Source organism: Rhamphochromis sp. 'chilingali' (assembly GCF_963969265.1).
Source record: "Rhamphochromis sp. 'chilingali' genome assembly, chromosome: 4".
Taxonomy (NCBI): Eukaryota; Metazoa; Chordata; class Actinopteri; order Cichliformes; family Cichlidae; genus Rhamphochromis; species Rhamphochromis sp. 'chilingali'.
Window position 1 is genome coordinate 39,024,788 of NC_137948.1, and position 236,029 is coordinate 39,260,816.

The 236,029-nt window shown below is 40.4% G+C and overlaps 3 protein-coding genes across 4 annotated transcripts; 2 read left to right on the top strand and 1 right to left on the bottom strand.

The window, feature by feature from the left end:
• Positions 1–338: 338 nt before the first annotated feature.
• slit1b (slit homolog 1b) lies at positions 339–82,712 on the top strand. Its single transcript, XM_080881552.1, has 38 exons — positions 339–975; positions 28,027–28,098; positions 29,759–29,830; positions 29,948–30,019; positions 52,054–52,125; positions 52,291–52,362; positions 52,627–52,698; positions 52,837–53,000; positions 53,089–53,236; positions 53,818–53,889; positions 55,318–55,389; positions 56,152–56,223; positions 57,803–57,946; positions 58,039–58,202; positions 58,507–58,530; positions 58,655–58,799; positions 59,855–59,929; positions 60,263–60,406; positions 61,012–61,155; positions 61,245–61,411; positions 61,578–61,716; positions 62,762–62,830; positions 63,686–63,757; positions 66,519–66,590; positions 66,833–66,904; positions 70,738–70,901; positions 73,318–73,442; positions 73,746–73,840; positions 74,100–74,239; positions 74,459–74,552; positions 74,752–74,889; positions 75,076–75,304; positions 75,458–75,588; positions 78,802–78,956; positions 79,063–79,274; positions 79,856–79,980; positions 80,132–80,340; positions 81,391–82,712. Exons 1-38 carry the CDS (start codon positions 728–730, stop codon positions 81,651–81,653), a joined length of 4,719 nt encoding a protein of 1,572 aa, XP_080737678.1. The 5' UTR covers positions 339–727; the 3' UTR covers positions 81,654–82,712.
• A 32,085-nt stretch (positions 82,713–114,797) lies between these two features.
• On the bottom strand, positions 114,798–189,412 carry lcor (ligand dependent nuclear receptor corepressor). The gene is made up of 7 exons (XM_080880071.1): positions 189,218–189,412; positions 145,888–145,953; positions 138,934–139,013; positions 134,688–134,820; positions 126,485–126,964; positions 121,886–121,976; positions 114,798–117,325 (listed from the first exon to the last, which is right to left on the bottom strand). Exons 1-7 carry the CDS (start codon positions 189,312–189,314, stop codon positions 116,188–116,190), a joined length of 2,085 nt encoding a protein of 694 aa, XP_080736197.1. The 5' UTR covers positions 189,315–189,412; the 3' UTR covers positions 114,798–116,187.
• A 2,272-nt stretch (positions 189,413–191,684) lies between these two features.
• On the top strand, positions 191,685–220,047 carry LOC308395175 (MORN repeat-containing protein 4-like). Of its 2 annotated transcripts, none has more exons than XM_080879889.1 (5): positions 191,685–191,815; positions 193,321–193,395; positions 205,778–205,892; positions 210,027–210,136; positions 212,426–220,047. In XM_080879889.1, exons 2-5 carry the CDS (start codon positions 193,329–193,331, stop codon positions 212,572–212,574), a joined length of 441 nt encoding a protein of 146 aa, XP_080736015.1. In that variant the 5' UTR covers positions 191,685–191,815; positions 193,321–193,328; the 3' UTR covers positions 212,575–220,047. The 2 variants fall into 2 exon arrangements, with proteins under 2 accessions (XP_080736015.1, XP_080736016.1); XM_080879890.1 differs by having other exon boundaries at positions 191,731–191,815; positions 193,324–193,395.
• The last annotated feature ends 15,982 nt before the right edge of the window (positions 220,048–236,029 follow it).

A 236,029-nucleotide genomic window follows, 5' to 3' on the forward strand; every position in this document is an offset into this window, starting at 1 on the left:
GGAGGAGACCGCATGTGGGCGAGCGAGATAGACAAAAAGAAGGAGAGGGCAAGAGAGAGAGAAAGGCTGCTGTCACCTTCAGTGATGGTGGCGGCTCCCCGCTACTGCTGCCACTGAATAGATGTGAGGTCACTCTGGGTACTGGTGTGTGCGTATGCGTGTATGTGTGGAGTTGGGGGGGGGGGGGGGGGGGGGGGGGGCATAGGAGGAGTCTTGCTGCTGTTATTTGTAAAAGCTTTTGATGGATGATTACTCTGTGTGTGTGAGATAGAGGGAGTGAGGGAGTCCCCCCTCCACACCCCCTTTCTTTTTCTTTTTTTTCCTAGTGGCTCACTGTTCAGTGCACAATGACTCAATGAAAAGTAGAGGGGAGAGGCGAGCACACTGTACAGCTGCATGAGAGAGAGAGAGAGAGAGAGAGAGTAGAAGAAGAGAAGCCAATTGGAGGGAGCTCTAAAGCTGGTGACAAGTAGAAGAAGAGGACATACTCGTATTTTTTCCCTCCTCCTTTATTTCCCTGAAAGGCCACTCCAGGATCAAGTGGCAGTCGTTCAGTTTGAGCTGAACTTCACTTGGCTATGCTGCTGTCTCAGCCCCTTTAAACACTCTCCTGCTGGTTCTCACTTCTTTAAGGAGGTAGTACTGGTCAGTCATCCCGGGCAGAAGGAAGAGGGTAGGATCTGTTGGCTGGTTTCTGCAGTGTTGGGGAGCTCCGCAGGAGAGCAGAATGCCTGCTGGAAAAAGAGGGGATGGAGCTGGGTCAGGAGGCTGTGGGATGATTGCAGTGGACACAGGCCGGGCTCCTCAATCTTGGATGCAGGTGGTGTTGGCGTGGAGTGTTACGGTGCTGTTGGCAGGTCACGGAGGTGCAGAGGCGTGCCCCACTCCCTGCAGCTGCCTGAGCAACACGGTGGACTGCCATGGCCTGGGGATCCACACTGTGCCCAAAAACATCCCCAGAGGCACTGAGAGGCTGTGAGTACATATGCATTTATATTCTACTGCATCTCCGAGGACCAAATGTGTATAGACACATAGTAGGATGAGGGGAATCCTTCAAAGTGACGGCATATAGCTGCTCTTCACTTAAATAAACAAGGAGCTATTTAAATCTATGTTAATTATGAGTTTGGGTAAAGGTTTGCTTTATAGGTCAACATATCAGTATCTGCAGGAATATGATCTCACGTGTATAATTGTTAAAGGGCAAAAATGAGAAAACAAGGATGGAGTTTCAGAGTGAACAGGGTCTACAGTGGATGATTTAATTATCAGTATAGCCCACTCTTTTGAGGCATTTCACAGTACGCGTTGCATATTATTTCTTGTTTGTGTCAGTGTATATTCTGTTGTGGTGTCTCTCTTCATCTGTTGCCTGTTTAACCTCAGAAAACATGCACACATGATTGATCCACTTGAGTTTCAGGATTCAGTTGCTGCTCAGCAGCATAATTTCTCCACATCTCATGTTTCCAGTTATATGTTTAACTTTTTTTAAAAAAAAATCTACATCTTTTCAAAAAGGATGTATCGTAAAACTTCAAAAAACTTCTTCTCTTCCCCGGGACTTGTTTTTAATCCATTTTCTTCTGTTTCTCTTTTTATTTACTATAATATCGTGTCTTAATTTTTTAGTGGGTTTCTTTTCAGTAGGGCAAATGCACTGTGGAAGGAAAGCAGTGATAAAGAGTTCTCCTGAGCGCTGCACACATACCTCAGTCTAATGCAGTCAGTGCACAAATGGTAGGCAGTGGTAATGATGTGCTGGCCCACATCACATTAAAATTTACAGATTTGCTCAATATCGAGGCACCTGAAAAATAAGCACAGGAAGAAATTTGATAAATCTGAAAATTTGTCCTATGCTCCTCGCTTGCAAGTCATAATCTGCACTGTATTTTCAGACCAAATCTATCGTTTAGGCCTCTGTAATTAAAAGTATGTATTTTTAGCTTTAATAGAGTGTCAGGGCTGACCTACTGATCTGATTTTGATGAAACCAAATTATAACGACCCTTACATACTTACATGCTGTACAAACCTTCCTCGAGTGATTGTGGTTTCGTTGTTGGTTTCTTAGGTTTATAAAAATGTCTAGAAGTGTCTGTTTTACAACAGCCTGTGAAACACCATGGTAGGGTTTATCTTCTAATGCAGTAGATGATGACTGCTGGTAAAATATTGCTGCATATCTTTGCTAATGCCGTCTTGTGCTCGGTGTCTCGGTGTGTGAGTGCTACATGGTGCAAATTATCACCTTTACCAATGAGCCCTGTTTTTGCCTTTGATGGACTGCCTCTGCTATGACTCTATGGTACAGTCAAATATTAATTTCTGACATCAGGTTTGTGGTCTGCCTTTTTTGGCAATTATTGGTGCAAATAAGCACAATGCACCTCAACAGTGGACCCATGGATGCAAAGCAATGCTCCAGTATCAGCAAACACAAACTCCGCCGCAGTGAGGACAAATAAATTAGGAGGTACTTAATCTGTTTCTCTCCGCCTCTGAAGGTATGAATTGACTGGTTGTCTCAGTGCCTGGTGAACATGTATGTGTTTGTATATGGTGAGTGTATGTGTTTATTTCAGGTTGTTGAGTGCCTGTGTATGAATAATTGATGACTTTCAGGGGTGCCAGCAGAGAGATACATTATCCTTGGTCCTCTCTGGTTTACTGTAGCGTGGAGGATGTTTTCCCCTCTAAGGCTAATAGCTTTATGATCGGTAATGGGGGCTTGGGCTCTCGGTCAAAGAGAAATGGCCTGGAAAAAACTGTGAGCCTGTAGACACACTTGCCCATTTTTCTATTTATGTGAGATGGTGAGATATTAGATGGTGCTCTGCAGGGTGAGAGTAACTGACACAGTGGTGAAACTGAAAATTTTCACATAATTTTATTGCCATGAATGCCAGCACAGGTTCATTTAGATGAGCAGAAATGGGTAATAATATAAATTCTGCCTCCAGCTTGGTAATGTGGAAATGAATGCAGCTGTAGAGTTTTTATCTTCAAATGTAAAGCATGTTGAGGCAACTGTTGTTGTGATTTATATACTTATATGCATAAATGTGTAAATGACACTGGTGCTCTGGATAATATATGGAACACACTGTTTTTTACTTTCCATAGAGATTGTGTGTTGGACAGAAACTGATAGATACTCATGGTGGGATCTATAACCAGAGTAAAACAAAGACACTTTGATGTTTAGTTTTTCAGTCTTTGACTTCCAGACTCAACATTTTACATCTATTTTCTTTGGAAGGAACCCAATTGTTTTCTCTCCTACTGGAGGTGGGATAACCTGGACAGCTTCTGACTCAGCTTCACTAATGCAATCTGATCAATAGGGTTGTTGGTTTAACCTGTGCCACTGTCTGAAATGGGTATCATGCTCTTATTTCAATCAATCAATCAGGCTTTCTATACATAGCCAATGTGACCTTTTGACCCCTGAGTTGCATCTTTATTCCGCATTCTTCCCATCACGTGGTTATGTAGACTCAGGAAGACCCTGCCCTGCAGTGGAGAGTAACGACTCATTAGACAGCTATTTGTTAAAGGTCTTGTCGGCCAATTAGCATGTAAAGTGATCTGAGTGTGTGTATCAGCTGGACAGCTAGCCACTGGGGGAAAGAGAGTCGGCGTGATTGTGTGTGTGTGAGGGAGCAAAAGAGGGAGAGAGTGTATACAGTAATCCCTGGGCGACAGCCAGCAATAAGAGGGTCATTTATCAACGTGACTGCACCAGTCAAACTAAACACCCCTCCTCACTGGGATTGTCATGGCAACACTGAAAAATGGATGCCCCTTTGGGCCCTGATGAGCATGGTTATTTGAGAAGAGGAAAGTGTGTGTGAAAGCCATAGAGAGGAAAATCTGTGAAGAAATGCCGATGAGTACAGGAACGTGTGCGCTGGTACTAGACAAAACACTGCACTTATGAGGTTTTTGTGAAGGACTTTACTGAACACTTACAGATTGTTTTTGGAGTTTTCTGGTGCTGATCCGTTTAGTTTGTGTTTAATCCAGATTAAATTATCGTCATAAATCATAAAAACAAAACTTGTGTTTTTCCTGCTCTTGCTTTCATAACCAGGGCTTAGAGTGAAGTGGATCAACTTATAAGAAGGGCAGCATGATAAAAATAACCTGTCTGACAAAAATAAATAAACAGTCAGTTAGGTACAGTTAGTCAGTGTGATTCCTGGCTCAAAACTGATCTCTGGGGGCTACATATAAGCAGAATCGGTGCATGTACATTAAAGCCAATAAGCTACCACACAAGTTTTTAAAAAAAAAAAAAAAAAAAAAAAAAAAAAATGTTTTCATGTTTCTTCTGATATGAAAAAAAATGTCTGTTGTGCTTGAGTTCAACTGTAATTAACAAATCTCACTAAGAAGATAATTTGTATTGCTGTTCATTTTTAAAGGTGTCTAAAAATTCTTTCTTTACTAATTTCACTGTAAAAAGTGTCTCTGTGAAGTCTTTAAAAGGAATTGTGTGTGATTTTATGGAGAACACAACTGAAGTAAAACCAGAAATTGAGAAACAGCATGATTACTTATAAAGGTCAGGATGGTCCATTAAATATTTCATGGCACTGAAAAGTCAAAACTGTCGCTCCCTATTAGGAAATTTACTTAAATGTAGCAATTAATGCACTTAAAATGTCCGCTTATACCTTAATACATGATGCAATATTAAATAATGTGTCAAATGATCAGTTTAACCCTTGTATGGTGTTCGGGTCTGTGAGACCCGTTTTCAGTTTTTTTCAAAAGAACAATTAAACAATGAATTATTTTTTCAACCTGAAATTCATTGGCTTTGGCTTATTTTCTGTGAAGAACATAAATCCGAACTAATTTTCAATGACCTCATACTGTACCTCCCCCCACGCATTTACATTACATACAAGGTGTTCGGGTCCACTGGACCCAGGTCTAATAAAAGTGTTGAAAGTGTAGGTCCTGTGTTCCCACACTCTGTCTTCCTCCTTTCTGGTGCTGCTGATAGTGTTTTCTTCCCCTCCTGCTCGCGCACAAAGTTGCAACATTGTTGAAAATTCAACAATCAACACTGTCTGCTCTTACATTCCTGCACATTTTACCCTCTTTCTTGAGGGATCCCAATTTTATTTTCTCATACCGTGTCCCACCTGCAAATTAGGGGCATAATACTATAAATAAGACTTTGCCAGTGTGGTTCTTTATCACAACTGATCAAGATGGCAAAAGATTATCTGCTGCGAGGGCCATCCAATTGATTTTGGAAGAGAGAGGGGCTTCGGATGATGATGTTGACAAAGAGGGTTCAGAATATTTCACATTTCTGAAAATTCAGAGTCTGACAGTGACTTTGAAGAAGAGGATGAGGTTGAGCACCATTTAGTAACAAAACAAAGACGAGTACCCCATCTGCAGCCAGCTCCCGGACCAGAACAAGCCCACCAGACAGCAAGTGAAGAAATATGGATGTCAATAACTGGTGAAATTGAATGGTCTTCTTGCCCAAGAAATGAGCCACCCTGCAGAGCTGTTACTGTGATCAGCCAGGGCCAACACGGCTGACAGTTACTCATGTGCAGGACATCAAGTCTTCATTTGAGCTTTTCATCCCAGATTCCATCCAGAAAATTATTCTGGATTGCAGATCTAGAAGGAAGGTGTGTTTTTGGAGAGAGGTGGAAGGAGATGGACCAAATTCATCCAAGAACCCCAAAGGCCTACTTTGGGGTTCTTATCCTTGCAGGAGTTTTCAGGTCCAAAGGGGAATCCACAGAATCCCTGTGGGATGCAGAAACCTTTCCGTGCATCAATGTCTCTGGAAAACTTCCACAAAATTTCCAGGATTATCCGTTTTGATAACCGAGACGACAGACCAGCTCGACGGCAGAGAGACAAGCTATCTGCTTGGACAGTGTGGGATAAGTGTGTGCACCGCCTCCCCCTGTTTTACAACCCTGGGCCTAATGTCACCATTGATGTGCAGCTGATCCCATTTAGTTGTGAAACATATTGCTTCACGTGTAAATGTGTTGTGTCTTTCCACTCACTCCACTTGATTATAACTGATTTATTTTTTTATAACATTTTATAAAAAAAAAAAAAAAACCAAAACACGAGAAGCACATTGATTCATAAATGTGATCTAACAAAGGTAAAGGGAAAAAATTAACCATGTTTGCTGTTCATTTGGCTTGTAATTGGGATTAAGCAAACATCTGTTGAGTAATTTAACATAAAATTGTTTGATAGTGTTAATTTGGAAAGCCAAAACTCTAGCGGGTCCACCAGACCCATGAACACTGGCTGAGTAACAAAAATATGAACACCACACAAGGGTTAAAAAAAACAAAACAAAACAAAAAAAAAACTAAATTGAAAGGATGGCTAACTTGTTTGACTGGACAGAATGTGGTGAGTTTATGAAAATCAACGGTCCAGTAATCTAATAAGCCACCACACCAACTACCTTGAGTATTTCTCGTTATGTTCCTTGTGGATATTTACAGTGTGGACATCACTCCACCTTTTAGTTGTTGGCGTGAAACTGATGTTCATGTGACCGAACTTACTATTTTCACGAGTCATGACAGAAAATGTATCGTAATATAAAACACATTATATTCTTTGGCAACATCAAGGTGTGACCTCACTGAGTTTGTGTCTAGTTTGTCTGTAACACTGAAAAGCGTTTGTTCCAGGACTGGCATTTCTTAATTAGAGATAATGCACATTTCTGCTGGTTTAATCAGCCAAACAAAAATGGTCTACACTCTTTAAAGTGTCTCCCTGTGTCACTGCTAATGAATCCAAAACACAATTAGAAACACGAAATCTTAAAACAAACCTTAACTCAGTGTGCTTGTATGTGGGAGAGAGTGTGAGAAAGTGCAGGTTAAGGTCTGTGTCAGACTCAAGTTGATGGTCTTTGTGTCTAAAAGACAGAGAGAAAAATAAATGTGTGTGTGTGTGCGCGCGCTCACAAGTCAAATGTAAACAACTGAACGAGCCAGTCTCCTGCCACGCACGGCAGCCAGTCATGCACTGCAGATTTAAAAAGCACACTCCTGGTCTGTTCATTTCTTTTCCTGGATGGCATCATTATATAAATTGGGCATAAATCACTGATGAAAATGTTAATCAGAATGTCTACTTTCATAAGTATGTGTGTGTCATTACGGGTAGCTGCCAGCAAGACTGCTAATTGAGTGTGCGCAGGATTACTGTTAGTGCCCGACGCAGTGAACAAAGAGCAGGAAACCAAGACTCACACACCTCACACACCACGTGTGGCAACTGGTTTTGCCACTAATGAGGGACTCTAACACTGATTCAATGAAGATTTACCTCTCACCATAAATCCAGATAGAGATACAGATTTAGCTCCAATGACCCTAACCTAACCTGGATAGCTACTTACTTTAGTTACAAAGAAGTGAAGAGCTTAATTGTGACTAATAATAAAACTACTTACAGGTGGAATATTTTCCTGTCACGATGAGTTGTGTGGCTGTCAGTGGCTGGACCCACGTGCAGGACTTGGAGACAAAACATTAACTTAAACGACAGCTTTATTTGCTGGAGAGTCACCCTTGGCGATAAATAAACAACTTAAACTAACTAGACAGGAGATGCTGAAGGTAGACGACAATGGATACACACAACAAACGTGGAGGACGCAACAACTGACAGGGAAAAACACAGGGCTTAAATACATACTGAGGTGATTAGGGAATGTGAAACAGGAGGAGAGCACAGCTGGGACTCATCAGACGTGACAAGACAAGGGGAGGCAAAACTCAACACATTGACATAGTACACAGACTTTCAAAGTAAAACAGGAAACTAAACAGACGTGGACTAAACTAGGGGATACAGTGACAGAACAAAAGACACACTGACAGAGACGACTGTATACTAACAGAAGTAACACAGAACCACGACCTAAGAAGGAGAACACAAGAAATGCCCAGGACCTAGGGGTTAGGAATACTAGCGACAGAAATCAAACCCAAGAAAATCAAAACACATCATGAAATCAAAGATAACTAATACAAACAGAAAAACACTAAGTCCACAGACTCAGGACCGTGACATTTCCCCTTCAGTATTTGTTCTGTTTTACTGTCAATTTCATATTTTCCAGTCCTTTCCTTTTCATTTACACTAACTGCCACCTCAGCTTTTCCCACTGCCCCTCTTTCTCTCTCGTTCTCTCTCTCCACATCTCTCATCTAACCATTCTTCCTGCGGCCCCTCAGTGGAAAAGGTGCCCCTAATGAAGTGCCATTAGACCTGTGCATGTATGCTTGACTCTTAATATTAGTCTCATTCACCTTGGTGTGACTGAGGAGAAAGAGAGTTAACAGGAGAAAGGAGCAAAAGAAGTGAGAAGGAAAGCAGGACGAGAAAGAAAGAGTTTTTTTTTAAAGTTGACAGTAAAAGAAGAGAAAATGTGAAGGACAAGAATTGGTGAGGATGGGAGATGATGAAAGGCATAAGAGTGATAATAGAAGAGGGGAGGAGAGAAAACTGAAATTGCCTTTTACATCTGCAGTACAGTTTAGTGTTGACTCGGTAATCTTTCACAAAGTTGGTTTTAGACAGATTGTAATTTATCAATAAAAGCTGCCTGGTTTTCTTTTCATGTCAGGAAATGACTTTGTTCTGAACAGCAGAATTTTTTGCTGCCACTCTTTATTTCATGTATCCGTGAGTCTCTGGGTGGAATATTGGTCATGGTCAGATCTTGGGCCAAATGAAGCACTTGAGGGCTGGCTGGAAACAACCCGTGAAACCTGCTCCGTAGCATCTTGTACAGATTGTTCTGTTTTCATTTCACCAACAAAAGAAAGAGCCCACCCTGGGTTGCAGTGAGAAAGGCAGGAGGGGACATGCTTGGAGTTCTTCCAAACTTCAGTTGATTTTCTACTTCTACCTCAGTTTTTTTTCAGCTTCTCTTGATGACAATTAAGCCAGTTTGATGTTTGTTTAGACTTATCAACATCAAGATCCTGACAATTCAAACTTAGCTTGATGGATCCCTCCATTTCTAATAGAACTGTGGTTTGTACATGGCCAGCTGAATATGATCCTAGTCTGTAACACACCATTGGCACCAGCCTAGTCTCACAACAAAACATGAAACAGTCATGAAAAAGCAATATGATTTTCTGCATCCATGTACAGAGCAATCACACTGTATAGCCTAGTGTTCACAAATTTATAAGTAATTGTTTCAGTGAGCCCCGCTTAGCACCCCAGGAGACATAATAGCAGTTGTATTTTTACCCAATTTTTACCCAAGTTGTTGCTTATGTCTATGTTTAATCCTAACCAAGATATATACTACAAGATAAGGGGCGATCGTGGCTCAAGAGTTGGGAGTTTGCCTTGTAATCGGAAGTTTGCCGGTTCGAGCCCCGGCTTGGACAGTCTCGGTCGTTGTGTCCTTGGGCAAGACACTTCACCCATTGCCTACTGGTGGTGGTCAGAGGGCCTGGTGGCGCCAGTGTCCGGCAGCCTCGCCTCTGTCAGTGCGCCCCAGGGCAGCTGTGGCTACAATGTAGCTTGCCATCATCTGTGTGTGAATGGGTGGATGACTGGATATGTAAAGCGCTTTGGGGTCCTTAGGGACTAGTAAAGCGCTATATAAATACAGGCCATTTACAAATGATGTGTGAGGTGTATGACTTGACCTTGGGTGTTTGATGTAAGTAGCAAAATGATTCGCCTGACCTCTGACCGATTGACCCCTGTAAACACTTTTCGACTGTGTTTAAGTCCTTCATTCATCTCTTTTGTAAATTCTGCTCATATGATGCTTTAAAAGGATCATCTGTGGTATGCTCATTGGTTAACGACTTGTGATTGATAAGTTATTTGCAAGCATTTTCACAGTCAGCCCCACTCTTCTTTATCACATCCATTTGAAAAAACGTGTTTTGGCATTAAGGAAAACAGTTATTTCAGAGGTTCAGAATGGGACTTCATACACCACGAGAACTACATTTCTCTTTTATACTTTTAATGATTGAGATGACACAACATCCTTGGAAACGCACCTGGCTTAATTAGCTCCTTTAATGTGATGTTTATCTCTAATAAGGTCTGGAATTCAATCACAGCTAACCTAAAACAAAATCAACAGACGAGTTTAAACCAGGACCAAAATGTACAAGAGCAATAACTGAGGACAGCAAAGCAGCAGTATATTAATAAAAAGCAAACAATAAAAAACAACAACCCCAACTATAAATCTGCAGCCACAAGTCTTTTTGTGTCAGTGTGATATAAATGTCATAATCAGACACTGGACTTGAGGGTCTGTGCAGATACCAGTACACCTCTTTTTTTTCTGACTGCATGGGCTTGTCCATGAAGATTTACATTACAGTCCACCATTGAAGGCGCCGGACTTCAAAGATGTATAACAGGATTGGCCAGTGGGCTGATGTGTCTCCAGTTGTCCGCGTCTGTGTCAACAACATTTATGATCAAGTCTGAAAGGGGGGCTACCTGGCAGTACACAGAAGCAACCTCATGTGTTGGGTTCTGAATTCCAACTCATAACAGCTGCACTGAAAAGATGAATTTAGCGACCACGTTTTCTTGGGTTCAACGACAATAACAGTCTAACAGCATAATGTAAGGCTTGTACCACTGAAAATCCTCCAGTGGACCATTAGTTTCTGCTGGGTAAATTAAAACGGTGCCCCCTTAATTGCACTGCAAAGGCACAAATTCTAGTAAATTATTGCTCACATATTTTAAAAAATAAAATGAAATTCAACTACCGAAAAATAAGAGAATACTTCTTGGAGTCTTCAAAATTAAGCATCATTGGCCCTAAATTTGCCTTTTCGACCAGTACCTACTCAGATCGTCTCGACAGGCTTTTCTGTTGGGTGGCTAGGGTTCCAAGCAATCAGAAAATGTGATGCCAATAGACTAGATGCCACCGATTGGCTAGTAAGTGGGGTCACTTGATGAGTCACGAGAGCATCTCCTTCACAAAACCCAATATTTTTTTAAACTCGACAACATTACAGGACTTTTGGCCGTGTTGCTATAATTGTAATGCAAAACGATCGAAACCAAGTAGAGTCGAGTCACATCGAGCTAAGTAGGTACTAGTGGAAAAGGGCTATTAGCTATCATGCTCCATCCACCTGGAAATACAGTTTCTGTTACAGTTTCTTTTAATTGGTTTGGTACTATTTTCACAACTAAAGTGTGCATTTTCAAATCTCTCAGTACAAAACTCACATTTGATCACATTTGTAACACCACTAGTCATTCTTTCAAATCTGATGTCATGAGTTCATTGTATTTGCACATATTTTCATTCCAGTTAATCATTGTTGCAGAACATATGATCATTGTGATATATTCTGAGAACATTTGCTTTACTCACCCAAACAAAACAGTAAGATCTTTTTTCAACGTAGTACTTTTACCAATCATTTCATACAGGAGCAAATAATACAAGGTAAGCGTTTCAAATTGTCCTTGGTGATGAATGAGTGTAACTGAACTGTAAAACTTTACACAGCAAATATTACACTTATGTTCAGTGTTACGACCCGGCTCAAAAGCCGCAACATAAAAACAGAGATGAATAACAGAGTGTGGGTGAGAAGAGGTTTCATCCTAAAATGGAAAACCAGGTTGGCTAAAATGGCTGGTGCCACCAAGGCAAAGACTAGTGCACTGTCGGGAAGCTTGCCTCAGGTATGCTTTTATCCACACCTGACTAGGTGTGGCCAATTAGCACCAGCTGAAAACACTGAGACGATTAGAAGCTGCAGAGGGACGTAACACCTCCTCCCTTAAAAGGGTTCCTCTAGGACCCCTAAACAAATTAAAAGTCCCTCTGAAGCCTTGATCCCTCAAAAGTAACTTGGCATCTTTAAGCATGGATGCCCCTACATGAGGATCTGAAGTTGCCACACTGAACACACAAAAAGTAACATGTGACCAACACAAAGGAGCACAACAGTCAAACCCAAAATGATTACCTGACCTGCTACAACACAAAACCCAAAGTAGCAAACAAATAATCACAAGTGATCTGTTGTCTCCACCACACAGTCACATACAAGTGGCCCTATACCACAACAAGTTACTCTAATCCAAAAAGTTCAGTAAATCAAGCACACTAGTGACCAACCACAAAATAGAGAGCTATGGCCACACAATGATCACATCAAGGGTGGCTCAGCACCCCACAGTGTTATTGCCATCACCTGGCCAACAACACTCACAAGTGATCCAACAAAATAGCCATATTCCCCACAACACTAAAGGTCACATCACAAAACGCTCACCTCACAAGGATCTCATTAGCATCTATCAACACTGACATATGCACACACGGTGTACACACAATGCCAACTTAAAAACAGCCTACCTGCCTCAGCTACAGACCATAATCATGAATGGTCTCAAACCTCCTACCAAGTTTGGTGCCACTGATTTACTATGTGCAACTCCCAGCCTAAAACACTAAAAACAAAAAAAACCCTTACTTTTCCTACCCTAGTCTTCAGTGGTGTACCAGGCTCGAGGCAACTTTAAACGCGAACTCGAGAGCAGGCAGCAGACCAGAGATATAGTCTTCTACCAAACTCTGAAGCGTACCCCCACCCAGGATAGCCACCAAACACAATAAACTAAAACAATAAAGCAAAACAACAAACAAGTGCTTCGATGGAAGGGCAGCACAGTCACCCAGCTGAAACACACTTACTAAAGGGAGTTTGCACAGTTACACTGAACACCATCACTCACCCACTTAAAAGCAAAACAAAAGACTGATATTCAGTCTCCACTAAAATGTCCAAAGATCCCGGACGAGCCCCCACTTATGTTACGACCCGGCTCAAAAGCCGCAACATAAAAACAGAGATGAATAACAGAGTGTGGGTGAGAAGAGGTTTCATCCTAAAATGGAAAACCAGGTTGGCTAAAATGGCTGGTGCCACCAAGGCAAAGACTAGTGCACTGCCGGGAAGCTTGCCTCAGGTATGCTTTTATCCACACCTGACTAGGTGTGGCCAATTAGCACCAGCTGAAAACACTGAGACGATTAGAAGCTGCAGAGGGACGTAACATAACCAAAATTTATATATATATATATATATATATATATATATATATATATAGCTGGATAGCGTAGTGGTTAGACTACACGCCTTTGGAACAGAGGATCGCAAGTTCGATTCCTGCCTGGGGCGTCTGTATCCAGTAAGGGTCCTAAGGCTAGACCCCCTATGCTAAGCAAGCCTACCGCAGACATGAGCGAGACAGATAAATATGAAGGCATGCCGGCTCGGACGTCGCCCGGATCAACAAGGTCCGCGTCAGGTGTTGAGGAACCAGGGCACCCTGACGAAAAGTGGGCTACTGGAACAAGAAGGCATCGGTGGGCAAGAGACGAAAACAGGGCGTTGTTGGAATGCTACTATGCAAGTAACCCCGGCGGAAGGGGCTACATGAATAGGATGAGGGACCTATGGATTCTTCGATACCCAACATCCACAATGACGGCGAAACAACTAGTAGCTCAGTGTTCCAACATTCGAAAGAAGGGACTGCTCTCACAGCTAGAGATTGACGAGGTACAACACAAATGCTACGGCAAGGAGGAGTCAGGACGCCAGGTCAGGGGGGAGATATCATCACCCCCACCCGAGATTGGGTACATAGCCCCAAGTGCGATAGGAGAAGGATCGTTGAGTGCGAGAGGAACTGACCTGAAAAATAGGATCATGGCCAAGCTTGAAACCTGGATCCCGCGTAGCCGGTTACCAAGATTACGTGAAGTTCCCTCAGAAGGTCTGCTAGATGATGTTAATGCAGCACTACGGGCAATACCTACAACCACGATTACCGACACTAACAAGCTGATCTACAATACGGCAACAGTGATCAGTGAGATGCTTGGCTACAAGTTGAACAGCGACAAGGGGCAGTACCCTCCATGGAGAAGGAGGCTAGAGGGCAAGATCAAAGTAGCACGGAGGGAGGTTAGCCAACTAACGGAGTTGCAGAAAGGTGCGACAAATAAGGTGCCTAAGAAATACAGCAAGCTGTCCATACCTGAGGCCTTGGAAACTGCCAAGCAAAGACTCACAGCCTTGGCCAGCCGCTTGAGGAGGTACACCAGAGAGATAGAAGGCAGGAGAATAAACCAGCTGTTCTCCACAGAACCAGCAAAGGTGTACTCTCAGTGGCAAGGGAACAATAAGAGAACAGCACCACCAAGGCTGGAGACGGAGCAATACTGGAAGAGCATATGGGAGAGGGATGCAACCCATAACGGCAATGCTCAGTGGCTAGAGGATCTGAGGGCTGACCACAGCGACCTCCCTGAACAGGGTCCAGTAACCATCACAGTGGCAGATATCCAAGAAAGGGTCTCCAGTATGAAGAGTTGGACAGCACCAGGGCCCGACATGGTTCACGCCTACTGGCTGAAGAAGCTGACTGCACTCCACGAGCGTCTGGCAGCACAAATGAACCAGCTGCTAGTTAACGAGAGACACCCGGAATGGCTAACTGAAGGCCGGACGGTCCTGATCCCCAAGGACCCCAAGAAGGGACCGGTCCCCTCCAACTACCGACCAATAACCTGCCTCAGTACTACATGGAAGCTCCTGTCAGGCATCATATCGGCTAAGATGAACAGGCACATGGGTCAATACATGAGCGGGACACAGAAAGGAATTGGCAAGAATACCAGAGGCGCAAAACACCAGCTACTGGTAGACAGAACAATCAGCCGAGACTGCAAGACCAGACGGACCAACCTGTGCACTGCCTGGATTGATTACAAGAAGGCCTATGACTCAATGCCCCACAGCTGGATACTGGAATGCCTAGAATTGTACAAGATCAATGGGACCCTAAGAGCCTTCATCAGGAACTCAATGGGGATGTGGCGTACAACACTAGAGGCCAACTCCAAGCCCATAGCACAAGTCACCATCAAGTGCGGGATCTACCAAGGAGATGCTCTGTCCCCACTGCTGTTCTGCATAGGCCTGAACCCCCTCAGTGAGATCATTAACAAGACTGGCTACGGATACCGACTACAGAACGGAGCAGTTGTCAGCCACCTCCTGTACATGGATGACATCAAGCTGTATGCCAAGAGTGAACGAGACATCGATTCACTGATCCACACTACCAGGCTATACAGCAATGACATTGGAATGTCGTTCGGACTGGAGAAGTGTAGTCGGATGGTAACAAAGAGAGGGAAGGTAGTCAGAACTGAGGGGATTGAACTACCAGAAGGCAACATTGCAGACATAGAGGACAGTTACAAGTACTTGGGGATCCCACAGGCGAATGGGAACCATGAAGAGGCCGCTAGAAAAGCTGCAACCACCAAGTACCTGCAGAGGGTCAGGCAAGTCCTGAGGAGTCAGCTGAATGGTAAGAACAAGATCTGGGCCATCAACACGTACGCCCTGCCCGTGATCAGGTACCCTGCTGGGGTAATAGGCTGGCCAAAGGAGGAGATAGAAGCCACTGACATAAAGACAAGAAAGCTCCTTACCATGCATGGAGGGTTTCACCCCAAATCCAGCACCCTGAGGCTGTACGCTAAGCGGAAGGAAGGGGGCCGGGGACTGGTGAGTGTCAGCACCACAGTCCAGGATGAGACAACGAACATCCAAGAATACATTAGGAAGATGGCCCCAACTGACCGAGTGCTCAGTGAATACCTCAGGCAGCAGAAACCCAAGAAAGAGGAGGGAGACGAGGAACCATCATGGAAGGACAGGCCCCTGCACGGTATGTACCACCGGCAGATAGAGGAGGTGGCTGATATCCAGAAATCCTACCAGTGGCTGGACAAAGCTGGACTGAAAGACAGCACAGAGGCACTAATCATGGCAGCACAAGAACAAGCTCTGAGTACAAGATCCATAGAGGCTGGGGTCTATCACACCAGGCAAGACCCCAGGTGCAGGCTGTGTAAAGATGTCCCAGAGACAATCCAGCACATAACAGCAGGGTGCAAGATGCTAGCAGGCAAGGCATACATGGAACGCCATAACCAAGTGGCCGGCATAGTGTACAGGAACATCTGTGCCGAGTATAACCTGGAAGTCCCGAGGTCAAAATGGGAGATGCCCCCAAGGGTGGTGGAGAATGACCGAGCTAAGATCCTGTGGGACTTCCAGATACAGACGGACAAAATGGTGGTGGCTAACCAACCGGACATAGTGGTGGTAGACAAACAGAAGAAGACGGCCGTAGTGATCGATGTAGCGGTTCCGAATGACAGCAACATCAGGAAGAAGGAACACCAAGAAATACCAAGGGCTCAGAGAAGAGCTCGAGAGGATGTGGAGGGTGAAGGTAATGGTGGTCCCTGTGGTAATCGGAGCACTAGGTGCGGTGACTCCCAAGCTAGGCGAGTGGCTCCAGCAGATCCCGGGAATAACATCGGAGATCTCTGTCCAGAAGAGCGCAGTCCTGGGAACAGCTAAGATACTGCGCAGGACCCTCAAGCTCCCAGGCCTCTGGTAGAGGACCCGAGCTTGAAGGATAAACCGCCCGCAGGGGCGTGCTGGGTGTTTTTTTAAATATATATATATATATATATATATATATATATATATATATATATATATACACACATACATACATACATACATACATATATATACACATATACACATATACATATACACATATACATATATACACATATACACATATATATATATATATATATATATATATATACACACATATACATATATACATATATACATATACACACACACACACACACACACATACACAGACACACACACACACACACACGAAAAAGGGAGAAAAAACAACAAGTCATTTACATAAGCACAATATATTTTGTATTTTATTTTCATCACTTTTACACAATTAATCAAGCCGGTCATTAACATTGGGCCATAAATTTTCATCAACATCACAGTGGATGTCTTCGTTGTTCAGGCACCGTGGGAAAAATCTCCTGGCATGACGAATCCAGGCTTGACATTGCTCAGCAGTTATATCACCACAAGTTTCACACATGGCTTGAAGAAGGGAGACATGCTCATGGGGATGGCGATCATACACCTTCCACCTCCATGTAGAGAAGAATTCCTCAATTGGGTTGAGGAAAGGGGAATATGGTGGAAGATAGAGTGTCATGAAGCGAGGATGTGTTTGAAACCATTCCTGAACCAGCTGTGCATGGTGGAAGCTGACATTGTCCCACACAACAACATAGACAATGTCTTCTCCCTGACAGGCCTGCTCCAGTTCATTTAAAAAAAAACTATCAGGTGTTCAGTGTTGTATGACCCTAGAACTGGTCTACAGCCTACCACACCATCTTCAGATATAGCTGCACCCATTGAGATGTTTCCTCCACGTTGTCCAGGGACTTGGATGGTAGCCCTTTGTCCAATAAGGTTACGTCCTCTGCGTCTAGTTTTTGCCAGATTGAAACCGGCCTCATCAACAAAAATATACTTGTGATGATTCACAGCAGTGTCCAGCTCCATCACCCTCTAAAATGATAATTTAGTTAGTTTTTTTTACAACTAATAGTTGTCAGTACTGTTACAGTAATTGCATGCCAGTTTAGTGTTGTACCTGAATATATTCTGAACGCAGTTGTTTCACCCGGACATTGTTCCTCTCAAAAGGAACCAAGTAAATTTGTTTCATGGAAACCTGGTGCTTCTTCAAAAGCCGGGCAATCGTTGGAAGGCTAATTGATGGCACATTGGCAAAGGTGTCATTGTTGTTCTCAATAGCCTGTTTGATTTCAGACAGCCGTATGTCATTCCTTGCCCTGACCATTTCCACCACAGCCAACTCCTGCTGGTCAGTCAAAACACGTGGGCGACCACCACCAGGTTGTCTCCTGTTAATTCTGAGGACAATCATATACTGTCAATATTGAAGTATTACAAATTACATTAGTGTAAACTGACAATTACATGTTGTTCATCTATACAATAGAGTACTATATTTTAGAAGGGAAGTTGCTATAGCAGACATACCGGTTTTCTTGGCGAAAAGTTCTGATGATAGAGCTGACAGTTGACCTTTGTAAATTAGGCTGTACCAACCTGGCAGCCTCAGCCATGGTAAGGCCTCTGTTAACCACATGGTCAACAATGATGGCCCGGACTTCATTAGAGATGATGGTGCGTTGTCTTCTGCCTACATTTCTCTGAAGACCACCTCTCTGTCGAGGAGCACCACCACCTCTTTCTCCTTGTCTGTGTCCACCTCTCTGTCGGGGAGCACCACCACCTCTTTCTCCTTGTCTGTGTCCACCTCTCTGTCGAGGAGCAGCACCACCACCTCTTCGATGAAGGTTTCCTCTCCCTACGAGTCTATCCTGCTCCATATTTGAACAGTGCAAAGTCTCAAACACAGTTCTACTTATATGGTAACTAATTGTGATCATCAGGGGGAAACAATTAGCAATTAGTATTTCTAGATTGAAAGCTCTTGCAGCAATGTGTAACTTACAAATGACCAGACAACAATCAGTCAAGTTGAAAATCCATGGACATAATGGATGATTCATTGATTGAACATTAAGATCAGTTGAATTAAATGATAGACAAATGTATTAAACTGAATAATAAGAGATGCAAATCAAAAATTTGATAGTGATAACATTATGAAAGGCAGTAACTGTGAACAAAACATTTATTTAGATGAAACACTTATTTTGTGTAGTGAAAAGGATATTTTGTCATTATGTGTATTGTACTGACACAATTGAAAATATGCTGAAATGTTTGAAAAACGTGCACTTTTGATGATCTGTTGTGATATAAGTACTAAGAGTTTTGAAAATGTACCAATTGCTTGTGAAAACTGCGCCAAACCAATAAAAAAAAACTGTAGTGGAATACAAAAATGGAGGCTTGCTAGTCCTGAGATTTTTATTTTACATTTAAAAAGACAAAGCAACAAAAACATATTTGACTTTTTAGCTAATATATGCCTGTTACCTAGTCAAGGTAGGCAAAACAATTCATAGCTGCATTTAAATAACTTAAGTGCATTTCTAGGTGCAGCAGTTTTTTGGTTACAATGCAGGCTTTTGCATTGTTTTATTTCAGTGCTGTTTTTATGGTGTATCTGATATCCTGCTGTTAGTGTTGTTCCTGTGTCATTAAAATAATGTTAGAGGATCAACATCTGACCAATTACGTTGTGATGTCATAGCTTTGGAATTTGGAGGGGAGCGAAAGCCTTTGCCATACGACAACTCTCTTCTAGAACAAATGGTTGGTATTCCTAATGTTTTCTTTATTATTTTATATATAATATAATAAATATATTATCAGATTTACTGTTAGTCAAATTCAGGTTACTAATATTGGTTTGCTAGAGATAGTTTATAATACCATTTGCTGACTTTATTGGCTAATGCTAACTGAATACTCAGACATGACTAGTCAGTTGCAATATCTTGATGCAGCTCAATCATCCAGGTAAGTAAATTCCAAAAGGCTGATTCGGTTCATCTGGACGTAGCATTTTCAGTGGGAGAAACATTTCATCGCTGATCCACATGACTTCTTCAGTCTCAGCTGACTGGAGGTTTCCCCAACCGCAGTCTATTTACACTTACAGGCCAGTGGACACTCTTTCAATGAGGATGTACACATCCTGGACAGGAAGGAGCGCGGAGTCAAGGAGGCCATATACGTGAAAAGGGAAACACCGTCTTTGAATCAAGGAGGAGGCCTAAGGGTACATCTGTCACCATCTTACAATGTTGTGATTGCAGCCATTCCCCAACTCTCTGTGAATGGCACTCATGGCCATTGATCAGTGGTTATGATAATTTGCATATTAATGATCAAGGAACTGACCTCCCAGTCCAGTGGTGCTGGTTTCAGTCACTGTGCAAATGTACTGTTTATAAGATTGGGGAAACCTGCAGTCAGCTGAGAATGAAGATGTCACTTCGAATAGTGACGAAACGTTTCTCCCACTGAAAATGCTACATCCAGATGAACAGAGTCAACCTTTTAGGAGTCACTTGCAAAAACACTTTTATGATGATGCAGAAATAACAAAAACACAAGCACAGAGTTTCTGTTTGCATACTGGTTTGCAACTTCTTTTTCTTTCTTTCTTTCTTTCTTTCAAATAAACACAGTTTTATAAATTTGAGGTTTTCACGATTTTTCAAACTAAAATGACACCCACACCCTCTCGACGCCCCCCATCAATCATTCGTTAAAATACATACAACATTTAGGAGCTGTTAACTTGCTTTTGCTGTGTGTCATGGTAAACGGAGATTGATGCTGACACTTTGTTGACAGTGGTTTTAAACTTACCAGAAATAACAAAACAAACTTAATGTAAACTGCAGTCTTTAGAGATTTAGACACATCCATTATTTGGGGTGAAATTTGACTTGAGATTGATTTGTTTTCCGTTTCTGGACTCCATCCATTAAACAAGTCGGTCCTTGGCTGAGACGTGGCTAGGTGGATGTCAACAAAACAAATGCAGTTTCAGTTAAATACAGTTTTGCACCACAGTTCCAAACAAAGAAACCCGATGAGATGGAGGTTTAGGATGGGACTGCATTGCAGTGTTGTTTAGTAAACAGGTGATGGAGCAGAAAAAGTCTTAGATTTCCTTGTTGTTTATTCCAGTCTGTTTAGACTGTATGCTGTTACTCTCTCTCTCTCTCTCTCTCTCTCTCTAATGACTGTGTGTGATTTTGTGAGGAGGAAGATTGTGTTTGTGCTCGGTGTGTGTAGCTTGATACTTCACTGGCCCTTCCGTCTTGTACGGATGCTCAGTTGACTAGCAGATTAAAATGACCCATTTGCATCGACTGGCCGAGTGCCTGCTCAGATGTATCTAACGGTCCTGTGCTTGGGCGCACGTCTAAGTGTTTGTGTTTTATTTCTTTAATTGTTTTCTGCTTTATACCAAAGCTTACTGGTATGTATTGCCATTCTTCTTATTTACTTATTTGTCATATTTTTTTCTTTTTAAATTAATTTTTAGTTTTTAGCCACTTTTGAGTAGTTGGAGACGTTACTTTTTTAAAGTAGGAAATCTCTGTGTAAAAACTCAAGTAGAGCGCCAGAAGGAGGAGAATGTGAAGAGTATTGTAGTCGCTGATGTGTGCTCAAATGAATCTTAAGATGTTTGTTTTTGACTCCTGGCATTCTCACAGTTTGCCAGTATTTCTATTCAACGACATAAAGTGAACTCTAATATATCTTATATCTTTACATTGTTCGCGCCATCCACCAAACATACCCCATCTCATTGTCTTATTAAGTCGCCCCAATTACTGCTCTCCTACCATGTCAGATGTGACAGTGGAAAGCAGAGCTGAGCGGATCAACTGCCTCATTGCCCATTAGGGCGGTGATGGTGTGTGTGTGTGTGTGAGACGCGTTCTGCTTTAATGAGATATTGTTTGGCAGAGTCGCCACTCGAGGGGAGTCTGTCGCTTAACTGACCCCTGACCCCGACATGCTGCACAAAACTCAATTAACCACGCATCACTGAGGCTGTATTTGTGCTCGTCTCTCCCCTCGTGTCCCTTTCCTTTTTCTTATACAAAAAGACAAAAACAAATTATGAGCATTTTCACACTTAGCACCTTATCATTTCTACCTTGGTGTTTTTCTGAGCATCCATACATGTGAAAATGGTATCATCATCACCATTGTACTGTATATGCCACTCTGCTTCCTGATGCTTGGTTCGTCTTTGCCGTTTAACTGTCAGTGTAATTTCACACACATCCAGGGAATTATTCTGGACCCCCTGCCTCGACCTGTTGCCATCCACCCCTCCCTCCCTCTCTTATAGCCAATCCCCTGCTTTTTCTTCCCTCTCTTTCTCTTCAAATGACCTCATCCACAAAAATTATATCTTCGAGGAGACTATGCTCCTTATATATACATATATATATATATATATATATATATATATATATATATATATATATATATATAGATAGATAGATAGATAGATAGATAGATAGATAGATAGATAGATAGATAGATAGATAGATAGATAGATAGATAGATAGATACAGTGGGGCAAAAAAGTATTTAGTCAGCCACCGATTGTGCAAGTTCCCCCACTTAAAATGATGACAGAGGTCAGTAATTTGCACCAGAGGTACACTTCAACTGTGAGAGACAGAATGTGAAAAAAAAATCCATGAATCCACATGGTAGGATTTGTAAAGAATTTATTCGTAAATTAGGGTGGAAAATAAGTATTTGGTCACCTCAAACAAGGAAAATCTCTGGCTCGCACAGACCTGTAACGTCTTCCGTAAGAAGCTTTTCTGTCCCCCACTCGTTACCTGTATGAATGGCACCTGTTTGAACTCATCATCTGTATAAAAGACACCTGTCCACAGCCTCAAACAGTCAGACTCCAAACTCCGCCATGGCCAAGACCAAAGAGCTTTCGAAGGACACCAGGAAAAGTATTGTAGACCTGCACCAGACTGGGAAGAGTGAATCTACAATAGGCAAGCAGCTTGGTGTGAAAAAATCAACTGTGGGAGCAATCATCAGAAAATGGAAGACCTACAAGACCACTGATAATCTCCCTCGATCTGGGGCTCCACGCAAGATCTCATCCCGTGGGGTCAAAATGATCATGAGAACGGTGAGCAAAGATCCCAGAACCACACGGGGGGACCTGGTGAATGACCTGCAGAGAGCTGGGACCAAAGTAACACGTCTGGCACCATCAGTAACACACTACAACGGCAGGGAATCAAATCCCGCAGTGCCAGACGTGTTCCGCTGCTGAAGCCAGTGCATGTCCAGGCCCGTCTGAAGTTTGCCAGAGAGCACATGGATGATACAGCAGAGGATTGGGAGAATGTCATGTGGTCAGATGAAACCAAAGTAGAACTTTTTGGTATAAACTCAACTCGTCGTGTTTGGAGGAAGAAGAATACTGAGTTGCATCCCAAGAACACCATACCTACTGTGAAGCATGGGGGTGGAAACATCATGCTATGGGGCTGTTTTTCTGCCAAGGGGACAGGACGACTGATCCGTGTTAAGGACAGAATGAATGGGGCCATGTATCGTGAGATTTTGAGCCAAAACCTCCTTCCATCAGTGAGAACTTTGAAGATGAAATGAGGCTGGGTCTTCCAACATGACAATGATCCAAAACACACCGCCCGGGCAACAAAGGAGTGGCTCCGTAAGAAGCATTTGAAAGTCCTGGAGTGGCCTAGCCAGTCTCCAGACCTCAACCCCATAGAAAATCTGTGGCGGGAGTTGAAAGTCCGTGTTGCTCGGTGACAGCCCCAAAACATCACTGCTCTCGAGAAGCTCTGCATGGAGGAATGGCCCAAAATACCAGCTACTGTGTGTGCAAACCTGGTAAAGACCTATAGTAAACGTGTGTGAATGTGTGTGTGAATGGGTGGATGACTGAATGTAGTGTAAAGCGCTTTGGGGTCCTATGGACTAGAAAAGCGCTATACAAATGCAGGCCATTTACCATTTGACCTCTGTTATTGCCAACAAAGGTTATGTTACAAAGTATTGAGTTGTATTTTTGTTATTGACCAAATACTTATTTTCCACCCTGATTTACGAATAAATTCTTTACAAATCCTACCATGTGGATTCATGGATTTTTTTTTCACATTCTGTCTCTCACAGTTGAAGTGTACCTCTGGTGCAAATTACTGACCTCTGTCATCATTTTAGGTGGGGGAACTTGCACAGTCGGTGGCTGACTAAATACTTTTTTGCCCCACTGTATGTATATATCCACAGACGAGGGGCCTATGCTCCTCATATATATATATATATATATATATATATATACACACACACACACATAGATAACACAAGTAAACACAAAATGTATTTACTAAATAAAGGTGTTTTTTATTGGGGGTAAAATAAATCCAAACCAAGAATTGAGAGTATGAATTAATTTATTTTTTGAGAAGCTGAAATCATATATTCTAATACTTGAGATGTTGTATTTGATGATACCGTATGTAACTATAAGCCATAATGAGCCATATTAAAACAAAAAGGCATGAAATATTTCACTTTGCATGCAATGAATATAAAATATGTTAAAGTTTACCTTTTTGAATGAAATTACGAGAAAACTGAATTTCATGACAATTTTTTCAGTTTTATTTGATAGACTCAGTGAAGAGAATGATGGGAAAGTAGGGGCAGCGAGAGAAGGGGCAAGACATGCAGCAAGGGGCTGCGGGACGCACTCGAACTATTAATTAAAAATATCATGCATGCGGCTCTACCACAGTTTAATTCTAACAGAGAGACCCTTCAGTAATGTGTACTTTAAAAACAACATAAATGGCCTTCTGGCTTTTCTGTGTCATGAAAGTGGCTCTCTTTTTACTCGGCTAAATTCATGGTAATTTATGATAAACACATAACTCAAGAGTAAATTATGTTCAACATTTCATTTTAAAAATGAAGTTTCTTTAGAAAAAGAAACATTTAAATATTTGGGAATAAATGTAACCCGCACAATGATGGAGTTGCGGATTCATAATTTTGACATGTTGTTAGAACAAACATCACAAGATTTTAAAAAATGGGCAACACTTCCAATCTCATTAGCAGGCAGAATTAATATAGTTAAAATTGCAGTCTTACCAAAATTTCTCTATGTTTTCCAAATGATTAAGACAGATTTAGACAGATTAATAGCAACATTTATTTGGAAAAATTCAAATCCCAGAATGGAAAAAACATATTTGGAAGTACCAAAAGAGGCTGGGGGGCTAGGGTTGCCAAATTTTATCTTTTAACACTGGGTGGCTAATATCACCAAACTATTGCACTGGAAATATGTTTATGAGAATAGCGAGGGTGAGGGTAAAAATGGAACTGATGTCTAATCCACTTCCCCTCCTAACCTTATCCCTAGCTCTAAATCAAAAACAGAAAATAACAATTCCAGTTGTAAGAACATCTATTCGAATATGGCTTCAATTCAGAAGGCACTTCTGTTTGCAACAGGTTAGTACATTTTTGCCTGTTGCTTTTAACCCTTTGTTGCCATCCATTTCAGATAAAGCATTCCAAATTTGGCATAATAATGGTTTGAAGTTTTTTTTACAATTTATTTTCAGGAGAAACTTTTAACACCTTTGACGCTCTGATGAGAGATTACAATATACCCAGCTCACATATGTTTAAATACCTGCAAATATGAAGTTTTTCAAAAACATTGTTTCCTTCATTCCCCTACCTACCTTCTAAAAATCAAGTGGATACTATTTTGGAAATAGATCTTTTGGCAAAAGGAGAATCTCCGTCATATACAAACTGATACAGAGCTTAAGGCCTATTACTTGGGAAAAAATAATTGGGAAAAAGACATTGTGGTGGATTTATCTGATGATGAGTGGAGATCTTGCTTGAATCGTATACATATTTCCTCCCTTTGCATTCGCCATGGTTTAACTCAGTTTAACATTCTTCATCGTCTTCATTATACAGGAGAGAGGCTTTCAAAAATTTTCCCAGAAGCCAATCCTGCCTGTCCCAGGCGTGGACATAATCTAGCAAATGAGGGTCACATGATGTGGTCTTGTCCTAATCTGGACAATTACTGGGGAAAATTCAGTGCTTGATTTCCACATTGGCATTTTTGGAGTTATGCCACCTCAATACGAAATCAGTCAATCTCAGGAAAATGCCATAGCATTTGCTACATTGCTTGCCCGTAGACTGATTTAGACCGCTACAGCATGCTGCTACATGTTTTAAACTGTTTGGGTGCCGAAAGAAGACTGCACATTTATGTGTAAACACATCACAGATCCTTTCATAGTCATTAAGGACACAAGAAATTATGATAGTAAGAAAACTTTGAGTATTTTTTCAGTATAGATTTGCATTAATGTGAACCTTCAACTAAAAAAAATGCAGTGTGAGGATCAAAAAACAACTATTTAAAGCTCAGTCTGAGACCAACATCGGCTGACTAATGGACATCTGGGCAGTTTTGTCGTTGCTACTCCATCAGGTCTTTTTGTTAAAGTTCTGTGAGTGGCCTGTAGCTTCAGTTCACACACCCAAACCACAGCATCCACTGTCTCTTGGTTTTTCTTTCTCTTTCATAAGGCACAGGACAAGGTCAGGCTCTGCTCCACCCATTACAGTAGCACAGGAACATGACACTCTACACGCACGCACACACATACACAGGTACACACACACATCTCATTTTACTTGTCCTTTCACAAAGCCTCGTGGGAAGAGTGACATCATCCCTTTCTTTCTTCACAGATGTCAATCAAAGTAGATAATGAGGTCACAGGGTTAAACCCCTCCCATTTAAGAGAGCCTCTACAAGTGTGTTGAAACGAGTGCCTGAAATGAGTTCAGTATCAGGTAACACACAGCAGCGACAGTTCATACCTAAACCTCCTTGGGTGACTTGGAACAGATGCAACAGTAGAGCAAAGCAGCTCAAGGCTATGCTCGTGTGAGCTGAGGACTCGCTTGTCAAACAGTAGCTGTTGCATTTGAACAAATATCTGGAAGAAAGCAATTTTTTTCCAAGGGACAACCTTTTACAATTTAATAAAAGGTTGTCCTCAAAGTGAACTCCCAGTGAGGAGACTTTGTTGACACTAAAGTGAATGAAAATAACTTCAAAGAGCAGCAACAAAGTGCTGCACAGTATTAGGATATTAATAGAGTGAATAAAAAAGATCTAGTTTTTTGGACTTGAACAAGAGCCACACTTGTTAAAAATAACAGTAATAGTATATGAACAGGAAACAAGTTCCATCTGAATTTTGTAAGACTGAGTTGGCCAAAATAATCAGCAACTGAGAGAACAAAAAAAGGCTGAAAAGTCTCGATATCTTATAGTAAAGTTGAATTTAATTACTGCCTGGTTGCCTGTCGGATCCAACTGTTAAGCACACAATATAGAACTATAGCATCACTATTTATATTCTAGTCAAAGTCAGTACATGTGTGAACATTTATCTAGTACAAACTAATAGTTATGACAGCTGAACAGCCAAATCCTACACATAGTCAGCAGGTGTTCTTTGTAATGTAGATAACACAGTTTGTAACGCTCAGTGCAGTGGCATATAACCTTCATAACAAGCAGGCGAGACACAGTGAAAGATTCTGATTTAGTTATTTATTTATTTGATCGGAAGGTCGGGGGTTCGACTCCACTGAACGGCTACCCTGAGGTACCCCTGAGCAAGGTACCGTCCCTACACGCTGCTCCCCGGGCGCTGCACTGGTGGCTGCCCACTGCTTCACTGGGTGAATGGGTTAAATGCAGAGGAACTATTTCCCTATGGGGACTAACACGCACACTTTACTTTTACACTGGACTGAACTTAGTAAAAGTTTCTATAATATTTAATTTCTATATAATAGTTTCTTGTCATTTGTCATGAATAGAACTGAGTAGATGTGTGTGAAAGGCTTCTTGGAAAGACTGAAAACCTGGGTGTAAAAATGAGTACAGCACAGAACTGTTGTGTTTAACAGATTTGATAGTTGTGTGACTAATTTGTGCCTTCCTGGAATAGGCACTTTGTCACACAGAAGAAGTGTTTTAAGAACATAACTGGACCTTAGCCCGTCTCTAGTTCCCGCCTCTGTGTGTGAATCTGCATACTTCAGCCAGGGGAACAAATTCAAATTCCTTCAAACCAGCTTGTTTACATATTTCACTCAAGATGTCTTTTTCAGTTTCATACGTATTTGTGATGACTGGAACCGAAGCCTCCAGCCCCCCGTGGCTCTGTGAATTGGCTGAACAGAAGAAAATGGATTGTTGCACGCATCTATCTTCCAAACAAAATAATTAGTTTGTTAATGAAATTGATAAGTTACACTCTGTTCCTAAGATGTTCTTTGATGTTTTTAAAGGTTTGACTTCTTTATGTCAGCAGTTCCTTTATGTGCTGTTTTCTCTTTTGTTTTCCAGAGACCTGAATGGAAACAACCTGACAGTCATCACCAAGACAGACTTCTCGGGTCTCAAACACCTCCGAGTCCTGTGAGTTATATCTGCCTTTACTCTTATAGATATATTTTATGGGTTACAATTAAAGCATTCATCCCATCCAGAGTGGCTTTCACACCATTTCCTTCTCTACTTTCATTGCCTTCAGGCTCATTGTTGACAGGGCAACAGCTTGTATTTATTACGACATTCTTTCCCACATTTCTGTCCTTGTTTGAGGTCTGAAGCATAGCTGTGGTGCCACGTAAAGCTGACATAAGGTGCTTGTCTGGTGTCAGTTTCTACAAGGAGGGTTTATCTATGACCCTTTGACGTGGAAGCACTGTGCCCTTGGGGAGAAACTGCATGAGCAGTAATTTCCTGTGTTAACTTGAGGACTAGAACTGCAATGAGTGTCAGTGATGGACATGATGACATGTCCCGGACTGATTATATCTCTGGAGACCTGATCAGAACAGATTAGCAGCCCACTGGGAGCCCTGGGCGTACTGCTGTCAGGAGGGTAAAGTGTTACAGCAGTAGGGATGGGTATCGTTTAGGTTTCATCCGATACCAGTACCAAACCGGTACTTTTGAAACAGTACCGGTGCTTAAACGGTGCTCAAACTGGTGCTCAAACTGGTGCTTAAAGAATGGAGAACACAAAATTGGTCCAAAAACCTTTAGCTGTTTTTTTGTGTGTTAGCTTACACACGAACAACATTAAGCTACTCACGCAGAGAAGAACGGCTGCTGCTGCCATCATCATCCGTCATCATTTCTGCTACACTGGCAGGGCTAGGGGCCAGGACTCTCCTCTTCGGGTTCTTGGGGGATGTTGTTAACTCCGGGTCCGATTACAGGCATCACCCCGCAGTAGATGTGCTCGGTGTGAGGTCTTGCAGCAAGCTATCAATACAGCGCATTTCTCGGCTTTTAACAAAATGCTATACGTCGCCAGGTGTTTCATCAGATTCGAGGTGTTACCTCTTTTGCACAGTATCACCTTAAAGCACTTGTTGCAGGCTGCTGAGTTTGCATCTTTTACTGTGAAGTACAGCCAGACTTTTGACCGCTTTGCCTCAGGCATTTTTAATCTGTAGCTCTGCTCTAATAGAACGTACATACCTGGACCCACCTACTGTGCTTGCAAAGGTAAAATGATTGGCTAGAATCCAAAGTGTATGACAAAAAAGCACCGAAATACAGCACCGAAATAAAGCACCAAAATGTGGTCTGGTCACTACCGTTTATGTCAGAACCGGTGCCATTATGGCACCGGATACCGTTACCCATCCCTATACAGCAGTGGTATATGAGGTGGAAGACGGCAGTATGTTTCTCAAATATACAGATTCAAGTGCAGACAGATTCAAAACCAGTGTCTGAAACCAAAGCCTCATCCACATATTCAGCTGCTGACAAATAAAACTCTATTTTCATGTACATGTTATTTTTTACCCAAATTCATCAACACACTCATAATTAAAGATTAAGTTAAACAAAGGCAGAACATATCCTTGTAGAAAAACTACTGTATTTTCACAATACTCAGACTGAGATCGACCAAACAAGACTCATGTTTTACGAGGAAGGATTAAAGCGTGTTACCAATTTATCAAATAGAAAACTGACTGTGTTATTTAATATCTCTTGATTTGTTTTTAAAGTATGTGCTTAAACAGTGAATCTTAATGTGAGTGTTTCCTTGCAGTCATCTGATGGAAAACCAGATCAGTAACATTGAGAAGGGAGTGTTTGATGAGCTGAAGGAGCTGGAAAGACTGTGAGAACACATTACAAAGACATTTACAAGTATAAACCAAATTAATTTTCCATTCAAGTGTTTTCTTTCACAGGAAATGATAGCTTTTTTTCCTTTGTCTTTTTTTTGTCCACACAGTCGCCTGAACAAAAACCGTCTCAGCCAGCTTCCAGAGCTGCTCTTTCAGAAGAATGAAGCCCTGTCTCGACTGTGAGTACAAACTCCAGAGCTCTGCGTATTTTCTCTCCATACCCTGCACCCTCTATTTGAAATCTCAGGACTTTGCTCTCCTTAGCTCAATGTCTCTGTTCTACACAATGCACTTTACGGGTTTTTGCACAGTCCCATATTCAACTGATTAGAATGTGTTTATCTTGGCCATCAGGTATGTCCGCCATGTTCACACATGTACATGGTCCATAAGTACTGGCTCATACTTGTCTACCACCCTATAGCAGCATCCAGTGTCTATATCCATCTAAGTAGTTCTGTCGGTCTTACTTGGAGAATATCGAACACTTACAAATTGCAGAGTTCCCTGAACTGGCAGCTCTTCTTATCGACAGGGAAGGTCATTTAGGATTTTTAAAACAAGCAGAAGTGGTCATTGGGGTATTTTTCCGCACTATCATGTGCATTCAGAACCTATTAAGCTGAAATAGTCTGGATTTCATTCAGATACACACTTAATTTGCATCTGTTAAAAGTGTGGTTCATTGAGCTCTAATCGCTCTGCATGTTTGTTTTCATTATTTTATTTTTCATTCTTCTTCTTTTGCTTTGATGGTCCTGGTTGCTTTTGTGATGTGTGTATGTATGATTGGATTTGAGCGAGTGTATGTTTAAAGGTGATCTGTTGTGATTTTCCATATTTTCTTTCACAAATATACCGTTATGTAATGGATGCCCAAATTTCAGAAAATGAGGTCAGCACATGTGAATCAAAGGTCAGGGTTCAGACTGCAATAAATCCACTGATTCTTGGCTCTGTTTGATATCAAAGATAGGTCATCTCTGTAGCCCCACGAACCTTCTCTTCTGTTCTTTTGTTTGCATTGAAGCCATCAATGAGGAAAAGGGTTTTCTAAAGCGAGGCAAGTTAAATCACAGAGAGGGTGAACTGGGTGAAATCAGCTCATCATCAGTAAAAAGAATCAGTATAAGATTATTATGAACTGTGAATCATGCAAAGTTACTCTATCGTAATCCAAGAATCTGGAGCTAAAAATAATAAATATTTTCCCCTTCATTTGTGGATAATGGATTATGTCTGCAGGTCTTGTTACGTCAACCCAGTTAAAAAGAATATATCCAGCCTTCATCCCTCCAGGCTGTTGTCTTAAATTTGTCTGTACATTAGCTAATACACAGATGTCTTGAATCTGGATATATTTTTGGATTATAGTGATCAACTACAATAGTCTAACATTGAAAATTTCTGCTACTCCAAGCTGTTTAGTCACTGACTTTTCTGATAAAAACAATTGACCTATTTTTCCTCACCCAGAAAACACTGCAAATAACCTCCCTCTAGACAGCAGAGGCACTGCAAATAACTTACAGGCTCCCACAGGAGCTGTAGGAACTGTCTAGCTTTAATTCAACATTTGAACACACGCATAAAGAGCTTATTTTAATAACTGAAAGCTTGGACACAGTTGGTTACTGTGTGGATAAATGTGACTCTCTCTCTCACACACACACACACACATACACACACACCTCAGACGCTTTTGTTATAAATGCATGGTTGTAGTGTGAGATGGGGAAGGTATCTGCTACTGCCTGGAGATGCCTGGAAACACATACACAAACATTACTGCAGAGAAAGAGGAAAAAGCAAATATAAGAGCTCTCTAATTAAGTTTTTCCTAATGATTGATCTGTTCGTGACAGTGATGTGCTTTGGTACCTGTTTCTGCATGTTTGAGTGCGGTGATTTAGTGCTTAACAGAAAATGTGCTGATACAAAGAGATTTACTTTTCCCCCGAGTAAAGAAGGAAGTGGACTGAAGGGGGTAGCAGCCATGAAAAATACCAGTAATTACAGAAAAAAGTGGAGACAAACAATGTGTGTGTGTGTGTGTGTGTGTGTGTGTGTGTGTGTGTGTGTGTGTGTGTGTGTGTGTGTGTGTAAAAGGGAGGAATGAAGAGAAAGTATAAGATGAGTAGATGGTAAAAGACAGTGTGTGTTTGTTTCAATCCGTGTGTCTGTTCTGATTATTTGCTGCTTTCTGTTTTGGCAATTTCACACTCTAGCTCCCATTAGGACGTGCCGAGATGGACTTGGCATGTTCGATCAATCAGCAAACACACACACACACGCACACACAGTGACACACTCATAGCACAGAGCCATTAGCACTTCCTCTAGCAGGAGCGATTTCTTTTCCTCCTGCTGTGATGATGGACTGTATAAAGCCTGATGTCCCTGGGAAACACACACTCATGGCTTTTTGCTTGTGTGCATTTTTGTCTCTTCAACAAAATTGCCTTCCATACTTTAGCCTATTTCCTGTATATTCCCCTCTCCATGTATCAGTCTGTCCTCTTCTTGTAGATTGTGATACACTGTCTTCTTTTTAAACTGAGCTTTTACTGGCTAAATATATAGGTTTATTCATTTGCAAAGAACTGAACAGTGTGTAAAGACTAATACATACATACATAAAATCTTTTCATTTAATTAATTTGCACGTCATTGAGTGAAATAAGTATTTGATCCCAACTATTCTAGACTGTCCACCACCATGGACAAGACCAAAGAGCTGTCAAAGGATGCCAAGGACAAGACTGTAGTAACAAGCTTGGTGAGGAGGTGAAAACTGTTGATGTGATTATTCAGAAATAGAAGAAATATAAAATGACCATCAATCCAGTCTGGAGGTCCATACAAGATTTTGCCACATGGGGTGAGAATGATCATGAAAAAGGTGGAGGATCAGCCCAAAAATACATGGGGGAGCTTGTTAATGACCAGCAGGTAGTTGGGACCACAGTCACATTGGTAATACACCATGCTGTAACAGAGGTGTGGACTCACTCGAGTCACATGACTTGGACTCGAGTCAGACTCGAGTCATTAATTTTATGACTTTAGACTTGACTTGAAAAAATGTTCTAAGACTGTGACTTGACTTGGACTTTTACACCAATGACCTGGGACTTGAATTGGACTTGAACCGGTTTACTTGAAAAGACTTGATATTTCACCCCATCTCTAAAATTTAACACACATATTATATAGAAAATGTGCACCATTAATTCAATTCATTCATTCATTTATTCCAACCACACTCCGTACGTATGTGTGCATGAGCTGTAGCACAGCCAATCAAATTAACCAGATTTTTTTTTAAGAAGAAAAAAAAAATGCTCAAAAATGCTGCAAGGAGTTATTTTTTTCAGGTACATAAACTATGAAATAGTCAACAAAAAAACGAAATGCAATATGCAAAACATGCAAGCAGAGAATCACAGACAGAGATGGAACAACTTCCAACTTTGTCCGACAGTTGAAGTTGCATAAAGAACGGTAGGTTCTCTTTTGCTGCAATGAGATAGCTGACTTCATCTAAGTAGCAAATGTTGTCCAGGCTACGTTGATGATACTGTTTGGTTTTAATGTGTATAGTTTTTTTGTCATGCTATTTTAAAGCCGGTCCTACAAGCGCATCCAAGAATAACATGCAGCTTATCTCAGAATTGTCGGTGAAAATTATTCTTGGAGCTAAGTTTAATTGAGCTGCATTTTATAGAGGTGCAATTTCACAATTTGTGTATATTTTCTAAGTTCACTATTTTGTCATGTGTTGAGAAAAACAGATTTAAAAATCACATGGTCTAATATTTACATTTCCATATAACTGCAACTTTTTTTTTGTTGTTTTTGTTTTTTAAAGACTCGAAAGGACTTGAAATTCAAAGTTTCAGACTTGTGACTTTACTCTGACTTTTACACCAGTGACTTGAGACTTGACTCTGACTTGCCTGACATTACTTGAGACTTGACTTGTGACTTGAGGATAAAGACTTGAGACTTACTTGAGACTTGCAAAACAATGACTTGGTCCCACCTCTGTGAACAACTAAGGAGAGATTTTAATGTCAGTTGAAGATGCTGCTCGGTTTTCCTCTCCTCTGTCCATACCTCTGTGTTATTGTTCCATCCTCTTTCTTTTCTCAATTTTGGCAACTTTCATTTTTCATTCTTTCTGTCTCCCCTCAGTCTTTTGTTGGCTCTGTGTGGATGGGATCGCTCCACACCCAGTAATAGTCCTTTGTGTGTTTTGATGATACCTGGAGGGTGACTGAATGTGTATGTTCGTGCACCAGGGTGCCCCCTCCCAGCACCTCCCTTTAGCCCAGGGGAGCTAAAGAATTATGGGTGTAACTAGGTGTCTCTCTCACCCACGCACACAAATTCACCTTGACCTGAAAATGAACTGTGTGGTTAGCCAGTCAATACTGGGCTCCTGCAGGTCTTATTGGGTGCTTGAAACAGTACTCAGTAAAATGTAACCCAATGATTTTGAGCTGGACAGTGCACAGGCAAATGCTTATCTGAACTTGATCCCATTTGAGATAGGAGAGAAATTCCTGTTCACAAATATCTCTTTATGGCATCATTAGCATTTTGCTATTATTTTATGCAAGACACATGTAAGACCACAGAGGAAATGGCATCAACTGGAGCACTGACCACTAGCACTGTAAAAAAAAATGTGTGCAGGGGTCAGGGAAAAAACACTAAATGTGAACATTTTGTCCCTCATTTCTAATGTTATTATAATTTGTCATATGAAATACACCTTTATCTGGAATATGCACATAGATTATTTCTAAAGATTGATATGGATGGTCTCAAAGTGTACCTCACCTAAGAGCCTGGCTCCGACCACTGCATAACTTTCAAATATGCTCAAAGGTTTAAAAGAGGTTAAGTAAGGAAATTCTGAGAATGAGACATAGATGATGCAGGAGTTGTTCAGTGATCTTTAGGCCCATTTAAAATTGAAGAACAATACAGAATAGCAAGTGTTAGCTAGAGGACAACGGTCATCAACTGTAGCTGCTGGCTTTAGTACCCAAACCATGTTGTCTTTTTCTCTCCCTGATGGCCTGTCCTGCCATCTGGAACTGTGCTGATATATAGATGGGTGTGAAGAGAAATAATGCAGATTGGCTATAATTCCATTGATGTCAATATTAATGAACCATTGTTTCATTTCTTCTTCTTCTTTTTTTTTTACAGTGCAATCTTTGCATTACTGTAAAAGCATAGCATGTTTTCACAGACTTCCTCTGAATTAGAGTTTTAGCAACTTTTTTCTTTTTCTTTTTAAATAAATTCTGCATGTACATGTGGACTCAGTTGTTACCACAATGGAGATCAAGTGCACAAATAAGCATGAATGAAATATGAGCAGTGGGAAACAAAATGTGTGTGCAAAATGAAAAAAACAAAAAAACAAAACACATACATGGGAATTAAAAATGTGTGGCCGTCTGCTTTAATGTGTCTTTTCGTGTGTGTCCTTGCAGTTAACTTTCCCCTCAGACACTTCATGAGTTTTTTCTCATTAGGCAGAGTGGTAGAGCTGTCCTCATTAGAGCAGATGATTGGCATCTGAGTGCAGCTAATTAACGATGTGAAGCTGACAGAGGTGGTGATGGCAGCTGCCTGGTTGCATTTTAGAGGCTAACCGGAGTGTGACCTCGACGTTTAGAGGCAGGAAGAGCACACTGGGGTAATAAGCCTGTATGTGTGTGATAATTACCTTTATTTGCATTTGTTTGTTTTGGGAGATTCCTTGCATATAATCATGTGCTAATTACACTGATTAGCATCGATACCAAAAAGGATGTTAGAGACACTTATGACTGAGTGTGTGATCATAGTTTATTGCTGTTTCTCTGGGATAAAACAGCAAGAAAGTCCGTGCCTACATAAGTATGAAATAATTTTGCATGATAATCTCATTGCCATTGAAAAGTTTATAATAGTTTTGCAAGCAGCAGTAGATACAGATTATGATGACCTTTATCTTTACAGCAGGGTAAACGAGCACTGCATTCGACAGCCAGCAATTCATTCATCATGCAGTCAATCAAGTCTTGAATTTTGGGAGCTGTTTGTAAAGTGTTAGATCTGAGGAAGTGAGAAGTGGGGTCAGTTTGCTGATAGTACAGATCATTTCTTTCTTTTAACAAGACAGCTGGCATGTGTAATTAGGTTGTAATTAATGCAAAGTTGACTGCTACTTGTAATATGCAAAATGTCACTGCCTGTCATTTAACAAGTGAAAGTTCACTGATTCAGCCTGCAAGATATCGTATACATCTATCTTGCAGGCTGATGATTAAAACACAAAGTGTCTTCAATTATCTGCTTATTGTTGAGAACAGAAACATTAGCTCGGATTCCTACAAATATGCAATTTTTAGTGGCAAGTTTCTTACAAGTGTGGTAGTGTGGGATTCAAATGAAACCAACCAAGTGCTGATGAGATAAACTGGATCACATTAAAACATAAAATACATACTGTTTCCTTGTGTATTTATTTATTTGTCGTGTACATATTTATGCATATTGTAAATGTCCTACTTCTTCATTCAGTCCTTCCTTGCTGAAGAAATGTAACTTGTTTTATTATGTCAAGGTTTGTTATTAAAAATCTCCACCATTAGCTGAAAATGACGAGTTTCTTTAATTGCAACTTCTTCAGAACTGCTTTGATGAAAGCAGCTATATAACAGAATGAAATTACGTATTATTATAAGTTCATTGCTGTGTTTGCTCAGGAATAATCTGTATTCCCTGAGCGACTGTTAGGTGACAGGTGTTGATGAACTTGTAAACCTGGTCTTGAAATGGGTTCTGCACCATGAACCTCTTTGAACAGATAACTGTGGTCACCTCTAGTTTGCATGAAAGATGCCAACTTGTTTGCCAACACTTGCTAATGGACCCCAACCAGCTGGGGAACATATATTTGTCCCTAGCATTAAGCTAAGTAAGCATGTTAAATCAAAACCGCTGATTACCAGGAGGTCACTGAATGGGCTCCAAGCGAGCAGCACTGGGATGTTAGTAGTAACTTTTCACTACTGGTGGTAACTACCAGCAAACACTTTGCTCCTACCAGGAAAATGCCCACTTTTTCCTACTAACTGGTGGTTGCCAATTGCTGCCCAGTATGACTGAGGCCTTACTTGAGTTGTCAAAAGAAGTATTATGTACTTAATCTGCAGAAAACTTATATGAAAAAATATTAGTGCTGCAGGTGGTAAATGCTGACCTCTTTTTAAGTACGTTTTCTACAGTAATACATCATATTCCATAATGTATGAATATGGAATATGATAAATATGTAGCATGAGTCGAGGAGGAGAATTATCTTGACAGCAAACCTTAACAGCTTGTAATGAGCTCAGAAAAAAATGCTTTTGCCCCCCAAAATGTAAAAGTATATTAAAATATATATTTTTAAAAAGGACTTTACGCGAAGCCATGCGATATCAAAACCATGATACTATTTAACTTGAGCCTTAAGCCATGCTAAAACCTAACACATGTCTCTTCAGCAAGGGGCCACAGTAGATGTTTCTGCATGTGTTCAAATACATTTGCACATGCACGCAAATCTATATTTACATTATCTGCAGGATTCGAATCTGTCACTGCAGAACACACAAAAGAAGGATTTTCCCAGAATTTTAGTTTTCTTAAAGCCGGGACTGTGGGGCTCTTCCTGCTGTGTGTGGTAACAGCTTCATCCTGGATAATAAGATCAGTGGTGCGGACAGACACCCCTACTCCCTTTACAAAAAACCTGCTCAGCTGTTATTTTTCTGCTCAGATTGTGTGTCTGCGAGTGCGTGCATTTGTGGGAGGTCAGTTCACAGACGCTGACTTCTCCTGTCATGTCCATCCAAAGTAAAGCTGGCACACTGAGAGCAGTGGAAAAGCATTATGGGAACTAAAACATACAACTGTTGAAAGAGCCAATCGCTAACCTAAGATGCAGACTAGGGTGAGAATTACTGCGAGACATCTGACGGTCACATTCAATTCTCACATTCTTCGTCCTTTGTTTCATCCACCCACCATTCCTCACTGCCCTCTATTGTCTGCTCCCCCTTGTTTTTTCATTTTCATATTTCTCATCACCTTCCCCTCATGTGTCTTTTGGGGTTCTTCAATTAAGCGCTATTCTCCCCTGTGGGTGGAGGGAAGGAAGAGAAATGAAGGATAAAAGGAATGAAGGAAAGACACAAAGGCAGAGGAAGGGAGGTCAAAAAACTGTGGATGAAGATCAGCGGTTTGACAGCAGGCAAAGAAATAAAGATGGCATGATGGAAAGAAAAATGGGAAAAGATATTAAATCAAAGAGAAAGTGCAGAGAAGGGTTTTTAAAAAGGAAAAAAATAATAATAGAGTATACAAATGTAAAAAAGATACAGTACTATAAACACTGAAGGTGTAATGCATGGGAGTAAAGTAGGGCTGAACAAAAGATGCCAGATGACCAGAAATAAGGAGACATTTTCAGTATTGCCTGCTATGCTTGAGTTTGTGCTGTTGCCATGGTCACACCTTTACATGCCATCAGGTCATGAACTTTTCCAGAGTTCAGTGAGTGTTGGTCAAACACTAACGCGACTGTGTTTCTCACACATAGGCCCTGTGTGCTAAGGGGCAGCCATGTGTCCGCTGGATGGTGTGTGAGGGTAATATTTAGCATGTGTGTGTGCGTTTGTGTATAGATTTTGTTGTTAGCCCGTAATACTGTGTTTTGTCTGTGTTAGTTTGCCTGCTGAAGCTCCGTGATTGACACGGCTTTGAAGTAAAACAAGAAAATATGTTCTTTTTGTCTTCAAACATGTCTCCTTATATTACGAGTGATGTGGCCTCCAAGTAAAAACATTGAATATACTGATGGTTCTGATTTTGTATTGTTTATGTTTTTGGCTTTTGGGGTTTTTTTTGTTGCATATTTCCCTAAAAATGACACATTAAATGAGAATTTTTAATAAAATAAAATGGTGTAGAAACGTGAAATACTTTTTTAAGCTCATGTGAGGGCCTGTACCATGAGACAGATGGTATACATTTAAGGGAGCACTGCATAAGAGCCTGGATATTATGTCGTATTGAATAACTGTTTTACAAGTGGTGAAAATATCATGATGAAATAATTCTTTATAATGGACCATATTGCCTGGTCTGATGAGTACGGTGGTCAAAGCCAGTAAAACTTAAACACCAGCAAATGGAAAAAGCAAACATGCCAAATAGGAAGTATAGTCTATAGTATAATATGAGTCATGCGAATCAAACATATTAACTTTTATCTTTTCTAATTCACAACAGTGATGAACTTTCTAAGTTTAAGGATATAATTCATCCACTGTTAGCTCCTCAATGCCTTATGCTAACACAGTGCAGAGTAGGGCTGCTCAATTAATCGAATTTTAATCACGATTACGATCTGGGCTTTCAACGATCATTAAAAATGACTGAGCCGATTATTAGCCCCTCCCTCATTCAATTGTGTCTGTTTGTGCGTCATGCAAATAAACCTTTGAAAAGAATGAAATGATATCATATATTCCTTATTCGCCTACATTTGTACAAAATTCCAAATTATATACACAGACACAAACAGACACAATTGAAAGGTACAAATGTGTTGTGCATGACACGAATTCAAACGTGGTGCAGATGTGTGTCACAAGTTGATCTGGCTGTAGGCTGTGGCACTTGGCCAGAGGTGGCGCTGGTTGACTCGAGTCCATGTTAGTGCACAAAGTAAACTGCTCGCTGTAGTTGTGAAGCAAAAACGCTGAATTCGGAGAAACAAACCATGCGAGGGGAACGATAACGATGACAAGAGTCTCCCGATCGTTTAGTCTTGCTGTCCTGTGAACAACATCGGCGTGGTGTTACTTGTTTGCTGTTTTCGCGATCGCGTTGCGCATGAGGATATCACCAGGTAAACTCACCACATTTTTATACATTTTGTTGTTCAACAGCATCAAGACTGACGGAGTGTGTTTGAGATAACCTCACAAGTGTCACAGGTGACACATTTGCCGTTTTTTTGCTGGTTTGTCGGTAGCAGCTCCTGAAACGCAAGACTACCACACATCTGTTCGACCAACGCCAGTTGATCTAAACGCCAGTAGATCTGGAACACCGGTCCGTGAAAATATTGTCGGGCATAAACCGGTCCGTGGCGCAAAAAAGGTTGGAGACCGCTGATTAAGAGGACCCGAGGGAAGCTCAGAAAGCTAAGCAGAAGTTATTTGAAGAGGAGAGTGACTGCTGTTGGTTGAAAAGAGAGGTAAAAAGAAAACTTCAGTGGTGTTGCACACTATTTTATATTATTTTTTAAAGTCATTGTTAACCCTTTAAATCCGGTCAGAGCAGCACGCTCCGTTTTGTGTAACTATTTTTAAATCCCTGTAGAACCTGAACCGCGTAAGCTAGCGCAATAATTTGTTTTGCATATGAAACCGGAGGGGTTGTACTTACATCTTATGCCATCAGCTTGTCCTCGGTCACGGTTTACTTCCACATAAAGCTTTGCAAAAATTGCATAAAAAGCGCTTGCAGGAACAAAAACATAATATTCCAGAAACACGCTTTGCCGATCCGATCAGCTGTTCGTAATACTTCCCACAATGAAACAGACGTCAGCGCGAACGATCGCATGTCCGCCATTTCCTGGCCGAAACCGGAAGTGACGTCATTTTCGCGGAAATGTAGTTTTTTACTTGTAGGCCTTAAAAAACTATACTGGTCATGTTTGACTTTTCTGAATAGTTTCTGGGATGCTTAGAACTCAAATTGCACTGCTGGAAATAGTTTATTTTGATGCACATGCTGTTTTCTTTGCAAATTTGCATCATAGGATTGTTTTTTTGTTTTTCCTGCAGTGTATATAAAAATTAGTGTATCTCCAAAATAAAACTATGAAGACACTCAAAATAAATTTCCTGTTGTTGTAAACTATTTTTTTGCAACTTTTTTGTATTTAAAGTTTTGAGGGATAAACCTCTTAAATTTCTCCAAGTAGAAATATATATGTAAAAAAAACAAAAACGATTTTCAAGTTTTTTGTAGTTTATTGCACTTTTTCGCAATTAATGTAGTTACTATGGACTTAATGCATACATATTATTAAAATATGGGCTATAACAGTTGTATAGCAACTTGAAATGCTCCCACAAATGGCACTACAACATGTAAAAAAATAATATAAGCTCTGGCGGACTTGGTTCTATAGTAGGTCTTAAAGGGTTAAATAAATATCGTCAAATAATCGAGATCTCAATTTCAGTGAAAATAATCGTGATGATCATTTTTGCCATAATCGAGCAGCCCTAGTGCAGAGCAGCTACCTGAGCACCACTCCCACAGACGTCGATTATCTTGTCAATATTTTTACTTCTTTAATGCGTACAAGTCTATATACAGGGCTGCACAAAAGCGGTCCGCTGGTGCGCATGCACTGTCAAAATAAAAAACGCACACCAAAAAAGAAGTTGCAACGCGCGTATGTGTACGTAAGATTTTCTGGAGGAGGACAGACATTTGTTTAGAAATCTTAAAGATGTCGAAGAAGCAAGCTCCTTTAAGCAATTACTTTGGTTTTCCTCCACCTCCAAAGAAATGTCAGAAGGAGTCCGAACCACAAAAGAAGCACGTATTCTCGTAAAAGTGATTGCAGGAGGTGAGCTGGCTTCAAACAAATGATAAACGCACAAAGATGTGGTGCAGAATGTGCTGTGTAAATCCCTCAAGAAAATCTTATGTACGCAAACGTGCGTTGCAACTTCTTATCTGGTGCGCCTTTTATTTTGACAGCGCATCCACACCTGCGGAACACTTATGTGCACCCCTGTCTATATACTGTAGCTCCTTTGAAAAAGGAAAACCTTGAATCAGAAGTACTTCACTCCCTGGTGTAACTCTCAAATGTGCACCTTAAAGCAGATAACTCGTAAACTGGAGAGGAAATGGCATCTCACAAATTTAGAAGATCATCATTTAGCCTGTTTTCTTTGTATTATTGTAGGGTCTTAACCTTACAATATAAAGTGCATTAAGACGAATGTTGTTGTGATTTGGTGCTGTATAAATAAAGCTGAACTAATTGAATACCAGCTAAACTAACATATGACTAAGGTGCAAAAAAGAAAACTGCTCACTTAAACACCTAATTTGTAATTGTGTCACTTCATAGTGGTGGCTTGGTGTTTCATATTGGTTTGCATTAGGTGGCAATAAAGTGACTTAAAGTGTATGAAGAAAATAAACAGCAGTCCATGCAAAAGTTGACCAAAGGCAACTTTTGGTCCAGAGTCCTCATTTTAACAACCCTGAACTTCAGCTGAACAATGTGACTTCAGAGGGGCACCAGTTTGTCCACTGGCTTATTAAAGCCACAATGTGCTAACAGAGCAGGCATCGCCATCAAGTGCAAACATTAAACTCGCTAAAAAAAAATGCATGACGGCATCCTGTAAGGGTTTTGTTAGTCTAACTTCTCAACCCCAAACACAATTAAAAAAAAACTGCATCTCTGGAGAAAAGCCATGTTTACTCATTAAACAGAAGTCAGACTCTCAGCCGGTTCAGAAGCAGCAGACCAACCACCTGCCAACAGCAGGCCACACTGGCAAATATCAAAGACCTCCATAAGCTTATAAATCTGATTAGATACTAAATCATTACAAAGATCTCCACCAATATTTTCCATTAATCAGTTTAATGAATGAATAGATGTAAATGTTGTTGCACTAAATACTATTGCTACTATATATTACACGTATGTTAGCAATGTGTATGCACTCGGCATATTTGCAACTTTACCTCTTAATGCTGCTGTGGTTAATAAATGCTTCCACTCTGAAATAACACCACCTACAGTTAACTGGGGAACCAGGAGGGAAGAAACTTTACAAACTGACTTGTTACAGTGGTTTAGTAACCAATACTCAAAAAATCTTGTCTTGTACAGTTGTTCTATTTATTTTGATTTATTCTTCTTCTTCTTCTCGGATAAATTTCTCTTTGTCTCTTATCCTTCATCTTCCTCTGCAAATCCCTTGGGATGGATATGTATCACAATTAAGAGAGTTTATTCACAGGGTATGTCTGTGGGTGGTTGGGTGTGGAGGAATATGTCAAAATATGCGTGTGATCTTTGGATCAGCTTCCACTGGTGTGACATTTTCAGACATGTTGGTTCATTCTTCAGTGTTAGCTTGTGTGCATGTGTGGTTGAATGTGCATTTAACACAGAGTGGGAGATTCCCAGTGTTATTTAATGTGTGTAGGTATGCAGGTCATTTTAGGGTTATCTATTCCATATCCGTTCTTCTGGTTGACCACATTAGCCTGTAATACATCTGGTTGAACTTTCTTTTCTATTCTTAATCCACTGGTTCTCCTCTTCAACGTCATTCCTTTTTCGTGAATTGTCTTTCTTCCAGTAAACACTTCTCTTAACTTAAATTCAAATTCAAATTCAAATTTTATTTGTCACGTACACAGTCATACACAGTACGATATGTAGTGAAATGCTTGGACAACTGCTCGTGACCTAAAGAAAACAAAAAAGGAAAAGGCTATGAATAAGATAGGAAATAAATATGAAAAATTAAAAAGGGTAAATTTAACTAGGAAGGAATAAAATATAAATTAAGGTTAAAAATGAAATAACTGTACAACACAAATTAGAATGAAGGGTAAATTTAACTGGGAGAATAAGATAAAATATATAAATTAAAGTTGAAAATAAAATAACTGTACAACAAAATACACAATATAGAACTATATAAGAATGTATGAAGAAATATAAATAAATATATACACAATAACAGCAGCATATACACAATAACAGCAGCGTGATTTAAGTAATGAAGTGAAACAATGTCCAGAATGTCCAGTGTGTGTAACAACTGTATGTGTGGGTCAGTACTGTGTGGTGGTGTGATTGAGAGACCGTATCGCCTGCGGGAAGAAGCTCCTCCTCAGTCTCTCTGTGTTGGTCTTCAGGGAGCGGAATCGCTTTCCTGACCTCAACAGAGAGAACAGTCTGTTGTTGGGATGGCTGAGGTCCTTCACGATCTTCCTGGCCTTGGTCCAGCACCGCCTGCTGTAGATTGAGTGCAGGTCATGGAGCTCAGAGCGGATGGTGCGCTCAGCTGACCGCACAACCCTCTGTAGAGCTCGTCTGTCCTGCATGGTGCTGTTCCCGAACCAGGTTAAGATGTTTCCCGCCAGGATGCTCTCTATGGTGCACGAGTAAAAGTTCCTGAGCACCTTGGAGGGCAGTTGGAAGTCTCTCAAGCGTCTGAGGTGGTAGAGACGCTGACGGGCCTTTTTCACCACGGTGTTGATGTGACAGGACCATGACAGGTCCTGCGTGATGTGAACTCCGAGGTATTTGAAGCTGTCCACTCTCTCCACTGGGCACTCGTTGATGACGGGGGTCTGGTAGTTCCTCTCCTGCTTAGTGCTGAAGTCCACTATCAGCTCCTTTGTCTTACTGACGTTTAGAAGGAGGTTGTTCCTCTGGCACCAGTTCTCCAGATTCCAAATCTCCTTCAGGTAGGCCGTCTCGTTGTTATCAGAGATCAGGCCCACCACGACGGTGTCGTCAGCAAACTTGATGATGGTGGTGGAGCTGGTAGTGGCCACACAGTTATATGTGTACAAAGAGTACAGCAGGGGGCTCAGAACACACCCCTGGGGGGCTCCAGTGCTGAGAGTGGTGGAGGCTGAGACATGTCCGCCCATCCTTACTGCCTGTGGTCTGCCAGTTAGGAAGTTGGAGATTCACTGACACATAGATGAGCTGAGTCCCAGATGCTCCAGCTTGGTGGTGAGTGTGGAGGGAATTATGGTGTTAAATGCAGAGCTGTAGTCTATGAAGAGCATTTTAACATAATTCCCCCTTCTAGTGTCCAAGTGAGTAAGTGAGGTGTGGAGGAGATGAGAGATGGCATCGTCTGTGGAACGATTTGGACGGTAAGCAAACTGTAGTGGGTCCAGTGTGTCTGGTAGTGAAGAAATGATGAAGTCTCTGACCAGGCGTTCAAAGCACTTCATCACTACTGAGGTGAGGGCTACAGGGCGATAGTCATTGAGAGAAGCAGGGTGGGGTTTCTTCGGGACAGGAACAATGATGGACTCTTTGAAGCATGTGGGGATCACCGACTGAGATAGAGAGATGTTGAATATCTCAGTGAACACAGGAGCTAGCTGGTATGCGCAGTCTCTTAGGATACGACCTGGGATGCCGTCTGGTCCTGCTGCTTTCCTGGTGTTCACTCTCTTGAAGGCTCTCCTTACTTCATGCTCGGAGATGACGAGCACGTTTCCGGTGCTGGCAGTATCTTCCTGTCTGCAGCCGTTAGCGCCGCTAACACTAGCATTGTTGGAGTCCTTAGCTGCAGCCTCGAAGCGAGCATAGAAAGCGTTCAGCTCGTCTGCCAGAGTCACGGCCGCGTTCGTCATACCGGTTGTTGGTGCTTTATAGTCCGTTATTGTCCTTAGTCCCCGCCACAGGCTCCTAGAGTCACTCTGTTGGAGTTGTGACTCTAGTTTCCTCCCGTAGCGCTGCTTCGCCTCTTTCACCGCCCTCCGCACGTTATATGACGCGGCTTTGTACGGGTCCATGTCCCCCGTCATGAGTCCCGTGTTGTAGGCAGCGGTGCGGGATCTCAGAGCGTCGTGGATGGTTTTATCCACCCACGGCTTCTGGTTGGGAAACGTTGTGATAGTCTTTGTCTCCACGGTATCATCCGCTAGTTTCCCGATGAATCCCACAACCGCTTCCGTAAACACGTTGACATCATCATCGGAGCTGTTTCTGAACATGCCCCAGTCTGCGTCATCGAGTGCGTCCTGTAACGTGGCCACCAATTGATCCGTCCAGCGCGCGACCTTCCTCTGAACCGGAACTTCCTGTTTCAGCCTTTGTTTGTATTTTGGGATGAGGAAGATGGCGGTGTGATCAGATTTGCCAAAAGGAGGGCGGGATTGTGCCTTGTAGCCGTCCTTGACTGTAGTGTAGCAGTGGTCCAGTGTCCTTTCACCTCTGGTGGGGCAGGAGATGTGTTGATAAAAGTTCGGCGCTGCGCGTTTGAGGTTGGCGCTATTAAAGTCCCCCGTCACAATAAGCGCAGCGTCCCGGTGTTGTGTCTGGTGCTGTGTGAGTGCCTCATGCAGCTCGCATAAGGCGGTGACCGTGTCCGCTTGTGGTGGAATATAAACGGCACTTACAATGACCGATGTAAATTCCCGAGGTAGATAAAAAGGACGACACATGATGGACAGTAGTTCCAGATTTGGTGTGCAGGAGCGTGTGAGAGGAACAACGTTCGCACTGTTGCACCAGTTGTTGTTCACCATTAAACACACGCCGCCTCCCCTTGACTTCCCCGAGTCCCGTGTCCTGTCCATGCGGTGAACCGAGAAGAACTCGGCCGGCTGGATGGCGTGGTCCGGCACCGCTGGGTTCAGCCATGTCTCGGTGAAGCAGAGGAGATTGCAGTCCCGAATGTCTCTCTGGAACTTTACCCTGGCCCTGAGGTCGTCAAGCTTGTTCTCCAGTGACTGGACGTTGGCGAGCAGGATGCTAGGCAGAGGTGTGCGGTGTGCACGAGCTCTCAGCCTGTTCCTGACGCCGGCTCGCTTCCCTCTAGGCCGCCGCCGCTTCCCTTTGTTCTCCCTCAAGATCTCACTCGGCCAGCTCGGATCCGGAGTTAAAAACTTCAAATTGTGAGTACATTGTAAACCAATAGAAACAAGAGTGTCACTGTCATACCTAATGTACCCAATGGTGGTGATTTTGCCGATTTAGAAACGCTGAAAACTAACTTAAAAAACAAAGACAAAGAAAAAGTGGTCGGAGCAGTCGTGACGGCAGCCGACCTCACCGGCGCCATCTTTAAATCGTCTTATTTATTAAGTTACTTATTGAGGTTGTTTGTCCTATGTGTGTCTGTGTGTGTCAGGTTGAGGAGTGGACCAGACTACAGAAATAAAATATTAACCATGTTGATGCTCTGACTCTGTCTGCTGACCTGTCTGGACAGAGTTTAACAAAACAAAGAAAAAAAACGAAAAAGGTGTGCATGAGTCAAAAAAGCAGTTACTCGTTACAGATAACAGGCTGTCTTCAGAGTTTGTTAACTCTGTGATTTTAGATGGGATTGCCTGATATTTCTGTCATGCAGTGAAAACATTCAGACCAAAGTTAATAGAGCTATATTAGTACGTTATGAAGTTTTGTTTTTCAGGGGAAGTTAAATGTTGGACTCTTTCTGCATTTACAGTTTCACTCATATATCATACTAGTATTCCAGTTAGCAAGATTAACTCGCTGCTAGGGACAGTGGCACAAATCCAACTTTTTCTAGTGAACAGATACCCAGGATTTGACTTTCTTCTGATATTGCATGCTGATCTGATGGCGCTGTTAGATTAATAAGCTGTTGTCTTCACTTTGAGCTAAAGATGAATCATTCTTTTACATGTGAGGTTCTGGTTTCAAGCCGGTTGGTGCTTTCTGTGTGGAATTTGCAGTTCTCCTTGTACCTTTATGGTTTTCCTTTGGCCGCTCCGGGGGATCGTGGCTCAAGAGTTGGGAGTTCGCCTTGTAATCGGAAGGTTGCCGGTTCGAGCCCCGGCTTGGACAGTCTCGGTTGTTGTGTCCTTGGGCAAGACACTTCACCCATTGCCTACTGGTGGTGGTCAGAGGGCCCAGTGGCGCCAGTGTCCGGCAGCCTCACCTCTGTCAGTGCGCCCCAGGGTGCCATCACCAGTGTGTGAATGGGTGAATGACTGGTTGTGTAAAGCGCTTTGGGGTCCTTAGGGACTAGTAAAGCACTATACAAATGCAGGCAATTTTACCATTTACTCCCACTTCCTCCCACAGTCCAGGTTATCTTTGGATTCTAAATTCTCTGTAATTGTGAATGTGAGGATTAATGACTGTCTGTTAGCCACGTAATGGACCAGCAACAAGTCCAGGATGTAACCTACTCTTGCCTACTGACAGCTGGGGTGCGCTCCAGCTTTCCTGCAAGTGGCTGGATAGAAATAAATGTATTAAACTGGTGTTTATGAATCACTTCAACACAGTTTGTGGTTTTGTCACAAACTGCTGCAAACCAAGAAAACTGCAAAAGTCTTAAGCCACCCCCCATCCCCCATCCCTCCCTTTTTTAAAATTAATTATTTTGTGCTTCGAATTGTAGTCAAAAACTGCTGGATAGTTTTGCTGTACTCTGAGTGTTTCTTCTACATACTGCTTGCTGACACAGTTACAGCTTGTCTTGCTTGGACCCAAGCACAAAACTGAAATCATAGCACCCTTGGAAGGACTAGAAAAGCATAGTTATTGATTCATTTAACATATAGCTGGATGGTTTTGATGACTTGTACTATCAAACTGCAACAGGGACACTTGGAGCTGTCACTGGATAATTCTTTCTTTTGCTGCATGACGTCTTTCGGGAAATCATTGCTTTAAAGCAGGGGTCTCGAACTCCAGGCCTTAAGAGCCGGTGTCCTGCAGGTTTTAGATGTGTCCTTGATCCAAAACAGCTGATTTAAATGGCTAAATTACCTCCTCAACATGTCTTGAAGTTCTCCAGAGGCCTGGTAATGAACTAATCATTTGAATCAGGTGTGTTGACCCACTGTGAGATCTAAAATCTGCAGGACACCGGCCCTCGAGGCCTGGAGTTTGAGACCCCTGCTTTAAAGCATATAACAGCAAAATAAAAAGACCAAGAAACATGAAAGTAAGTGTACATCCTATACAGATGTATAAAAGGAAATACCTCCATAGATGGAATGACTCTATGACGAATAAGAAGGTAGCAATAAGCGAGACTTAAACTAACCCATGTTTGAAGGAGACAGATAGACAGAGAGGTGATGTGTTGTCAACGAGCAGGAAACGAGTGGGAAAGTTTACCTTTCTCACCCTCCACTGTGAGCAGGAAGGGAGGGATGGAGGGATGAGGAGGATATTGAAACGACAGGAGACAGCGGAGAACAATAAGAGGATGAGGAGGAGCGAGGAGAGACAGATCCAGAGACACAACGGATGAAAGAAAGGATCAGAAAATGAATAGAGGAGGTAGCAGGAGACGGAGAGCAAATATTAAGAGACTGCCTACTGTCCACACACACACACACACACACACACACACACACACACACACACACACACACACACACACACACACACACGCTCACACATCCAGCTGTGACCAGTCTGTGTTTCCCTCCAGTAAACATCATATTCAGCCTCTTTGTGTCCTGGCAACAGAATCTCGATGACCTGATGAGGAAGCATCTGTGTTATTGAGTGTGAGCACTAGCGTGTGTGAGCCACAACACGAGGGTGCTTTCTGTGATCACTTTCCATATGTTTAAGTTTGTATCATGTATTTAGAAAAGCATTTTATTTTTCATTTATTTTTCTTTGTTCCACTGCTTTCCAAGTCCAGTTGAAGGCATGCATGTCATACTTGTGCAGTTGATGGCATCTTCTTTTCAAAAAGTCTTTTCTTAAAAAATATTTACCTCCATTAATTATTGCAGATGTTCTTTATAAGTTGAACTCCATCCGTTTGAATCAATTCAATCTGGAAACTCTTCAAAAACAAGCTGAAAGTCTTAAAATATTGTTTTTTCTGCAGCTTGTATTAAAGAGTGGATATAAAGATTACTGGATATGAACAGACGACAGAGAGGAATAATGGGTCTGTGTGGCATGTTGGCCTTGAGCACTTTCTGAAATGAAGCAGAAAAACTGTATTAACAACTGGACTTCATCTTTCCCCTCCTCTGTCTCTCTCTGTCTACATCATAACAGTCCATTGTTATTGGTGTGCTCTCTCTCTCTCTGCCTCTGACTTATATGACTCACATGTCTATCTTTTTTTCTTTTAACCCATTTCTGTTTCTCTTCATATCTCCCAAACTTCCAGTTTGTCATATCACATACTGAACTACCTCAACTCGATTTAGCCATATCGTGGCTCAAAGGTTGGGAGTTCGCCTTGTAATTGGAAGGTTGCCGGTTCGAGCCCTGGCTCCGACAGTCTCGGTTGTTGTGTCCTTGGGCAAGACACTTCACCCGTTGCCTACTGGTGGTGGTCAGAGGGCCCGGTGGTGCCAGTGTCCAGCAGCCTCGCCTCTGTCAGTGCGCCCCAGGGTGGCTGTGGCTACAATGTAGCTTGCCATCACCAATGTGTGTGTGACTGGATATGTAAAGCGCTTTGGGGTCCTTAGGGACTAGTAAAGCGCTATATAAATACAGGCCATTTTACCATTTATAACTTCTGTTCTTGTTTCTCTCCATAATCACTCTTGTGTCCTGCACCACCCATCCCCTTTTAACATGTCCATCCATCATCCTTTTCTGCATCAGTCTGTTCATTTACTCTGTATATCCCCCATCATCTTCTTCACTGCTGGTTTCATGTGTCAGACACAGTTGAACTTTATACTTCAATAAAAAGTCTGCTTTTTCAACTGGCCTCAGGGGTGTCAGAATCAGTTTTTCACTTTTCTAATGTACTGCTCTATGTATGTCTACAAAGAGCTGGTCTAGCTAGGCCATAGCTGTGCATCAAGCAGGTTACAGTATTGTGTGGCACAGTGTTCGTGAATGCAGTAACAGAAGTTCTAAAAGTACAGTACATTAGTATAAGATTAATTTGGTTAGCTGGTTTGTCAATTACTTGACTCTCCTCCTGTGTTCAATCTGATTTAAAAGATATACTTTCTTGCTTAAAGGCACTATACTGGCTGTCTAGTTCTCAATAAGTGGGTGTTTCCTCCTCTGTCAGCCTCTGGTTTGACCCTGACATTAATGGACTGTGTCTGAGGACCTGTAGGGCAGCCAGAGATGATGTACATCCTCTTCTGTGGTTTGTCTAACACACACACGCACGCACACACACACACGCACACACACACACACACACGCACGCACACACACACAGAGTTTTGCTATTATTTATTGGTCTCCGTTGCTGTGGTTCACCTGTCTGTTTCTATGATGTCTAATCGTGGCATTGCATTTCTACTTCATATTTTTTTATCACCAAAGCTAGTCAGTAAGTCCCGTGACCTTGGTCTGTAAGCAGTCTGCCTGCTGCATCTCAGACACCTTTTCTAGAGGAACTATATTAAAATAAAGAGGACTGGTGTTTCCTTAGTTTATCAAAGAGGAAAAGACCATATGTTTTATTAAATGCATGTAAACATACACTGTGTTGCCAAAAGTATTCACTCATCACACCAAATCATTGAATTCAGGTGTTCCAGTCACTTCCATGTCCACAGGTGTACAAAATCAAGCAGCCAGGCATGGAGACGCTTCTGGGTTTGCTCTCAGGAGATCAGTTAATTCCAGCGTGGTACTGTGATAGGATGCCACCTGTGAAACAAGTCCAGTTGTGGAATTTCCTTTCTAGTAAATATTCCACAGCCAAGTGTTAGTGATATTATAAAAAAGTGGAAGTGAGTGAGAACGAGAGTAAATGAGCCACAAAGTGATAGGTCATGGAAGATCAGAGAGCAGGGTCAGTGGAAGATGAGGCACATAGTTTCAAAAATTTCAGAACTCAAACAAATTCACGTTTTTGACCATTTCATGCTCCCAGCTTTGTTAGAACAGTTTGGGGATGGCCCAGTACTGTTCCAACATGCCTGGACACATGTGCACAAAGACATGGATGAGCAAGTTTGGTGTGGAAAAACTTGACTGGCCTGCGCCAACCTGACAGAACACCTTTGGAAGGAGTTAGAGTGGCGGCTGTGAGACAGGCCTTCCCGTCAATCAGTGTCTGACCTCAAATGTGGTTTTGGAAGAATGATCAAAAATTCCCATAAACAGACTCCTAAACCTTGTGGAAATCCTCCCCAGAAGCGTTAAAGCTATTCTAGCTGCAAAGGGTGGTCTGACAACATATTAAACTCTATGAATTAAGAGTGGGATGTCACTTAAGCCCATTGTATGTGAAGGCAGACAGCAAGCATCCAAAGCTCAGCTCGACTGGTTTGGTCAAATGTAATACCATGTAGAGCATCTGCAAGAATTGCCATGTGCTATAGCAAACTCCTGGATGTGGAGTCAACAAGTTGTATCATTGCATCTCTTAGCAGAATGAATTTCCCTCTTTTCTTTGTTTTTCAGAGATCTAAGTGAAAATGCCATCCAAGCCATTCCAAGGAGAGCTTTCAGAGGCGCAACAGACCTTAAAAACCTGTAAGTGAAGATAAAGTGTTAAAGGAATGGGTGCAGTGGAGATAACGGTGCAATTTGCTACTGTCAAGAAATATCACGTCCGTAATTAGAAGACTGAGTGGTTGGCTGGACCGAGCCATTAACTAAATCTACATCATATTGGCTTTGTGTTCTTTTTATTATCAGTCAGCTGGATAAAAACCATATCAGCTGTATTGAAGAGGGGGCATTCAGAGCTTTGCGATCTCTAGAAGTCCTGTGAGTAATCTAAGAAAAATAATTTCTTTGATGCTCTTCTCAAAACAATTTAATCTCTCATTAAAAAAACTTTGTTTTCTTCTGCTCTCTTCATCTTTTCTACTGCCATCATTTTTCCACTGGCTTCCGTGCCTATCAACTCTCTCTTGCTTTTTATTGTTCCATCTCTTTGTTCTCACACCCTTCCTTTCTGTCCTTGCTGTTATATTTAGTGTTGCCTCTTCTTCTCATCATTGCTAATTTCTCTCCTATTTTTTCTTCTAGCACACTGAACAACAACAACATCAGCAGCATTCCAGTCTCCAGTTTCAATCACATGCCAAAGCTCCGCACCTTGTAAGTGCCTCACCTTTTTCAACTTTTTTACCCAGAATGCCACATTGTTAAGTCAGATTTCATCTCTGTCTGTGTATCTGTCACCTTATGTTTTACCCACCCCTCCACTACTTCTCAAATGTATTTTCCTTCCCTCAGCCGTCTCCACTCTAACTCTCTGCGCTGCGACTGTCACCTGGCTTGGTTGTCTCCATGGCTACGGCAGCGGCCAGCTTTGGGCCTCTACACTCAGTGTAGCTCTCCTCCCACGCTGAGGGGCCTCAACCTGGCCGAGCTGCGTAAAAGTGACTTTGCCTGCTCAGGTACAAGAGCCCGGCGATACATGAGGCTTTGATCCAAATGTGAATGATGATGCAATGTGTGAGAAATTTTTTTCTTCCTTGTTTTTAGGTCACAGTGGCAGTGCCTTCGTTCAGCCATGTAGTTTAGCATCTGGGTCCTGTCCTCCAATGTGCTCCTGCAGCAACAACATTGTGGACTGCCGTGGGAGGGGCCTAACTGCAATCCCTGCCCACCTCCCTGAGGGTATGACTGAGATGTGAGTATCCCACAAGAATTATATATAATGATACAAGAATGACAAATTCTGTTATTTTGTAGCTTTATAGTTTGCTTTCAGAACTCAGATAAAACCTACCAGCATAAAGTGGGTTTCTTACAAGCAAAATTGTGAACCATGTAAAGCTGCTCCAGAGGGGTCCCAAAAGAGAGTGAAAGTCCCCACAGGTTTATTAGATGGAAAGAAATACTACAGTACATGTACTTACTCTATGCCATGTAAAGGAAGAAATGTTACTTATGTCATTTTGCTGCTTCATCACATTCTTTCCGGTTACTTTTAATATATCCAACATGGAAAAGTGGTTTTTTGGATGCTTAACCACACTCTCTCTCAATTCTGCTGCTCCTCTGCCAGTAGCTAGAATGCAGTAGCGTAACAAGCACAGCTGGCGATAACTTGGACAAATCTTATAGATAGATTTTACAGGCCATTACATGTACTTTACGTCTCTGCCAATACATCAAATGTTCTGATGTGCAATCCACCATTCAAGGATGTGATTGTCCTCACTGCTCGTGTGCAGTGTTTCAATGTAGCCTCTCTGCTTTTCTACCCAGACGTCTGGAGCAGAATGGCATCAAGTCGGTTCCCCCAGGCGCCTTCACATCCTACAAGAAGCTCAGGCGAATGTGAGTGCTCCTACAAAGCTTTATATCGTCATACTTGCAGTTAAACACTTCCAAGTGTCAGTTCAAATTGAAATAACACTAGCAATGTTTTCTATTGAAATTTAAATGTTTATTACAACAAATCAATAAAGGACTAAGATCACGGAGGGGATCAATAAGGGATCAATCAAAAGAAGCCTTTTCTATATATCCTAAACCATATATATCCTAAACCATACCTGCACCATACCTGCACACACATGACCCATTTTAGTCCACTTCATTTAACTTTTTTTTGCTCCACCTTTCTTTGTGCAGAGTACTTTTAAAGTCAGCTATGCCAACTGCAGCAGGCTACAGAATTCCTGCCCCTGAGCTCCAAATCAGCCAAAGCCATTACATTTTTTCTGCCTCCAGAGGGACAATGCTTCAGGGAAAATTTTAATGTTCTAGAGTCTGATTTGCCAAGTGGATCTCTCTTTTCTTCTGTCTCCACTGCTCACTGAGCTGTGGTTTTCCTGCTCAACAGAACATACAACCCCAGTGGAGTTTCAGCATCGAGGAGCATTTGATTTATATCAGCCTGCAAAGACACAGAGTCCTCATTAGAGGCTTTTTAGGGCCCTTACATGATAAATCAAGTGCATATCCATGTGATGTGATGTATATGTTTAAAAAATGCTAATCTGACCACAATAATAATGTTCCTGGCTTCTTGACCTTCTATCCTGTTTCACATTTCTTTCTTTCTTCTGTCTTTGCGGTTTTTGTTACTTCCACTGTTGCTGTTTTTCTCTTCTTCCTCTTCTTCCTTTGCCCATTTCCCTCCTCAGGCATTCTGTCTCTCTCCATCTTTTTCTCTCTGTGGTTTTCCTTTTCCTCTTAATCTTATCCTCTTTCCCCTCCTTTGCCCTCTTCCATCATCACTGCGAGACCATGGAGGGAGGGAGGGGGGTTTGATTACATTACCAGGCTGGTTTAAGTGGTTTGTCTGAAAATTTATCATGACAACTGAACGACTGACGTGTGGCAGCAGAACAAGGATTTTATAATCTAACATATTATGGTTTGGCATGCCAGACCGAATCAAAGATATAAAAACTTCAACTTGGCCAGAAAAATAGCTCCTCTGTTCTGACATGAAAAAAGTGAAGCTCTTAGCCAGTCAATTCAGAAAGTGAGGTTTCTTATTTTTATAGGGGATTTTTATATAACCTGCTTTCATTTCGAGATCAGAAAAGAGAACTGTTAAAGTGCTGCATCACTTTTTTGCCTTTAATCCTTTAAAAAATAACACAAATTATTTGCTATGTACATATGATGCTTTTGGCTAAATGCGTTTACAACAAAACAAAATCTGTATACATGAGTTTTTTCATTTTCTCCCCAAAATAAATCTAATCACTAAGTATTTAAAAGTGTTGGGCATTCATTGTCTTTCATTCCCAGTGACCTGAGCAACAACCAGATATCTGAGATAGCTCCTGATGCTTTCCAAGGCCTCCGAGCTCTCAATTCACTGTGAGTAAGCACTCTGCATCTGATTGTGTAAACTGTTGGGTGTGTTGAGAGTGTCTTTACCAACACGTGTTTACATGTGTCTGTCCACTTTATTGGCTATATCTCCATATGTGCCCACTGCGTCCATGTGTTTAAGCATCTGTTGGTATGAATAATTTAAAAGTGGCGCCTGCTCACTGTACAGAGAATTCTCAGGAAACATCAGGACGTGCAAACAATCACAGCAGGCGGTCAGCCAGCATTATTGCTGAGTGTGTGTATGTGTGAATAAGTTTGCGTGCATATACTATACACGACAGCAGTGTGATGTAAATGTCTTCTCTTCTGTTTATGGACTGTGAACGTGTGCTTGTGTGGACTGAATAAGACTTACTTTTGTTTTGGTGATGCAAATTTTGGGGCGATCGTGGCTCAAGAGTTGGCAGTTCGTCTTGTAACCGGAAGGTTGCCGGTTCGAGTCTCGGTCGTTGTGTCCTTGGGCAAGACACTTCACCTGCCGCCTACTGGTGACGGCCAGAGGGGCCGATGGCAGCCTCGCCTCTGTCAGTCTGCCCCAGGGCAGCTGTGGCTGCAACTGTAGCTTGCCTCTACCAGTGAGTGAATGAATAGTGGAATTGTAAAGTTCTTTGAGGGCCCTGAAGAGCGCTATATAAATGCAATCAATTATTATTATAAAATTTTGCGTCTTAGTAACTGTTCACAGACTGATGAAGCACTTTTGATTGCAGAACACAGTTAAAGACTTTTTTTGTTTGTGTGCAGAGTTCTGTATGGCAATAAGATCACTGAGCTGCCAAGCGGAGTGTTCGATGGTCTGGGGTCTCTGGAGTTGCTGTAAGTCCAAACCACAACATGCATATATTTGTCTGAACTGACTGTGTTTTAAACAAAGTGGCAAATATTTTAGAAGGAGCTGCATGGAAACTAATGCGGAAACTAGTTTTTGCCAAGTTAATTACCGGTATGTAAATCTGCTTCTCATAACTGACTTGAATACCCCCTTTGGTAAAACACTGCTGTACCTATGATGAAGTAGGTAAGGTACCACGAATGAGGTGATTAAGTGAATCATTTGATAATAGTCGAGAGGTGGAGCTCAGTATGATGACTGAATAATCTGGCAGCTGTCGTCTTTCCTGAACATTATTTCATTTTTTTAAAATTTAGTAAGTATTTGAAGATTCCTTGTGGTAATGTTTAACTCTAAACCGCTGGAACCAGTGACAAAAAGGAAATGGAGAGGAATCTGAAAGTTAGGGACAGACTAATCCTCATCCTGGAGACATATGGATAGACTTCAATGTAGGTTTTTGGAAAAAATAGCAGTTAGTCATTTTGTAATTGTACAAGTGTGCATTTTTATCCATGACACTCACAAGAACAACAAAGGAGTTTTAAGGAGTTTTACCTGTGGTTGTACTATTGGTTGTTTTACGCACACATCCTTTATACATCAGGCTCCTGGTGTAATTTAAAATACCTCCCTCCTTGTTTGGTTTCTTATTTTGGAAAAATCAGGGCTCCAATTCTGGGCATAAAACACAAAATAGCATTGCAGCAGTTTTGTTTTTAAAATAAGAGACGTTTGCAAGTATTCAGATGCTGGTGATGAATCAGCTCATCATAATTATGTACACTACTATAGAAAAGTCTTGTTAAGCCACTAAGCCCCAAACTCACCTATGAGTCATAGAAGCATAAACAGGTACCTAATTCCAGGGATGAACCAGTGTTGCATCTACACATACCACAACTTAGAAAGTAACCTATTTTAAAATTGTATCTTTAGACACTTTGTTACTAAAGTGTAAATTGATGGATTTATTTATAGGGCTTTTGTACCCAGGCACTCAAAACACCTTATACAACTCCATCACCTGTTCACACACATTCAACAATCACTTTCTTTTCTAGCTCTAAGTGCTATCTAACATTCACACTCCATCGAGCTAATCAGGAACACCTGGGGGTTGTCTATCTTGCCCAAGGATACTTTGGCAAGCAAACTGGAGCAGCAACTTTTCAATTTTTAGTCGACCTGCTCTATCTCCTGAGCCTCAGCCAACCACAAGCAGCCTGTTACAGGCATCTTTTGCAGGCCTAACAAGGTGATTCCTAGATAGCTATTAGGTGTTAACTTGGCAGATATTAACATAATGTGCAGCTTGTTGTTTGAAACCTTAAAGAAACTGAACAAGTGGAGGACAAAAGAAGAAGTGGTTGGCCTGAAAAACTATCTCCAGCAAATGAAGAGTTTGTGAAAATCATGTCCTAATAGTAAAAAGAAAAAAGGCTCACTATCAGGCAAAACATAGAAAAAGGGTGGCTCAAGACTTGCACAGAACTGCATGTTAGATGATTTATTCAGAGTATTTTGTTATGATAATTAAGTGTGTCTACTGTATTGCTTAAGGTTGCTGAATGCAAATAAAATCCACTGCATCCGAGCCAACGTGTTCAAAGATCTGGAGAACCTGGCTCTTCTGTCGCTGTACGACAACAAGATCCAGAGTTTGGCCAAAGGCACCTTCAGCTCGCTGCGCAGCATCCAGACACTGTGAGAAAATACATGCATGCTATTTCAAGTTCTGTTACACTCTATTCAGTCTGATCTGACTGATGTTGTTCCCTTTTGTAATTTCTCACCAGACACTTGGCCCAGAATCCCTTTGTGTGTGACTGTAATGTGAAGTGGCTGGCCGACTTCCTGCGTTCAAACCCCATAGAGACCAGCGGTGCACGCTGTGCCAGTCCTCGCCGCCTTGCCAACAAACGCATCGCACAGATCAAGAGCAACAAGTTCAGATGCTCTGGTCAGTCAGTGCCCTCTGTGTGTGTGCGTGCGTGTGTGGGTGTGTGACTGGATGACAAAGATGGAACTGAGACGAGGAGTAAAAAGTCTGGATATACTTGCTGCATCTGATAGTTTAAGACTGCCAGGCCTGGAAAGCTAAGCGCAGCTTTGCATTGTTTCAGTCCTCCTTTCTGCTGTAAGTGTCCTGCTGCCACCTACAGCCAAGTCAATTATGTGACGTGTGTATGTGTGTGTATGTGTGTGTGTGGCTATTGCTCCGTTGAAGCGTTCACACAGTTTTGTTTGCTTACTTTTCATGACAGCCAAGGAGCAGTACCACATCCCAGGTGATTTTGTGTTTGTATATTCATATATATTCTGTGTATGTGTGTAGTTAGATACATCAGTCTCTGATTGCCTCTATGTATCAGTAAGAACTTGTCTGTCTATCCTCTCCACATTTGGGTCCAGGCACTGAAGACAGACGTCTAAACTACGAGTGTAACAGTAAGCCAGTGTGTCCCGCTAAATGTCGCTGTGAAGCCAATGTGGTCGACTGCTCCAACCTCCGCCTCACTAAGTTCCCGGAGCACCTGCCGTCCTCCACTGAAGAGCTGTGAGATCCATGCCCACAAACACACAACCCACGTTAATAATATTCCATGCAGTCCTGGATTGTATATGCCAAACAGACTTTGCTGCAAATGTTCCAGTGCAAGAGGGCTTTTAGAAACAAAAGTATTATTTACCTTTGACCTTATTTTTGACCTTATTCCCTTTTACTCTTTACATCCACCAACCAAAAGAAGCACACAGCTAATTCACCTTATAGTTCACACCCTGTCATTAACGGTGTGGACAGGAGTGCCTGTTAGTGCACCAGCCTACTGCCACTGACAGGCGAATGCTTCCATCTCCACAGTAACAAGCCTATACAGTAATAGTTGGTGGGCGTGGTTATTTTTTAAATAAAATACTTGCTATGTGAACCTGCTTTTATACAACATGGTTTAATGATTTTTTTAAAATGTTTTTTAATCAGCCAGGTCATGATTTTTGAATGAATGAATATTGCTGCTGATGTTTTTTTCAAATGTCTTCTTTTGTACCATAAGGTCATCTAGTCACATTCTATTTAAAAGACGTGGATATCACTACAGACGATCTTTATAACTGGGAAACTCAAACACTCCAGATGGACAAATAGCACTTTGTTCCCAAGGAGAAAAACATGTGGTTTTTGATTTTGGGGTCAACCGTCCCTTTGAGCATTACGTTGATGATGATGATGATGATGATGATGATGATGATGATGAAATTTGTCTTTCCGCTGTATTAGTCAGCTGTCACATAATTTATCTGGAATAAGCTTATATTTAAAGTGCATGCATTTAAGTTTGGGATCATTTAGGATTCATTGTTCTCTATTTACCCTCATAAGTCACACCCACACAAATTCAAATACATGCTCATTCCCTGTACTGAACATAAAAACACACACACTGTGCCAAACTATGACTTGGATATCCGTGTTGACATGTGTATGTGGATTCCTGCTGCACGGATGAGCACTCAGCACGAAACATGCACACATACCAAAGTCACTCTTCCCCTTGTGATGTTGTTTTCCTCCATCCTCTTCTCTGTGATCTCTCTCTATGATTGTCACAGGCGTCTCAACAACAATGACCTCTCCGTGCTGGAGGCCACAGGAGCCTTCAAGGGCCTGTCACAGCTTAAGAAAATGTAGGTCACCATGAAAAATGACAAATACTGTGACGAATGGCTGCTCCATCTTCAAAAGAAACTTTCAAGAGATCTTATCTTCTGGCATTTTCCAAGACCTTAGTGGGAAAAGGGGTTCAGAGAAAACTGTATGTAGTGACTTTGCATGACTGGATATTATTAGAGAAAATGCACAGCTTCATGTAGAGTGAAAACACTGGACACATTTTCAAAGTAGTAAAGGTACTAAAAGTTGTGTGAAACTTAAGGCTGAATGATCATGCTCAGTTGGGTTTCTGGCAAAGAGCTGTCAGGAAGCAGCTGTTATGTTGTGTGCTATCCTTCTCACTTCAGTAACCTGAGCAACAACAAGATTTCAGAGATTGAGGACGGCGCATTTGAGGGTGCTTCCTCGGTGGTGGAGCTTCACCTGACAGCCAACCACCTGGAATCTGTGAGAGGGAGCATGTTCAAAGGCATGGAGGGCATGCGCATGCTGTGAGTTTGATACATACATAGAATTAGGTCACTGTGTATACTAAGCTCTCAGCTTTATTTTTAGGGGTTCAACAGTTCAGAAAGTTGCATCACCTTTGAGAATAACAACAACTCTACTGTGCAGTCCTATTTTCAGGGACTCAAACATAGCTGGACAATTAAAGAAAAGACTGTTTCACAGACAGGTGTAGTCTTTAGCTTTTGTTATTTCTCCGTGAATTGAGCATGAAATTCAAAGTCTGGCAATCACTGTTGCTGTGAACTCACAATCTGAGCGCAACAGTGATTTCAGTCGCAGTGAAATGGGCCATCTTCAGGCTTTAAAAACAAGCCAGAAACATCGGAGGGACAGAAGAAATTTATGAGTGGCCAAATCAACAGCTTGGTGCACTGAAGGGGGAAAAAGTTAAGAACAGAAACATGAAAAGCAAGAAGAAGCGGCTGAGTTGATCTTAACCCAAAGGAGCTGCATTTACTTTGCTGAAGATAAAACTAAAGGATGAAAGCCAAAGCTCATTTTATTTATCTTATGAATATGAAATATCATATTTGAGGGAACTTTGCATAAAACATGTCTGTCCTAAAATGTCTCTCTCGCTGTGTAGGATGCTCAGGAATAATAAGATTAGCTGTATCCATAACGGGAGCTTCACCGGGCTGACCAACGTCAGGCTGCTCTCACTGTATGATAACCAGCTGAGCACCATCCTCCCTGGAGCCTTCGACACACTGCCCAACCTGTCCACACTGTTAGTGACACACCCACAAATACGTGCAGACACACTCTCTGTTTGTTTCCATTTATCTTACCTACCTACCATGTCGGCTTGCCCATCAGAAACCTTCTGGCCAATCCTTTTAAATGTGACTGCCGTCTGTCCTGGTTTGGGGCGTGGCTTAGAAGTCGGCGAATCGTGACAGGGAATCCTCGCTGTCAGGGGCCCGCTTTTCTTCGAGAAATCCCACTGCAGGATGTAGCTGTGCCTGATTTCCGTTGTGAGGATGGTATGATTGGCATTTTATCTATAAGCAGAAATCTAATAAATGTAACAAGCATCGCCTAAAAATGCATGACAGCAAAGTTATCACGCCTTGCAATTTTTTTCTGAGAAGCACTGCCATTGAAAGGTTGTTGTTTGTTAAGTGAAATTTGCCCCCCCCGTCTGTTCAGGCGCTGTGCTCGAGGACAGCAGCTGTGGTCCGGGGCCTCAGTGTCCCAGCCAGTGCACCTGTATGGACACAGTTGTGCGCTGCAGCAACAAACATCTGCAGGCTCTGCCTAGAGGACTGCCCCGCAACGTCACTGAACTGTGAGTCTGACTGCACGGCCAAGACAAAAAATGTTATTTCTTAATTTGCTTTGAACATTTAAACTGCAAAACTCACTAAAATTGTCATGCATCGCAATTCTATATTAAATAAAATATAGAATAATTAAAAACAGCCATAGTAAATAATGCAGTCTTGCCAGCTTCTGTGTTGGCCCTAAACTGGCTCGTTCAAGTTTAAACAAAGGAAATGAGCTTCATTTTTTCAGTGCAGATAAATTGGAGACGTAATTGATTCTACTTAATAGAGTCACAGATTTATAGTGTAAAACAAGCATATACAAAACATTTATGTGAATTATCTGTGGTATCACTGGTTTTTTTGTAGTAACCAGGCTTTTTATAGCAATTGTGGTTTTCTTATTATTAAGTGTCTCCCTGAAATTAACTAAATTCATTGAGCCAGAAAAAAATCAGGAACCTTGTGACTTTGTAATTATGTCAGAATTATTCACGTATTTGCATGGATGTTATTTACCAAACAGGCTTTTTTGCAGATGTTGAAGTATGTGAGGGCTCCTAAACAAAAGTTTTATTTAGCCTTGACTTTATTTGACCTTATTCCCTTTTACTGTTTACATCTACCAACCAAAAGAAGGTTGTCAAACACAAGGCTCAGAGGCCAGAAGTGGCCCGGCAAAGACTCCAGTCCACTGGATGACATTGGAAACTGTGAAGGAGGACGTAAACTTTGGAATTTTCAAAACCTGTTTTACAGCTGTTCCTACTGATAAAAACCTCACACATGCCAATACATACTACATCAAATTATTTAAGTAATCAATAAATAAACCATTAGAAAACATCCTGTTTTCTCAGTCTAGAATAGAAATGTCTGTTTTTTACAAAGGGTCGTTAATGCATAGTTAAGCGAGCTTCTTTGGTCTGGCTCACTGAAGATCGAAGTGTGCCTGTGAGTTTGACATCCTTAACTTAGAACCTTATCTTAGAATTTGTTTGATAATCTCTGTGCATTATTATTGTTCTGTAGAAATGCACAACAGATCTTTGTGTTTTGTCCCCTCAGGTATCTGGATGGTAATCAGTTCACCAGCGTTCCCAAAGAGTTACCTGCTTTTAAATACCTGCAGCTTGTGTAAGAAACACTTGATTGAATCCTTCATTCATCCTCACGTGCCTCCTCACACTCAGTTTACCTACAGCTACATCTGCTATCACACATGCTTACAGCCTCTCATGTTGGTAGTGAAAGCACTTTTCTTCTCTTCCACCAATGAAAACATCTACTACAGTGAAGAGGTTAATGCAGTAATATACAGTCATGCTGACGCACAAACTCTTGCTATTTTCTTCTTTGCTGTGGAACATTACATTCTAGGCGAAGCACTGAGGTTTAGATAGTGACCAGTGAACAGCCGAAGACTCGTACCTCATTTTTAAAAACAAAGGACGGTCAAAGATTCTCAACACACAGACTGAGGCACATTTTAGACCATGGTAACTAAATGATCCTGACAGTCACACACTGCTAGAAATGCAGCTGAAATCAGAAGCCAAAAAGAAGAAGCAAAAGTAACACTGGTTGCAGAGCAGAACCAAATATGAATTAAATAGTTTTTACAGTTTTATGAAGAACATGTGACAGTAATATCAAAACCTTCAAAGGAAATTTGAGAATAAGGTTGCACATTTTGTATGTTTGAACACTTGTACAGTTGTTACAAAAAAAGCTGCAAACTGTGCTCAGCATCTTCTATTTGTATAGTCATCCAGCAGGGGGCGCTGTAGACTGTGTAGTGAATTCAGTAAAACACGCACACAGCTGAGGATGATGTGATCGGTTCACTTTAATAATGAGCAGCATTTTAGTTTTGTGTGTTACTATGTTACAGTACGTGTGCTAGTGTGTTTGCGCCTGTATGTGTTGTGCAGTGGGACCTCTGCAGTACTCTGTGTGTATACTGACTGAAACTGACCTTTGCCTTTCCAGTGATCTGAGCAACAATAAAATCAACTCCCTGTCTGATGATTCCTTCTCCAACATGAGCCAGCTCACCACACTGTGAGTTCATACACACAACTGTTCTTGGTCAAGTGTTACAAGACAAATCAGCACACACACAATGGGCATCAGAAAGATGTCAGTTCACTAAATCACTTCTGTTACAAAACAAAATGCTGAAAAAATGAATCACTTTGAGAAAAATATTAGCTTATTGTAAATTTGATGGCAGCAATAAATCTGTTTATTACTGTGCAGCGTCCAGTCTGTCTGTAAACATGTGGAAACTGAGGAGAGCAGCTGCTGGACTTCTGGGAAAGTTGCCATTTTTGTAGCTGTGATCACTGTCATATTGGGTTTCATGATGCTCCAAATGTCTTTTCCCTTTGTTAAACATGTGGACTGCCAGTTCAGCACTCAGGCATTTCTACTATGAAGCCATGGTTGTCAAAGGTCAGCTGTCGGGGAAGCAGGAAGTGGACCCAAATGCACTCAGGAGTCTGAATTTAAACCCAGAATCCAACTTTAATGCTGATAGTTCACTGGAATAAAAAACAAACTCAAAAAACTGAGGCAAAGTATCTTTCTGTATTGATGGTGCCTTTCCTCATGTCCAAGCAGCCAGTTCCATAGGTACTAATGCGCCTGTATACTGTCAGAGACGCAGACCTGTAACTGTTTGCTGATGACAAGACATAGCTCTTCTCTTTAGTCACAGCACCCAAATTTATTTTAGAAGAATTCAAAATTTAGATTTTTCTGACCACGGAACAGTTTTTTTCCTTAGTTCATTTTAAATGATCTTTGGTCCAGAGAACAAAGTGGTGATTGTGGATCATACCACATCTCTACCACATCACATCTTCTCCTTGACATTATAGACCTTTATCCTTCATGCAAAGAAAACTGTGTTCACTGACCAAGCCCAGCAGTGATGACAAAATTAAGCCTGTTTCTAGTGTAGTGTCCCAAGCATCCAATTAATTCATTTTTCAGCCTTGTCACATGCACACAAAGATTTCTCCAGATTTTCCAAATCTTTTGAAATTATTATGTACTGAAGGCGATGTGATATTCAAAGTCTTTGCAAATTTACATTGAAGAACATTATTGTGAAATTGTCAGAAACAGAAATTTCTGATAATTTGAAATACTTTGATATCCAGTCATGTTACCAGTTAATCCAGTTAGTTGGAAAATCCATCTGTTTCTCTTTTTAGTACCACTTGTGTTTCCAACCTTATGTTGCCACCATCTTTTCTGAAATGTTTTTGTGGACATCAAATTCTAAATGAGCTGATATTTTTCTTAAAATGGTACATTTTCTCGTTTTAAACCTTTGATAGGATTTCTGTGCTCAATTGTGAAAGAAAAGTGGGTTTGTGAGATTACCATGTTGCTTTTATTTTATTTTTTTTTAAGATGTAACCCCTTTAAAATGTGGTGCGTTTGGAGAGACAGATTTTTAAAAGCTAGAATGCCCCAGGCTGCCACAACACTGGAGCCTTTGCTTCACACAAAGCAAAACAAGAGTAATATTGTGAACTCTAAAAACAAAACGTTCTTCTGGTTTGCAACACATGAAATGTAATGATATTGTTTGTAGTGCTTCTTGTGTTAAAATGAAAATGCTTGTTTTCAAATGTTCATTTCTTCCCAAATCATGAAAAACCTAAAGTCGACCAACTAATGGTGCTAAAAATATTTATTTCACCCCTGAGGAAAGGTCATTGGGTTGTAAAAACCAGACATGGCAGTTGTCAGCACATTTTTACTCTGCTTGTGTACAAAGTGGAAATCTTAACCTAAGAGAAAATTGTGGCCAGAGAAAGAGTCTTGGAGGCCATCGAAAAAAGATGTAGTCACTGAATTTCCACACCATGTTTCAAGGATGTGGCCAGAAGTTCAATGAAATGATTTTTGTTTTGGGGTTTTTTTGAAAGCAAACCGATTTTAGGCCTTAAAGTCTGTTTAAAGGTCCCAAACAGAATAAAGGTAGATAGAAATGTGTTACATCTCATAAAGCACCTCAAGTAGACTCACAGGAGTCAACATTGGGTGGATGTGAAAAGTTTGAAAAGTTAAAAGGAGTTCAAAACAAGCAATCTTCCCAGACCTCTGTTTTCCACTCTTCATCTCTAGTTGAGGCTAGAGGGTTCAGACTCCAAATCTTCAGCCAAACTGTCACTGTCCATCCATTCATCCATCCATTTTCTACTACTTATTTGGGTCACAGGGCAGCAGTCTAAGCAGAGATGCCCAGGCCTCCTCTACCACTGCCCTCAGCTCTTTCAGAATGAAACCACTACGTTCACAAACTAGCAGAGAGACAAGATCTCTTTACCACGTCCTTGGCCTGCCCCAGGGCTTTACCGACAGGCTACTGAGGAGCCCCAGCATCCTAGTCACACGCCAGAACTACTTAAACTACTTAAACATGTTGATTTGCAGAAGCAGTGGCTTTAGACACCCTGTGGAGGAAGCTAATTTCTCCCACTTGTGTCTGCAATTTTATTCTTTCTTAGTCCATTACCCACAGATCATGGCCATAGGTGAGGATAGGAATGTAGGTCTGTCTGACCTGTCTGTGAATCTTCAATTTCACTCTCGTTCAACTTCCAGTGCTGCAGCAATTTATATCCATGCATTCATGCAATTTCTTAACTGCTTATCCAGTTCAAGGTCACAGGGGGCTGGAGCCTCTTCCACTGCAAGAGCAGTCAGACTTTACCAACTGCTGCTGTGTGGGTTGCATTGTGGAGTAAAACACACACCATCTTTGGTTCTGCTGCATTTAATTTGATCTTTTCTTCTCTTCCAGGATCCTCAGTTACAATGAACTGCGCTGTATCCCTCCTCTGGCACTGGGTGGCTTGCGCTCGCTTAGACTGCTGTGAGCACACACACACACACACGTGCTCACGCACATACACACACAGTATCATACGTGCGACATGCCAAACCACATCACTGTAACTTCTTCGCTTTATAATAAGCCATCATCTGTTTTAGGACTTTAAATGTCCCTCTGTTGTTGAGGTGAATGAGAGTTGCTGTCAGAGTCACTGTGGTCACTGAGTTTTCAGTTTAACTATTTATAACCTTTTCTGACCCGTAAGTGTATCTGTCTTCCAGCTCTCTCCATGGCAACGACATCTCTGAGCTGCAGGAGGGTATCTTCAGTGATGTGGTCTCCTTGTCTCACCTGTAAGTCTTTATAAATGCAGTCACACATCACACACAGGCTTACAGTACATACACAATGACAGCACCAACTGGCTGCAACAGTAGGAGAGTGGGGTCTGTCCTTACTGACAGAATGAGGTCTGTGTGTATGTGTATGTGTGTCCATGTGTGCGTGTGTGTGTGTGGAGAGAGAGAGAGCATATACAGCATAATCATCTTCATGCAAGTATGACACGTGATGATCTGCAGAGATAGTGGATAGAGGGAAGAGAGGCAAAATGGAGATGGCTCGAGAAGGGCAAGATAAAGATAAAGAAGGAGAAGGAAGGAAAGAGAAGGATGATTAAATGTGAGCAAAAAGGATGTAAAATGAGGTGTGTGTGTGTGGGGGGGATTTTGACTTCTGAAGCATGGCATCATCTCTGCAATAGGACCTTGCTGACTCCCAGTATGTAAAGAGAACAAATTGGGCTGTAAAGTGATCTCTCGTCACTTATTCCGCTGCAGAAACCGACTTTAGCTTTGCTCTGTGATGATTTCTTAATTTCTTGAGGTAGAGCCTGCATTTGAATCCTTTGTGAATTTGCAGCAGTGCGCTACCTGAAACATAATAGCTAACATTTTGCATTTAAAAACCCCCCAGTAAGGTCTACAGAAAATTTTGAATTGCACCAATTCTGATTTTTCTCATTTTCTGTCATGGATAAGGTGGTGGTGATGATGTGGTACTAGAACAATGCAGTCTTAACAAACAACATGAAGAACCCCCGTCACCCTAAAGATCCCCATAATGGGTCCAGGCTTTATCTAGTATTCAAGCACAAGTCACACGTTAATATGCGTGTGACATTCTGAGTGAAGAGGCTTCCTATTTCAAAAACCAAAACCAAAATGGAAGCAGATTTTATTTTTCATTTCCATTTCATTGAATTTGGTTGAATTGCAGATTTTCTCTTACATTTTCAACTACATGAGTGTTACAGTTCACTGCTGTAAGGGTGTTTAAATCTCACTGTGGGCTAGTAACACATTGTCTTCATTGTTCTTTAAGTGTTTCTGAGCCATAGAGTCCAAGAGATTTCAGGCTCACTGTGGCTTTACAATTGCAAAGCTGCTGCTAAACCTGAAGTCTTTGTTTATTTTCCTGATGAAAATTTAAAAAACAAAAAAGCCCAGAGCTTAGGAGGTTAATCGACTGATAAGAATTGACTTTTCTCTCACATGACTTGAAATGCTCTGACCGTATTCTGTGTCATTGTGGGGACATTTTTGCATTGAGTAGTATTTGATCCCACATTTGTCTCCAATTATTTTATCAAGTGGACCACTCATATATGAATACATTTTTAGAATTTCACAAGCATGTCAGTATGTGTGACACTGTCTCTGTGTGAGCACTGAGGTCTGAGAGCTCCACCCTGTGGCTTTGAAAAATATTGCAGCGCATTTTGTTAAAGGTCAACCCTCCTTCCTCTCTGATATCAGCGCATTCGTCCCTGTTTTCACTCATTTTAATCCCCTCTTTCTACGTCTTCTCTTCTGCTATATTCTCCTGATACTTTCATTCCCCACTTCATAATCCTACTTTTTCTAAAGTTATTCATTGAGAGCGCTTGCAGTCACATGAAATAACAATGGCTGTTTTCTTTTCTTCACATGCATACACACAGTCAACAGACAAAAATCTAGTTCTCAGATTTCTATCCCAAGTAAGCTGTCATTATCACAGGAAGTTATCACGCCAGGTTCATTTCCTTTCTGGAATGTCTAAAAGCAAAATTACTCCAGATCTTACTGTGAGCTATGAAATGGCTTTAGCCTTATTTCTAAAATTTAAATCTATACAAAAGCAGGGTTCAGTATGGTTTTATTAAATCAAATCACATCACTTTTATTGTCACGTCACATCACTGGTACAGCACATGTGAGTGAGATCCTTGTATGCAAGTGTCACAAGCAACAGTGGTGTGCAAAAATACAAGAAACATAAGAAACAAGCCAGATGTAAGAGCAGGAATGTGAGAATTATAAGAATAAATATATGTACAATTATAAGGATGTACATGCACGTGTGTGTGTGTGTGTGTGTGTGTGTGTGTGTGTGTGTGTGTGTGTGTGTGTGTGTGTGTGTGTGTGTGTGTGTGTGTGTGTGTGTGTGTGTGTGTATACATCTATGCAAAATATACAGAGGTCAGCAGTTTGAATATTGTGCAAAGAAATGGCACATATGTACAATATGGAGTGCATAGTGTTGAAGTGAGAGTGAATTATTAAAAGGATTTCAAACATATGACATCATTTTTTAAAACCTTAAAATGTTTATTGTTAGTTCTCAAACAAGTGAAACAGTTGTGTAATGCTGACAAAAAAAACACCTGGTGAAACATGACACAGCTGGTTAGTAACAGATCAGCAAGGAGCAGGAGTATAAGAGCATCCCAGACAGGTAGAGTTACCTGCATTTGAAAAAGTCTTCACCAGTAAAGAGTGCCTGGGTCAATAGTTCAGCAGCGATTCTCACTGTGAAACTACAAAGAATTTAGAGATTTCATTCCCTACAGATCATAATATCATTAAAAGATTCAGAAAATCCAGAGAAATCCCCCCCACACTAGAGACAAGGCGGAAACCAATTTTGAGTGGTCGTGATCTTCAGGCCCTTGGGTAGCCCTGCATTAAAAACAGACACAAGTCTGCAGAATGTGAATCAGTCTGTATTAGTTTACACACACATGGGCAGCCTAACATGGGGAGAGACTGTTACAACAAGCTACGATGGATAAATGTAAATATGAGCGGAAACAACTAGAATGTGAAAGCACTGTCAAATACATTCAGGCAGATCAAATTGTTCCAGCTGTGGATTGTGTAAATGTCCACAATATTAAGTATTAAGAAAATATGCTTTAAGTAGGGAGAAGAGTCTGGGTAAAAATGTTAATATACTCCTCCCATGGGTTTGCCACAAATCCATCTGCATGCCTCAGGATCCTGAGGGTGCACAGGTCCTGGAGAAATGGCAGATTGCAGTCTGCCTTTGTCCTTGGCAGTGGCTTCAGAGTAACAGATGGTGATGGAGGAGGTGAGGATGGAGGTGTAGAAGTGTAACATCAGTGTCTTTGGCAGATTGAACTCTGTCAGCTGCCACAGGAAGTGTCGTCTATTGTGTTTTTTCTTTTCTGTTTTTGCAAAGGTATCATTAATGCTAAATGATAAATGTGCAGTTAGGAATAATACAAGCTGTAATCGAAGGTTATAGTCCTGGATCACCTTGGTTATCACATGTGGACATGATGTCAGGGAGGTGCCAAGGTGTATTCTGTATGCATTCCAGCAACATTGCTCCATTAAAAACATGTAAATAAATAAATAAATACTTTTTAAAATAAAGTATCAGTGCCTGCACTCAAGATCTGTCACCCATTTTGACATTCAGAGCATTAGAAAACAACAAAAAACCCAAACTGTGGAGCAGCTAAACTCCCAGCAAGAGTGAGGATAACGTTTCACTTTCATGTAGGAACTGGACTCCTCACCTACCAAGCACTTTAACAGAGGTCAACAGAAGAGGTGATGCAATGCAGTGGTTAACTGGTTAAATCCAGCATTAGTATAGCGTTCCAACTGTTAGAAAAGGCGTGTAACTCTAAAACCTCATCGTTCTAACATCACTCTCCTTTTTTCTCTTCAAACCTTACCACTCAATCCAACTTTTGTAGTTTCTCTCTTGCCTCATTTTCTCTTTTCGTGCCTTCAGTGTACTCGCTTCTGTTCTCCCATCCTTCCTCCAAAACCTGTTTTCTGTCTCACTATCTCCATCAGTGAGCGGACTCTTCATCTGCTTATTTCTTCAGAGCAATTGGAGCCAACCCGCTGTACTGCGACTGCCGTCTGCTGTGGCTGTCAGAGTGGGTGAAGAGCGGCTATAAGGAGCCTGGTATCGCCCGCTGTGCTGGCCCCCGCGGCATGGAGGGCAAGCTGCTGCTCACCACGCCTGCCGACAAGTTCCAGTGTGTAGGTAAGCTGGCAGTGAAAAACATGCGCACCTTACAGCAGCTTTAGTTTTATGCATCTCATAAGACTTTGTAGCTGAATAAAATATTTTACTTGGTTTATAAAATTGCTCTTTCACCAAACTGGCTCAGCATTCAATCTAAAACTGTTCACATGAAACACTAATATAATTTGTTGTCTGTAGGGTGAATTGTAAAGAAACAGTTAATTGGCTATTTCCATCATATATGATTTTTGCAATTGAATTTGTATAATGATCAACGCCCACATACTGTTGCTTCGTAATAGATGATATTTAATGAAAGGTTTTCTTTTCTGTTTGACCTTCAGAGGGTGTTGACTGCTGTTACTCCCACACACTAACAGCTAAAGACACTATAGTGGATCGTGTCTTTGACTGTGAAGTTAAAGTATGCAGAAAATTGCTTTAATAAAAATGTGCTAAATTTCGCTGGCAAGCTGTTTGTTTTAGACTCACAGCCTTCACAAACACCAAATATTCCACAATGAGCAATAATAATTCAAAATTAAATTAGAGTTAAATTAAATTAGTAAAATCACAATTACAGTTTTAATTATTGTAGATTTAAGAAAAAAAAAGAATAATTATCATTTTTACTAAATGTAGTAAAAAATAAATGTTTTGTATCCGTATATACACTGAACAAAAATATAAACGCAACACTTTTGTTTTTGCTCCCATTCCCCATGGGATGGACGTAGAGACCTAAAATTCATTCCAGATACACAATATAACCATCCCTCCCAAACAGTGGTCACAAATCAGTCCAAATGTGTGGTAGTGGGCACATCTGCTATATTGAGATAATCCATCCCACCTCACAGGTGTGCCACATCAGGATGCTGATCTGACATCATGAGTAGTGCACAGGTGTACCTCAGACTGCCCACAACAAAAGGCCACCCTGGAATGTGCAGTTTTTTGCGCTATTGGGGGTCTGGGGACCCAGAACCGGTCAGAATCTGGTGTGACCACCATTTGCCTCATGCAGTGCAACACATTGTCACATGGAGTCTATCAGATTGTTTAGAGCAGAAGCATACTAATACAAATATTAATCATCATCAGCTGGTAATATCACTCAGATGGCTTTATTTGTTAATCAACATTTGACTTTTGAATGACTTGTAAAGCAGTGGATAGAGGTTAGGGATTCAGATTTCTCCTATGTTTTTCTCTAGCCTTTTTCTGCTTATCAAAAAAACAAAAAACAAAGCAAAACTACTGACTTAAAGTTGTGAAATAAAAGGCAACAAAGTTACTAAGAGGAACAGCAACTGCTGTAAACAAGAGTGCACGGAGTTAAAGTTTAATTTAAACATGGCACCGGCGAAAAGAAAAGAGGCCCCAACATCATCAAGCCCAGAGGTTTAATCGCACTCTCTTTCTGGTGTGAACATAGTGTGAATTTTCCTTCAGTGGCTTCCTATCAGACTTTGTGTGCATTAACACTTTAAATGATGTATTTCTAAAATACTATTGCACTGTAAAATTTATTGTGGCGGTTCACTCTAATTAATTATTTCTCACACCTTCTGTGAAGCCTTTTGCAAACAGGGTGGAGCTTCTCTTGTCATTGCACAGGAACAATTTTTCATTTCACTTCTTACGAGTCTTGCACATAGTAGGAAATGTCACTTCTGTAAAGAGTGCAAACAAGCAACCGTTTAATAATTTGTCACTTGTCATGCTGGCACACAACAGTAGGAGTATCCAAAATAATAAAGTAGATAGGCTTTTTTTTTTGTATTATATTAATAAACAGTGGTTATTAATGCGTCTGTCACAGCTGTTAGTGGATCTATTTTGAACCCAATTAGTCACTGTGTCACAGCCTTATAATCCCAACAGGGTTCACATAACACAAACCTGTTCTGCACCTCAAGTTTTGCCGCGTTGCAGAATGATCACGTAGTCAGTCCAACCCAACCCTGTATCTCACATATGTGTAAAACTTGCTATAAATCAGATGCAGATACTCTGGCCTGTGTGCTCAAACCAGAGTCATGTCAACCAACACACCAGAATACAAATGTTCCTCAGGCTTTTGCCAAAGCAGAGCAGTTTAAATAAAAAAAACAAAAAACAGACACAACATAATAGATGTTTTTCTTTAAAAAGAAATACATGTGTTTCATTCTGATTGATTCCATCTAACAGCAAAATAATTCATTATAAATAAATGTATCCATTTACTGTGCACTGGACTGTGCACCAGAAATAATTATATCTGGAAATTAAAGAAAAATAAAACATAAATGTTTTGTTTCTAAATTTAGGATTGGTCATTGCGTCTTGCCTGTGATTGATACATTTGTGTATTTGTCATGTGTGCCTCACATGTGTGTTAAAATGACTTGTATAGATTTTACAGCTGTGTATGTTTGTGTAAAATCAGGTCTGGTGGAGTCATCTGTTCAGGCCAAATGTAGTCCGTGTGTGTCTTCCCCCTGCCAGAACCAGGGCATCTGCAAAGTCCACCACACACAACAGTACACCTGTGTCTGCAAGTCTGGCTTCACGGTATGCAACTATGTGTGTGTGTGTGTTGCTTGTTGCAGTTTGAGTTTGAGTTTGTATTGTTTTCTTAAGCTTTATCATCAAAATATGAGCTCTGGCAGTCCCACAGTAATATATTTACAGAGCTAGATCTGATGTTTAAAGCCACTGATCCAATATTTTATGTGTTCGTGTGTAGTCTGTGATTGTTTTGAGATCACATCTGTCTCTGATAATCCCATCCGGTTACTCAGCTTGGCCTGATCTGTTTGTCTATGCTCATCAAAAATATGCTGTCAATTCAGTTTGCATGCATGTGGTGTGTAGGGCAAACACTGCGAGACTCCAGTCGACGCCTGCGTCAGCAATCCCTGCACCAATGGAGGAACCTGCCTGAGTGATGAGCATACTAGAGGATTCAGGTAACAAAAATTTGGTGAAAGTAGCAGAAAAAACCTCTTTACCAACCCCACCAACAGATTTGGTCTAGTGGATGGATGTGGCATCATGTTGCAGAATCAAGCCCACCTGCTAAGATTCAAACATTAGTATGCTAAAATATATACCATGCTAATAAACGTTTGATATTAGCGCGTTAATGCATTTAGCACATGGAAATATTTGAATTTGTCTAAATGTTTCGTCTTCATAGTCAAGTTTCTTCTTTTGTTCTTTTTTAAGCTGTGCATGTGCTTTTGGTTTCCATGGCACTTTTTGCGAGGTGAACGTGGACGATTGTGAGGACCATGGTTGTGAGAGTGGCGCCACCTGTGTCGACGGAGTTGGCAACTACACCTGCTTGTGCCCTCCAAACTACACGGGTACAAAAGCAGCATCTGAATATTTATTACATTTTACAAACTGTTCACTTAGAAAAATGCTGCATAGCTGATCCATCACAGTAACATATTGAGGATTCCTGTAACAGTCAAAGGAGCTTGCAAAGAAGTCCAGACGCTTTTCTTTGCAAGCTCCTTTGACTACGATGACCTGGATGACTGAGAACCTTCACAGACAGATTCCTGTAACACCTGTTTTAGGTCTGCTGTGTGAAGAAGAGGAAGGTGTTTGCTCTCCTGGTAGAAACCCCTGTCAGCATCAATCCACCTGCGTCAGCACTCCAAACGGCCCCAGGTGAAAATGCGCACACACGCACACACACAATTACTTCAGACTTGGCTAAGTTTGGGATCCCAGATGAGAGAGAAATTACAGACACATGCAGATAAACATATACAGAGTTAATTTTTTCTAATGTTTCTATTTACTTCCCCAAATCCTACACCATTTGTTAATTAGTATTTATGCATATTTGTGTGTGTTTGTGTTCCAGGTGTGTATGCATCCCAGGGTGGGTGGGGCCAGACTGCGGTATTGATTATAATGAGTGTGTGGATCATCGATGTCAGAATGGAGCCCAGTGTGTTGACCATCTGGATGGCTACAGTTGTGTTTGTCCGCAGGGATACAGGTGCTGGCAACCTTAAAAAACTATGAACTGTGCAGATACAAATCTAAGAAACTGGGTACTGTGAGTTTCCTTTATCATCATAAGACCATAGTGCTGGTTTGATTATCATGGTAGGAAGTGGGATCATTGTATTTCTTTGTATGTCATGTCTGATATCCTTTATTATGACCTCTTTTTCCTCCTCAGTGGTGAGTTTTGTGAGGTGGCCCTTCCTGCCCCGCTGCCTTGCCAGCTTGCTCAGTGTCAGAACGGTGCCCTCTGTGAGGAAAAGCTGGGAACTGCAGTGTGTCAGTGCCTGCCAGGCTTTGAGGGTCAGAACTGTGAGAAGCTGGTCAGCGTCAACTTTGTTGACAGGGATTCTTATGTTCAGCTTCAAGATGTCAAAAACTGGCCTCAAACGAACATCACGCTACAGGTGAGAACATGCTCACAAGTCCACACCTAGCGAGAGCACGTGTTAGGTGACAGACACGGAAGAGTGTCAGAAATCAATTTCAGCAGCAGCAAGTTCAGGCACACACACACACAGACCTTTATTGGTGTGTTTTTGTGCGTGTCTGTGCGTTAGGTGTCAACAGCAGAGGAAAATGGTATCTTGCTCTATAACGGGGACAATGAGCCAATCGCTGTGGAGCTCCATCAGGGTCATGTCAGGGTCACATATGACCCAGGGAACCAACCTGCCACTGCTATCTACAGGTAAACACACACACACAGTGGTCAGAAGGACCACCCGTCACCCATGGCTGATGGGTGGTCCTTCTGATTCTCATGAATATGCTTAAATAGACATATTAGGGAAACATTTAGAAAAGCAGGGTAATATGTTCTAAGCACAGTGTCAGAGGTTAATCTCACACACAATTTCCTCACACAACACAATCGCAAAAATATTTCCAGAAACAAAATCAGTAGTATATTGTAGTATATCCGTAGTAATCAGGGGTATAACTTGAAATTAGATTAAATGTCTGTATAACTGGCAAACTGAAAGACAGTTTCACAGTACTCTAAAGCTGCAATGTGCAGCATCCCTCATTTAGTGCTCAGTAGCAGTTCTGGATCTTAAGCAATGCCATTTTTGTTTTTTTAACTTGGCTGCCTGTCATTTCTATGGGTGCACGGACAATAGAGTAACCAGTGTTTGCATTTACCATTGCTGAACTTTGCTACAGCATATAAATCACCCAATGAACAACCTGAATAATGATCTTCTCGATGCTACTTGATTTCAGCTTGTTGGACAGACCGTGCCTGCAGGTCTTGGTGTTGCCTGACGCAGCTGGCTAGGGGGTGGGCATGGGGAAAAGAGGTGCTTTGCTGGCAGGCTTTCATCTCCATCCTGCCAAAAGCTTCAGCTGGTCTTTTGTTTGTTGTCGCAGTTTAATTCACTGACTCCTTCAGCATGAGTGAGAAGTGGTCAGAATCATAGACTGTCTATAGAAAAGAAGTTTACTAAGCACAGCTACTTCCTCTCAAATTGGACTAAGTGACTTACTGCCACATCTTGAGGTACAAAGTGATATCAGGTGACTGCACAGGCTGGTGCACGCTGGTTAACTTGGCAACGCATTACTTAAAGGTTTTTCATATCATGACTATGAATTCTCCACACTGTGTTGAACAGTTTGATTCAGTGTTCTAAAACATCCATCTATTTTATCTAAATCCCCCTTTTGTATTACAGTCTCTCATTTGTAGCTGAACCACAGAAACACTTTCAAATGAATTATAAAGAGAGAATTTTATACTACAAATAATGTTTCCTTGAAGAAGCTGCGTTTTATTAAATCTGGTGACACAGAGAGACCAACAATGAGGCAGTGCAAATCTGAAATAAATACCCTGTTTCTACAGTGGATTTTGACAAAGAAGACATTATCAGGCTGATTTTCTGGGAATGTGCAAGCTTGGGTTCATGCTGTGAACTAAGGACATAACACTTTACTAAAAACCAAGCATTCAATCAAGCACATCTAAGAATAACCATGGTATAGTTCTGAAAAATATGAATGACTCCCTCTTGGTAAGAAGGAATCGTTCATATTTCATATTGCATTCCCAGTAAGAATGCTTAAACTTTATTCACTAGTTTACTAATCTCATATGTTAGCAGGAAAAATGGAACCAGACATTTGTTAAATTTAAAGGTAAAAAAATGTGGGTTTCAGTTGTTTTAATGCAGTAAAATAAACAATCAAATGCTTCATTTCTCCTAAAGACAGGAAGTAAATGTGCACTACATTTAGACTAAGCACTGAAGTTGTACCGTGTGAGGGTCATGATTGGCACCTGAATTTGACCAGCTCAACATGTTTAACATTACACTCAACCCTCTGATTCACGCAAACTGCTGCATGTTGATTACTGTATTCTGATCATCAGAAGTTCAAAAGCTGAGAGTTTGTTGAGCTGAATAATCCACTGGACTCCTGTCAGGCCCTCATCATCCTCTCAGCTCACTGTAGCTCAGCAACCATGCTCAGCGCCCGTTAGGTCTGTGTCGTTGCTCAGAGACAGTCCTGCTTTATTTGGGAATGTGGACACATGACATCAGCGCTGTGGGTTTTCTGATTTAATCACAGATTCAGCCAGAGGACACTTTATAGTTGAGAGTCCACTTGATCAGGTATCAAGTGCTTAAATGTTTGCATGGTTCAGTGTTAAGAAGGAGGAGGCACGGCCAGCTGGCAGCCTCCCGCACACACGTGCTTTGGGCAAATCTGTGTGATGTGCAGCTGCAGACGAGAGGGCTTTGGGACCAAGATGTAAAAAAAGAAACGAACAGATAAAGACTTGAGAAGAGAAGAGCGATGAGAAAACTGGAAAAAAATGTAACAAGTGACTAAAATTAGAGACAAAGAAAATGATATAGGGATAGTGTTAGTGTCTAACACTGGGTCATGTGACCCAGTGTTTGAGTTTCATTGTATTTTGTTTTCTATTCGTGTTCTGGTTTGAGTTAAGTTTACCTTATTAATCCACGCCTTTGTTAGCACTCGGCTGGATTACTGTAATGCACTTTATATAGGGATCAGTGCTTCATACATTACTCATCTACAGAGGGTGCAAAATGCTGCAGCGCGTCTTTTAACTGGCACTGGAAAGTTTGCGCACATCTCCCCTATTTTAGCTTCACTTCACTGGCTGCCCATTTCTTTAAGGATTCATTTGAAATTTCTTTTATTTGCTTTTAAAGCCCTCCATGGCCTAGCCCCATCTTATCTTTCTGAGCTGCTACAGATTTATACACCCAACCGCTCTCTCAGGTCAGCTGATCGGCTATTCCTGAATGTACCCAGGACTGAGTGGAAACTTTTGCTGTAGCAGCTCCAAAACTGTGGAACGATCTGCCTTTACAGATAAGACAGGCCTCTTCTCTGCCTGCATGATAGCAACCTTTCATGGCCATTATAAACTGACTGGCATGTTAGTCATCATCAATGTTCAGGGAATAGGCTGAGGCCAGAGTTGTTGTTGATATTTTTTTAGTTGCTCTAGTAATCATCTTTGAGTTTAAAGCTCTTAACAGTCACCAGGCCGATTTTGGATTTGGTTAATATGCACAAATTATTACACAACTCTTTTCCTCTTTTTGAACATCCAAATGGAAAAGTCTTGAAGTTACTCGTCCAGCGAATGCAGGGACAGGCCCCACTTCCACGAGGCAAATGTTTAGTTTAGGGCACTGTACATTAGTTCACCAGCTTCCTGGATTAAAGGTTAGACTGATCATTAGTATCTAAAAGAGAAAGAAAGACAAGTTGTTATTCATTTGAATAATACCAGCAAAAATCAAAGTGGAAACAGTCACTGACAAAAAGACGTAGCTGCTCCACTGTCCTTCCGCTCAGTTACATTTTTACATAGTGCCTAAAACATAATGCAATGTTGTTGCCTCCTCCATAATAGCACAGAGACTGTCAACGATGGGCATTTCCACACGCTAGAGCTGGTGACCTTTAATCGGATGGTGAACCTGTCAGTGGATGGAGGAGAGCCAACAACACTGGACAGTCAGGGAGGAAGTCGTCCAGCAACAGGGGAGGCCCGTCTGTATGTGGGAGGTAGGACCAGGGCTTCACACCTCAGTTCAGACATGAACCTTTGTATTCATGCTCCACAGTTTTGTGGAATATTCTGACATAACCAATTGATTTTCTGTCTGTCCAGGTATGCCTGAGGAAGTGATGCCAGCCTCTCTGGGTCTCTCCTCTCAGACCCTCAACATGTCAAGCTTCCACGGCTGCATCAGGAACCTTTATATCAACCACGAGCTGCAGGACTTCACTCGCAGCCACATGAAGCTGGGGGTGGTGCCGGGCTGCAAAGCCTGTCGCAAACTCTACTGCCTGCACGGCATCTGCCAACCCAACGGTCCACAGGTAGCAACACACTGTCAGCAGTGAAACCTCTTGCAAACGTAATAATGGCATAGATGTTAAATTAAAGCATATTTTTTACATAAATTAGGAGACAAACATGTAATTTACAAAGAATGTTGTCAAAGTGTCACAGTGTGATTATGATTTAATTTAGCTCTAGTTTCCAGATCACTTTTAAATTTCCTGTTTTCCTGAATGAATGAATGCTAGCTCAGTGCTTCTGGGTGTAATCAAGCTATTACTGAGCTAATATAAATTAGGTTATACACACAGTTTTTTATTTGTCCTGTCTTCCTCCCATTATCCCCAACGAGTTGCTGCAGATGGCTGCCCCTCCCTGAACTGTGAAGGGAGTTTTTCCTTCCCACGGTTGCCAAGTCCTTGTTTGTAGGAGGTTGTTTAATCATTGGAGTTTTCTCTGTTATTGTAGGGTCTCTACCTTACAATATAAAAGGCCTTGAGGCAACTGTGGTTCTGATGTGATTCTGTATGAATAAAATTGTATCGAACTCAACATAGTGTATTAAAGAACTGCAGTTTCGTAGAAAACGAGTAAAGCACAGATGTCTTCTCTCTCACAGGGCCCTCAGTGCCACTGCCAGCAAGGTTGGACAGGACAACACTGTGACCAGCCAGTAACAGGAGGTCTTACTAGAGTGGATGTTGTCACTCTAGCAGCTGGTGCCAACCCCTGTGAAGGCAGCAAGTGAGCAGCACTTATCGTGGCATGTTACGTGCTTAGTACAGGACGTGTGCTTCCAAATGTCTTCACTCATTACTCAAAGTGGTTTTTGTAACATTTATAAAATCCTTTTTTAATACTGATTCTTTTCCTCATCTGCTTCTTTTAATTCCAGGTGTGTGAAAGGTGTGTGCGTGGTGCTGGATGCAGAAACATACCGCTGTGACTGCGAGGAGGGATATTACGGTGCACTGTGTAACCTCCAGAAGGAGCCCACGGGCTCATGCCGGGGTCTGAAGTGTCTGCATGGCCAGTGTCAGACGACAGAGGATGGAGAAAGGTGCATCTGTGAGCAGGGGTACACTGGAGAGAGCTGTGATATAGGTGAGTCGGGATGAGCAGTCGGTATTTGAAATTGTTACAGGGTGCTGAGAGGTTTATGTATTTAAGAAAATAATGCCAGCCTTTAAAACATGTATCATGATTTCATGGGTATTAAATTATACTCTACTTGATATTTTAAAAGTTAAGTTTTTACTTATCATTATATATATTTCATGTGACAGCCATAGTCTCAAAGTGCTTCCAAAATAAAAAGGCCAGTATAGCTCACCGGGCTGAGCATGCAACCATATGCTGAAGTATCCCAGGTTTTTCCTGCATGTTGTTTCCCCGGCTCTCTCGCTTTGCTCGCCTGTCTGCTCAGCTGCTCTGTTACAAATAAATAGTTAAAAAGATTTCAGATGTCACAACACAAATTAGAAAGTCTTACCGTAATAAAGGATTCAAATGAGAATTAAAGACAATTATACTGATTCACAAATAAAATTTCACAGCTTCAAAATTAAACATCGCAGAAATCTGCAAGATATTTATAGAACAAATTTGTTATAGAGCTTATTTTAAGAAAGAACCCCAGAGACTGTGGTCATTAGAAACTGGACCTGACAAGAGAGCTGGGTGAGAAAAAACTGAGGGATGCTGCACGCTTACAGGTAGCAACTTGTCCTTTACAGGGTGGACCCAGTTCAAAGCATAACCTATTTCTCTACCACTGTTTCTCTTGACTCATTCTGTGAATCATAATTTACTAAATGAATAACATAGTGTAATCGCTCACACGTCAAACTACCATAAACTGTGTTTATGGTCTCAGATGGTAGTTTCTGTGCAGTAGAAAGACGGTAGTTTCTTTTAATCAAAGACAGATGAGTTAAACACTATGAAACACTAAAAAAATGATTTCTGTTAATAGTTAGTTTGGCCACTCTTCAGTTTTTTGCATTTTTCATTTTTTTATTTGTGTCTCACACTTTAAGAAAAAGTTCAAATTTAAAAGTTTGATCACGCAAAAGGTCAAATATTTTTCATCTTTACCTTATGGAAACACAGTTGGACCCTCTTTTATCCATCTGCCTGTGCTACCTCCCACAGAGTCCCCATGTCGAGGCGAGCCAGTCAGGGATTACCACCGGCTGCAGCGTGGCACCATCCTCTGCCAGACGTCAAAACCTTTTTCCTGGGTTGAATGTCAAGGTCGCTGCCAAACGACAGCGAAGCCGGACATCAGCGCCACCTCCTGCTGCGCTCCTCTGAGGGTGCGACGCCGGCGGCTCACCTTCGAATGCGACGACGGCACCTCGTTTACGCAGGACGTGGAGAAGCCTGTGGAATGTGGCTGCAAGGAGTGTGTGTAGTACCAGTGGTGCACACACGCACACATCCAGACACATAGTTTCAATCACAGCAGACACACACCAAGCTAAACAGGTACACACACTGTAGGATTTGTTTCACTGAAAAACAGACATTTTTTGGTGTTTTGTGCTCAGATGCAGTTTTGTAACATAAGACACTTCTTCCCTTTCGAGACATGAAATCAACGAGTCGACCTCATCATCATCAACTTCCTTTTCTTCACCTGCTGTAGGAGAACCTTCTCTAACTACCAAACTCCAGCTCATTAGTCATACTTGTGTGGTGAGAAGCCTCTGTATGCCTTCTCTTTGTTACCCCAAAAATCGCAACAGCAAACAGTGATTTGTTGGAGGAAGTAAAGGCGCTAATTATTTCAGGACCCATTTACAATAAAGAAGCTTTGACATTCAAAATTGATGAGAGAATTACTCCATTTTTTCAGCAATGCAAAACATCTACCAAACCAGATTTAATTATCTTACAATATCACGTTCAACAGTGTTGTTACAGAACTTTTTACGATGATCTACTACTGAAATTCTCAACCTGCCATCAAGCATAAACTCAGAAAAATGCTCAGTTATTTCTTCACTAAAGCTCAGTCTTCTGTCATATCAATCTGTTTCCTTTCAAAGTAGTCTCAATTTAGGAAAATAAGCACAAATTTGACCTTTTTATGGTCAAGTGCAGTTATTTAATTTATATGTAAGAGCTGTGCAAATTTCCACTTCAGTCTGGCATCTAAATTTACAAAACTATCAAATGTCAATCATCTGAATAATATCACCTATAACAATTGATTGACAGGATCACTAGACACTTTATAGCAAAAGCTTTTTAAAAAATACTAAATAACACTAATGCTAATAAAACAGGCGTTTATTTGTGGCTTTGGATATATAACTCTATAGTGCTTCAATATATGGTCTTCAGATTTATCTTGTCAAGAAAATTTTTTTGAAATACTGCACAATACTAACATTCTCATTTCACAAAATTACATTTCACAAAAAATTACGATTAATCACAACACGTTTCTATGTCGAATTCAAGAACAAAAAACAAACACACTATATATATATATATATATATATATATATATATATATATATATATATATTAGGGGTGCAACGATACACAAAATTCACGGTTCGGTTCGATACTTTGGTGTCACGGTTCGATATTTTTTCGATACAAAAAAAATGTTCATGCCTTTTTAATTTGTCATTTATTAAAATTATAAATATATATTTTAACTCAAAAGTACAGTTTTTAAATTTAACCCTAACCCTTGTGCGTGTTTTTTATTTTGACAGCGAATGCGCACCTGCGGACCACTTATGTGCAGCCCTGGTTATTTAGCTCATCATATTGCAGCCACAGAAATTCTTTTGTCCATGAAACCATAAAGCTGCACTTTCTTTTTGCCTTATAGTCTGATTTGTCATAACTTCTCCGTTTTGTGGTAAGCTTTTCTTTGGCTGTCACTTCTTCACCCTGACCTGTCTTATTTGGCTCAGCAGAACTAAAATATATATCTGTCTGTGAAGGTTCTCAGTCATCCAGGTCATCGTAGTCAAATATAAATCCTGCTGCTTTTACACGCGCACTCACATAAGCTCAGCGATTCTCTGCGCGATCAACCTCTCACATGTTTAAGCTGCGGGAGATTTCACTTGTCATGTTTGATAGTAAGCTAACAATTAATAAGACGATGTCAGAGGAATTGGTGCGCAAATTATCATCACTCACAGATCAGTGCTGTCGCTCTCTATACACAGTTCGCACGATTGCAAAGTGAAAGCAAAAAAACAAGCGCAAATTCAAACGCGATTTCAATATGTCACATATTGACAGTGGCTCACCGATGCCAATGACATAATTACCCAGCTACATTTCCGAACGAATGCAAAAGCATTGACATATATTTTTCCTTCCTACAATAGCCCGACGGGCAGGGCAGAGATAGATTTTGGTACCCCGACTGAAAAAAATCGCTAGCTCCAGGACGTTGGGCTAGCGATATTGCAAGCCCTGTATCTGATTGAGGAATCACTCATCTTTGGAAAAGAGAGTTTATTACAGAGAAATGTCTCTGCCTCTGTATATACTGCTATACTATCCGCTTCTTCTGGGCTATATTCTCAGCAGCATATATTAAACAGCTGTCTAAATGACTCGGCTAAAGTTAGTAGCATGCTTGTTGTTTTTGTCTTTGCACTAGGATGATGTCGGCGTAAATGTGCAGTCATATTCGTTGTGTTCCCACTAGTGCTTTCAGGTTAATCTCGTTGAAATGACCTTAACGCCACAACACGGCAAATCTCCGTTAACGAGCTACCGCCGATCGCCCGTGCATGGGGCTAGACGGCCAACACGTTAACGAGCTAACTGCGCTAACACACTAGTTCCCACCCATGTAATTGAGCATTGCATGGCACATCCAACATACTGTTTTACTTTAGTCCATGACTCGCTTACCTTCAGGGTCATACGTCACATGAAAACCAAAACAATTCCAAACGCCAGATCTGAATGAGGGTGGGGGAGGTCCATGTTGTAAGGAGAGCTTAACTTCTGTCTCGCTAGCTTGCCCTGCGCTCTTCCTTCTGACGATGCTGTCTGTGTTGAGTGCTCAGTGAATCTGCGTTCGACTACTCCGCCTAGGCTGCACTGTCGACCCTAGGCGGAGTAGTCGAACGCAGATTCACTGAGCGCTCAACACAGACAGCATCATCAGAACGAAAGTTGATAAAATAAATTACAAATTTTGTATTGTTCGATACATATGCGTACCGAACCGAAAGCACTGTATCGAACGGTTCAATATCGATACGAATATCGTTGCACCCCTAATATATATATATATATATATATATATATATGTGTGTGTGTGTGTGTGTGTGTGTGTGTGTGTGTGTGTGTGTGTGTGTGTGTGTGTGTGTTCACACGTGCAAACACACCAAAAAGTAACAAACATTTCTGTTGATACATGTGTCCCGTTGGTAATGCAGATGGCAAAGATGGCAGCAAACTCATTGTTGTTTAAATTGGTAAATAAAATAATCCGAAGTTCCCACCTACTTTTTGAAAGCAGTCCGGTAAGAAACTGTCGTCTTCAATCTTAAATCCACAATGATGTCGAAGGTCATCTTGCTCCATTTCTTGACATGAACACACACTAGAGGTTAAAGGTGACAGAGGCATTAGTTAGTGTGTGATGTATTCACTTTGCTGCTTACCAGACTCACATTTTCACAGTTTAGACCAGCAGTATGTGTGTGTGTGTGTGTGTGTGTGTGTGTGTGTGTGTGTGTGTGTGTGTGTGTTCGTGTTCTTGTTCTTCTCATTTGTGAGGACCTCTTAAAATCTCTTTAAAGTGAGGACATTGCACTTTGCGAATTTAAAGGGCTGATTGAAGGTTAAGACTTTATTTAGGGTTAGGCAGGGTTGAGGTTAGAGCTGGGGATTAAATCTCAGAGTTGTGAAACTCTGCATTAAAGAATACTTTGCTCTTAAATTTATGCTTAATTTGAGCAAACTTCCTATTCCCAGGCTATTAATTTACAAAATACATGAAAATTCTTTGAAATTTTTGATAATTTGTTTCCGTCACATAATCCATGACAGTGAAACTTGAAAGTAATTGTTGATTATTTTTCTGCTAAAGCAGTTAGAGCAGTCTAAGATGCATTGCACCTACTACTATAATAATTATTTTTTAATAATAATAATGATGAATTATCATTTGCCTAAATTTCTCAGCTTAGTAAGGCTTTCAGAATTCACCACAGCCCAAAGTGTTGCTTTCTAATGTCATAATAGCCCAACAAAGAAACATATCAATTCCTCAACAAAATATTTCCAATTTTTGCTGAAATTTCCTCTACTTTTCCTTGCAGCAATAATGTAATTTTTAGATTTGATCTTCACTGTAACAAATTGGACAATTAAAACCAAATTCTTTAGCAACATGTTGTACTGAACAAAAAAGGAAAGGAATACTTGGTTGGTTGTGTATAGTTTTTAATACATGGACTGAAACATTAGCAATTACATTTGTTTTCGGAAATTGTCTTTGTTTAGGTGGAATACTCCTATACTGGCAAAAGTATTTAAAAATTTAAAATGATATCCAGCCAGCTGGAACAGCTTGGTGTCATAAAATACCATGATAATTTAATGTGTTATCACTATGCATTTTTTGCTTTTCGCACATCAGTTCACACCATGATTGACAACCACACCCTGACCTTAACCCTGGCGCTTTCTCGTGTCATTTAGTGAAGCAAAATGACACCCGAAAAGTTAAATACGTGACATGTGGAATCTGTCCTGATATCATGTTGACTGGAAATGTTTGGCGTGTGGAGAGTTACAGAAGGTGTTATTGTGTGAAGGAGGATCCTTACATGTGTAGAAGTACAAAAACCTGTATGTGTGTGTGCTTGTCATTGGAAGATGCTTCCAACAAGAAGAAGTCGTCCTGTTGTAATGAACGTCATTATCCAGCGATGCAGCCTGCTTTTTGGAATCAAACACTCCCTCTCCAATTTGGTCCGAACCAGTGAACGTACCATAGGAATGCCACACAGACAATGTAGCTTTTATATATGATGTCATGTTATTTATATAGATGTGAAACTAAAACTTATATTAGTTTTAACATGGTTTGAATTTTAGCCTTTGATTCAAAATGTTCATAAAGGTCCAGAATTGAACTAATGTAGCTTTTATTGTTATCGTTATTGTTATAACTGTAGCACATCTACATACAGTAACAACCTAACAGATTGTAATATATATTATAATAATCTTATAATGCATTCGTTTTTGTCATAGTATTTTTATATGTTGGAGAGGATGTTGTGTCTGTATCATTTGTAGCCTGTAGAAAAACGTTTGCATTTAAGAAAACCAACCTCACATGATTCATGGGAATTTTGATGTTATGGTTTCTGTTGTCTCGCCTAAACAGAGACAACGAGTAATGCGTCTCTTTCCTATTTATTTAAATAAAGAGTTGTTTCTCCTTCCTTCTTTTCCATTCTCGTTAAACTTGACACTGGCTATCACATTTCTTTTTCTTCTTGTTGTTTTGACCTTTGACCTCACTGTGCCATGGCTATCCTCCATTCAGACTGAGTGGATGGTTGATGGCTGCTCATGGAGACAGGGGAAGAGAGGATGAGAGAGTGGTGGAAAGGCTGAGAGCGAAAGGGGTTGGAAAAGAAGAAGAACGGTAGATGGAGCGACGAGGGAGGATGGGTGGCTGCTTTTGAGGAATGACGGATAGACGCAGAAGAGGGATATCCCTTTGGGTGGGAGTTGGGGGAGGAGTTAGCATTCGGAGACCAAAGCCGTTTAATGAAACTGTGATTTATGCATCCCTTCGTAGCCATAAAACATAATATATACCCCCATCGGCTTTGACAGAGCCTCTCCTCCCCCAGCGCGCACACACGCAGAAATACACACACTCTGAAACCTGCTGCATATCTCCGTTGCCCCTACCTCCACCTCTGCAAACCATCCAGCTGCCCCCCTCTTCTCAACCTTTCGTCACTGCCATTTTTAACCCTTCCCCCTCTCCTCTTCTCTCCACTGACTCCTCTATTCTCCTCTGGCTCTTTGGGTCTTTATAGGAGGATTGAGTCACTGCAGCAGCAGCACCTTCCCAACCCCCCAATTCCAATAAAGCCTCCACATCTTCTCACACCACCAATCTGCTGCACACAAAGAGCCAAAAATGACACATGCGGTGCAACGAACAGACGGTAGGATGATTGTCAGATACAGCTGATCACATCAAGAAGAACTGAGGTGGTGTTGCATTAGCAAAACTACATCGTGTATGAGGATCTTTGTGCAAAGTAATTCACAGCGCCTGCATCTTTTCCCAGAGAGAGGAATTCATGTTGGTAAAACACAAAGGAAAAATGAAAATTAATTCAATCTCTCAAGGAAATTAAATCAAGGAAGCAGTTTGCACAAACAAAGAAGGCGGTAGTGCTGGTCCTCTGGAAAACAGGCACACTGCACATTGCATATTTTAAAGAACGAGTGAATAAATTCTTCCATAGCCAGCTTTTCAAGAAAGCAAAAGCAAGGTAACCAAAGTGTTTTACTAAAAACCTTAAATTGTCCTTATTAACATTTGATTCATGCTGTCTTAATATAAACCTCAATTTTACCTTTAAGCTGAAATTTCTTTAGAGCATCTCTAGGCATGCAGAAATTAAACAAATTAATATAGTCAAAAAGTGAAGGGCTGTGAAATGAGAGTAAACACAGCCCTGGTGTGAGGGTTTCAATAATGAATTAAGACTGAACACATAGATTGAAATATTGATCAGCTCTGTAGGCGGTGGTCCAGTTCGTGCCACTCAGGGCTGTGTTCTCAGATACACAGTATCAGGTTACTTCTCAAAGAATATCTGACATTTGGCATTGGCATAACTTATTTAAATCCTGTCTGTTGCTTCTTGACTGCAAATTCTTTATTATGCGAATGTGTGATCGCAAAATTATTGCTTTTATGTTGAGTGTGAAAGTTCATTTCTGTTCTTTCCTGTTCACAGTACTTTAACAGACTTTTGACAGACGACCAAGCTATGATTGGACTTAAAAAGAGCCAATATAGAGCAGTATTTTTTTTTAATCATATATAACTTTTGCCATTTTTCATCTTTAGGAAACGTTCTTTTGTTTGATCCCTGTTTTGTTTTGTGAGCACTCTGAATTAACTGAAAATGTAACTGTGTTTCCATTTAAATCGTTATTATTATTCTAGGACAAAGTCTGAGAACTGAATGAGCTGCTAGTATTCTTCAACCTTTTCACATTGAAGCATGAAACATCTTTCTTTGAATGTACTTTTTTATAGACATTTTTCTGCTTTTATTCAAATACTAGACAGTTTAGAAAGAAAACTGCAAATTTGTGCAAAAGTGCAAGTTTGATCAGAATTCAAACTGAAGTTGGTGTTGGTGAATTTTACTAACATGTTGTTTCAGTGTTTTGTAATACATGCAAAATACATGAATCTTTATTTTTTTATGAATGTAGCAGTTTACGAAATTTTAGCAGTCAACAAAGGAAAACACAACAGAACAAGACAAAAATGTAATAATGTATTCATTAAAGTACTTATTGTCATGTGTTAGCTTATCTTAACCTTCATGCTTTAAAATTCACTGGCTTTTTAAATGAGCACATTGACTTATTTTGAAAGTTAATATCGACTCTTTAAGCAATCAAAGAAACCTGTTTAATGCTGCCCGACAGCAGCAGGGGGCAGTAAGTTGTTCTCACCTGCACAGGACTACCTGTGTGTAACACACTCTCCGGATGGACCCTCTTGTCTCCTCTTATCTGCTTTTCCCTCCTCCTTTCCCTCCTCTCATTTTTTTTCTCATTTCCTGTTCTTCCTTGCTTACTTCCCCTTTTCTGCCCTTAATTCTGCCCTGGTGTTTCCTTTGCCCCTGTGTGTCCTGATTTCCTTTCCTCTTGTTTTTCCTGTTTTCCCCTTGTTTTCAGCCCATATGTTTTACCTCCTCTGGTTCTCGCTTCCTTCATCTCTCACCTCCCTTCCTTCATTCTTGTTTGGCTTTGCTCTTTTCTGCTTTCTTTTCCTCTGACGTGTCCTTGTTTCCTCTCCTCTTTTCTTCGCTTGTGGGCCCTCATCTCCTTTTCTCTTTCTGTCAACTGTTGTCTCCTCTCTTCTCGTGTCATCTCATTTTGCCTCTTGTTCTCTCATTTCCTCTCCTCATTTCGCCTCCTCCCTTCATCACTTCTTGGATCCTCTCCTTTTTTCTTCTCTTCTCCTCCCGTCTCTTGTTTCCTCTCATCTTATTGATTCATCCTCTCAGCTCTTCTTACACGTACATTTCATTTTTCTCTCCACTCTTCATCCACCTCTCCTTGTTTTTGTTTTCTATCTCCTCTCTGATGTCCTTGCTCTTTTGCTCCTCTCTTCTCTTATTTCTCCTCCTCATCTTTCACATCACTACATCCTCTCTCTCCCCCTCCTCACTCATTCTGACTACCATTGAATGAACTTCTTTATTTGTCTCCGCTTCATCCCTCTTCTTGTTCTCATCTTCTCCCACTTTTAGTTTCTCTTTGCTTTCCACTCTTCCCTTTACTTATATCATTTTTATTTTTGGTCCGTTCTTTTTCATTTATATCCTCCCATTTGTTGTTTTTTTAATCATTACTCCTCCAGATATTTTCAAGTTATTTTTATATTTCTCTATTTTTTTCTTATTTTCACCACGACATGTTGTGTTTTCTGTTTTTTAGTTTCTATTTGTCTTCTCCCGAGTCCTCCTGTATTCATTTATTTACGATTCACACTTTTGTTTTCAGTTCTATTCACTGTCTTCAGTGCTTCTACCATGTATGTCCACCTCTTACTTTCTCTGTCCTCTTCCTTATCCTTCTATGTTTTCATCTATGCTCTCTTTCTCTGGTCTTTTTCTCAACACACACTCTGATGATCACTCTTTTTTCACTTGTGTCCTGCTGCCTTTTGTTCATCTTTCTCCCCCATCAGCTCCTTTCCTTTCTCTGTTCTCTACATATGCTCTTCTCTTCTTTGTTCACTCCCCTCCTCCCTTCTTCTCCTTGTGTTTTTCCTCCCCCATCCACACACACACACTCACGCACACACACACACACATTCTGTTTTTCCTTCTCTTCTCTTTCACTCGCCTTTTTGCCATAGAGCAGATGCCCTTTTATTGATATGATCATGGTTAGTGGTCTCAAGGTGCCCATTGGATCTGCTGTATAACCTCATGAAGCCAGTAGCTTGAAACAAACACACACACACACACACACACACACACACACACACACACACACACACACACACACACACACACACACACACACACACACACAAGCACCCTGTGGCTATGGCATCTTTAAGATGCTGCGAGTGTAATCATAGTAAAGAGAGGAAAGAGAGAAGATGACTAAGTAGGAAATGGAAACTGAGGATAAAGCAAAAAATATATATAAAATAAAATAAAAATGTGCGAAAAAGAGAAAGTGGGAGGAAATGAGAAATTAAAGCAGGTTGGGGGGTTGAGGGGAAGATAAAAGAGGGATATGGTGGGGGTTGAGAGCGCCAGAGGCAATCCCAATATTTCAGGCAGCTGCTAAAAGAAGGTTTCTAAACTATCAAGGTGACCTGGGAGGAGCTCCTGTAACAGAAAGAGAAAGAAAAGTGAAATAACTGCAAAGGTTGCTATCAGTCCCCTATAGAAAAGGGTTTCAATCACTTTCAATTAGGTTTGACCTTGCTGAGCATTTGCTCTTTCTTCTGTGTCAAATTAAGTTGTGATTGAGATGTTTTCATTTCTTTCTCTGGAAGTGAAAAGAAATTTTTTTTTGTGTCATGGCCAAATTGTTGGGGAGCTGTAGTAAATCCAATCAAATGGAGGTTGTGAAGGGTTTCTGCGTGTGTTTCAGTCTTTCTGTCAACATATAAAGATCCACGAAAGCTGCAGACGACAGCTACGTTGTCTTCGGTTCAGCTGTGGCCTTCCAATACTGAAGCAAGAAAGTTCACGCTCAAAAAACTCAAAGAAACACACGGTGCATTCTTTTCCTACATTCTGTGTCTGGTCATTTTTTTGTCTTTGACTGTGAGACATTTTATGACTTCTGATTTGAAAATGTTTTTTAGCATCCTAAAATGAATAAAGTTTCACAGAAGAGCAAATCTGACAAAAGCTATATCTGCTTTATTTGGTTATTTGGAGACAGAAGCAAGTAGCATCTAATCATCATTTTTAACTAAATTAAATTTAAAAAGTTGGACAAGATTTTTAAACTGTTATTGATAAAAAGTCAAGAAATGGTGAAAAAAAAAGTTTTGGCCAAACAGTTAAACAATGAGCTGAAATTCACTAGAAAAGTGTGTAAAGCCAAGCACTGATCAATAGAGTGATCTTCACTCAGACCTTCACATTCCTAAAGTGTTTTCATGTTGTTTCTATTAATAGACTTTTACTAAAATACATTATAGTTCATTTGAAAAAAAGCACTTTGAGTTAAAAAAAAAAATTCAAACTCTGCATGTGAAATTAGCTAGAGTTGGGGGGGGACTTTATTGTTTGCATGACTTTGACGCAAACTGTCTGTGTGAATGTAGGTGTGGGTTTAGGGTGGGATGCGGATCAATTTTCTTCTTCTTTCCTGATCATTTTGAACTGATTCTTACATTAATGAACACAGAATAAAACAGTGAAAACATGACTAAAACATGGTCAGCAGCAGCAAAATAAACACGTTTTTACTGTGACATAAAAACTAAATCCTGCTCCCATTTAAAGGAACGAGTGCATTTCTTAACACAGAGCTAACTCCTGTTTTCAGGGGCTTGAATATGATTGGAGAAAGAACATAATCATACAGAAAATGCAGAAAACACTTTTTGTCTTTCTTTTGAAATACTTGTTCAATAATCATTTGAAGGTTTTTTTACCCACGATTTTTTTTCTTTTGTGGTTTTCAAAAATTAAATGTGAGCTTCAGTCAGACTGAAATCTCAGCCTCTGCAGAATACCTTTACCTTTAAAACCACATGGGCTGCTTTTGCAGTGTGTTTTAAATCTGTCCTTCCGTACAAAGAAGGATTAAATTGTACTTCACTGTGTTCACTGGGTTGATTAAATCCTGTATTGAGACTTATATGCCAACAGCCATTGCAACCATCTACAAGGCCAAAGTGTTGTGCTGTTGTGTCTGATGGGTTATACAGTGTATGATACCGTAATAGCAGTAAAGGCTGGTCTCCTCTGTTGTGGCGGGGAGCTTCTTCTTTTTGTATCTTTATGCTGACAGAGACTGTCGCGATGTTGAGAGGAGGTGGACAGCAGACTTTTTTTATCAGCATATTTTTTATTAATATAGAGCAGTAGTACTTAATGAAAAAAAATAATCGGTTCACTGCAGTTGGAGATGATCCTTATGCTGTGCTGATTAATAAATAAATAAAGAAACAAACCAACTATAATTATAGTCCTTGTGTGACCTGTGGGAGCTTTGTTATCTGTTGTTAGCTTTGTGAGCTTATCCTGCATGTTGCTGAAGTGCTGTTATACTGTAAATGCAACGGGCAAATTGCATAAAAAGGTTTATTATGGAGGACAAGGAAATCTGCTGAAAGACGCCATGCAAACAATGATGTACTTTCTGGGTGAATATGAATAAGTGTCTAGCACACGTGAAAGCAGTAACCTCTATGTCTGGTCTTTGTGTGACTTATAGAAAGATGTTTGGTGTTTTTCTCTTAATTAAAGTTGATCTATGATGCTTTGCTTTTTTCATGTAGTTATACTGTTTACAGCTGCATAAAGAAAGCCACAAGCACAGTCTAAAATAACTTACGTTAAAATAGCTTCTGTCCGAGAATGTCTGAGCCTTCATATCTTTATATCCATCTGCTTCCAGGAAGCCAGAATTTCTTATATTTTTTGAAGTGGTCTTGGAGAACAAATGGTTCTCTAGGCTTTTTTTTGTTGGTTTGTTAAACCATTTAAAACTGCCTTATCAATCGCACATCCTATCATTTTGTTCTACTTATCCAATTTAGAGTCTCAGGATGGCTGGAGTCTATCCCAGCTGCCATAGGGCAACAGGTGGGGTACACCCTGGACAAGCCCCAGGTCTAACACAGAGATTCAGACAACCTTTCGCACTCACATTCCCACCTATGTGCAATTTAGAATGACCAATTAAGCTAACCCTACCAACTGAATGTCTTTGGACTGTGGGAGAACATGCAAAGTCCAGACAGAAAGGCCATGGCCAGATGGAGGATTCAAATCCAGAACCTTCTTGCTATGAGGCAACAGTGTTAACCAACTATGAATCACTCAAGCATAAAACATCTGCCTATATCAAGGGATGGACCAGTGTTTTGTCTACACATAACAGACCATCCATTCATCCATTTTCTGCCCTTATCCATGCTCCGGGTCCAGAGCAGAATAGCTCAGGACTCCCTCTCCCCAGCCAACTCCAGATGAGCTGGATGAGGAAAGACCTTGGTCCTGGGTCTTTCCAGTAAGACATGCCCAGAACACCCAGGAGATATCCAGGAGGCATCCTGGTCAGATGCTAAAACTAGTAGTGGCCCTGCTCTGCACCTCTCTCAGATGACTGAACTCCTCACGCTATCTCTATGGTTAGGGTTAGCAGTGGCTGCAGTCATGCAGATGCTGTACTGGTCCATCATAGTGAAGAGAGAGCTGAGCATAAAAGCAAAGCTCTACTTCTACCCTCTCTACCCTCACCTATAGCCACAAGCTTTGGGTAGTGACCAAAAACACGAGATCGTGGATACAAGAGGCGAAAATGAGCTTTTGCTAAAGGGTGGCTGGCCTCTTTTTTACAGACAGCTGAGGAGCACGTAACAGACAGTTTAGCAAAAAAAAAAACAATGTTAAATTGTGCCTTTAAGCACTTTGTTAAAAAACATAATTTGTTTCCATTTCTTTAGTTGAATCTAGGAAAAGACCACAGTTTGACAGATATCAAATTATATTTCTGCACCAATAATGTGATTCCCAAAGAGCTATTAGACAAAAACTTGGCATATCTCAGGTGTGCATTGTGTCTTTAAAAGGTTTGAAGAACTGAGCAAAACCATAAGTGGCAGGCCAGAGAAAACATTGCTGCAGCAGATCAACAAAACCTAAAAGCCATGTCTGTGAAACACAAAATAATCCAGCACAGATTTTAATTTTTGAATAAAGCTGTGACAGTTGCACAATTAATTAATTAGATCTGAGGTTATCCAATAAATGTTATCCCCAGTTAAGTGCATCAACCCTCAGTCACTGTAGTCAAAATTACCATTGTCTCACTGTCCCCCTGAACCAGTGGTGATGTCATAATGATTGTTTAAATCTATTGTATCTAATAATCACTAACATATTCAAATTATCATTAAAGACTCAGAAAAGGACGAGTTTCTTACATCTGGTGCCAACAAACATTTTCCGTCACATGAGTTATTTGATCACATGATCAGATGTTTTTGCAACGACTAGCCGAAATTTATATCGATAATTCATGCCACATGTATGGTTTGTGGGAAACCTGGCAAGTTTATTTGTATATCATCTTTCATACACAAAGACAAGCCAAGGAACTGCACACAGGCATAAAACAACATTTTGAAAAGTAGGTTAACAGTAATGTAAGTTATGGCTCTTCACCCTCCGCTGCACATCAGTTTCTGTATGGAGCTTGTTAGGAGCCGCCATCCTTGGTGTGTCACAGCTAAACGCGGCTCAGACAGGCCTGGGGAGACGACCGCATGGGGCTGGTGCTGAGTCTTAATTGAACGGTGCTGATGTGGTTCCATTAATCAGTAATGGGGAGCCTTGCTGGGCACAGCCACCACACACCACAGCAGGAGGGGCTTCTGATGGGGGCTCTGACATTTTCACAGCAGTCAGTGTGTATATGAAAAACAGACCGAGAGGAGGGAAATGTGTTCATGTCTCAGGAGTAAAGGTCGGAATGAGGAGAATATTTTATATCAAATGTTTCTACTTGTACATTTCTTTAGCGAACATTTCTGCCATGCTCTGAGGTGAAGGACACAATAGGAACCATTAAAGCTTTTTATTACAAGGTTGCTGCTGCTGCACTTTTGCTCCATCATCTTATAATAGGAAGACCAGCAACAGCAGGCAGTTCAGCTGGTTTAAATGTACGAAATAAAATATGTGCTTCTTTTCATGTATGTATATCAACAGACAAGCTTAGCAATCGAGTAATTTGTTGCTGGAAAAGAAGCTTTCTTAGTTTTCGCTTCTCAAGTGTAATCATTTGCAGAATTTGCTTTGCCATATCAGTCTAAATGAAATAGTTGGCATTTCAAACTTAGAGTCAGTGAGAAACCAGAAAAATTCAAGACATGTAAGCAAAGAACTCTGGCTGGGCAACTTAACATTTTTAACTGTCTTAAATTAAAAATAAATAAATCAACAGATATATCAGTGATTTTATTTCTAAATGTTTGCAATTTCCTAAATACATTCAAGGAACATTGTCATTTCATCAGGATCCAATCAGTTAAATAAATCTTGATTTATTTATTTTTAGTCTATAAGAACACAATAATTTAAAAACAAGAAAACAAGCAAAAAAACAAAACAAAGACATCACTTTTTCCCAAGCCTGGCCATAGCCTGTTCCAGTTTGTCACTGGTGAAGGGTGCACCCAGGTCACCAGTCTATCGTGAAAATTCAAATTCAAATTCAAATTCAAATTTTTATTTGTCACGTACACAGTCATACACAGTACGATATGTAGTGAAATGCTTGGACAACTGCTCGTGACCTAAAGAAAACAAAAAAGGAAAAGGCTATGAATAAGATAGGAAATAAATATGAAAAATTAAAAAGGGTAAATTTAACTAGGAAGGAATAAAATATAAATTAAGGTTAAAAATGAAATAACTGTACAACACAAATTAGAATGAAGGGTAAATTTAACTGGGAAGAATAAGATAAAATATATAAATTAAAGTTGAAAATAAAATAACTGTACAACAAAATACACAATATAGAACTATATAAGAATGTATGAAGAAATCTAAATATAAATAAATATATACACAATAACAGCAGCTGTACAAGTATTAACCGGAAATGAAGAATATAGTGACCAGTGTTGTGCAAAACCAAAGTCCAGAAAGTCCAGTGTGTGTGTAAGAACCATATGTGTGGGTCAGTACTGTGTGGTGGTGTGATTGAGAGACCGTATCGCCTGCGGGAAGAAGCTCCTCCTCAGTCTCTCTGTGTTGGTCTTCAGGGAGCGGAATCGCTTTCCTGACCTCAGCAGAGAGAACAGTCTGTTGTTGGGATGGCTGAGGTCCTTCACGATCTTCCTGGCCTTGGTCCAGCACCGCCTGCTGTAGATTGAGTGCAGGTCAGGGAGCTCGGAGCGGATGGTGCGCTCAGCTGACCGCACAACCCTCTCTAGAGCTCGTCTGTCCTGCATGGTGCTGTTCCCGAACCAGGTTAAGATGTTTCCCGCCAGGATGCTCTCTATGGTGCACGAGTAAAAGTTCCTGAGCACCTTGGAGGGCAGTTGGAAGTCTCTCAAGCGTCTGAGGTGGTAGAGACGCTGTCGGGCCTTTTTCACCACAGTGTTGATGTGACAGGACCATGACAGGTCCTGCGTGATGTGAACTCCGAGGTATTTGAAGCTGTCCACTCTCTCCACTGGGCACTCGTTGATGACGGGGGTCTGGTAGTTCCTCTCCTGCTTAGTGCTGAAGTCCACTATCAGCTCCTTTGTCTTACTGACGTTTAGAAGGAGGTTGTTCCTCTGGCACCAGTTCTCCAGATTCCAAATCTCCTTCAGGTAGGCCGTCTCGTTGTTATCAGAGATCAGGCCCACCACGACGGTGTCGTCAGCAAACTTGATGATGGTGGTGGAGCTGGTAGTGGCCACACAGTCATATGTGTACAAAGAGTACAGCAGGGGGCTCAGAACACACCCCTGGGGGGCTCCAGTGCTGAGAGTGGTGGAGGCTGAGACATGTCCGCCCATCCTTACTGCCTGTGGTCTGCCAGTTAGGAAGTTGGAGATCCACTGACACATAGATGAGCTGAGTCCCAGATGCTCCAGCTTGGTGGTGAGTGTGGAGGGAATTATGGTGTTAAATGCAGAGCTGTAGTCTATGAAGAGCATTTTAACATAATTCCCCCTTCTAGTGTCCAAGTGAGTGAGTGATGTGTGGAGGAGATGAGAGATGGCATCGTCTGTGGAACGATTTGGACGGTAAGCGAACTGTAGTGGGTCCAGTGTGTCTGGTAGTGAAGAAATGATGAAGTCTCTGACCAGGCGTTCAAAGCACTTCATCACTACTGAGGTGAGGGCTACAGGGCGATAGTCATTGAGAGAAGCAGGGTGGGGTTTCTTCGGGACAGGAACAATGATGGACTCTTTGAAGCATGTGGGGATCACCGACTGAGATAAAGAGATGTTGAATATCTCAGTGAACACAGGAGCTAGCTGGTCTCTGAGGATATGACCTGGGATGCCGTCTGGTCCTGCTGCTTTCCTGGTGTTCACTCTCTTGAAGGCTCTCCTTACTTCATGCTCGGAGATGACGAGCACGTTTCCGGTGCTGGCAGTATCTTCCTGTCTGCAGCCGTTAGCGCCGCTAACACTAGCATTGTTGGAGACCTTAGCTGCAGCCTCGAAGCGAGCATAGAAAGTGTTCAGCTCGTCTGCCAGAGTCACGGCCGCGTTCGTCATACCGGTTGTTGGTGCTTTATAGTCCGTTATTGTCCTTAGTCCCCGCCACAGGCTCCTAGAGTCACTCTGTTGGAGTTGTGACTCTAGTTTCCTCCCGTAGCGCTGCTTCGCCTCTTTCACCGCCCTCCGCACGTTATATGACGCGGCTTTGTACGGGTCCATGTCCCCCGTCATGAGTCCCGTGTTGTAGGCAGCGGTGCGGGATCTCAGAGCGTCGCGGATGGTTTTATCCACCCACGGCTTCTGGTTGGGAAACGTTGTGATAGTCTTTGTCTCCACGGTATCATCCGCTAGTTTCCCGATGAATCCCACAACCGCTTCCGTAAACACGTTGACGTCATCGTCGGAGCTGTTTCTGAACATGCCCCAGTCTGCGTCATTGAGTGCGTCCTGTAACGCGGCCACCGATTGATCCGTCCAGCGCGCGACCTTCCTCTGAACCGGAACTTCCTGTTTCAGCCTTTGTTTGTATTTTGGCATGAGGAAGATGGCGGCGTGATCAGATTTGCCAAACGGGGGGCGGGATTGTGCCTTGTAGCCGTCCTTGACCGTAGTGTAGCAGTGGTCCAGTGTCCTTTCACCCCTGGTGGGGCAGGTGATGTGTTGATAAAAGTTCGGCGCTGCGCGTTTGAGGTTGGCGCTATTAAAGTCCCCCGTCACAATAAGAGCAGCGTCCCGGTGTTGTGTCTGGTGCTGTGTGAGTGCCTCATGCAGCTCGCATAAGGCGGTGACCGTGTCCGCTTGTGGTGGAATATAAACGGCACTTACAATGACCGATGTAAATTCCCGAGGTAGATAAAAAGGACGACACATGATGGACAGTAGTTCCAGATTTGGTGTGCAGGAGCGTGTGAGAGGAACAACGTTCGCACTGTTGCACCAGTTGTTGTTCACCATTAAACACACGCCGCCTCCCCTTGACTTCCCCGAGTCCCGTGTCCTGTCCATGCGGTGAACCGAGAAGAACTCGGCCGGCTGGATGGCGTGGTCCGGCACCGCTGGGTTCAGCCATGTCTCGGTGAAGCAGAGGAGATTGCAGTCCCGAATGTCTCTCTGGAACTTTATCCTGGCCCTGAGGTCGTCAAGCTTGTTCTCCAGTGACTGGACGTTGGCGAGCAGGATGCTAGGCAGAGGTGTGCGGTGTGCACGAGCTCTCAGCCTGTTCCTGACGCCGGCTCGCTTCCCTCTAGGCCGCCGCCGCTTCCCTTTGTTCTCCCTCGAGATCTCACTCGGCCAGCTCGGATCCGGAGTTAAAAAACTAACCAATAGAGGGGAACAACCACTCACACTCACAGCTACGGCCAGTTTAGAATGACCAAACGTGTCGTTGAACAGTGGAAGGAAACTGTAGTACTGGCAGAGAAATCATGCAGGTACGCGGAGAACACGTAAGCTCCAAGCACGTGACAATGCTAACCAGAGGCAGAAAACCAATCACATCTATTTTTATCACAACAAAACCAACAACCGGAATGTAGAAAGTAATTTGAAGAACTTATATGGCACAAAATATATATTTACATAGTTTTCACCAAACATCTGGTTGGTTTCATTGGTGTAAGAAGTACATAATAATAAAAAAAACTGCTTTGCATGACTAGTTCCTCATGTCAAAAAGACATTAGTATCATCCAAGCTGTGCAAAGGAACCGAAACATTTATTTTTATCCACATTTTTTTCTTTTAATCCCTACTTTATAATGTTTTGCAGTGAACTACACGTAAACTTGGGACTCTTGGACAACCTTAATACTAACAATGTAGGGATGAAATGAGTGAACTGTTCAGTTATTTTCAAGCCTTATAGTGTAGCTGGCAGATAACCTGGTCAAGACTTCCATGTCTATTTGCAGGCCATTGTTGTCAACTGCAGATAAATTCAAAAAGCATCATGATTGCTAATGGCTTCAAGCTTCTCAATGACTTCATCAAATTTCATCCCTCTCATGGACTCTTTAGCTGCGTGTAGTTGGGGTTTTAAGTAATGATGGTAAAACCTCCTTTATTGTGATCAGTCAGTAGTACCCTAACCCATGTAGTACCAACGTAGATGCTAATCAGAAATCTGGAAGCTTCTAGTACCCAAAACCGTATCCTTTGCATACACATTCTAAGAGGTGTCTAAGATATATAGATATCTTTAGACTGAACTAGTTTGGGTTGAAAACTTTCTGACCTTTTCTTCTAGACAGACTTTTGTGTTAATCTGAATAAGAACATTTGTCTTTGTATTCATCTTCTTCATTTGCTAACAGCTTAGTCTGGGAATTTGCTGAGGTTTGAATGAAGGAAAATAGGTGAAATAAAGTTAGTCACTCAGTTCATGATACAAGTTTTCAAACTGAGGCTGCTTTCCCGCAAATTAATCAACTGTAAGCAAAAATCTATCATTCTATAAATCCTCTCTCTCTCTCTACTATATATATACACACAAATGACAGTGCCTACTATAAGGGGAAAAACATCTTCAAGCTGATCTTTCTATTTCCCTGCAGCAGTTGTTGTCAGGTTGGCCGTCGGTCTGTCCCATTTTCATTAATGGAATATTTCTTGAATATCTTGAATACCTTACCAGGCTCATTTGAACGGCTGCTGTCTTAGTATACATGAAGCGAGCAGTGTTCATACAACCCGTAACGTTACCTTGAATTAAGGAGGTAAAGATATGAGGCCTGAGTGGCGCATACTTGTGACATCACTAAATATTAACTTAGGTTGTCTTCAAGAGACACCACACAACTGTCACTGTTACATATACATAGAAAAGTGTCTTCTCCTCTACGTTGTCTGGTATGTGCAGACACCACACTAGTTCATTCCTTGATTGTCTTTTTTTGCCTGAATGTTTGGTGTTACGTAATGTAATAACCAAAAATGGTCAGCTACAAGGACTGGACTGAATATGAGTGAAAAGGGATCCAATCTTACAGAAAAAGACCTTCTGAAAGATTTTCACTTTTTTACAATCACAAGTAAGTCTGGGTGCTCGCACAAGACTTTTGCACAGTACCACATCGCCAGTATATCAAAAATAAACTAACTGTGACATCATGATGTTCTACAACAACACATTTCTGTCCGTTACACAGCAGCATTGCTCAATGAAAAGAAGTGAACATATGATTTGGTGACATGAATCTTTGGCACCCACCTGTAAAGTCACTGCTGTTTGAAAACCATGGGTGTAAATTTCAGCTTGACTTATTGATGGAGGCAATGCATGCGGTAATTTGAGCTGAAAGTATGTGTTATATATTTTCATGATAGAAGGTCACACAAAATGCTTTTATTGGAAGATCTGAATAATAATCCATAGAGGGCTATAAACTCGGTCTTGAGGTTAGGGGTTTTATTAAAATTTTACCCCTATTTTCTATTTCATTATTCCTATTTTGAACACCTAGTTCCTGTGCACTGCAAAATACACCAAAATTGATCAATGCATGGTGCTGTGGCGAAAAGATTTTTCAATATCTATTTAATAAAGGCTGGAACAAAACAAAACGAGGTCAGACCTCCTAAAGTGAGTGGAACCTCCAAATTTTCACAATATTGATTCAGTGAGCCACAGATAAAGGGCTGGCATATATGTGTTCATGAGTGAAATAGGAAAACACACTTGCACACACAGATAAAGTATTTAAAGAGGGAGTCTTTTTGGAGCCTTAGGCATAGTGTGAGAAATAAATATTTGATAGGAGAGTGACCTACTTCATGTGCCCTGAAAAGTTATTTGTCTTTTCCTGCCTCCCACCACCTCTAAGGCCTCTATTCTTAGGCCCTGCAGCAGAGAAGGCCAGAGATAAAGATGGGGATAGTCACATTTGAAATGAAAGTAGAAAAGGAGAAAGAGGTGGGCATGGCCAAAGAATTAGAGAGCAGATTAAGATGTGAAGCGGAGAGGTGGTAATTGTTCAGCTGCTGGAGGCAGCTAGAGAGCCCATTCATACAAGTAATGTTATTGGTTGAATTAACATCTCACTACTTCAGGGCTGCTGGCTAATACAACAAAATAACACTGATGTAAAACCCTCAAGTAGATATATCAAGTGTGAGAGTAATCAGAAAATATGTCTAATAGTATGCTGGAGTTTTACTTGATATCATGCAGGTTATGTTTTTTTTGTAAGATGTGTTTAAAGTTGACATTTGATAACTTACAGACACATTGCCTGTGTACATTATGAGAGAGTGCCCCTCCCTAAGCCTGGTTCTGCTGGAGGTTTCTTCCTGTTAATAGGGAGTTTTTCCTTCCCACTGTTGCCAAAGTGTTTGCTCATAGGGGGTCATGTGATTGTAGGGTCTACCTTACAATATAAAGCACCTTGAGGTGACTGTTGTTGTGATTTGGCACTGTATAAATACAAATTGAAATGAAGTGCCAACGGGACCAAATTATGCCCCAGATGAGCCCCCATTATATAATTTTGCATCTGCAAATCCTACGTTTGTTTCGTTGGACAAACTTAAAATGCATGGCTCCATGACTTTATTCTTTTTTTTTTATTGCCATACATCCTGATATTACATCCTGATGAATGGTGTATAGTAATATCTACACCCCAATGTTCAAGTGCCTCAATGTTCCTCTCATTGGGGCAGTGCTTGACCTTTAATATCTTTGAAACCCAGGAAGGGATGAGGGGTCAGACTCTCCTCCCTGGGGTTGCAAAAGTAATCCAGGTTGTACAAAAGCCTATGAGAAAATTGTTTTGTCTTTATTCGAGTTTCCTGATGTATTTATGTCCCCAGTTGCTCGTTTCAAGTATCTGGCCTACAAACCTTTCAGTTACCTGTGGTAACCACCGGTCATGAGGGAAAACTGTGTTTTCCTGACTGGTTGGTGAACGCTTGCTCTCGAATGCTAAAGCCCCATTCGTGCAGGGCTAGAGACTGGTCAGTGGGCCCCTGGCAATCACTCATCACTAGGGAAAAGTGTGTGTTCTGCTACCAGTTGGTGAGTGGTCGCTGGAAGTTGTTGACAGTCGTGAAACTGATTTCAAAGAAATGAGATGCTACATTGAAAACCTTGTGTTGGATTTTGTCACTAGCAGGTTACGGTGGTTCCCAGTATTTGCATGATGCTGACTTGTGATACTGAAACTGTAAAAAGAGTGATGCAATTTTTAAAGACAGTCCATTGATCAAAGCTCAGCCTTGGTACTTGTTGCATCGAATCAGTACTTTGCATACGGGCAGGTTATGGTGTTCCTATGAAACAAAACACAAACTCAGACAAGACTCGAGGTATTTTCACAACAAAATTTATTAGAAGAATAGTGGTTTTGAAAAGAAGGTTCTAGCATCCAGTGAATACTACCTTACACAACATTACAGCTGAAATGTGTGGCAAAAATGGCAATTTTCTTTTTTCTTTTTTTTTCTTCCTTTTTTACCAAATTGAATATAACATAACCAGTAAAATATTTTACACATGCACAAAGACAGATATAATCAGCGTCGCCTGATATTCAATGCAAAATAAAGTAAAAAAACAAACAAAAAAACAAAGGAACTCAAATCATCATCTTTAATCTTTTTATATAAAAAAAAATCACAGACATTATGAGATGATTTTTTATTCATTAGCCCAAACAAAAAATCAGATTTTGAATTCAAAACAGGAAGAAAGGGGGGAAATAAAAGTGTCAGTCAAACTAAAACCGATTATTGTGATCCTTGTTAAGTGCTCATTTACATGGACATTAATAACAGAAATCTAGAAGAATAAAAGTCCAACTCACAACGTACAAAATAGAATGAAAACAAATGAAAAACAAATTGTACATTGTACATAAATTAAACTACAATATGAGAAAATATTTTAAATTAGTTTCTTAGTCAAACTGTAAACAGTAGATATTGAAAAATGAGGTCCATCGGGGTATTTGGAGAACCTGTATGTAAGTGTGCATGCATGTGTGTATGTGTGTTTATGAGAGGTACAGTCCAGGTGGGACCAAACCGTGAAAGGGGGCTTGAGCGTCCTGAGCATCGGCACAGCGCCCCCCCCCGAGGGCCCGCTGGACTGAAGGAATGAGGTATATCGTCAAACCAAAAAACAAAATCTCAGTGGAAAAGAGGAAAACAAAAAAAGAAGCCCAGCAGACCCCGTCTCGGGGCGTCCAGCCACCCGTTAAGAAGCGAGGTGAGATTACGAAATCTTAGAAACCTCAGCAGGACAAAAACCAAGAACAAGAAAAGAGGTTTTTTGTTCTCTCCAAACTAAAGTCTAAACCCCTGGACAACACTTCTTGCATCTACCAAATATTACAAGCCTTTTTCCAAACCAATCAGATTTATTTCTATCACAACAAAATCAGGTTACTACCAAAACCAACATTAGGAATGTAGAAAGTAATTGCAAGAGCTCTAACATGAAATACAGCTTTACATAGTTCTCACCAAACATCAGTGATGTGATTGTTGTAAGAGGTACAAAATTTAGGCAATATGTATACTACACTCCTGTCATCAAGACCAGGCCAATAAATAACTGCTTTGCATGACTAGTTCTTAGCATAAAACAGACATTGGAATCTGCCAAGCTGTGCGAAGCAACACAAACACTTAACATCCAGCAGAGGCATCAACCAATCACAGCAGAGATGAGTGGCTGTCTTAAAAAAACCCAGAAATTAAAAAACAAAATCACAGAACAAATGTGCACAACATCACTGAAAACTGCCCAGCAGATATTTGTACCCAAGTTAGACTCGCCTCGTTCCTGAACACAGCCGCAGGTTTGGTGACATAAGAGTCAGCTTAGCTTTGTAGAGAGGGTTACTAGGTTTTCCCTGAAGCTTTAGAAGAACTGAAGGCAGATCCATCACATTTCTCTGTTGTGTGTGGCTCCACAGTTGGTGGAGAAAAAAAACAAAGTTAGCACTTAAACCAGAGGGATACCTGAAGATGGCTTACTGTATCTTCTCTGGTTTTTAAACCAGCATTTGTAAAGGACCGTGGACGGCTTTAAAGACAATTTTAAAGCCAAACCACTGTTGTGTGCACTTGTCTGACGTGTTTATTTTAAGAGGTTAGCTTGGTGTAAGTCACTGTTAGGTTGGTGCTTCGTAGCAACACAATAATCAATTCCTGATTACTGCACAGAGCAAAAGCCATGACACTTAACGCAAGTCAGAGAGAGAACAGGGTGCTTACAAAGACTCAGTAGTTATGAACTGAGAAGACAGCTAACATTCAGAACATACTAAACCTATCCAGAGGTTACAAAAAGAGACATGTAAGGCTAGAAAACGAGATGTAATTCCATGAGTAGAGGGCAAGACAGACTGTTTCGGATCAAATTTTGGCTGTAATTCGTTTTCATAGGAACAGGCTAATGAAATAAACTATAGTTAAAGTTGATCACTGCTAGGCCTCGATATAGATTAAGTACCTGAATAAGAGTGAGAGCAGTGTTGTCAAGGGTCCCTGAGGGTGTCTGGGTAATGCAATTTAGGTCTGTAAGGTGCCCAGAGAGAAGCATCTTTTACAGACAGAGATGCAGTTCTTCAAACTTGCACACTGTTTCATTGAGTTTCCATAAGAGCACAAAAAGATTAATGTTCCTTAAAAACAACTCTGAGACGAAAACATGGTTGAACTGAGGGGGAAAAAAGAAATCGAAAGAAGCAAGCTTTGCACATCGTTTCTTACATAGGCACACACATTCACACTCATACACTTGAAAAAAATTACTTTACACAAGGAAAACAGAATGATTGCAAAAGAGCTTTAGCCAAAAACTACTACGAAAGCTGTTGCAGTGACAAACAAACACCTTAGGTGCACCTTCTTATGAAAGGCGATTTTTTTTTCCCTCGGGGGGCTATATTTTATATTCAAAACATCCGAATCTGTCCTGCGGACAACATCCAAAGGAAAAGGAGAGCTTTTGGATTAACCAGCCTCTTCAAACAAAAGGACTGAGGGGTATGTACACCAGCATGCAAAAATATCAAGAGCGTCAACGTCCACGAAATCATCCGTCACTCCCAGCAAAGCGGTGTTTCGAGGGAGCCGCTTTTTCTAACAACTTCGCTGTCTGTTGGCTTCTGTGGAGAACCTGAACAGGGTTCATCACCCCTCCACTTCCTTCATTTAAAACAGTCTTTTCTTTTCTAGACATAAAAACACGCAAAAGCGTTCATTCTCAGTGCCTTCAGTATACAATTCCAACCCACCTGTGAAAAACCAGGCGAGGACTGATGGGTAAAGCCGATCTATATACACGACCATCCTGAAGATAAGCCATCACCCTCCCTGCAGCCCTTCAACCCACCCAGTGTGACTTCATATCTAAGTCATCTTCATACATATACTGTCTTTACAGTGTCCGCTTCAGGAAAAAAAGAAAAAAGAGACCCATCCGCTTACCCACCCATCCCCCCATTTCACAGAATCAGGCCTAAAAAGACTACAACTACACAAGATCCTAGTTTCACTACATTGTCTGTTAACAAAAAAACCAAAAACAACCTCGAGCCGCCCTGCCCCTTTGCCCTATGCTACATCATGGGAAAATAGCAAGCAAGAACAGAGTAAGAAAACAAACACCAAAAGCGACAGAGTGGGAGCGATTTCACCTAACATACTGCACTGGACTTCTGTATTGTTTCCCTGAATCATCAATGGAAAAGGCTCATCCTCTTCCTTTTCAAGATAAAAGTATATGACATTAGAGATTTTTATATACATATGCATTTGTGTTTATGTCTGTGTGGGGCTTGTATAGGTATATCTATGTGCACATATAGAGTATTCTTTTATTCTTAAATATGTATAGTTAAATTAGAGGTTTGTTGTGTTTGTGTTTTTTTTCTTACATTCAGTTTTAACAACAATAAAAAGTTGATAAAGAGGTATGCAAAGGGAACAAGGTGGGGAATGTGTGGTTTCAAGTGTTTCACATACAGCATTGGCCTTCATTCTATCAGCAAACCCACTTGGAGAAACAAAAGACTGGAGAGTCTGTTTTTTTAAACTTCCATCTTTTACGGGGATTCAAAGAATGTCTTCTGTGAATCTTTCTGAACCACTGGGAAATAGCAGTGTTTAAAATCGTCTTGAAAACAACAGCTCAATGCAGTGTGGGCTGTGAAAGGATTAAGACCAAGAATGTCGACAAATTAGAAAATAGAACATGTGGGAATGTGAAGCTAAATTAGTGTTTAAAAAAATAGACAAAGCAAAGTTGTGGAACCTTTACCGGCTACGACGCACTACATTTGGCAGGAGGAACAAAGAAAAATGACAAAAATGGAGATGAAAGTGTCCAGAGATGAGTGTTGATGGACAGGGTCTGACAATATAAGGAGGTCGTCAAGGTTACATGGATTTCTTGTCTGAGGTATTCTGTGTTGTAAGTTTTTTTCTTTTTTACATTTTTGCTCACCAAAAACACCAAGATGAAAAAAAAGAGCATCATCAAAGACTGAAAGAACAAACACAGCGTTATTTTTTCCCGCACGTGGATTCAAAGCGCTCGTTCGGTTTTATTTTTTTCTCTTCTTGTTTTTAATGGAGCAGCGTCCTGTAATTTTTACATTTGGGAAGGCAACAGCCTGAGTCTTGTTAGATCTCCAGAGAACCAACGAGCTGGGCTGTTAAACGAGCTCTGCATGAGCCTCCCCTGCTATGAGTTATTCAGATTTACAATCCTTGCTGTTTATAAAGCACTGGAAAAGTATTTGGCTAAAAAACAAAGTACAGAATTCATCAAAAACAATAAATTACCCTTTCAAGTGATGTTCTTGCTTCCAGATGAGTGTGAGGTCTCGTGACATTTAATCTTCTTTACAGTTTGGGAATTTGTATCTCACCCACCAAACTTCCTGTCTGACGACTGACCTCCAATACCCACTCAGCAAGTGCCAGTCTGTCTGACCTGACAATCGATCTCATGAGCCAGTGTTGTTCTTCAGCTTGACTAAAAATGCAGTGGTTATCTGCATGTAGTGTAGACTTCATAACTCGAAAGTAACAGAGGAGGTACGTGGCTGTCAAAGACGGCAAATTAAGCGAACGTCATAACGTGAAGGACGGCAAAAACAAGCTACAAGAGGATCACGGAAAACACACGGGCGATTTCAACAAAACACAACACCTGCTCACTTTTTTTTCTTGTTTTTCTTGCTCCCTCTCTCTCTCTCTCTTTTTTAAACGTAGAAACCAAAAGCCAAGCCCGAGCTCATTACCCTGAACCATCAAAACAAGAGATCAAACCTTTAAAACACGGAGTATATTTTGGGGAGAGTTCATAAAATTTACACTACAGCTGAAATGTTAACCACATCCCATACGTAGAATTTCAGTGGGTTTTCTTTCCTTCTAGAAAGACTCAGTATTCCAGAGGATAGTGATCTCCTTGTTGCTAAAAGAGCCTCAAGCCCTGTCTTTAAAAAACAAATATGTACACAGTTAACCCAAGAAAAGAAAAGCTTCTGTGAAGAGTTACCAGAATAAAAACAGAACACCAGAAGAAGAAGAAGGAAATGACGTTTATGAAAAGGCCTGAAGAAAGGTGACAGACCTGCAGTGGCCCAGGAACGCCCCATCTCTCTGGGAACAAATGAGGCCCTGTCAGCCCTGCACCGCTCACGCTCCAATGACCAAAGATGCTGTGAGAATGACACATAACCACGGGACAAAAAGTGACGGTATCAAGAAGTTGATGATTAGTCTTCTGAGAAGTGTGTAAAGAGACGCGCCGGCATGACAGAGCATCACTGGAAACTTTTTATAGATAGGAAAGTCAAAATCTGACACATTTTCTGTAAGGAAAAAACCAACAGCCTGATAAAATCCTCTATGCAGCATTTAACTTCACCAGAGGTCCCTGAAAAGGGCTGATGAAGATTCACATGGATGTACAGCCTGGGAACAAATGAAAAATGAGTTTAACTACCTAAGAGGAAATACGCTTCAGTTTTCAAGTCAGCCTTGTGCAGCAGACTTCTCTGCATCTGAATAGTTTGCTACAGACATGACAGACTGAGGTAGCAACAATTTCAATCTTTGTGGTCTGTAGCATCGTGTCTTAGTCCAGTAGCATTTCCCTCAACACAAAGTACACTAGACAAAAGCAAATGAATCTGCCGCACTGCTTAAGTTCTACTAAAATATCCAAATTAGACCCTAAATCTTTGTGAACAGGTGTCAGCAGAGTTGGTTCTGAGTTCAGAGGAACAGAGACCAGCTGGTCCATGTAAGTGGCTGTAAAGGGCCAGACACACCTCCACACGGGAACGATGCTGCAAGATTGTCATGGCAACACACAAGAGCACCTCAGAGTTCCTTCACAAAGCCCGAAATTGCATTTTCATACCCCCCCAATTGTACCTAAAAGCTTCAGATCAGCAGTAAAGTAATGTAGAGTTCTGAAGTGAATTTCAGCATCATCTCAATAAAAGCCTCATGTTTAACCGTATCGTGGGGGTGGGGAAGGCGACCTTCGGCGGCCTTTATTCTTCTCCACTTCACTTAGATTTCACCGTTGCACTCCCATCCACCTCCTCAGACCACTGCATCTATCTGTCTGTAAGGAGGGCTGAGATGCACACCAGCAAAGAGGGCCTGCTGGGTAAGGAAAATAAAAAAACGTGTGCCTGTGTGCCTCTCACGGTGTAACCTAATCAAGCAAGGTAACAGGAGGGTGGGGCTGTGAATTTTAAACCTACAAATTTGACCCGAATCTCACAACGTTTTCTTTGAAGGAAAAATGCCACTCTTCAAGCTACTTTGTAATTTCAACCAGGTTGTTAGATTATACTTGATTAAGAAACCAACCCTTGAGCACTAGATTTGAGATTGTGTCTTCAAATTCAAGATTAGAGTCTTCAAAAAGGCACTCTTGATTCCACTGATTGAACAACTTTATGTAATCACTTATTCGGCCCCGTAAAAATAATCAAAGCCTACTGGAAAAATGTTCAAATAACTTTTTATCCTTGGAGGGCATTATTAGTTTGTGATTTGTGCCAAAATACCCTGGCACGTCCACATTTCTTTAATGCTGTTAAACAGCAGCGAGTGAAGGAGTCTGTTGTGTTGATTGCTGCAGATCAGCATCATTCCAGAGGCGTGTCTGGCCTTTAAGACCTGTACTCAGCTCTGCTTTCAAAGCCAACCTGCTCCTGAGTGACTGCTTGTCACAAACACTTTGACATTTAAAAAACTTGGCATCACGCTCCACGTCAGAGGAAATGCACATTTCAACAGACCTCTTAGCAGCGCTTGTACAAATGTGTCGAGAAGAAACAGCACAGCTTACGATGGACGAGGAGAACTGTAACTGTTAGTTGATGCCGATTCTTACTTTGGAAAACTGCGTTCCGAGTGCAGTAGATTCTGTTGCAAGAGAGCAAAATGATTCTTGGATATGCAGTTGGATATGTGGTTAAAAGAAAAATCCATCCCAAAGCACACTGGGCATATTTTTCTCAGACATGTGTCCAAAACTGGGATTAATTGTGGACTGGGGACTTAATCCATCATTTTAACTACTGGTGATATGTTGTGCATTCCTGCAGCTGGTTCTTAGACTCCAGAATCATTTTTGTCTTTAAGTAGATAAATCCAAGCCTAAAGCTCAAATTGTCTCAAGAGACCAGCGTGCAATCCTGCAAGAGACAGTCGAGGAGCAATGCTTACTTTACCTTTATATGATTTGAAGTGTCTCGCTATAGGTCAAATGTGGGATTTTATTTAAAAACAGATAAAGAAAATGCTCCTTCGAACATGCCTTCTAAATAAGACTTGAATGATTTATTGACGAGAAGTCATCCTTCATGTTTGTGCTTTTTGGCAAGCAGATACAACGCTTTACGTTCTTTCTATATCAAATAAACAGCACATTCTGCTATTGATTTCCCCACATCCAACCAAAACCAAATGCAGCCCTCGACTCTAAATTGTTCCATTTCTATTGCCTCACCACCCAATAAATTCATCCCCATCCTCCAGGCCCCGTGAAAAGAAGTCCTGGGAATTGAGGGTTGTCACTTACAGCAGCAAAAATAGACTAGGTAGCTTGAAGGAAATGTTCTAAAAAAGACTGCAGGAATGCACAAAGCACCACAGACTGGCCACTTAGAAGAGAACAACTGTAGGGAGGATTTTTCCTTTACCAGAAAAAAGGAAAAGGAGTCTTTGTTGAAAGGCAAGAAACAAACAAAGTGATTTTCACAGAGGCAGTGCCTGCAGTGCCCCAGTGTGCCAGATCAAAATCAGCCAGCAGGGCTGATGTTCTGCAGGCTGTGGACAAAACACACCCACCTGCTTCTAAAAGAGACACGGCAGACTCCAGCTTCATAATTATACATATAATCCGCCCACACAAAGTGTGGCTACCTGATGAGGAGCGAGAATGTGTGTTGCTGTGGGTGCGTCACGTCTCTATTGGTTTGTGTGCGTGCGCGCGCTCTGTGCTAACAAGAATACAGAACTGTATTCATGGAAACCTGGCTTCTGGCTTTTAAAGAATTCATTTTTCTTTTTTGTTTAACAAACAAATATGCCATTTGAAGAACAACAGTACAAACAATCACAAGAAAAAAAATTTCAAAATCTGCGTATGTCAGTTACATCTAAAAATCTGGAAACGAGCCGCACTAAAAATCCTGATTCTTCTGGTTTGTGTGTTTCTAATATACAATCAGCTGCTTTGAAGTGGTCAGACCTGAGGTATAAATGACAACCAGATATGCAGCGTGACAGAATAAGAAACAGACGCAACTTCTCTGCGGAGAGGTGCACGGCAATCGTATACAATTCTTTCCTTCCTGGTATCCCACCACATCGTGCACCGCCCAGTGACAGAACGGCGCATCCCGTGTCGTCTAATAAGTGAGGTTACAGTAGTTGTTTTGTTTGTTTTTTTGACATTTTTTTCTCTTTTTTATATCTTTGTCAGTCTTTCTCTCAGAAGAAAAAAAACCCAAATTGAATTACAACCGACCTAAAAAAAACAAACAAAGAGAAACTGATTAGCTCACATGAAGATGCAAAAAACAGTAAAAATAAATACATACATATTCATAAGATATAGCTTTTTTTCATTTTGAACATCATTAAGGACATTTTCCTGTGCGTGCTGCGTTTTTTTTGTTTTGTTTGGGAATACAGTGTCAAATGTTTAGGAAAAAAATCACAGCTCATAAAGGAAGGTTAACTTGTCCACCTGTCCCCCAATCTCCACTGCTGGGTCTCTGATTTCTCTGGGTTTGAGAAAGAAAAAGGACAAAATGTACCCTGGTCAGGTTTCATCCTGGAGTTCTGTTACACTTGGAAACAAACATATGTATATTTAAAAACACGTATTCCTTCTCAAACCAGGGTGGAACCAACCTGACTCACTGCCTCCAGGGTGAAACCAGATGACTGAATCTGTAAATGTTTAGAATTTTAGTAGGAAGAGGGTTTCACTCTCCCCATATAAGACCAACCTAAACCTGGGATAGCTGTATAGTCCCCTATGCTATAATGTTTTTTCGCAAATAAAAAAATACCTTAAAAGCGGTGGGTGGCAAGTATTGGTCAGTCAGACACTTGACGTGTCTTTTTTTGCAATGTGAAGGCAAAACAAAGAAGAAAAGCTTATAAAAGCGCAGAAACAGTGGAGGATACTGTATTTCCCAGAGTATCAACTACACCTTTGCCAAGCTCCCAGGTAAGGGATACGTGAAAGTACGAGGCACGGAAAGGAGTTCTGAGAATGAGGTATAGCACTTGGTCTCTACTGACCAAGTTAGCATGTTGTATGTGAGCGCGTGCGTGCGTACACACGTCTACTAATTCAGTACAGGTAGTTAAGTCATGCGCCATTTTCCGACTGACAAATATTGCTGCCCATCCCACTGGCTCGATCCTGAGACATTTGCGGTATTAAAGGCTACTGAAAACGACTGTGTTTCCAATGACAGCAGCAGAAAGCAAAAGGAGAGAAAGCAACAGTCTGTTAAAAAAAAAAAATCAAGCATCTGCAGACTGCTGTTCGACGGATTCATGTCACTACATTCATTAACTTGAGTGTTTGTTATTCTGTCAGAATATAAATAGATAGACACGTAAGTGAGACTCGGTTGCAAGGAGGAGGACATTTTCGGACAGGGGGAGCGGTTAACCACATGACTATAAACAATCAACGAAACCCAAGAGAAAAAGAAACAAAATAAATATATGTGTATATATAAATGGCATGCACCTCAGTAGATAAGTTCAGGCTGAAAATGGGACTTGTACTTTTAGAAAGCAATGACAAATACAGAGCCAAAGCCAGCTGTAACATAACAGGTTCAAGAAAGGTCGAGAGGAAAGTTTTGTAGATGATTTAGTCACTTGAATAAATTATACAGCAGATATTGTTTGGCCCTCAAGGAATCGCCTCTCTCAGGGGATTTCAGTCAAAGTGCCAATTGAGTTAATTTATGCACACATGACGCCAATTACATAGTGCATAAATGGGTTGTTTTTTTTTTTTTAAAAAAAACATATTACATGACCAGGGAGATTGGTGTGAGAGAACACAATGTGAGATGTGTTTTGTTCCTACTTTCATTCACAGCTTTGGTGTGAAGGCAGGTTCATAACAAGTGCTTTACTATCACCACTCAGGCTTTGATCCTGTTTTAACTATCAGATCAGTGCATTGTCCTTCGCTGGGTCCAACTTGATGCACGCGGCAACCTTTTAGACACTTCAAATGCTCAGCATTGGCAAAGTGTTGGACGCATTTCATGCATATTGATTCCTGGCTATGTTGTCCCAGGATTACTACTTTTTATTGTTGTTGTTGTTGTTGTTTTTTTTAGTTACTTCAGTTAGCTTTGCATGCCTGGCAGTCACACAAAGTGGACAACCAGTAACCCCAGGGGTGGGAGAAGATTGCAACAGGTAGTAAATGATTCTAATCATAACTAGATTGTGATTGATTCAATACTTAACTGTGTTGGATTATTATTACTCTCAAGATTAATATTCTGAATTGGCCCAAACCCAAAATCAGCCAAAAATAGTGGTGCATGCCATTTGTTAAAAGAGAATAAACAAAATCAAATCAAATAAATAAAATGTACAATACATTTCAAAAGGAGTGAATCATCGTCATTTCATCTGAGCAGAGAGTTACAATTCTCATGTCAAAAATCTCACAGACTGGGTGAGCACCAGGCAGTGTCAGGAGCGAAGAGCGACATTTAGCGACGAAGGGGAGGGGAAAACAACGAGACAACACTACACAAAACTGAACTTGTTCAAGCTGTCAAACTTTTTTTCTTTTCTTTTTAAATGGTGGAGGTAATTGAGAGGAAAATAAGTGGTTTGGATCCAAGCTGCACCTTTCAGAAACACTAAAGCTTTTTTTATGCCATCTCTCTGACCTCCTCATTGCCTCCTCTGTTGTATTCCTCAGAAAAGAGCTACACTGCATGCATAACCTTAAACTTTCTTTCTCCTTTGTTTTTCTTCTTGTGTTTAAAAAGTGCTATCTTAGAGGTTCAGCGCCATAAATCCACAAATCCACAAAGGTCTATCTGCTGCTATGGCACCGCCATATTATCCATATGGCCCTCCCAGAGTCAAAGCACTGGTGAGAAGCTTGCCGTGTCCTCTTTTCATCTACTATTAGGTCCAACAGGAAATTACCATATTTGTAATCCACATCTGTCTCAGTTACCCTGAGTTAAAAATGAGGAGAGAGAAAAAACACCCAGAATCATGGATTGGCTTTTACATATTCAGTCATAATAAGTTATAATATATTAAAATCTGCCTTTCCCCCACCTACCAACTACCCCTGCCCACTGCATATTACCCACCCACCACCCCAAACTGAACACCCCACAATAAATGCACATTGTTGTAGTAAACTGCCTTTAAAACCATCTTTGAAGTTTTAGGGAGAAGAATTTCTTTTAAAACTCATGTGAGTTGCTTCTGCTTGGTTTTGATTAGAAAAAGGAAAGAAAAAACAACATCAGCAATATGGTGTCATTAGCTAAGAAGCCAAAATCCATTAGCTTAGGTTAACTAAAGCCTCTATAGGAACTGGATAATGAACTGGGTAGCAGCACAGTTTCACATTCTGATCCTAAAAGGCATTTGTCCAGTAACGATCTTCATGAGAGGGTGAGCTCACTTTAGTCACCGTTTGCGGGTGGCTCCGGCTTTCCAGGATCAGCAGTGAGAGACTGATGGAGGTCCGTGAGGTAGCATTCCGCCTTAAAACCCCCCCGCTGATCCATAAGCAGATCACCCCTTAAATTGTCCCTTGGCAAAAAAGAGGGTTAAAGAAGCCTCCTGCATCTGAATATGAATCAGCGTATGCAGGCGATGTGCACCTCTGACCCTTTGCAAAGTTGTGACTGGGCTTCAGCGACAGACCATAATAAGTGCATGATGCATGGGCAACAATGCCGAGGTAACCTGGTCTGTAAGCGCCAGACTCAAAATGTAGTGCAAAAGAAAGCAAAACAAATCAAACGAAAAGATAGAGGAAAAGAATTCGATTACAGAAGTCAGTAGTGTCCACGAAACTCACAAACATGCATCCCTGAATGACTTTTGTGTCTTCTCGTTCATAAAAAGGATGGGTTATTCTTGCTTTTCGTCCGCACGGAAATTAGCAGAATATTTGAAGGAGGAAAGAAAAGGATTTTCAGTTAAAGCGTCATGGCTACCTGGCAATAAGAGAGTGGGTTTGATTCCGAACCCTAACTGAGGAATATCAATGGTACAATTAAACCTTACAGTTGCAATTTTGAGCTAGTACTTGATGAGCAAGAGGGGAGTGATAAAGGGACCAATTTGTCACTTCTTCTAAGGAGTTAATTTTCAACCTTCCCCTTATTTTTCCCCATCATTATCATATTAATCCAAAGCAGACTGCATTTATAAGCAGCAATGCTTCAGTGTATCAAGTTCATAAAAGACGGGAGAGAATTTTTGGGGGTTGGGGATTATCAGCATGCGTAAATAATTGTCATTTACCTAATGTCTTTAGCTGCATTTGTTAAGCCCCTGAATAGAAAAGCTGAACAAATGCTTCTATAGCATCGCTCAAATGACACTAGTTAAGAACCATCCGATTAGTTGTGTCTCTCCAGTTTAAGAATCCTCCTCATATAATCCCTGCATTTGTGCTCACCCAGATACTGCAAAGTAAATTGGCACAAATAAAGCCCCATCCATTTTCAAATTACTTAAGTCAGTTGAGGTTTACATGTGTAAGTCGTTTAGTCGATCGGTTTGAAATCATCATCGATTTCTTCTTTTACATTGTCCTTGAGCTCGGCAGCTGCTAGCGATGCACCGTCGCCTCGTGGGGTTGCAGTGGGCGTGTTCTCTGACTCGTTGGGAAACTCCTGGCTTCCTGCTTCCATCTTCATCATCAGCTTGAGCTTCTTCTTTGGGGGGTTCTTCAGGGTCCCCATGCGCTCCTTGACCTTGTACTCCAGGGTGCTGTGTGGGATCCCATACATGTTCTGTGCCTTGGACACGCTCATCTTCCCGCTCATCACTACAGCTATGGCCTCCTCCAGAATCTCACTGTTGTACTGGCGATATCGGCCTCTCTTCTTCCTTGGCTGCTTGGAGCTTGGGTCCCCTTCCACATCTGAGATGGAGTACGCCGGCCCAGAACTTGAGTGGTCCAAGTCTGAGTTCCAATATTCAGCAGCCCCATCCAAGAGGCTCCCAAGGCTTCCTCCTCGGCGGTTCTGCTTTGGCAGAATGGCTCTTAGCTTCCGGCTCAGAGTGTTGTCCCCATGGCCACCACCCCCGACCCCCATTGCACCGTAGCCATAAAGCTCAGAGGAATGGGAATCCCAGGAAAGATCCATGCCCCGAACCTGGGGGATTTTCAGGTCAACAGGCGGAGAGTGGCCTTGGTCTCTCTTTCCTTCAATGTGATGATGTTGGGCCTTGGAAACCTGATTGTGGTGGTGATGATGAAGGGAACTCTTAAAGGTGAAGGCTCCGTGGTGGTTGTGGTGTTGATGCTCCAGGAATGTAGGCAGGTCTTTGAGGTCGCTCAAAGCTCCACTGGCCTGCTTCAGCTTCATTAGGCTTTCAAGGTGAGCCTTACTTCCCCAAAATGAAGAAGAACCCTTTTGGCCAAGCAAGGAATGGGACTGGCTATGACTGAGCAAGCCAGCTGACTCTAGATTAGACAGTGAAAGAGCAGGAGGTTGACTCAGAAGGCGATGCTTCTGGCTGAGAAGCTCTTCCTTAATACGCAGCGAGCGGGCCAGTGGGGGCTTGAAGGAGTTAGAGTTGACGTAGTTCTCCCTCATTGCGTCCTGCAAACTTTTCTGCAGCAGCCCATCCTCCTCTTCCGCCTCTGGCAGGGTATGATCTGCTTTGATTGAAAGTCTGGATGGAGAAGAAGACGAAGAAAAGAACTTCAGGAACACAGTTCTTCATATAAGATCAAAGTTATTTTTAAGACAGGGGTAGATTTGAAACAACTGAGGTAATTACAAAAAGAGAAAAGAGCAACAGACCGTATCTTGCACTTATATGAACTGATGCTTTAATACATACAGTATTGAGTGATTAATTAAAGCTAAAACTGACAACCTAATAAAACAAATCTTTCACATCTTTTATGCAACACGTTTTCTTTTTAAGCAGAACATTTGCTGTTTCCCACATTATTACTGAGCATCAATTAGCTATTTGCAGTTACTGCAGCTGCATTTAATATAATGTAGCACAAGGATGCATGGCATTATAGTTTTTTCTTTGGTCTAAATAAATCTCAATTGCTGCTTTTTTATGTAACCCACTGCATGAAGGTGGTTTAATTTTGCCGTTACCAACAGAACTGAATTGTATTTATATTTCTACAGCAATAACCAGTTGCCTTCCATAGTCTCTCCTTGCATGAGACACGGTAGTCAGATGTTAACTAACAGATGCCAGGGTTGGTAAATAGTTGCTGTGATGGAAATCCTTGTTCTAATCATTATTATTTAAGTATTACTGCCAGCTGCAGTGAAGGTGGAGTAAGTCTGGACCACAGGGCAAGAGGTTCTCTAGAGGGGAAGTTGAATGATATCAAAGACTGTCACAATAGAAACAGGCTAAGCCTTCTGATAAACACGGGGTAGGAAGGGCTGACTGGCCTGAACATGACCTCCAAAATTGTTTCAAATATATGAAGAAATAATTAAAAATAATAAACATGCCAAAATGAGCTGCCCAATGTTAGGTTGGTTGTTAACGTACCTGGACGATGTGCCCAAATAAAGGATACGGCTGTGACTGCACTTTTTGAGTAGGAGAACACCAACAGATGCCAAAGAATATTACAGGTATCAGCCACAATCATTGGTTGTCATCAAACTTCAAAGTCCATATGAGTGCGTTATCAATTAGAAGCACTATTCACAAATAGAAGATTTGTCCAGATACATTTCAGGATAACAGCAATCCACTGGTAGTGAGGCTCATAGGCCTGGTGCCTCAGGACTTTTGAGACATTTCAATCCTTAGAAGGAAGACCTATCCTCATAGGCTTAAGGTGCTGTTTCTAACTGTGTTTTAATCGTGTTGTGCAAATACTTCACCAAGGTTTACCTGCTGGGCTATAGCCTTGTTTGTCAGCAGGAAATCTGTTGCTATGTTAGGGTAAGAAAAAAAGCATCTGAGTGTCTGTCAGTTTTCACCTAATATTTTTCTGTTATGGTAACCTTGATCGCAATATCATTCATATTAGCAACAAACACAGGTGATCAGACAGGAACCAAGACTATCACAGAGTATTTGGGGTAAAATGAGGAAGCCGTAAACTAAACTAAAACCTGCACACCACTACATCATGCCCAAATTTAACATAACATCTCAGTGCAGCAGTTGCAGTCGCATATGCTCTCTGAATCGAACCTGTTTCAATCCATATTTGACCTACAGTACAGATCAAAGGTTTTCATGAAAATGACCACCGCAATTAGCATAAATTGTTTATTCCCTCCTGACGCACACATGTACACACATGATTCTTAACACAACCTCAAGGAAAATTATGTTCATCAATAGTTAACAGAATGCAATGCAAAGAAAGTTCACTAAGACACTGACAAAGGCTTCTTTTCTGCAGGACAAAGTCATGTTGATATTGCTATTGTAACACTGTTGGGTTGATGAAACAAATCTATATAAACTTACCATTAAACTAATGATAGTTCATTAGAGTAAAATCAATAAGTGAAGAATAAAAGTGGAGAAATGTGGAGAAACTGAATATGGACACAATCTCTTCAAGACCTGCAGTCCTGTGCTCAGCTTTACAAAGAAAGTGTATTTTCTGTAAAATCAAGAATCTAACTGACTTTAATTCAACTGAATTCAGTTTTATTTATATAGCGTCAAATCCCAACTGCAGTCACCTCAAGGCGCTTTATATACGGAGGAAAATTATAACAATCAAACATCCCCCTTTGAACAATCAAATGGCGACAGTGGGAAGGAAAAACTCCCTTTTAATAGGAAGAAAGCTTGAACAGAACCAGGATCTGGAAGTGGCAAACATCTGCCATGACCAAGGGACAAAAAACACAGTTTAAAAGAGAGTCAGAGATTAATAATAACTAATTAATACATTTATCATCAGAACAATGTAATAATTCATCCAGTTCAAGATCCATCGCAATTCTCGCCCACAAATTAACAAATGTGACCTTTTTCCCATTAGGCTTTCATTGTGGTGAAGTTCGGTTAAATTCTGACCAACACTGCAGGAGGTGGAGTGATTTTTGTGAACTGTAGACAGAGAGATTATGCCTCGCCACAACATACCCTTATGAATCCTTTGGCTGGATGAACGAATAGCATAGTACCGAATATAAACACAAACTCTTTTTATTGTCTACATGATTTAAAATCTTTAACATCTGAGAAAGATTTACTAGATTCTCGATGAAAGAAACACACTTTCTTGATCATCTACATGTTGTAGCTGTGCACTGTCACCTGGGGGCAGTGTCAAAACATGTGGAACAACTATGGACTACTCTTGCGAAGTAGCCTACAGATCAGTGTTTGTGGGCTGCTGTTAATCTTTTAGCTTAGCCCCTGCCACGGAGAACACAGCAGTCATAACAGACAGAGATTTTTGCAGTGGACTGAAACTGAGTGTTAAAAACTGTGCAAAATATTTGCTTTGCTTCTTCTGTGGGCTTCTTTAAATTTCTGATTATTTTTTCACACTTTTTCTCCTTCCTGTTTAAACCTACTTTTCAACCAGTCAGCATTCTTCCTACACAGAGCATCATCACTGTCAGCCTACACGCCGTTGCTTTTTTGAAGTACCGCATGCAAGCACGTCTGTGTTGGTTGCATACCCAAAAATCCTGCGTAGCCAAAAAACCTACGCAAAACTGACACATACGTGGTTCCATGAATTACACTTAATGGTGGTGGGAGCAGCAAGACCCCAACAGAGACACAGACCAGGAATCAATGACAACAGTTATGTCACAGAAGGGAGGAGGGCTTGGGGTGGATGTGGGTTGAAAAGTGGCTTGCAGATGTGCAGCAACTGTGGGCAGCTGATGAGTGGAAGGGTGTCAGCTAAGTGCCAGCCAAGGAAAAGTGAATCTGCCAGGCTTAAGGTTGAGCCTGACTCTGTGGCCTAGCTGAACTAACAGTATGGGAGCATCACACAGCTCTTTCTCAGTCACTTTTTATTTATTTAAAAAAGGCACTATTTAGTGATGACAGCCATATCGAGTATGCATAACAAGATAGAGTAGTGCAGTCATAACAAAATCTGATGACCTATAATTTACCTGTTAACAGCTCCCCACTTTCAACCCAAAGTGAATACAGGTTCATAAACTGACAGATCTACTCTGCAGCTCCTTTTCACGAAAATAATCTATTGTGAATGCATGCAGTATATACTGATGGTGCAAATATTGACTGTACAAAACAGAGGAGAGATTATGCTTTTTATTTAGATGTGTTTCATATAGTGGTGAAGGTCTATATTAAATATTGCTATAGGTTGAATAATGAGGCCAGTACAGTTTATTTACAAATAATCTCTATGATCCAAGAGCTCAGTTTGTCTCTCTAAATTTCAGACAGTTTGGGGTCTTTGGGCTCTGTGTGATGTCAATTCCCTAATATTCTGATCTCAGCCAGACAGCTTTGGCTGAGACCGCAGCGTTCCCAAGCATTTGATCTTCCAACCTTCTGTTTGCAGTAGCAGCCAATCAGAAGAAAGCTGGCATCATGGAGAGGAGCTAAAATTTCTTATCTCACATAAAGTGAAATGAGAGCTCATTATATCTGCCACAGAGAGGGTACTGCACCACAAACTTCCCTGTGATTACTTTGGTTGACAGCCGTTTGCTGCGATTGCTCATAGTTTGTATGGAAGAGACTGACCAGTCTGGAAACACTCGCCACTTACCCTCGGAGCTGCAGTGAAACTTGAAAAATCACAATGGAAACCAGAAACATTTGCTTTAAAAGTAACGTTTTTCTTTATCACTGCAACCCACACATTTCAAAAGATGCTGTTTCACTGCTGGTTGAATAGCTTGTGGGTATTTGCACTAATTTCTACGCTGGAGATCATCAACCGGTCACAGAATCCGCACTTTTCCTTAGCACCTGGAGGTTGTCAGATGTTTGGCAACCAGTCTCTAGGCATGTGTGACTGGAGCCTAAAGCCACTTTAGCAGAGATCAAGAAAAAATATGGAGCTGTAATTGAGTTTAATAGGGTTATTTAAGTTAAATCAAATATTCATTAATTAATAAGTATTTGGTAATCAATATGGTTGACAGCCATAAAGAGACTGCCAAGTTTTGTCTGTGAAGTGTAGTGCAAAATTACAACACTGCTTTATTTCTTTCACCAGTGCTGTTTCAGGCAAATAACTGAGCTGCTTTGGTTAAATAGACTAGTTTGCTTTCTTACCCTTTGAGTCCAGGTTTGGGGGTGAAGTTGAGCAAAGCTTTGGGGCTGCCTGCACTGTGGTTCTTCTTTGTGGAGAGGTCTAGGACGCCATCTGAGAATAAACAAAGAGGAGAGAAAAAAAGATTAAACACAACTGACCTCCAGCTCTATTCAATACACTGCTTTTCTTTGGAAAGAGATGTAACCCTTACTGTAAATGTCTGTATATGTCTACAATTACATCCTCGAAGAAACTATTTCAGAGGGAGACAACAGTGTTTTTTTATATTATTTTCTCTATTTCCGATTATTAATTTGTCTGTAATGCAAAACACAAAGTAAAAACAAAGAAAGGAATCCACCTGTGACTGAAATTGAATCTATTAGGATTCCCACATACACAACCACCGAGCATTTGAAAATGTAAAAAGCAGGACAAATTTGTTACCTGCATATGAAATCGTGATATTTTCAGACCTTGCACGATCCATTTTCTTTTAGTATACTATGCATTTATATTTTCTCCTCTTCAGTCCAGTTTGATTTTCATCAGACATGTTTAATGCCCTCCTATAGAAGGTTTTGGATTGCAATCAAGATTTGATTAACCTGAGCAGGAAGGCAGTTGCCATGACGACCATACCATATTCCAGAGTGAATATGAGAAATCACTAAGTATATATGCTATGTGCGTGTGTGTATATATATATACATATATATATGTATATATGAAACAGCCAACATTATTTGGAAGGTTGGATGTGTCTTATAAATGAGCCTCTTCACACTGCATATCACGGTTTTGCATTTTATACATTCATAAAATATTCCATCACTGTTTGATCGATCGGCATGAATGTTAAAAGCTTTGGCATCTGCTTGTGTCTGTATATAAAACCACCCGTTTTTCCCCCATTTTTTTCGTTAAATACCAAAAAAAGAAAAAAAGAAAAAAAAAGATGTTCTGTGTGCATCAGAACAGGTGGAATCTGTGTGACACTCGCAGTGAAGTCCTGGAAATACTGTGGCTACATGCTGAGTGTGAAATCTCAGTTTATTTGTCAATATGTTTAGTTGACACACACGTGGAGAAAAAACTGATCATCCTATGTAGTGACATAAAGTAAGCAGAAAAAAGTGTAAGCTGGCACATTCTGTTATTTTTTTATTTTATTTTCAAGAAAATCTGTTCATCTTCAAAGCAGAAAATGGTAAAAAAAAATATGTAATTCTGATCCTTTTAATGACAAAGACAGACTGATTACATGATCTATCTATCTATCTATCTATCTATCTATCTATCTATCTATCTATCTATCTATCTATCTATCTATAAACATATCCATCCATCCAGGGGAGCCTTGTCAGGGTCGAGGGGGATCTGGAGTCTATCCCAGCTACCACAGGGCGAGAAGCAGAGTACACCCTGGACAGGTCTCCAGTCTGTCGCAGGGCTAGCACATACAGACAGACAAACATTCACACTCACATTCACACCTATGGCCAATTTACAGCTACCAATTAACCTAACCCCACTAACTGCATGTTTCTGGACTGTGTGGGGAAGCTGGAAAAGAAATGCCTCGGCCACCCAATCACCGTGCCACCGTGCTACCCATATATAAAAAGAGTCCAGACTGACTGTGACAATTACAGTATGCACACATGCACACATACTGTAATTCTTGCATATGCATATTTTATACAGCATTGGCATGACAAGTTTTTAACAAGGAAGCAAACTCTGTATGTGTACACATTTTGGCTCCTAAATTAATCTTTAAGAAAATGCACTGAAGTAAGAAAACGCCCAGGGATAACAACCATGATAAATTACACATAACAAGTAACACTAATGAGGTCCTTCTCCAAGCTAATGAACATTTTAATTATCATCGACCTCTACATTAGCATGCCTTGTTTTTACAGGATGCATTGATGGTGGTATTACGAGCTCCCCCGTGTTCCTGTATTAAACTGTCATAAGACAAAAAAAGTTACCTCATCAACATGAATATTTATGCAGCAGTTCTAATCAGATTACGAACTGTTACTCGTATGTTATGATATTAACACCCAGCGAGCGTCAAATGCCGGGCAGATTTTTTTGTTTGAGTGACTCTCAGAAGGTTGTCTAAATTAGTCGGGAATCAAAACAAAAAATCCTGCTGAGAATCTGTACTTTGTTTCAATGTCAGATGGACAGAGTAGGGCTGGGGCTGACAAATAGGAAGACATTAAAACGACTAAGGTTACAAACCCTTCAGATTTCTCTTCTATGTTTCACCCTTAAATGCATTTAATAGCCATTGCATTTATTTAAATTGTTACATTAACATTCTGGTCAAAAACATAAGCTTCTAGTAAATTCAGTACAATAATGAATTTCTGACAAACCTTTAAGCAAATGTTAAATTACACTTAGGGTTGTTAAAAAGAAAAGAAGTTCTGATATTTATTGATAAGTAAAATTAGTGTTGAATTAAATACCCATTCACAGAAGTACTGATACCAACAGTGCTGTCTTCACTTCCTTCAGCTGACACCCAACCCCACACAGCACTGCTGGTGACAGACAGGCACAAAAGGCCCTGCCCTCACTAATAGCTGACAAGCAGCACAACTTGCGGAAGCATCCTAAAGACTGAGACAGCGATCTTTATGAGACGTTTCCTGGGGGCAGTAAAGCTCCCATTTCAACAACACAGCTATCATAATTGTTAACCTGGGAGGTGTGCATTGTCCTGTTAGCAGTTTAACTATTAGCACCTGATCACCACATTAGGTGATACGATTAAGGTAGTGGGTTGCACCCAATGATAAAACCATGATGTTAACATTGGAGCTGTCCTACCAGTCTGAAACAATGATGGGCAGTCTTGATTTAACAGGATAACACAATTCTTTGAGTCTACATAGTATTATGCCAGATTGTCAGATTGAAACTGAGAAAAGTCTGCCAGCAAGTAGACAGAGACAGCGCAGCATAATGTACCGACTCTATTTGATTAGCAATGACATACGTTGCCAAGTCACCACAAGCACAGGAAATAAGCATCAACAATGGAAGGGAGCGACCAACGTTTTCCTAGGTGTCTACACCGAGTTTGAAATTCTAGTATTATGGCAATCCTAATTACACATGTGCATGCTCACGATAAACATGGACACAGTTTCAAATGATGCTGTCAGTGTATTTAAAAGTAATCAAAGTGAGCCAAAAGACTGCGCTTAAGTTAAGATTGCTCTAAGACATTTTTTTCTTTATTACTAGTAGTAGTATGGGCTCTTCAATAATGATACCTTGATAAGTATTAGAGACAATTTTCTATTTTAATATTAAGATATTTTGCTGATGACATTTGGTGCGTAATCAGCAGATTGGGTAAAAACGTGTTCTGTGGACATGTAATGCTCTAATAGCGGCACAATTAGCTAGCACAGATATTAATGGATAAAAAAAGTGATGCACCTTTAAATGAAAACATGATTTTCTCTGTAGAATTTATGCCTGCCGTGTGCTTCAGCTGACAATCAGCCATCACACAGATGTAACATAACACTGATTAGTGAAGCAAATAAAATGTGTCTCTTTTTCTTCTCCGGAAATTACATTTGCTGTGTAACTGAAACGATTCCTGAGCCCACATTGAGTCAGAATCACTTTAAAAGGCGTTTCTTGTTTGTGCGTGTGGGAGAGAGATAGCTCGTGACCATGAGGTGGATCTAAATGCCTACGTCTCTCTGTTGTAAAAATTAAGTAAGCTTACTGTAAGCAGATTCTAAAAAAGCTGGTATTAAAGTGGATCATCGGTCACACTGTGAGGGTTGAGGCAGTGAGCTGTTGGTTCACCCCAGCAGCCTGCTCGCTGATCAAACTGCAGACACCCTGCTGGGTCAGTTTGATTAAACAGAGATTGAGCCCTGAGCTACAATTCCAGACTTGGTAAAGCACTGCACGTGCAGGCTTGATTCGAAGCATGTCTTTTCAGAGATCGCGGTCAGGAAAACCGTGTGCACACTTTTAAAGTTGAAGATGAACAATTATTCGCAGCAAGTGACGACAACTAAAAATGAATTGATGCGAATCTGATGTGCAAGTCTGCTTCAAATGTTTGCTGTCAGTGTGAGAAATGAGAACATTAATCATGGACCTGAGCCAGGCAATCAACCCAGTGTGTGGTTAATACTTTGGGAAAGACTAGAACAAACACAAAGTGCCATACTTATTAGTTAAAATTTGAAATGTGTTTTTACATTTATTTTTTTCACATTTCCGCTCTATTTTCATTTTTTATATATATCTACATTTTAATTATTTTAATAATGGCAGCCAACTCTAAATTTGAATTACCAGTGCACTAATAAAGAATTATACATTAATTACAATTTTTGTTTAAACACTCTTGTCTGATTCTTTTTGTCGTCTGTGCACACTGGTATTAAATATGGAGCAGGAAGTATTTTTGCACAGCAGACCTGCCTGTTTAAAACAAACACTGAGCCAAATTTGTGGCTTTCATATTTTTGGTTGGTAAAAGGCGCAAAAAAAAAAAAAGCCCACATGTTGGTCAGAAACGTGTGTGTGTGTGTGTGTGTGTGTGTGTGCGTTGCTCTCACCCTGCTGGCTGGGCTCTGGATCAGCCTGGTTCTTCTTAACGGTGAGGTCCAACGGGCCGTCCTGGTCGGCCATGAGAAGCTTACTGAGGACGGGATTCTGTGCAGAGGCAACAGCCGTACCTCCTCCTCCTCCCCCCCCACCATTACTGGCTCCCGTACTGTTGCTGCTCTGGGTGCAGGCGAGTGCTGAGGCAGCAGCAGCGGAGGTGGGGCTGAAGCATTGTCCCGGGGTCGGGGATGGAGAGGAGGAGGCAGATGATGGAGGAGAGTTTGGCGCAGCCAGTGGCCCGGGCGGAGAGCTGGGGGCCGGGGCCAGAGACACCGCTTTTGGCAGGCTTTGGTCCTTCATGGTGCCGTTGGGCAGGGGCGGGTCGTCCTGAGTAGTTTTTGAGGTATATTCAGCAGCGAACTGGCGGATCATTCGCTGCATGATCTCACGAGCCACTAGAGGAATGTGAGGGTCTGAGAAACTTGGGAGGTCTGGAGAGGAACAAAACAGGAGAGCAAACATGTTAGCGTCCCGTCCTCCAGGAGTCTGCTCAGCCGATGCTGCTCTCAGCAGCTTATTTATACCATTTCATCCGAAAATGTAATCCTGATGCTTTGCTCAAATAATCACTTGGAATAAGGGCTTAAACCTGCCTATCGATGTTGGAAACACCATGATATCAGTTTGTGCAACAGATTACTGCTTGCCATTATTCAGCTGGGGCTTCCATAACAATTCCCTTCCCCAGGATTCCTTCTTGTTTTCAGTCTTACGCTCCACACTATGTCATCTCTAAACACTGTATTTCAGAGCAGTTTGTCCAGGATTTGATCTTGCAGCAGTGTGTTCACTTGAATATATTTGCGCAGGCAAACAGCCCACATGGTGCAGACACCACAGCCTCTCTATTCACAATACCAACAAGTATTTGATCTGTCACTTTGACAACAACATAAAATCAGCAGTTTTTATTTTTTGTGTAGTTTTTCATCAAACCCATATTTTGAATGATTTGGATTTTCAGCATCGTTTAACATTTGCTCTTTTTCTCCATTTTAGATCAAAACTGAATATTTTTGCGTTTTCTGATTTTAGATAAAATTAGCAATCTGAAGATATTGGTTGGAGCTCCTACAATCTTTATACATAATAATAATCTTCAAACATAATGTGTGAAAATACAAAATGCAGTGTTTAAATTATTAGTTCATTTATTAAAATGAAAAAAAAATTGACCCCATCCCAATCAGCATGACAAGTTTTTACTTTACTTACTACAAAGTATTCTGCAAATGTTCCAGGTTTGGCAAATAGGAGGAATGATTTAATATTCTGAAAATCTGAAGCAACATTTATCCCCCAGACAACAACTCCTATCATCTACAACTTTACAACTGTGTTTGACAAAAATTAGTCAAATTGTACTTAAGGGTAGTCGAAATTATTACATGCTTGGGTTTCACCTCCTGTTACTGGTTTCTGTAAGATTAAGCAACACTAAAGCAAACTAAATCATCTGCTTGAGTTTCTTTTTGTTTCATAAATAAGGGCATTTTGGCTTCCACATTTTTTAAAAATACAAAAATACTTGAGACACGAGTAAAAAATAAATAAATAAAAAAATCCAGGTAATGAAAGAAACTAGAAACAGAAGTCATATTTCTACCATATTAGTTTCTCATCATTGGCTCCATGTTAAATTTAGAACTGAATGTCCTGAGAGATCAGTCCCGTCACATCTTAAAGAACAAATAGTACCACATTATCCCAACACAGCACTTCTCCCTCCTCTCCTGGCAGCCTGGATACTTTTGGGATTAGGCTTCAAACTTTCCTTTTTGATAATGCTCATTGGCCCTTAGTTGTGCTGGGGACTTCCCATGGTGCACTGGGCATTCCTTGTCCACTTTTATGTCAGTACTGCTTATTATTAAATTTTGTCTTGTTTCTATCATAGGTTTTGTTTTTGCACTTGTTTCTCTTTGCCCTCTTCTATCTTGCTTTTCCCCACACCAAGCCAGGGAAGGCGGCTACTGCCTGGTCATGTCAGAAGTCCTGACTTCTGTTAAAAGGGAGTTCTTCCCTACTGTCGCCCAATGCTTGCTCATAGGGGGTTAATTTGATTGCCTAGCGGTTTCTTTCTAATATTGCAGGGTCTTTATGTTTCAATATAAAGCATCTTGAGGGCAGTTTCACTGTAAATTGACACTTTATATGAAATTAAACTGATTAAGAAAAATGACAGTTTCAAAGTCCAGCAAATATCAGAAGAGCAATTAGGGGGAAAAAACCCAACGATTTCATAATCCAACTTTCTGTGACCTCCTGCTGTGACCAAACAAATCCACATCAAACACTGGTCACTGATCTCGCTGGTTAATACACACTCAACAAAGCAGTGACAATGACAACACTCGTTTGTTATTAAATCCATTAATCTGGCATTGTCCCAGATAAGTCAGCTCTACTTACTCCTTATAAGCAAAAAGTATATATTATTATGCAGATAAATTCACGCATGCCACTGAGTCAGAGCCCAAATCCTTCAAACAATACATTAGCCCAAAAAATGTAATCCTGAAGCTGTGCTGAAATAATCCAGAAATCACATGCACCGTACATACAAGATACACAACTACTAATCCTGCCTATTGAGAAAGGCACCAGTATACAACAGCTGCTAGCCATTGCCATCCATTCATCAGATATTTGCTTTTTCAAAATCTAACCCTAATTTGTACAAGATGATTTTGAACTCCCTGCACTGTGTGATCCAAATAAAAGAGCAGCAATTGCTGCACCCTGACATCTTGGTTGGGCTCTGGTAAAAGATATCAGTGAGCTGAGGTTATCAGCTGTTGATACACTAAAGACTACAAACATGGCTCCACTACTTCAGTGCAAAGGATGATACACCCATATTAGCTTTTTAAAAACAGTTTTTGACAGAACAAACATTCTGGTAAACACTTTGATCTTACATTTTAATTCTTAGGTTTTTATATTGATACAAGCTGCAAGGCTTTATAAGTGAAGCCACTGTACAGCTGTTTACCTAAACGTGACTAATGCCCAGGTCAATTAACTCAACATATTTTCATTCTTACATACAGCTCTGCTGTGTAAGTTCTAGTTTGGAGTGCAAATGCTAAACATTGTTGGAGTGGCATGAGAGTGGGTTCATGGTAACGATCCGTGAACATTTACATCCACCAAGAGCTTCAAGGTCAACTTCTTGATTGGTTGACAAAAAGCTTTAGAAGTTAGTGTGCGGTGTATATGGTCAACGTAGATTAAGTACTGCATAAGGACTTAAAACATCATGTCACATCTGACCTCTGACCTCTCCTTCAACATCAACAGATTGATCTGAAGGTCAAAGTGATAATAATGGTATACAGAGGTATACACTATATGGTATACACTATATTACTTTTTTAAAATACATTTTTGTGACTAAAGACTTAAATAACAACAATAATTACAGACAAAATTAGGTTAAGTGTATTACATTGATTTCAACAGAGCAAATAAAAAAACTTAAAAAAAAACCTTCCTGCACTACAAACTCCTTAAAGTACATTTAAAAAGAAGAAACTATCTACAAACACAACACTAATCCCTTAAAGGTACATACTGCCCTGAGAGCAAGCTACTCGGGTGGAGGTTTGCACTCTCAGAGCGCTGCATGTTGTTGCTAAACATCATTTTCTCTCATGATACAAAATGACCACAGGCGCTGTCAGATCAGTGATTCTGTGCCTAACCGTGCTTGTGGATCTGTTACTGTATGAATGACTGTGTGTGTGTGTGTGTGTGTGTGTGTGTGTGTGTGTGTGTGTGTGTGTGTGTGTGTGTGTGTGTGTGTGTGTGTGTGTGTGCGCCACATCATGCCTATGCCTGTGGGACTGTTTTTCTGTCTAAATATAGCAGCTCCACAGGCATCTCTCCCTGTGTGAGTGAAGCCAGATTGATTGAGGCTGGGCACTGACTTGACAAACATCTGTTTCCTTCCTCCTGGAAAAAAAATTAAAAATACAACAGCTACAGTCTCCACCAGACTCAGTTCACCTCCGTCACAAAGCATCCACCTGCCTCAGGACAGAACATGATGTCTTCTTAATAAAAAGGGGATTTATGGCAATTCAGCAAATATGCAGATATTCAGTAGAAGGTGATTGTACTGACTGAAAGCTGATCATTTTAGGGTCTTTACCTTACAATACTAAGCAGGTTGAGGCAAGCTTGAAGCTTGTTGTCTACAGTTTCTTCATGTTTTTTTATGTTATAGGGGAAATGCACATTAATTAAAACGAGCACTTAAGTCCATCATAGAAATATACCGGCTATATAGTAACGGTCATCTGGAGTCCCTGACAGGTGAACAGCCAACTTAAATGTAAAATCACGGCTCGACTTCAATGCTTGGTTCAACTTGTTTTAAGAATTTTTGGTCAACTAAAAAAAATTTAAGTTACAATTGAATATAGATATTATTATTTCTGACAGCTGCAGCAGAGGGAAAACGTGGAGCAAAGGGCCGGCCAGCTGGGAGTCAAACTAGGAAGTGCTGAAGGAATTTTTGGCCATGTGATGTGGGTCCAAATTGTTTATCCAATGGCTCGATGCTTCAGTTAATTATTAGCAGATCATTCAGCGTGACTCCATTCACAACTGAAGACACAATAGCACCGGGCAGTGAACAGAGTTTAAAGAAAGTGTAAGACAACAGCACTACAGCAGTAATTCCTGTTTTGTAGAGAGAGAGAGAAAGAGTGAAGAAATAAGAAAGTCTCTGATTGGACTGAGAGACTAACTGCGTGACCAAAGCGCTCCGCAGATATGGATCAGTTAATTTGATGGAGGTAGTCCAAGTATTGATGAAATCATGTCCACTTCTGGTTTGACATTAAACCTGTAAGACTGGTGCTGGGGCGAACATTTAGCTCAATGGGAACAGGGGAATAATAGCGCATACATAATGCCAGATATGCCCTAATGCATAATAAGTGACTTAAATCAGATGTGAGGAAAGAGTCAAATTGAAAATGTAAGAAACAGGGATTCTTGCAACAGTGCCTTTTACAGGAAATGACAGAGGAGTCCGGCTTAACATGTGTCAGATAATGGAGAATAGAAGCTCTCAAAGGTAACAAAAAGCACAAAACATTTTAACAGATATTCTATTTAAGCAGCAGCAACTCTGCGTTCACACTGCAGTATCAAGTGTCACACCTCAAATATTTGGCATCGTGTTGACAAAGATTTGACAACAAAAAGGCTGCATTAATTTTATTATCTGTGAAAAATATGATCTGCGCTGTCTCCTTTGAAGTGTGAACAAAGAATATTTAACCTTTTAAATGCTAAATACTTGAGATCTGTTTTTAGAAAAAATACATATTCACTCCTCATAAAGCTGTGTTCTTTGTACGTGAAAGTTTGCGCTGTGACTTTTCTGAGATTAACCGAAGCGCTTGAACTCCTCAACTATCGAGCACCTCGACATTTTGGATAGTTTTTCATCCCACTGCATCTGCCTTAGTGTAAAGGTCATCAAGTGGATTCTTACATTTTAGCAAAGTCAGCAGTCTGAGCAGTTCTCCCAAACAAACATCAGTGTTACTTTTGAACCTTTTTGACACGTAGGGTTCTTTCCTTTTCATTACCCTTTGAGTGAAACGAATTATTTTAAACGTCACAAGAAAAATTGGATTTAATCTTGCACTTTTATCCCAAGTGTTACCGGCTATGATGGTTGATATCATGCAAACTACTGTTATTATTGGGTGATTCAAAAAGCTTATTTGACACAGACTTACATTCAAAACTAATTTACTCACATTTGTTATATGGCTACTATACAACAGATGTGCAATAAAAAAAGTGATAAAGACTATATGAACTCCTCCCATGCTTAATAATCAGTGTCATGGACGACAGAGATGAATCCTAAATGGCCTAAAGAATAATCAGTCTCAGGATCTATAATACAGTGGAACCCCGACTTACGAAATTAATTCGTTCCCGAGGGTCTTTTGCAAGTCGAAAATTTTCGTAAGTCGAAGCACCCATCGCGCGTTTTGACTGAGGCGATGCTGAACGATAGGCTATAGGCTGCTAACTAGAACAACAATACGTCGTTCAAGTGGAACAGCAAAGCGCAAGTACGGAAGCTAAGGGGTTGTCACATGATTTGGAAGGCATTGTAGGCTCAGCCAATCAGAGCCAGCTTATTTCGTTACTCTGGCATTTTGCTGTAACACGGGCATGTTACTTTTAGAACGTAGCTACCATGATAAACAAGGGACCACTGTATAGATATTTTAAGGCTGTCAAACCTCTCACTATACACTGTATACACTTTTCTCAGACAGGCATGAACATTTTCACACTTTTCTCTTGTAGAATGAAACCAAAGATCAAACCCTGTTTTCGGGTCAAGAACATGGGAATAGAGCAGCTGCCAGAGAATTTAACATTAATGAATCAATGGTACGGAAGCAGAGGAAGCAAGAAGAATGAGTTGAGTAAAGTTTGATTTATCTGACTGTTTTGTTTCGCTTAATGCGCCTTATAATCCAAAAAATATGTTAACTTCTACCTTCCTTTAGCATGTCCAGAAGAACAACTTTTTGTGTGCGATGGTTAGCATCTTCCTCTGCCTTTTGGGTGCTACCGCAGGTGCCTTTGACGGTGCAAAACATTTCGTGGCCATTGTTGTGTTTGTTGGGAGAAAACTTACAAACATACAGTACAGTACTTCAGAGTCACACTGCTAGTGATCGATTAGACAAGCTGAACGCATTCTGTACTGTACAGGAGACACGGCACGAAGGAGACTGATTGACAGTGGTCTACAGCCAATCAGGACGCAGAACACAATGTGATGTAAAAAACCCAAACAAACAAAAAAAAGCATGCAAAATTGCACAAAAAAACTAATAGAAACAGCGAAGCCGCGAAAGGTGAACCGCGTTATAGCGAAGGACTACTGTATTGTAAAACCACATCAAATTCAGATGAATCCCCAAAAGTCCATGTGAAAAGTCCATTGCTAAATTCATGCATTTTTGTTATGACTGTTATAGTGATACTTTTTCTTAGGGGTGTATGTATGTGGCAATCAGCACTAATGAGTTCACCTATCTTATTTTGAAAGTATCCAACGTCCTAAATTCAGTACTAGTTTCTCACTGTAACACCAATGTGTAAAGTAACACTGTACAGAGCTTCCTGCATGGCCTCTCACAATAACCATGGCACTGTTAGCACAGGTCGAAAAAGTGGGTCAGCCTCTCTGGCCCATTTCTCAACCGGTTTAGGGTCTACCTGCAAGGCAGAAATGTCTTTGTCCCAAATGTGAAACTCTGACAAAGTTACATCTGGGATCCCTCTGGGATCAATCCCTGGCCCCTTTTTATTCCAGCTGTACTGTCATGTCATCAATGACACTCAGGCATTACACATTGCTCCCAAACATAGACTTGTGTCCTCTCCAATTCAAGTCCTAATGCTGAGCATGATGGATAATTTCTACAAGAGCTATTTATTTTAGTTCCCAAAGCTGAGCTACAGAATGCAAAAGACATAGTTTAGCTATTTATGAATAAATTATTTTCCATTTGAGGAAAAGAGTTACATACAACTTGGTATTGCAACCAGTGGGTAACTGACCAACTTTCTGTGTTACAGGGTAAAGACTAACATTGCCTTGAACCATCACGCAAACATTCTTTATTTTTCTACTACACTGGGCCTTGATGCAGACTCTCAGTTTGTCATTTAAGCCAACTTTACTCTGATTGGCTACCCCTTAGAAATATGTTTAAAAAGCATGCAGTTAAAGCTTATGTTCTCACAGCAAAACTTATGAATTTGAGAGGACAATACTAAGGGCATCAATTACATCATGACGACTCAAAAGTAGAATAAAATGATCTAAAATAGAGTTTTAAAGCATGCATTTATGGACTACTTTCATATAAGCTAAAACATCATTATTTGAAACATGTTTAATACAAACAACCAGCAATGTAACATATATTGATGACAGAAAAAAGAAAATTTAAATAAAAATATATAGGAAAAGTATCATATTAATTCTAAAATAGACCCATGTTAAATTACTCTGGATATCCATGTCTAGACTGAATTTAATAAATGAATAATGACTGATGAAGAAATGACTAATGAAGGGTATGTATGTCGTACCTTTTCTGTGGAACACAGCATTGAGGAAGTCTTGAGCCTGTCTCTCCAGTCGGCTGATCCGAGACTGCTCCTGTTTGAAGTCTTCACACTCCGACAGCACGTGGCTGCCTCCACCGTTCTCCACGCTGTGCTCCTACACAGACAAACACGCAGAGACCAACGAGTGAGTAAAGGTTTGGTGTGAAAGAAACTAATACCCTCACACTACCACCACATTATGCCACTAGCATTTTTTCATTATGATTGTTTAAACATGTCCAGCTCTCAATGTCGACAATTCTCCGACAGTTCTGTGTCAACAGAAGATGGGTTGCACAGCGGGGACAAGCAGACTTCTCCATACGTTGGCCTTTTTTATTTATCTTGGCAAGCATAGTATGCATTTATATTGCATTTTCCTAGTCTTATTGACTACTGAAAATATTGCAGGGCAAGCCATACACACACACACACACACACACACACACACACACACACACACACACACACACACACACACACACACACACACACACACACACACACACACACACACACACACACACACACACACACGTTTTTATTAAGATGACAATAACATAACACTACAGGGAGAAGTGGTGGCAGGACACGTCTTCACTTCCCCACTCACTCACTCACTACTACTACTAATGGCTCAGCCGCTGTGGAGTAAAATTAGGATTTAAAAATTCAGTGGTTGCCGGGTGATTGCATCAAATTTTTCTTATTTGACAAATGACTGCAAGTGGTTGAGCGTGTGGTAGCTTTAAATGCTGGGTGACCAAGGCAATCGAAACAACAAACAACCGTGGTTGACTTGGGAGTGACTGTCGTCACTCTCAGATTACAACATGTTTGCAAATAATTTTGCTTTAATTTAAGAGTGGCTATGTTACTGTGTGGCTGTTAAATCACCATCATGTAGCATCTACATCGCACTGAGTATTTCTTCTTCAGTCACCTTTCTCACTCACTGTGTGTTAATAGACCTCTCTCCCTTGAATCATACTTGTTATTAGTCTCTGTCTCTCTTCCACAGCATGTCTTCATCCTGTCTTCCTTCTCTCACCCCAACCGGTCCCAGCAGATGGCCCCGCCCCTCCCTCAGCCTGGTTCTGCTGGAGGTTTCTTCCTATTAAAAGGGAGTTTTTCCTTCCCACTCTTGCCAAAGTGCTTGCTCATAGGGGGTCGTATGATTGTTGGGTTTTTGTCTTTATGTATTATTGTAGGGTCTACCTTACAATATAAAGCACCTTGAGGTGACTGTTGCTTCAGAATTTATCAGTTAATTGGTGTATTCTCACAAACAGATCACATGTGCTTGACCCCATTTAGTTGTAACTGAGAGCAAACTAATTTCTAATCTTGCATGTGATCTACAAACACTGTTTTCCCCAGTCTGACTGAAGGGAGGCTCTCTTTAATCCAAACCACTAACTTTTCCAGGATATCGAGGCCTTTAGATCCTTACAGTACAATAGAGAGGAAATTTGAGTGCATGTATGCGTCTGTGTGCATGAGTGGTAGGAAACAAAGGAACTTAGATGAGAAAAGCTTTCTCCAGTCTCTGTTCTCTTTATTTTAACCCCTCAGCTCTCTTTCTGCTGGTGGTTTGCATGGCTTCAGATCAATGAATCGATGGTTCCCGCCCACTGAAGCTCCTCTGGCATCTTGCAAACAAGCAGAGGGTAATAATGGCGAGACAGGGAGAGCACTTGAAACCCTAACATATTAATAAAAACCTGTATTTGAGCGTAGAAGACGAATGTAATTGAGGTGCCATGGTTTGCATTATGTGAGCGGCTAACAGTTATTGAGTATTTAGAAAATATGGTGGAAAAAATAAACCTTCTGGAAACCCTGCAAGGTTTTGTGTAATTGATTTTACTCCGATAACTGCTTCAGTTTTTTTATTCATATCTTATCTGTGATTATGCTATTACATGCACAAGTGAGCTCTGGCAACACAGCTACTGTTAGCTACTGCTACATGGCTTCATGCGCAGAGAAAGGCAGAGGCCAATGGGGGCTCGGAGATGGTAGTGAGTGGTGGAAAAATGGGGATGTTTTTAGCAGACAGATGGTCGACCCTGGGGGTCGGACCAGGGTCAAGTTGAAAAACAAGCAACAATGTATGTCTGACAGAAGGACGCCCCCTCCTAACTTCCTTCCCTTCCTTGTTTATTCTCACATACCTTTCTTTCATACATGTGTCCACATATACATTAGGTCAACATCCCAAAAAGTACTTACCCTGAGCTAAATAGGAACAAAAAAAATAAAATAAAACGAACAAAAACAAATGAAAAGACAAAAAGTCTGCTAATGAACACTGTGACAGGCATTAAAGCTATAAGATGATTTCTTATAAATTATTGTGCATATTTTAGGCTTCAGTGTCCCTCCCCCAATCAACTGCCCTCATAGAAATGCATTCAAAAGCATATGATAATATTGATATGTTAATTAACACAACATATGTGACTCATCTCTTATTACAGCCTCCAGACTAACAAGTCGTTTCTACTTTCTTCTGATATTTAAAAAAGAATTTTTCTTTTCATCCACATCACCCCCTACGGTGTTTATAATGGCGACTGTGGTGATAAGAGAGCGGAGGCCACATGCAACAAGGGAGCCCATTTGGAATCATCCAGAGACTGTTGAGGGCCCCGTAGCATCCTTGCTCTTTTTGTTCCTCATTTTTAAGTGCAGCGGAGGGCGGTAACAATGAATGGCCGCAAAACACGAAGGCCTTCTGCACAGCAGAATGAGCAGAAGCACGATGAACACATGCTTGCATTTGTATATATTAAATAGAAGCTTGTCCAATAAACTCATTATTATTCTGTTCAGGATGCTTTTTGTTGGGCTAAGAAACTGTGAGGGTGTACCAGCATCTAGGCTACTGTGGGAGACCAACTAATTTACAATCATGTCAGCATCCTCCTCCTCCTTCCACACACACACACACTCACTCACTCACCTCCAAATCATTATGTCACAGTCCTTTTATAGGCTAAATTGGGGTCAAGACCACGGATGGTTAAACAACACAAATAACAAGTAGTGCACCAGGAGGAGGAGAGAGACAAAGATGTGGTATTTTTCAATAGAAAACTTAAAACTGGCAGTGAACTAAAATACAGAACACGTGGACAAAGAAAATGAGCTGCTTCATGAAAGTAACATAAGTGCTGTATCAGGCAGAGAGCAGTATTCACCTCTGTTAGCGACAATGTTAGCGAGGAAATAGCTAATTGAAACGCACATCATGTTTTATTTTTTTTAAATTTGTACAACACTGCAGTGAAACATTCCCCTTCTCCACACTCACAGCACGCATTCAGTGGAACATGTTGTTATACATTATTCAAGGCCTTTACATCTTATTTGTAAGCCTTAGATAATAAAAGTGTGTTCTAATACACATCTTATATTGAGGGCCGTTTAAAAATGTAAACGTTTTTTTCCTTTGGACAAAAGCTGCAATTATTAAGTTGGGTGCAGGGATGGTGGTGTGGTTTGCCTCACAGCAAGAAGACCCTGGGTTGAAACCCAGTGAGTTGGGGTTCTCTACAGGTACTCTGGCTTCCTCCCACAGTCCGAAGAAATGCATGGGGTTAGGTTACTTGGTGACCTAACCCCATGTGTAAATGTAGCCGTCTAGCTCTATAACACCTGTCCAGGATGTATCCTGCCTCTCACACTATGACTGCTGGGATAGTCTCCAGCATCCCTTTGACTCTTAACTGGATATGTGGAAGAGAAAGGGTGGGTATTAAGTTATCTATTTGTATCTTGCTCTCCTAACTAATAATTAATGTGGTTAATTCCCAGTAACCACATCTATGAAAACAAATAAAAACTTAAAAAAATGTTTTCCTTTGCACTCAAAGTATGAAATAAATAAACCCAGCTATGCCACAGCACAATTACACAGTTACACATTATAAAATGTAGCCCCCACCCATCACCCCCATATTCTGTAGTCTGCTTATTCTTTGAAACAAATTGTTCAATCGAGTGTGCTGCTAAAAAGCTAACATTAGTTTATTCAGGTGAAAACAAAACCTAATGTAACTCCATATTATATAAAAAAAAACCCTGCTCCATTTACATCAGGCACCTTCGTGTTGTGAGGTAAAAGTGATACCACCCAGCAGCTTCTGAAGAGTTGTGAAATCACAGCCATGTAATTAGAATGAGAGGGTCTTATCTAAAAGGGAGACTGAACTGCACCTACCTTGACTTTCTCACGTCTTAAGCAGCAGAAGAGACAGTTTTCATCAAAGGACCAGTCAGACACCTCCTCTGGCTCGCAGTCTGCATGACAGAAAGTATGCAATTAATGACTAACTCAAACTCCCATAATGCTCAGGATCTCATAAGTTGACTGATGTGCTACCCGGGAGCAGAATCTGTTAGTGTAACAGTAGAAACAAAGAGCAAAACAACGTGGTGAAGGTTTAATGTGTGTTTTACTTGATTTGCGAGGCGCTACTACAATTATTCAGTTTGAATATCCAGGTGCAGATCATTAGCGAGGTGTATATGAATCGAGGGAGAAATCCAGACTGATAAGCCGAGAGAGACTGACAGCTCAGGGACCACCACCCAGATCAACAACAGCAATAAAGTGATTCACTTTTAATTACAGTGACTGACTAAATTCCAGCGATTCAGTCCACAAGCATGCCGTGTAAAAATGAACCACACCTGTGACTGACAGATAAGCTCAATCAGGTATCAGGCACATTATTGCCTTAAACCTCCAAAAGCAGCGTGGACGTCTTTGTGCATATATCTGGGTCAGTTTGAGAGATTCACGCCCTGAAGCCGTCTTCACAAAGAATGTCCAATTTCCAAAACTGATTTCTCTTAAATGTGTTTTTCTGGATGACAAAGTTCACTGGTGTCTCCCTGTAGTTTTATGAGCTTCCAATCATTAAGCCAAAAATCCTGACAGACTCTCTGCCTCTGCAGGTGTTTTACTCTGCTCTAAATTCACATTTCAAAAGAGAATGTAACTGATCAAATACACACGAGCATTGTGGGCAATTAAGAGAACCACAAAATCACATTTAAAGCAAATCTGAGCAGCTAAAGATATATTTCTACACTTGTATAGAAATATAATGCATTTCTCTACTATAAATGCAAATGTGTCAGCACAAAAATTTATGTTTACAGAAAATTCTGGTTGCAAAAATGGCGACGTGTGTAAACACTCTTATATTTATACAGAACAAATTAGCTGCATGTTACTATTACTTTTCACTTAACATTTATAATTAATTATTTTCTGTTGGAGGCTTGACTAGTTTTACTTTTTGTTGTTGTTGTTTTGTTGTTCTGTGCACAGAATGGGCAGATATTACTGGGTGTGTGGTTCTGATCTCATCTCAGGCTGATGGAGAGGTGGAAGCTGAAATCAAAATATCAAGTTTTGTAATTTTAAACATGTATGACATAAACCATAAAAGCTCCATATAATCCAATTAAAAACAACAACAACCTCTGATCAGTGGTTTCTCATATCAATAATAATCCTGTGATTGTCCTCTTATGATTAAATGATGATTGATTTAGATGATGTCAGCAGCAGAAATACATTTTTACCAACATAGCACCTTCTGAGCTGAGGACACTGGCTACAGCTGAGCTGTTGCCATGGTATTACACCTCCATTTAAAACAATATATATATATAGGAGGGAAAAGGAGGGACGAGTCAGCTCCACAGAGAGACAGAACAATATCAGAACATCCTGTGAACATGAAGTGTGTGCCAATTCAAAACTTCCCATCTCCAAAATGACACCTTTTCAGCAACTAAGCAAACACGCTGAATCTCAGGTGAAAGTGCTTCACAAAGTGTTACGCCGTGAGAATTTATTCCTTAAACTGTGAAAATCTGATAAATGTAAGGTGTATGATGTTCATTTTAACATCACACAGGGATGCCTGCAGTTCTGCTGTGATATATCTGTAGCACAAACTGCTTTGCTTTAATGCATTTGTTTCCATATGTATAGGAATGCCCTCGGTCTCATCAAACAACTCGATATTTCTTGTTCTTGATTCATTTGGGGTTTTTTCTTCTCGCGTCACTATTACCCAGTCATTTCAAGACATAAAGCAGTAAAATCTCTGTTTTTATGTAATTTCCTTTATTGTGCAGTATTGTCCTTAAAGAAAGAAAAAAACCTTCATCTTTTGCAATTTTAGAAAAATAGCAGGATTGAACCACCTGATTTATTTAGGTCCAAATGAAGAGCAACATTTAAAAACAAAAACAAATCAAAAAACAGTAGAATATTAAAAAAATATGTTGATGCTCATCTTTACTGCTGCATTTAACACATACAGAAATGTAAATATATACAGTCCACTCTGACATAATAAAGAAACCATTTGTACATGACCTGAAGCCATGTTCAGCAATTCTACCCTGTCCCGTCTTGTTACTGTGATGACCCCTCCCCACTCTGTTTGTTCGTGTTTCTGTGTGGGAGGAGGGCAGAGTAGCAGAGGTGGGTCCATAGGGGAGCCACACCTGGCACCGCTCCAGTGACTGCTTTATCAGAGGGCCGGGTTTGCACAATCCATCTCTCTTCTCCATTTGTTGGGTTTATGGCTTGCATGCATTTCCACTCATCCTTGCACTCTTTACACTGCTGATACAGATAATCTACATTTTATTCACAGTAAGGTCAATTTGATTAAAGGAATCGTATTTATTTCAATTTCCTTCTTTGTGTCGACTGTGAGCTGGCATACGTGCTGGGAATAGATGTTTCTGCAACAAACTAATATCGGCAACTGTGTCCATCCATGCCTTTAACTTTCTATCTTTTTTTTTTCTTTTTCCTTGTTTGCCATTTATGAGCATGAAAAGAATAATAAAAGAAAGAAAGGAAAATCTTTATATTTATATGGATATTTACAGGATACCTTTGTTCTGAACAAGGAATTTAATAATCCCAAACATGAAAAACAATAATATTTGAGCTATAAATGTGAATATATTATTAACTTGTATTTTTTTCACATTTATAGTTTGACAATAACTGAAAAACAAAGCAGGGCAAAACAGAGCACACGAGGGCAGGCGGGCAATGGCAAGTGACAAGCAGATGACATTCCAGGAGTTTTTGTTTGTTTCTTTGTGCCATACCATGACCTTCCATTACTTTGTAAGATTAGAAAATCAATAATCCAATTTGTTTGAGTTGTATAATCCCTTACAGTGAACATCAAGTCTGCAATCAGTTTTGTAAAAGCTATATTATTTGTTTTGAGGCGACGCAAAGCACTCCCTTTGCACTTGATGCCTCGGTGTAATCGATTACAAAGAAGGTTTAAAAATGGATTTTCACGCTGCGCTGTACTGAACAAGACAACAGGCTGCCAAAAATGAAATATCTGAAGATGAAAATATAACCAATAGGATTTGGAGTTAAAGAGTAACTAAATCCCAACCGCTGCTTTTCTGTCCCCTCTGGCTAACAGTTTAATCTGCTTCACCTCGCGATCACACCCTACAGCAGAGTAAGACACACAAGTAAGATCCGGTCAGGAGGAACACCAGCATGCTTCTTTAAGAAGAACCTGTTCAAATCCTATAAATAGGGTCTGCTAGTTTTCCCCTTTTTTAAAGTGTGTGTGCAGATATGTGCCTGAAATCTCCAGCTTCCCATCATTTTCCTGCGAGACGTGCAGACGATTCAGTTACTACTCTTTCGTTTTCTTTGTGCATCTCTGTCTCCGGGACGGGAATGAATAAGGTCAAAGGTGAGCTGTGCTTGAACCCCATGGTTGTGCCACTTACAGTATCCCTGGGAATGCGCCAATTAAGCTCCAGTCCCACAGCTAGCTTAACCCCCACCCCACCCTAACAGTATTCAAGGTATTTGTGAGTGTGTGCAAGTAGTAAACACAAAGGCGATACTGGCACAGTTTAGAGGAAGCTTTCAGTGTGTGTGTGTGTGTGTGTGTGTGTGTGTGTGTGTGTGTGTGTGTGTGTGTGTGTGTGTGTGTGGGGCCCTGCTCAGCTCTCGGCTTGTTTACATGCACATAATCAGCTCAGCATACCTGAGCCTGAGCAGCCTGCTTTCGTAAACGTGACAACTGAGAAAATGCAGGTTTCTTTGAGATTAAGAGATACACGGTTTCCAAGCTACCGCAGATGTGATTTCTCTGTAATGTACATCTATGCTGTTTAACGTGAGCTTGTATATCTTTGCATATCTTAGTGTATGCCCCTCAGCACCCTGCATAATTATGTTTATATGTTTGGTTTTGTGGACAAGATTACAGCGAACCACTGACCAAAAAACAGGAAAAAAACATGGAAGCTACCGGCAACTATTGCAATCATCAGACTTCAGCTTCACTTGCTCTGAATCACGTAGCAGCGCCTTCTTTCTTAAACAGACCTTTAACATTTCTGACATTTTGATCGCAGGCTGAGAAAGTTTTCTGCGCCCACAGGACTCAAATCAGTAAATATATAACTCTAAATTGAGAGCTGGCTGACTTCAGCTTTAAACAGAAAGTCTGGGAAACACAAAGGAGGGTGAGGGCCCTTTGAGGGAAAAGAATTCATGAGACAGCATTTTGTTTGGGTTTTTTTTCCTCTTCAAGTCACAAAGATTAACTTTTGCTAGGCGTTTGTGTTTTTACGTGAGGGAGGCTTCAGTGCTGCCTCATGTGCCACCTTTACTTGGGAGACAATGTATATATGTGTGTATGTCTGCGCACGAGTGTAACGCATGATTGAAAATGACATGCCCGAAATATTCCAAAAATGCTCTAAGTTGGTGGGGGATGGGTCACATGACACCAGAACGCCATGTTGACCTTGTTTTTTCTGAGAGTGCATGTGAGAGAGTGAGCCGGGTAGCCTTCCTTCGCTTTAGTCACGTGATATTTATGAGAACATGTAACAATTGGGTTTTGCTGATGTAAAAACTAATTTTGTAATTCCTATAAGTACTGTGAGTGTTGTGCATGGGGGAAGAGGCACAGATGATAGAATACCTGAATGCAAACACACCACCTGTGTTTATGGCATCCTGAGTTTCAGAATGTGAATGAAAGCAGTCATCACACAGACAATGCTGTGCAACCACAAATATACTTCATAAATTTACATATGCACTGGGGTTCACCAGTTTGGATGACAGACTGGGGAACCAGCATATGATTGAGCGCTGGAAAATGTGTACACTGTGATTGTTTAACGCTTCTTCCACTAAAGCAGGGGTGTCAAACTCCAGGCCTCGAGGGCCGGTGGCCTGCAGGTTTTAGATATCACCCTGGGTCAACAGACCTGAATCAAATGATTAATTCATTACCAGGCCTCTGGAGAACTTCAAGACATGTTGAGGAGGTAATTTAGCCATTTAAATCAGCTGTGATGGATCAAGGACACATCTAAAGGCTGCAGGACACCGGCCCTCGAGGCCTGGAGTTCAACACCTGTACACTCAAGGCAGGTCTGAAGGAAAAAGGTGGTCAAACCTAGTGCTAGTAAAGCATACCTAATAAAATGGCATCTAATTCTTTGTGGCATAGATTCGACAAGGTGCCGGAAAGATTCCTCAGATGTTTTGGTCCACCTTGACTTGACAGCATGACACAGATCTGCAGATCTATTGGTTGCTCATCCGTGATGCAAATATCCAATATTACCAGATCCCAAAGGGGCTCTACTGTAGTTCTGATCATTCAAGTAACTGGTTTTAGATTATGTGAGCTATGTGACATGGTGCTTTATTATTATAAGCAGACATCAGGACATAAAGGGACAGACATGGTGAGAAATACATTCATGTAGACTGTGGCCTTTAAATGATGCTCAGCTGGTAGTAATACATGTGAATAAAAAAATCAACATACATAAGAGATAAAGACAATGGCTCTGCTGTAACTTGGGCTATATTTATATGCAAAGTGATCACTCAGGGAAAAAGCAACAGAAGATGCTGCGCTGCTCTCTGGAACTCTCTGAGGCCTTGCTAATCACTCACCAAATAAGCACAGCAAAGAGGGAGGGCTGTTCTTGTGTCTGTAGTTTTTCTACTCTCCTTTTTTTTGATGGATTCATTTGGGAAAAAGAGATTGTGCCGAAGGGATATAAACAATAGCTAAATCTTCTAACAAAATTTGAAGAGGCGAATATTTGAATATTCTACAACTAAAAGCATCTAAGATGACAGAAGAAAAATCTCATAAAGGTTCAAGTAAAGGTCAAAAGACCTGGCATGTTGGATTTTATGAAAAAGAGGAATGACTGCATACACCATAATATTATTTTTATATTTTAATACAGATGTGCAGATCCACATTCAAGTCAGCATGAAGACACATCTGCAGGGTGGTGCTGATCTGTGACATCAGCTGTGTGATTCAGACCGAGCCCTGTTTCTGCTGCTCGTGCTCTCACCGTGAATGCAGTCGTAGCAGATGCATTTAAGTCACTATTTTTTTGCACTGTATTTAGCCGTTTACCAGCTCTTCTAGCATCAGACCATTAGAGAGCAGTGAGAGCCTCATTACCAGAGAAACCATCAAGCTCAGCTGGTCCAGGCTGCCAGTTTTTGTCCTTCTCCAGCTCTGTTTAGTGACATCTGGCCTGTATAAATTAAAGGCTATTGTATGAATTAATCATATTGTTTTGTATTCTAAATGCTTTCTGCAGCAGCGTCACTTCTGTAGGCAATAAATGTTTTAAAGTCAGATCAATGGGGAGATGCTGTGTCGCTCATTGTCATGTCAGTATATATTTATTGAAGGTCCACAGTGTCTCTCACGCTGAATAACACTAAGCTAAATTGAGAGCTGAGCTCCTGCTGTATGTACATGTCTATTGTTTTTTTTAAAAACAGAAATATATAAAAGCTCTCCAGAGCACAAGATGAAAATGACTTTAGTCCTTCCAAACAACATTGTCACTGATAAAAAAGATTTATTTTATTTTTCTCTCAATAAATATCCATTTTGTTGTTTTGTTTATTTCATTTTATTAAAGTTCCCATTTTTTCCCCTCACAGTTTCATCACGTGTGTGTTACTTGGTACGTCAGCTGCCAAAGACTCGGTAGGACAGACTGCCATTTGCGTTGCTAACTATGGTCGGTGCGTTTGTATACAGTTGTATTTGCAAATGCTGATTTGTTTGTTTTGCATGTTTACCTTGGAAAAGGGTGATGTCTTTGACTAGTCCCGGCCCAAACAAGCCTTCCAAGATGCTTTCAAAGCCTGTGAAAGACAGACAAGATGTGACGTTAATGCCAGCTGACACAGTTCCCATCGAAACAACTAATGGCAGCGACCAAAAATACAGCTGCGTGGAATAAAACAATCGTTCTTTTAAGGAGGAAATGTGATGACAACGTGCTTTTCTCCTGGGATAGATTTCTGCTGATGCACAAAAGAAAGAAAAAGCGATATAATAATAAATGTGGGAAAAAAAAAACTATTTAAATGAAAATGTAAAGATTTAGCAATATATTATTTTATGTGTGCACACAAATATGAAAATATATTTGTATACGCACACACACAGAATGATGTTAGAGCACAAAAACAAAGGCCTTTCGGTCACACAAAGAGTTAAATATCTACAAAGATAAGGCTCAGTGAGCACTTATTACATATACACACATAATAAAAAGAAAAGACACACACACTCAAACACACACACTTTCTTTCTAGCTCTTAAAGCAAATGAGCGATTTACCTCTAATACACCAAGCTAATGTCACTCACTTTTTATTAACTGTAAATACCCCCGATGTGGTGTTGCCAAGCAACAGCACACAAAAAAACCCATAAATACGTATTGTAATTTTCAACCTGACCACCCCCCACCACCACCTCCACCTTTCTTCTCTCTTTCCTCCCCCCAACCCATCCTCCACTAAATGGAAACAGAGGCAGACGGAGAGAAACGGAGACAAAGACATATGTGTGTTTAAATGTGTGTGCATTTTGAGCAGGGGATGGAAGGGTTGGAGGGGTGCGTGCAGGACGCTGCATGCACTCACACACGAACACAGTTCAAGTGTGGGCACTTCGCTCGGTGCTGAAGATGACAGTGTGAGGCCATGCTTCTTTACTCGCAGGAATAGCAGAGACTGAAAAACCAGAGCCTGCATGGAAATGTATTTCTGTTATAAAATCATTACAGTCAGCAGCAACACTTCAGCTCCCACAGCACCAACACTATAAGCAACCAATATAGGAAAGAGGTCAAAGATTCAAGGATTGCAGCTGCATTTTATAGGTTTCAATCCAATGTGGAAGAAACGCAGTTGGAATGGATCTGGTTTGATTTTGCTCTTATTTTTGTTTTGCCGTAATTAATACACGACACGAGACAGCTGGTTTTCAACTTCTAGACTATCTGAGCACACTGGTTTCAAACTGTGACCGCAACAATAGCGGTCAGCTTTAATCTGACGGTGTATCTATCAAACACTGTATTTATTTCCAGATGCTTTTCAAGTCCCTTTTTTTTTCATTTTCACCATGAAAATTTGACTTTATACGCTTGGTTTTAAAACAATGAGCACATTACTGATTATGCGCTTAGACGTGCAGGAACACTGAAAAAAGTATGTGAAATGGTGTGTGTTTGTGAAAGAGATACAGAAAGAAATCCCTCATTATCTGTCCCTTACTCTCCAGGCTTGTGTTGGCCTACAGCCAGATACAAATGAACTTGTGCGTATGTTTTAATTTCCAGAAACATCTGCCATGTGGTGACACAACAACACATACAGAAATATTACTCAGGACGTTTGTCTGGCAAAATCCAGCTCAGGTTGAGTTTAAAATTAAATAACATGATAACTACTGCAACAACTCCAGCATCATCTATTTAACAGGTCCTCCCTTATCGATAAATACACAGCTACTTTATATAATCTATATAGATTACAGCACTAGATTAGAAACAATTCAAGTAGCATCAAACCAAATGTGTTCAATTTTTAAGTTAATATTTTTAATGAAGTTAGTATTTTATAGTTGCTATTCACATGGATGGTATTGATTAAACCTATTGTGATGGGCACTTTTTTATATTTTGCAAAACATGTTGTATGAAAACACATCCACCTACCCAGCTTACCACACACCCGCACATCACAGTTCCCTTAAACCTGCACATGCAAAATTCATGCAACCAACAAAGACGGCTTTGATAACAAAAAAACAGAAGCTTCAAAGAATTTTCAAAAGCTTCAATTTTTTCTCCTTCCTCTCCAGCTGGCAATGTGTGCAGAAACACAGCTCTCCTTTCAAGCTGGGGGGATATAATTAGGGTTGCAGCGCTGCATGAGAAATCAGCGCTGAAAGTCAAAATTACTGAGCTGCTGCTCTATTTGGCCCATAAGATGGTGAGTGTTTAAAAGGTACAGTCAGCCGCAAACGCTTCTCTGACAGAAGCCCGGGTAGAGTAGAAGATGACTCCCCCGAAGGCCAAAGCCATGATTGGACACATGAGATTGGGGATGCGATTGGGCAAAATGAGATTAGGGGCTGTGATTGGCTAGATGAGATAACGGTGACAAAGTCTCTTGAGCCACTGGCAAAAAGCTCCAGAAATGTAGGTCAGTTAGTGAACACACACACTGCTGGTCCAAAAGCAGTCACACATGACTTAGTAGAAAGAGACCACACACACAGACACACACACACACACTATGGCAAATACATGTGAATATAAACTCTCTTCCTCTTTCTCTCGCACACAAATCTTTAAAATCTCCACTGTGCCACTTCATTTCACTTCACTGTACAGCAGCACAGCTGAGAGGAGCATGACCAAAACTGAGGCACATACACAAAAATGCACACATGCACAGAATCAGCAGACATCAAGCTGAACGGTGTGCATTTCGGTGCACATGACGAGCAATTGTGGCAAATATGTGAACAAATGACCGATGCAGTGAATCACGGTGAAGCTGCTGCACATGCAGGGTATAACACACACAGCACTTTAACGATAAAGAAGAAGTGGATGATGTAGACATACATGCTCGGCAACTTTACACTAGGAGCCATTATTTTTTTAATTAAAGCTTTGGCATTTTATGGTATGTTTACGAGTTAATGAAAGCGGACAGAAAATATGATAACCCCACACTCTATATAATAGATGGATGTAGCCACATAATGCCTGCCACCATTTTGGAATCTTGGAGCTAAAAGCTGCCATATTTAGACTAGAAGATGCTAATCAACTAATGCTAGCAAGCTTCGTTAGCTGCAAGTTATTATGAAGGCTGGAAACTCTGCAGAGACCAAAGCTTTTGTTCGTAACAGACAGACTTCCTCAAGGCTGAAAGGAGGCTCACTTTGGGTTATTAGATGAACTGCAGTTTTGGCATTCATTCACTGATGTTTCTGCTTGGCGTTAACCAGATTTGGACCTTTTTAAAAAAAAAATATTGTGTGGATATATCTCTTAGGAAAACACCATCAACATCAGATTGGTAAAAGTCTGCCTCTCGGTGCTCTCACAGCGCTGCTTTGTATTTGTCAAGAGCAATGAAGCAACTAAAAAATTCACTCAGGGTGTGCTTGTCAATCAAAGCACACCCAAACGTGTAAAGAAACAACATCTCTCAAATTTCCAACAGCCAAAAGGAAAAAAAATGAACATGACCCTGAAGGAAGTAGTGCAATCAATCTGAGCAGGAAGCAGAGAGGGGAGCAAACAGGGATTGGGTTAAGCAGCACAGAGGAACCAACGCTTGACTTTCTTGTGACCACTGGATGCACACTATATATAGTTCTGTATGAACATTAATAATTCATTGTGACCAAAGCCTTTAGAATAAGGCCCCTTGCCTGGTCCTGATCAAATCAATACCTAATTAACCCTAACAGCAGTAAGGAGTGCAGGTATGTGGTCTCCTAGAACTGTTTATAGCTGAAAGCCTGGCTGTAATAGAGAGGGTTAGGGAGGAGGAGAGATGGATATGGTTGAATAAAAAAAGGAAACATGAATAATATCACACAGTTTCAGACAATCTTTCCAGGAGACATTAATTGTGGTGTTGTAGGGTTGACATTTACAAAAGTTACAAAAAAACGGTCCTGGTAGAAATCCTTAATCCAAGTCGAATAAATCCAGGGTCATGAAAATGAGACAATACATGGGAGTGCAAACTGGAGGGAATAACTGAGCATCATTTACTCCTCCTAACACTCTAATAAGCTAGGGTTTCAATTTCTTTACAGTTTTTTTTATCCCTGCAAGGTCATTACATCCAAACCTTAACCCTATAAAATCAGAATATGTCCTTTTCCCCCTTAAATCTTAGCAAGAACAAGAACAAGGAAAACAATCTTTCTAACTGACACATATTTTAAACCATTTCAGTTGTTTTGACTTGGACCTTCAGTATTTATTAACCCTTTAAAACCTGCAACATGAAATAACTGCCAGAAATCTTTAATTATTTGATAATGGAGTGTTTGTTGAACCTTTAAGCAAAATATATAAAAGATATATTATTTTTAATCTGCATATATGAGTTTTAATTTGTATCACATTTACAATTTAGTCATTAAAAATCTATCATGCAATTTATATCGTTTTTTGAGGGTAAAAGAGAAGTCTCAAAAACTCATAAAAACGCATGTATTAAATATGCTTGGCTTTAATTTTTGGCCTCTAAATACATATCCAACACTCTTTGATGATAACCTGTTGACACCTGTAAAATAAACGTACAGAAGTCAATCTGTGAGAATTATTCTGACGAGGCCGTCTTCAGTCACGCTGATCCTGTTCTCTGGAACAAGCTGCTTGATGATTCAAAGTCCATGACAACTGTTACTCTCAAAAACGTCCATATTCTCCCACACCTGTAGCTAATCGCTGTGTGTGTGTGTGTGCGTGCGTGCGTGCGTGTGTGTGTGTGTGCGTGTGTGTGCGTGTGTGTGCGTCGCTGTATGCAGACACGTACTGCATTTCTTTGTGGCTTTTATTGCCGTGTAACATGTTTGACGTATTCTGCTTTATTAATTCAGATTTTACTTTTCACTCACGCCTATTTTTATGTTGCCTCATATTTGTTTCTTTTTCTGTTTATGCCTATATTTTCAATTTTTTTGTTTTCCACTGTAAATCAGTCTTACTTTACAGATAATAAAAGGTGATATATAAATACAATTTCTATTCCACATATAGCTGATGGAAATGCAAAGTGTTATTAAAAACAACATGAAGTGTGGCTAACCCAGTACTCTCTGAGACGCACCAAACACCGGGCACTTTTCTCTATTTGTTATAAGCAGCCAGCATTATTTCAGACCTCTAAGGCAAGAAACAGAAGTGACTACCATTAGTAGTAAAAGAAAATCCTGAATTACTTTAAATATCATGAGGTGGTAAATACATTACAGAAGGTTACCTATGAAATCAGGGCCCACAGTGGCCATTACAGCCACAAACTGTCAGTTTAAAGTGTTGTTCAAGGTCCTAAGAAGCAAGTTTAAGTAAAGCAGTAACTACTACACAGAGCTGTTACAATCATCTTTTTTAGTTCAGCAAAACCTGAGTATTAGTTAGTGGACAAGACAGCTAGCCAGAACGCAACTGTCCACATTGGGCGGATGGTGATTGGCATGCCTATTTAAGTTAGATATTATTATTTTGTTAAAAAATAAAGTTGCAATAATGATTACAAAAATGTCTTGAAAAAATGAAGAAAAAAAGCTTTGTCTGATCAGCGCAGTGCAGCAGAGCTCTGGTGTTTATGATCTCTGCCCTCTTGAATATAGCTGTTCTAAATAGCAGCAGCAATTTAAACAGAGACTGGTGTTTAACGGTAAAAATAACATCATTCTCTGTGACATTATTCTCTGTCATTCTTTGCACTTTGACCCTGATTAAAACATATCATCTGCCAGCGATAATGTGAGGACGCACGGATTTGGAATGACACAGGAGCATCACATTATAAGTTAACGAGCAGAACCTCTGAATTTACTGCAAGAATAACCTGTTGTTCCAGATTTCTCACCTATCTCACATAGGTGAGAAATCTGGAACAACAGGTGGCCATTTTTCACACACCACCCCAAAAGATTCAAAACATCAAATCCGAGATTTTAGACATTTATTATTTCAGTTTTCAGTTGATTTTACACATTTGCTTTCTGTTTCAGATTAGAGGCACTAGGATAAGTTCACTAGCCAGTCTAAAATAAAAAGGTCTAATTCTAAAAGCACTAATTCTACACTTACATTTATCAGGTAGTAACAACCACAGCTTGAAAGGGATTTGTTCTTGTTCTATTCTATACTGAACGCACAGTTTTCTAACATACTACAGCTTGATAAGCCAAAACAAAATAAAGAGAGACTGAAAAATAAAACAAAACAAAAATTAGCAATAAAAAAAGAAGAGTGTAGTTGCTGCTGTGCAGTCAAATATACCATAAAAGTATTTTATTTTGAAATTAAACTGGTGGCCACAAGAATAATTAAAATATATAGGAGCTATTAGGATGTAGCTGTAAGAAATTAGTATGAAAACTTTCCTGCGTTTTGCTACTGTTGGTGTTTTTCTTTGTGCGCTCATATAAAATGTACAGTTTTGGCCTTGGTAGCTATTGAAATTTAAAAGAAAATAAAAGCTTTTCTGTCTTTTGTTTTTTAATATGAGCTTCACAGCAATGTCACCCCTAGGATCAGCTATCTACTTTGACTGGATGATGCCTGAATGACTGCTCCAAAGAAATACATTTCTGTTTGACCTTGCCACAGAGTCTAAATGAAGACTGAGCATCTGATTTCAAGGCTGCAGATGACACACAAGTAAGAAAGGATGCTTTAATGAGGCACTATATTATAGTTTTCCTCTCTAACAAAAAGAAAAAATTTGGATTAATATCACTGTCACCAGCACGGCTGTGCAGCTGCTTTAGCATGCTCAGACTGTTTAGTGTGTTTGATTACATATGTAGAGGATGACGTTTTGTAAATTGAAAGCAAACCTGAGGATGTAGAAATGTTAATGTAGGATTAGTGGTAGTTAGAACCAGGTCAGCTGACTTTCAACTGTTCACTTACTGAAGGGGCTTCACTGTATATGCTCAGTCTTACGAAAATAGTCTTACTTTTTTGTATTTTAGGATTTAAATACCATTAGTATGCAAATTTTGCAATATCTGGTTTTTAAAAAAAAAAGAGTCAGTGAGCATGGCAAAATCTTTTACAAATATGGTGTCAAAGGGAGAAGAAAATATAAGATCAACGAGTCATAAGAATGTGAAGATTTTTAAAAGAAATCATTTTAGATCATAAACTCATGGTTTTAAAAAAAAAAAGACCAGCGCTGGATTGCTGTTCACAAATTAAACATTCTTGCAAAGTGAGAAGTCTTTTGAAACACGGAAAATCTAATGACAAAAAGAACTGTGAGACAAAATATCACAGCAGAGGGGAAAAAAACATGAAATCCTTTCTTCTCTGCAGGAGAACTAATTTCAGCGGAACAATTGAAGCGTTTAGTGCTTCTCTGTGCGAGAACAAATAGAAATATAAAAGCGTGTTTACTAAGAGTCACAACCACCGCCGGCACGTTGTATGTATATGCATATACATGCAGCGTGTGCATGCATGTTTGCGCATGTGTGGGTGTGTGTGCAGGAGACTGAAGACGAGTATGAATAAAGCAAATATGAGCAACGACTGGCCAAAGGCGTGGTCAAACAGAGTGTCAAACAAACTGTTAGAGAAAACAAGGAAGAACGCAGCCTAAACATAGTGTGCCGATTCAATCTGACGGCTTCTCAGCAAACTAAATCCCTAATCTCATCTCATCTCATTTCTCTGAAGTATCCGGTGATGAGCTGAAAGGAGGCTGATGTGCGCTGGCAGCTATTTTTGTGACTAACACACCAGAACTACTGCACACACGTACACACGCTTGTTAACGCAGCAGGAACGCTACAAAAGCAACTTAAGTCCGCTGGTGTCTCATAAGAAGGTGACTCAACACAACAATGCACTGTACCACAACATGAACCATACTTTGGCTTCGGTGCTTTGACTGTATCCTCTGAATGTGCCCACAGCTTTGGGAAAGAAAGGAGAACAAAAACTAGGTCGAGCTCTCGGATTGGTTGACAAATCACCCCCTGCCGCAAAACAACAAACGACCGAACAAGAGCAGTGAAATTAGTCTCCTCCCCTAATGCACAGACAAATATGCCGAGTGCATATGCACAGCTGACTCTGAACATGCAAACGATTGGTCAAGGCAAATTTGGCTCCCTGTCTCCCCACAATGCAGTGGGGCAGGCTTGGGCTCAGATGGGTGTGGTGAGGCTGCTCCAAATCTGTGCTCCCTTTTTTGTTCTCTTTGCTCATTTCTGCCGCTGAGCGAACGTCTCAGTGGGAGGAAAGAAAAATTCCAATTACTTCTCTAACTATCTAATTATTTCATTATGTGGTGGTGAGCAGGAAGGAGGATGAAGATGTCTCTCTGTGTTTCCTTTCATCTTCAGCTGATGACACCTGAAACTATTACCTCTGTGCCCAGTCCCTCTGCTATGGTTTCTAGTCACGCTGTCAAGTATTTATAGCCACTTTTGTCATCTTCAGTTTTCTTGACCTCCAACACAAACATTCAACACTTCTTGAATTTTAGCTCTTCTGGCTTTGCATGTGTGCCCCGAGAGTGCGAAAAAAGTGAGAAGAAAGGGAAGTGCAGGCGTATGATGCCACATATGAAAGTGCTAACAAGAAGCTAATTGAAAACAATTAAAGAAGAAATGGGGAATTTATGGACTATGTAAGGCAGGGCCTCTTGGGGGCAAGCAGATAGTGGTGATTACTGATGTATTAAAGAATGGGACTGGTACTGTGTGTTTTCTTTTGTTTTCTGCCAATTACTTTGTCTGCTAACGTGATAAACTGTGGAGGGTGTGAAGGAGCAGAAGATGAGTGGACTCTGAGGAAAAACAGAGTCGACTGATGCCGAACAGGAAGGTGTGAGTTTTTAATATTTCTGATCATTTACATTTTAGAATTTGAACAATTAACACCACTATTATATATCTTAGATTTAACCCCTAGAGAAACATACTCTGTGAGCAAGAGCCTGGCAACAGTGGGAAAGAAATAGTCTTAACAGAAACCTCCAGCCATGGACTTTGCTCCAGAAGTCTTTTAGTTTATCTGTTTGCAACCGCTTTACATAGTGCCATCTTCTTTCTCAAAGAAAACATCTTACTAACAGCAGCCCTTCCAGCTCTTTGTACAGTCTTTTTGTAATTCGAATGTTATGAACTTTAGCTTTTAAATGCTAACTGAGGCCTGACTGTGAGATGCAGACTCATTGCACTGACCTTGGGGTGAATTTGAAGTGTCCATTTCTGGTGAGACCATCAGCTGATCATTTGATGAGCAGTAAGAGGATACTTAATTTTTCACAAGACTTTATAAAATCCTTCAAAGTTTTCTTTTCCACGTGATTGTAGTCAGTGCATTCACACTTGGCCAGTTTGACTCTATGGAAAACTACAGAATCAGATTGAATACCGTATTTCCCGGACTACAAAGCGCACCTGAATATTAGTCGCACAAGCTAAAATCAGGGGAAAATCCTGTTTTGTACATACATTAGCCGCACCTGACTAAAAGCCGCAGGTGTTTCAATGTTGACTTATCATATGTAAGAGAATATGCACAAAGGGAATTGTCAGGAAAGAGATGGCTGTTTGGAGACACACCCCTTTTATTAATATTTTGAAAAACAAGTTATGGGTACATATTTGCACATGTAGTACATAACAGTAACCTACAGCACACCAGAAAAATAGATTCGGACTACCTTTTAGGCTCAGGTGCAGTGACACGGCTTTAACAAGAAGAAAAGTCAGTCATTCACCATCTTTCTCTTCTTCCTGCGCTCTAAAACCACCAAAGTCCTCTTCTCCAATGTCGGAAACGAACAGGCTCAGGATGGCTTCGTCATCCACTCTCCGCTTCTCTCCTTCGTTGTCACTTTCAAAACCAAAGAAATCCTCGTTGTCAGTGTCAGAGTCGAACACCCTCAGAAGGGCCGTGGCGGTGTCCTCCTCTCCATCATGCAGCAGTCCAGCCCTTCAAAATCCGTTGGTGATCGTGGATGTTTTCGCACTTTTCCACGCTGTCAGAATCCACCGGTGGAGTTGAGCATAACTTGCTTTTCGCAAGTTTATCGCCGCTCGTCATCCACGCCTCCCGCTGAATGCGTAGCGCTACTTTGAAGTTTGTTTTTCGCGCTACTTCGTACGGCACTACGTTGCCTGGCGGACGGACATGTGACTAACATACCACTCTTGAACCCCGATCCTTCCGCCAGGCAAAGTAGTGCCGTACAACAGCGGAACAAACAAAACAAATCGTCTTACGATATCACAAAAATCATGGAAAATCCATAGAAAAGCCGCACCTGACTAAAAGCCGCAGGGTTCAAAGCTGGTGCAAAAAGTAGCGGCTTATAGCCCGACAATTACGGTACATATACCTCATCTTCTTGTTAAATCAAATGCTGCCGTTTTTACTCACAAGCTCAAAATCTATTAGTTGTCCCTGGTACAAGATTGAAACCTAGTGGGAACACAGCCTTTCACAGTCTTTGACAACAAGGCTCTGGAACAGCTTACCACTCCAGCTCCGTTTAGCAGACTCTCCTTTAACCTCCTAAGACCCGAACTCTTCCACGGCATGTATTGTTAATTTCTCTTTGATATTTGGGCTGATTGGGACCTGATGAATGTAAAAACAAAGAATCACCAGATTTTTTTTTACCCAATTTTTGTTTCTAAGAAAAATGAGATCCATATATGAGGATATTTGTTTTAAATTGTGATAAAACAGAGGCAGTATAATGTCCTCGTAAGTGGATATCAGGCTCTTGTAGAGCAAAATTTAGTATTTTGGTCTAGACAACCCAAAATGTGATGTCCACATATGTGGACGCCAGGTCCTAGGAGGTTAAAAGAAACATTTTCAAACTTGTTTATGTATTTTTATTCTGTGAAGTCAGTGAAGTGCAGTCATTTAAAAATCTATTGCCATCTTAAACAAACTTCTCTTCACAACTTTTTGGATTTAGAGGCTCATATTTTTCATCACTGCTTTGTCTTCTTAATATGTTCTCATGTCCTTGCAATGTGAAGCACTTTGTGAAGAAAAAAACACCTCAAAGCACTAAATGAATAAATGTTATAGACGTGACTAGATGAAGTGTAAAATAGGTCAATGTCTCAGTTCGCTTCACCGTGGTCTCTGGTAATGCTGCTGCACAAGAACAACACACTGACACATGAACTGTGTCAATATACAGCCGAAAGCTTAAATAATGATGAAAACCTTCACCACATTCTGCTGGATCCTTCTTTCAGCTTTCTTTAAAGAAAGTCATTTAATTCCTATTAATTTCTGAAGTACTTTAAGACCTTTGATCGACTCTGCTGACACTACAAACGTGCAATCCTTCTCTCCTTCCCAATGAAAAGGACAAGAGTTTCTCATTTCTATGGCCAATACCATGTTCCTCTTCCTATAACTGTATCTTTCATTACAGTACAAGGTCGCATAAAAGAATAGGTGGGGGACTAACGGAAAATGAATGTCACAGAGTGGCTACAATAAAAAAATGAAAATAAATGAAATGCAGCTAGTTTTGTGATGCATGGAGAGATGGGTAACATTTTTCTTGCTTATCAACCTCTCTCAGAGCAATTATTTACAGCAGAAATGAAAAGAATCTAAATTGTTAGCTTGCAGCTGGGTGGGGAAAAGAATGACGAAGAAACAAGAATGTTTCCAACTGTTACTGAGACAGAGACCTTGCCTTTAAAGGTCATCTCAAAGCCCCCAAACAAGTGCTCAAAATAATTTTCAAATGACAGCTATTAGTAATCAGCTGGAAGCAGAAGAGAGCGACGGTGGTGGTGGTGGGATGTGACCTTTCCTCGGCTGCAGACAGGAGAGGTGGGGCTGGATGGTCTCGGGGGCTAGTCCCAGGTGAGATGAGTGGCACACCTGTAGCCTGGAGTAATCACTCCCTCTATATCAGTGATGTGCCGAGGCCCAGAAGGAAGGCAGGAACAGAAGCGAAGATCTCAGCAGAGGAAGACGCCGGCACGGAAAAGAAGACCGCAAAGCTAAATAAGACAGCTCAGTGAGTGTTTCGCATGCTGTGGAGGGTGTGAAGGAGCAGAAGATGAGTGGACTCAGGAAAAACAGAGTCGACTGATGCCAGACAGGAAGGTGTAACTTTTTAATATTTCTGATCATTTACATTTTAGAATTTGAACAATTAACACCACTATTATATATCTATGCAAAACTTTTCAGAGTGGTCTCACCGAGTACAAGGACACCAATGCTGACTGAATGGTTTGGTGAGTGTGAAGTTCAACTAGTTTCATATGATACGACCTTTACTGTCACCAGATCTGAATCCAACCTACTGGGAGATTTTGGGACCCCGTTAGTTCGCTCTTCACTCTCAACATACAAGGAGCAAATGAAAAAATCTGAATGGCATTTTTTGGAAGTTTGGTGTTTCTGGGATTTGATGATCTAAATGACATTTTCCCCTTCCAGGACAGCAAAGCATAACAGCTGAAAACAAAAAAAACAACAACAACAGCACAAATGAGTCATTCAACCAAATGAGAAACAGAGACTTGAAAAATCAATGCTAAGAGGCACTGAAGCTACTAAGGCTGCAAGTAGGGGCCCAATTCCTCCCAAAGACCCTTTATATTGGTCTATTTCTATATTCTATCACCTCTCTGAAATAGAGCAGGACCAATATTTCTAAAGGTTAGTTTTTGCCCGGTATCTGCGGCCTTTTCTTTCTCCAATATGCGTGTATAAAAGTGTTTACGCAGGAATAAAAGACTAAGTGTTTCTTCGTATTTACATGTATAAAAGTGTACACTGTGAAGACCTACTTTTATAACTTCATTTTTAAGATCAACATTTTGTGATTTAAAAATTCCTCGACATTTGTTTGAGAGGGGCTGCTTGTTTAGGCTTTGGCCGACTGCTTGGATCAGTCTAGTTGTTTTCATTGGGTTGGGAAATTGCCCTCTGATGGACAAACCCTCCAATACTAGACGTAAATTGGCCGTTTCTTCGTTACTTTGTTCATTTTCATTTATGGGCCATAAGAAATGTATAAAACTAAAACCAGCCTATTTATGAGTCGAGCCCCATTTTGAAGATATAAGTTGGTATTCAGTAACTGTCTTGAGCTGGACTTTTTTTTCCATCGCAAAGAACAAAAAACCAACAAAAAACAAGAACTTGTACAAAGAAATAAAGTTGACTAATTATTTCCCCCCATGAGCTGGAGACCAGCCTCAACCAACAACAACAGAAAATAATTATACCTTTGGTAATTTGGCTTAATTGGTGACATTTACTGCTTGGTGTATAATTTTTTATATGGGTCAGCGCAGTCCAGTGAACAGTGATGTAGAGAGGACCTATTAGCTAAAACCTTTTCAAGACAGGGACATTTCCTCTATTTTTATTTGATTTACTGTTTTTTAAAACCTGATTGGTCCAACCAAAGGACAACATACTTGCTTACTTTATAATTAATGCCAACCATGCAAGATTTAATTTCATCTTCTTTGTGATTTTTCTTCTTTTAACCTATTAAAAAAGATGCAAAGGGAATTTCCTTGCAAATGTGATTTGCAGAGATTTGATATGACGTGCTTTACATGTGTGTCAGTTTGTCTATAAATGAAAGGATGCGAGCAAGCAGCTGACAGCTCTGATAAAATGGTGCTTTATTATCACTATGTGGCCTTTAAAGAGCAGGAAAAATGATGTGTTCCTACTTTTCTTTTTGCACCATCCTGTTAATTGGCGAAGCACCAAGTTGCTGTCGCTATTCATGCTTACTGTTCATGCTTTGGATCAGGTTGGATTACCCTCAACTCAAATCTTTGGAACAAACAAAACTAAAATTTAATCTAAAACTAAGTATGAAAACAAATATCGCTGGTGCTTCTAACAAGCACATGTTTTAATGTCTTATACCATATAATGGTATGCATCACTTTCAAAGAGATATGCTGGCACTAATGCTCTGAGAGTAGGTCACAGAAGGGTTTTTAGCCTAAGAGCAGATGAGACGATGGTTTCAGGCAGCTTGGCAGACGGTCCGTAAGCTTTGTTTGAGAAGTGTTTGTTCTGGCACGTGGCAAAGTTTCAGCACTGAAAGCGGCACTGTGGGAAAGTTCTGTCGCTGTGACACACGAGTCAACAATCACATGCTGTGCCTCCTCGTTAGCATCAAAGAGCTGTGAAACTGAGGTCTTTGTCTGCTTCATTATCTCCTTGTACGAAGCCTCTGAGCCCAATCTTCCACTGGTAATTACTATCAAGTTCTTTGCAAAGGGAGGTGGTGATTTGATGGGTTTTTTTCTTCCAGAGAGAAAAGCGTAATAGCTCAGCTGTGTAACAAAAAATAATAATAATTAAAAAAAAAAGAAACAGCACAAATGAGTTGTTCTACCAAATGAGAAACATCCGGCCTCAAATGGAAAGCAAACAAGGGTGACATCTAATCTTGTTAGCTGTGCTGTAGTTGGCCATGTGTGCTGCTGTGTCCTGCAGCATTCATAACTTCAGCCTCATTATGACATCTGTCACCAGCTTCTCACAGATGAGACACTTTTTGGGGCTAGCAGGACCAGCAGAACAAACATAATCACCTGCAGGTTCACTGGTCTGAGCTTCTCAGGAGTGCTTTTGTTCAAAGCTACCAGTAATGAAAGTGGAAACAGATAAATTAGAAGAGAAAGCACCAAAAACAAGCTTACTTAAATCTGGACAATCTTCTCATCTGTTCATTGTTGTGTCAAACTGAGCTGACTCTTAAGAGCATCATCTTTAGCTATGACCCTGAGAGTTAACAGCAGTTTTTATCCTGAAATAGTCAGCAGTGAAGAAACAGAACCAAGAGCCCGTGCCCCATTTTTTTGCACTGGGAAGTCCTCCCCCAGGGTTGGCCTGGCAGCGGCAAGTTCCACTGTAAGATCCTGCCGTGTCTGAGGGGAAATATTTGTGAAGCTTGCCACTGTGAGCTGCTCACAGAGCACTGAAAAGGCAGGAGCTTTTTAGGCTACACCAACCCCATCTTTCTTAGCTTCCCACCCATACTGTCAGATTTGCCTGCAACTTCACCCACTTTCTGGATCTAAAAGCAGTAGCCATGCTAGAGGTGCTGGACAAGGATAGAAATGTAAAGATGTTGTTGTTCCACGAATCTTAAATCTTAAAACTCCTCATAAAAACCATCATTTGGGGAGAAAAAAAAAGAAAATCAGATTTTTCTCGAAATTTAGTAAATGCCATCAATGTTTGAAAACATTCCAGAACCCAGAAATATTGAGTTTAGTGTTCCACAAGATTTTTCAGTACATGCATCACTCACCTTTTCTTCCTCATAAACATTCTTCTGAGGGAGCTGGAAAAGTTCATCTTTTTGAGTCTTCCCACTCAGATTTTCCTCTGAATTTCAAATTAGCAATGCAGACCAGAACATATTCTGGTCACAAGTCTTCCACGCTCACGCTATACGCCAGTAACTAATCCAATACCCAGAATGGACACAGGCAAATTCATTTTCACCACATGCTACAGTCCCAGGATATGATGTCATGGATTTTTATGTTTCCAAAGTAACATAAAGTCTCCTCCACTGGTGAAAACAAAACAAACACAGAGCAGGTTTCTACAAAGCCAAATAAAAGGCAACATGTACCATGTCATATGAACAGGTTGCACTAAGCTCTAAAGCCTACACACCTTTTTCTCATTACACAACGATCCAGTGGTTTCAGAACCAGTAATAGACGGAAAGGGTCATTCTCCTTTAATGCTGGGCAGTGCACAGGTTAAACAACTGATCTCATTTTTCAGTAAATACTTTAAAAAATCAGAGAAAAAATTTGAGTTTCGTTTTAAAACATTCATGAAAACCTCATAATTTTAACCAATGTTCACTGTACTGTAACTGTGACACAGACTCACTCACGCGGAGATCTCTAATGAGATTCGGTGACTCACTGTACCATGGCAGGCAACAGAGTAAAGAAGCTCCACTTCAACGCACAAGCATGCCACACACGAGCACACACGCGCTCAAATGGGTACACAAGCTGCGTTAAATACTATTTGTTTTCATTTCTCTCTTTTTTTGTGCAGCAAAAGGATGTTAAATAATCTCATCTGGTTCCCACTTGACCCGCATTTCACTTGAATTAAAACTCATTCTGACCTGAGGCAGGACGATCGGGTGGAGGTGGGGGGGTGAAAGAGAGAAAGGGAGAAAGACGGGCAGATTTGGAGTGACATCATGCTTAGCAAACAGCTGAGCTACTGGAGAGCAGAAAATCCCATTTGTGCAGGCAGCACCTCAGCCAGCGAACACACCGAGGGGGCTTTTCAGCTCCAACGACTGCCGCCGTGCTTTGACCCTCCCCCTTCTCCACCTTCCTTATCCAAACACAGCAGTAGAGGGGCGGGTTAGATATATTTATTTATTTTAAAAGCTGTTAATACAAGTGATTAAAGCCAGAGGCAAGGTTTGAGGTTCCTTACTAAGCACCAAATCAATGTGTGGATTTTTCTTTTTAAGGCAGAGCGTAGATGAGGGGACAGATGCCGGGAGCAGCTGTCATCACGTTTAATCTCTGCTGAATGCAACTTAGTGCTGGCGTCCTCCTAAACATGTCGAATAATTTTATATAACATTTGTTCTACGTCATACATTGTTGAGGATGAAACAAAGCCCCCAGAAAAGGCAGCATCAAACCCACTTTGGTTTCACAGATCCTGAACACTCAGCTTGACTTCAAGCTGCTCTTGCTGCCCGGAAAGTTTCATTGAGATCTGGTAGAAAACTAACACAGTGTGGAGCCCCTGTGGGGTCTTTTAATCAAATAAGTTACTCCACTTATTTATTTTTGTGCTTCTGCAGGTACATCAGAATGGGTAAGGGTATTATTGTTACTGCACTTTAAATGGTGTGATTATTGAACAGTGGTGCTAAAGAGCATCTGCACAAGTTATCAGCGGGCTGATATTTTTAGCTGATGTCAGCTATTGATTGGTATCAGCATTAATAACGGATGATGGATGAAAATTTAAAAAGTGTAGAGAAGAGAAGAGACGGGAGGAACTGAGGAGTTGGAACGTCACAAGCACAACTACCAGCTGATCTGGGATGAGTTGGGTAGATTAGAAACGAGTAAATAAAAAACGACACATAACAAACATCATAGAAATGTGTCTCTGTTCTTATACTGGTTGGGTTCTATTAAAAACAAACAAAAGAAACTATAGTGGTAAAGCGCAGTGTAAACAGCACAAACCTGTTTATACCTCATATTAATGGGCGGCTTGAATTATTCACTCACAATTGGACAAAGCATCTTTGGAGCGTTCACTCCTTCCAGGGAATGCTCGGACCTGTCTGACTGCTGAGACCAGAAGGTGTCTGAAAACTGTGCCCTAGGCTACACTGACGGAAAGCTTAAACTGACATGCTTTCTGCCAATGAAAAACAAAATATGCGTTTATCATTCCCCTGCACCAGGTCAGGTACCCGCAGCAATAATTACTCATTCTTTCCAATAACTGTTTTTCCCCCAGCAGTGTTTATTATACAAAATCTTCTTTTGTACCAGCTTCTGTGTTTTAGTAAAGCCAAAGCTTTTTTTTCTCCCTATACACGTTTTTTTTTTTCATTATACACAATTACATTCTTCTGGCTTTTGTCCTCTCAAAACTCAAAAGAAACAAGACAAGGGTGCAATCAAAAATAGAAGTATCTGTCGTTGCTGCTGATGTGTGGTGCTTTTGTTCATCTAGTCTTTTAACAGTACAGACAACATGACAAGATCTACTGTACAATGCATGCCTAGACTTGTATGCGCACACTGCTGCTAAACGTAGTGAAGTGTAACAAGATCCACTTATTTAACTACAATACAAGGGAGTAACATACCAATTATTTTCCAGCTTTGGATTACTAACACAAATAAATGATGGTGTATTATCAGTGGCTACAATTAAACTTTATTGATCCCTGGCAGTATTGGCACCATATAATTTAATTTTAATGCATTTAATTTAGTCGTACCTTTACTAGTTCATGCATTAAAGAAGACTTTTCTCATGTTTTCTCATATTGCAATTGTGCACACTGGTCTAAAACATGACCAAAGTTTCAAATAATGAATTCAGTATAAGTGTATAAATATATATATATAAGTATGAGTATATAAGCAAGTAGTCCAAATGCTCATTTTCAGACAGTTTTGTGAACCGTATGATGCTGGAGAGAGGATGTTCCTAATATGGTCATCTCAGGCACATAGCTCCAGCTGTGAGCACTAAGTTCCAAGGCCCTGTATGAAAAGAGGATTATTTTGAACTTTGTGTTATGCAAAACAACTCTAGCAGAATCCAAATCTAAAAACTCAGAGCTGAAAAAGAACATATTGGGTGTCCTATAGAGCCAAATCATTTTACGTTTTTTAAATCTTATCTTTATCTATGCACTTAGATTTAAATAAAAGGATAATATTTAACACATGAACTTTTGAAAGGACTTAAAGCCGTAGAATTTGAGATCTTCTTATTTCTTTAGCCTCTGCTTGCTTTTGCAATCACCATTTTCATTTAATTTCTTATAGTGAAGGAAACTCGCCAAAATAAAAGCTAGGGAAACAAAAAGTCCTTACAGTTTGTTTTGGTAACACAGCGGGGTATCAACAGTCCTAAAAGCCAAACAGAGCGGTGGATCTTAATGAGTGAACCGACCCTTCCTGTGTGTGCGTCATTGTTTAACACTACTACAGTGCCCCATCGCCTATTGTATTGTCTTGCTGTGTAGTGTGTGGCCAGCGTTTGCCTGCTGAGCCATCGGGATGCCTCGTTTCTGTTTTGTCTACTCTTTCTTTATTTAAAAATTGAAAAAAATCCACAACCCAAGAAACCTTTTTTTTTCAAATTTCCCATGGCTTTAAAACATTTTGCCCCACCTTCTGCTGGGTTTGACTAAATTTCTTTAGGCAGCCCCAACCCCTGCCCTCTCCTCTTGACCCACTGGGGCACGTGGGTAAATTCCTTATGAGATTTAAAGATTGAATGAGAGAAAAGAAATCGAGAGGGCCACACATACACACGCTCTAACACGGGGCTTATGTGATCACTGTAGTGTTATTTTTGTTGACTATGTGTGAGTCTTACACAGACAATAACACACTGAGGGGGATGGATTGAACGCGACCTTCAGCTGGAGACAGCAAAGGCCCCAAAACATGGACAATAACTCAAGTGGAGAAAAACACGTTCTCGTTTTTTTTTCCTTCGATTTACTCATATTTTCTATTCTTCTTTATAATTAGCTTACTGTCTGTGTCTGTGTCCCTCACCTTTTTATTCCAATTCATTCCATTACATTTTTTAAGCTGGTTTTGTTCTCATTTTCTATTTCCAGGCTGGTTTAATCTCGCTTCATTTAAAAAAAAATAAATTCATCTTCTCTTGCACAATTTCATCTTTATTTCAATTTATTTATTTTCTTTCGTTGCATCCCTCCTGCTTCCTGTTCAGTTTCTTGACAACCTAAAACCTAAATAAACCTTTATTCATTTTTAGCCCTCACTTCAGACGTCCACACCTTTTGCTGTTTGTTAACTCCTTTAACGTGCTATAGTTTTAATCCCTCACTTAAAGGTTTTACTCATTTTATTCCCTCATTATTTCTTTGTTCTCTCCAATAAAACAGTCGTGTTTCTCCTGTCCTTCATTATTCATGTTGTAGAGTCCCTGGTTCTTCTATCTGCCATGAGAGACTAGACAAGACATTCTGCCTCCAACAATACACCTACTTAGCTCACACAAAGGCCACGCACACACAGGGGGTGAGAATCTGAGAGCTGAGAGGGATGAGCAGGGCGCAGAGCTTCTTTAAGTAACAAAAAATAAATAAATGAGACTGATAACAATTTCTTTTCATCCTTAATGTAATCATAATTCATATTTGCTCAATAAAATGTCTGAACCAGTGATCCAAAATTCAGTTCAGTACAAAATCCACAAAACTGACAAACTAAAAGTAAGAAGTAGGAATGTGCATTTTTCTCCCAGACTCTGCTTTTAGCTTTAATATTCGTCATTTATTTGAAGTTCTTTAACTTTTGCCTTCTTTCTCTGCTATGCTTTAGACTTTTATTCTCCTCTACATATTTTTTAATCAAATTAAAAATAATGTTTTTTATAACAGAACAGCTCATCTCAAGCTCTCAATGTAGGTGTTTAACATTTTCTTTGCGCGAAAACAATGAATGACAAATTTAGGCCATAAAATGTTTGAAAACTAAAAAAACGCTGACTGAAATTTTGTAGAGTGATAATGTTATTGATTACTTATAAAGCGCCTCATGGGGATTCCCAAAGACAGAGAAAGAGGCTCTATGTTTTAGGAGCACCACGAGATCGTCTGGCTGAGGCCTCTTGTTCCTGTTAGCTGACCAAAGATGAGATGTGATCGTGTCTTTGTTGTCTCTGACAGTGTGGACGAATCGCTCTACTGGATGTTTTTTTTTTCCTTTGTTAAGTTTTCTTAAAATACATTCTTAAAGTTGTGGTTTATATTTCACTTCATTCTGTTTCATATTACAATTTCTATTGTTAAAGTATAAGATGGTAATTTCGAAAACCTGCACAGATGGGAGCCATGTATGGCAATAATTAATATTACTACTTTTACTACCAATAATAATAGCAACAATAATAATGAACTGTGTAATTGCTTAAGCTCTAAAAAAAATAATGTTAACAAAGAATGATAACACAGCTCAAAGTAATATAAGAACATTTGTAAACATAATTAAATTTTAACAAAGGCATTAATTTGTGGTGAAGAGATAGAGGAAGCTCAGGTAGAGTAAAGATGACCTTGTGAAAATTCTGTTAAAAGCCACTCTTTATACCAACACTGTCACAACATAAATGTCAGGATATTTTCTTCAGTCTTGCTCGTCTCCTTTGGGTGACAGAATAAACTGCTGCTGAAATACCAACGTGGAACGGCTACTTATGGTGGAAACCTATGCCGTAATAGTCTATGAGCTCAGAGTCCATGGAGTCCGAGCTTCTAGTCGCACAATCGGCTGCATGTTTCACATTCACAGTTTAATAAGGTAAGTGCGAATTCAATTATTTCATTACATATTTGGGAAAAGAAGCCTTCTTTCTTTAATAAGACACAAAGGATCTGGCGGAGCAGCAGCGATCCTCCATGAGCCTAGAGGGAGCGAGACACAGAGAGAAAAGCTGCCCGCTGCGAGGTCTCCTCCCCCGCTCGCCATAAACACACAGTGGAGCCTTTTACTGGGGGCTCATGCTGACTGGCTGATTGTCTATCTCTATTTTTATGTGCCTCTATTGACGGACCGGGATAAGAGCGGAACTCACTGAAGCCATTATGGAGTTAAATCTTAAAAACTTGCCCAACCTACAAAGAGGCTGATTAATGCAGTCATCCATGTCCCACTAAGCTAACGCTACGTAAAAGATGCCCTTCCACCCAAAAAGCTGAAAAGATGTGTTCAGACATTTGCCAGCTACAAGTCTAAGCAGCACATGCCCTTGACTTTGATTTCAAAATAAAAACAAACCAGGTATTTCTCTTTATAAAAAAAACCACCTGAACAAGAGATTAGATTAATATTTCTAACATAAACAGCCACATGATCAGCTACATGACTATAATTGTGTATAATTGTAGATGGAGGGGGGGAAAAGCCCTATTTTTATGTATTAAAAAATTAGCAAAAATTGAGCAGTTTAAGCATTAAAATCATTTCATGTTTTAAAGAGAAAACAAAACTTGAAGCTGTGCCACACAGAATAAAGCTGTTGCACATGCTACGAGCAAAAACCCTTTTTATCAGACGAAGGTAAAATAACCAGTGATTCACATGAATTTAATATTAATTAGAGCATAATTGCTCTAATTGTATAAAACAGAGCAAAGTCCTTAACAGAATTCAGATCCACTTAAATTAATCATTTTGTGAGATTCTGTAATCCAGACTCACAGATTATATCTTGGACCTAAAAAAAAAAAAAGAACTTTGCTGGCTTTAAATAATTTCTAACATTTTTGTACTTGCGTTTTTGTGTATTCTATAATTTTAAAAGATCGATACATTAAAAATACACCACAGTTGCCCAGCTTAACATTTACATTTAGAAAACCCTCTTTCTGCCCCCCCCCAATTTTGTTGAAATTATCCTTTTTTTCATTTTATTTGACCTTTTTTAACCTAACCTAATCTAGTATTACAATCTTAAATAATGAAATCTTAAAATAAATGTCATTATATAATCCCTTGTATATATTTTTTAATGCCAAAAAGAGAAGAAACAAAACATGGAGTTCTGCAGTTATCTGTTGATTTTCTGACGGTGACTGAGTCTCTCCCATGAAAAGAAAATAAACTGGAGTTCTTGGATGTAACTCTATATGCAGTAATGTTTTTTTGCACATAAAGGTTTCATAACTTAAGTGGAAATAAATTAATCAGATTAGAAAGTCTGAGATAATCACATATGAAACAGTAGTTTATTACTGAGTCGTTACAGCCCACAGGCCGCACTGATTCAATAGACAGAATCAGATCTCCGACTCTGGCTTTATGTACACTCTGCGCAACTCTAAATCTTATTTAAGGTCTTTATGTATTTAAGTAGCGATGCTAAGCTTGCCTGAACAAGAATGTGCAGGTGAAGAGAACATGAAACATTAAAGGAAAACAAAAAAACATTTTTATAGTAAGGTTTCATATTGAAAACGACATCATCATCTCATTGATACAAATTCTGCCCCCGGCCCTGTTTGGTGTTGGTCGGAACAACATCATGTAGCTGCTGTTTCATGTTCACAGTTACTGTTTAGCTTTTTAAAAGCCAAACACTGGACTTGTGCATGAACACATAAACACTAGGAGGAAATAAAACCACTACGCTGCGCACAGATCTAACAAAGAGCTCCTCATTTGTACGGAAATCGTCCTTGACTTTAACGCAGCGCTGAGGTCAGACCCAAACACTTTACAGCAGCTTGACTCAACTGGAAAGCAGCGGCCCTGTCAGCCCCAAGAACTGATCCCATGACACTGTGTGAGCTCTTTTATGGATACAAGAAAAAGATTCTAATGGCTTCAATTACACCTTTATCTGAGCCTTTTATCAACAGCATTTCACAGTAGAGGAGAAGGCTGAATATGAATTGTACTTTACAATCAGTCAACAGGAAGGAGCTGATGAGTGTGTGTGTGCGCGTATCTTGACTGCTCCTTCTCTTTGAGCGGCTGCTATCGGTCTTGCGTATAATAATTTTTATTGCTGGAACTTATCGGGTTTCACAAATTTGCATCAAGCCCCACCCAGCAGTTTTTCAGGAATACTCAGAAATAGCAACCCCGGCACACGAGACGTCGGTGCAGAGAAGGCAAAGACCTATCTGATAATCTGTTAATGCAACACACTGTTATATGTAATTACTGTAATCTGGGCCTCGATAAACTGTGCAGGGACATAAAGTTTTGTTTGCTGCTTGTGTGCAGAGTTTATCAAACACCTGTCGCGTCACGTCCAGCATAACAGAGCTGTGTGGCAGCACTGTCAATAACTCTCCGCATTAAGACACGATACTGGTTGTATTCTTATATAACTGTGTCTCTTTCTCTGCACTGAATTATCAAACACAGTTACAGGTTTGCAATAAAAGTCAGGAAGTCAATCACAACTGTCAGGACATTTTTATTGTATTGTCAGAAGTGGCAGACTGCCCGTCGGGAGCACCCACGATGAAAAGAGTAATATAGCAAACAGAAATGGGCTGACAGGTTCCACACACCAGCAGTGTCCCCAGTGCATGAGTACATGGTGAGCACATATGCCCGTCTCTTCAAGGAGTGCACCATCCACCAGCTTCTCTCCAGTTAACAATTAGTCAAATGAGCCACTGAAATAGACCATCAGAAGAAAATCAAAAGAGGAAGAGGACAGATTAACTAAAAATGAAAAATGAGCCCCAGTCTGGAACTAGGATAGTAAATGTGATTTCATTTTCTTCAGTTTTCTGCTTAAATTCAGTGTCAGTGTTTGAAAGCAATGGTCACTGTACTGAAATACAGTGAAATACAGGCAACATATTGTTTTATTGTTCCTCTTGTTAAATAACTGGTCACCAAACAGAATGATTCTGAAGCGTTTCTGAAACTTTAAACAACCCAATGAAAGGATTTTGTGAGCAACATTGATGATACTACTGGGATAATAATTACACAGGTCTGCAAAGAAAAGATTTTTCAGCTGCATGGGATATTTTTGGTTAATTTGATGTTTTTTAGGGTGCTGAATCCAAAAATGATCTCCATTTCCCTCCATCACGTAAAACATGAGAAGTTTACATTAAAAAAAGAATAACAGCGATAATAAAAATCTATATTTTATTACAAATAACTATGTATAATTCTTGATCGCATGATCACCTCAGCTCCTCACACCCCCCCCCCCCCCCCCCCCCCACTGACCCCCCTCAATTACTCGCATTTTCTTGCTCGTAGAAATATTAACTTCATGTAAGAATTCATTATTGGATATGGCTTTTTGACTCAAGTATAGGATACCAGATTTCAGATTAAAAAGGGTAATTGTACGCTTCATTAAGCTAAAAACATGGGTTTTGCAAGAAAACCTGACGAGATGGAATTTTTTGATATCTTTCCTGGTTTCAGTGAGTAAAATCTATTAGAAACAGTCAAAAAATCCTATGCAGGTTTTTTGGTTGCAGAACTGTGTAAATGATTTGCAATATGTTACCTTCTCTAATGTTTAACGTCCAATTAAACTAAATAACTAAAACCGCCCCCAGCTGCAGACAGTGGAGGGGTCACTACATCCTAATCTTACCCAGGGCATTAGAAATGTCTAGAATTAGCACACACGTTTTGGGGGGTACATTAAATTATTGTGAAACTGCTTATTCCTTTCTTTATCAAAGGTATAATTATTTTAATACTGAACATCTTAAAACTGGGAAAATAACAAGACACAACTGGAAGTAACACCGGGACAAAATAAAGCAGGAACAAATGTGTTACTATCCATGTGTTACAAAGAAATTGCTATTTTCTCATTAAAAAAAATGATGCTGAGGGAAATTTCATGAAAGCGGAACGAAAATTATTTCTGAGACATGTTGAAATTTGCTAATTTGACAGAAAAGCACCACCTTGATAATAATCTGGAGTTTAATGTATCAGTTCATCTGAACATCATTAAGCTTCAAAGTTGAGCTGAAGCACGCAACTACTAAACCTACAGCAAAACACAGATGTGCTCAGGTGCACGGTCGAGTAACACCTTCAAGCATTCAATTTCAGCAATGCAAAAATCAATGGATTTATAGCAAACAACAGCTGTTTGCTCACGAACAAGCATTCGGCTGCCTGCAAACACACACCCACACACAAAAATAAAGACTTCAACTTTGGCCAGATGTGACTGAAATCTGATTAAACTGATGGAACTAAAAAAAACTGTTACAGCTAACTGTGTGTCTGTGGTCTATGTTGTGTGTGGGCTTCTTGTTATATTTTCACATGACATTGAGATGCTTACAGTTTTACAGATAAAGGAAAGAATTCACAGACAGGAGGACAAATAAAGGCAAATGTCTGCATTTATTAGAGGAAATTCCCCTAAATGCACACACACACACACACACACACACACACACACACACACACACACACACACACACACACACACACACACACACACACACACACACGCACAAAGACAGTTGTCTGCTGTCATAATTAGCCTTTCTAAAATACCAAAAATCAACCATCTGCTTGAGTATCAAAAAACATGCAAACAAAGGAGCAACTTGGTTTGTAAGTTTAGAGGGGTTTCTGTTTGAACAGCATGTTTTCAAAGTCAGAAGTCTCCCCAAAGCATACCTGTCTCAGCGCACTGTGATATCACTGCTGGGTGTGGCTACAGGTGCAACAGAAATGCTTTGGACCACACCCAGCTGCTCAGCGTCGTATTACATTACACTTTAAATGAAAAAAGATCACTGCTACAGTTGGAGTTTTCATTTATGTAAATTGTAACAATAGGAAAGCTGAACCCTTTTTGGCAGGCTCAAAACTACTAATGCATGTTTGGCTGTATACACAGGTCAAGCCTGGGGCATGAAATCACATTTTTAGTACCTCAGTGCTTCACATGATCCAGTCAACATCAGTGACGCATTATGTTAAAGCCTAAATTCTCATCTTCAATTTCACTTCAGAGTGGTTGAGATTGCATGTTTTTTTCCTCCTATTTGTTTCCACGTGAGAAGCATTTATTAAGAATTTGACATTTGCACAAGTCAAAAGTGTGATATGCAGTAAGTTTCAATGTGTGAAAAAAAAAAGTTTTTCAAAATATTGTCACTTAGCAAAATCACTCGCCCTTTGCCGATAAAAAGGAAGGTCCATTTTTCCATAACATACATGGAGCACTGCTGTGAGTACAACAGTTTTAATTTGCTCTCATCGAGGCTTTGCAAGCTGAAAGCACAACAGACCTGAGAGAGCAGCCAAGCAAAAACATTATTTCCTCTGAAAGAGAGCGAGAGACAGACAGCAAGAGCTAAAACTCCTCACCTGCACTGCCTACATGCACACACACACACACACACACACACACACACACACACACACACACACACACACACACACACACACACACACACACACACCATCATTACAGGAGCACCCCGTGTTGAGAGCTTGATAACTGCAGCCATTTGGAGCCGATGCTAAGTGCTATAGTGAGTTTAATAGGGGGCGACCACGTGACGCGCACACACATAATTGCTGACACACATACGTACCGACTTTTCAATGCACACATACACCGATATGACCATATGTCTGCTTTTAAGTCGACTTGTCGCACAGAGATACAGAGATTTTACCATTTGTGAGTGCGCCGAAGTGACAGACGCATATGGAAATATGCGTCTGTCACTGCTGGCGCACATTGAGCGCACACACACACACACACACACACACACACACACACACACACACACACACACACACACACACACACACACATCGCTGTACTCAGGAGGGCTTTAACAACTGGCCATAAATATTTCCCTTTTTGCAAATCAAAGGTCTGGTGGACTCTGTTAGTTTGCCTGTGTGTGTGTGTGTGTGTGTGTGTGTGTGTGTGTGTGTGTGTGTGTGTAAGATTGTAAGTGACACAGTCAGAGAAAAGAGGGAGAGGAGAGGGGAGCAGCAGTTCAATATTGACACAGCAGCAATGGAGCCTCCTCACATTAATATTAGATGATATTATCTCTAATATGGAGGAATGTTGTCTTCTTTTGCTCTACATACAGCACACACACACACACACTTCCTCTCGATTTCATGTTTTCATGACTTCAGAGAATATAACACTGACTTACATATAATTTGTTGTAACGTCCTGTAATCATAACCACGGTTACCCCTTACCCTTATCTGTCCTGACCGACATAATAAAGACCTTTGTTTTGTTTTTTATCCCTTTAAAGAAAGGACAGGTCTCCATATCTTGACTGTGTGAATCAATTCAGATCCTAATAACATGAGGAATATCAACACACACAAAGTCATACACACAGACACACAGGAAGTTATCCTTGTCACGGTTTTATAGCCATATCTATCCTTGAACTGTTCCTTAAAGAGCTTTTTGCCCAATTTACACTCGCAGTCTAAACGTGGACAGTCCAAAGAGCTGCTGATACGCTGCGACACACCTTAGTTTAAAAATGTTCACGACTCATTAACCATATCCAAAACTGGCACATTGCAAAACAATGTGACCGAGATAAAGTTCACTTATCTGAACAGGCTGTTTTTCTCCCCCCAACCAGCACAAACTGAAAAGCACCAGAAAACTATTACAAATACTTTTAACTTGCCTTCATTTCTTTTTTTCTTCTCACACAAAGCTTTTCTGTTAAAACAGTCTCAAGATATTTGCAGCAGAATTTGTTGTATCTTCTAAACTTGCAGAAGTAATTTCACCCAAATGGATTTTATAAATATCAGAAATCACATCATTCTTTCATATTTTTGCATAACCTAAGTTTTATTGGCTTATCTATTCCACTTAATAGCTAACAGAGTAATTTAATTAAATACACGTATTTTCTTTTGTTGCTGATAGTTTAATTCTCCAAGGAAAAGATAGTTCAAATTCAAGACTTCACAAAGTCACAGACAAGAACTAGTCCTTAGGTACTAATCGCATCCTCTTTTTATAAACATTTTTCTTTTCATATGATTCACCTGAGTTTGTCCTTGTGGTTTTGATCTCTTACACCAACTATACAGGCCTCAGTTTCTTATTGGGGAACACAGTTCTCAGATAAACCGTAGCCTACGCCGCAAAAGGCTGTGACAATCCCACCTTCCCCTACCCCATTTTTCTCTTAGATGAACTTTGAAAGGAATGTGTCCTTCTGGTTTTGACCCTTACATTCATTACTATATTACTTTGGGTTTCTCAGCGATGCACGTCACAGCGCTTTTATTGTTGTGTCAAAAACTGCGACACTGGCAGCTGAAATCTAATGAGCCTGCACAGTTAATTAACCAGAGCGAAATATGTTTTATGCAGTCATTTGAGTAAAGCATGCAAAATAACCAAAAATTAGAGTCACGGTGAAAAAAAAAATAGATTTACTTCATTCATGTGCTTCAAATCTGATCACAACAGATTCTGTATCTTTTTTTAAGCGATGAAAATGCGATTACTTTGGAAATACTTTTTCCACACGGATGACAATTTATCTCCCAAGCAGAATATAAAATGCAAAGAAATTGCACTTTTTTTTGTCTCTATTGTGCAACTTTACATCTAGCTAATGAAACCACATGTTTGTGGAGCGTCTCTGTGCACATTTATAACAGCGCGTAGCCTTCAGTCCCATTTATATTACAGAGATCTAAACATTTACATGAACGGACCACAGTGCCATGATATCCGTGTGTACGTGTAATAAGAAGTAAAACATCATTAGAAAAAATAACGTCGATACATTAAAAGATACACCAACAAAGAAGAAATATGCAGGGAAAAAAAAACCCACCTGCCTACGCCTCAATTAATACTGTTTGTCTAGACACGCACTCATTCTGAGGGTGGGTGTCAGAAAATCTACCAGAATAAAAAGTTGCTGAATATAAGTGCCTCTTGGCAGAAATGAAAAAAAAAAAAAGAATATGAGAGCTCCTTCAGCTAGCTGCAGACGCACAGATGGATGACTGATTTCTTTATTCCCACCTCTGAAAAAGCGCAGCCTGTAGCAACAGTTTGTGACATAATCTTGATAAAATGTCAAAATACTGAAGGCAGAATAAAAATCAGGCTAGACTTGGGAAAACATGTTTGAAAATGCAAAGGAGTGATTGTGAGAAAGAAAATGAGACTGATGCAGAGAAGGAAGGAGCTGAAAAGACAGATAAAGCAAGGAGAGAGAAGCTGGTACGCTATGATGCCTGAAGAGAAGCAGAGGAAAAAACATCTATGAACAAAGCAGAAGAAAACAAAGTAACCATGTGAGTTAAGGAGCAAAAGCAAAAATGTACTGAGTGGTGAGAAAGAGGAGATGATGCTGATGATGCAGAGAGAGCAGCAGATAAAAATACAAGTGACATTTCTCTTGACGGTGACGGGAGCGACGGCGGTGGTGTTCTCTGCCTGACCTTCAGCTTTATTGGAGTGTGTGTGTGTGTGTGTGTGTGTGTGTGTGTGTGTGTGTGTGTGTGTGTGTGTGTGTGTGTGTGTGTGTGTGTGCGTGTGTGTGTGTTTATGCAGCCTGGTGGGCTCGACGCCTAACTGAGGGTGACACGGTCACACAGAGGGGAGCTTACAGCCCCCAGTTCTCCAAGCCTGCCCGGTCGTCGCACGGCACAGCTGGCTCTGTCACTTTCACTTATCCTGCCAGGCTCCAAGTTCACGTGTACAGTAACACTGTGGCTGTGTGTCAGTGTGTCCGGTACAGTGCTGAGTAAAAGCCAGATGCAAAAGCTTGTGCGCTTTAAGGTGCACAAAATGATTTTTTGCTCTCCCCCTGTAATCTGCAACCATAAAGAAACAGTGTCTGTACATTTTCAGCCAGGGTTACTAGGCTGGCTGCTGCTGGAGTTCAAGCAAGAAGGGAAGCTGTGACATCTTTTTAAACTTTTAGCTGAGATGGCAGCTTTAACACTGATCATTATGCAAAGCATCAGAACTTGCAACATGGACTGTGGTTTAATATCATTTCATAAATTATGAGCACTCAATTCATGGATTCATATGAAAGCTTTCCAACTGAGTGTTATCTGAATAGGTTGTTAGTTAGACTACCTAAGCAGGTAGACTGGCGTACAATAATAATTCACTGCAACTTTTATTGTAATTCTAAATTAATATATTAGGATTACTTGTTTAGTAAAGACAACCAAACGGATGCAATTAATGCATGAATGAATGGGCGTTATGTGACAAATAGTATCAGAGAGCAAATACAAAACACAAGTTTTTTTCATGAAAAAATTACATATTTTTACTTAAACCTGCAAGATGCTATTTTTGGAGGCGATAATAATCTAAATCTAATAATTGACCATTTCTATCTTTGTGGAACTCGATATGAAAAATGGAAAAAGTGATGGGAAAACATAATAAACCTTTTTAGAGCCAGAACTTAATATTCTTGAAAACAACTTGATTTTAGAAAAACAAAACGCATCTCTGTATTTTTCATCTGCTTTTACATTAACCTGCTAATGCTAATTAAGCCTTTTGAACTCATATTTTTCTGTGTTTTTACACAGCTTAAAACACAGACTGCATGCATTCATGCTTTTCACACATTGGTGGCTGAAGCAGTAACACTTTTATAATACATTTCCCACTTCCAGGCCATTAACTAACACTGCTTATACTTATGCTCTTCTGCTGAACCCCAGTCCCCCCAAAACAGCCATTAGCAGTTCCTGAGAATAATCTGTGTCCTCGACTTAACCACTAGACATGCTACATAGAACTCAAATAAAGCTAAATTAAGCAGTGCCATTTATAATACCATATACACAGCACTTAATTCATTTCTCTTTCTATTCTTCCTGCTTTTTACAGCAAAAAGGCAAAAAAGCAAAGTCTTCTTCTTTCTGTTGATTCTATTGTGTCGCTGGCATAGAAGAACAACAAAATAAACATTAAAAAAATCTGTTAGTGGCTACTGTCCAAGGTGTTATTGTAACTGTTTTAGCCAAGATATTCAGTTCCCCAACCCTACATGTTTTTTTCAGTTGACCAGAAAATATCACAAAGAAATGAATAACTCAATACATCCTATACGTAACCATGTCTGAAAAACAACGAGAAACATACATGAGAGCACACCTCCATGTGAGAACAGAGGAGGGAAAACTGGGCGAGTTACTGTAAACTATAGACAAATAAAAGTGAGAGTTAAGGCATTGCTGAAGAAATGACTCAAGTCTCAGAAAATCAGCGTAGTGGTTCATCAATTCACAGGAAAGATTACCTGCTCCCTGCAATGAAGCTTTAAAACGTACTTTTACAACTCGCAGATTTTGTAGAGTCCACGTAATCAATAATTAACCAGAAAGATAATAAGTGATCTGAGTAGTTTAGGAACAGGTTAAGAATTTACAGAGCAAATACATTCCTAGACCGAGCTTTAAGCAACAACAACAACAAATCTGATTAGTTTTTTTAAAGATACCTTAAGCTACAAAACAGGTACTGTAAATCAAATATCGAATATATACAATAGTATTATGCACACTATTGTTCCACACTGTTGCATTGGGTTACATTATTTTTCTTTCCATAAACAACACCAACATACAAGATGCTGCTTGTAAAAAGACTTACTAAAGCACCAAATGTGGATTAATCCACCACTGAAATAATCCCAAATAAATGCACCATTTCCTCCTGTCGGAGTAATATTTGCTCAGAAAAATCTAATGTCCAAATGTTTTCGTGGGATTACTGAGTCTTAAAAAATGTTTTTGCATTGTTTAAGATTAAAAATTGGGAACCAATGGTCTTGGAGCATCAGGGAGACAGACTGTACTGAAAGACAGTTAATGTGTTGTTGGTTCTGGTGATTTAACAGTGATTTACTATTCAAAGTATTGGATAAAAAATAGACTAGCACCAGTCTGACCTTTGAATAATAACATTGCTTTGTTGTTTCTTCATAACTCGCATCTGGGCCACAAAAATGTAAATTTTGTCATCCTGCCAGAAACTGCTGACAAGCTTCCACATGTACATAACATTACTCCCACATCTGTATTCCTGGTAGATTTACATTATTTTATGTGATGCTGACAAATTCCTTCAGGCTGTGGAGACACTGTTTTGCTTTTTGTGTGTGTGGTTTTTTTTTTAAATTGATGTGTTTTGTTGTTGTGTCTTCTTCTTTTTCCAACTAATATTTTTGTTTTTTCTTAACTATCGCAATAAAGCTTTAACATAGCTTTATCAGTATTTTGTTTGTTTCCCAATGAATCTCTGAACCTTCAGATTCCCAGACATGTCTGACCATGATCATCAAAACTGTGAGCTTCAAATTAAAAAATAAATAAATAAAATTAAAAATAATAATTATGGTCCCACAAGTAGAGAAAGGCTGAAATGCTCATTACAACTGACAGCACAGAGACTATTGACAGAACAAAGAAAATACTTTAACTTTCCTTAGTAACAGGCTAAAAATGTACTAAATATCTCAAGTTTCTTTAAGTATGTGAAAGGTCATGTTTTTTGTTTTTTTTATTTCAAACTGCTCTACAGCCCTAAACATTATGAATGTGCTTATAAAGTAATCTTATTATCCAATAAAATCCTCACAAAATTATCACGTAGGTCTAACGGCTCAAACAATACATTTAACAAACATGCATAAATCTAAACTACACAGAGCTCATTCCTATTGTTATAGACACTAAATAAAGGAAAGAGTTAGGTAGTTATAATGCTATTGTGTACTTTAGTGTTGTTGCTGCTTAGAGATTTTGAAGCCAAAGAATATTAGTATTAATAGTGATATTAGTGAGTAAGTAATTTCCTACAAATATTTTTATTTTAAATTAAACTTTAAGAAAAGTTTGAGCTGTTTACAGGGTCGTGGGTTGTGCTGAGTACTACAATGAAGTGAGAACACATGGAAGTGGGCTAAGCCATTTAACATTTAATATGGCTCGAAATCTGACATCTTCTTTATAAATTTAAGTTTTCACATTATGGATAAGAAAGATCTACCCCCCCCCCCCCCCCCCCCCCAAAAAAAAAAAAATAAAAATAAAAATAAATTTAAAAAAAACTTTAAAAAATGGAATGAATCCCCTTAGGACAAAGAACAATCTCATTTCATCTTCGGCATCGTTAGCTCAACAGACAAGAACACCAAATGCCTTGTTCCAAACAGAAGGTCACCTGTACGAGAAGCTTCAGCTATTACCACTTTGTGTGACAGAATGACAGTGAGGTCAGACTTTCTTGAGCAATGTGAGTCAGACCCTAAAACCCCTGGCTTCAGATGCCATTGCAGGGGATGACCCTCTGTTCAGCTTTACATACAATGACTGGTATGTACTTTTAATGACGATGACATTGCCAAGACTCCATCCACGGTTGATGAAAGTGGTCAATGACAGCTCTGAAGATGAGGACACAGGGACTGTGTCATCACTTGATTACGGCACAAAGGTTAAGCCTATTAGCATCGGCAATTAAGTAAGAATAAAAATGGTGAGCTATGCAGACAAAAAAAGAGTTCAAAAATAAGAGTGGCACCGTGGCTTCAGGTTGGTTTAGTCACTTTTTCTCCAGCCTTTGTCCCCCGTGTTTGTCTTGACAAAAACACACTCCCACAAAAGTATTACAGTAACAAAAGCACATGGAAGCAGTTATGTTGAGACTCTGAGACATTGTCTGCTGCTCACAGACACTGAGCAGGAACTGAGCTCACTAGCACACAAACGCACCTTCTCAGGGTCCAGCATGTGACTTGTGTGTTACAGAAGCATGCGTGTGTCCATTAAGTTACAATAATGCTATTTTGTTTCACTTTTAGTTCTTATTTCTCCACTGAGTGAATTTTTTTTCTTTCAATCTAAAATCAAAAAGCTTCCACGCTAATGACATGTTGGCGTGTGTGTCTGTGTTCGAGTGCGTGCCACTATTTCCATGCACAACCATGCACGTGTTGAACATGCATGAAACAAACCAGCACATATCTGCATATAGCGTTGGAAACTGGCTTATTTCAGTCCCTGCTCACTAATTGTTGCATGTTGAATTCAATCCATATATTTTTAAATGGTGTAGCTTGACTTTCTTTGTAAATGTTTCTTTGTTCTGAGGTGAGAGACTGTGTGTTAATCATTTGTATCTAACACAAAGCAACTAATATTAATGAAGCAGTTTTGTTGTCCAGCATGTTAGTTTTGGTCGAGGAATGCACACAAGTGTAGAAATTCAGCTGTTTTTGTTTAAACTGTCCAAATCAAACTTTTTTAAAATTTAATTTTGATTAAATTTGACTTGTTTTTTTTGTCAAAGTTGAAAAAGAATAAAAAGAGTGCCTTTTTTGTGAAAATCTAAGGTTATTTATTATATCAGTACTACCAAATGCCAAACGGTGCTCATCCTAAGCATAAATTTATGTTTAAGTTAAGAATGATTACATCACTTTGATTCATATTCATGAGGATGTCCTGAAAAGAAACCCTGTGCTTCAACACTTTCTTTTCAGGAGTGGAAGATTTTCCTGTGTCTGTCTCCATGACCAATCTCATGTCCAACGCAAAATCATAATGAAGTCCTTTTCAGTCTTTGAATTGCAAATAACTGCTCATTGTTTCTGTGTCATTTGCTGTGCAAACCTCATCCATCATGTCTCCTCCTAGGATTTGTTGTATAAAAGCGACATAGCATAGCAACACTCCCTCTGCATACCTTCTCCCTCAGTGTCTCTCGTACTCTCCCATTTGTTCTCTCTACCAAGAACTACATTTCCCAGGATGCAACCGTGCACGGCAGCGGCACACTCTCCTCACTGGGCATGCTGCCATGCCTGGTGGGTAAAGAGTCTTTAAACAAACATGCAAGATTAAACCCAACAAACACACACCACACACACAGTGTGCTGACTTCAATGTACTAAAAGCAATGTATAGAAAGCAAACATACAAGAAGCAGTTCAGTTCAAATGATCATCTTTTCAGTTTGCAGTGATTAAATCTTTCTGTACCCGTTCCAACTTTTTCCTAATTAAAACTTTTTAAGTTATAAAATGTATTATTGCTCACTTAAGCCAACAATATAATATAATATAATATAATATAATATAATATAATATAATATAATATAATATAATGTAATGTAATATTTAATAACTATTATTTATTATAACAATTACTTTACATTATCATACAGAAAAATGTTACAATGTTTCCTTAAATCAGAATTTGTTCGATCATGCTACCATTATTATCTTCATATTGTTAGCAGTACTAGAAGTTGCAATAACAGTATCACTGTCTAATAGGCTACAGTTGGATGTTGTATGAGGCAATATTTATATAGGACATTACATAAATACAGGTATAGACTTGTGCTTTAAAAAAAAATGAAAAAAGGCAAAGAATTTAAATCTCAAAAACATTTAAGAGCAGAAGGTATTAAACCAGCAAAAATAAAAATAAAAATTTTAAGAACTAAAATTACAAGGTAAAGGAAAATAAATAAATACATATTGACAATACTGGCTTTGCAATTACATTCTAAATTAAAGTTCATTCTAAAATTAAATTAAATTCCAAAAACAAACAAAAAAAGAAAAAGAAAGAAAGATATATACTTTTAACAATGTCTTTTAAAAAGAAAACATTGCTGTAGCCGACTATTTCATGTAGCAGATAATTTATAGAGGGGCTACAGCTAACCTCTACTAAATACTAAAATGTATTCTTGGTTGTTTTGTCAGCCACCTTGCCTGTGTATGACCTTGTTTAAGATAAACAGAAGCAAATGGAAAACTATCTTGTTTTTTTCCTCGAAGAAAATGCAAAACTATACAATAAAAAACAAAACGCCATGTTTGTAAAATAGTTTGCATGCTAAACTGCCGTACCTCCCCGCGTCGGACGTTTCGTCTCTGTGCTAATTTGAGTCCCAAATCATAGACATTAGGGCTTTTATTTATATATTCAACAATTCTGAAACAGGGCCGTTTGACGACTGACTGTTGCCTCCACCATTTTATCCACTTCTGCAGAAAACGTTGGCTTCGTCACACTGAAACTGACACAAAGTACATAGTGGTACATGGTAGACAGCAGCTGATTATAGTTCTTAGCGGTGACTGCACAAATGTAAAGGTGGAGGACTCCTTTTGCTTTCATTTTGCAGTATTTCAGTTAGTACGGCAGGTAAATCATTTTTTAACAATAAAAATGTATGTGGCAAAAAAAAGACCACGTTATATGTTATCACTTTACCGCGGTTACTGATTAATATACTTGATCATTAGGTGCTGTACATTTCAATGTCACTGACAAATAAAATAAGCGATAATCTCTAAGGTTTGTAGATTGTGGTGTCACCTTTATTAATGGGCCATAACAAACGTAAACTTCCTGTACTTAAAAAAACCTTCATAAAGTGAGTTAACACTTCTTTTTACCGTAAATACATTCTACTGTTGATTATATAAACATGACATCCTGCTGCTGCAGGGTTTTTGACAAAGATCTTCTTTCATATTAGTCTGTGAATGAAATGACAAAAAGTGCAGATTTTTCTTGCACATGCAGTTGCCTGTGCACTGTCCCTTTAACTGTGAACCATGGCAGCTTACTACTGCTTAACCGACTGTTCACCCCACTTATTAGCTCATTAGCTGGTTCCTCTTGTTCCGGAATACCAAGGTGCTACTTTGTATTAATTAATTGTTAATGACAGTCTGAATGGCACACACTTCCATTCCATTAATGCTGAATTCCTACAAAGAAGAGGAGATTTAAAACAATTAAAGTAGTTCTTAAGGTTAATCATCACAGTTGTATGATTTAGCGCAGGTTTTAACTCTCACACACTTCTTAGAGGTGAGAAACAAACAGAATGTCCTCAATTCCCAAATATAGCCTCAATTTTAAGGTCTTTAGTTGCCTTTACAAAGGCAGAAGTACAGCACACACACCTAAGCTACTCCGCACCATTAATCAAATACTCTGAAAAACACATTGCTCAAATATGACCTTCCGCACAAAAGCAGCCACTATTGAAGCACCAGAAGGAATTCACTAAAGGCGGGTCCGAGTAAACATTCCTGCTGCTTTAAAGCCTCAGCACCTCTCGCCAGCGCTCTGTGTGTGTGCGTGTGTGTGTGTGCGTGTGTATTCCAAACACATGCTCCAAACAGTGCATGAGCCCACATGGAGATCCAAAGAACTGTACCAGGGAGGTCAGGTAGTTCACATAAGACAAACTCACATGCATTAACACACACAATGGAACACTTACATAAATTTTTGGATTGAGTAACGAACGCCGTGTACAAAGTTTAAGGAAGCAGAGGACTTTGGCCTCTGCTAAGATGGAAAGGGAAGAAAAAACAAAGAGAGAGAAAGACAGAGAACAAAATTGCTGCTTCCTTTCTCTCCAGCTTAGGATTGTCACACTGACCTTCATCTGCAAGCTTGAAGAAATTAAGAAAGTAAAACAATATATAATTAAGGGCAGACAATAAAAGAAAACGTGCTTTTGAGAGGCTTCAGATATAACTCAAGCATATACAGAACTCCAGAGAGGTTCATAAGTGTAAACCTCCCGAACCCGCAGCAGGCTCAGTTTTTCCATAATGAAACAACAAAAGAAAAAAGTATCTACATTTAATCACCCATGGATGAAGGCTAACATGACCAAGAAGAAACAGCTTGAACTAGATGTAACAACTAGCATAACAACAGTTTAGATGCATAAAGCAGGTAATTTGTTTTGTTTTCTTAATTGAAACATTGCTTAAACTATTAGCTAAATTCACTTCATGTATTAATTGACTGTTTAACCTCTAAATGTAACCAGGACCGCTCTGAATAAAATAAAGTTCATATGATGGCCTCAGTAGCTTTATCTAATTGCTCAGAGTGTCCAGCCCTGCTTACAGACTACAGTAACAAGCATTCCAGTCTCTTATGTGGTTTTCAAAGTAACCAACACTTCTGCTGAAGATGGTCCAGTACTCACAGATAATAATTAGTCTCTCCCCATCGCTTTATGTTTCTGTGCCAAAGATCCCAGGGGAGGAAAACAACAAAGAAGTGACTAAAAAAAAAAAAAACAGAATAACAACAACAACAACAGCCATGCAAAATGGCTTTTTTTTAGGAAGTCACCTGCCATCCTCCTCTCTTGAGAAGTGAAATGAATTTGTCCTTGAAAGCTGCCATACTTTCCAACAGACCGCAACAACAAGATGAAATACTTTTGGTGCTTGGAAACAAACTCAAACTGGGATAAAAGACGCAGGCGTGTAAGAGAAAGGATGGTGGCTGGGATCTTTCAGGTAGTTCGGCGTGTATGAACGAGAGGCAGGACGCCGCTGTAAAAAGAGCGCGTCGCTCGCTGAACCGTTTTCTGGATAAATAAAGGTTCTCACGCACATACGCACCTTCTGTCGACACTCTCTTTAGTGCCAGTGGAGCATTTTGTTTTTCCACCGATGGTAACCCCCCACCAAAGAGAGCAGCCCTCCTCCCACGGGACTCCTGATTGGCATGGATCAGCCCCTAAGGCAGCTCCACATATATACTACAGTGGCAGAGGGTGTGTGTGTGTGTTTGTGTGTGTGTGTGCGCGCACGCATGTATAATGAAGAGTGCATGTAGAGATTTACAGTGTTGGCATCCGGTCCGGTCAAACGTGTGGACCGCTGCCACTCTCCCCCAACAGCTCTGGATAAATGTGCCATGTTTTGTTTTCCTTTTCAGGAAGCCCATGAAAAGAATTAGCAAGATGAGAAAGTAGCAGGCAGATCTCTTGGGGCGTCCATCTGTCCATTACTGAAATAAAAGCTGTCCACTCGAAGAAGGAGGCGTGATTGAGGGATGGAGGGATTTTGTTGACTTGATAAGACAAGGACGGAGCGCAGTGGGTAATCAAGGGAAAGGCAGAGAGATAGAGTGATAGAACGATAGATAAATAGAAATCACTGGGATTTATTCATGTATTGACACACTAAACCAAAACGGATAAACTTGCCCATCACAATTTAACTGTAATTGCAGGAGACATTTGCTGTCTTTATAGCACATGCTGCCAAATCCTCTTGCAAAATCAGCACGATTCGCCTCAAACTCATTCATTAATCAGCAGTAAACAAAAGGAAATTACCCGGAAACACTCAGCTCAAAGGACTACGAATCATGTGACAGAGATGAGCACTTAAAGGTGGAAAAGACCTGTGAACTACTGAGATACCCACAGAATGTTAACCAGCAATGGTTTCACCTAAAGGAAAAGCTGAACTGTAACTTTTTGTTTCCTTAATATTGTCAATATTTCTGTTTTGAGCTTAAAATTGCCAAACATTACTCCATACTTTACCAATATTTTTGGTCTTGTTTCTTTTGGATTGCCTTGTGTTTTATACTGCAATCCTCTCTTGATTGGGTTTTACTTGGTTAAATAAAGGTTACTCAGACATCACCCTTGGGTTGTCTCTTACTCTTTTTGAGTTTTTCTTACATTTTGCATTGATAAAGTTCATATTAGGAGGCAAACTCTCTCACTGAAGTGTGCTCCTTATACAGTATATCTGTAAGCCTGTTGTAAGCCTGTCTGAAATCACTCATTCTTTTTTTACTTTAATGGCCACTGTTTAAAAACTAGATATTAGTGATGCACAAATATTGGCCCTGATGACTGATATCAGTATGAGCAATTAAGAAAGCAATCAATTATCAATATCGGTAGATTAGAAAGGAGGATATAGAAAAAACATTACATCAAAAATGACCACAAAAAAATAGTGCTGGCCAAATTGTTATTTGGAACCTCAGTAATGGCTCAGAACGACACAATCGGTACACCACTACCAACTATGCTGACTAACTGCTCTGCTGCCATCAGTACCGCGCTTAGAAATGTTGGAAGATTTAAGGGGGGAAAAAGCAATCTGCCACTCACACTCACACCTCTCTCTCTATCTCCGACACAGTCTGTCTCTCTCCAGCACTGGCACAACCTTTCAGCAATCAAATTAGCTACACTCCCTTCCCCAGAATATGTGTCAAAGGAATCAGCAGTTGGGCTATATTTGCTCCCAACTCATAATGTTAACCTTTCTGTGGCATATAGGCCCTAATTTATTATCAGTGCAGCACAGGGTAAAAAGATGAGGCTCGTTGTGTCGACAAGTTGCATCCATGCACGTCGCAGTGCAATGTAATAAACTGTAAGGTGTCCATCTTTCTTGGCTGACCCTCTTCAACCAAATGTCCCCGCCACCGTTAACAATATGTTAATAATAAGGCTGCCTCGTAAAGGTACAAATTCTCAGGCCGGCAAACGTTCCTTATAACAAGGCTGACGCCTGGAGGCTTCTCAGGTGTCAAGTTGAGAGTTCTGAGTTTCCTTTAAGCTGGGATTTTGTTTTCAGGTTCAGAATGACACCTTAGAGGCTTAATGACAATAAGCATGGCAGTTCGTTGTACAGTAAAGTCAGTGAGTGTGTGTTACATTATGAATCTGGGCATTTGTCTTGTTGTTTCTGATGATTACGCTTGGGTACATGAAACTCAAGTTTAACGATTTTTATTACAACACTACTGATTTTTTTTCTTCTGTTTCTATCAGCACATTCCTCTGTGCTGGAAAACCCTGCCGTAAGTCACTAAAGTCACTGCTTTTCATTTAGTGTTTGGCACCTTTCAGTTTTACTGTTGCTAAGACAAACAGAAAGTGTGAAAACCTCACACTTTCTGTAACATTTTAATATCCAAACACAATATAATAACAGTGCCAACTCCCAAATGTTAACGAGCTATAAATTTAAAGTAGCCCGATTTAATTTTTTTCTTTTACACATTTTTCTGAAACTAATTCTCAGCCTCCCATAGTTCAAAAATGGATAAGAACATGGCAGATTTCAATGTGAGCGCTGAGAAGCCGCTGCTGCCTCTTGGCCCAGCCCTACGACTCACCACGCACTGCAAACCAGTGAATGTCAACAAGCAGAAATGAAGAAATATGGAACTTACATACACACACATACAGCACCCCATACAGAGCTAAAGCATGCTGTAATATCCAGCTGTGAGTTCATTATTGAGCTTTGTGGTATCTGTGTCCCCTGTGGTATCACTGTGATATTACTACACAGATTCTAGATGCACAGGAGCTTGCAGGGTGTTTATCATACTTAAGGTATCCCTATCAAATGTAGTATCATTACAGAATTCCTACAGCGCCTTATATAATCCTTACTGAATTATCTGCACTGCCTTTTTTCCAGTTTTTTATAGGTTACACAAATCTTTTCATTATAAGTAACTGCAAGCACACCCCCCCCCCCCAAAAAAAACTGTGTTACACTTAGTGGGTGGGGACAAAACCATCCCCAAACCCACAGAACCAGTAATGTTATACATTATACAAAGTAAAAGGGCCACCAAAACCAAATAAATAAAATCCAGTCCTACTGTGTGAACTTTGAAAGTCAGTTTGTGAGTAAAAGCTACACATGAAGTCAGTGAGAAATCCAAGTTCAAATGGAAAGCAAACCAAGTCTTGTTTCTGCTTTTTCTTTCCTGCTGTTTACTGTGATACTTTATGGCTTTACGCCGAACACATCAGCTGAAGGTCAGAGATTAGCCAGCCTTTTAATTTACCGCTAGCTGCACTCCTTCGGTTTGACCTTTTCTCACTAAAAGGCACCAAGAGCCTGCTCGGAATCAGGCCAGGCTATTAAAAAGCGCTCGAACGGGTAAGTAGGTGACAGGTCAACGCTCAACATCTGGACACCGAAACGCATCCAAAAACAACTGGAGCAGCAACACCCCGACTCCTCCGCTGCCGCTGTGCGTGATGCTTATTCTTCTTCTTCTTCTTCTTTTTAATAAATCGCCAATAAAAGCCGGATTGGGAACCAGAGAGACTCGAGGAAACCCGCGGAGGTTAGAAGATCAGAGGCGAAGAGGGGGATGATAATCTTGCCGTAACATCGGGAAAGGTTGATGTAACCGGATTAAACGGAGCTAATGAAATACACCACAAATGGACGACTGGGGCAGGAGAGGGGATGGTGGGTGGGAGAGATGTATAGACGATGAAATCCAAAATAAAAGAAGAAACGAAGTCAAAGAAGGGAATAGGTTCAAACTGATTTTTATCGGCTCTTCAATAAGATAAGATCTAAATTTTGCCGCTGTCCCAGCAGGAGCGACAACATGCGATCATACGATTTAAAAAAATGTTAATGTAACTATTAATGTAAACAGCGAACCTGAAGCACAGAGCTTTCTCCACCACCACCACATCCAGGAGCGCCGTTTCAACAAGTCTCAAACCCGATTTACAGGCGGACACTAAGGCGTTTGTCCCTGTCGACCCCCCCCCCCCCCCCCCCGCGCCTATAGATTTCCTCCCCCCTAAAAACAAAATTATGCGCACTGACATTTCCCTCAATGCAGCAAAGCGCGCTCCCAAAAGCCGATTTCCAGGGCAGTTGAGGGGGTGGGGGTGGGGGGTGTCATGTTTGAAGGCTGAGGGCGCGCGCCACCCTCCCCTATTAAAAAGCTCATCCGGCGCCGCGCACTCGGGCACGGGCCAACCTATAGCGGGGCAGCCGATTGGCCGAAGAGCAGCTCCATCTGCGCACGTGACTTCTTCTGCTTACAATAAATAAACAGCTATAGAATAATACTTCAAACGACTCCAAATGGCCCCGGAGCGCTCACAGCCCGGTTAAAGAGACTCATAACAGGCAAAGTATCCGCACACACAAGTTTGCAGGTGGAACAGAGGGCCCCACAACACGGCTCAAAGTTGGAGCTGAATCGTTTTTGGATATGTCCGGTGGGAGGCGGGCAGCGCCAGGCAACAGCCGTGCGCAAAGAAAAAAATGACAGCTTCATGGAGACCCTATAGGCTTACTAGTGGACATTAGGCCCTACATACCCGGCACTTTGCTCCTCACACTTCAGCCAAAACGAAAACATACAGTTCCCGGCACCCGCCGGGCGTCCGGACCGCGGCACACACACGCACACACACAATGCCAAGCGAGCTTACCTACACAGTGAATGAGTTTGTGCCTCCAAGAGTCAAGTTCCTGCCGAAAGCCGCGCCTCTCTATCGTGCATTGCTGCCTTTTGCACAGACTCGCCATTTTCTATCGGCCCCTCCCGTGGGCGCGCACATACTGCTGGGTGCTTCCCTGCGCGCACGTCACCGGTGGTTTTTATTCTAGGGCTGGGTGGAGAGCGATATGAGGGGGACGGGGCTGCAGCATCCCCCTTTCTATAGCGCTCATATGTCCCACCCACCAAAAGCGCCCCCTCCCATCCCTCCCAGCATCTCTCTGCGCGAGGGTGTGCTGCTGGCACTGGCCGTTTAATGAAATGTGTGGAGTAGCCCATAGCACATGGCGCCTGCGCTCCAAATTTGCCATAGCTTACAGCGACGTGTGTCAAAGGGTTTCAAAATGCGCATTGTTTCAATCAACAGATGTGAGACACGTACAGCTGCCCCGGTACACGGGGAACGGGGTTATCACGGGTAAGAAGAGAAGTTATTTAGGAAAAAACAAACTTATACAGTATTATTTTTTGAAGGCATCTATAAGCGCATTGGTGGGACGAGACCGTAAGGTGCCTGTAAGGAACTTTCAGGCCATCCAGCGCCAAGTCAAACATTGAGGTTACACATTAAACGTTCATAGGATACAGCTAATTAATTCATTACTATAACTTCTCTTTTAAAGGATAGTATTGCCTTTTGTTAGTCTACTAAGTGGTCTTAAATTAATAAAGGCTCAACCATTAGCCTATTCCTACCCATCTACTGCAACTTGAGCGCATTTTTCATGTTCTCTGTAAGATGGAGCAAAGACTTCAGATCTACTAATGAGTCTAAAAGTTCCCTGGGCCCCAAAAAATGTATCATAATTGTTTCAAGATATAAATATTAATTAATTAATTAATTGACAACTACCAGACTGCAGTAAATTATGCAAAGAACTGTGGGATATTAGAAAGTTACATGTATTAAAATGTTGATATCAGTACTATTTTGAAAATCTGACTAATCTCATTTAAATGAAAGCTTATTTCCCACCAAAACACCCGAGCTCAGAGGCAAAAATGAGTCAAAATATCGCTTTGTTAGCTGCATTTTGGACCGATGCTGTATGACAGGGGAAAAAAACACACAAAATACAAACCATACACATACTGCCAAACACTTGGCCATGCTCAGTCTTTCTTGCTGAATTTGTAAGAGCTGAGTCAATGATCCAAAGTTAATATGATCTTTTTTTTCAAGGCACAATTTGATTTAAGCATTTATGTAATTTTCCACAGGCTCATTACGCTTTCTATCTTGTTGTCCTTATGACAAATGCATTCATTTTTCACTCACATCATTTATTTCTCTAACTTAGACACTTAACGCCTGTCTTCATCTCCAAAACAAAAGCTGATAGAAATAGCAGAAGATTCAAAAATCTTGTCCACCACTTTTTGTGTCACTCTGAAGAAAAAAAGAATGTAATGTATTAATTTATAATGTCAGAAAACCAGTAAGTGGTCAGTGAAGGGAATTAAAAAAATTCACAGTCAGGTTTACTACATTAAATACACGGTATCCTATTAATGCAAATAAGATATACATGTGCACCTTGTTTATGCACAGTTTGAATTAGTCTGTATCTTAACAGGCACTGTGTACTTCATGCTTCTGAGATTAAGGCAAGTCTATTGCCCTGTCTCTCTAACTTGTCTAAATTGTGCAGAAATTGACCAAAATTTCAGAACAAATTTCATCTCACACTTTGTGCAGAATATAAATTGGGCTTTTCCATTTCCCTTCTATAGCCATAACAGCTTCATATACCCAAAACACATGTTTGGCTCTACATTATTTGTCTAGAGTTTGAAGGCTTGATAATTGTATTCTTTATTCTATTAGGCTAATATTGATAAATGATAATCAGTTTCTAATCACACGTGCTTCATTGTTGGCCATGACTAATTAATATTCAATAGCGGGTTAATCCTAGCCCCGGTTTCCCCTCAGGGAATCGAAAATGAGGTTAGCGGAGTTTTGCTTCATTTGGGTCACCTTGATTGTTTTTCTTTTCTTCTTATTATTAGCTTTGAATCTACATCACCTCATTTAGCAAACCCTCGTCACCTAGCGCAGCTGTTTTAAGGCATAAAGAAAACAATAAATCAAGTCCCATAAAACTTGCCAAAACGCGGGTCTAATAACCAAATTGAAACATGAAATGACAGGGTATCATTAAGGAGAACCCCGCTGCCGTTTTATAATCCTACAGAGACGCCGGGCAGCACATAAAAAACCGACAAGGGCAAATGCTTTAACGGAGCAGCACTCCGGCTAATTAAGTCGTTGAACCCGTTGCCCTCGACAAAGATGTCTCCTGCTGAGGGCTGGCCGGAGCAGAAGAGCAACCAATAAAAGGACACGTTGAGTCGAGGTGACACAAAGGTAGCCAATCGTATAGCGGTGCTTTAGAGCGACGCTGAGGCAGCTCTACCAGGAAACAAACAGCTACGAAAAAAAGGCTAAATAGTCGCTATCCTCCTACTGCTCTCTTGTTTTCAGCGATGTAGAGAAAAGAGGCTGAGCTACTCTTAAATAAAACAGGTAAAAATTTTATTTTTTTTGTCTCCAGGCCCGCTCCCCGTGTGAATGCGTGTGTGTTTTGGAGGCTGACAGCGTCATGCCGGCAGGATGAAAGGGATTAGGGCGCCGTTACTGTGGCAACATTAGATGGAGGGATACGCACACCTCCTCCCGCCTGCTGACAGCTGCCTGTTGGCATTGAACAATTAGCCTGTTTTGCTTAATAAACGGACCTTGGGTGTTTTCTCTTTTATGGAGTCGCCCAAATGTTTCTTTGATGCTCCTTTCAGCGGCCGTTTGTCTACATACTCATTTTGAAGCAGCAAAAAGAAAATAGCATGCCACTGAGAACCACAATAAACACAGCCGTGTAGTAGTGTTTGATTAAAATTAGAGTTATAATAATATAGCTACATTAAACACTACCAGTAGACAAATAATACCTCTTATCACAGCAAAGAAATCCAAAAATATAACAGGTATATAACAGGTAACAGAGTATAACAGCTGATATAACCGGTCACTTTTAACAGCAAATTAGCCTATTGTACAACTATAGTCTTGTTCAGGATTTCGGAACTTACATTTACTTTAGATCTCTAAGCGGTAACCATCAGTTAACCCACACAGTGTAAGCAGAGAAGCCACAAAATGTGCAGTGTGAGTTAATGTATCAAACATGTTTAGCAAAAATAACACTTTTGTCATCTCGCATGGAAATCTCATATTTAAGGAAACATCCTGTACCAAGTTGTTTGAGATGAAGACAGTGGACACCTCTTTCCACATGGTGACCACCTGACCCCCAAGTATTTAGAATGTATAGAGAGAAAAACACTTGTGGCATGTATGATCTTGTGAAACCAGTTGCAACCATTGTTTCTTATAAAACCTTAAGGCAGGTAAGTGCAATAAAGATTTTTTGTTGTTATAGATTGAAGAAAAACATGCAGAAACTGTCTGCTTTCAAACAGCTGTGTGTCCCAAAAAGAGAAACATGGTGTAGAAAAGATGGTCTGGTTTACCCCAGCCTCAACTTTAGAAACTATATGAGATATACGTGACATTCAAAGAATGTGAGATTTTAGTAAAACTAATTAACTTCTGTAAATCCTGTAATCAAATTCCAAAGTCTGATGGAAAACATGATGCCAGAATAACAAAGGCTCTTATGGTAGCAGATTAATACGGGAGGGGGGGGGGGGGGGGGGGGGTTGAAATCAGATGTTCATTATTTACATAAGAGTGTAAAGTTAAGGTTTCCACAGATTTTTAGCCAGCAGTGATTGAGCATTGAGCAGGTTTCTAATAGTGAGGGCAGTTGTGCATGTGTAGTTTTCCTGCCTGCATAATCTGAGTTTGATTACCCTGCAGGCTGGCTGCAGTATTCAAATGCTAGCAATTAACCCATGGTAGACTGAGAGGTGGTAGTATTATTTAATAAACTCCCAGCTCAGTGTGTATCAGAATGCCAAAACTACAGTTGCAAAGCTCCTGATAATGTTTCCTTGTGTCATGTGTGGCAGCAGGACCCATGACCCTGATACGAGGATCCTTTACTTACTCCAACGGCGAGGAGTACCACGGGGAATGGAAAGAAGGCAAGACCCACCTGCTCAGTCACCCACCCATCCTCCACCACTGACTACATTTCATGAACAGCACAAGTGTTGTTATAATGTGATTAAGACTGATGCTCAGGCAGGGGAAGAACCAAATAATAATATGATAATGCTCGTAATAATTATATACATAATCTGCAGTAACATATGTGGCGTGCTTGACTTATGCCCTATTCAGAATAACAGACATCTATTCTGACATCTTACCAGCACAGGGACATTTCTTGATTCTACACACTGTACAGTTGTACAGTGATATCGCTACCATCAATTTTAAGAGAGTCCAAAATCAAGGGGACCAATTTTCCCACGTGTGGATATCTTGAAAACATCCCTTGGAAATTGCTAGCTTTTGTTTCTAAGTGAAACACTGCTGTCAGGTAAAGGAGGAACATTACCTTTTTCAATCATTTAATCAATAAAAATATTAACAGATGTTACATGCTTCCGTGGGGAAAGTAAGTACACCTTTAGCCTCAGAAGCTTATCTGGCTCCCTTTAGCAGAAATAACTTCTTGTAGGCGTTTTGCATAATAGTACATCAGTCTCTGACATCAGCTTGCTGAAATATTTGACCATTCCTCAGCGTAAAATTCCTTCAGTTGGAAGATGCTTGAGGCTTTTATTGCATGCACTGCCTGTTTCACCCCCCCCCCCCCCCCCCCCCCCACACACACACACACACACACACACCATTTCGATAGGATCCACAGCATATTTTTCTTACAGCGGAATTTATTTAATTTAGAGCAGTTTTTAAAAAAATGCATTCACACCCTTTTTCTGAATGTCAAAGGAACAGCAGGCTGAAGATGCAAGAAGTTTAAATTACACAGGTTTCACTTGTCTGTCCCTAAGGAGGTTGTTAACATTGCCTGATGCAAATGTTATGCATCTCAATGAATGATAAAGGTATGAATGTAATTATTTTTTTAATGTGAATGATATGCTATTTTCTAAATCAAAATTATGGTAATAACTTAAAATGCATGTGTTATTTGTTAAATCACATTATATTTATATACAATAGCATCAAAAGTACTTCAGTGGGATGTATAGAAACTTTATTTTGTTGGTAGAAAAAACAAAATACCTCCTACACAGAGCCCACTCACACCTGGATGGGGGAAAAGGCACAGTCAGGATCCTGTTTCTTGACTTTTCCAGTGCCTTTAATACCATCCGGCCCTGTATGCTTCAAGAAAAACTGAACAGGATGGAGGTGGACCCCTGCCTGGTGGCTTGGATCTCCGACTACCTCACCGACAGGCCACAGTACGTCAGGCTGAAGGACATCACGTCTGACACAGTGGTCAGCAGCACAGGAGCACCACAGGGAACTGTGCTGTCCCCTCTTCTCTCCACCCTGTACACCTCTGACTTCTGCTACAACTCTGAATTATGCCACATTCAGAAGTTTGCAGACGACACAGCCATCATGGGGTATATCTGGGATGATCAGGAAGAGGAGTACAGAAGTCTGGTGAGGAACTTTGTCGCATGGAGTCACACAAACCACCTGCAACTCAACACCTCAAAGACTAAGGAACTGGTTGTGGACTTCGGGAGGTCTAGAGCAGGTCCACTGCCGGTTCAGATAGAGGGGGAGGAGGTGGAGGTGGTCAACAAGTACAAGTACCTCGGGCTGTGGGTGGACAATAAACTGGACTGGTCATGCAACACAGAGCACCTGTATAAAAAAGCCCAAAGCCGACTGTACTTCCTCAGGAGGCTGAGGTCTTTTAACATCTGCAGGAAGCTCCTGAGGATGTTTTACCAGTCGGTGGTTGCTGGAGTACTTTTCTATGCTGTGGTGTGCTGGGGGAGCAGCACAGCAAAGAAGGACTCATCCAGGCTGGAGAAACTGATCAGGAGGGCTAGCTCTGTGGTCGGCATGAAGCTGGACACTCTGGTGACAGTGGCAGAGAAAAGGACATTAAAGAAACTGATGGACATTATGGACAATGCCAGACATCCTCTGCACACGGCCATTAACAACCAGAAGAGTCTGTTCAGTGACAGGTTGCTTCTCCCAAAGACAAGAACTAACAGACTTAAAAACTCCTTTGTCCCACACGCCATCAGACTGTTTAACTCCTCTCTGGAGGGGAGAGGGAGGGGAAACAGGAGGACAAAGGAGGGGGGAACAACTAAGCTGTAGTGCCTCTTCACCTCACTGTGCAATACCTTTTGTGCAATACTTTTGTAAATAGTCAACGGTGCAATAGACTCAATACTTGAAATGTGCAATTCACTTGTATTTTTATTTTTATTCCTATTTATTCTATTTATCCCCTTTGTATATTTTATTTATATTGTCTCTGTATTTATATATATATATGTGTGTGTGTGTGTGTGTGTGTGTGTGTGTGTGTGTGTGTGTGTGTGTGTGTGTGTATATATATATATATATATATATATATATATATATAATATTCTGTAACTCTGTAACTTCTGTCGGTGCTGTGCTTTTTTGGAAATCGAATTTCCCAGAGGAACCCACCCGAGGGATTAATAAAGTTCTATCTAATCTAATCTAATTAGAATACAAGAACAGAATTCAAAATATAGTAATTCAAGAAAAAAAAGTAAATTATAGAACTAGCGTGTTGAAAAAAAGTAGCACACGACTTAAAAGTGAAAATCTTGTGGTGGTAAGGAAACAGAAAAAACAGAAAGAAAGAAAGAAAATGTGTCTCTAGTTTGATAATCAGTTGGAGCCTCCACTCCAGCATTCATGTGCTTGTAGAAAGGCTGAACAGTGTGACATAATCGAGCACTCCCTCCAGTTCACTTTTTAAACTGTAAAGCACTGCACCATCAAAGAAACCATGACAACCCAACAATAACCAGAGCCTTCAGCAGTTCAGGGTAACTTTCCAACCCCTGTGCCTTACCACTGTGAAGCATTTTACTGTCTAAGTGATGTCCTGTGGAGGCACAGTGCTGCACAAAGGTTTAAGCCTCTTTAGATATTTATAGTCATGATAAAAAGAAAGTACACCCTCTTTCATTTCTAAGATTTTACATATCAGGACATAATGAAAGTCATCTGGTTCTTCGGTGAATGAACTACAAAACATACCATATTTTACTGTGACACCATTTCTGTAAAAAACTAAGCCACAATGCAGAAGCAGTGTATGGAAACCTTAGGTACGCTCCATGATTCAGTAGCTTATAGAACTCCCCTTACCTCCAATAACTTGAGGTAATCATTTTCTGTATAACTTTATGAGGCTGTCACATCATTGTGTGGATTTTGAGTCAATGACTGAAAAGTCGTGTAGCTGCAAAACAAACTCAAATCATCATCTCTCCACCACCATGCTGGTAGGAATGGGGAATGAGTACTGGTTCTTGTAAAGAACCAGTTCAGTTCCTTTGGAATTGTTGGTCTGCTTGCCTATCGATCTCGTTTATCGGTTCCACTTGCACTTGCTCTACAATTAGCTGATTTTAGTTCGTGTGCCAGAGGAGGAAAAAGGTGTTGCAGTCTACACCACCTATATGAACATAATTTTTTATTTTTATTGCACAAAAGTACGAGAGCTTGATGGTAAAGTGAAAACTGCACCCAGAACTGAAAGAAATGCATTATGCTGTTAACACAACTTTGATGGTTTACAAGCATGCTAAGTATCTGCAGTGATATTTCAGCATCTACAAATGTGGCAAGTTTTTAAAAGATGCTTTAAACAACTTACATTATAAACTGTGCAAAGTTTTATCTATAGTTAGTGTTGTTATGTTAAAGGTAAATTAAATCACACCAAATATTCAGTTTTGAATTTTTGTTTAAAAATCTTACAGCACTTTGAACCTTATAGTGTTACCTTCGTAGTTACAGTACTGTATAAGTGTGTTTACATATGAACTGCAGCCCAAAACTTGTACCTGGAATGCTCCAAATACAAAGTCCACATGATTTATAGCCATGTGACAGTAAGCCCAGATAGCTTTCAGGTAAATTCTTAGCCTCTGAGTGGGCATCACATGTCAGGCCTCTCGCACGCCCCTGGTCAAAACAGTATTTTCAGTAGCAAGAACACGATTGAAGTAAGATAAGATAAGATAAAACTTTATTAATCCCTCGGGTGGGTTCCTCTGGGAAATTCGGTTTCCAAAAAAGCACAGCACCGACAGAAGTTACAGAGTTACAGAATATTATATATATATATATACACACATATATAAATACAGAGACATATATAAATAAAATATACAAAGGGGATAAATAGAATAAATAGGAATAAAAATAAAAATACAAGTGAAATTGCACATTTCAAGTATGGAAGTCTATTGCACCGTTGACTATTAACAAAAGTATTGCACAAAAGGTATTGCACAGTGAGTTGAAGAGGCACTACAGCTTAGTTGTTCCCCCCTCCTTTGTCCTCCTGTTTCCCCTCCCTCTCCCCTCCAGAGAGGAGTTAAACAGTCTGATGGCGTGTGGGACAAAGGAGTTTTTAAGTCTGTTAGTTCTTGTCTTTGGGAGAAACAACCTGTCACTGAACAGACTCTTCTGGTTGTTTATGGCCGTGTGCAGAGGATGCCCAGCATTGTCCATAATGTCCAGCAGTTTCTTTAGTGTCCTTTTCTCTGCCACTGTCACCAGAGTGTCCAGCTTCATGCCGACCACAGAGCCAGCCTTCCTGATCAGTTTTTCCAGCCTGCATGAGTCCTTCTTTGCTGTGCTGCTCCCCCAGCACACCACAGCATAGAAAAGTACTCCAGCAACCACTGACTGGTAAAACATCCTCAGGAGCTTCCTGCAGATGTTAAAAGACCTCAGCCTCCTGAGGAAGTACAGTCGGCTTTGGGCTTTTTTATACAGGTGCTCTGTGTTGCATGACCAGTCCAGTTTATTGTCCACCCACAGCCCAAGGTACTTGTACTTGTTGACCACCTCCACCTCCTCCCCCTCTATCTGAACCGGCAGTGGACCTTCTCTGGACCCCAACCAGTTCCTTAGTCTTTGAGGTGTTGAGTTGCAGGTGGTTTGTGTGACTCCATGCGACAAAGTTCCTCACCAGACTTCTGTACTCCTCTTCCTGATCATCCCAGATATACCCCATGATGGCTGTGTCATCTGCAAACTTCTGAATGTGGAATAATTCAGAGTTGTAGCAGAAGTCAGAGGTGTACAGGGTGAAGAGAAGAGGGGACAGCACAGTTCCCTGTGGTGCTCCTGTGCTGCTGACCACAGTGTCAGACGTGATGTCCTTCAGCCTGACGTACTGTGGCCTGTCGGTGAGGTAGTCGGAGATCCAAGCGACCAGGCAGGGGTCCACCTCCATCCTGTTCAGTTTTTCCTGAAGCAGACAGGGCCGGATGGTATTAAAGGCACTGGAAAGTCAAGAAACAGGATCCTGACCGTGCCTTTTCCCCCATCCAGGTGTGAGTGGGCTCTGTGTAGGAGGTACAGGATGGCATCCTCCACTCCGACATCCGCCTTGTATGCGAACTGTAGTGGGTCCTGGGCATGTTGTACCTGTGGTCGGAGGAGGTTGAGGAAGAGTCTTCATAAGATGTGACGTCAGTGCCACCGGTCGGAAGTCATTCAGCTCATTGGGCCGGTTCCTTTTGGGGAAGTGAACCATCTCATGCTGTGTGCTATATGGGAAAAAGAACAAAGTAGACAATATCCAACCCCCGATTGTTCTGAAACTGCTTCAAGTTCAGGTGTCATAATTGTTTATGCCTTTCCTCACATATTTGAGTTTAGTCATACCTAGGCCCCATGAGTATCTTATTTAAAGAAAAACTCCCTTTCCAGGCTTGTATCCTAAATAAGACTCTGATCTGGGCTATCACCCTAGCTGTCCATCTAAAAAGTTCCCAGTGTGACATAAAAACAGAATGGTAAATGGCCTGTATTTGTATTTACTTAGTCCCTAAGGACCCCAAAGCACTTTACACTACATTCAGTCATCCACCCATTCACACACTGGTGACAGCAAGCTACGTTGTAGCCACAGCTGCCCTGAGGCGCACTGACAGAGCCGATTACCGGCGCCACCGGGCCCTCTGACCACCACCAGTAGGCAACGGGTGAAGTGTCTTGCCCAAGGACACAACGACCAAGACTGTTGGAGCCGGGGCTCGAATCGGCAACCTTCCGATTACAAGATGAGCTGCTAACTCTTGAGCCACGATCGCCCCGCTAGAATGGGTACTACTACCTTACAGTCATTACAGTAATGGATGAACAAATGAAACGTGTAGCTACAGAGCAGGTGTTCATTGAGTTTGGGTGTTCAATAAGCTCATAAATGCATTAATCTCCTATACTCCTTCTGGATTTCCTGCATTGCATTTTATCGTCTCACTGGCTTCTTAAACAACACCCCACCGCCACCACCACAGCCCCATGTGCTGTTCTAATGCATTGTTGTTTTCAGTTTGAATCCCCCCCTGAGAATACCTATTAGCTTAAATGGATAATAGGGATGTCAGTAAAATATGATAAAAGAAAGTTAACTCCAGCAGCTTTTAATTAATGTGGGATTTCATGTCAGAATGGAGAGTCTGGAAAGAAGTGGGTGTACTGTAAGTGAGTCACAACAGCAAAAGTACTTTTGAAATGAACCTGCACTCTCACCCAAACAGATTGTATCTAATAGGGGAAAAACACAGAAAAAGGTGTCAAGCTAAAGTCAGTAAGTAATCTACACACATATGCACATATGGACCATCTGGTGCCAGTGAGCCTGCAGAGACAGGATATCACACTACCTAAACCAGCACTTGTACTATAACAAAAACAGTCAGACAACCTTTAGGGCAAGGTTAAACAAAGAACAAAAGTTTGGCACTGAAGTGTGCATGAGGCTGCGGGAGGAAACATATGTTCTCCGTATGATTAGCAATAAACTGTTAAACTGGTTTTGGCTGTGATGCACTGATATGCTCGGGTTTTAGTAAACAGCAGGGGTGGATTAAAAAAATTTTTTTAGCTCAGACATTTCAAAGTGAGAAAAAATTAGTTCACTAATAGACGGAGTGCTGCGTTGGCAAGAACTGCTCGGATTTCTTCCAGACATTTTATTTACATGTATATCTAAGTATATATTCAATATGAATCTTCAAAAAGAGGGCAGCAGCAGCTGATTCTGTAAAAAAAACCAAAAAAGTTCTACTCCTTTGGAGCAGGGACCTCGTATGTGTTATATACGGTTTGGGGTTTGTTACCAAAATAAGTTAATGTATTACACATTATTTTTCCTTTCTTTGAAGAAATGTCCCTATCCTAGTGAATAACACATCAATGAGATCTTCCTTTTAATGTTTAAGTACAAACACAAAGTTGAAAGCAAAGCTGAAAACCAGCCCAAAAGAGCACTCCGCAGCGATCAGCATAGAGATCGCTGTTTCTACTGTGGAAACAGGTTTGTAGGATTACAATTCTACAAGCCAGCTCTGCTTTGGTTACCTGTTGAAAATCAGGCTCTGGCTCCTTGGCCGGTGTCAGCATCCACTCAGCTTTAAAATCACTGGTTTGGCACACAGTCTATGCAACTGACCTGTTATTAGCAGCTGTCCTGGGCGCAGTTTGCTGTTTATTATCACATTTCATTTGTCTTTTCATGTAACACAAATTCAGGTGTCCATTTTTGAGATTATATACATTGTAGATGAATTTTCCTTCTTCCACCGCAGAAACTAAATTTAGTTGATTGTAGCGCCAGCATGCAGGAAAAAAAAGGCATGTGTTATGACTTTTTTTCTATTTGCCTAATGTGCAGATAATTGAAGAACCATTATAATGCAAGTAGTAATGTAATTACTGAATTTAGTATAGCAATATGTTACATTACTGCATTATAGAAAGTTGCATCCATAATTAATGTGTGAGCCCAAAGCTCAGGCTCCAGACAACTCAAAACACTACAATTTCAGACATTTTTTTTCTACTATTTAATATATATGATGTCACAGAGAGGATATTCCTAATATGGTCAACTCAGCTAAAACTGTAAGCACAGGAGGGCCATCTAGCTGCTGTTGAAACTTTCTATCTGTGAGTGCCAGCCAATGCGAATAAAGTTGTCTAAATGGGAGGAGCTAAAACAGTTTAGATAAATAGACAGTGAATGAAATGTAGGGCTGCACCAAGGCCCAGTATAGGATAAATAAGGATTATCTGAGCTGTAAATCCTGAAAATCTACTCTACTGGAAGGCAAGAATTGAAAAAATATTTAATTTTTGCCCAAGCTAGTTTGTTCTTCTTAGAACTTCTCGAGTGTTAAATCACTTCAGTTTCTGGTCACTTTTAAAAATATAGTTAATATTAAAGTTAATATTTACAACACAGATTGTGATGAAAATCATGTAGTCATGGTCACAAGGTCCACATTCTTTTTTAGCTTCAGATTCAAAAACATATTGCAAAATATAAGAGGAATGGTCACCCTTGACCTTTCGACCCCTTATCTGTAGTAAAATATTACCTTGCACCTTGTTTTTATTGATATTTCTACTATACCCAAAGCATCTCGTTCTTATCTTCAGCATAAGCCAGATGAAGATAGTACCTTTACCAATGTTACATAAACAGACTTCATATACACTTTGCGCATTCTATTTATTTTAACTCGAAAATTTCTATTAACCCTGCTGAATTGATGCAATAGGATGCAATTGGGTTTTGATCGCCGTGTTGTCATAAACACAGACTGATGCACGTTGCGCATCCTGTCTCTGCGTCCATGCATGCAAAGTCACTGTTTGCACACAAACATGTAGGCGTGTGTCAGACAGAGGTCTACGGTGTCACATGAATAATTCAGCGGTGCGCTGGTTGAACATAGGCCCGGGAGCTATCAGGTTACAGGAAGTAGGTTGGGTGCATCCACAACACAACAGCCAAGGCACAGCCAGAAGCCATTTACTACTGTACTTTGACCATGTGGTCATTTAACATCTATGCATTACCGCTATTGATTGACATAAAAGCCGGACAAATTCAGCTAAACCGTAATTAGCTGGAGACCATGACCCAACATAAGATTGGAGAAAGGCGTTACAAAGAAGCTGAACAGCAGATTAGAGTCTGGAGGGATCAAATTGGAGGAGACAGAGGAAATTACTGTCCCTTGCCGCAGCTGATAATCTGTACCTTCATTTAAAAAGAAAGAAAGAAAAGAAACCTTCATAGTGGTCAGCAAAACACTGACACTGCTACCACTCAATTTCATTCTATAACACAGCTGTTGAAATTCTTGGTGGGAGATGCTGCTGTTGGCACACCGCAGCCTCTTTGACACCTAACAGATTGTTATATTTCAGCGGCTAGTCTGTGAAATTTCTGCCTCAGGGTCTCACTCGCTTGTCAAGGTTCATGGAGGCTGAAGAGTTGGATTTAAACTACTGCTGGCCGTCTTCTGTATTCATACTGTTTGCTTTATGATCTCCAGCTAATACACGCACACACACACCAACATATATATATGGATTCTGGATCTTTCTGGATGTTTTTGAAAATCGAATGCAGAGCTCCAGATTTAGTTTCATCCAAATCTCCCATGAAAACCCTGCTAAGATTAGGCAGAGAGCAGCACTTTAAGCAGGCCTGACAGATGGACTGCCCAATTTACCCATGAGCTGTGAATAAGGGACAACACTCACTAGCCCCACCCCTGCCAACAGTTCGTTTCCCCTTCAATATATGAAGCCCCCAATCTTCCACTCTTCTCTCCACTCCACCAGTTTCTTACCACTTGAGCTCCCATTAAATCCTCTTCCTCTGCCATGAGCATACCGGGACCTCCTCTGCCCGTGTCCAACTGTGCCTCGCATCCAGTTATTCTGCTAATTCCCACTGTGCTTGCTAATAGAGGTTGGCAGGGAGAAATGCTCACTCCTTTTCCCTCCATTTCTTCATCGACTGCCATCCTCCTGATGCTGGAAATTAGTCTGAGAATTAGAGGGAAAATTGGGTCTCACCTCTCAGGGAACATTTTAAGAGGTGAAAAATGAAAGCTAGCAGCTCACCTTTTTGTCTGCTCGCACCAATTATGAATCTCCCAATCTGCTAACTCCAAAATCTAATTAAAGTATAATAACACATCTGCCATCTCTCTCGCGCTCTCTCTCTTTTCTTCACTCAGTGACTTCTACTGAAAACTATACAGGTACCAGTCAGGTTTTGAGTCCTCAGTGTTGCATAGTGCAAAGGGTCTGAATGCTTTTAATACATATTTTTGTTTTGTGCAAGATAATTCAGACCAAGTGCATAAATACTTAAAGAAAACAGTGAATATAAAGCAGCGACTGTGCCAAAAAATCAGAGGAGTTTCATGTTGTTCTATAAACAGTTTTAAAACAGTAGTTGTGAACAAATGCAGTACTATTTGCTGAGATGCTGCCTCAGCATTTTAATTTAGGAAAAAAAATGAACTACATTTTTGTTGTTGCATTTATTTAAACAAATTGGATACATAGTGTTTTGATTAGTGTATAGACATGACAGTTCTATCAATCTAATTTCTTTCATTAACTTTTGGATTTAAAGTAAATGCCATAGATCTAAAAGATGGGCACAGCCACTATGAGATTACCATTTGGTTTCTGCACTCTCTTTTCAAGGTTCAGTGCATTCCGGGCATTTTTTTGCTTTTTTTTCTTTGAGAAGTGACCATATTTGGATGAGATTAACTATGTGCAACAAGGCAATGATGTTTAACCTTCCAAAATCTTCCTCTTTTTACACACAGCAGAGAAAATCAGTAAATGGTAAATGGCCTGTATTTGTATAGCGCTTTACTAGTCCCTAAGGACCCCAAAGTGCTTTACACATCCAGTCATCCACCCATTGGTGATGGCAAGCTACATTGTAGCCACAGCCACCCTGGGGCGCACTGACAGAGGCGAGGCTGCTGAACACTGGCGCCACCGGGCCCTCTGACCACCACCAGTAGGCAACGGGTAAAGTGTCTTGCCCAAGGACACAACGACCGAGACTGTCGGAGCCGGGGCTCGAACCGGCAACCTTCCGATTCCAAGACGAACTCCCAACTCTTGAGCCACGATCACCACAAAATGTTTTTGCATTTTATTAAAGAAATTTGAAGCAGGTGTAAATGTAAAAATCTTATATAAATCTTATATTTAAAATTGATACATAAGGATATGCATAAAACCATATTACATTAGGGCAGCAACTTTTGAAGTTTGATATGGATTTTTTGCAACAATATTTGAACAATATTTGAACAGACAAACACAACACTGAGAAATTCTAGCTACAGGTATCAGAACAGCATCCATGTGCCAGGTCATGAGGTCCCCCATTTCCCATCACCGCTTATTTTCATTCAAGAAGAGATTATTGTGGAATGTGTGATAGAAAATGTTAAATATCTATGTCTACTCATTTGAAAATATGAAATTTAATTTAGGTCTTTCTTTAGAGGAAACAAAACATTCGTCTTGACCTGGGTCTTCATGTGCAGAAGTCAAACCAGTGTTTTACAAATGAACCAATATCCTGTTAAGGCCACTATGTTTAACAGCCAGAACTGTGAAGATATGAGTGAAACTATGCTGTTTTTGTTCCACGGTGGAAGTTCATGGTCATGCTTTTCCTTTAATCCTGTCTGTCATGGTTCCACTTATTCATTTCTTTAGTTAAAGAAATGTCATCTTCTCTCATTTATAAGAGAGAATACAGGATGATATAAACACACGCGATACAATCATCTCATGTAGGTGGTATGAGCCCTTAATTGTCCTGTTTTCAGGGATAAAAGGACCTTTCAATATCTGTGTCTGTGACCTCTTAGTAACATCCTTTCACACTGATTTTGTTTTCTATCCTTGAGGAAGGAAGCATGGCCTGAAGGTTTGTGTGCCATTTCATACATTGTAGCATTCATTCATAAACAAATTGGAAGCTCTTAGAAGACCAACAAACTCACTCATTTATGAAAAAGCTTTCAGTTTTCCATTCTGTTTTAATTCATAGACGCTTAGTTAAGCCTTCCTAAATGCATTTTAGTTGTGAGGTTGGAAGAGGGCATCCATGAGCCCTGTTTGGTTCTTTTTTAACAAAGCTAATACCATAGCTCATGACCATGAGCCTCCTGGTGGTGCAAAGAGTTAATCCCGAGAGAGTCTTGTTAGTATATTTAACTTCAAGTAGGAGATGTAAGGGGCGAAATGTGTGCAAAAGTGTGTAGTAATCAGTGGGCATTTCAAATACTTCTAGCTGTTTTTTGGGGTTTTTTTGTTTGGGGTTTTTTTGTGTGGTTTATGTGATTTTGTAAAAAAAAAAACTAAAAAAAACCCTCTCTGCTCGTGTCTTAGATTTTTATTTTGCTGGAAGTGATTGGTGAGGTGATTTTTATCCTCTTGCAGGTCTTCGTCATGGCCTGGGTCAGTTGACCTTCAGCGATGGGACGTGCTACACTGGACAGTTTGAAAATGGCCTCTTCAATGGTTGTGGGGTGCTGGTCTTTGCTGACGGCTCCAGGTTTGTCAGTCACTTTTTGCACACTCTGGTTGTTAAACCTTGAAACTCTGCACCTGAAAATTTAAAACCTGCAAATAAGTATGTCGTACAGAAGATACAACCCCAGCCTCCTCCTGAATGAAACCTGTCTGATTTGTTCCTTCATTACTTCTGTCATGTAAATAATGTACATAATGCTTGTGCTGGTTTTCAGCTTTATTTCCATACGAAATAATCAATGTGAGAAATTTATACAACAGTAGAAGAGTACAACAGTATCTCAACAGTCTAACTTTGGTGGTACATGTGACTGAAAAAGCTTCTGCACAGAGCTGAAAGAAGGATAGATTTTGTTTCTTTCTCTGCTTCTGTTGATTAAAAATATCCAATCATAAAGACATCGAGAACAATGCAGCTAAATGAAGCATGATGAGCACTGCTGTGAGGAAAGGACTGTCACACACAAAAGCTGAGGTGAAAAATCAATGAGAAGATATTCTAGTGCAGACCTACTCTGTACTATGTTACCTCTCCATGGAAATTCTAAGAGGCAACACGAATAACATGACATAGAGGAGCTGGGGTGGCGGCTGTCTGCAGATATATATATATCTATATATATATATATATATATATATATATATATATATATATATATATATATATATATATATATATATATACATATATATATATGTTATGTCATGTTATTCGTGTTGCCTCTTAGAATTTCCATGGAGAGGTCCAAATAGAGCAATACTGAATAATATAAATTATTGCAGATTGAATAACAATTCATCTAAAATTAGAGTATGTAAGGAGGTGTTTTTTTATTAATAAGGATCTGTTGACTGTTTGCAAATTATCCTTCACATACCTTTTATCACCAACACAAATTGTAAAATTCAGACACTAAAATTAACGGCAGGAAGGTGGCTGAAGGGGTCAGTCTTTTTTGTGTCCTTACATACAATGAATAAGTCAATGCACAATTTGAATATTTAGTTTCCCAGTCTCGAAAAAAAGAGAAATAAGCAGAGAAAAAAAATACAAAGCAGATTGTAGCACAATGAGCTGTGCAGTTGAAAAAGAAAAACCAGAAAGAAAAAAGTTTTTAACCTCAGAATACTTTGAGTGCTTTCATGGCCTCAATATGTTGAGTATTTTATTGTTGGCTGCTTCCTTTTATTTATTCCTCATACATGAATTTTATCTGTATCTCTCTGTTGGCTTTGTCACCCAAGATATTTATAAAAAAAGATGTCAGCCCAATAAAGATTCAGTTAATTCAAGAGAAGGTGAAGTGTTCAAGTAGAGCACGGCATAGGATAAAGAAGCAACGTATTGCCTGTTCAATGCCATCTGTTGTATTTTTGTTTGCACAAAAAACAACTGATTAATCCTTCAAAGTCCTTTGGAAACACTAAAACATGTATTTCAGGCTAAGTGAATAATATTTAAAGGTTACATGAATAATAAAGAGAACATATATCTTTTCAGTTACTGCCTGTCGAGTTCTGAGAAGCCTTTTAGTTTAGATGAACTTTGTACTCAGCTTGAATTCACAGAAGTTACAATAAGTTTAATTAGAAGCCCAGTGTTGTTTGAAAAAGGAGCAAATCTCCTGTTGCACTGCCGGTGTTTTGCGCACTACGTTGCAATTACTTTAAAGAAACAATGCAGAGGAAAAACGCTCAAGAGACTGTTAGAGACGGATTTCACATGCAGCTTTTTATTGTCATCCCTCTTATCCTGTTGATTTTTTTAACCCTACTTTGCTCTCTTGCAGTTCAGCCTTTTGTTAATTTGTGCCTGTTTGACACTGAAGTAATTGTGTTCATGCTGTGTGTTAAAAAGGCTGACACTCTACACTTAGATTCATGCTAAGCTTATTGTACAGCAGTGACTACAATACGCCATGGATCTGATTCTGGCTCCTTCACTGAAATACTGTCTGGTTTAGTTAAACAGGGTGGGTTAGTAGTAATAGACTATATGTCGTAAAAAGGTTTGCAATCAGTTTTTAAAAAAAGATGAAAAATATCTGACATCTAACATAAAAACTATATTGTTTTCAAGGTTATTAGTTCCCTTTATCGTCCCCCTCCTGTCTACTTACTATTTTGTCTTTTAGTATCTTCCATGTCAAGTCTGTCGTGTCTCCATTTTAGTTTATGTTTTGTCTGTGTCAAGCTCATGTGGCTTAGTCTCTCAGTGTTTGTGCTTCCTCGTTTCCTTTGATAATCCCGTGTCTCCTGTGCTTCATGTTCAGCATTGCCTTCCCTGTCCTGTTATGCCTGATTTTTCCCTGCTGTGTTTCCCAGCTGTTTCCACTCCCTCATCACCTTTCTGTGTGTATTTCCCAGTTTCTTGTACCTCCTATTGTCATTCCAGGATTAGTTCATGTAATTCGATGTTTTTAGTTTTTTTTTTTTTTCATGTTTAGCTTTTATGGTGGTGGATTATTAGCTCAATAAATGAATCACCTTTTATTAAGATTAATCTGTCTCATTTGGGTCCTCCACATCACACTTCGCATGGTCTGTTTATGAGGCTAAAAAACAAAAAACTTAATTTATTGAGTCCCCGATGCTCCGTGAGTGGTTTGTCGCAAGCTGGGCGACGTATTAGCCAAAGTCCTAGCAGCATTCGCGACTAACGTAAGCTTTGTGTCAATGTGATATTTTAACCTGGAAGTGCCTCAGGGAAAACAAAATTCCTTCTTGCACAATGTGCGTAATACTTTATGTGGGTCGACTGTTCCATCTTGTTACTTTTTTAATACTCAAATTTCCCATCGAGAGGGCAAATGTGCCTTTATCATCTTCCATATTGGTTCATTGGTTCTGGTCACTACCAGATCAACTGCCCATTTGCACATGTGCGAAGGCAACTTTACTTGGACAAACTGCCCGAAATGCGTTGACAGAAACTTTTCGGGGATTCTGAGTCATTCTACACTCCAGATGCGTTAATTGTATTAAAAATTTTAATTGTGCTGACCTTGATGTTGGATTAATTTGCGTTAACGCGTTAATTTCGACAGCACTAATATATATATTTTCACATTTTGGTGGTTGTGTCTGTGTTATGGTATAATTTGTCATTGAAATCAGTTCATTTCTATTTATATAGCGCCAAATGACAACAGCAGCTGCCTCGGGGTGTCGTATATTCAACCATTAATTTTGAAGTCTTTCACATGTCTTCAGATTACATTATGTAGCAACTGCATTTGGCTTGTTCGTGTTAGTTCTATTTCCCATAGAGAGAAATGAGTGTGTAGATTACTGTACATTATTGAATTTACTTCAATCTATAGGGAAAAATAAACTAGCTTTCTTTTTAGCTGTACTTTCTGCTCTTGCTAGCTAGCTGTGTAACAAGGAGATAAACAGAGACAAAAGCAAAAGTCTTGATTTATCTTTGTATTTATTTATTTATTTTTTCATAACAGCAAATGGCAAAGAGAAATGAAGTAACAAGCTGCCTATTGGAAAAAGGTTACTGCATGAATAACTGATTACCTGAAATGTAAAACTAATCCTTTATGTTACATATTATAGTTTTTTATTTTTTAAAAAGTATTTAATGCTGTCTCCTTATCCCTAATCACTTTCCAATGCCTTACGCCCAACACCATCAGGCAATAGTGACAGATCCATATTGCTTCCTACATGATTTTGTTGTGTTCCTTCACATATTTCTTTTCTCTGGAGTTATTTTGGTTGTAATTTCTAATCAAAACATTCTTTTTGCCATAGGAAGAAATGTTGAGATTCCAACATTTGGCTTTTTAAAAACCACAAAAAAAAACCATTTCATATTTTAAATTCTTAAAAGAAACCCTGAAAAACTACATTTTTCCACTGCCTCTATGAACTTTAGATGACACGCTTACGGAAAGCTTTGGTACTTTAGTGCAGCTTTACATTTTAGTCCAAAAGCTTTTTGTGCTTCTGTACCGCTCATAATTTAAATGCTCAAGGACAGAATTAGTGAGTCAATAAAGCTTTTGTATTTTTTGTAAGTTTAAAATCATACTTTAAAAAAAATGTCCTTCTTTACTCACCTACTTGTTCCTTTTCTCTTCTGCAGTCCTGGAATTTGCCCCTGTCTTTCATGTAAATGCATTTTTATGTGAATGTTTTTTAGGTATGAAGGAGAATTTGTGCAGGGGAAGTTTCAAGGTGTCGGCGTCTTCACTCGCTTTGATGGCATGAAGTTTGAGGGCGAATTTAAAAGTGGCTGTGTGGATGGCTATGGTAAGACCTTATATTCTGATACTCACTATTAGATTATTTAGAGATTTTGGATGAGACTGACATTGCTAGCATCTTAGTTTTTGCATACTCTATTACTACCTTTAAATATGATGTATCAGGTAATTTGGATTTCATTTGGAGGAATTCTTCAGTATTATGTGAGTTAAAAGGGAAGCCTGCTTTATTGCAATGCTGTCTATGAAAAAACATTTTGAAAAGCTTAAAAGTATCTAAATTTGGAAACCTCTGGCTTGTGTTGCTTGCTGGACTTTAATGTTTATGCTTTTTTTTGATTGTTTAAGTTATTAAATTAAGGTAGTAATTCAGATGTATGTTTTCAACTAACCCTCCAGTCTCAGTGGTTTATCTGTCTGTGGTTCCAACTACTTTAAGTGTTTTTAATTATATTAAACAGTGAAAGGTGCTAATTGTCTGGTCTGAAGCTACCGTGTGTCTGGGCACAGAGTCTCTGTAGGTAATCAACACATTTTTTATTTGAAGGCTGTTGTGTGGAGAGGGCGGATCAGTGTGTCAGTGTGACAAGTGGTGATTTGTTTGTGCTTGTAAAAAAAAGAGATGGAACATAAAGATTCCTCCAGTTTCCTGACAGTTGAAGACCAGAAATCAGAGCTGGTTCGAGCGGTGGTTTAAATGTAATTTTTTGTTGATTGTTATTATCCCGAGTTCCCAACTCTCAGCTGAGGTGATGATGTATTTCAAATGAAGAAATTAACTTAAAATTTAAAAGTTAATGTAAAATTAACTTGAAGTTATTGCCATGGTTTCTTATAGCCACATTTAGGACCAGAATTTAGTTGTTGTGAGTCTGAGTAGCAGTTCTATACTGTGTTTGGTGTAAGTAGCACACCAAACATCAGTGTCACATATTTTCCTGTTCCTAACCAGCCTTGAACCAATTCAAAGAGCAAAGGTCATGTGACTGCTCAAACTCCTGGCTACACTGCTGAGTTCTAACAGCTTAACATGATACATCAGATACTTGGGTGGGGTGCTCTGCCACAATACAAAAGGTGTTCAGCTACCCTGAACACCCCCCACCCCCCCAACACTGGCAAAAAAAAGGGGTTGAGAATAAAGTTGAGATATTTTGACTACATGATATACATTCAATGGATATGTTATTAGGTACACCTTGCCAATTGGAACCCTTTTTGCCTTCAGAACTCCTTTAATTCTTTGTGTCATCAACAACTGTGCCACATTCAAAGTCACTTTAATCACATTTCTTCCCCATTCTGTCGCTCGGTGTCTGATGCTCAGTGATAGGCTGATTAGATGTTTGCGTTAACGAGAAGCTGAACAGACGTAAGGTTGTATAACAGTTAAATGAACATGCTTACTAAGCAAATTTAAAGACTTTTGAATGAATGAACTACAATACAAATGATATACAAGTTTTCATTTTTTTGTTCAGAATTATTGTGTCGGTGTGATTGTTTTATTTTAGTCAGGCACAAGTAATGTAGGGAAGAACATTTAAAATATGAAGAAGGAGGGAAAGCGGACATTTCTTGTATAAATTCATTTGATGAAGGCTTTTAATACGTTTTCTTTGCTGCTTTAAATTTTGTTAGCAATTTTTTGGTATTGTATCCACTTTCGTTGTTTTTGTCATGTGATCTCCTAAACACTGAGGCAATATTTTAACATGTTGGGAACTAAACTGATTTAATCTCTTGCTTGTTGGATGAAGCCAGTAGTTGGTTAGCTTAGCTTAGCATAAACACTGCTCTCCTGGCCTCGTGCAAAGGTAGCAAAAAACAACTTTCTACCACATTATTTCAAGCCAAAGCTAACACTTTGTTTCTTGTTTGTTACATCTGTACAAAGCTCAAGAGTAAAGATGACAGTCTGTCATTTTAGGGGCTGTTATGTGACAGGCTACAAATAACCTGCTGGACTCCCCAGTAGTTGCCAGGCAACTTGTCCCAAAGATGCGAAAGCAGCCTTCAGAGTCAAAGTCTGTGCTGTGTACATGGACCATCCACCCTTTGAACCCCCTCCTTCTGACTTCTGTGAAGCATAAGAACATGACACACTGCCAGTGAACATTAATCCAGGCAGCAATTACATTTCCTGCTAAAGCAGACAGTTATTTTCAGAGACAGAAAATTCAAAACAGTCCATAAAGGCAGCCAGATCTGACACTTCTGGCCATGTGTCACTTGTTTGATGAAGTGAGTTGTGTCTCGAGTATGGCTGTTAGTCAGTTTCCTCCGTACCTGTTTGCTTTGATAAAATGCATGATGAGAATTTTGTGTGGTGCAGGAGTGCTGGCGTTTGTGGACGGAGGCCCCGGAGGAGGCACCCACGAGGGTCTGTTTGAGACCAGCCAGCTGATGAAGAGAGAGAACAGCCAGGGAGCTGTGCAGCGGGCGCAGGCGGCAGCTGCCAAGGCCCGAGCTCTGGCCATGTGACGTGGACTACATCACCCACAGTGCCCCAGTACCAGAATCATCCTCCCAACACTACCCCCTTGGTTTGAGGTGTTTAATTTTTCCTTTAATTTTATTACTCTTTGGCTCCTTCTCATCCACTTTTTGTTGGACTGGTAAGTTAGTTTTTAGGATTTTATTCTTATACGTCTGTTCTATCTCTCATTCATGTAACATGCAGTATGCGCAGAGAAGAAATGAATGGCTCCCTTAAGTTTTGTCAACACAGCCACTGAATCAGGATCTGCTGAGCCAAACGCAGATTTAATGTTCAGTTCACACACTGGTGCTAAATCTGTTTCAGGGTCAGGTAATCTGACAAAACACAGAAGTGCATGTGGACGTTTTCCAGTAAACACTGATTTGGTGAGTTTCATGTCAAAAGAATATCTGACATGTGAGTTTAAAGTGACCTAAATTTATTTTAAAAAAGAAGACAATATTTATGTTTCAAAGTGAAAGTGCACAAAAAAATAGTGAGACTTTATATTTCTGAATAAATTAACTATTAACAAATGGTAGATAAACAAAAGTAAAACAAATTATTCTGATTTGATTTAATGTTTATTTTTACTGGTGAATTCTCAAGCCTAACAAATATAAAAGTCATAACTGGTTTAAAACCAAAGATTACATTTTTAATTTTTAATCACAGTTTTATTCAAATTTATTGATGTAAAACTTGTGTTAGAGCTGTTTTGTCTTCAAATATTCAGCAGAGCGCTACAGACCATGGCTATAACAAAGGACGTAAATGTGGTAAAAAGTAACTTTATTGCATTACACAGCAGACAACCAACAAACAGGGGACAGGCACATTTTCATTACTAACATAAAAAATACAAACGTATTTGATTTAATAAGAGATTATTCATTTAGGAACAAAAGCAACAGTAGATTCAGTACTCAATTCTAGTCACTTGAATTAGTGTTTCAGCAGCACTGACATGCTTTCACATGGAAATGAAGTCATTCATATACGTTTAGAACAAAATGTCTAAAAACTTTATTTTATAGGTCTCAGATTTTAATGAGCGATTTCAAAGAATTCTGCCATGTGATTCTAATTAGAGTCAAAATACAGACCATGAATAAGTGGAACGCTGTTATTTACTTCATTGCTTGAGACAGTGTAGCAGAAGTCAGCTGACACTGCAAATATATAAACAAAGCTTACAGTTTCAGGTACTGTTTGTATAAATGAAATTTACAATTACAAAGAGAAATGAGTTACTGCTTGAGAACTGTCCACATAGGTCAGCTCTAAGGAAACTTACACAACAATGGATTGCCTGTTTTTAGTCAAATTAAATATAAGGGAAAACTATTCAAAAAGGTGTCAACAGGCTTCATTCTTACTTACCACTAAATCTGAAATAAATCAATGAAAGGAATGTTTATTTTCATATCAGCACTTGTTTTGAACATCAGCTCACCAGATCAGTACTTTCTGGGTTTCCTACCTTCCCTTTAAAATGCGTGTTTTTTTTCTGACCTCTTATTGGTGCTCTAAGGAGAATACAGATTGTTCAGTTTGAGTCAGAGAGATGTCAGGAGGGCCTTGGTTAGAGACGATGTGAGCAGCGTTTGGTGGTCCTTTTCACTCAGTGCCGTTACAGCTCAGTCTGATTACAGAACAGCAGGAACATCTTCCTCAGTGCCAAACACACAGTGCCAAGCGGCTGCAGCTGATCCCGAATCAGTGGCTTATTATCAGAGAGGAAGCTGGGAGGGGGGAGGATGGGGATTAATAGTGAGGAGAATGGGAGTGCCAGCATTGTCACAGGCTGCAATAATGAGTACAATTTCTGTTTTGGAGGTGCAATTTGATAATAGCATGCAATTTATGTTTGAAAGCAAGATTTTCCTTCCACCGGCAGTTGAGGAGCTTCCTGCTCTGTCAGGAAAGAAAGGCTTTGTAGGTGAAAGGGAGGGCCATCTGATGAAGGAGAGGCTCAAATGACTTGAAGGGTTTCGTGGGAGAACTATGTGCACCTTTTTCTGCGTGAAATTTGAGCCATTTTCTAAGAAACAGCATTAAGATTATGCCTCTTTTTTTAAATGTCAAAATGTAACCTCAATTTATGTCAAAATCCATGAACCAAAAACATTGTGTATTTTTGCAGTGCAAATCTTCACATAGGCCAAGGTTTTCCAGCAAGGTAAAACATATTGTAATGTGCTCTATGCACTTTTCTTTTTTACTCTTCACAACCCTTAATTATGTCACTTTGGAGTCTCATCTGATGTTTACAGTTTGTGTATCCTACCCCCCCCCAAACAAACGAAAAAAGTAAGTAGCACATACTTTATGTGTATCATACCTGCTGGGAATCAGTGGCCATCTATGTAATGAGACTGGTGGTGTAGATGTGCTATATATATATGTGTGTGTGAATGTAGTCGTACTGTTGTGGGTGGGGGTTGGGGTATTCAACGTGTAATGGAGTTAAGTGTCAGTTACGTGAATGTTCCAGTGTGCAATTAATTTGGGATGTGGTTTGGGGGCCGATGTCTTCCCTGCTGACCAGTTTGACAGCGACATCTAAAAGAGCTGAAGTGATGGAGGCATCTTACACCTTTTAATTGGCTTTGGGATCCAAACAGAAACTGTCAAACATATGCGGTTATTAGGGGATGACGTGGGCTGGGTTTCCACTGGAATAATCTTTAGTCTTATTCACTGTATTATTTCAGACAAAAATGTTGTGACTATGTTCATAGAGAATCTTTTAACTTTGTCCTGTATTGTATTTAACTGAATGATCCCATGTTCCTTCACAGTCTTAGAAAACAAAGAGGATAATGAAACCCTTTAAAATGCACCTTAAAACCTCAACTTTAAAAGTTGCCATGTGATATTAACACGGATGACTGTCTCTCAGCATTAGCAAAGTTACGCTTTCTAATGTGGGTATGACTGAAATCATTGGTTCACTGTGATGAGTATTAATTATTAATGAGGGTGCCATCTAAATCCACCCTAAAACAGAATTCACATATTTCAGAAAAAGTCAAACGATCTCTAAGAATGTAGCTTTGAGACAGTTTATGGACTTAAAGAGAGAATTAGGTTACATGCTATCTGCCATAGCTTTTAGAGCTGGTTGGAACATTATAAAAGGAGAATGTGAGGTCTTGAATTAAAATTGATAGTCACAGGAACATTGAACTGTTTTCTTTGGGGTTTTTTTTATTTGTTTGATTCAACTCTTAATTCTCACTAGATTATCTAAGATCACTAAAATAAATAATAATACGCTAAGAAATAGTTTTACGTTTTGGTGCCATGTCCACATCTGTGCCAAGTATGATGCTAAAGCCAGATTAAGCTAAGTAGCTTAATTGACTTAACATTGTTCAGTCTTCTCCTAGGCAGTGGGCAGTGAGTGATTCTTAAGTTCTCATATAATTCTTTATGATTACCGTATAAATTTTATTTAACTGAAAGTGTGATATTTTATAGACAAAGCTATTCTGCTCTTTCATGTTATTCCCCAACTTTGTGCAAAGATATGCTAACACTAGGAAATTAGTCTTACTAATCAAATTTGACTCTTCTTCAGTTTAAAATAGTGATTGAAATAATTCAAACCCTAAAAATAAATATTTTGTGCACACATTCTGTACACAGGAGAGAGGCTAGAAATATGACTTTCTGCACATTTCAGCATCATTTCAAACAAGGTTCTCCTTTTTATTCTTGCATGTTAGGCTTTTCCGCATTGATTAATCTTAAAATTATTAGGTAGAAACTGAAAACTGACTGCATTTAAAAAACACTGTAACAGGTTAAATGAACAAGAGTCACCTTGAACTGCAGCTGATATATAAGTTGCTTCCAGCTGTTTAAGAAGTCTTTCCTTTAGGCTTGTTTGCAAACACAGCAGCATCAAAGAGCAGCAGGATCCATATCAAAATGTCCAAAGTCACATTTATTCATTTTCTTCAGTTATTTTTGTCAGCAGTGTAAACAGCACATTGTGTCTGATTAGTCCTTACTAGAGACTATTGTGTCTTTAATGGTTAATTCTTTTCCTTCCACAGCTTCAGCAGCACTTTCTCTTATTAAACCCCAAATTATGATCAATTAAATAAAATAATTACTGAATATTAAAATTAATAGCCTATGATTAACCTTTAATTATAATCTATTAGTAGTTACGTCACATACATCAATCCACCATGAGTCTCACTTCAAGTGGTAGCTATAAATTGGGAGTGCTGTGGTTTATTATATTCTTAAAAGGATCATTCATCAAAATGTAAACATAAAGACAAAGAACAGTTAATTTTTTATGCAAAAGGATGGAATGAAATAAAGTGAATACCGTTTTAGGTGGGATTTCTAACAGTCTGAGGACTCGATGCCTTTTAAATGGGTTATTTTAACAGTGAAATGCCATTTTTGAGGACAGTTTTCTTTCTTTCTTTTTTACTGAGGCTCTCTGACTGTTTCATTTACACCAGGAATCCATTGTTGTTGTTATTCTTGGTGTCTTGAGCTGCATGTACATTTTAATATTTTCTCTCTCTTTCAAGAGGCATTGCCTGAGTCTGTATAGAGAGAAACGGACACTTAATTCACACACATGTGTGAGGAATGGAGACATAATCAGTGTCTATAATTTCATTAGTTCCACAGTATTTACTTCTCACACTCTTTCACACAAACACGCACACACTTGTGCTTAGACTGTCCTTATGTACGGCACAAACAAAAACAAGCCCATTACCATAATCACCACTGTAATAAGAAAATAGGGCGAGAGCAATCCAGGGCTCTTTAACAGTTGTTCAACAAGTGAGAGAATCAACACTGCTTATGAAAAATGAGACACAGTTACTTAATCGAGTGCCTGAACAAAAACCTTCTTCTACTGTGCTTTGAGTACCGGCTGACTGTTTTACTTACTCTTATTACTTTGTCTTAAATCTTTTTGTCTTTTTGTGTGTTTTTGTGTTTGTGCTTAATAAAGGGAAAACATGAGTGTGGGGTTGAAGGGCAGCAGTTTACCAGTTTATCACACTGGTGAGATGATTGCCTGATGAGTAACAACCAACTCACTGCCTTCACTCACAGTATGCCTTCATATTTGTTTTGGGTATTTTAAATACCTGAGAGATGGAAACTGAAACATTACACAAGGTTTTTCCAAATATCTGGATTTTAGAGATTTTTTGGACTTTTTTTTAAAGTTTTCAGCAACAAAGGGAAAAAATGGCTCAGGTCTTACATTATCTTGCTGTCGAGATTTTATCCTGAAATATGCCATGAAAATATACAACAATAGCTTTTGTTGGAGTAAAACTGGTGTCTTTAAGGGGCTCTCTGGCAACTTTGTTTGAAATAAGCAGAACTTGCTTTACGTTATAGAAAAGCCTATCAAGCTGCATAATGGGAAATTTAGGATTCGGCACTGGGGCATGATCCAGACTAGGGATGCATGGCTGTTCTGCAGAGAAATATTTCATGCATGGTTTTCAGTCGTCTATCTGATCTCCGATGGAACAGATATGCTTCTGTTTTAATCAGTTCAGCTTTCTGCTTAGAAGGCAGTTTGTGTTTCATTTGTATTGCACATTTGGTGGCCAGAAAGGTGTGTTTGTACTTTGAGTGTATTTTCTTCCATTTCACGCACATAAATAAAATCATTGTGAATGAGGTGAAGCCAGCACCTCCATACTGTGTAGAAACAGAGAATCCTAGAGCAGCTATTGTGCTGCTTATGTTATGCCTCCTGTGTTGACATAGTTTAAAGTTAGGATATGTCAGCCTCTGCTGACTGAATTTCACCCATTTAAGTGGAATATGAAATTGCTGCAGTACCCCTTTAGAGGGAATAATTGTTGAGCCATTAAAAAGACTGAACGTCTCTCAGTTCTGTGTGCTGACAGCCTGATGAGAGCACTTCTGCTAATTCAGCCAAAGGAAAGCTCCACAGATTAGAGGCAGATTAGAGTTTTTTCAGGACTGTTTGGTCAAAGAAGCCAATCAACACAAAGTAAATGACATTTACTGTTTAAGGTAAAAAAAAAAAAAGTTATTTGTCAACTGAAAATAGTTGCACTAAAATATGATTACCAGCCTTGTTAAAAAGAACCCTGACTAGTTCAGCTTGTGGCTGCTGTTTCTAAAGCACGCTGTCAAAACACATAGTTTGCTTTTATTGATTTAAAAACTGAGTCGGTCCAAATTTCTAACAAACCAGAGGTTTAAAAATTGTCACAGTGTGCTGCTTTTGTTTGCAATTTCCAGTTAAAAAAAAAAACAGCTTTCCTGTTGGAGAGGAGGAAGGTGGTAGGAAAAAGACACTCTGCAAAAGACCTGCAATTAGGTTATAGGAACCCATCTCTTTTTGCACTTGAAGCAAAAAGTGTTCAGAAATATTACTGGTTATTAAAGGATGACTGAAGGCGCCAGTAAACCTTGCACATTGGTCTCTGACCAATATGACTAATTGAAGTATTTTCTGGAAGTAAAACTGAAAGTCAGACTAATCTGCAGTGTTTAATCTATACATGTTTTCATAGTCAGGGTTCCTTTCCTTTCTAAGCAAAAATACAATCTCTAAGGTGACCTAGCATGTTGTTCCCCATGTATCCCCGTCAACTATTATGCTGTTTAAAGTTTCACTTTATTAAGTCTGTGCACAAAATTCTTGTGAGCCAAAAGCTCAGGCTAATAATCCAGAGTCCAATCACAATGCAGAGGTTAAAATTGGTCCCCTTTTAGGTCCATTCAATGGTTTTTCTAATTGTAAACACTCCCCGTGATCTTTATCAGGAGATACAAGTCTGCATAATGCATTTATTTTTCTTGTATCATAACTGAATTTAGTTTTCCTATTACAGAGCGTTTTTTGTTGTGAAACTACGTTTTCAAAACAGATCAAAGGTCAACTTGTGGCTTCTCAGAGGCTTTAATCATGTCTCTTTTCAGGTGCCATACTGTACACATTTACACATGCTACACATGAGCAGCATTTCAGTCTTTTATGAAAACTGAAGGAGAAAAATTTAACGTTTTAGGCATTTAATCATTTGTCCAAGTTCAGTCGTGAGCTCAAATATTAATTTTGATGAAAAATAAACAAAAGCTATTGTTGACTAAAAATAAACTTGCAGACAAATTTAACAACTGATAACCAAAACTTATCTCTGTAAATAAAAACTCAGTAACTGGGCTTTTTTTTCTTTTTCAGAAGTTTCACAGATGCATGTTTTATGTCGTCTCACGTGGGGCCACGTCCCCGTTTTAGCACCTTTAAACACTGCAAAAACATTTGGAAACTGAGACTCGCTGATGTCACGAAGCCATAAAGTCACATTGTGTTGTTGTTTCTGATGAATTTGTTGTTAAGATGATGATGTCATGGAAACAAAAGATGAATAGTGTTTGGTATTTTAGATGGAAGTGAATCCACAGACAAAACAATAAAGAAAATGCATGAAACCGAACCAGATTGTGAGCCTTTTGTGTTTGTGGTGCGAGGGCCCCCGGGAGACATGAAACACTGGAACGGCACAACGAAAGGTGCACACAACCACGCATACACATGCGGAGACATATGGAAGGATTCTGAACTCTGATCACACATCTCAGCAGGTTTAACGATTATTCGTGGAGCTCGGCTGTCAGAAGCCCACCTCCACCACCCCTCCCCCTGCTTCATCCTCCCCTCCCCCCACCCACTCTCTGCTCTGCTGTCACTAAAATAGCTTTAAGGTGTGTTTAGGTTGGACTTTAACCCCTCCGCCTGTTTCGTCTCCTTGGCAACCGTCCAGAGTTCCCTTAATTTGTATCATCTCAATCCCAAGTGCTGCAGCAGTTTTGCCTATTTGCCCCTAATCATGGAGCCTGTTTCCATGGCAAAGTATTTAAATATGCTCTGCAGATCATATTCATGTAACACACCACCAGTGGAAGATGTACATGCGTGTTTGTGTGCATTTCTTTTGTTCCTAAAAGTGACCCCCCCCCCCCCCCCCCCCCCCAACCTCGTGGATCACATCTGACGTGGTTTTTAAATTTCATTTTCCAAACATCATCGCTTCTCTTCTTCCATTCTATCCCTCTAATTCCACAGGGAGGGATCTCCTGTTTTCTATTTCATGCTTTCCTTAAAGAGAGGGGGCTTTGTCTCTTATCTTATCAGTGAAGCTTCACGGCTCCCAAAAGCTTTGGCCATGTTTAGAGAGGAAGTGCACGCAGCATACTGATAAGAGAGGCCTGTCACTGCACGTATAGCTGTGAGAAATTTAAAAAAAAATGGTGTATGAAGAAAGAGGGGGGCACAGATACACAAAGCGTGGATTTTGCCTGTTTTAATTGCTCTACAATGGCACTTTTGGGAGTTTGTGTATGTGTGTTTGAGTCAATGCATGGATGCCTGAGTGCGCTGGGGGAGTTATATAATAGGTATATTCATCTGCTAAATAAAAATTTCAGCAGCCATCACTCTTCCGCTATAAGCTGCAGCTCAAGGATGAGACGATATAGGCAGAAAGGTTAGACATAAACATCACCCCGATACTGGCTGCTTCTTATTCAAATCAGCTGATTCTAAGACCTGCCAGCCAGGAGAGAAAACACGAGTCTGAGAGGAACCGAATTCACACAGACATTTGTCCATTTTTGGAATTAAATGATGAAACCTGAAGATACTAAATGTATTGTTGGGGGAAGGCTTACATTAGAGCTTTACCAGGAGAGAGTCCAGTGTGATCTTGTCATTGCAAAAGCAACCGCAGGGTATTCAAATGAAATAGATAGGGCAGGAAACTCTTAAATACACTGAGGGTATATATTTATCAGGGGGGCCTCTGGGGCTGTTTCCCATTTGTCATCACGTTCACGAACAGCATTTGATGTCAAAATAAAACTTCCTTGCGAAAAACACAAAACCCCGTAATCATTCAACTCGACTATGTTTAATCCCAAAAAACAAAAAAAAAGTTGAATAATATTCAAAATATCACTTTATTCTCTGGATACTTTGCTTTACCACACATGGTAAATTAAGTCACTGACTGCGAGAATGTTGGTTCCAGGAGCTTTTATTAAAAGTCACCGCATCAACCTGCATGCCCATGCTTTTCAAATACACTTAGAGTCTGTGAGAATCAGTTTGAGTCTATTAACGTTCATAGTGTTGCTATAGCCTGTATATAAACGATGGACCAAGCCACCGGAAAACCCACTGTGAAGCCTCGGGCTTATCATCTTTGCTATTACTGTCCTGTTGTGAGTGGTAATGCTGTATGCTCACAGGCTAATGACTTGTCAGCCGCATGGTAGCATCTCCTGGTTTAGCCTCCTTTTTCACCTTAACAGCAACCATAACCTACAAAACCAGCGCCGTGTTTTACTCAGTAAGATTTCAAACTAGGGACACAGATCATGAACTCTTCAGAAAAGGGTTGTGAGGTCACAGATCAGGTGAACCAACAAGTCATTTTTATCAAACTATACAATTAGATGCAAGAGTCACCCTCTACTGCAGGGGTCTCAAACTCACGGCCCGCGGGCCATTTGCGGCCCATGTCACCTCTACTTGCGGCCTGCATATTGATGTGAAGAAATATTTTTTTAATTATTATTATATGAAAAATGATTTAATACGACGGCAGAGTGTTACAGGCATGGCCCTTTAAGACTGTAGCCTCATGGGCGGTGTAGTCCTTGCTGCAGGGAGAACATGTGGGACCAACCCTCCCGCTGTGTGTGTGTGAGCGTGAGGGAGGGAGAAAAAGGAGAAAAGTACGAGGTGCTACTGAGTAGAAATTAAAAAGAAATTAAGATTCGACTGTACACTGTGTTCGTGTTTTCCTCCGAAACAAAGATCTGCTGGAGCAGCCTTTCAATGCCTCTTTCTGTCTGTCGCTAGCAAAGTTGACCCAGACAGTAAAGCTAGTTCCCGGCTATGAGCCCGACACGGAACCCAAAGTATTAGCCAGAGGTCTCCTTACCACGGTTCGGAGCCGCGGACCTGCCCGAGGTAACAAGAGAATGCAAACATGTTGAGGGATTGGCTGTGTTAGTTCAGTGAGAGATTTATTTGGAAAGAAAACAGTTTTCACTTACAGTCAAAAGCTAAAGTGTACGCTTATGCCTGCATTTTTATTTTGTTAAATACAAACAAAATTGTAGCAAAAGTGCTGCCACGTGTCTGGCCAGAAAGAGCTGTTTATTTGGTAGTTGAATGAAACTACTGTACTATACTGTTTTTTTCTGCTCATCAAATACATTTCATTGTAATGTTGACAAATGAAACTGAAACTGAAAGGCTTCAGATAGCTGAGAGTGAGAAAAAAATTCCGTTCATGTTTGCAATTTTGTCTTGTTACACAATATTTGGAATTAAATAAAACAAACAAAACACTACATTTTAGGAAATATTAGTGGGTGTTTTCGTGTTTGTTTTTTTGTACTACTTGGACACTAAAGTGGCCTCCAATGAGATGACGGTGCCAGAAGTGGCCTGCAGCTCATTTGAGTTTGAGACCCCTGCTTTACTGTGCAGTAGAAAAAATGCATGATTTTGTGGGTCAATGACACAGAAGGAAAAATAAGACAACTTGTAACTAGAAACCCAGTTGGACCCATTCAATCACAAACTAATGGCAAAATGTCTTCATCATTCAGTTTTATCACTGTGTTGACACAACAAGGTCACTTTGAAGATGGAAAAGTGTTTGCAAACCTGGTACGGGTCTTTGAAATAACCATTTGAAAGGCAACAAGATCACAACTTCATTGCAGGTGGTTGCAAGACTTTTATTCGTTCTGCAGTTTCTACCAACTGCTTTCCCTGGTCTGACTGTAGTATAAGCCTTGGCTTCCTTTTTCACATCCAGAAGCTATGCTGATGTTTTATATACAGTCTGTGAGTGTTGCATAGATGTCTACTGACAACAAATGGACCTTCTGTATTTTTATTTTCCAGTATGGTGTAAAAAGTAGTACGTGCCTTAACGCTGATGATGAGCATACTTTATGCAAAGGGCAACAAGATGTTGTAAGATTTTTGACATTAACATTACAAAATGTGCAAAGAAACACACATACTGGGCTTTTGTGCAGAAGTATTCTACAAGTACTATACATTAAAATTCCCCCAAATTCAAAGAGTCTGAGCCTCATATTCATTTCATTCTCTACATGATGAAATCAAGTCTTTATTACAGTTCCTCCTCAGGCTAGTCATCACAGCACGTCTTGATTTTAAGACCAGGACACATTAATTTTATGGTGATATTTTCACATTCAACATGCCGCCTTCTCCCTGCAGGTGCTTCAGGCACAAGAAACAAGAAAAACCAGAGTGGAGCAGATTGCAGTAGGGTGAGAGGGATGGAGTTGCATGTGTAAATGCTGGAGAGGAGGAATAACACTTGGGCTTAGCTAAAACACCAGAGGAGAGGAGAGGATGTAGGGGGTGGGAGTACCAAGGGAAATGAAGACATGATATACATATTCAACATCCATCAAGGAAAAAAATCCATACACTGATGGTCAGATAGATGTAATCCATCTCTAGTAGGTTCTAGCAGTAATCTGCGACAAATAGCCTTTTTTTTTGTTTGTTTTTTTCAGTCCTGAAGAAGGTGCTTGAACTTGGACATTCAGACTAAATGCACAGTGTAGGTGGAGATTGATAGGGAGAGACAGCAGAGCCTATCCTCTCCAGAAGGTGAGTGCTGTTCCAATGAATTAAAATTCCAACACACACTATTGCTGCTTTGAATTCTGATTTCTGGAATTTCTGTTTTTACGCTCATGATGCTATCCTGTATGCCACTGGTCCCACTCCAATCTACTTTCTACAGATTACATGCTATTTTTAGCCGCCAATGGTTAACTTAAAGCTTGTTTTAAACTCCACAAATGCTGAAATATGCATTTCACATGAATATAATCACTGAAGTAGGTTAAGTCTTAAAGCAGCATAAATCAATATAAAAACATGGTTCAATAGTAGAATGTCCTGGTGAAGTCATTTTTGACTCCGCACTTAAAAACGAACTGTGCAGAATAAGATTTCTGCTGCTAGAGGTTCCTCATTCAAACCAACAGTAAAAGCATACTTTAAGATAAAACTAGGATCATGTTGTTATCACCACTGTTGCCTAGTAAAAGTTACCGAGTCAGGCTGAAATCACATCAATGCACATTAATTCTGGTAATGATCAGGTTGCATATTCACTTAAAGAAGTTGCTTTCTAATCAAACAATTGCAACACAATGTTAATTGCTAATATGAACCAACTGTTCATATAGTTCCGGTAGCCTACAATATGTATCAAATTCAATAATAGGGAGGGCCAGAGCTCTTATGATCAAACAATCTTTTTTTACATAATATAAATTGATTATTCAATTTATCCATTATCCATTGCCGAAGCTGCTGCATTGAGCTGCAGCCGCAAGGTGGTTGGTGCCTGCCGTGGTGGTAATCCCCGAACCAAATGGTGGACACCAGAGGTGAAGGGAGCCACCAGGCTGAAGAAGGAGTCCTATTGGGCTTGGTTAGCCTGTGGGACTCCAGAGGCAGCCGACAGGTATCGACAGGCCAAGCGGAATGCGGCTCGGGCAGTGGCTGAAGCAAAAACTCGGGTGTGGGAGGAGTTCGGAGAGGCCATGGAAAAAGACTTTCGGACTGCCTCAAAGAGATTCTGGCAAACCGTCAGGCGTCTCAGGAGGGGAAAGCGGTGCTCTACCTGCACTGTGTATAGTGCTGGCGGAGCGCTGCTGACGTCGACTGAGAAAATTGTCAGGCGGTGGAAGGAATACTTCGAGGACCTCCTTAATCCCATTGACACGTCTTCCGAGGAGGAAGCAGAGTCTGGGGATGAGGGGAATGACCCGCCAATTTCCGGGGGCGAGGTCACTGAGGCAGTTAAACAACTCCTTGGTGGCAGAGCCCCTGGTGTTGATGAGGTCCGCCCCGAGTTCCTGAAGGCTCTGGACGTTGTAGGGCTGTCCTGGTTGACACGCCTCTGCAATGCTGCGTGGAGATCAGGGGCAGTACCCATGGACTGCAGAACGGGGTGGTGGTTCCCATCTTTAAGAAGGGGGACCGGAGGGTGTGTTCCAACTACAGGGGGATCACACTCCTCAGCTTCCCTGGGAAAGTCTATGCCAGGGTGCTGGAAAGGAGAGTTCGTCCGCTAGTCGAACCTCGGATACAGGAGGAACAATGCGGCTTTTGTCCTGGTCGTGGAACACTGAACCAGCTCTTTATCCTCTCAAGGATACTTGAGGGTGCATGGGAGTTTGCCCAACCAATCTACATGTGTTTTGTGGACTTGGAGAAGGCATTCGACCGTGTCCCTCGGGGTGTCCTGTGGGAGGTGTTGCGGGAGTATGGGGTGTCTGGCCCGTTGCTACGGGCCATTCGATCCCTATACAACCGTTGCAAGAGCTTGGTTCGCATTGCCGGCAATAAGTCGGACTCGTTACCGGTGGATGATGGGTTCCGCCAGGGCTGCCCTTTGTCTCCGGTTCTGTTCATAATTTTTATGGACAGGATTTCAGGCCAAGTGGTGAAGGGCTTTCGCTTTGGTGGCCTCAGAATCTCATCTCTGATTTTTGCAGATGATGTGGTTCTGTTGGCTTCATCGGGTGAGGGCCTCCTGGAGAGATTATATCTCTCGGCTGGCCTGGGAACGCCTTGGTGTTCCCCCGGATAAGCTGGAGGAGGTGGCTGGGGAGAGGGAGGTCTGGGCCTCTTTGCTTAGGCTGCTGCCCCCGTGACCCGGCCTCGGATAAAGCGGATGAGGAGGACGGATGGATTATTAATTTATGTATATTTAAAAAGTTGGATTTAAGACTACCTGGTAAATGTCAGCCCAGCAAATATACTGTCCACTTGCTTGTTTTCCATCTCTACCAAGTGGCATCCTCTTAGCTGGGGACAAACAGAATTGTGATTTGGTCAGTGCTCATTTAAATCAATTAACCTACTGGTTTATACTGTTTCAAAGCTTAAAGCAATGTTAAGGACATGGTCAAATAGACAAGAAGGTGCTGATTTATCCTTTTCCCTTTTTGATTGGACTAAGAACCCAGTTACACATCATTACAGACCTGCTGGCAATCTCCTGGCAAGTTCAAATGAGTTTGGAAAAATGTGCATTCACTGACTGGCTGGCATGTGATTGATGGATATTGCTGGCTGCACCAGAAACCTCCTTGTGATTGCTTTGGTTATGAGCAGATTGCTACAGTCTCTAGTAATCTGCATGAAAGACACCAACTTGTCTGGAAACACTGACCAACCACCCAGGGGTTTGTGAAGCTCGAAAAAGTGCGATAGAAGCAGGAAACAGAGAATGCTCATCTAAGTCGAAGTTGTACCATTACCTGTGAAACCAACATGCTTCAAAAGGCATCACTTTTAGTTCGAAGGCAGATGTGGTACCCTTTTCGCAGTTTTTCACACTATTGCTTAGAGAGTAGTTTGTTTGCAAACAAATCAACAGGTTCCATGCAAACTACTGCTCACAGAATCCTGATAGTGACTAAAGCCAGGACCGACTGTCAGCGACCGATGGTTGCCAGGAGGTCACTGACCAGTCTTTAAGCCTAAGTGAATGGGTCATTAGCAATTTATTCCACAGTCTCTGCCAGCAACCTCCAGCAACCAACCTCGCCAGCTGGTTGGGGAATATTCATTTTGACAAAGGCTACGTTCACACTGCAGGCGAAAGCGCATCAAATCCGATTTTTTTGACCCTATGCGACCCATATCCGATCATGGTATGACAGTGTGAACGGCACAAATCCGATATTTTCAAATCCGATCTAGGTCACTTTCGTATGTGGTACTGAATCCGATACATATCCGATGTTTCAGAAAGCGACTGCTGTGTGAATGGTCAAGTTGCATTAAATCCGTCTTTTATGTCACTGACACAAGACAGTCGCCAATTTCAGCACTGGAGAAGCACCCGATAAGACATCGCAAACGCTTCCTGGCCATCCGGTGAAACTGCTGGGAAGACAACGTTGGAGAAACGTTAACATTTTATTTGTACTGCATAATCTGCAGATTCTGACAGAAATCTGCAACTATCCTTTGAAGCACCGCTCCTCTAAAACAGCAATAAGGATCATTATTAGGTTATCTACATTATTATGTAGATATCAAAATAACTTAAAGCAAAAATTGGGAAACAATACTGTTCAGTCAAACAATACTGTTCGGTCTGTGTCTAAACAGAGCACGTTGTGTGTGACGTCTTCTTTTGCGCATACAGGCCACTTTGAGGGTTCACACTAGAGCGCGTTTGCTGTTGCATTTTATTTGTAGTGTGAGCGAACAGACAAAAAAATTGGATTTGATCAAAAAATCCGAATTGAGCATTAAGACCTGCAGTGTGAACATAGCCATAGTGACTGGTGGTTACAACATGGTTGCCAACCATCTCTATGGTTTTGTGACTGGGGGGCTTAAAGAGACTGTTCCAGTGAGTACATTTTCTTTGAAGCCTGATTTTCACTGGAAATGTTAGCATCCCATTTTATATAGCAGTGAATTGCGGATGTTAGTTGGTAATGAAGCTAGCAAGCCAGGCAAGCGTTAGCCGATAGCTCGTGCCCGGTAATCCAGAAAGCCCCCAAAACCAAATGGTAGTACGATAGCCTAGAAACTAAGGACAGTCTTACTTTTATATAGAGTTTATGGTCTGTACTAACTCCTGAAGGAATATTGCCCCTGTACTTGCCAAACAGTTACTTCCACCGTGTTTACAAAGCCTGCTGGAGAGCAGGCAGCATAGATCAGGCTTCTAGAGCCCACTGTACAGATAACAGTGTTCATCACATTTTGTTCCAAAATGTATGCATGAATGTATGTGTGAATCAAAGCTGTACAACATTGTCCATAAAATAAAACTTCATTAGTTAAGTTTACAGGTAAGCAGAAGTTTTAACTTTTATTTTATTTTTTTTATAGCACATCAAAAAAAAGTTCCAGTTTTGCTTTTTAATGAGGTTAATTCATAATCTTGCCACAAAAATGCTGGCTGTTCAAAGCTTTCGAGCAATCAGTGCTGCTTTTTTGTTCCTCTGCTGAGGACGGTCTCCATTTGAGGCAAAGAAATAGGTCATGCAGCTGCTCAATTATGCTTAATTTTAGATCTACAACGCCCAGTTTAACTAGTTATTAATCAGGTTGTCGCTACCTTTGTCACTCTCTGAAGCTCCCTTATTGTACCAACCTCCAGCTGCCAATCCCAATTAGGACTGAAATCTCACTGTGAAACCAGCTATGTATATCTTTGTCAGACTAATCAAACTTATTTTTTTGTTTTTAAATCTTTGTGACTTTAAATACTATTTCTACTTATTACCAGGCATGTCAACCATTACCTTTCCATTTATTCCACTCTGTACCTTTTGTCTGGACTTTCACATGCTCGTAATCTTTGAGCTCCATCCATCTGGTTCACAAATTCCCCCCCACTTCTCTGTCTCTTTCTCTCATCTTCCCCCTCATGTTGCCCTTCCTTTCGTCGTCCTTTTTTTGTGTAGTAGTGATGTGGCTCAGAAACAGGGAGTCAAAGAGTGGTGAGCTGGGACCTCATTATAAAAATGTTCAGAGATTTATACTTCAACTTAGTCTTTAGATAATTCCTGACTGTGTGCTTCATGTTCCAATTCTAAAAGATACTGAGCATAAAAAAACCCTTAAATGAGCTCTAGGGGCCCCATTTGTAACTTTGGTTTGATCTAAAACTCTCACATTGATGTCAGACACCTTATAATTAGTAAGGTAGACTACAATTAATACAAAGTCACTTCTTAATCTTAAGTAACACAAGAAGAGCCACGTTTACTTTTGTCCAATTTAGACACAAATTATAGAACATTGCATGTAGCAATTAATGTCTCACACATTTAATTGATAATTCCTGCAAAGTTCACGACAGACCAGCGTTTTACTTTTATTCTGGTTAGAAGCGAGGCACACTGTAATGCCACCCTGCAGAGTCTCTGCTGGTTTAAACAGCCGTTCTTTATTTGTCAAAAAGCTCTCTTCAAAAGTAAAAATTCATTATTCTTTTAATGCTACCTGCTCTGTGAGACTCTTCAAAATGAAGATAAAATACAAAAGTTCTTTATATTCCTCGATGAGCTGACAAAAATGATTCAAACAGGATCAAATAAAGCAATTGTTGGGGATGGGATTTAGTGGCAGGATCAATCAGCACTGGGCCCTGTCAAGAATATTACAGTTGCAGAATGCTGCATGAATGAAAATCAACTACTACAGTGAAGAAACCGGCTCACTGGTGTTTTTTAAAAGCCTCTGTACATGAATGAAGCTCTGTGGTTATCCAGAGAGTACGAACAATAGTAAGATCAGAAATTTCATGGGGCAGAAAAACTGTGACTACATAAACGCTACTTGTTAACCAGACAAATACATGTTGAGCTGCTTTGCCTACATATTGTGCGCTGATATACAGTGGCTTGCACAAATATTCGGCCCCCTTGAACTGTCCCACATTTTGTCACATTACAGCCACAAACATGAATCAATTTTATTGGAATTCCATGTGAAACACCAACACAAAGTGGTGCACACGTGAGAAGTGGAATGAAAACCATACAGGATTCCAAACATATTTTATAAATAAATAACCACCTTTTGCTGCAATTACAGCTGCCAGTCTTTTAGGGTTTGTCTCTACCAGCTTTGCACATCTAGAGACTAAAATCCTTGCCCATTCTTCTTTGCAAAACAGCTCCAGCTCAGTCAGATTAGATGGACAGCGTTTGTGAACAGCAGTTTTCAGATCTTGCCACAGATTCTCCATTGGATTTAGATCTGGACTTTGACTGGGCCATTCTAACACGTGGATATGTTTTGTTTTAAACCATTCCATTGTTGCCCTGGCTTTATGTTCAGGGTCGTTGTCCTGCTGGAAGGTGAACCTCCGCCCCAGTCTCAAGTCTTTTGCAGACTCCAAGAGGTTTTCTTCCAAGATTGTCCTGTATTTGGCTCCATCCATCGTCCCATCAACTCTGACCAGCTTCATTCACCATTTCTGAATGATCGCTTGAACAGTGCTCCGTGGGATGTTCAAGGCTTGGGAAATCTTTTTGTAGCCTAAACCTGCTTTAAATTTCTCAATAACCTTTTCCCTTAGGGGTGGGTTTTGATAAGCGATTTATCGATTAAAATCGATTCTGGCTTGTATAACGTGATATGGATTCATTAAAATCATGAATCGATTTTTTAATATAAATGTATTTTGCCCAAAACGCCAGAATCTCAGGTTAAACCTCACAAAATTTCAACAACCACCAAACAGCTAAAACAGTAAATGAGAGCAGTAACACGGATTCTGCACAAAGACGTAAAAACAAAGCTCGGACCTGCCGACGGATCAGAATGAGTGAGATGTCGCCTTTCTCACCCTACACGGTCGGGGCTCCTGATTCCGATGTTTCGGGGGCTCCGCGCTTTGTGTTTACGCCCTTTTTGCGCTGATTCTAAAGCTGTTAGTTTTATCTCTCTCCAAACAATATTGACCGAACCAGCAGCAAAAGAAGATCCAAACTAAGCTTCACAGAAACATCGTCATGAATTCACTCTGTTTTGCTTCCAACACGATGAAATCACACTTCATGCACAGCTCTCTCTCTCTCTCTCTCTCTCTGTACTTCAACACCAGTTTTCCCATCTAAAAATCTGTTTTCTACATTATTCGCTTGCTTGTTATGCACAAGTCTATCGTTGTTTACAGCGCCGTTGGCCGCTGTTTTTTTTCCCTTTTACTTACTTCCGAAAAGAAAACCTAATTTCTGCTGTTCAATAGGCTACTGAACAAATTTAAACTTTTTAAAATTGTGCAAAATGCAGCCGTGTCTCTAATAAAACCGTTGTAACTTCAGAGGTAATGTGCTAAAGTTGATTAATGGTTTTCTTTCGTTTTTGATGTACTGCAGAATATTTTTATAAAATCCCAGGCCAGGAAAATCACCTTCATGTTTTTCTGTGTTTTATCTTCAGCTACTTTGACACAAAGGCATCTGCTGTGATGCTCACACCTTTGATAAAGACTTGCGAGTGTCAGCTTACTTTTTATAGATACAAAAATATGTAAATTATCTGAATTATAATATTTCTGACTGTCTGAGGCAAAATTTCCCAGATTCAAATCGAATTGAATCGAATTGAATCAAATCGTGGATCAAATCGATTCGGGACCTTGTGAATCGGAATCGAATCGATTCTAGAAATCAGTGACGATACCCAGCCATATTATCCCTGACCTCTCTGGTGTGTCCTTTGACTTCATGGTGTTGTTGCTCCCAATATTCTCTTAGACAACCTCTGAGGCCGTCACAGAGCAGCTGTATTTGTACTGACATTAGATTACACACAGGTGCTCTCTATTTAGTCATTGGCACTCATCAGGCAATGTCTATGGGCAACTGACTGCATTCAGACCAAAGGGGGCTGAATAATTACGCACACCCCACTTTGCAGTTATTTATTTGTAAAAAATGTTTGGAATCATGTATGATTTTCGTTCCACTTCTCACGTGTACACCACTTTGTTTTGGTCTTTCACGTGGAATTCCAATAAAATTGATTCATGTTTGTGGCTGTAATGTGACAAAATGTGGAAAAGTTCAAGGGGGTTGAATACTTTTGCAAGCCACTGTAATTAACCATGGTGGTAGGCTGTAACTGAGTCTTTCCTCTTACACAACGAAGCTCACAAAACGGTGTGGAAGGCCAAAATTAAGAGCAAAAGATATTTCATATTTAGCCATCTTAACTGTGCCACGCTCTCGGGAAGAGGGAGAAGGAGGGAGAGCTGCGTGAGTCAGGCAGTAGCTAATCACAGGGGAAGGAAGAAGAGAGGATGGGGGAGGAGAGAAAGATGGGAAAGGAAAAAAAAGGGGATGGGAGGGATCGGGGAATCTTTTAAGTTTGGTTTTAATCTGTGGCATGACCAGGATGGGGGATAATGGAGAAGGAAAGGAGCACAGAAGGAGAGAGGGATTGGGCTGTACATGCAACACTACGCAGAGAGGTCACCACACTGCCTGGGGGGGGACTGGGATGCAGAGAGGAGAGAAGGAAGAGAAAGAAAAGTGAGGGCAGGGTCGAGAGAGGAAAGGAGGGGGAGACAGATGACAGATCGTCAGGTGTGGAGGGATGATGATGTGCAGAGAAGGCAGCGGGGGGAGAGAGAGCGTATTTGTTGGGAGATTTCATTGCAATGACCTCGCCGTGTCATCGTCACGCTCCTCCGGGTGATGCTGTGCCTCTTTTGCTGACTCGCCACTTGCTCACCCCAGGAGCAGGAGTGAGATAGAGGCCAGTCCCCCCTCCTACTGTTTGCCCACTGGGAGCACAGACATCAACCGAACCATATCAAAGGGATGCCCTTGACAGTGCAGAAGCAGCGGTGGGGCGTGTCGCCTCCATGTGGTCACTTAGAGCCACTGCACCTCACAGAATGATAAAGGAAACCAATTACCAAAAGGTTTTTGAAATAAGTGAAGACAACACTTCAAAATGTTATGATGACACTTAGCGTGAATGCTTAAATTATACCGAGGCTTCAGACCTCAGGGGTCAACAGTTAAGAACACAGCTGATCAAACATTAGGACACTTTTCCTCTGGTGTCTGAAAGGACTGAAAGGTACCACAGCAACAAGAGACATATACAGGAATAAGTATTTAAGGATCCTATTGAAGATTTTCCGTTATTTAGTTCTTTGGCAAAAATCTTTAGTAACAAGACCGCCCTTGGAAAGAGGTTAAACACAGATGAAATAAAAAGAAGAAACCTCATATTATCAGAAATCCTTGAGCAGGTTTATTAATATGAACTCATTAGTTGAATGTTTTTCAAACTCTGCAGGATCAGAGCCTTAAATCACTTTCATGAACTTAAAAATACACACAAAAAAACTGTTGACTTGTGTTTTGAATAGACCTTATTTTATAGAAGGCCACTATTAACTTACCATGTAAAAGCCCCACTAACTACTGTATTATTATTATTATTATTATTATTATTATTATTACTGCAATTTTTGTGTTTCAGGCTGGTTCCATTAGCTGGATGAAAAGAGGTCACTCATAGTAGCAAAAACAAAAGATTATTATCAACTCTGTAGCTCTGCTGACGTTTTTGCCTCTTTTAGCTCACACTGTTGTTTCTGTGGAGCGCGGTTCAGGCTTCGCTGTGCTCTCGTCAACTTTGACTGCAGCACTGGGCAGCAGAGTTCAGCTTAAAAGCTGCGATAAACTAATAAGGAAACACTTAGTAATTGGCACAGCGCAACATGTTGACAGCACATTTGTAAAACTTGCACTAACAGTGTATTCCCATGTTATTTTCTCTAATACCATCTATTATGGTTATTAATCATTTAAGCAGTTTCTGGATATGAGTGCTAATTAATTAGTATTCACGTGATATAACATCTGATTTTTACTTCGCAAAAAGAAAATGAGAGAAAAATAAAAGCAATGACAGTATCAGTCAAATTCATAATTGTGTGTGTGTCTTGGTTTTGGGTAATTAGAGTCAAAATACAAGAACCTGGAGGTAACCATGGCTGCAAAAAGAAGCACACAAAAAAGAACGGTTGCATAATATTATCGCTGCTGACGCTGTAGCTTTGCTTCATCTTTATTCATTTCAAAATATCAGTTATCGTTATCATCATGACACTTTTAAAAGGATAACTTATTTCCTGCTACTGTGATAATGCTGGGCTTTGATTGCAGCGCTGTCTCTGGTGAAGGGGAAATGATGTGCACTTACAGAGGAAATCATTTCTTTAAACTTTGGCAGTTCTTAAAGAGTTTTATAATGTATTTGTTATTCACCCACTGACTCACAAAAACTCATACACCCTCATATGTATGGCAAGGTGCTGGCTTGTCATTGGGAGAAACTTGGGGTTCTTTGTATTATATATCAAACTCCTCTTCTGTCTTCGGTACCGAAGATAAACTTATAAACTTGTTTTTCAAGGAAATGTGACCTCATATAAAACTGCACTTATCTTGGTACCTAGCAGAGCAATATCAAGGGTGGGGGATGCATGTCTGGGTATCAGATTGCAGAAGCTTTGTCTCCAAAAGTATGTAGTTGCACTGGCTTATATTATATTTCTCCTTCATCCTCCGGATCAAACAAGCAGGTGAGGAAAAGTTTAGGCAGAGGCCAACTATCCCTCACAGCTTCAAGTCACAGTGACTTTTTAGAGACGCGGTGCTCAGTAACTCACTTTTTACACCAGTCCTTGAATACTTTGTTTAACAGTGACTAAAGGTCTTATAATTGAATGTAAAATTGACACAAAAAAAGTGTGTATTGCAGCAAAGAAAGCAGGCCCCTGAAAACCAAGGTGACACTAAAGTACACTTTTATTCACAAAATCTGGATTGTTATCTTTCACTCCTGCCACGAAGAAAGAATTTGTTATAAGGCCATGTACTCTAAAGGAAATTACTTTCTGCAGTCTTACAGACAAGGCACACGTAGTCACTGAACATTCTCGTATTACACAAAAAAATGTCACATGTCATTATGCGGAGACATTCTCCCAAATAAAGGACACGGTGTCTTCAATAGCTCTGAATGCTTCCAATATTTGACAAAGCCAAATAATCACAGTAACAAAGGTCTGTCACAGTGAAGCAGTGTATTTTCAAAAATTTTTTTCAAAGTTTCTCAAACAGTGAAAAATTTCAGACCAAGGGTTAAACATTACTTATAAACTACAACTGTGCTTGTAAGACAGATGTCCTTAAAACTGAGTGGCAGGTGATTTAATCAAAACTGTTTATACTCAGAGCTTTCCATCTGTACTGTGTCCTTGTCGCACAGGAACAGAAGAAAACACAACATCTCCTCCTTTTTTTATGGTCCTGTAAGTATTTCTGAAAATATCTCCTGCTAAGAAAGGTGCTAATTGGACTCATGGTACGATAAAAGCAAAAAAGTGCTATGTGACAAAGCCAAAGGCTCTCATTGCCATGGCTACCTGCTACACGGCTTTAATTACAGTAATTATGGTTTTTAACTTTTTCACATCAAAGAGCGCTCTGGTATTCTGCAGCAAACTGTGACCATGACCTGCAGCTCTGCCTCCCACTGAACTCTAGCTGATCTCAGGTCTTTCTGAAAACATTTATCAAATCTATATTTGAGATGAGGAACTTTTCTTTGGCTTTTTGGTGGCCAGACCTAATCTCAGACATGCATGAACACATCATTCAGTGCTGTCTGGCCAAGGAAGGGCACGGGGCACATTTGCTCTAGAACGCCTGTTTGTTTTTCTAATATTAGATAAATATCAGCACAGGAAATGAGTGAAAAAACAGTATGGGCATCATTCCCCAGTGAGATATTTTATACACACACACACAAACACACTGAAC

Excerpts from the sequence above, each read along its gene's own strand:
- LOC308395175 (XM_080879889.1), top strand. The coding sequence starts at position 193,329 with ATGACCCTGATACGAGGATCCTTTACTTACTCCAACGGCGAGGAGTAC. Across the intron at positions 205,893-210,026 it reads GTCTTTGCTGACGGCTCCAG|GTATGAAGGAGAATTTGTGC; the intron begins GTTTGTCAGTCA and ends AATGTTTTTTAG. Across the intron at positions 210,137-212,425 it reads TGGCTGTGTGGATGGCTATG|GAGTGCTGGCGTTTGTGGAC; the intron begins GTAAGACCTTAT and ends TGTGTGGTGCAG.
- slit1b (XM_080881552.1), top strand. The coding sequence starts at position 728 with ATGCCTGCTGGAAAAAGAGGGGATGGAGCTGGGTCAGGAGGCTGTGGG. Across the intron at positions 74,890-75,075 it reads GTTTGTCCGCAGGGATACAG|TGGTGAGTTTTGTGAGGTGG; the intron begins GTGCTGGCAACC and ends TTTCCTCCTCAG. Across the intron at positions 78,957-79,062 it reads GGCCCGTCTGTATGTGGGAG|GTATGCCTGAGGAAGTGATG; the intron begins GTAGGACCAGGG and ends CTGTCTGTCCAG.
- lcor (XM_080880071.1), bottom strand. The coding sequence starts at position 189,314 with ATGGCGAGTCTGTGCAAAAGGCAGCAATGCACGATAGAGAGGCGCGGC. Across the intron at positions 145,954-189,217 it reads CAAACTCATTCACTGTGTAG|GCTTTGAAAGCATCTTGGAA; the intron begins GTAAGCTCGCTT and ends TGTCTTTCACAG. Across the intron at positions 121,977-126,484 it reads TCCAGAGCCCAGCCAGCAGG|ATGGCGTCCTAGACCTCTCC; the intron begins GTGAGAGCAACG and ends GTTTATTCTCAG.